At 52.8% G+C, this 209816-nt stretch overlaps 4 protein-coding genes across 6 annotated transcripts; 2 read left to right on the forward strand and 2 right to left on the reverse strand.

Moving 5' to 3' along the window:
- Positions 1-2684: 2684 nt before the first annotated feature.
- ROCK1 (Rho associated coiled-coil containing protein kinase 1) lies at positions 2685-125829 on the forward strand. Its single transcript, XM_068165492.1, has 33 exons — positions 2685-3647; positions 45316-45397; positions 52365-52465; positions 53794-53931; positions 58735-58910; positions 61806-61890; positions 64555-64699; positions 64940-65078; positions 66762-66853; positions 67052-67211; positions 71324-71390; positions 76047-76135; positions 77676-77724; positions 78876-79011; positions 79355-79446; positions 79746-79992; positions 80787-80893; positions 81984-82134; positions 83907-84067; positions 85063-85247; positions 86764-86833; positions 87560-87654; positions 89396-89561; positions 92820-92913; positions 94967-95055; positions 95365-95553; positions 96373-96538; positions 112938-113008; positions 118072-118160; positions 120280-120358; positions 120470-120731; positions 121770-121977; positions 124785-125829. The coding sequence occupies exons 1-33, from the start codon at positions 3555-3557 to the stop codon at positions 124786-124788; spliced, it is 4077 nt and encodes a 1358-aa protein (XP_068021593.1). The 5' UTR covers positions 2685-3554; the 3' UTR covers positions 124789-125829.
- An 84-nt stretch (positions 125830-125913) lies between these two features.
- LOC137454994 (serine-aspartate repeat-containing protein F-like) lies at positions 125914-137505 on the reverse strand. The gene is made up of 2 exons (XM_068165481.1): positions 137089-137505; positions 125914-127965 (listed from the first exon to the last, which is right to left on the reverse strand). Exons 1-2 carry the CDS (start codon positions 137503-137505, stop codon positions 125914-125916), a joined length of 2469 nt encoding a protein of 822 aa, XP_068021582.1.
- Positions 137324-162167, forward strand: USP14 (ubiquitin specific peptidase 14). Its single transcript, XM_068165490.1, has 16 exons — positions 137324-137519; positions 140984-141129; positions 142557-142589; positions 144317-144421; positions 147737-147840; positions 149438-149496; positions 151182-151312; positions 151546-151626; positions 152275-152354; positions 155233-155347; positions 156529-156594; positions 157141-157233; positions 158328-158456; positions 160241-160301; positions 161590-161697; positions 161787-162167. The coding sequence occupies exons 1-16, from the start codon at positions 137504-137506 to the stop codon at positions 161936-161938; spliced, it is 1479 nt and encodes a 492-aa protein (XP_068021591.1). The 5' UTR covers positions 137324-137503; the 3' UTR covers positions 161939-162167.
- Positions 162168-164681: 2514 nt separating this feature from the next.
- Positions 164682-186853, reverse strand: THOC1 (THO complex subunit 1). Of its 3 annotated transcripts, XM_068165445.1 has the most exons (22): positions 186750-186853; positions 185928-186001; positions 185761-185821; positions 185048-185114; positions 183919-184037; positions 182582-182630; positions 182010-182105; positions 181654-181736; positions 181119-181192; positions 179740-179848; positions 176962-177093; positions 175078-175178; positions 173902-173968; positions 173683-173733; positions 173037-173107; positions 172239-172262; positions 171744-171839; positions 170585-170650; positions 170074-170157; positions 169145-169292; positions 167737-167815; positions 164682-165141 (listed from the first exon to the last, which is right to left on the reverse strand). In XM_068165445.1, the coding sequence occupies exons 1-22, from the start codon at positions 186795-186797 to the stop codon at positions 164846-164848; spliced, it is 1995 nt and encodes a 664-aa protein (XP_068021546.1). In that variant the 5' UTR covers positions 186798-186853; the 3' UTR covers positions 164682-164845. The 3 variants fall into 3 exon arrangements, with proteins under 3 accessions (XP_068021546.1, XP_068021547.1, XP_068021548.1); XM_068165446.1 differs by lacking the exon at positions 172239-172262; XM_068165447.1 differs by lacking the exon at positions 170585-170650.
- Positions 186854-209816: the final 22963 nt, after the last annotated feature.

The raw sequence follows: 209816 nt of genomic DNA on the forward strand, positions 1-209816 counted from the left end.
CCAAGCACTGGATCAGAAACGATCACATTGTGCTCTGGAGCTACAACGTGAGCACTGCCACCCCAGACACTTAGCCCATACCTGCTTTTAAAGTGACAACTGATTTTCCCTTTTGCTTTTTGCAGCCACAGCCTGCCTTTTAGGTTTTGAAAGCAGTGCTCAGAGTTTCCTAGACAGCTGGGCGAGCACCTCCCACACAAATTCTCTTCTGTTTGAGACAGATAGAGGAACACTTTTACTCCACTGTAGCTGTGAGAAAAGCCCACTCTGGCAGATGTGTTTGAAGCACTGAGCTTGCATGCAGCTGGGCACAAACCTCACCATAAGACTGGAAGAGGTATTTGGGTGTACTGATCCAGAAACAAGAGCCTTTGCTAGCAAACAGGTGAGGCTGGGCCTGTGAGATCTCCAAGCTGCCCAGCCAGGGGGTTGTGCTTCTCTCCACTGACTGGGCCAAAGCAGAGCCACTGTAAAATGAATGAATGCAAAGATGCAATGGGGAAGTGAGGGTAAGACCTGTGCACACTTGTTGAAGGGAGGCCTGGGCAGGAGAGAAGAAGTCTGACATTTCCAGGAGTCCCTGTACAGTGCACAAAACAGACAAGCAGCTCCTGGAGCCCAGCTCAGGGTGACCTTGCCCACTGAGCTGCAGATTCAGGCTGCTCTTCCTTACTCTATTACAGACCTCATGAATTTTGCATTCTTCACAGCTAGGTGCTTCAAATCACCCTGGTGAAGCCTGGCATCATCCCTGGATATGTTGTAATGCCTAAGCCAGGTGCCCAAGAGCACTGTGAATTAAGGCTCTGTATTTCTAACGATGATTTTAATCTTCTTTAATATGAGGGATGTAAGAAGCACTTTCTTTGTTAATTCAGGAACTACTTGCTGCATCACTTATGAAATGGCCCCAAGCATACACCTGGTAGCCAGCAGAGCACAGGGGTCGTTCTCTTTGGGCAACGGAGTATGTCCATTTCCAAGAGTCCAAACTTTCCAAATCAAAGTGCTGTGGGAAGAGGCAGCACAGCACAGGGGGAAGCAAGCAGGAGTGTAGCATTGCTGTAGCATGTATTTTTGCTTTAACTCTGCATGTTTCTCACCAGAGAACACAAAGCTGCAGGCAGCTGCAGACGAGAGAAAGCAAACTGCAGAACGCCCTCTCTTTTTTTGCCCTCTGAATAACGCAAGGCTGCAAGCAGTCAACACCCAAGAGCAAGTAGCTCAATGCCTTAGCACTTTGCTGTAGATCATTTGTTTCTTAACCAGGGCTTGGAGAACACCTCTTAGTGGTTCAGGTTTGCTACTGGCAATGCTCAGTGACCAGAGATTAATGGCTTGACATTCTCCACATAGCTGTGACCAATCTTCATCAAAATGCAGTGGAAGGCAAAGAACTGAAGCAGCACAGCAGCCTCTGTCAAGTATCAAGCTGCTGTTCTCAAGCTGCCCCAGGGGAGGCTCAGGCTGGATCTCAGGAAATATTTCTGCACTGGAAGGTTCTCAAACATTGGAAGAGGCTGCCCAGGGCAGTGCTGGAGTCACCACCCCTGGGGGTGTTCCAGCAGCTGTGGAGCTATGCGCGGGGACATGGTTTGGTGCTGAGCCTGCAGTGCTGGGTGAGGGTTGGACTGGCTGAGCTTGGAGCTGCCTTTCAGCTGCATGTGTTCTGTGATTGTGTATTATTTGAAATAATGACTTTACCGAGGTTTCCTTATTTGAAGGAAAGGCCCCTGCTCGAGTTTGAGAGTAAGGTTTAGACAGGCAACGTGAAGCCACTCTGCACGGCCTGCGTGTTTAACGCTGTTCTTTCTGACTCAGGTGTACACGGCTCTTGCCAGGACAGAAACTGGAATGCTCTAAACTTCTGCTGCTGCGGAACGTGCCTCTCCTTCCGCGGGCACACAGCTGCACGGCTGGTAGCGATCTCTGGAAGCCCACTTCCCCAGCCCTCAGCATGGCTCCAGCAGGGCCACCTAGGGCCGGTTACTCAGGGCCGTGTCCAGCCGGCTTCTGCAGGCATCCCTGGGCAGCCGGAGCGGGGTGACCCTGCCGGGACCTGCTCCTCGCTGCGGCGGGCACAGGCACCCCGTGCAGCGCCCGCCCGCATGATGGCAACGCGCGCCCGCGGCGCTGGCCGGGACCCGCGCGCGCAGCTTCCCGCAGAGGCGCGGGGAGGTCGGAGGCAGAGGCAAGGCCGCCTTCCCCAGCGGGACGCCGGCACGTTGGCTCGGCGCACACCTCCGCCGGCGGGGCGCGGGGCCCGGCTGCGGGGGGGGGGGGCTGCGGGCGCCTCCCGGAAGGGCTCGGCGCCCCGGCGGGCTGTCAGAGCCGCCCCGCCCGCCCCGCCGGACGCGCCCCCTCCCCCCGCTCCTTCCTCCCCGCGCCCGGCGGGCGCTGCGCCGCGCGCGCCCCCACCGCGCGCGCCCCCACCGCGCGCGCCCCCACCGCGCGCGCCCCCACCGCGCGCGCCCCCACCGCGCGCGCCCCCACCGCGCGCGCCGGTGCCGCCCCGCGCATGCGCGCCGCGCCTGCCGCCCCCCCGTTCAAACAGGAAGGCGGACATGTTGGCGTCTCGCGCAGGTTCCCCCGCCGCCGGCCGGCCTGACGCGCTGCCCTCCCCGTGAGCCGCCGCTGCCCTCCCGCCCCGCGCGCTGCAGCCGTGGGGCGATCCCGAAGCTGCCCGCGCTGCCGCCCGCACGTGAGGCGGAGGAGCGAGGCGCGGAGCGGAGCCGGCGTTGGCAGCTGGAGGGGAAGGAGAGGGGAAGCGAGATGCTGCCGCCGTCTCTCCGCCGCTGAGGTGACTCGTCCCTGCCCGCGGGAGGCCTCTGCGTGCCGCCGGCAGCCCGCGGCGGGCAGGGCGCAGCCCAGGAGAGCGACAGCCTCTGCCCCGGCCCGCCCCGGGCTCCCTCCCTCTCTGCCCATGGAAGGAGCCGGCTGCGGGCGCTGAGACACGCCGCCGAGAGGATTTTCCTACGTGGGTGTTGGTTGTTTTCTCCCATTTTTGCCTTCCTGGTGTGCCTGCAGGCTTTTGCCGTTTCTTTTCTTTCGTCTTTTTTTTTCCCCCCTCTTCCCCGTTGTGTGTTTTTCGCCTGGTTTTGCGGGGAGAAGGGCTGCGCTTCGGAGCCTGGCACCGTCCCGCCGGCGCTGCTGCAGGGCGAGGAGCAGGAACCGCTACGCCGGCTGCCAGGGCGGCTTCCCGGCTGGGAGGATGAGGCTGCCGAGGCGCTGGGGTCCGAGCAGAGCAGCGAGGGAGAGGAGAGCTGCTGCCGCCGCGGCCTTGTGAGCACCCCGGCGGAGGCCTGCCTGCAGGAGCGGGGGAGCAGCGGCCTCGTCCTGCCCCCCGGCCGCGGACTCTGCCTCGGCTCTCGGCCTGGGGGAACTCGCCCCGGAGGCTCTGTGATTGAAGGGATTTGGCAGGAAGCGCTCCCCGGCCTGGCACCGGCTGTGCGGTTTCTCGTCTGTGCTCACTTGTTCCTGTTTTTTTTTACTTTTTCGTTATTTTTTAACCTTACTTTGCTCGGGAATAAGGGAAACTTTTAATCTGCGGAAACATGTCGACGGGAGAAAGTTTTGAGTCTCGGTTTGAGAAAATCGACGTGACTTTGAAGGACCCCAAATCCGAAGTGAACGTGGACTGCTTGCTGGTGAGTAGGGAGCGCCGGTGGGCGCCCGGCCGCGGCCGCCCGATTTCCTTACCCTGTGGGACCGAATCTCGCCCTCCCGGCTGAGTCACCGCCCGCTGCGCTCCGCGCCCGGGCTGTGTTTGCTCAGCGCCGAGCGGAGGGTGCCTGGATGGCTTTGCGCAGGGAGAGCGGCTGCGGTGCCAGGGATGCACCCGCCCAGCCCTGCCCCAGCCTGGCAGCCGCCGGCTCCGGGCTCTTCCTGCAGCGGCTGGCACAAGGGGCGGCGGAGGCTGTGTCCGGGGCTGACTCCCGAGTGCCCGTGGGCAGAGGCTGTCAGTAGCTGTGATGCGTGGATTCCAACAACTGTTTTTAAGAGCGAGGTCAGCGTGAGCTGTGGTTAGGCGCTGCGCCGCTGATTGCAGCCTGTGCAGCGCAGACGTTTGCAAATGCTAACGAATGACGTGTGAAACCCAGCCCTGCCATTAACGTGCCCTTAATGGGCAAATCGCCACGGCAGGGGGTTAAATGCGTTCTAAATTACTTGGTGTGCAAGGCTTGAGATAGAGGGCTGCTTGCTTATGGTTTCCTGCCTTGATCATATCTGGTGGTTCTATGGATCTCTCCAGCGCGGCCGGTGTTAGAATTGCATCATCGGAAAGCAAACCAGAACACGTCCTGGCATAAAAACAACATGCTTCGATAACTGCTTGACAAAAGTGGATGATATTTAAGTTGTGATGATACAAAGCACCTCCAGAAAGCGTACAGCAAATGCGGCCAGTTTGTTCGGGATGCAGCTGGGTGCTTAGCTGTGCCTAGGGATGCTCTAAAGCAGCACATTGCAGTCTGAGCAGTGCTGAAGTAGAGAATTTCTTTTCCTTGTAGCAAGTGATAGAAGTTCTTCAGTGGTTTTCTTTTTCGTTTAATGGTTGCCTGTTGTAAGAGAGAACAAATAGATCTGTGCCTAGGGTGGACTCGGGTATTTGGGTTTGGGGCGAGAGGGAGGCACGGGGGTGGAGATAGATCTTAATAATGGTTCTGCTGCTGCGTGGCTCTTAGCAGGAAGCTCGCTTGACCATAAGGTGGGGGAGAGGTCAACAGGCTTCAAGGAAAGGACCTGGAGAAGTCGATGGTGTTTTGTACTGTGCTTGTTACTGATTTGTGGATTCTGAAGTTTTGACAGGTCCAACCTGCAGAGCCCTGTGGAGACTGCTGCCACAAGGGAACATAACGCTGTCCCTTTCAGTTGCTCTTTTTGGTCTGGTTTCCAATCTGCCACCTTGGAGCTGCAGCTCAGGAGAGGTCTGATGGTTAGGATACATTGTGTGTGGCTTCTGAGCTCCGGCTGCTGTCCAGTCCCTATTCTGCACTCAGCTCTTTTGACAGGTGTCAGGAGCACCGCTCCAGAGGCTTTTGTTAACTGTGACTCAGTTTTCCAGTGCTTGAGTGCTGGCTGTGCCACGAGGACCTTCCTGCTGTGACAGTGAGAAGCTTGAAGGTATCAAACGTGCAGCAGTACCAAACGTGACACTGCCTTTAACTGTATGCCTTCACCTTTCAGCCAGGTGAAGGATTTTGCCCATTTCAGTTATCTTCATGGTGATTTGGAGCTAAGCTGCAGTCAGTAGGGGAATGACCTTGGGATGCTTCCTACCATGCTTGGGTAAGGCATGGCTGCCTTATCCGTGGCTGCTCATGGCTTGGATGGGTGGACACTTTGCCAGGTGAAAAAGTGGCTGGAAGGCCAGGCCCAAAGAGGTAACGCCAGTTGGCAGCTGGTCACCGGTGGTGTTGCCCAGGGCTGAGTGCTGTGGCCAGCTCTGTTGAACATAGTTATCAGTGATCTGGGTGAGGGGATGGAGAGCACTAAGCTCGGTGGCAGTGTTGATCTTCTGGAGGGTAGGAAGGCTCTGCAGAGGGACCTGGCCAGGCTGGATCACTGGGCTGAGAAGCAGCAAAGCCAGTGCCAGGTCCTGCACTTGAGTGACAACGACCCCATGAATGCTCCAGGCTTGGGATGCTGGCTGGAAAGCTGCCTGGTGGAACAGGGCATGGGGGATGTTGCTCCACAGCTGGTTGAAGATAAGCCAGGGTGTGCCCAGGGAGCCAAGAAGGCCACCAGCATCCTGGCCTGGATCTGTAAGTGTGATCAGCACTAGGGCAGTGATTGTTGCCCTCTACTTGGTACTGGTGAGGCCACCCCTTGAGTACTGGGTTCCATTTTGAGCCCTCATTACATGAAAGACTGAAGAACATCCAGAAGGTGCTGCAGCATGTCCAGAAAAGGGCAACAAAGCTGGTGAAGGCTCTAGAGAACAAGTCCTGTAAGGAGTGGCTGAGGGAACTGGGGTTCTTTAGCCTGGGGGAGGCTCCCTACAGCTCCATGAGAGGAAGCTGAAGCCAGGTGGGGGTTGGTTTCTTCTCCCTAGGAAGCAGTGCTAGGATGAGAGGAAATGGCCTCAGGCTGCATCAGGGGAGGTTTGGGTTGGATATCAGAAGAAACTTCTTCTCTGAAAGGGTTCTCAAAGCCTGGCACAGGCTGCCCAGGGAGGTGGTTGAGTGCCCATCCCTGGAGGTGTTTCAGAGAGGCAGAGCTGTGGTGCTTGGGCTGTGGTTTAGCACCAGATTGGGCTGAGGTAGAGAATTTTCCAACCAAACCAATTCTGTGATAGTTTGAGAACGTGGGTTTGCATCTCAGATCCTAGGAATGTCCTTAACAATTTATCACTTTTGGAAATCAGACTTTTGGAGTGTGCCTTTAAAGGCAGCTTCATTGGAACCATGTTGTGATGTTATCCCAGCTAGCCCTAATTACAGATTCTGGTCTTTAACACCAACCCAGTGCAGCTTCTGAAGAAATCAGTCTCTAGGTGAGCTTGGGATGTGTCTTGGCACTGTTTTGCCCTCTCTGCTGGCTGGACTCCTGCTTTGCTTCATTTCTCTCCTCCTGAGTTGGTTCCTGGGCTCTTTTCTATAGATTTTAACAGTTCCAGCACTTTTGAAACAGTTTAGATGTTTTACAGCCATTTCTTCCTGTGGTTATTGACCCTGCCAACCTCATTCTTTATATATCCAAGCCATTGCCATCTACATGGGAGAGCTCTTAAGGAAGAGCTCCTTAGGTGCAGGTTTAGTTGATGTGCCCTTCAAATAGCTTCCAAGGTAGAGATCCCTTCCCCTCCCTACAGCCCCCTGTTAGAGGGGGAGACTTGTCAGGCTCTGGGCCTGAAATAATGAAAACAAGATGATGTTTTTATGATCAGAGTACATTAAAAACTCCTTAAATCCAACCCCTTTTCCCCTCCCTTTGATTGAAGTTACGAATTGATGTTCATTGCTTTCACATTTCCTGAGCAGAGGTGGCTGGGGAGAGGCCTTGAGCACAGCCCTGTGAGGAGAGGCTGAGGGAGCTGGGGTTGCTTAGCCTGGAGAAGAGGAGGCTCAGGGGAGACCTCATTGCTCTCTACAAATACTTGAAGGGAGGTTGTAGCCAGGAAGGGGGTGGTCTCTTCTCCCAGGCACCCAGCACCAGAACAAGAGGACACAGTCTCAAGCTGTGCCAGGGGAGGTTTAGGCTGGAAGTGAGGAGAAAGTTCTTCACTGAGAGTTGTTGGCCATTGGGATGTGCTGCTCAGGGAGGTGGTGGAGTCCCCATCCCTGGAGGTGTTCAAGAGGGGATTGGATGTGGCACTTGGTGCCATGGTTTAGTCATGAGGTCTGTGGTGACAGGTTGGACTGGATGTTCTTTGAGGTCTCTTCCAACCTTAGTGATACTGTAGCTGTGTACCTGAGTGGTATGAGATGAGTAAGTGATGCACAAGGTCTCTGCAGCCAGCAGGTGGGATTCCATGCAGGTCAGCTTAACAGGCTGGAGATCCTTTAGACTTTTGGCTGTGTGAAATGGCTCAGCAATGCCCTTGGCTTCTCTTAAAGTGGCTTTTATTGTCTTCAGTTTGGCTTGGCTCTGCTTCTATCTTCACTCCTCTTCATCAGTTTCTAGCCCCTGCAGACCGAGAGGCAGGCATGGAAAAACCTCTCAACCAATCCTGGGATAAATTTGGGGTTTGTAGCAGTCCTAAGCTAGGCTCTGCATGCCAAAAAGCTTCCAAAGTTCTGTGTGAAGGGGTGAGAGCAGTGAGAATAGATGGCAGGGGGTGATGCAAAGGCAGGTGTCACTGCTTCAGGAAGCTGAGCCAAGAGCAGGCAGCAAAGGCGCTCTGGGGCCTGCAGAGCTTCAGTTCCCATGCTGCAGGGAGGAGGCCATCAGGCTGCCGTGTTGGGGAGAGATGGTGCTTTGTAGTGTCCTCTCCTTTGCAACTGTAATGAAAAGAGTAAGAACAATATGTTGCAACTGTCTGTAACTAAGTTTGTCTCTCTGGGGCTTCGCTGCACTTGATGTAGTCCTGAAATTGTAGCTGAGTGTCTTTTCTGCCGAGCCCGGAGGAGGCTGAAGCCCAGGCTGTGTGTGCAGCGTGTGCCACAGCGCCCTGCGGGGCTGCTCTCCAGGCGGGGCAGAAAGGTCTGTGGAGGCTGATGGCTCTGTTAGGTGGTCACACTGGTGAGTACCTCAGGTGCACTAGATGGAGCCCCTGGCAGTGTGAGTAGCCAGCTCTCAGCTTAAGCTTGGTGTTTCATTAATCACAGAATCACAGGAGGGTTTAGTTTGGAAGGCACATGTGGAGATCATGCAGTCCAGGGCCCTGCAGTCAGCAGGGACATCTTCAACTACAGCAGGTTGCTCACAGCCCCAGACAGCCTGGCCTGGAGTAGTTGCAGGGATGGGACATCTGCCACTGCTCTGGACACCCTGGGACAGGGTCTAACTACCCTCAGTGTGAAAAAATGTCTTCATCCAGTCTGAATCTTCCTCTCTGGTTTCAAACACTCCCCTTTGTCCTGTCAAAACAGGCTTTGCTCAAAGATTGTCCCTGCCTTTCTGATCAGCCCTTTAAGCACTGAAGGACTACCAGAAGGCCTCCTTGGAGCCTTCTCCAGGCTGAACAACCTGAACTCTCTCAGCCTGTCCTCATAGCAGAGGGGTTCCAGCCTTTGTGGCCTCCTGTCTCTGCTCCAGCAGTTCCATGCCCTTGGCTGGCAGGTCTGGAGCTGGACACAGGTCTCTGTGTGGGCTCTCAGCAGAGCAGAAGTGCAGAATCCCCTCCTTTGACCTGCTGGCCATGCTTCTTTTGATGCAGCCCAGGGCACAGTTGGCTTTCCTGGCTGCAAATGCCTGTTGTTGGCTCACACCCAGCTTTCCACCCACCAGTACCCCAGGTCTTTCTCTGCAGGACTGCTCTCAGTCCCATCATCTCCCAGCCTGCCCAACAATGGGCATTTCCTTGGCCCATGTGCAGGACCCTGCACTTGGCCTTGTTGAAACTCATGAGGATCACGCAAGCCTACTTCTTGAACTTGTCCAGGTCCCTCCAGGTGGATCCTGCCCCTCTGGTTTGTCAGCTGCAGCACTCCTCTTGGTGTCGGCTGAGACATGCTGAGGGTCACTCAGGCCTGTTGTCTGCCATTGATGACAACATTCACCAGCAGTGCAAAGTCCTGTTCCATGAGCTTGCTTCTACAACAAGTCTGGAATAAAAGCAGATTTCTTACTCCCCTGGTGGCTTCTTTATTGTATTTTGTTTGGCTCAATCCCTGGGGCTTTGGGCTTCCAGGTTCTTGAGAGTGAGGAGGGAGGGCTGCAGCAGGGGGCTGGGTGGAGAACACCTTGGCCTGCAGCTGCCTCTGCTTTTGACTCAAAACAACTGGCAGATTTTCATGGAAATGCTTTTTGCTGCTCTTTGCTCTGCTGACTGCCACAGAGGTTTCCCATGTGAGTAACTCAGGTCTCCCAGAGCTTGGTCAATCACTTGGGTGGCTGGTTATTTTTATAAAAGAACTTTGAACTTTGGTTTTCATCTTCCAAGATTTGGAATGTTTCACTTCTTCAGCTGTCCAGCTTCAGGCTAACTGACAACAGTAAACACTGCCCAGGACAAGCTTGGTTTGTCTGCTCTCCAGAGGCTTCTGGGCTTGCTGTATCAAAACAACACAAGGACAGAGCTCAAGTCAGAGAACAGTCCAGGCTGGAAGGGACCTCCAAAGGCCATCTAGTCTGACCTGACTGCACTCAGCAGGGACAGCCTCCCCTGGATCAGCTCGCCCAGAGCCCTGTCCAGCCTCACCTGGAATCTCTAGGGATGAGGCCTCAACCACCTCCCTGGGCAACCTGTTTCAGTGTTCCACCACCCTCCTGGTGCAGAACTTGTTCCTCACATCCAATCTCAATCTGCTCTGCTCTAGTTTGAAGCCATAGCCTCTGGTGCTGTCTCTGCAGGCCTTTGTAAACAGTCCCTCTGCAGCCTTCTTGTGTCCCCTTCAGGTACTGGCAGGCTGCTTGAACTCCCTAGAGCCTTTTCTTCTCCAGGCTGAACAACCTCGGCTCCGTCAGCCTGGCCTCATAGCAGAGCTGCTCCAGCTTCCTGAGTATTTTCATGGCCTCCTCTGGACCCTCTCCATCAGCTCCAGGGCCTTCCTATACTGAGGTCTCCAGCTCTGTACACAGTAGAATAGAATAAACCAGGTTGGAAGAGACCTTCAAGATCATCACATCCAACCTATCATCCAACACCACCTAATCAACTAACCCATGGCACCAAGCACCCCATCAAGTCTCCTCCTGAACACCTCCAGTGATGGTGACTCCACCACCTCCCCAGGCAGCACATTCCAATGGGCAATCACTCTCTCTGTGTAAAACTTCCTCCTGACCTCCAGCCTGAACCTCCCCTGGCACAGCCTGAGACTGTGTCCTCTTGTTCTGGTGCTGGCTGCCTGGGAGAAGAGACCAACCTCTGCCTGGCTACAACCTCCCTTCAGGTAGTTGGAGAGAGCAAGAAGGTCTCCCCTGAGCCTCCTCTTCTCCAGGCTAAGCAACCCCAGCTCCCTCAGCCTCTCCTCACAAGGCTGTGCTCCAGACCCCTCCCCAGCTTTGCTGCCCTTCTCTGGACACCTTCCAGCAAGTCAACCTCCTTCCTAACCTGAGGAGCCCAGAACTGGACACAGGACTCGAGGTGTGGCCTAACCAGTGCAGTGTACAGGGGCAGAATGACCTCCCTGCTCCTGCTGGCCACACTGTTCTTAATGCAGGCCAGGATGCCATTGGCCCTCTTGGCTGCCTGGGCACACTGCTGGCTCATGTTGAGCCTACCATCAACCAGCACCCCCAGGTCCCTCTCTGCCTGGCTGCTCTCAGCCACTCTGCCCCCAGCCTGTAGCACTGCCTGGGGTTGCTGTGGCCAATGTGCAGAACCTGGCACTTGGATGTGTTTAGTCTCCTGCCCTTGGCCTCTGCCCATCTGTCCAGCCTGTCCAGGTCCCTCTGCAGAGCCTCTCTTCCCTCCAGCAGATCAACTCCTGCCCCCAGCTTGCTGTCATCTGCAAATTTACTGCTGATGGACTCAATGCCCTCATCCAGATCATCAGTGAAGATGTTAAAGAGCACAGGGCCCAGCACTGCTCCCTGGGGCACACCACTGGTGCCTGGCTGCCCGCTGGCTGTGGCACCATTCACCACCACTCTCTGGGCTCAGCCTCCAGCCAGTTCCTAACCCAGCTCAGAGAGCTGCTGTCCCAGCCAGGGGCTGAGAGCTTGGCCAGGAGTTTGCTGTGGGGGACGGTGTCAAAGGCCTTGCTGCAGTCCAGGCAGACCACATCCACAGCCTGCCCCACATCCACCAGGCAGTCACCTGGGCATGGAAGGAGATCAGGTGAGGTCTCCCCAGAGCAGTCACCTGTTTTCCCCAGGCCTTCTGTGATTTCACATTCAGCTACACGAAATGTTTGTTTGCCTTCCATAGGAAAAGGTGAGAGGATCACTTCCTCATTTGGGATCTGGAGTTCCAAACCTGACAGCAGTCTCCTGAGGACTCTGCAGTTGGGACTTTGGGAAAGTTTTACTCTGTTTTTAAAAGTGAAGAATATAACTCCCAGAGAAGAGCTTGTCAGCTGTCAGAACCCACCTTCCCTGACACCACTGTAACTGTGCTCTTCAGATCCAGCACATGCTGCACAGTTTTGCTGTCTGAGAAGCTTTCCTTTTGCTGCTGAAGCTCCTGCATACAAAAAGCAGAGCTTGGAGGTTTGTAGAGCATCAGTTTCGGAGTGCTGTGAGTTGTCTGGGAGTAGCTGTAAGTAAAGAGAGATGTCATGGTTGAATTCCTACTACTGTTCAGATTCAAGTCTTGTGCTTGAGTGGGGGCTGTCACCAGTATCAGTGCATACTGGGTGTTGAATGGGTTGAGAGTGGGCTGGCAGAGGCCTTGGGGATCTTCTGAGAGAATAGCTGAATCTCTCCCCTGACCCAGAGAGTCTTTTTCCTCAGGCCTGTAGTGAGAGGCAGGGGTCAGTTGTTTCAGCCCTGAAGAGGGTAGGTTCACTGGATATGAACAGAAAGCTTTTTCACTATGAGGATGGTAAGGCACTGGAAATGATTGTCCAGAGAGGTGTCCCATCCCTGGAAACATTCAGCATCAGGCTGGAGGGGACTTGGAGCAGTCTGATCTAGTGCAAGATATCCTTGCCCACGGCCATAGGAGTTGGCACTAGATGGCCTTTAAAGATCCTTTCCAACCCACATCCTCCTGTGGCTCTGTAGTTAGATCTGACACAAGGCTTCTGGGCTGACCCAGAAATATGATTCTGTATCTTCAGGTTACTGTGTGCAGGCTTGCTGTGCAGGTTCATGTTGCCTGTGCTCACCAGGAGTCCCCAAGTGTAGGCAGCTGTGCAGTCAGTGACCAAGCCTGCCTTGCTGTGCTGCTCCCAGGTGAACTGCAGCTGGAAGGTGCTGTGGAAAAGCAGCAGCTCAATGGATCTCCTTTTTGGGTTGCACCTCTTGGAAGCTGCTGGAGGCCTCTGGGGAGGTAGCAGTGGAGGTGGTGGGGCTGTCACAGTGTTGGTGTCTGGCTCAGTGTGTGCTGGTGTCAGCCAGCAGTGACAGGTAACTGACCCAGCGCTGCTGTGGGGAGCACAACGAGGAGCTAGAGCCTGTAGGGGCAAAAGAACTCAGTTCCTATAAAAAGCATTCACCCAGAGTGATAATAGGAAGTGGATGTTAAGGCATATTTTAGCAAGAGGAATAACCTCCCCCCAACTGTGTAAGAGATCAGAAATGCTCTTATGGAGTACAAATATTTGTACACAATGCTCTCTTCCCTGGCAACTGCCCGGGGCTTGGAGATTTTTCTCTTTTGGGGAGTGGCAGGAAGGAAGAGGGAAACACCTGGGATTTGTTTGTTGGGCAGATGGAAATTCAACCTGTTGCTCTGCAAACCCTTGCTGAGGACCAGGAGAGCACTCACTGAGAACTTGGTAGCAGATGATCCTGGTAGCCTCAGCGCTGCTGCTAGCAGAGTGCCCTGGGAGATACTTCAGCACTACATAAAATAAAGCTCTTCCTTTCTCTTGCTGAAGGACACTGAGATATTTCTTGATACAGGATGTTTGTCTTGATTTTGAGAAGTCTCTAAACATGTGATTAAAAACTTCTGGGTTTTTTGGTGGATGTTGTTTGATGCTGGTTGTTGAAACTCCTTTGTCATCAAGAAGCTGAACTTCCAAATGGAGATCCTGAGCAGCTGAACATCCTCCTTTGAGAGCCAGAGTAGAGAACAGCCAAACACTGTTCCAGCACTGCCTTTCTCCAGTCATTCAAGCAGCAATGGAGCCAGAGCCAGAGAATGACAGGACAGCACTCCTAGGACTGTAAGCACTGCAGACAGCACCCAGTTGTGGCTCACTGCAAGCAGTGCAGACATTGCCATCTCTTGGCTTCTGCACAGTCTGCTAAAATAAACTCCTGAACTAGCAGTGGTTGACCAAGAGCTGAAGCTTGATCTCTGTGAAGAATAAAAGTGGCTTGGAGCTCCTCTTGGCTGCAGAGTTTTGCTCTGCTGAGATGATTGGATTTCTAGTCAGGTCCAGAGCAGGGCAGCCAGGCTGGAGAAGGGCCTGGAGCATCTGGGCTAGAGGAGGGCTGAGGGAGCTGGGGGTGTTGAGGCTGGAGAAGAGGAGGCTGAGGGAGACCTCCTTGCTCTCTGCAGCTCCCTGAAGGGAGGTTGGAGTGAGGAGGGGACAGCCTCTGCTCCTTGGTGGCAAGGGACAGAGCAGAGGCAATGGCTCCAAGCTGCCCCAGGGGAGGCTCAGGCTGAAGCTCAGGCAAGATTTCTGCCCTGGAAGGGCTCTCAGCCATTGGCAGAGGCTGCCCAGGGCAGTGCTGGAGTCCCCATCCCTGGGGATGTTCCAGCAGCTGTGGCCCTGGTGCTTAGGGACATGGTTTGGTGCTGAGCCTGCAGTGCTGGGTGGAGGTTGGATTGGCTGAGCTTGGAGATCCCTTCCAAGCAGGTACATTCTGTGATTGTTCTTGGGCTTTTCAGTGGTGATGGATATGCAGGCAGCATTGGTAGGGTTTAGCATGCTGTGGTGCATCTTCAGTTACAGCAGCTTAGAGATGGTCAAGGCAAGCAGCAGCTGCTTGGGATGCTTACCTACCCCTGTTCCTAGAGGAGAAGCTGCCCAGGATCAGTACCAGCTCCTCACTGGAGCACCGGTCAGAGTCTAGTCTGATATTCAAAATCTTGTGAAGGATTTGCTTTAGCAGAAAGCTCCCTGTCAGTATTTGTGCAGCAGACTGCCATGGGCTCAGGGCAGGAGAGCTCTTGGTGAACAGCTCCTGGTGGAAACCCATCTGCTGATTTCCTCACTCCAGCTTCTCTCATTTCTAATATCCATTCATTTTGCTTTTACAGAGTTGAGAGATGTGGAAGTTTTCTTGTTTGGTTGGTTGGTGTTGTCTTCAGTTGCATGGTCTGAGATGAGGCAAAGCCCTGATGTTGGGAAACCTCTGTAGAAAACATTACACAGGCTAAGGGCTGATTCTGGGCTGTAGGTTGGAGCTAGCTTGTATGTCTCGGCTACAGAGCTTGAAAGTGATCTGAACCACAAGTGGAATTTTTCCTGTGGGCCTCCATGAGTCAGAATATTCACTTACCTAAGAAATGCTTGAATTCTGCTAGTTGTGCAAATACTGACTCATTCTGGCTTCCTCTCTTCGCTGCAGAGCTGCACAGGATTCTGCCTGGCCTTCAGCTCCATGAAGTGCCAAGGTATGGCTGTGCTCTGGGGCGAGCTGCTGCTCCACATGAAGTCTGTTGGTGTTAGGTATGCACATAGCCAGCACATCAGCAGGGGAAGGCTGTTCTCCTGCCCAGCCACTGGCTGCCAGGAACATCCTGTTTCTGTGGGGTGAAGAGGCAGGAGAGACTGCTTGTGGTAGCAGCTGTCAGCACATCAGGCCCCATCTTCCTCGAGAGTGTGGGTGACAGGATCCAGCACGTTCATTCTGGAGCACCTTCGACTGCCAGTGTAGTGTTAAAGGAGGAGCAGATGAAACCTCTCCAGCCAGGAGGTGACAGAGTGTGAGTGGATGGGGAAGATCCTTCAGAGAGGAGGGAGGCTGAAGGTAGGGCAGTGAGGTCATGCTGGTTATGCTTGCCCCAGGCTGGGCTCTGCAGAGCCAAGTCAGTCACAACACAAAGCTGTAGCTGCAAACAGGGGAGTGCTGCTGTCTTGGTGCTGTGCACTGCTGTTGGGGTTAGAGGTGGGGTCATGGAATTTCCTCAGGAGCCCATCTTTGGTTTGAAATGGTTTTGTACCAACACTTTAACAATCTCTTCTGAGAAAGTAGCTTCAATTGTAGGTACACAGAGTCCTGTCAGCATTAAGCTGGGAGAATTTGCTCTCCTCTTGCAAAGAGGATTCTTTTGCCACTTCAATCTGCCTAGCAGTTCATTCATTGTTCCACTACATCTTCTGTGAGCTGCTGTCCACCTCCTTAAACTCTAGTTGCTACTTAGCTCAGTTGGCAATTAAACAATTGCCAGCATTTGGTTTATGGTGGCCTTGGGACTGTTCAAGCTTGCTATTACATGCTGTATATTCTCTGTTGGAGGAATGCAAGGCCAAGAACAGTGCCAGCCAAGTAAGTGCCAGACTTACTAGGACTTGGAAGTTTCTGCTCTGCTAGCATTGGCAGCAGTCACTGTGGCTTCTGAAGAGGCTTCTTGTGGCCAGCACCAGCAGAGCAGAGATGGTGATGGAAAGAATAAAATGCCAGGGAGAGCTGTGGAGAGCAAGCTGAACTCCTGGTGTGATCTGTGTGTTTTGTTGGGTTTAGGTTGGGACTTGTGGGGTTTGTTTGTATTTAGAATTTAGAATAACCCAGGTTGGAAGAGACCTTCAAGATCATCGTGTCCAACCCATCAACCAATCCAACACCACCTGAACAACTAACCCATGGCACCAAGCACCCCATCAAGTCTCCTCCTGAACACCTCCAGTGATGGTGACTCTACCACCTCCCTGGACAGCACATCCCAATGGGCAATCACTCTCTCTGTGTAGAACTTCTTCCTAACATCCAACCTAAACCTCCCCTGGCGCAGCCTGAGACTGTGTCCTCTTGTTCTGGTGCTGGCTGCCTGGGAGAAGAGACCAACCTCTGCCTGGCTACAACCTCCCTTCAGGGAGTTGTAGAGAGTGATAAGGTCACCCCTGAGTCTCCTCCAGGCTAAGCAACCCCAGCTCCCTCAGCCTCTCCTCACAGGGCTGTACTCCAGACCCCTCCCCAGCTTTGTTGCCCTTCTCTGGACTCGTTCCAGCATCTCAACCTCCTTCCTAAACTGAGGGGCCCAGAACTGGACACAGGACTCAAGGGGTGGCCTAACCAGTGCAGTGTACAGGGGCAGAATGACCTCCCTGCTCCTGCTGGCCACACTCTTCCTGATGCAGGCCAGGATGCCATTGGCTCTCCTGGCTGCCTGGGCACACTGCAGGCTCATGTTGAGCCTACCATCAACCAGCACCCCCAGGTCTACAGTCGGGGTTGGAGATGTCATGAAGAAGCTGGGTGCTCTCTGCAGAGAACAGATGAGTCTGCTTCCTGGAATTGCTTTTGGCCTTTCATACCCCCAGACCATTTTGTGTATGCAGTTTCTGGACACTGCATGACCTTCAGGTGTTTGGAGGGGCTTCTGGCTTGGAAAGCCAGACACTTGGAGTAATCTTCCCAACTGGTCACACTGTGGCTCTGCAGCAGGCTCTGAGAACTCCTGTTAGGAAGGCTGCACTCAGGACGATCCTGGGTTGTTTATCTAAGGAGCAGAGCTGCAACAGAAGGTCTTGCATCGAGTAACTTGCACACAGAGCTGCTCATGGGTTCCACCTGGCAGGTTGGATTGAGTTAGGAATGAAGTAAAAGTCTCTCTCACTTTTAATTCATGCTGAGTGTTAGGTCAGAGGAGTCTGGAATGGTCTCCTCTTGTTTCTTTTCTGTGCTGAAATGAGTTAGGGCTCTCATCACAGATTTTTATCCTCCTTGGTGTGCTGTGGACATACCAGCAGTATGGTCTTGAGATGTCACCAATGACATCCTTCAGAGGGAAAATGAGACTGTTGTGCTGTGCTGCTGAGGCTGCCTCAGCTCTGGGCCTGCAGCAGTGAAGATTCCTCTGCACAGCGCCACTGACTTTGGCCAGCATCAGCTTCCCCTTCGGGCTTCCAGTAAAGGGAGACAGAGCAGCTTCATCTTTCTAGGAATGAGTTTCTGTTCTAGGTGCTGGGAAAGAAGGGTCTGAGAGCCACACCTTCTAGGGGAAACAAAAAGGAATGGTTTTCTGTCCCTTCTTAGTTGCAGTTTGACCTACTGATAGCTGTGGTCAGGGGTAAACACAAGGGTTGATTACAGCCATGCACCTGCCTGCTGGGAGGTCTCTTTCCAAGTGGCTGATGCCCCGGGAGCAGAAGTGTGTTTGGTTCCAGCTGAAGATTTCCATTCAAATCAGGCTGGCTTGTGAGAGGCTGAGTATCACAGTATCACAGTATCACTTAGGTTGGAAAGAACCTCGAGGATCATCGACTCCAACCTATCAACACAGACCCCATGACTAGACCATGGCACCAAGTGCCACGTCCAATCTCCCCTTGAACGCCTCCAGGGTCGATGACTCAACCACCTCCCTGGGCAACCCGTTCCAATGACAAATGACAAATGAACTTCCTCCTCACCTCGAGTCTAAACCTCCCCTGGCGCAGCTTGAGACTGTGTCCTCTTGTTCTGGTGCTGGTTGCCTGGCTGTACCTTCCTGGCTATAACCACCCTTCAGGTAGTTGTAGAGGGCAATGAGGTAATGAGTAGTAGCACCAAAGCAGCACATCTTTCATTGTCTGTCTTCTCGATGTGTTTCAGCCTCACAAAGCTCACCTGTTGGTGGAGTCCAACAGGCAGGAAAGAGCAGTATGCAGGCAAGGTGTGGTGCAGAAACAAACTGCTGCAAGAGCAAGCTTCCTACTGCAGGAGGAGCTGCGGGCAAGGCTTCACTTGCAACTGAAATACTGCCTCATGAAGTGCTGGGTGAGCAGCAGGGGGGAAAGAACAAAAGAAATGGCTGAGGTTTGGAAGGAGTTGCAGGAGTAATCTGTTCTCACCCGATGTGTTTATGTTCTCAGGAGCTGGAATCCACAGGACCCTTTCCATACCAACTGAAAGAGTCTTCTTGTTCTAACAAGTGACATGCACCTTTGAGCTACAGCTCATACCTGAGATTAGACAACATCCTGGAGCTCTGTTTGCCTTGGAATTGCATCATGATGCAAACCAAAGGTTTCCAGGGCTGAAGTAGTGCAGCTCCATGCTAGAGCTATGGCAATGGGCTGGGTTATGGGCTAAGCCTCCTTGCTTCATCTAGGGGGAAATGGAAACAGTGTTAACCAGAAGAGCTCATGCTGAAGTGGGGCAGGACACCCATGGCCTCAGCTCTGCCAAACACAAGAGTCACTTACATTTTTGATGCAGAAGTGTGATATTTGTTAGCAAGATCTCATTGTTCACTCTTCAGATCTGTTCATTTCTGCCTCATTTCTGCTGCAGAGGAAAGGAAGTAATGAAGGTGGTAGGGGAAGGAGTGGCAGCTGATTGGGAAGATGACAACAGAAATGTTTTTGTCACTAATGCCAATCCTGGCTCTTCATAGACTCTCAAGTCAATTCTTACCTTGGGCAGTGGCCATTTGCCTGCCACAAATTACTTCATTCTTAGTAGCTCTAAAAAGTAATGGTCACAGAATGACAGAATGGTTTGGGTTGGAAGAGACCTCCAAAGCTCAGCCAGTCCAACCCCTCTGCACTCAGCAGGGACATCCTCCACTAGATCAGGTTGCCCAGAGCCCTGTCCAGCCTCACGTTGAATATCTCCAGGGATGGGGCCTCAACCACCTCCCTGGGCAGCCTGTTGCAGTGTTCCACCACCCTCCTGGTGCAGAACTTGCTCCTCACAGTCAGTCTAAATGCTCTTCTTTAGTTTGAAACTCTTGTCCACTTGTGGAAAGTTCAGTCAATCCATTTCCATCCTTTCCCTTGTTTGAGCGCAAATCAAATCTCACCTGAAAAGACAGAGAAATGGAGGTCAGTATTGTGGAGCCATGCTGCCCTCTTCTCCTGCTTAGTAAATGCAATGGCAACAAAGTGCTGTAGCAGCCTGTTGATGTTGTGCAGAACACAACATGGATTGCACTTGTGGGGTGATGGTAAGGTACAGGAACCAAAGAACACTGCTTTGTGTGGATGGAAATTAAACCATGTCTGTCCTCAAGCTTGAAATGCAAAGAGGTTTGGGAAAGGGGCAGAGAAATTAGGTAGAATCTAATTAAAGATGATTTGGGGTTGGGAATTGTTTATTTGGCCTGTGGTGACTTAAGTCAGGGCTTCCTGATTTCTTCAGGCTTTTTGTGAGGCTGTTTTGAGTTTCTGTTTCCTGCATCTAAAATAAGGAAGTGCTTCCCCCACCTCCCCCATCTGTGGTTTCGATGGTGTGGAGGCAAGCTGCTGGTGTCCTCTTGTTCAGAGGCAGGGAAATGTCACTGACACCACCATGCTGGGTTTGATAAACACACACCAGGCTGCCAGCACGAATCTGGCAGATACCAGTGGCAAAAAACCCCAACCCCTCCCCAGGAAGACTCGTCAAACTCTGAGGCTCAGCTCTGGGGAGACCCCACCTGGAGTCCTGCCTCCAGTTCTGGAGCCCCTATGACAAGAGGGATGTGGAGGTGCTGGAAGGTGTCCAGAGAAGGGCCAGGAGGATGAGCAGAGGGCTGGAGCACCTCTCCTGTGAGGACAGACTGAAGGAGTTGGGGCTGTTCAGTCTGCAGAAGAGAAGGCTCCCAGGTGACCTCATTGTGGCCTTCCAGGATCTGAAGGGGGCTCCAGGAAGGCTGGGGAGGGACTGCTCAGGATCTCAGGCAGTGCTAGGACTAGGGGGAATGGAATGAAGCTGGAGGTGGGGAGACTGAGGCTGGAGGGGAGGAGGAAGTTCTTCCCCAGGAGAGTGGTGAAGCCCTGGAATGGGTTGTGCAGGGAGGTGGTTGAGGCCCTGTCCCTGGAGGTGTTTAAGGGCAGGCTGGATGAGGCTGTGGCCAGGCTGATCTAGTGTGGGGTGTCCCTGCCCATGGCAGGGGGGTTGGAACTAGATGATCCTTGTGGTCCCTTCCAACCCTGACTGATACTATGAGCACCTGAACCTAAAAATCACCTGGCTTCTCTATCAGTCAGTTTTTACACTGCCTTAACTCCTGTGGGTGCATGGGAACCTTGGTGTTCATACTGCTGATTGCTCTGAGGCTCTGCATGGACTCTGGTGGGGATTTGTGTATCTTCTGCAGGGGGGACTGGAGACAAGCTAAGAGCTTCATGAAATGGGATGCTTTTCATGAAAAAAGTGCAGTGCTGCCTGGCTGGGCTCTGGGGGTGTGGAGCTGTGAGCACGAAGATTTGTGCATTTCAAACTGCAGCTAAACTTATAAACTGCATTACCAAATCCTCAGCTGGTCATGGGCAGTAGGAGAGCAGGAGGCTGGTCCTGCTTGCTGTAGTTTCTAGCAGTTAAGTTGTAATCACTGGAGGAAATGTGGAGGGAGCACTAAGATGTTCCTTGGAGCTGAGCGGTCTGAGGGTTCCAATGAGGCTCATTAGGTCTCTGAAATAATTCAACTTCTGCTCTTGGTGAGCAGGTGCTGTGCTGCTCTGTGCTGCCCAATGCTCACACAATGTGCCTTGCCTTGTGTTTCTGAAGCTGTGCTGCCCAAGGGCCATCCAGAGGGACCTGGACAGGCTGGAGAGGTGGGCACAAGCCAACCTCAGGAGGTTCAACAAGACCAAGGGCAGGGTCCTGCAGCTGGGTGGAGGCAATCCCAGGCACAAATGCAGGCTGGGCAGGGACTGGCTGGAAAGCAGCCCTGAGGAGAGAGCCTTGGGGGTGCTGGGGGAGGAGAAGCTCACCAGGAGCTCTCAGTGTGCACTTGCAGCCCAGAAAGCCAACCAGATCCTGGGCTGCAGCAGGAGAAGCTGGAGGTGGGGAGATTCAGGCTGGAGGGGAGGAGGAAGTTCTTCCCCATGAGAGTGGTGAAGCCCTGGAATGGGTTGTCCAGGGAGGTAGTTGAGGCCCTGTCCCTGGAGGTGTTTGAGCCCAGGCTGGATGAGGCTGTGGCCAGGCTGATCTAGTGTGGGGTGTCCCTGCCCATGGCAGGGGGGTTGGAACTGGATGATCCTTGTGGTCCCTTCCAACCCTGAATGATACTATGATACTTGGGATAATCATTAAGTAAATGGATTGGCCAGAAGGGAAGATGTATGTAGTGGCTTCATGGCACTTACATATACCCACAAATGAACTTGAGTATGGTGAAAAAAGGTGAAGCCCTGGCATGCTTTTTCCTTTTAAACTCCCCCTGCACATTCAGTGGAAGTGCTCCAGGCTTCCAAGTCATGCAGTTTTTATTTCCACTGCTGTGAAATTGCAATCTCCTGCTCTAGGTTTTGATAGAAGGAACTGAAAATATTTCTGTGTGCTGTGACCAAAATGGTACAGGAAATAGATCTGCATGAAGGTTGCTCCTTTGTAGTTGAACTAGGGTTAGGTTTGGTGAGGCATCAAATGTAAACCCCTAAAGTCTTTTGGTGGCCAGTGGTTTTTACTCAGCTTGACAGCCTGTCACAGGTGGGGTCTCCCAGAAATGAATGCTGGGCCTCCTTCATAGTATCATAGTATCAGTCAGGGTTGGAAGGGACCACAAGGATCAGCTACTTCCAACCCCCCTGCCATGGGCAGGGACACCCCACACTACATCAGGCTGCCCAGAGCCTCATCCAGCCTGGCCTTAAACACCTCCAGGGACAGGGCCCCAACCACCTCCCTGGACAACCCGTTCCAGGGCTTCACCACTCGCATGGGGAAGAACTTCCTCCTCCCCTCCAGCCTCAATCTCCCCACCTCCAGCTTCATTCCATTCCCCCTAGTCCTAGCACTGCCTGAGATCCTGAGCAGTCCCTCCCCAGCCTTCTTGGAGCCCCCTTCAGATCCTGGAAGGCCACAATGAGGTCACCTGGGAGCCTTCTCTTCTCCAGACTGAGCAGCTCCTTATCCCCTTCATAAATGGACCATGAGATTCAAAGCAGCCTCACCAAGTCTGCTGATGACACCAAAGTGGGTGGTGAGAGGGCTGCTTCATCTCAGAGGCCTGGACAGGTTCTAAAAGGGGATGTGAGAGCAGTGTGAAATTGAGCACAGAGAAGTACACAGTCTTGCACCTGGGATGACAGAACTGAAGAGCCCAGTGTGGGCTTGGGTCTGTGTGGCCAGCAGCAGCCTTGCTGACCAGGGGTCCTGCTGTGCAGCAAGCAGAAGGCAGTCAGCTTTACTAGCAGAGAGAGAGGCATGAGCAGCCCCCTCAGTGCTGGTCAGGCTGCACCTGGAGTACTCTGTCTGCAGTTCACAAAAGATAAAGACTGGAGAGGGTCTAAAGGGGGCTGCCAAAGATGGTTGAAGGACTGGAGAACCTCCCTTGCAAGGGAAGACTGAAGGAGCCCCCCTGGAGAATGTCTTGAGGGCCACCTTCTCAGTATTTGAGTAGCTGAATGGTAGCTACAAAGAGGATGGAGCCATGTGGAGAAGACAAGGGGCAATGAGCAGAAGTTGCCCTGGGAGAGGTTTTGTGTTGCCAGAAGCAGACTTTTGACAGCATGAACAATCAATCCCTGCACAGCCTGGCCAGGGACATGGCAGAGTCCCTGTTGCTGGGGGTTCACTGAGGTTCCCTTTCCCATGCAAGGCTGAGGCCCCTTCAGTCTGGGCTGTTCCATGGTCCTGTGATTCTCAAGCTTTTGAGGCAATACCTGTGCAGTGAAAGCTGTTTGACCTGCCCCTGCTCTGTTTCTAGCTTGGGCTTCAAATCATGGTGAAGTTCCTGCCTCAGTGCAAAGATCTGTTTGCAGCAGGGTTAGTTAGTAACACTGCAGGCACAGAGTGGAGGTACAAAGTGCTCTCAGCTAGAGCTGTCAAGGGCCCATTTCCTGAGGTGACATGATACAGGATGTGCCATCTGCTGAGCAGCAGTGTTTGGCTTCTGACCTCAGGCCTGCCCAGAGCAGAGCAAGGAAATAGACTTAAGAGAAAAATCTTTAAATGCAGTGGTGTGAAAGAGTGCAGGAAACTCAACCACAGAGTCATGGAATTGATTGTTGTGTTTGGACCAGCCCCTTTAAGATCATGAACTCCAATCTTTCCCTACTTCTACCAAGGCTGGGGCTAAACCCTGGCCCTCAGCACCACATCTCTGCCTCTCTGAAACACCTCCAGGGCTGGGGATTCAGCCACCTCCCTGGGCAGCCTCTGCCAGGCTTGGAGAACCCTTTCAGAAAAGTTACTTCCAACCTAAACCTCCCCTGGGGGGTTGGAACTTAGATGATCTTGAAGGTCCCTTCCAACCCGAACCACCTGCTGCTTCTGTGACTCTTGTCTTCCTGACTGAGCCCTAAGCATTTCAACAGGCCATGACCAGTTCCCAGACTATGTATTTTTTCCCTCAGGACGTTATTCTGTAACACAAGCTAGAAGTGCCAGAGGTTAACTTCAGAGTGTCACTTCTCTAATCAGACAGGGTGACCTGGAGCAGCAGTCCTCAGGTCTGTCTCCATCAGGAGAGAGGCCCCAGGGTTCCTGCTGCAGCATCTGGTCTCTGTTTTGTGCAGCAGTGTCTGATGCAGCTCCTGCCCTTGTGCTGCAGGCAGGAGCTCTGTGCTTAGGGACAGGCCTTGGAGGGCTCACCTGCCTGTCCTGCTGATTTCCTTGTGGGGGAGAGCAGCTTCTGTGGTTAGTAAGAGAAGCTGGATGAGATGAAGTCAAAACACATCAGAAAAGCTTGGTGGCAAGAGTAAATCTCAGCAGTGCTGTTGGTCTTTGCTGGGCTGCAGCCATGGAAGGCTGCTGGTGTCCTCCAGGCCCTTCTGCAGAAAGCAGCTGCTCCAGCATCCCCTGTGTCAAACTCTTGTCCCTGTGGTGTGGCCAGGAAATGGGCTTGCATCAGGATATCCTCTGGTCACCCTTTTACCATTGGTTCCATGTCTGTGTTTCAGCTGGTCCAGAGTGCAGTGTGTTGGTGGGTGACAGAACTGAAGATGCCAGCCCCAGCCTTTGTTGATGGGTCTGGGAGATCTCACACTCTGTGGCTAGGGGCAGCAGCAGTGTGTTCTGAGGAGGGGCAGGGCCTGTAAGCTGGGACAGCTTGGTGGTGCCATTGCCAGGTGCAAGATCTCACTTATGGCTCTGCCCTGCTGATTGCTGGCTTTGACAGTGTGGTAATTAAGACTAAAACAATGTTTCTGACATGCTCATGGCACTGGGCAGTGTTTGAAACCAGGCTGAGTGAGGCTGAAGGATCTTCAGAAGATCTGCAGTTGTTAAGATCAACTCTTCTGTCGAGACAGCATGTGAGAGTTCACAGCTCCTCTGCTCAGCTTTTTTCTGCACTTGCTTTTGTCTTCTGCACAGCCATGAGCTCTCATCTTGGTTTTCAGGAGGGCTCTGTGTATAGATGAGATGACAGAAAACAGCCAGTTGGAAGAGAGCTCCAAGCTCAGCCAGTCCAACCTTCCACCCAGCACTGCAGGCTCAGCACCAAACCATGTCCCTAAGCACCAGGTCCATGCTGCTGGAACACCCCCAGGGATGGGGACTCCAGCACTGCCCTGGGCAGCCTCTGCCAATGGCTGAGATCCCTTCCAGAGCAGAAACATTTCCTGAGCTCCAGCCTGAGCTTCCCCAGGTGCAGCTCTTTTCCTGTCCCTTGCCACCAAGGAGCAGAGGCTGTCCCCTCCTCACTCCCAACCTCCCTTCAGGGAGCTGCAGAGAGCAAGGAGCTCTCCCTCAGCTTCCTCTGCTCCAGCCTTAACACCCCCAGCTCCCTCAGCCCTCCTCTAGCCCAGGGGCTCCAGGCCCTTCTCCAGCCTGGCTGCCCTGCTCTGGACAGGCTCCAGCCCCTCAATGTCCTTCCTGCAGGGAGGGCCCAGAGCTGAGCACAGCACTCGAGGTGTGGTCTCCCCAGTGCTGAGCACAGGGGATGGTCACCTCCTGTCCCTGCTGCCCACCCTGCTTCTGACCCAAGCCAGGCTGCCACTGGCTTCCTTGGCCCCCTGGGCACTGCTGGTTCGTGTTCATGTTCAGTTGACTTTGACTTGACTTTGATCTTCTGCTACATTTGTATTGCCTTACAGCAGGATGTGCAAATCAGAGCTCTGGTCAGTGACCCTGTGACAGTCACCCTCCTGCCTGCATTCTGATTTACAAAACCTGGCTTTTAAATGAATCTGTGGAGCTGGGCTGCTGCTTTCCAGAGGAGAACTGCAGTGAAAGATCCTTCAATGAGCTGACCTTCTGCAGGAGTTGAGATTTGTCATGTCAGTTTGGGAGATAGAAGGAGAAAAGCATGAAGACCAGACTGGTTCACATGTATGTCCCTTAAATCCAGAGTGGAAGGGGCAAGCAAGCAAGCTCTAAAGATTGGAGTGTGATAAGGCCTTAAAGTTGATCCACAGGCATTAAAAAGTGATCAAAGCAGTGCATTCTTCCCTGCAAGTCATCCACTGTGGTGTCTTGACTGATGCAGCTGGGGGGGGTGGGGGTTCAGTGTGTTTAAGTGCTGCTGTTAGAGGAGATGCTGCACTGCTCACCTGCTCTGAAGAACTGCTCTGGAGCATAGAGCTTTGCACCATGAACTCCCTGTGACTTTTCCAAGTGCAAAAGAGGGGCTGTGCGCATTGAGCATTCTTCTTTCTGCCTGGCCTAGAAGTGTCAAAATGCAAGTGATGGGTCAGGCTTCTTGGATTGCTTTAAAGGGCTGGCTGCTTGGGGTGTGTCAGTGCAGGGCTGCAGAATGTGTGCACACTCTTCCTGAGCCTGCAGCTTCCCTAGTGCCAGCCTGTTGGGTTTGCCCTTCTCCCACTCAAGTTGCTTGTCCCTAGTTGAGAGTTGTGGTCACTTCAACAGAGTCACTTCAGTGCCAGCGCCTTGTTTGAGTACCACAAGGTGGAACTTCTCTTCATTTCTCTTTCATTCTCTTCATTTCTCTTTCATTCTCTTCATTTCTCTTTCATTCTCTTCATTTCTCTTTCATTCTCTTCATTTCCCTTTCATTCTCTTCATTTCCCTTTCATTCTCTTCATTTCCCTTCCATTCTCTTCATTTCCCTTCCATTCTCTTCATTTCCCTTCCATTCTCTTCATTTCCCTTCCATTCTCTTCATTTCCCTTCCATTCTCTTCATTTCCCTTCCATTCTCTTCATTTCCCTTCCATTCTCTTCATTTCTCTTCCATTCTCTTCATTTCTCTTCCATTCTCTTCATTTCTCTTCCATTCTCTTCATTTCTCTTCCATTCTCTTCATTTCTCTTCCATTCTCTTCATTTCTCTTCCATTCTCTTCATTTCTCTTCCATTCTCTTCATTCTCAGTCGGGAGAAGAGAAGGCTCCCAGGTGACCTCATTGTGGCCTTCCAGGATCTGAAGGGGGCTACAGGAAGGCTGGGGAGGGACTGCTCAGGATCTCAGGCAGTGCTAGGACTAGGGGGAATGGAATGAAGCTGGAGGTGGGGAGATTCAGGCTGGTGGGGAGGAGGAAGTTCTTCCCCAGGAGAGTGGTGAAGCCCTGGAATGGGTTGTGCAGGGAGGTGGTTGGGGCCCTGTCCCTGGAGGTGTTTAAGGCCAGGCTGGATGAGGCTCTGGCCAGGCTGCTCTAGTGTGGGGTGTCCCTGCCCATGGCAGGGGTGTTGGAACTAGATGATCCTTGTGGTCCTTTCCAACCCTGACTGATATTATGATGCTATTTTCTCTGAAGCCTCTGAGGCTGGGCATGTTGAGCTCTCAGATGACCATGGCTGGTCACACAGTGGCTGCTCACATAAGTGTTTATGTTGCTGTTCAGAAAGTAGCTCTCTGGTGCAGCAGGAGTGGCTGGAAGGTGCAGGATGTCTGACAAAAGTGTTTGCCTCTGAATTCATGAGGTTACAGCATCACAGAATGCTTTGTTTTGGAAGGGCCCTTTAAAGCTCATCCAGTCCAATGCTCCGCAGTCAGCAGGAATATCTGCAGCTAGGGAAGGCTGCTCAGAGCCCTAAACAACTTGCCATGGTTCCAGGGATGGAGCATCTCCCACCTCTCTGGGCACCCTGGGCATGTGTTTAATTGTGCACAGTATCTCCCTTCTCTCCACTCTGACTCTCCCTCTCTTAGTTTAAACCTGTCACTGATTGTCCTGTCCCCAGCCTTCTTACCAGCCCCTTGAAGTACTGGAAGGTTGCTCCAAGGTCCCCCTGGAGCCTTCTCTTCTGCAGGATGAACAACCCTAACTCTCAGCCTGGCCTCACAGCTGAGGTGCTCCAGCCCTCTGATCATTTGTGTGGCCTCCTCTGGCCTCACTCCAGCAGTTCCATGTCCATTTTGTGCTGAGTGCCCAGAGCTGCATATCAGGTGAGGTCTGAAGAGAACAGTGTAGAGCAGTAGAATAACCCCCCTTGACCTGTTGATCGTTCCTTTGATTCATCCCAGGATGCAGTTGGCCTTCTGGGCTGTGAGCACACACTGGCTCCTGTCCAGCTTTTCATCTTCCAGTACCTCCAAGTCTTCCTCTATAGGACTTCTTTCAAGCCCTTCATCCCCCACCCTGGACTGATACCAAGGCTTGCCCTGATCCAGGTGCAGACTCTTGCACTTGGCCTTGTTGAACCTCATGAAGTTCACACAGACCCTCTTCTCCAGCTCCTCCAGGACCCTCTGGATGTGTTCTGTCCCTCAGGTGTCAGTCACAGCACTCAGCCTGATGTGATGTGCAGACTTGCTGAGGGTGCACTCACTCCCATTGCCTGTGTAACTGATCAAGATACTAAACAGCACTGGTCCCAGTACAGACCCCTGAGGGACAGCACTTGTCACTGATCTCCAGGGATGTCACTGTTCCCTCAAGTTATGTTCTGGGATGTCACCACTTGAGTATTAGGGCAGCAGTCATGCCCCTGTGCTCAGCACTGCTGAGGCTGCACCTCTGGTACTGGGTTCAGCAAAGGAAGAAAGAGAAAGTGTGAGCCCTTGCAGATGGATTCCTAGGGAGCAGGACATTATGGGTATGAAATACACAGCTTCCTGTGTCACCCAGTGGGCTGAACACTTGGGGCACCGAAGGTGTACCCCGTGTGGCAGCAGCAGCAGAAGGCACCCAGCCCAAACTGCCACAGTTACTCCCTAGCAGATAGGCATTGAAGGGCTGGAGCAGGCCCAGAGAAGGGCAGCAAAGCTGGGGAAGGGTCTGGAGAACAGAGCTGGGGAGGAGCAGCTGAGGGACCTGGGGATGTTTAGTCTGGTGGAGGCTGAGAGGAGACCTTATTGCTCTCTACCTCTACCCTGAAAGGAGGCTGGAGCCAGGTGGGGGTTGGGCTCTTCTCCCTAGTCTCAGGTGATAGAAGGAGAGGAAATGGCCTGGAGTTGTGCCAGGGGAGGCTTAGGTTGGAGAGGAGGAAAAATTTCTTTACTGCAGGAGTGGTCAGAGCCTGGCAGAGGCTGCCCAGGGAGGTGGTGGAGTCCCCATAGCTGGAGGTGTTCCAGAGAGCTGTGGCCATGGTGGGGTTGGGTTGCTGGTTGGCCTGGATGATCTCTTCCAACTAAACCAATTCTCTGATTTAGAAATTGGGAGCCTGCTTTGTGAGATGTTTTACAAAGCCAGAGCTGATGTGAATGGGAAGTAGGAGACTGTCCTTGGTCTGCCTGGAGGTGGCTTTTGAACTGCTGTCTGCAGATACAGCCCCCTGACGAGTCACTGCTCCCTTAGCTCATGTAGCCTTCCAAGACTGTTGTGCTTTCCTTGTAGCTCTTTTTATGGCTTTTTAAATTGGATGCTGAAAAAATCATAAAACAAATGCTGGAGAAAAAAGTGCTGTGGGAGTTGGCTGCCAGTCAAGCAAAGCATGGCCTGGGCTTTGCCTCTGCGTTGTGACTCGCACACACGTTTGCACCGGCTTTGCTTTCTGCTTAACGAGAGACTAAGTGGCAGCTCCTCGAGATGGGCTGCAGGACAGAGCTGAGAATGTAATGACAGTGTGCTCTGATTTGTTTGGTGGCAGGCTTTGGTGGCATGACAAGAACATTGCTGCCCCCATCTCCAGGACATAAGTTAATCAGCCCGAGCTCAGTCTTGCTCCCTTGTAAGGACAGGCAGGAGAGACTTTGACAAGATTCCATGGCAGTGGCAATGGTCCAGATGGCCTTGGCTCTCTTTCCTCCTGGGCTAAGATTTGTTTTCTCCCTCTTCTAGACCCTAAAGAGAGTCATGCCTTTGGTGGACATGTATCAGTCTTCCACATTCCCTTTGGAACAGTAGCAGTGCTCTTCCATAGCAGTGTGCCTGAGAAAGCGGCTTGAAGAAAGTAGCATTCAGCCATTGAGAATCAACTTTAGAATAAACCAAACCAGGTTGGAAGAGACCTTCAAGATCATCGTGTCCAACCCATCAACCAATCCAACACCACCTAAACAACTAACCCATGGCACCAAGCACCCCATCAAGTCTCCTCCTGAACACCTCCAGTGATGGTGACTCCACCACCTCCCTGGGCAGCACATCCCAATGGGCAATCACTCTCTCTGTGTAGAACTTCTTCCTAACCTCCAGCCTGAACCTCCCCTGGTGCAGCCTGAGACTGTGTCCTCTTGTTCTGGTGCTGGCTGCCTGGGAGAAGAGACCATCATCAGCCTGTCTACAACCTCCCTTCAGGTAGTTGTAGAGAGCAAGAAGGTCTTCCCTGAGTCTCCTCTTCTCTAGGCTAAGCAACCCCAGCTCCCTCAGTCTTTCCTCGTAGGGCTTGTGTTCCAAACCCCTCATTTTAGCATTTTAGTCTTGTTTATCACTACAAGAACAGGGTATGAGCCTGCTGAGAGTACTCAGTGTTCTGAGCTGAGGCACCACTCTTCCACCAAGGGCTGCTGTCTGCCTGGTGAGGAGCAGCTCCTTTGGGAACGTTGGCACATTGTGAGTTCAATGGCTTGAAACAAACATAGAACAACAGCGTTGCATGTCTCTAAATCAGCTTACAAACCTTATCAATCACAGCATCTCTGGGCCCTTTTGAAATGCAGTGATGGATCCTGCTCATGAGTTTATTGTCTTGACTCTGCTCCTGCAGTCTGGAAACAGTGAGCTTGAAGATCCCAGGGAAACTGACCTGGGCTGTTGCCGTGCTGCACAGGGTAGAATCCTTACTGATTACCCTGTGAGAGACTTGCCTTTGTTCAAAGCCACCCTGCACTCCCATGAGCAGCATTGCTGCTGGTCTGTCACTCAGGAGTTGGGTAGGGAACCGCATCTGCAGTAGGTGCTTTGAGGTTTTGTAGCTTCACCTCTATTTTACAGGCAGTCCAAAGCGTTCAGGGTTTCAGTAGTGGCTGTAGTGTGCTGTCACAAGGGGGTAGAAAGAGTAGCAGAGGTTGGGTTTCAGTACTGTGGAAGTATTTCTTGGCCTGAGATTAGGCACTGTTAGTGGTAGAAAATGCACTGTAAGAACCAGTGTTAACAACAAGATGTGTTAGTAATGGCACTGTCTGTAGGAGTCAGCTTTCCAAGCCCAGGCTGCATGAGGCCTGGAGCACTCTGGGCTGGGAAGAGGTCTCCCTGCCTATGGCAGGGGCTTGTAGCTGGATGAGCCTTAAGGCCCCTTCCAACCCAACCCATCCCAGGTTTCTGTGGGGTGGTGTTTTTTCTTCAGGAGGGTTTTGCAGATGAGAGCATGGCTCTTTAGCACCCCTTTGAGTCTCATTGATTGATTTGTTTACCATCTAAAAGTACTGAAAGGCAGTGGCTCAGAGCACCTTGTAGGTCAGTTTGCAGGTGTAACCCAGTGGATCTGCAGTCTGGATGGGGCAGCAGCAGTGCTGTGGTCTGCATCAGCTGTGCACATCCCTGGGAAGTATGAAAATCTGGCAGTTCTGTTCCTGTGAGTGCAGAACTCTGCAGAGCAACAGTAACAAGTTCTGAAGTACTTGGCAGTGGAAGTAACTTGTCTGTGGCTGAAATCATTCCCATGGGATTCTTGTGCTTTTTGTTTTGAAGAGGAAAAGACAAACACTTCAGAATCCTTCTCGTGGTTGTATTCACCATGGAAAACAAGAATAAATAGGGAGAGAGGCTGGGGTTCTGTGCACACAAATTTCTGGAGCAAAGAGTATTCCAGGCACCAGTGGTGTGCCCCAGGGCTCAGTGCTGGGCCCTGTGCTCTTTAACATCTTCATTGATGATCTGGATGAGGGCATTGAGTCCATCAGCAGCAAATTTGCAGATGACAGCAAGCTGGGGGCAGGAGTTGATCTGCTGGAGGGCAGAGAGGCTCTGCAGAGGGACCTGGACAGGCTGGGCAGATGGGCAGAGGCCAAGGGCAGGAGATTGAACACATCCAAGTGCCAGGTTCTGCAGATTGGCCACAGCAACCCCAAGCAGTGCTACAGGCTGGGGTCAGAGTGGCTGAGAGCAGCCAGGCAGAGAGGGACCTGGGAGTACAGCAGCTGAACATGAGCCTGCAGTGTGCCCAGCCAGCCAGGAGGGCCAATGGCATCCTGGCCTGCATCAGGAACAGTGTGGCCAGCAGGATCAGGGAGGTCATTCTGCCCCTGTACACTGCACTGGTTAGGCCACACCTTGAGTCCTGTGTCCAGTTCTGGGCCCCTCAGGTGTCCAGAGAAGGACAAGAAAGCTGGGGAGGGGTCTAGAGCACAGCCCTGTGAGGAGAGGCTGAGGGAGCTGGGGTTGCTTAGCCTGGAGAAGAGGAGGCTCAGGGGAGACCTTCTTGCTCTCTACAACTACCTGAAGGGAGGTTGTAGACAGGCAGAGGTTGGTCTCTTCTCCCAGGCAGCTAGTACCAGAACAAGAGGACACAGTCTCAGGGTGTGCCAGGGGAGGTTTAGATTGGATGTTAGGAAGAAGTTCTACACAGAGAGAGTGATTGCCCATTGGGATGTGCTGCCCAGGGAGGTGGTGGGGTCACCATCACTGGAGGTGTTCAGGAGGAGACTTGATGGGGTGCTTGGTGCCATGGGTTAGTTGTTTAGGTGGTGTTGGATTGGTTGATAGGCTGGACATGATGATCTTGAAGGTCTCTTCCAACCTGGTCTGGTCTATTCTATTCTATTCTATTCTATTCTATTCTATTCTATTCTCATACTGCCCTACTGCAGGGGGAGTTTTTTATCGAATCAGCAGGTGAAGAATGCCCCTGGGCTTGGCTGACCCTTGTGCTATGCAGCAATCCAGGGCTCTGTGCCCATTGCCAAGCTCAGCTGGCATACAGGTCTGAGGGAGTCCTTACTGCAGAATGGAGCTCCAGCTGTGGCAGGAGGTTGCACAAGCAGAGACTCCTCAGAGCTGATGCTCTGCTTCAGTTGTGCTCACCTTCTGGCTTTGTTTTTGCAGCCAGCTGCTTGTGAGGCCTCTGGCTTTGCAAATAGCTGGTTGGGCTGCTGCAAAGTTCTTGTAGTACAGCTCTTTCATAACCCTCATTTTTGGACATCTGTGGTGGCTATTCAGCTCTCATGGAGGTGAGAGAAAGTGTTCTGACTTGTTCTAGAGCATTAGGGGAGAATTTCCCTTCTGGGGTGGGTTAGGGGAGATCCTGTGCAGCAGTTCCAGACTGCTGGAAAAAGGACACTTTCACTCCTCCTTGGAAAGTTACCTAACTCATTGTCAGCTTTATGTTTAAAGTATCAGCTGCTGCTTTGGCTTTCAGTGGCTCTGGCCTCTGTCTCCAGTCACTGTGCTCTCTTTTGTTGGCTGGGTCCTGGTACTAGGAAGAGAAGTTTCTTCTTCTTTGGTACAGCATTTTGGGAGGCTTTCCTGGAGCACAGTTACTGAAGCAGCAGCATCTTGTCAAGGGTCAGGATGGAACTTCCCTTCTTACTGTCTTACAGCTGATAATTTCTATCTGCAGTTAACCCACAGGTTGGTTTGCAGCACACACAACCAGGCCAGGTGGCAGCAGGCACTCTGTGGCTGCCAAGGTGCTGTTCTTCATAGCAGAGCTTGGTACCTTTGCACTAGTGCTTGTCTTGCAGCCTTTGCTGGTAGTGTTTGGCTGGGTTGGGTTTTATTGCAGCAGTGCTGACAGTTTCCAGGCAGAGGTGTGAGGGGGGCACTTGGAGGTAATTGCAGATATTAATAGGAGAGTTTACTTCTCCCATGTGTTAAGCTAAGAGATCTAAAGTTGCTCTGCATGTTCAACAGCTTCTAACAGGCTGTTTGCCACGATGTGTTGTGTTCTTATGGCTGTGCTGGTGTCATGTCCAACTGACTAAAGCTCACTTCCTGAAGTCTGGCTTCATGGATACCTGCCTGGAAAAGATCTGGGAGGCAGATAGCAATTTCTCAAGCCACAGCTGTGGAGGGCTTTTTGTTTCCTTTGCCTAATGTTGCTCTTGCTTCCTGGAGTTGTGCAGCAGCTCCCTTTTCATTGAAGGCTTTACCTGATTCGTTTCAGGCTGCTGCCCAGACTTCAGAGGGGCAAACGGTTCCCCTTTTTCCTTTGACACCTTTGGTCTGTCTTCTCTTCTGTTTTACTGGAGGGAAGTTACAGGCCAGTCTTTGCATCTGTAGATTTTTCTCCACCTTAGGTCTGCTTCCTGCTGAGTGTTCCTCACCCATGCTGCCTGCTGTTGGGCTAAATTGGCAGTTCTGAGTGTCTGTGTTTAAGGTGAAGGTATTAGGAGCTCTACAGCAGAAGCAGTGGAATCATAGACTCAGTAAGGTTGGAAAAGACCTCAAAGATCATCAAGTCCAACCTATCACCCAGCACCTCATGACTAACTAAACCATGGCTCCAAGTGCCACATCCAAGCCTTTTTTGAACACCTCCAGGGATGGGGACTCCACCACATCCCTGGGCAGCACATCCCAGTGGCCAATCTCTCCTGCTGGGAAGAGCTTTCTCCTCACCTCCAGCCTAAACCTCCCCTGGCACAGCTTGAGACTGTAGATCTACATGTGCTGCCCATGGCAGAATCTGTACTTCCAGGATAACTCAGGAAGCTCTGGGGACCTCCAGGGGCTTCAGCTGATGTCATTTACAAGGGAGATTTGGCTTTTCTAACAAACCAACCAGAAAGCCAACAATCCCAACAACCAACCCAAACACCAAGGTGAGGGAACAGGGCTTGGTTCATAGTTTTGGTGTCTGGGCTAACTCTGAGCAGTGGGAAGGATGTGAGGTCACTTTTGTCCCCCCCAGGATATCTCTGTGGATAGGGTTACCCTGCTGCTCATCTCCAGCTGCAGTTGTTAGAGTAGCTGGGGACCCTAGACCCATGAGGCACTTCCACTGCCAAGTGCTGCTTCCATGGTGACAAACAGCAGCAACAGGACTCCCTCTGCTTTTAGCACTCACACATAGATGTGCTTTAAGTGTAATTGTGTTCAGCATATTTACTGCAGCTCTTTTGGAGAGGGCAGCTCCAGGGAGCTGTACTTAATGCTCTACTTAATCTTGGTGTGAGCCAGCTGTGGCTGGATCCATCATTTAAACCTGATGTATGCCATCTATTTTCTTTCAGGAGTCCCTGGAGCCTTCCAGAGGCTGGTTTGGTACCTTAAGGAAGGTTTCCCATTGATGGCAGAATGTGCCACACGAGGTGATGGAGCTTTGTGTGCCCACAGAGCAGATCAACCCATGCAAGTGGGTAGTGAGCACAAGCTGCAAGTATCAGGAGAGCTTCCTTACTGTGCAGTGAAAGGCTGGAGTCTGAGCTAACAGCAATCAGCTTCTGTGCTGCTGCACATCTCCCTGAACTGTTTCCAAGCAAGCATCCATTGTACCTGTTCCTCTCTAAACTTTACTGAAATGGATTCTGGAAGACTCTGCTCTCTCATCTGGTAGTTGTTCTCAAAGGTGTAATATGAAATGGCATTAAGGGCAAATCCTGCCTGGCCAACCTGGTGGCCTTCTCTGAACCAGTGACAACATCAACAGCTGAGGGGAGAGCAGCTGATGTGGTTTGGCTGGAGCCGAGCAAAGCCTTCGACACTGTCCCACACCACATCCTGGTCTCCAGGCTGGTGACACATGGGTGTGATGGGTGACCACTGGATGGATAAGGAACTGGCTTGATGGCTGCACCCACAGAGTGGCTGTCCATGGCTCCATGTCCCAGGGGAGGCCAGGGACAAGCAGAGTCCCTCAGGGATCACTCCTGGCACCAGGCTTGTTCAACATCTCTGTGGGTGCCATGGACAGTGGCACTGAGTGCACCCTCAGCAGGTTTGCTGCTGACACCAAGCTGTGTGGTCCAGCAGACAGCTGGAGGGAAGGGATCCATCCAGAGGGAGCTGGACAGGCTGCAGAGCTGGGCACAAGCCAACCTCAGGAGGTTCAACAAGACCAAGGGCAGGGTCCTGCAGCTGGGTGGAGGCAATCCCAGGCACAAATGCAGGCTGGGCAGGGAGTGGCTGGAAAGCAGCCCTGAGGAGAGAGCCTTGGGGGTGCTGGGGGAGGAGAAGCTCACCAGGAGCTCTCAGTGTGCACTTGCAGCCCAGAAAGCCAAGCAGAGCCTGGGCTGCAGCAGGAGAAGTGTGGCCAGCAGGGCAAGGGAGGTGATTCTCCCCCTCTGCTCAGCTCTGGGGAGACCCCACCTGGAGTCCTGCCTCCAGTTCTGGAGCCCCTATGACAAGAGGGATCTGGAGGGGCTAGAAGGTGTCCAGGGAAGGGCCATGAGGATGAGCAGAGGGCTGGAGCACCTCTCCTGTGAGGACAGACTGAAGGAGTTGGGGCTGTTCAGTCTGCAGAAGAGAAGGCTCCCAGGTGACCTCATTGTGGCCTTCCAGGATCTGAAGGGGGCTCCAAGAAGGCTGGGGAGGGACTGCTCAGGATCTCAGGCAGTGCTAGGACTAGGGGGAATGGAATGAAGCTGGAGGTGGGGAGATTCAGGCTGGAGGGGAGGAGGAAGTTCTTCCCCATGAGAGGGGTGAAGCCCTGGGATGGGTTGTGCAGGGAGGTGGTTGGGGCCCTGTCCCTGGAGGTGTTTAAGGCCAGGCTGGATGAGGCTCTGGGCAGGCTGATCTAGTGTGGGGTGTCCCTGCCCATGGCAGGGGGGTTGGAACTGGATGATCCTTGTGGTCCCTTCCAACCCTGACTGATACTATGAATTCAAAGTGAACACTACTGGGATGGAATATCAGCTGGAATTGCAATCAAAATCATTAACCAGCAGTGTCACAAATTGAAGCCAAGACTGTTAACTACAAGGGAATCCCTTACTGTAGTGGCACTGGTGTTGGAACAGTGTTGGAAGCTTGAGTTTGGAGGAGAAGCCCCACTGGAAGGCACTGCCTGGAATGCACAGTGTGAACTTGCCATCATTTTAGGCATGAAGCAGTGCCTTGAACTGTGCCATTCAGAACAGGCTCCTGGGGCCAGGGCTCCTGCAGCCAGAGAGGGGCTCTGGTGGGAAGGAACTGTGGCTTGCCCTGAGTGTAGCAGTCTCTGAACTCAGTGTGCTAGCTGCTGCCAGTGCTCTTGCATGCTTGCTGTGCATGGGTGGGTTTCAGAGCCCTGCGCTGTGTTATTTTAGCTTCCTCCAGGAGATGGTCCAGGTGGCAAGATTCAGTGGGAGCCTGGGAAGGAGCATGACTGCTTGGGTGTCTGTACCTGTCTGCAGGCTGGCTCCTGAGGCTTGCTCAGTGCTCACGTGGCAGTGAACAGCACTGGGAGGTCTGTGGGCTCTGGGGTTGGTGACAATGAGCACTTTGTGTGTCAGTATGTATTGAGAGATCCATAGTGATTCCTGATGCACCAGGTGCATGCCTGGGAGTTTGGAAGTGCAGCTGCTGACCCTGTGGTGGTGGAACAGCATCCAGTGCACGTGCTGGGATGTGGAAGTCCACAGGGGGTGAGGTGGGTGAGGTTTGCACATGGGATTCATAGAATCCTAGAATGGTCTGGCTTGGAAGGGACCTTCAAGGTCATTTAGTTTCAACCCCCTGCCATGGGCAGGGACACCTCCCACCAGCACAGCTTGCTCAAGGCCTCATCCAGCCTGGCCTTGAACACCTCCAGGGAGGAGGCAGCCACAGCCTCCCTGGGCAGCCTGTGCCAGAGTCTCACCACCCTCAGTGCCAAGAATTTCTTCATCTCCAGTCTCATTCTCTCTTCTTCCAGCTTGAAGCCATTGCCCCTCCTTCTGTTACTCCCAGCCCTCATCAAAAGTGCTTCCCCAGCTCTCCTGGAGCCCCTGGAAGGCTGCTCTGAGGTCTCCCCAGGCCAGGTGGGAGGTGTCCCTGCCCATGGTGGGGGGTGTTGAAACTAGGTGATCTCTAAGGTCCCTTCCAACCCAAACCATTCTGTGAATGGTGAAACCTGTCTGAAATGAAACATTTGGGATACAACAATGCTGTTGCTGCTCACAGAGCATGCACTCTGGGTCTCACTTGGTACCACTTCTGAACCCCAGCTTTGTGTGTTCTGCTGAAGTGCAGTTGCTCGGTGGAGTGTATTGGGACAGATCCCACCAGCACATTTTGCTGTCACCTTGCAGCATTCATATTAATGATTCCATCTGAAGGAAACCATAGGTGTGGTGAGTTTTGAGGTGGAGTGTGGTCACAGAGTGAGGCAGTCGTGGTGCCACCAACAGTCTGATCCTTTAAAACTTTGGAAACAGACCAGATTGGGGAGGGGGAAAGCCAATTAGTGTGGGACTGCTGAAGTGCAAGGGAAGAAAAGCAATGCCCTTGAGAGGGAGCTGATGAAAAGGGGCCAGCAGAGCAGCCTGGGAAGTGCAGTGTCAGCAGGGTGTGCAGTTAACCTGTAAGCCAGTGACTGCATTCTGTGGGACTGCATTCTGTGTGCTTAGGAAAAGTGAGGGGACAGTTGGTGCAGCAGCCTGTTCCTCTGCTTTATGCATGTGTCTTCAGAAAGAAGCTCAGAGGAGGTTCCAGACTGGGGTCCTTCTGTGCCCATGCTGGAGAAGTCCTCTCAAGCTGAAGTGGAGCAGAGAAGTTGTTTGGACAGAGTGACACCAAGAGTGCCACTGCTGGGATGCTGGCACTGCCTGATGGTGCCAGGGGTGTTTGTGGCTCAGAACTGCAGCAGAGCAGCACTGCCATTTGCTGGACTTGTTGGTATCCTCTTTTCTAGACGCCTTTACCTTCAGGCTCAGGGGAGACCTCATTGCCCTCTACAACTACCTGAAGGGAGGTTGTAGCCAGGAAGGGGTTGGTCTCTTTTCCCAGGCACTCAGCACCAGAACAAGAGGACACAGTCTCAAGCTGTGCCAGGGGAGGTTTAGACTCGAGGTGAGGAGAAAGTTCTTCACCGAGTGAGTCATTAGAATGTGCTGCCCAGGGAGGTGGTGGAGTCCCCATCCCTGGAGGTGTTCAAGAGGGGATTGGATGTGGCACTTGGTGCCATGGTTTAGTCATGAGGTCTGTGGTGCCAGGTTGGACTTGATGATCCTCGAGGTCTCTTCCAACCTTAGTTATACTGTGATCTCCTGGGGCACTTTGTGTCCAGGCTGACCTTTGATTCTGCTCTTCTGAGAGCTGGCAGCATGGTAACGAAACAAGCCCAGAGGTTTGTGGAAATGTTGGCTCCTCATAGAGGAGCTCAGCACATTGTGATGACTCCCTGGTGTGGCTGCTTTGATGTCAGGACAGAAGGAGGTATTTTACATAGGGGCTGAAGCTGTTTTGTGAAGTGAAGGTGGTGTAGAAAAGGCTCTGTCAGCCCAGGAAGGTGGTTGAGTAAAGGACTCTGTTGTTTGTTAACCACCTTTGAAACCCTGTGGCCATGCAAGTGGCAGTCGTTTGTTTGCCTTCAGTGATCTAATTGAGCTGTTAAGGTAAAAGGAAACTACCTGGAAGCTAAACAGGAGAATGGCTCTGTAGGGACAGGATGAGGCAGCAGAGCACTAGCTGGCCATGCTGCTGGAGCTGCAGTTGGTGTCTCTGAGAAGCACAGGGTGTGATGTGTTTAAAGAAGAGAGCCACAGGCAATGCATTGAACCCATCCCAGCAGGGGAAAGATCCATCCTAGAAATGAAGCCTTCTAATGAAGTCTGTTAAGCTTTCTGACATCCTATTAGCCTTTGTTGTTTAAGAGGGTAGGGCTGCTCTGGGTGTTGAAGGGAAGGTCCTGGAATGGTCTGGGTTGGAAGGGACCTCCAAAGGTAATCCAGTCCAACCCCCTCTGTAAGATGCTCCTTTCTACCTGCATTAGGGAAGAGTCAGCTGGCAGAGTGGAAGATTGAGCAAGCAAGCTGAGAGATGAGTTCTCTCTGCAGCCACCAACAGACCTGATCCTGCCTCCTTTCCCTTGCCCTTCACCATTCCTGCTTAAACTCTTCAGTATGTTCCATCCCTGTGCCCTGCACTGCTCTCAGCCAGCACTGCCTTCTCACTGCTGAGCTTGTGTGCTCCTCCTCCCTGTTTGGTCACCACTGCTACTGATTAAAATAGCCCTGGTCCTGTGTTTCCCTCTTGACTGTGATAGCTTCTCATGGCTGAACTTCTTCTGCTTCAGCTGATAGCACTGAGAAACAGGCAACCAAGCTGGGGAAGGGTCTGGAGAAGAGGGCTGGGGAGGAGCAGCTGAGGGAGCTGGGGGTGTTGAGTGTGGAGAAGAGGAGGCTGAGGGAGACCTCATTGCTCTCTGCAGCTCCCTGAGAGGAGGCTGCAGGGAGGTGGGGGCTGGGTTCTGCTCCCTAGTCTCAGGTGACAGAAGGAGAGGAACTGGCCTGGAGTTGTGCCAGGGGAGGCTTAGGTTGGAGATGGGGGAAAAATTCTTTCCTGCCAGAGTGGTCAGGGCTTGGCAGAGGCTGCCCAGGGAGGTGGTGGAGTCCCCATGGCTGGAGGTGTTGCAGAGTGCTGTGTCCATGGCCCTTGGGGCCAGGGTTTGATGGCCATGGTGGGGCTGGGTTGGGTGGTGTTGGCTCCATGGTTGGACTGGATGGTCTTGGAGGACCATCTATGCTCTATGATCAGTGTTCCATGTTCTACAGTACCTATACCAAATTCTTTACTTCTCTTATTCACAACTCTCTGAAATTACCTTAAGCTTAGCATTTGCAGTCCACCATTACTGCTGCTGATTTTACTTCAGAAACAGACTGCAGTTGATAAATGACTGATTGAGAGCTGAGGAGTTAAAGGTCTGTTACAGGGGCACCACCCAGCCAGTACCTCTTTTTCTAATGAGAGTTTGGAACAGGAGAGCTTCTTCTCTGGCTGCTGTAGCAAAGGGGAGCTGCTCACTGAAGAGCCTTTGACATAAGGAGCTCTTGGCCTGCAGCTTCCTTAGAGGATGTTTGCATGATTTGCAGGTGTGGTTTGAAGGGAATGCAAGATCAGGACCTTGAATCTGTATTGCAGAGAGGTTTGAAAGTGCTTTACTCAGGAGTTAATGTCTGAAATCTGAAAGGCAGTGTCTTCATGGTGGGCTCTGAAACAGCATTGAAGATTGGCCTCTTAGAGGTGACATTTGTCTGCTATTCTTCATCTCTGCTTCAGAGCTTTTAAAATCCAGCCCAGTACCCAACCTGCCTGGCAGACTCACAGACACTTTCTGTGCCACCTGCCTTTCAGTTTCCTGCATAGGGTTATGCTGTAACAAACAAACTTCAACAGGCTGGACAGATGGGCAGAGGCCAAGGGCAGGAGATTGGACACATCTAAGTGCCAGGTTCTGCACACTGGCCACAACAACCTCAGGCAGGGCTACAGACTGGGGTCAGAGGGGCTGAGAGCAGCCAGGCAGAGAGGGACCTGGGGGTACTGGTCCATGGTAGGCTGAACATGAGCCTGCAGTGTGCCCAGGCAGCCAAGAGGGCCAAGGGCATCCTGGCCTGCATCAGGAAGAGTGTGGCCAGCAGGAGCAGGGAGGTCATTCTGCCCCTGCACACTGCACTGGTTAGGCCACACCTTGAGTCCTGTGTCCAGTTCTGGGCTCCTCAGGTTAGGAAGGAGGTTGAGGTGCTGGAAGGTGTCCAGAGAAGGGCAACAAAGATGGGGAGGGGTTTGGAACACAGCCCTGTGAGGAGAGGCTGAGGGAGCTGGGGTTGCTTAGCCTGGAGAAGAGGAGGCTCAGGGTGACCTTCTTGCTCTCTCCAACTCCCTGAAGGGAGGTTGTAGCCAGGCGGGGGTTGGTCTCTTCTCCCAGGCAGCCTGTACCAGACCAAGAGGACACAGTCTCAGGCTGTGCCAGGGGAGGTTTAGGCTGGAGGTTAGGAAGAAGTTCTACACAGAGAGAGTGATTGCCCATTGGGATGGGCTGCCTGGGGAGGTGGTGGAGTCACCATCCCTGGAGGTGTTCAGGAGGAGACTTGATAGGGTGCTTGGTGCCATGGGTTAGTTGTTTAGGTGGTGTTGGATTGGTTGATGGGTTGGACACGATGATCTTGAAGGTCTCTTCCAACCTGGTTTATTCTATGTAATTCTATTCTATGTAATTCTATGAAAACAAAAGTGTGATGCAAAAGTCAGAGTTCAAACCTGACAAATGTCCTGAATTGTCCTGCATTGTTGTACTGAGCCTTTGAAACCTCCCCTCTGAGAGAGAAACCAAAAGGACTGAATGTTGGCTTTGGAAGCAAAAGACTTTGTGTGTGTTTGGTTTTGTTCTGTGACAGGAGAGGAAGCAGCCTGAGCTTCTCCTTGGGAAGTTCAGGTTGGACATTAGCAACAATTTCTTCCCTGAAAGGGTTGCCAGGCCCTGGAGCAGGCTGCCCAGGCAAGTGGTTGAATCCCTGGAGGGATTTACAAGACGTGCTGCTGAGGGACATGGTTTAGCAGCAGGCTTGGCAATGTTGGGCTGATGGTTGGACTTGATGATCTTAAAGGTCTTTTCCAGCCTGAATGATTCTGTGGGAGCCTGAAGTGAAGCAGCTAACTGCCCTGCCCCAGAGGAAACCAGCAGGTTGAGAAGTTTATTGTGCTTCTGCAAGGTGTGTGGAAGTTTGCTGTGCTAGCTGTGACCCTGGGCAAACAGATTGGTTCAAATGATGCTAAGGGCAGAGCAGAGCCCAGACTCTGGGAACTCACCACCACCACTCATCTGCTTTTGAGAATCACAGAATCACAGCATGCTTTGGGCTGCAAGGGGCCTCCAGAGCTCATCCAGTCCAACCCCTGCAGCCAGCAGGGACAGCCTCCACTGGATCAGGTTGGCCAGAGCCCTGTCCAGCCTCACCTTGAGTATCTCCAGGGATGGGGCCCCAGCCACCTCCCTGGGCAACCTGTGAGGTTGCTCAACACTGCTTTTCAAATCTAAGAAATGCTGAAGACAAAGAAACACCACAGTTGTTCTGTAGCTCTGCTACCTTCTCATTTGTCATCAGGGAATGCTGACTTTTTTAATATCCCCCCCAGTCCCTGGGCAACCTGCTGCAGTGTTTCACCACCCTCCTGGTGCAGAACTTGTTCCTCACATCCAATCTCAATCTGCTCTGCTCTCATTTCAAACCATCGCCCCTGCTCCTGTCCCTGCAGGCCTTTGGGAACAGTCCCTCTGCAATCTTCTTTTTGCAGCCCCTTCAGGTCCTGGCAGGCTGCTCTAAGGTCTCCCTGGAGCCTTCTCCTCTCCAGGCTGAACACCCCCAGCTCCCTCAGCCTGTCCCTACAGCAGAGCTGCTCCAACCCCCTGACCATTTTCTTGGCCTCCTGTGACCCTGCTCCATCAGCTCCAGGTCCTTCCTGTGTTGAGGGCTCCAGCCCTGCACACAGCCCTGCAGGTGAGGTCTCCCCAGAGCAGAGCAGAGGGGTAGGATCCTCTCTCTCCATCTCTGCCCACACTGCTTTGGATGCAGCCCAGGCTGCCCTTGGCCTTCTGTGCTGCAGTCTCACCCTGCCTGCTCCTGGCCAGCTTCTCCCCCCCCAGCACCCCCAAGTCCTTCTCCTCAGGGCTGTCTCTATCCCCTCCTCCCCCAGCCTGTGCTGCTAGTGAGGATTGTTCCAGCCCAGGAGCAGGACCTGCACTTGCTCTTGTTGAGCCTCATGAGGTTCACCTGGGTACCAGCTCTGCAGCCTGCCCAGGTCCCTCTGGATGCCCTCCTGTCCCTCTAGCCCATGGACAGCACCACTCAGCTTGGTGCCATTGCACACTGCTGATGGTGCCTGGGTCTCACTGTCTACAGCAGTGATAAAAGTATCTAACTAATCCCTGGACAGGACCTAGCAGCCTCCTAGGCATTCTCTGCCTGCTGCTTCTCAGAGCATGAGGCTCAGTGCAGAGCTAGCAGTGCACTCAGTGTTGCTGTGCAAGCAGTTATGGTTTCTGTGCTGCAGTTACCCAAGAGCTGAAGCTCTGCAGAGGCTCTCCTGGGGACTTGCTGTGTGCCTTTGGCAAAGGTGGCTTTTAGGGAGGCTGTGAAGGACTTCTCAGGAAGTTGCTCTTCCCTCTCACATCTTCCAAAGTGCTGACCTCCTGCTCCCCTGGTTGTACTCCTGGCCCACTAAGGCTTTTCTCTGCCATGTGCTTTCCTTTTTCATCACCAGCATCAGTCCTGTGACACACCAGGATGCAAAGCCTGGCTTCAGGGGTGTGAGAATGCTGTGGTGCTTTTCAGTGTAGCATGTTGTAGTTCAAACTAAGCCACTCTGGGGAGAGGGAAGGTGGAAAGGGATGTTCTTCTGAAAGGAACCCACTTAATAACAGGCAGCTTTGGAAGCAGTTCTGGTTACCCCTCTTTGCATCTTGTAGTTTGCTTCTGCTGTCTCTTCTCAGAGCTGAAGTAAATAATTTCTACCTGGAGCCTGTAGACCCTTCTGATGAGGATAGCATTGGAGTTTGTCCTAGCTTCATGCCTGTAGAATCATAGAACCTCCTGGGTTGGAAGGGACCTCTAAAGGTCATCTCATCCAACCCCCTGCAGTGAGCAGCTTCATCCTCCACTTGGCTGAGAGGAAGAAGTATGTTTGAATTTGAAGTGAGGGATCAAAGACACTCCAAGTGTGTTCTCTAGTGCATGTTCCTGGAAAATAAGCTTTCAACAGGCTTGTGCTGGAGCTTCTCCTCAGGCCTGGTTCCTTGAAGGTATCTAGCAGGCAGAGACTGAGAGATCAGCTTTCAATCCTCAATTGCATAGCCTTATAAAAGCTGAAAGCAGTCACATTAGGGCAAATCACAGAACACTTCCAGCTGGAAGAGTCCTCCAAGCTCATCCAGTCCAGCCCTTGAACCAGCCCTGCAGGCTCAACACCAAACCATGTCCCTAAGCCCCAGGGCCACAGCTGCTGGAAGACCCCCAGGGATGGGGACTCCAGCACTGCCCTGGGCAGCCTCTTCCAATGACTGAGATCCCTCTCTGTGAGGAAATATTTCCCAGAAGTATTCCTAGCCAGCTTTGAACTGAGCAGGTGGAAGCTGTGGCTGGTGTGGGGTCTCAGCAGGTTGGTGGCAGAGAGCATAGCCTGGAGGTACAGACTGGCCAAGGCAAGAGCAGTGTGTCCTGACAGGCTCTGCTGGCAGCCATCTGATGCCTGCTGGAGAAGGAAGGCTCCCTGAATGCTGTTTGATTCTTTGTGACATCATTTCCTAGACCACTGCTCATTAGATCCCAGATCTTTCCAGCCCCAGTTCCTGGTGGAGTTTTGCTGGGAGAAGATGCAGCTGCAGTTGTGAAACTTAGACCTAAGCTCAGGAAGTTTATGGCACCTAAGATGTCCATCCAAGGATCTTCCTCTTGGCTGCTGTTTTCTTGTGTTTGGGCTTTGGTGGGTTTGGTTTTGTCCCCAGGGGTGTATTTTTACAGCAGCTGGGCTCGTGGCTGTCCACTCTCAGGTTTAAGTTAGAGTACAGAAAGGCAAAGGAGGTTCCCTCTGCATTCAGCAAATCAGGTGTGGGGCTTGGCTCTTGGAACCCAATGACCATCAGAGGCCTAGCTGTGGCCACTTCCTGTTCAAGTGCCAACTGTCTGCTGCCTTGGGACCTTCTAACTTCACACTGAACTGCTGCTGGTTCTTTCCACAGTTGAGGAAAACAATGCTCATACAAATGAGGAACTAATTCAGGTCGTTAATAGTTCCTGGAGGTAGATTTGCTTTGGAGGGGATGGCACCTCAGCTTTGAAGAGTCCAGTGGAAGTGGAGGGGTGGCAGCTGTTCCATGGGGCTGCTGGCTAAATCCTGAATTCCACTTGTGTGGAAAATTCAGGGGGACAGCTGGGTTTGTCTCTTCAGGCAGCAGCATGTGGCATTAGCTTCCCAAACAATTAATCTTGCTTGTTGTTTTGTTTGTGTTTTTCAGGATGGATTGGATGCTCTGGTGTATGACCTGGATTTTCCTGCCTTAAGAAAAAACAAAAACATTGATAACTTCTTAAACAGGTGTAAGTATTGAAGGTTTCAGTTCCTAAAGGCCAGAGGAGTGTCAACAGCAGCAAAGAGAGCAAGCACAAGCAGCTCCAGCTCTTCAAAAGGCAGCTGGGGATTGAGAGTGCATTAAGTTCCTCAGTGCTGTTCCTCAGGGCTCAGTGCTGGGACCACTTCTGCTTAATCTCTTTACTGATGATCTGGATAAGGACACAGAGTGGTTCAGCAGTGAGTTCACAGATGGCACCAAGTGAGGTGGAAGTGTTGATCTGCACCAGGGCAGGGAGGCTCTGCAGAGGGACTTGGATAGGTTGGATCCATGGCCAAGGTTCCCAGGAGGAGCTTCAACCAGGCCAAGTGCCAGGTCCTGCACTTGGGGCACAACAACCCCAAGCAAGGCTCCAGGTCTGGGGAAGTGTGGCTGGAAAGCTGCTGGCAGGAAGGGACCTGGGGGTGCTGAAGGACAAGCAGCTGAACAGGAGCCAGCAGTGTGCCCAGGTGGCCAAGAGAGCCAAAGGCCTCCTGGCTGGGATCAGCAATGCTGTGTCCAGCAGCAGCAGGGAGGGGATTGTCCCCTGGCACTCAGCTCTGGGCAGGCCACACCTGCAGTGTTGTGTCCAGGTCTGGGCACCTCAACCCAAGAGAGATGTGGAGGTGCTGGAGCCAGGGCAGAGCAGGGCAAGGAAGCTGGGAAGGGCCTGGGGAAGAAATCTGCTGGAGAGCAACTGAAGGAGCTGGGGAGGGTTAGTGTGAAAGAGAGGAGGCTGAGGGGAGACCTCCTGGCTCTCTGCAGCTCCCTGAGAGGAGGCTGTGCAGAGGTTGGTGCTGGTCTCTTCTCACAGGCAATTAGCCCCAGAAGAAGAGGGAAGGGCCTCAAGCTGCACCAGGGCAGGGTCAGACTGGACACAGGAAACATTTTTCCCCTCAAGAGTGGTCAGGCACTGGAGCTGCTGCCCAGGGAAGTGGTGGAGTCCCAACCCTGGAGGTGTTTCAAGGTGGTTTGGATGTGGTGCTTGGGGGATATGGTTTAGGGGTTCACTTTGTAGAGCAGGGTCAGTGGTTGGACTTGAGCTCAAGGTTCTTTTCCAACCTGAATGACTCTGTGGTTCAAACTTGTGGGTGCAGATTGTTCTGAGAGTGAGCATTCCCTCATGTCCTGCTGAGCCCTGGCAGCTACCACCACAGATCTGCGCCGCAGCCGTGGAATGTCCAAGCTCACTGCACTGTTGAGGGCCTTGTGTTCGGTGGCACAAAGCCTGTTAAGAAGGCAGCCCTCTGGATTCCCATCATTTGCATCTGTTTTGTACACTTTTCTTTTAGTATAAAAGGTCTCTTTTCATGATCCCATGGAATTCTTGCCCTGCATAGCTGCTGTGTTTACTTGTGCCTGAAGCTGATGTGTCTGCAGAATTCTTCCCTGGATTTACTCTCTGCTTTTCCACTGCCACATTTCCTGCATCTTCTACTCTCTAGTAACTTTGTAAATGAATAAAGTTGTTGTTGTTCTAATGGAAATCATCACAGAATGTTAGGGGCTGACCTCAAAAGCTCACCCCCCCTGCCAGAGCAGGAGCACCTAGGGCAGATCAGACAGGAACACAGCAGCTGCTTGCTCAAAGGTCCAAGTTCAAAACTTCTCACAGCTCAAACCATATTTTCTGTGGAGCTCTGTGAAGTGCAGGGTTGCTGTTCTGCTGTGTGCAGAGGTGTGGTGAAAGGCCTGGAGAAAAGAGAGCTTGTGTCAGGCAAAGGCCATATTGCTTGCACTAGAGTCACACATTGCATGGGGTTGGAAGGGACCCTCAAAGGTCATCTTGTCCAAACCTTCTGCAGGCAGCAGGGACACCTCCACCTAGAGCAGGCTGCTCAGGGCCTCTTCAAGTCTGGCCTTTTATGTCTCCAGGGGTGGGGCCTCAACCACATCCCTGGGCAACCTGTGCCAGTGTCTCACCACTCTCAGTGGAAAGAATTTCTTCCTCATCTCCAGCCTCAATCTCCTCTCTTCCAGCTCAGAGCCATTGTCCCTTGTTCTGTCACTCCCAGCCCTTGGCAAAGGCCTTTTCCGTGCCCTCCTATAGCCCCCTCAGGTACTGGAAGGCTGCTCTAAGGTCTCCCTGGAGCCTTCTCCTCTCCAGGCTCAACAGTCCCAGTGCTCTCAGGAGAGGTTTTCTAGCCCTCTGATCATCTTCATGGCCTCCTCTGGACCCTTTACAACATGTTGTTCCCTGTCCTTCTTGTGCTGGGGGTCCTGTAGCTGCACACAGCACACACAGCTCTGCTCCCCAGAGCAGAAGGGCAGGATCCCCTCTCTCCAGCTCTGGCCACACTGCTGCCATTGGCCTTCTGGCTGCAAGTGGACACTGTCTGCTCATGTCCAGCTTCTCATCCACCAGCACCCCCATTTTGAATGTGGTTTTGATGAATGAAGAATCATTAGTAAGCCCCAAAGTGCCTCTCTTCAGCAATGGGGGCAGAACTGCCTCATTATTAGGGAACTTGAAAATCAATCTCTGGATTGCAAATCAAAGTGGGAGTTTGCTGCTTGGTGCTGTAGAGTGCCTGCCCTGTGAGCCAGGCTTTACCCCCTTGTACTTCTCTCTGCTTTAAGTTCTATATTTGTGGAGCCTCTAAAGTCTTCTTCAGCCACTGAAGGTTGTGAGGTTCACTTCTGCAAGCACGGGACCTTGTTCATTGTCCACCAAAGGATAAAGACATCCCTGTTCACGAGAGAGCCCTGCTGCAAGGGAGTGGAGTTTAGTTTAAGGCAGAATCTAAGCTCCAGGAGCTGCTGCAGAATGCTATCTTTTGCCAAGGGAGCTACCCCAGTGCCAGGCAGTGGGAGCTGGCTGGTTCTGCCTCTCTTGGTGGGGAGTAAGGAGCTCCCTGTCTGTGTGTGGTGAACCTGCTGGAGCTTGTCCAGCGCCTTCCAGCAGGGTGGCTACTGCAGTGTGCCGTCTGAAGGTCATCCACTGTCACTGTGACTCAAGCCTTGCATTGCAGCTTGCAGCTGTCCCAAGGCTGGTTCCATGACTGAAACCTCTTCTCTGAGGTGGCTCCTCAGGTGTATGTTCCTTAATCCTGTTCTGGCCAGAGGCAAGGCTTGGCACTGGAGCCTCTCCACACAGTCACAGTGTGTCTGCTTTCTTCAGCACCAATATTAAGACTTTTCATCAGGTGCTGGGCTCCTGTTGTGAGATGGGTAGGGAGCAATCACAGCATCATGAAATTGTTCTGGTTGGGAAAACCCTCTGAGATCATTGAGTCCAACCCTTGACACCACCATGGACATCAAACCCTGGCCCCAAGTGCCATGACCACACCTTTCTGGAAAACCTCCAGGGATGGGGACTCCACCACCGCCCTGGACAGCCTCTGCCAATCCCTGACCATTCTTACAGCAAAGAAACTTTTCCTCATCTCCAACCTAACCCTCCCCTGGCACAATTCCAGTCTATTTCCTCTCTTTCTGTCACCTGAAACTGGGGAGCAGAGCCCAACCCCCACCTCACTGCAGCCTCCTCTCAGGGAGCTGTGGAGAGCAATGAGGTCTCCCTCAGCCTTCTCTGCTCCAAACTCAATCACCAATAACTAGAAAGTAGCTGCCAGAAGAATTGATGCATTTTAGGTTCATAGTATCATAGAATCAGTCAGGGTTGGAAGGGACCACAAGGATCATCTAGTTCCAACCCCCCTGCCATGGGCAGGGACACCCCACACTAGATCAGCCTGCCCAGAGCCTCATCCAGCCTGGGCTTAAACACCCCCAGGGACAGGGCCCCAACCACCTCCCTGGACAACCCATTCCAGGGCTTCACCACTCTCATGGGGAAGAACTTCCTCCTCCCCTCCAGCCTGAATCTCCCCACCTCCAGCTTCATTCCATTCCCCCTAGTCCTATCACTGCCTGAGATCCTGAGCAGTCCCTCCCCAGCCTTCTTGGAGCCCCCTTCAGATCCTGGAAGGCCACAATGAGGTCACCTGGGAGCCTTCTCTTCTCCAGACTGAACAGCCCCAACTCCTTCAGTCTGTCCTCACAGGAGAGGTGCTCCAGCCCTCTGCTCATCCTCCTGGCCCTTGTGCAGCCTTAGACATCCTCTGTTGCTGGTGGGTTTGCAGCAGCAGGAAGCTGCTGAGGCATTATGGAGCTTTAGTCACCAGGATTCTCATTTCCAGGGTTGTAGGAGCTTCAGCCACCAGGATTCTCATTGCCAGGGTTGTAGGAGCTTCAGCCACCAGGATTCTCATTGCCAGGGTTGTAGGAGCTTCAACCACCAGGATTCTCATTTCCAGGGTTGTAGGAGGGCTTCTTGCCCTCAGCTGTGGTGTGCTGCATTGTAAAGGGATGGCAGAGCCACAGAGTGCTTCTTGAAACAAACACCTGCCTTACTCTGTTGGTTGTCCCAGTGCTGCTGGTGGTGTGGGTCATGGCCAAAGTCATTTTCTGTCACCTGCCTCACCACTTGGTTCTTTTATTTTGCTTTTTCTTTTAGTATGATCTTGAAAAAATTACATTTCATGGAGTCCCAGAGTGCTTTGGGCTGGAAGTGATCTCCAGAGGTCATCCAGTCCAACCCCTCCTGGACTCAGCAGGGACATCCTCCACTGGATCAGGTTGCCCAGAGCCCTGTCCAGCCTCACCCTGAATATCTCCAGGGATGGGGCCTCAACCACCTCCTTGGGCAAGCTGTTGCAGTGTTCCACCACCCTCCTGGTGCAGAACTTGTTCCTCACATTCAGTCTAAATCTGCTCTGCTCTAGTTTGCAGCTGTTGCCCCTGGTCCTGTCCCTGCAGGCCTCTGCAGTCTCTCTGCAGCCTTCTTGTAGCCCTTTCAGGTACCGGCAGGTCACTATTAGGTTCCCTCCCCAGAGCCTTCTGTTCTCCAGGCTGAACACCCCCAACTCCATTTCTCTTCTCTCTCTGTTCTTGGCTCTTTCTAAACTTTTAGGCTCAGAATATTCTTTTTTGACAACAAAATGCTGTTGCAGAGTTGATTTTATGAGGAGCATATCAGTTTGAGAGGTGCCCTGGTTTTGGAACCGCTGCAGCATGAAGCTTTTCCGTGTAATCTCATGGCAGTGTTGACCCACATGGATGAAAATAGACTGCTTTAGTCCTTGACCAAATTTGGAATTAGCCTGTCTGCCCCCAGGGGGTTTGTCCATGGCTGCAGCTTAGAGAGTGACAGGTTGATATAAATGATTGCCACCATTCCCACTCCATGTTTGAAATGCAGAAAATGACTTCCTTTCCCCAGTGCCAGGAATAATCAAGTGCAGAGAAGGAAGGCTTCTTTTTTGAGGCCATTTCCTCTCAGTCTCTGGGATGGGCACTTTATGATACTTTCTCAGATGTGTACTCTGCCCTGGTGAGACCTGCAGTGCTGTGTCCAGTTCTGGCTCCCCAGTTTAAGAGGGACAGAGAGGCACTGGAGAGTGTCCAAGGGAGGCTACAAGGATGCTGAAGGGACTGGAGCAGTCTGTGATGAGGAGAGGCTGAGAGCCCTGGGGCTGTTCAGTCTGGACAAGAGAAGGCTGAGAGGGATCTGATCAATGCCTATCAATAGCTGAGGGCTGGGGGTCAGGATGAAGGTGCCAGGCTGTTTCAGTGGTGTCCTGTGGTAGAACAAGGAGCAAGAGGTATGAGCTGCAAGCAAAGAAGTTCCACCTCAGCATGAGGAGAAACTTCAGTACAGTAAGAGTGCTGGACCCCTGGAGCAGGCTGCCCAGAGGTTGTGGAGTCTCCTTCTCTGGAGCCTTTCTAGACCCATCTGGATGTGTTCCTGGGTGACCTGGTGTAGGTGACCCTGCTCTGGCAGGCAGGTTGGACTCAATGGTCCCCAGAGGTCCCTTCAACCCCCTACCCTTCTGTGAATCTGTGATTTGTGTAACATATTTATCCAGACACAACCTTCTCTAACTGCTCACTTTGCAAGCATGCTCCTGCTGGGCAGGACATTTTTGCATGGCTTTGTCTTGCAGGTGATTGCTTGTGCATAAATGCCCAGCTCAGGTCCCTGGTAACTTGCTTGTGCAGCAGTCAGTGCATTGTGTGCATGGCAGGTGTGGGTTAGCATGGTGAGGAGGGAGGGGTGATGCACTCTGCAGAGGGGTTGCCAGGAGAAAGGCAGGTGCCAGAGGAAGCCCTCTTTGGAAAGAGCTTGCCAGCTAACAACTGTGCCAGGCTGCAGCGTGGGTGCTGCACTTTGGCCATGGCAACCCCAGGCAGAGCTACAGGCTGGGGTCAGAGTGGCTGAGAGCTGCCAAACAGAGAGGGACCTGGGGGTGCTGATTGACAGCTGCCTGAACATGAGCCTGCAGTGTGCCCAGGTGGCCAAGAAGGCCAAGGGCATCCTGGCCTGCATCAGGAAGAGTGTGGCCAGCAGGAGCAGGGAGGTCATTGTGCCCCTGTACTCTGCATTGGTTAGGCCACACCTTGAGTCCTGTGTCCAGTTCTGGGCTCCTCAGTTTAAGAAGAACATTGAGAGACTTGAAGGTGTCCAGAGAAGGGCAACAAGGCTGGGGAGAGGCCTTGAGCACAGCCCTGTGAGGAGAGGCTGAGGGAGCTGGGGTTGCTTAGCCTGGAGAAGAGGAGGCTCAGGGGAGACCTCATTACTCTCTACAACTACCTGAAGGGAGGTTGTAGCCAGGTGGGGGTTGGTCTCTCCTCTCAAGCAAGCAGCACCAGAACAAGAGGACACAGTCTCAAGCTGTGCCAGGGGAGGTTTAGGCTGGAGGTGAGGAGAAAGTTCTTCACTGAGAGTTGTTAGCCATTGGGATGTGCTGCCCAGGGAGGTGGTGGAGTCCCCATCCCTGGAGGTGTTCAAGAGGGGATTGGATGTGGCACTTGGTGCCATGGTCTAGCCATGAGGTCTGTGGTGCCAGCTTGGACTCCATGATCCTCGAGGTCTCTTCCAACCTTGGTGATACTGTGCAAGGGATTCATGAAGTCGATTGCCTATGAAACGTGAGCTCTGTTTTGTGCAGATAAGGACACAGTGAATAAGATGAGAGACCTGCGGATGAAGGCTGAAGATTACGAGGTGGTGAAGGTGATTGGCAGAGGAGCATTTGGGGAGGTGCAGCTGGTAAGTTCCCTTCCCCTTTGGCCATTGCAATATGTGGGGTGGCATTTGCTCCCCTGAGCAGTATTCAGGCTATGGGCTCTTACTAACACCTTTGGCTCTGTCACATTTGATTCCTTCCTGTCTCCTGGGGATGTTTTGGAGAATGTCACATTCCAGTACCCTTGACGTGGACAAGCCCTTGCCTGGCACTGCAGTCCTGCTCCTGCATTACAGTCAGCTGGAATGTGCACTCCTCATCAGCCAGCACAGGAGCCTTGGCTGCTCTGTGTGGGGATAGTTGAACAGATGTCTAGGGCTGGAAAGATTTCTGCCAGTTCAGGGCCTGCACCAGATTTCTGTGGGCTGCCTCCCCCAGATGAGTGCTGTGTAGTGTTTGTGATGGGTTAGCAGCCAGGCTGCTTTTATCCTGCTTTATTAGATGGAGAGCTGGGGGAAGAAACTGGAAATACAGCAGCAGGTTTACATCTGTGCTTGCTGATGACCCCTGGTAAATGCTCATGGTTTTCACAGCATTTGCCAGGTGCCAGAATTGGTCCTTTGAAAGACACAGAGGTGAACGTTCCAGAGTGACTGCAGTGGACAATGGATAGTCCTAGCAAGTGTTTTAGGAGCAATGCCTCTGTGGTCAGATGCTGGAATGTGATTGTTCTGTAGGCTTAGAGTATCTAATGCTTGATTGCAAATGTGAAGAGTCACAGAATTATCTTGTTTGGAAAAGCCCTGCAAGATCATCAGTCCAACATCAACCCAGCCCCACCATGGCCATCAAACCCTGGCCCCAAGGGCCATGGCCACAGCTCTCTGGAACACCTCCAGGGATGGGGACTCCACCACCTCCCTGGGCAGCCTCTGCCAAGCCCTGACCACTCTCGCAGTAAAGAAATTCTTCCCCATCTTCAACCTAAGCCTCCCCTGGCACAATTCCAGGCTCTTTCCTCTCTTTCTGTCACCTGAGACTAGGGAGCAGAGCCCAACCCCCAGCTCACTGCAGCCTCCTGTCAGGGAGCTGCAGAGAGCAATGAGGTCTCCCTCAGCCTCCTCTTCTCCACACTCAACACCCCCAGCTCCCTCAGCTGCTCCTCCCCAGCCCTCTTCTCCAGACCCTTCCCCAGATTGGTTACCCTTCTCTGGAGCTGCTCCAGCCTCTCAATGTCCTTCTGGGAGTGCGTGCCCCAGAACTGACCCCAGGGCTCAAGGTGTGGCCTCCCCAGTGCTGAGTTTGATTCGGGTTGCTCACTAGTGAGGCAGGCAGAGCAAACCATGGTGGTGTTCTTCATGTGCTCAGGTGGCAAAGTGCTGTGTTCTGGATCTTGTGTTTGTCTCCACAGGTGAGGCACAAGTCCTCCAGGAGAGTGTATGCTATGAAGCTCCTGAGCAAGTTTGAGATGATCAAAAGATCAGATTCTGCATTCTTCTGGGAGGAAAGGGATATCATGGCCTTTGCTAACAGTCCCTGGGTTGTTCAGGTATGGTGCTGCTCTTTCACAAATCCTGGAAGTACATCATGGGGTGGCTCTGTGACAGCCCTGCGGGGCTGGGGATTCCCTGCTTTCACCTGCAGCTTCTCAGAGCCCCTTTTGGTCTGTGGGGGTCTGGGGGGGAAATCCCTGGCTGCCCCGAGGCAGGCTGCACACAGCAAGGGGCAGGCAGCAGGCTTGCTCCAGACCCTGCTGGGCTGTAACATTTCCAGATAAGTTGCTCTGTTTGTTCTTAAAGCTCTTTGCCAGGGAGCTCCTGGTGAGCCTGTGCTGTGGTTCTCCATCCAGCACAACATGGAGATAAGCTTCAAGCACAGCTCCCTGTGAGTTCCACTGCACAGCATGCCCACTTGGGTTATTTTGCTCTCCCTCTGTCACTGACCGTTGCTGGGATGTGCTGCTGCCTTTAAGCCCTGAGGAGTGTGCCTGAAGCCGTCCTCATGCGCTGTGTGCTCTTGGGTCATGTCAGTGGTTCTTACCCTAGGCCATGGGCATGCTTCTGGTAGGTTACAACTGAGCACAGTCATTCGAGATGGAGACGAGGCAGAGAGGTGACTGCACCCCCCTGTGCCTCCCCCTCCCCCCTGCGACTGCCCCCCCGGGAATTCCCCCCCTGTGACTGCCCCCCCTGTGACTGCTCCCCCCTGTGACTGCCCCTCCTGTGACTGCCCCCCCCGTGACTGCCCCTCCTGTGACTGCCCCCCCTGTGACTGCCCCTCCTGTGACTGCCCCCTGTGACTGCCCCCCCTGTGACTGCCCCCCCTGTGACTGCTCCCCCCTGTGACTGCCCCTCCTGTGACTGCCCCCCCTGTGACTGCTCCCCCCTGTGACTGCCCCCCCTGTGACTGCCCCCTGTGACTGCCCCTCCTGTGACTGCTCCCCCCTGTGACTGCCCCTCCTGTGACTGCCCCCTGTGACTGCCCCTCCTGTGACTGCCCCCCCTGTGACTGCCCCCCCCGTGACTGCCCCTCCTGTGACTGCCCCCCCTGTGACTGTCTCGAGGTGACTGCTTCACTGTCACTGCATCCTGTCACTGCCTCACTGGCACTTCCTCACCGACTGCATCTCTGTGACTGCATCACTTTCACTGCCTCACATTCACTGCCTCACTGACTGCATTTGTGACTGCATCCTGTCACTGCCTCACTGACTGCATCTGTGACTGCATCCTGTCACTGCCTCACTGACTGCATCTCTGTGACTGCATCCTGTCACTGCCTCACTGACTGCATCTGTGACTGCATCCTGTCACTGCCTCACTGACTGCATTTGTGACTGCATCCTGTCACTGCCTCACTGACTGCATCTGTGACTGCATCCTGTCACTGCCTCACTGACTGCATCTCTGTGACTGCATCCTGTCACTGCCTCACTGACTGCATCTGTGACTGCATCCTGTCACTGCCTCACTGACTGCATCTGTGACTGCATCCTGTCACTGCCTCACTGACTGCATCTCTGTGACTGCATCCTGTCACTGCCTCACTGATTGCATCTCTGTGACTGCATCCTGTCACTGCCTCACTGACTGCATCTGTGACTGCATCCTGTCACTGCCTCACTGACTGCATCTCTGTGACTGCATCCTGTCACTGCCTCACTGACTGCATCTCTGTGACTGCATCCTGTCACTGCCTCACTGACTGCATCTGTGACTGCATCCTGTCACTGCCTCACTGACTGCATCTGTGACTGCATCCTGTCACTGCCTCACTGACTGCATCTCTGTGACTGCATCCTGTCACTGCCTCACTGACTGCATCTCTGTGACTGCATCCTGTCACTGCCTCACTGACTGCATCTCTGTGACTGCATCCTGTCACTGCCTCACTGTGACTGCCTCACTGACTGCATCTCTGTGACTGCATCACTTTCACTGCCTCACATTCACTGCCTCACTGGCTGCATCTCTTGTGACTGCATCCTGTCACTGCCTCACTGACTGCATCTCTTGTGACTGCATCCTGTCACTGCCTCACTGACTGCATCTCTTGTGACTGCATCCTGTCACTGCCTCACTGACTGCATCTCTGTGACTGCATCCTGTCACTGCCTCACTGACTGCATCTCTGTGACTGCATCCTGTCACTGCCTCACTGACTGCATCTCTGTGACTGCATCCTGTCACTGCCTCACTGACTGCATCTGTGACTGCATCCTGTCACTGCCTCACTGACTGCATCTCTGTGACTGCATCCTGTCACTGCCTCACTGACTGCATCTCTGTGACTGCATCCTGTCACTGCCTCACTGACTGCATCTCTGTGACTGCATCCTGTCACTGCCTCACTGACTGCATCTGTGACTGCATCCTGTCACTGCCTCACTGACTGCATCTGTGACTGCATCCTGTCACTGCCTCACTGACTGCATCTCTGTGACTGCATCCTGTCACTGCCTCACTGACTGCATCTGTGACTGCATCACTGTCACTGCCTCACTGACTGCATCTGTGACTGCATCCTGTCACTGCCTCACTGACTGCATCTCTGTGACTGCATCCTGTCACTGCCTCACTGACTGCATCTGTGACTGCATCCTGTCACTGCCTCACTGACTGCATCTGTGACTGCATCCTGTCACTGCCTCACTGACTGCATCTCTGTGACTGCATCCTGTCACTGCCTCACTGACTGCATCTCTGTGACTGCATCCTGTCACTGCCTCACTGACTGCATCTGTGACTGCATCCTGTCGCTGCCTCACTGACTGCATCTGTGACTGCATCCTGTCACTGCCTCACTGACTGCATCTGTGACTGCATCCTGTCACTGCCTCACTGACTGCATCTCTGTGACTGCATCCTGTCACTGCCTCACTGACTGCATCTGTGACTGCATCCTGTCACTGCCTCACTGACTGCATCTCTGTGACTGCATCCTGTCACTGCCTCACTGACTGCATCTGTGACTGCATCCTGTCACTGCCTCACTGACTGCATCTGTGACTGCATCCTGTCACTGCCTCACTGACTGCATCTGTGACTGCATCCTGTCACTGCCTCACTGACTGCATCTCTGTGACTGCATCCTGTCGCTGCCTCACTGACTGCATCTCTGTGACTGCATCCTGTCACTGCCTCACTGACTGCATCTGTGACTGCATCCTGTCACTGCCTCACTGACTGCATCTCTGTGACTGCATCCTGTCACTGCCTCACTGACTGCATCTGTGACTGCATCCTGTCACTGCCTCACTGACTGCATCTGTGACTGCATCACTTTCACTGCCTCACTGACTGCATCTCTGTGACTGCATCCTGTCACTGCCTCACTGACTGCATCCTGTCACTGCCTCACTGACTGCATCTGTGACTGCATCCTGTCACTGCCTCACTGACTGCATCTCTGTGACTGCATCCTGTCACTGCCTCACTGTGACTGCCTCACTGATTGCATCTCTGTGGCTGCATCTCTGTGACTGCATCCTGTTGCTGCCTCACATTCACTGCCTCGCTGTGACTGCATCCTGTTGCTGCCTCACTATCACTGTCTCACTCTCACTGCCTCACTGTGACTGCCTTGCTGTAATGCATCACTGCATGGCACTCACTGTCCAGCAGTGCTTAGATAATTTGCAGTAAGTTTCAAATCAGGAAAGTTCAATCTCCTTGCAGTGCTTGTGTTGAGCAGAGCTTGGACAGCTGCTGGGGCAATGCTGTTAGTCACCTGGGTACAATTTAGACCCTTTCAGTGTTTAGGCATAGAATTCCATATTTAGACTTTCTGCAGGAGAAATACCTTGACAATAGGCCAATCAATATTTAGTGCCAACACAACCAGGACCAAGCAGGTGTTTGTGTCACAGCAGGTTTACAAACCTGTCCCCTAGGATCCCAGTGGTAAGGAAGAGTTTTGTCCTTTATTGCACCAAGGGAAGACCTGGCTGACACTGACTCTGGAGAGGAATCCTCTGTAAGGCAGTCTGCTGGGTGATGCAGAGTTGCTGTAGCAGTTGTTACAGTTCTGTTCCTCTCTAAATCACTTTGCACAGAAATTCCTTGGATTTCCAACAAGCACAAGATCAAAGACAGCCAGAACATTCGTGGATTCAGAGAATGGTTTGGGTTGGAAGGGGCCTTGAATGTTACCTAATTCCATCCCCCTGCCATGGGCAGGGACACCTTCCATTAGCCCTGGCTGCTCAAGACCTCATTCAACTGGGGCTTGAACACCTCCAGGGAGGAGACAGCCACAGCCTCCCTGGGCAGCCTGTGCCAGAGTCTCCCCACCCTCACTGCAAAGAATTTCTTCCTCATCTCCAGTCTCAATCTCCCCTCTCCCAGCTCAAAGCCACTGTCCCTCATCCTGGCACTCCCAGCCCTTGGGCAGAAGTCCCTCCCATGCTCTCCTCTAGCCCCCTTCAGGTACTAGAAGGCTGCTCTGAGGTCTCCCTGGAGCCTTTTCTTCAGGCTGAACAGTCCCAACCCTCTCAGCCTGGCCCCACAGGGGAGGTTCTGCAGCCCTCTGATCTTTGTGGCCACCTCTGGACCCTCTCTTTGTGCTGGAGCACCAGAGCTGGAGGCAGTGCTGCAGGTGGGGGCTGAGCAGAGCAGAGCAGAGGGGCAGAATCCCCTCCCTGTGCTGCTGCTCTCCCTGCTCTGGCTGCAGCTCAGCACTCAGCTGGCTCTGGGCTGCCAGGGACCAGTGCTGGCTCCTGGGGAGTTTGTCACCACCTGACACTCCCAAGGCCTTCTCCTGCAGGCTGCTCTCCAGCCACTCCTCCCCCAGGCTGGCTTTGTTGTTTGACTTCTGTTTTGTGAGTGCTGTTGTGTGTGATTGCTGTCCACAGCTGTTTTATGCCTTCCAAGACGACCGTTACCTCTACATGGTGATGGAGTACATGCCGGGGGGGGACCTGGTGAACCTGATGAGCAACTACGACGTCCCGGAGAAGTGGGCAAGGTTTTACACTGCTGAGGTTGTGCTTGCATTGGATGCAATTCACTCCATGGGGTTTATACACAGGTGAGGAAAAAAAGTGTTGCTGCATGGTGGTGTTTTGTTCCTGGTTCTGCCAGAGGGACTTCAGGAGTTGTTCAGGCAGCTTAAACATTTGTGCTGGTACTGCATTATTATTTCACAGTGATTCCACCTTGCAGCTTCTGTCAGGCAAGTCTGAGGTGATACAGACAAGGCAAGGGTTTCTGCAGGCTGATGGTCCTCAGCTTGGGGAGTAGTGACACTGCCCTGCTTATCAAGAAAGAACTCCAAGCTCCCAAATGGTGCTTCTCTTCTGATTAGAAAGAGCTGGGTTGGGACTTTGCTAGCAGCAGTATCCACTGTTAGGAATGATCAGTTCTCTGCTCTGTGTCTGAATAGAATAGAATAGAATAGAATAGAATAGAATAGAATAGAATAGAATAGAATAGAATAGAATAGAATAGAATAGAATAGAATAGAATAGAATAGAATAGAATAGAATAGAATAGAATAGAATAGAATAGAATAGAATAGAATAGAATAGACCAGACCAGCCACAGTGAGCCATGCAACCAGGGTCTGTGAACAGTGGGAGGGGAATCTCCCAGCCACATGGAAGGGACAAGATGGGAAATTGAAGTGCAGAGCAAATGGGGCAGGGCTGAGTTTCTCTTGCTCTAAGGTGCAGTGGAGTCACTTCTCAGGTGGAGAATATTTCATCTTGGTATTTGAAGTGTTGTATGCTGATAGCTTTGAATTGCTCCAATAGAGCAGAAGAATTAATTACTTTCAGCAGAGCAATAATGTTTTCCAGATGAAAATAGAAGGGTTTGAGTAAGAGACAGAACATAAACTCTGAGCTATTTGCCCAGAAGAGCAGGGTTAGCTCCTGAGCTTCCTCTGAAACCAAGATCAAACCAAACTGCTAATCCCTGGCCTGGGCAGGGTCTGGAGCATCAGGAGTTGTGGAGCTGTGCCATATCCAGCAGATGAATGATCTGGCTGCACAGCTGTGTTGCAGACTGCAGAAAGCAGGCAGCAGAAGCTGCCAGCACCCCACTGAGGCTTCTTTTACTGACAGTGTAGATTCTGACAGCAGCAGTTGTTTGGGAATTTGTTTTCCACTGCAGTTATCCTGCTCAAGCCTGAGGACTGAAAGGAGACTGATGAAAATGTGGCTCACTGCTTAGTGGGGCAGGGACACAGTGACAGGGGGCATGGAAATGGCCAAGGCTGCTGCTCTTACCTTAGCCCTTGCTGACCAGGGCTGCTTCCCAGTCACTCAGCTCCTGTGCCTGGTGGCAGAGCATTGCTGTGGCAGAGCAGAGGAAGGTCAAGCTGAGTCCCAGTGCAAACTGAACACAAACATGCCCAAGGGACCAGGTGGATGTACCAGGGGTCATGTGGGGCTGGCCAGTGTCTTTACTGTCACCTTGGAAAGGCTGCTGCAAGGGGGAAATTCCTGATAAGTGGAAAGAAACAAGTTGCACACTCACCTTGCCCTGAGAGGGGAAGGGGGGAAGGGAGCAGGGGAGCTGCAGGCTGGTCAGCCTGAGGGTCATCTTTGGGAATCTTATGGAGTAAATCCTGAGGGAACCATTTCCAAGCATGTGAATGGGAAGGTGGTTTGGCACACTCTGCAGGGATTTGCCAAGGGTACCTCATGCTTTAGCCACCCAGTAGCCTTCTGTGATGAGAGGATGGGCTTCATGGTGAGGGGAGAGCCATCTGTGTGCTTTGCCTTGACTTTGGCAAGGTTTTAGCAGTAGCCAGGTGAGAGGTAAAGGACTGTGCTCAGGCAGCAGTCAGCTACCCACAGATCCTCAGATGGCTGGCACTGAGCCCAGTGCTGTGTTTTCATTCACACCATGAGCAGTGTTCAGCTGAGACAGAAGGCATCAGCCACCAGCTGCCCAGCAGCACCTCGTGGGTAAGGTGCAGCCAGACTTGAAGGTGCACACTGAAAAGAGGAAAGGCAGCAAGGGACACAAGTGGCAGCAGGGGAATTTCTAGCTGCTCATTAGGAAATGGTTTTTGTTCTTTATGAGAGTGGTCAAACAGTGGAAGAAAGTTGTAGAGTGGCTGTGGAATCTTCACCCTTGAGAAAAGTCCCAGCTGGAGTGGATTTGACCCTGAGGAACCTAACAGAGCTTTGAAGTTGAATCTAACTTTGTTATCTGCACTTTGCTCAGGCACTTGAAGCACTGCTCTGACAAAAGTCCTTCCCAAGCCAGAGTGTTCTCTATGTGTACAGATACATCTGCACTGCACCTTGGTTCACAGTTACTCTCCTTTGACACCTCCCAACAAGATTCAGCTGCTCAAGGCCTCATCCAAACTGGCCTTGAACATCCCCAGGGAGGAGGCAGCCACAGCCTTCCTGGGCAGCCTGTGCCAGAGTCTCACCATCCTTGTACTGAAGAACTTCCTCCTCAGCTCCAGTCTAACCCTGCTCTGCCTCAGCCTCAAATCCTTCCTCCTTGTCCTGCCTCCAGACACCCTCAGGAGAAGTCCTGCTGCAGCCTTCCTGCAGGATTCCTTCAGGTCCTGGCAGGCAGCTCTAAGGTCCCCCTGGAGTCTCTCTTCTCCAGGCTGCACACCCCCAGCTCCCTCAGCCTGTGCTCACAGCAGAGCTGCTCCAGCCCTGGGATTATCCTTGTGGCCTCCTTTGGACTGGCTCCAACAGTTCAGCATCAGTGTTGAGGTTTGTTAAACTGGGTGACTTCAGAGCATGTTCCCAGATCCATTCTGATTGCTGGCAGTGGCTGTAGCTCAGCAGTCCATGCTGGACATGATATTCAGAGCAGGCAGGAGGAACATTGTCCTTTCATGTTGGTGTTTTCCCTTGCTGTGCTGCTTCTAAAGAACACTTAATGCCTTTTTTCCCCCATAAATGAAGCTGAGTTCCTGACTGGTAAACAAATCCTTTTCTCCTTTCAGAGATGTGAAGCCTGATAATATGCTGCTGGATAAAGCTGGTCATTTAAAACTAGCAGATTTTGGTACTTGTATGAAGATGAACAAGGTAAACATGGTTTTCATTTCACCCTTCTGTTTGTGGAAAAGAAAATATGCTGCAAACCTTTCAGCTAGATGAGGAGAGTTGAACATTCCACTCTGTCCCCATTCCTGTTCTTCATGCATCCTACTCAAGGCCAGGAGTGGCTCTTAAGTAAGGACTGGCTCAGCTTTGATGCTGCTTCCTAGAGAAACTTCCTGGAGTCAAGCTTTTGCTCATCTCTGGATGCTTTGGGTTGTTGAAGTGCTTGGTGTCACAGGTTGAGTTTTAATCTGCTGCTATTCAAACCATCCTGGCTCGCCCCAGCCTCAAGGCAAGGGTGCTGGCTGGAGCAGGGTGTGATGGGCTTGAAGTCTGGATTGTGACATGGGAGGCTTCCTGTTCCAGTTGCTGCTTTTGGGTTCCAGGTTTTGGGTGTTGGCTCTCCTGCTGGGATGGCAGCAGGAGGGGGAGGGCTGAAGCAGTAGCTCCCTGGCTTGGGATTTCAGCTCACTGCTTTCTGCTTGCTGCTGTGCATTTTCTGCAGTAGGCTAAGGTCATTGTGCATTGTGTTAGCTCATTGGTGGCAAACCTTTATCTAACTCAGCTCTTTATCTTAACCTGGAGGGTTTGTGTGTTACTGTCCCTCACTTGTGTGCTGCAGGGAAAAGGCTGTGGCAAAGCATCACACCTGGGTGTCAGAAGGGAATGTGAAGGAGTGAGATTGTTTTAATTGTCTGTCAGTAAGGAAAGAACCAAAACTGCTGAACAAGTCCCTGACCCTCAGTGGTACTTGGTCAGTCAAATGCTGATGTGGAAGAGGGGCAAGTCTGGAGGAAGCCTGTCAGAGTGGCAGGGATTCTTGAGTTTTAAACAGGGATTCTGAGGTCACTCTGAAAGTTCAATTTACAGCAGGGCTTCACATCCTGTGCAGTGCTGCTGCTCCCTGCAGAAACCTCAGCTTGCTTTGTGTCAGCCTGCACTTACACGTGAGGAAGGGACCTGCACCTACACATGGGGAAGGGACCTGCACCTACACATGGGGAAGGGACCTGCACCTACACATGGAGGAGGGACTTGCACCTACACATGGGGAAGGGACCTGCACCTACACATGGGGAAGGGACCTGCACCTACACATGGAGGAGGGACTTGCACCTACACATGGGGAAGGGACCTGCACTTACACATGGGGAAGGGACCTGCACCTACACATGGGGAAGGGACTTGCACCTACACATGGGGAAGGGACCTGCACCTACACATGGGGAAGGGACCTGCACCTACACATGGAGGAGGGACTTGCACCTACACATGGGGAAGGGACCTGCACTTACACATGGGGAAGGGACCTGCACTTACACATGGGGAAGGGACTTGCACCTACACATGGGGAAGGGACCTGCACCTACACATGGAGGAGGGACCTGCACCTACACATGGGGAAGGGACCTGCACTGTGTGGTGCTTAATGGAGTCTGTGCAATGTGGGCCTTGTGTTCTCAGGGTGTGCCAGGAGCTCTGAGTGTATCACTGCTTAGCTGCTTTGCCACAAATGAAAGGCACCAGTGAAACCCAAGTGCAGGCTGTGCAGGGAGTTGCCTCAAGTTGCAAAAATCCGCTTCATGAGAACAACTGAAACAAAATTTGGCTTTGTTTTGACTTAATACAGACTTAGCTGTGACTGATTGAGTTAATTAATGCAGATTTATCTGTGACTGACTGAGTTTATTAACTCAGATTTATTTGTCACTGAGTTCACTAATTCAGATTGACCTGTGACTGAGTTCTTACCAATGAGGAGCTTTCAAAAGCAGCAAACCATTGTCCTGCTGTTTGAGCTGTAAGAAGAAAAAGAAAAGTGATTGCAAAGCTTTGCTGTCTGTGGCAGGGCAGCAGCCCACCTGTGCCAGGGCAGCAGCCCACCTGTGCCAGCCACACGTCGCTCTGCGCTGTGCTGAGCAAAGCTTGCTGAGGAGTCTCCAGCCCAGCCTTGGCTTCCTCTGCTCTTCTGAGAGAGAAAGCTTTTTCTGAGGGGGGAGCCCCTGCCCAGCATGGGAGCTTCATTTAGGTGCACTCTGGGCTAGCTGCATGTGCAACATCAGGGTTGTGTTCCCTTAGCTCTCTAGCTTCATGCTCTCCTGGAGGGTTGTTTCAGAGGTGCCTGAAAGGCACAGGCAGGAGCCATGTGGCTGCAGCTTCAGCTGGCTCCAGTGTGACTGACCTGTGTTCTGCCAGCCCTTTCTTAGAGCTGTGAGAGCATCAAATGCTTTTTTCACCCCTTAACTGTCTTGAAGTCTGTCTGCTTAGAGGGTCAAAGCCCTGTCTACTTTTAGTCTTCCTGGGATTAAGTATATTGGGTTGGAGGTGAAAAACTGGCACTTAGCTGACCCTGATATTGACCCATTGATGCCAGCAGAGGCTTTCTGGGCTCATTGTCCATCCTGTCACTTGTTGTGGCACAGGCAGGGTGGCTAGGCAGGGTTCAGAGGGCTTAGGTGCAATTCTGATGAACTGAGGCTTTTAAAGTAACTTCTCCTGCCAGGCCTGGTGCTTTCTTCTGGCTTCAGTAGCTTAGGACTGGGAAATGTTGAGCTAGCCCTTCGGGAGAGGGAGGTTGTCATTGACCTGTGGGTGCTGGTTAGGCTGTGGCTCTTACTGTGGGGGCTGGCTGCTCCCCTCTCCCTGCAGGAGGGCATGGTACGATGTGACACAGCGGTGGGCACACCAGACTACATCTCTCCGGAGGTGCTGAAGTCCCAGGGCGGCGATGGTTACTATGGGCGAGAGTGTGACTGGTGGTCCGTTGGAGTCTTCCTGTATGAGATGCTTGTAGGTGAGTAGCAGCAGGGCTGACCACCCTGCTCACCTACACTGCCTCTGAAAATCTCTCTTCTGTGTAACTGTGCCATTTGTTACTCTCCTGGCTGTGGTTTGCTGATGTATACAGCATGTGGTTTTGCACCACTCTGGCACCGTGCTGAAATGTTTGTCCTTGTGCACTGAGTTGCTCCTGTAGCTCAAATATTCTCAATCAAGCCTACAACACTCTTGGATCCACTTTCTGATTTTTCAGGTGATACACCTTTCTATGCAGATTCTTTGGTGGGCACCTACAGTAAGATCATGAACCATAAGAACTCCCTGACCTTCCCTGACGACAATGACATTTCCAAAGAGGCAAAAAACCTCATTTGTGCCTTTTTGACTGATAGGTAAGAGTGAAACTTCACGTGAAGGCAAGCCTTCCTTAAGAGAATTTCTTGTGTTGAACTCCTGTGTGTGTATATGTGTGGGTTTGGTGTGGGTTTCCTAACCACTCAACAGAAGAAAGTATCTGGGAGAGGAGTTGCCACTGGTGGTTGCTGCTCCTTATGGCAGTAGTGTCTGTAGTGGGGGAAGGGAAAGGGTCCTGCTCTGGACATGTCTGCCCTGAAAATGTAGGCTGAGTACACAGTGTGCCTCCTCAGCAGCAGCTGCTCTTCCCTTGGTCTGTGTTGCATGGTGGTGAGGAGTATGCAAACCAGATTCCTTCTGGATAAAGCTAAAGCAAGAGATGCATTTTAGGAGTGCCCTGAGCTCATATTGGGCAGAGAGGATCAGGGTGGAGCCAGCCCAGAGGAAGCCCACCTGGAGAGTGGCTGTTAGGCCTCTTACACTTTGTCTGGACTCCTGTTGTACTTATTGAGAGCTGCTGCTGCAGAGGAGGGGCTGCAGCACTGCCTGGGTCAGGACTCCTGTTGTACCTGTGCTGCCTATTGAGAGCTGCTGCTGCAAAGGAGGAGCTGCAGCACTGCCAGGGTCAGGACTCCTGTTGTACCTGTGCTGCCTATTGAGAGCTGCTGCTGCAGAGGAGGGGCTGCAGCATGGCCTGGGTCAGGACTCCTGTTGTACCTGTGCTGCCTATTGAGAGCTGCTGCTGCAGAGGAGGGGCTGCAGCATGGCCTGGGTCAGGACTCCTGTTGTACCTGTGCTGCCTATTGAGAGCTGCTGCTGCAAAGGAGGAGCTGCAGCACTGCCTGGGTCAGGACTCCTGTTGTACCTGTGCTGCCTATTGAGAGCTGCTGCTGCAGAGGAGGAGCTGCAGCACTGCCAGGGTCAGGACTCCTGTTGTACCTGTGCTGCTTATTGAGAGCTGCTGCTGCAGAGGAGGGGCTGCAGCACTGCCAGGGTCAGGACTCCTGTTGTACCTGTGCTGCCTATTGAGAGCTGCTGCTGCAAAGGAGGGGCTGCAGCACTGCCTGGGTCAGGACTCCTGTTGTACCTGTGCTGCCTATTGAGAGCTGCTGCTGCAAAGGAGGGGCTGCAGCACTGCCAGGGTCAGGACTCCTGTTGTACCTTGCTGCCTATTGAGAGCTGCTGCTGCAAAGGAGGAGCTGCAGCACTGCCTGGGTCAGGACTCCTGTTGTACCTGTGCTGCTTATTGAGAGCTGCTGCTGCAAAGGAGGGGCTGCATAGGAGTCAGACAGCAGCATGGAGAAAATGGACCCTAGCTGCTGCTCAGCAGCTGCCTGCCCAGTCTGTGATGCTGGAAACAGTAGCAGAAGGGCTTCATTTGGACCAGACTTACAACTAGTGCTGATAGAATAGTTTTAGTTGGGAAAGATCTTTAAAATCAAGTCCAACCATTAACCCAGCACTGCCAAGTCCACCACTAAACCATGTCCCCCAGCACCACATCTGCACAGCTTTTAAATGCCTCTAGGGATGGAGACTCCGCCACTTGTACCTGCTGTGCTTCCATAGATACCTTCATATGTCAGCTTTGGGATGTGTCTGTTTCTTACTTTAGTGTGAGAGGTAATTTTTTGTCTGTGTTGTTGGATGATGCCTTGGACTGAGCCTTTCTTTGGGAGCTGTGTTTGTGCTCTGTGCTTAACCCAAATGCTCTTCCACAGGGAAGTGAGGCTGGGCCGCAACGGTGTGGAAGAGATCAAGCGGCATCTGTTCTTCAAAAACGACCAGTGGGCTTGGGAGACCCTCAGAGACAGTGAGTGTGGGGCTTGGCTTGGCACAGGCACCTGCCCTGCTTGCTGGCTCTTTGGAATGGAATGTAAATGGTCATTTGCTCTCCACTAAGGAAAGAGATTTCCTTAGACACCAGAGAGAAGCTCTCCCCTGCCGAGCTCTTGGTTGTGTCACTGAACAGCGCGGTGATCATCACCATCCAATTCTGCTCTCTTTCCAGCTGTAGCACCAGTTGTGCCTGACTTGAGCAGTGACATTGACACTAGTAACTTTGATGATCTGGAAGAAGACAAAGGAGAGGAAGAAACCTTTCCCATACCCAAAGCATTCGTGGGCAACCAGCTTCCTTTTGTTGGCTTTACCTACTACAGCAACCGTCGGTGAGTGTGCAGTGAGCAGGCCAGGGCTGTGCTGCTGCAGCACTCTGCCTGCCCTACCAACCAGGGACAAGCACTGCCAGATTTGCACTAATAATTCCAAATCCTAACAGGTGGTACTCTTTCTCCCTTGGATAATGATAGATAGTACCTTCAAGCATCACCCTGGGTTTGTATATGTCTTGTTCTGCATGAAGTAGATGATGTAGTGGTGCTGCAGAAGCTAAGCAAGAAAAACCAACTGTGGTTGCTGCTGGACAGCAAAGCACTGAGTTGTGTCTAGCATTGTGGAGCAGGGATGCAGTCACAGACTGCATCAGGTTGGAAGAAACCCTCAAAGGTCATCTTGTCTAACACCCCTACAGTCAGTAAGGACACCTTCAGCTCATCCAGGGCCACATCAAGTCTGATCTTGAAATGTCTCCAGGGATGGGGCCTCAACCACATCCCTGGGCAACCTGTTCCTGTGTCTCACCACCCTCATTGTGCAGAACTTCCTCCTGATGTCAACCTAAATCTGCCCTGCTCCAGCTTCAAACCAGTGCCCTTATCCTATCCCCACAGGCCCTTCTGAACAGTGCCTCCCCAGCCTTGTTCTAGGTCCCCTTCAGATATAGAATGCAGCTCTGAGCTGTCCCCAGAGTCTTCTCTTCTCCAGGCTGAACAGCCCCAACTCTCTCAGCCTGTCCCCATAGGGGAGGTTCTCCATCCCTCTGACCATCTTGGTGGCCTCCTCTGGACCTGCTCCATCAGGTTCCAGTCTCTCCTGTGTTGGGGGTCCCATGGCTGGACACAGCACTGCAGGTGAGGTCTCCCCAGAGCAGAGCAGAGGGGCAGGATCCCCTCTCTTAACCTGCTCTGCTGGCCACACTGCTTTTGATGAAGCCCAAGATGTGATTCAGGAGGAGTGTGAAAGTCCCTTTGGCTTCTTGTGGTTGAATGTTCCTGAGCTGCATCTGGAGATTCCAGACTTGCCATCAGTGTTTGAGCATGGGATCAGTTAAACCCTGGCTTACTGGAAAGACATTTTCTACTTGTCTGTTATCTGCCTGATTATTTGGTGCCCCTTTTCTCTTCTTTTTAGTTTCCTTCCAAAGTAGTCAACCACTGCAGAGTGAGATTGTGATGCTTTACAGCTTCCTCTGTGCCTTAGAAGGCTTTAATTTGCATCACTTAGAAGTATATAATTGAAAATTATATTAATTCATACTTTGGAAAGCTGGGAAGGGACTTTTCACCAGGGCTTGCAGTGACAGGGTGAGGGCAATGAGTAGGGTAGGTTTAGACTGGGGATTACAAAGAAATTCTCTACAGTGAGCATGCTGAGACACTGGCACAGGTTGCCCAGAGAGGTTGTGGCTGCCCCTTGTGTTTAAGACCAGGCTGGATGAGGCCTTGAGCAAGCTGGGCTGGTGGGAGGTGTCCCTGCCCATGGCAGGGAGGTGGAACTGGATGATCTTTGGGGTCCCTTCCCACCCAACCCATTCTGTGAATCTCTGTATCTGCTGTAGCCTCTAAGCACAGCCACATCTATACTCCAAACTCTTGATGACTCTTCCCCACTTTGGAAGCTGCTGTTCATTGTAGCTGCTGTCAGTCAGGCTTGACATGATCTAAAGCTTCCAGTGCCTCATGGCAGATGGAGGTTGTTCATTGTAATAGGAAAGCCTTAAAGGAAATAAACCTGGGTTTTGTCCTTGGCTAGAGGAGCAGCCACTTCCCCAAGCTTGTGGTGAAAGGCTTTCCATCCCTGCCAAGAGCTGGGTCTCTTGTTGCTTTCTGCACAGTAAAGCACAGAGGGACTTACAAACTTTGTGCACAGCTGTGAGAGTTCAGCAGCTCACCAGTTCTGCCTGCTCCTCTGCTGTTAGTCTAGAAAGCTGTGGCTAGGTTCCTGCAAGGCAGCAGGAAGCCTTTTGAACTGTCTTAGCCAGAAGCTCAAACTGCATACAGAGGCTTCTCTACCCCCTTCACTCTTGAGGGGACAGCCTTGGTTGTTCAGAGCACTAAGTGTATTTTGTTGTCATTGCAGAATTCTTGCTACTAAGTATCATCATCACTTTGTAGGCTTGCTAGAACTTGGGGCTAGAATTTAAACACCCTGGAGGTGTTTAAGCCCAGGCTGGATGAGGCTCTGGCCAGCCTGGTCTAGTGTGGGGTGTCCCTGCCCATGGCAGGGGGGGTGGAACTAGATGATCCTTGTGGTCCCTTCCAACCCTGACTGATACTCTGAGACTATGATGATACTATGTCCTAAAATTGAGTTTTGTCCACAATCCTCTCTCGGTGTGACACTCTTGGAAAGGCCTGAAGCCACCATTCAGAGTAGTCATCCTCATTTTCATCCCTTTTTTTGCACTAGAGGAGCTCAAACGTTAGAAAAAGGACACAATGATAAAAGCAGCAGGTGAAAGGAGGAGCTTCTGCTGCTCCACACCACTGTGAGGACCCACTTGAAGTATTGTGTGGGGCCCTCAGCACAAGATGGGCATTGACCTGTGGGAGCAGCTCCAGAAGCAGAGCTGCAGAAATGGTTAAGTGGCTTTCTTCCATGAAGGAAGGATGTGGACAGTCCTGTGAGCAGGGCCTGTTGTGCCAGGACAAGGGGTGATGGATTTAAACCAGAGGGAGATTTAGACTGGAGAGGAGGAAGAAGTGTTTGCCGCTGAGATTGGTGAGACCCTGGCCCAGAGAGGTGAGAGATGTCCCATCCCTGGAACCACTCCAGGTTAGGTTCTCTGAGACTGTGAAAGCCTGTTTTAGTTGAAGATGTCCCTGGTGACTGCAGGGGGGTTGGACTAGATGACCTTTAAAGGTCCCTTTCAACCCAAAGCTTTCTATGGTTTTCTGACTGTGATTTGTCTGGGAGCAGTCCTGATGCTTAATCTGACCTTGTCTTTGCAAGTCTCTTCTTTTCCTCTCCATGATCTTTTGGAGAGGCTTCTGTGCATTTGAAACAAACCAGTAGATGAGAATCATAGAATGCCTCAGGTTGGAAGGGACCTCAGAGATTATCTACTACAACCTTCCTGCCATGGGCTGGGACACCTCTTAAGTAGTTTGGTGGCCCAAGGCCTCATCCAGTCTGGCCTTTTGAGCTTCTCAGCAACCAGCACCCCCAAGTCTCTTTCTTCATGGCTACTCTCAACCCACTCTGCACCCAGCCTGGATTTGTGCCTGAGGCTGGCCCAACCCAGGTGCAGGGCCCTGTCCTGTGACTTGTTGACCCTCATGCAGTTGGTACTGGCACACTTCTCAAGCCTGTCAAGATCCTTCTGGAGGCCACCCCTGCCCTCCAGTGAGTCCAGCAGCACACAGCTTGGTGTCATCAGCAAACCTGCTGAGGCTGCCTCAGTCCCACTGGCAGTGCTGCTGAGAGATGGACCCAGGACAGATCCCTGAGGGACTTGTCACTGGTCACCAGCTGGCCATCGAGTGGGCCATCCATCAGGCCCATGTCTCTCCATCTTACAGACCAGATGTGTCCATCTTCCTCAGTGCCTGTGCTGGAGAGCTTGCCCTTGCATCAGTCAGAGACGTTCCCATGCCCGGGTCGGTGCTCAGCCGATCAAACGCCCCAGGGATTCTGGCCTTGATTCCCCTGCCTTGTGGGAGGCAGGACACAGGCAGGGCTGGGGTGCTTTTAGAAAACATTGACCCAGAGTGAGAAGGCTGCCTCCAGGGCAAGCCTGCTGTGTGTGGAGCTCTTGGTAACCTGGGTGGAAGTTACACAACCTCTGCAAGACTTGGCTTGGTTGCTGCTACTTGTGGCATAAGTGCCCAAGTAAATATTTATGGGCTGGAGGCCAGGGAGAGTGTTGTAACCATGGGAAACAAAGATGATTTGTTTTAAATGGTTATTAAAACAAACTGATTGAACTAGGAGTTGGCAGAAGTCCTTTTTACTGCTTTGTCTTCTACTGCAGTTTTCTGCTTTGCTCTTTGCAGTAAGTGCTGTGAGGCTGCCAATTAAATGCACTTGAAGCTGTAAGTGTAATCAATAAATCATATCAGTATTTGGTTGTCCAAAAAACCATGGAGGTTGTGCTTGATGGTGATTGTCTTCTGTTTTTTCATGACCTTTCTTCTAAGCAGCCCTTCCCCTGTTGTTGCAGGTATTTAGGTGTCTCTGCAGAGAACTCCAACGACAACAGGACAGGCTGCGGCGTGGAGAAGAGTGTGGTATGGCTCACTGCTCCTCACTGCTCCTCACTGCTCCTCACTGCTCCTCACTGCTCCTCACTGCTCCTCACTGCTCTGTGGGAGGATGGGAGTACATTGCTTGAGTTCTGCACCTGAAAAAGTATTTCAGTCCTTGGAATATGGGCAATCAAGATGGAAAGTGTTGATGATGGTTACTGGACAAGCAGAGTGGCAGCTCTCTGCATAGCGCTGGCTGTCCTGGGCTGGGGTAGAGCAGCAGGGAGTGTGTGCTCTGTGCAGCTGCATTCACAGCTGGCATCTTCAGAAACACCACAGTGTTTGGGCAGTGTCTTTGGAGGGCCATAGTGACCCCAGTGTGTGCTGGCTGCATGGCAGCCCTGGAATCAGCACCTGAGTGTGATGGGAGCCTTGGGTTTGCAGCACCTTGGGCCTGTTCTGCTGTGAACTGAGTGGGAGGTGACAGATCACATACCCAGCCTGGGTGCTCTGCCCCTTCCCAGCTGCCCCCACAACTGCTGGGAATGTGATTTACTGCCTTAGCTGGTTTGGGGTTAGAGTAGAAGAGGAGCAGATGCCTAGGCACATTCCCTTCCCTCTTCAACTTGCAATGATAAGGCTTTGGTGCTCTATGGTGTTACCCAGAGAGCAGCTGCCAAGGGCAGGGGGATTGGTTATTGCTTTATTGGGCTAACTGAAGTCATTGAAGATGGAAGTGCTTTGATTTCTTTCTCTATGTTGATGTGTGCCATAAACTTTCTTTTCCTCATGGGCATGTGGCTGTTGAGACAGTGAAAAATAAAAGCAGAGCCAGCCTTGCAAATATTTGCAAACCCCTGAAGCTGTGTGCTGGCCTTTGCTTGGCTTTGAAGAGAGGGACTGGATGGCCTTGGCACAACTGGGGGGACACAGGCACCTGCATGGAGTTAACCCTCAAGGCTCCTGGCCCTGTTGCCAGCTGTATTTGAGTGTCTTGTGATTTTGCCAGTGTTGGGAGGTGAAGCTCTGGAAGGATTTGAGTGGTTTAAGTGATTCTGTCTTTACTGTGAGATGTTTTTCCTCCACTGTTCTTTCTCAGCTGTTTCTCTTTCATTCCATGCTGCACTGACCACGGTAATGTTGACACATGGTTAGCAAATTAATTAGCTCTGGAAGTAGAACGTAAGATGCTGCTTGCTCTGTCTGTGTGTTGTCCTGGGGCTGAGTATCCTCTGGGAGGGACCCAGGGCCAGACATTTCCAGGAAATTCATTGTGTTTGCAAGTGGGCAAAACCTCACAGAGCCAGCCCAGGAAGGTGGGCACCAGTGGAATGCAGAACCCTTTGCCCTGACTTCAAACCTCTGTGAGGGTTTGATTCTTCACCTTGGTTTAGCACTACCAGAACCACCTGGAAACACTTCAGATAGGAAGGAAGAAGTGAGTGCAGATTCTGTTGACTGGGTCCTTGGTTCCCTTCATTGCTCAGGGTGCAAAACCAGACACTGTGCTGTGGTGATGAAAACAGACCAGCATGGCAGCTCCTGAGAGACTTTCCTTGGCTTCTCTACTGTAGGAACACTTTTCCATAGACTCCCTCTCCTACCTCCTACTCAGAATGATAGCTGAGAGCAACTTCAAAGATGATAAATGCTTCTGTACTGACTCCATTGTATCTCAGGATTTTCTGAAGGAGTTACTTAGTCTGCTGCCAGCAGATTCTCTGTCAACTTGTTGTCTCCTACTAATAAAATCAGAGTGCAGCACTGTAGGAGCATCCAGAGACAGAAAGAGGAGGCAACAGAGGACCAAACTAGCAGGAGTCAGTGTGGAAATGTACCTCATTATCAGAGGGCTTTTTGATCCTGTTCCTCATCCATTTCATGGCACAGACTCTCAGAATGGGGGCAGTTGGAAGGGACACCTGGAGATCACCCTCTCCAACTCCCTGCTAATGCAGATTTACCTACAGCAGGTCACACAGGGACATGTCCAGGCAGATTTTGGAAGTCAGCAGGGAAGGAGACTCCATGACCTCTCTGGGCAGCCTGCTCTGGCACCCTCACAATAAAGACTTTTCTCCTTAAGTTCAAGTGAAACCTCCTGTGGTCTAGTCTGTGCCCATTGCCCCTTGTCCTATCACTGGGCACCACTCAATGATCCCAACACCATCCTCATGACCTTCATCCCTTAGCTGTTGCTGAGCATTGATCAGATCCCCTCTCAGGCTAAACAGCCCCAGGCCTCTCAGCCTCTCCTCATCAGAGAGATGCTCCAGGCACCTCAGCATCTTTGTGGCCCTCTCCAGTAGTTCCTTTGGCCTGCTGGCCACACACTTCTTCATGCACCTCATTGGCCTTCTTGGGCATGAGGGCACTCTGCTGGCCAAGATCTCAGGTAGTGATAGGACTAGGGGGAATGGAATGAAGCTGGAGGTGGGGAGATTCAGGCTAGATGTGAGGAGGAGGTTCTTCACCATGAGAGTGGTGAAACCCTGGAATGTGTTGTCCAGGGAGGTGGTCGAGGCCCTGTCCCTGGGGTGTTTAAGAGCAGGCTGGATGAGGCTCTGGCCAGCCTGATCTAGTGTGGGGTGTCCCTGCCCATGGCAGGGGGGTTGGAACTAGATGATCCTTGTGGTCCCTTCCAACCCTGAATGAAACTATGAAACTATGAAACTATGAACTTGTCCACCAGCACTTCCAGATCTTTCTCCCCAGAGCTGCTTCCCAGCAGGTTTCCCCTCACCTGTACTGCTGCAGGGGGTTGTTCCTCCCCAGGGGCAAGAGTCTACACTTGCCCTTGTTGAACTTCTTGAGGTCCAACTCTGCTTAATTCCAGCCTGTCCAGGTCACTCTGGATGGCAGCACAGCCTGAGGGGTGTTAGCCACTCCTCCCAGTTCTGTGTCATCAGCAAACTGGATGAGCATCCATCCTGTCCCTCCATCCAGGCTGCTGATGAATATATTGAACAAGGCTGGACCCAGTACTGCCCCTCTGCAGCCTGCCGAGTGGGGCTCTAAAATGAGTGACCAGGAAATGCAGGAGCAGTGATCTTGAATCCCCTTCCTCCTTTCTTTTGGTGCAGTAGCTCTGGTCCCCTTTTACTGAAGAGAGAGCTGGCCTCTAACTGTTCCTGCCTCTTGGTTCAGAGTAAGGAGATGAATGTGTTGGGTACTGATCCTCCTTTTGTCCTCAGAGTTTAGATCTAGAGGTCATGTCTGTGGTTTTTGGCACTGTCACATCCCTGTGCTGTTATGGTCTATGTCATAGCTGTTGTGTAGTGCTGAGGAGTTATTCCTCCTGGTGCCTTCTTGTGCTCTCGAGGCTCTGTGGTAGGTAGTGGTGAATGTGTAGAGTGGAGAGGTGACCATGCTGGGTCCTGCACTTGGGTCACACCAACCCCATGGTGTGCTGCAGGCTTGGGGCAGAGTGGCTGGAAACTGTCCATCAGAGAAACTCCTGGGGGTAACATTTAGCTGCTGGTTATAAACCAACCAACCAAGCAGTCAGCCAACCCCCCCAGCTTACACTGACCCAACCCCCCCAGTTTATACTGACCCATCCCCCCCAGTTTACACTGACCCATCCCCCCAGTTTATACTGACCCATCCCCCCCAGTTTACACTGACCCATCCCCCCAGTTTATACTGACCCATCCCCCCCAGCTTACACTGACCCAACCCCCCGAGTTTATACTGACCCATCCCCCCCAGCTTACACTGACCCAACCCCCCCAGTTTATACTGACCCATCCCCCCCAGTTTACACTGCCCCATCCCCCCCAGCTCACACTGCCCCAACCCCCCCCCCAGGTTATACTGCCCCAACCCCCCCAGTTTCAAGGTTTCTGAGCATTAGTTTTTCTGTACCAGCTGTGAAGGTTTCAGAGGATCCTGATCACTGCCCTGCTCCTTGTGGTGTTTCTGGTTCTGCTCCCTGACCTTTGTGAGAGCCTGAAGCTGCTTCACCAAACACATGTGCTGGTTCCTGCTGGAAAAGGCAGTTTGAGACTAGTTGAAATGCTTTGCACTCATAGCTTCTGCCTGATTCTGAAGATACTTAACCCAAGGAGGATTTGACTTAGCCCTGTGGATTTTTCACAGTCACAGATTGCTTTGGGTTGGAAGGGACCCTCAAAGGTCATCTTGTCCAACCCCCCTGCAGTCACAGGGACACCTCCAGCTAGAGCAGGCTGCCCAGGGCTACATCAAGTCTGATCTTGGATATCTCCAGGGACAGGAGACACATCCCTGGATCCAGTGTCTCACCATCCTCATTGTGGAGAACTTCCTCCTGATGTCCAACCTAACTCTGCCCTGCTCCAGTTTCAAGCCATCATCCCTCACCCTATCCCCACAGGTCTTCTGAACAGTCCCTCCCCAGCCTGCCTGGAGGTCCCCTTCAGACACTGACATGCAGCTCTAAGGTCTGCCCTCTGTCAGAGCTGTTCAGACCCCTCTGATGTGCTGTGTGTGCAGGTGACAGAGCTGTGCAATACTGAAGTTGCTTCTTGCAATAAAAGTCTTTGGATGGTTTGGGTTGGGATCCCATAGTGCTGAGGGAGAACCCCAGTGTGAATGTAGCAAACTCTAGTGTGACTGAGCTGTGGTGGCACAGAGGCAGCACTGAGTGCTCTGGCACACTTGTTGAGGTTTTCAAATCTAATGCATGTCCTTTCATGTACAAAACTCTATTTGTAGCTGGAAAATATGCAGAAGATGATCTATGAGTTGGAAGAACAACTACATAATGAAATGCAGCTGAAAGACGAGATGGAGCAGAAGTGCAGGTGAGACCTTGAACTGTTGTTGTTCGCATCAGTTAGACACATCCCACCCTTCACACTACCTGAGCAGCGCCAACAGTGCTTCTGCAGGGCTCCAGGAGGGGTCCAGGCAGAGGCTCAAGTCATTTAAAAACAATACTTACATTGTCCTCTTGATAGAGTGTGAGGAACACACTGTGTTTGCACTGGCACTCAGGTGACCCCTTCTGAGCACTTGAGTGGGGGAGTTCAGCCAATCGCTCTGGATTCACATCTGTTACTGAACACAGCTACATAATGAACCTGCTGACTCTAACACAGCTGGTGTGCTGGGGACAGCAGCACTGGTGATGGGTGATAGGAAGTCTTGTGAATGAGGACCACAGTGTATTGCTGCATGAGCTGCTTGTGTGGGAAGTGGTAGCCAAAGTGTTCTGGGGGGAGTTCAGAGAGGGTGACATTGCTGCTGACTTAAACCCAGCTTCACTGCTCACACCTGCTTGCTTCCCACAAGCAGGACATACACTGCTTGAAAGCTGCTCTGTGACTGCCTCTCTGCAGCCCTGCTGCCCTTGGCTGAGCACAGCAGTGTTCTCTGACACTGACACTGCTTACTGCTGTCGGCAGGCAGGGTGTGCTGCAGGGACTGCTGCTTGCTGTGCCTGGCAGGTAGCACTGTGTGGCCTGTCTGTGACCTGGAGAGCTAGCTACAGACATGCAGTGGTGTCACAGGGACTGCCTGAGGTGTCACTGTGCACAGCCTCACTCTGCAGTGCTCTGTTCTAATGCATTGCATCAACAGAGGCACTTTCAAGTAGTACTCAGCTATCTCTGTCCACAGTGAGGAGCAGTCTGGTGTGGAATTAAGGAACCATTGTAGGTATTTGGAAGGTCCACAGCTGGAGGAAGTTTTAGCAATTCTCACAGTCAGAGATTGCATCAGCTTGGAAGGGACCCTCAAAGCTCACCTTGTCCAACCCCCTGCAGTCATCAGGGACACCTCCAACCAGGTCAGGCTGTCCAGGGCCCCATCAAGTCTGATGATGAAATGTCTCCAGGGATGGGGCCCCAACAGCATCCCTGGACAACCTGTTCCAGTATTTCACCACTCTCATTGTGCAGAACCTCCTCCTGATGTCCAACCTAAATCTGCTCTGCTCCACTTTCAAACCATTGCCCCTTGTGGTATCACTTCAAGCCCTCTGAACAGTCCTTCCCCCGCCTTCCTGTAGGTGCCCTTCAGGTCTCCCTGGAGCCTTCTCTTCTCCAGGCAGAACAGCCCCAGCTCTCTCAGCCTGTGTCTGGCTATTCTCATGTTCAGGGTAACCTGTTGTGTACACACAGTTACAGGCTAAGGGAGAAATGGTCACCTAATTCTTGCATAGAATCATTTTAGAGGTTGCTTACACTGATTAGGATTCTCTTCAGTTTCAGATGTTTGTTACCCACAGCATTAGGCAAAATAAAGATACTCACTTCAGTGACTGTCATATTTCACCAGAAACCCACTGGGGGTAAGGTGCCCTTCTCAAACATGACTGAAATGATTTTGGTTTGGTTTTAGATCTTCAAACATCAAGCTAGACAAGATAATGAAAGAACTGGATGAAGAGGTAATATTTTTGCTCACTGAAGCCTTCTTATTTGGGTAGAGAATGTGGGTAGGGCTTTCCTGATTGGAGAGATTTCTTCTCTGACTAAAAAAATCCTTCCAAGCTCAAATCTGAGAGCAAGCCATCCCAGTTCCATGTGCAGCACTGGGAGATGCATTTTTATCTGCACACATTTAAAACCTTTTCCTTTCTACAGCTCAGTTGACTTCTGCACTTAGCCTTGCTCCTGCTGCTTCTCTGGAGTTTATCAGAATGCTTCCTCCAAAATTCAGTGTGCAGGGGGTGTGCTGTTGAGCCCTGTCTTAGCTCAGAGTGAGACAGATTTGCTCTTTTGCCTCTTCCCAAAGGGCTAAAGGAAAACCACTCACACAAAGGGCTGGGTGGGATTGGGGAGTTTAAATGGAAATGTTATTCACAACTGTACACAACAGCAACACTGCAAAGCATGTGAGATACACCAAAATCCATGGTCTGGGCTTAACACAGAAGCTCAGTGAGCCAAAGCTTCACACAAAGCTCCCTTTAAACCAGGCCAACCAACCCATGCCTCCATGCCCTCCCTACCATTCCTCTCTCCCCTCCACACCACACCATTGTGACACAGCTAAGATTCAGCCGGGCAGCTCCAGGCCCCAGCTAGGCTGCTCCAGGCCTAGTTGGCAGCATGGCCAAGGCTGACTCCAGGCCTCCTCTGCAAGAGGCAACAGGGAAAAGGGAAGAAGAGCAACTGCAGCCAGTTTTGTAGGAATGCAGGACTTACAGGAGTATTTCCTGGTCTACCCCCTGGACACTCTGAACCTCCTGGAGGTCTGCAGCGTTGTGGTTTCTTAGAGGCAGCCCAGCCTCAAGCTACCACAAGCCCTCACAATAATATGAATACTTCTAATCACATGAGTGATAACTTTTCTAGTAATTTCATAAGTTGGTCAGGTAGAAAGTAAGAAAGCCAGAAAACCTTTTCAGGGAACCAGAAACTCATTAATTGGAAAGCATCAGTTTCCTTGATGAATTGGTTGCAGAGATACTGGCTCAGGATGCTGGCCCAGCTCATTTCAGCTCCTTACCCTGAAAGGTTGGACCGGGTGAGGCCCCTTCCAACCTGGTGTTCTGTGCAATGAGTGAATCATTCCTTAAAATGCTTTGAATTGTAGGGAAATCAGAGAAAGAACTTGGAGTCAACAGTGTCTCAGATTGAGAAGGAGAAGATGGTGCTGCAGCATAAGCTAAATGAGTACCAAAGGAAGATAGAGCAAGAGAGCGAGAAGAGACGGAACGTGGAAAACGAAGGTACCCTGCTGGCCAGGCACTGCCCCTGGCTGGGTGCATGAGGTGTGCTGGGCAATCACTTACTGCTGCAGTACCTGAGGTGCTGTACTTACAGGGATCTTACCAAATAAGGGACACAAATGTTGAGTTTAGTTTTATAGGAACACAAGATTTTAGCCTTGATTTCAAACTCTGTTCTCTGCAGTGTGTGGTGGTGTTCACCAAGCTTGGACCTTGGCCTAAAATGTATAGGAGAAGCCAAAAGTCACCAAGAGACCTCTTACTTTGAGTGTGTTTGGGTAAAGACAAAACCAAACCAAGGGTTCTTTAGATCTAACCTGTTACTGATGTCATTTCTCTCTAGTGTCTACACTAAAAGATCAGATGGAAGACCTGAAAAAAATCAGTCAGCATTCACAGATCACAAATGAGAAGATAGCACAGCTACAAAAACAAGTATGGTTCTCTTCTTTGTCTTCAGCATTTCTTAGACATGAAAAGCAGTGTTGAGCAGCCTCATAGGCTGCCCTGGGGGGTGGTTGGGTCCCATCCCTGGAGATGTTGAAAGTGAGGCTGGACAGGGCTCTGGGCAGCCTGATCCAGTGGGGGATGTCCCTGCTGAGTGCAGAGGGGTTGGACTGGATGAGCTTTGGAGGCCTCTTCCAACCCAGAGCATTCTGTGATTCCTTGATTCAGACAGATCAAAGCTGGTCCCAGTGATTTTTACCCCTGGGAATCTGTTTTGTTTTAAACAGCTTGAAGAAGCAAACGATTTGCTGAGGACAGAATCAGATACTGCAGCAAGGCTGAGAAAGGGTAACACAGAAATGAGCAAGTCATTGAGCCAGATAGAATCACTCAACAGAGAACTGCAGGAAAGGTGCAGAGTTCTGGAAAGCACAAAGCTGCAGGTGGAGAAAGATTATTACCAACTGCAAGCAGCTTTGGAGTCAGAACGAAGGGACAGAAGCCATGGATCTGAAATGATTGGAGAGCTGCAGGGTAAGTCTTCTACAGTTTACCTTTACCAAAAGAGCTGTGGTGACCCTGCTTGATTAAATACAGCACAGAGCACAGAGGGAGGAAGGCCAGACTACAAACCAAGGGTGCCTTCATAGGACAGGTTCTTCAGATTGGCTCTTGCTTGCTGATAGTGTCTGAGCACCTCCTGGGAGGGAGAGTATCAGAGTCAGAGTGGGGAATGCTGCAGTGGGGCTGCCCTGGCTGAATCCAGTGCTACAGAAACCTGAAAAGCTGATGGGTGGTAGAGGAGACAGAGCACTGTGTCTGGGGAGACAGAACAGTGATTCAGAACGTTCTGTGATTCTGCTTGGGGTTTGGTATAAACTTCTGAAGCCACACAGCTGCTGTGGGGGACAGGGAATAGTTCTGTCCATGGCAGAGCACCAGTCATAGGTGAGTCCATATGGTATTGGTGCCTGAGGATCCATTTCAGACTGGCTTTGCCTGGAGCATGCCTTAGCCCCATGCTGGTGTAGTTACCAGCAGAAGAGAAGCTTGTTGCATAGCCCAGCAGAGCTGAGATGAGTGGAAGAAACTTTGGGTTTTAGCTATGGGAAGTGGTGGGAGGGAGGCACCAAGTTCTTCATGTGGCTGCTGTTTGTGACCTGTTGATCATGGCTTGCACAAAGGCTGGCTGGAGAGATCAGTCTCCTTTGCATGTCTGAACAACACCCAGCTGTCAATATGGCAGGGGCCCAGAAGTCAGTCATGGTTGAAAAGCTGATTGATCCCAGTTGAGTAACTGACACTGAGTGGCATTTGACTTCTGGCAGTGAGGATCACCACTTTGCAAGAAGAAGTGAAAAACATTAAAAACAACCTGGAGAGGGTGGAAGCAGAAAGAAAACAAGCACAGGATTTGCTGAATCACTCAGAAAAGGTATGGTGCAGTGATGCTGAGGCTGATGCTCTTTGTCAGTGTTTATTGATCCTGCTCTGAGTCAGTCTTGTGTTAAATGATTAACTGAGCAGTGCTCAGCTAAATCTCATCAGGGTGCTAAGTCTCACAAGGCCTCAGGTACTTCTTACCTGTAGCTTTGGGCATAAAATTCGTGTTTGTCCTTTACTGTCACTGATTCAAGGATCCAAACCTGCCAGTAGCAAATCCTGTTTGTTCTGCCTGCCTCACTATCACACCAGAGACTTTCCTCCTGAAAATCTGTGAATGGAACTTTTTCAAACCCTGACATTTCTGTTTCTGCTTCTATTAGATGTTAATTTGGCTGGCTTGGTGTGAGAGCTTTTGCTCAGCTTTGGAGCTGAACCATTTCAAATTGTTTCCTTCCTTCTTTCCTTCCTTCCTAAAGAATGGTAGCAGCTTGCTTCCCCAACAGCTCTGATCCCTGCCCTAAAATGGAGGAACAAGGAAGGCAGAGTAAAAGAAAGGCTGCACCCTTTCTGTTCCAGCCAGACTCCATAGTGAGCTGTGTCTTTGGAGGTCAGGTAACAGCTGTGCTGTTGTGGTCTGTCCCAACAGACCAGGAAGGCTTTGTTGTGAGGGGAAGTGTGAGCAGTTCCCATTCTCATTTAGTGTGGTGTGAAGCACCCATCCAAAGGCAAGGCCTTGTCTCCCCAAGCTCTCCTCCTGGCCTTGTTTAGTGAGGTAACCTGGCTGGGGAGCCCAGCAGCAAAGCAGAATGGCACCCAGTGACAAGAGTGCAGGTTCCACCATGCTCTAGTGTTGTCAGTAGAGCAGTTGCATGCTTCCAGTTTAGGTGAGTACTAATTACTTAATGTGAGAAGCTTCCCTGATCCTTTGAGAAGTTTCCATAAACCTTAAATTTTAATAAGCTACTGAAATAAAGAGACTGAAGTTTCCTGCAGGGCACTGAGTGCAGTTTCTGGCTGCTGCCATTCTTTATCAAGCATGGAAAGCAACACTGATAATTCCTCCAAAACAAAGAGTTAAGAGTCAAGAAGAATGTTACACCCATTAGAAATCTGGTTACTTTTTTCCCCCTTATCTGTAGGAAAAGAATAATTTAGAGATAGATCTGAACTACAAACTCAAATCGTTGCAAGACCGCTTGGAGCAGGAAGTGAACGAGCACAAAGTGACCAAAGCTCGGTTAACAGACAAACACCAGTCCCTGGAGGAGGCCAGATCAGTGGCAATGTGTGGTGAGTGTCCTGCAAGCTGCAGGGAAATACAGAATGAAAGGGTGTTGTGACTGGGGATTATTCAAACACACCACCTTCCAACTGAGAGCTCATACCTGTGGCTCATCTTTGTGTAAAGAAAAAGCACTTTGAGGTCTGCCAACAGGACAGCTGCAGGTTGTCAGTTCCTTCTCCTGCTGTGGTGCTGATGCCATACAAACTTCTTTGCCAATGTCTTCAGTTTCTTACTGCAGTTGCAAGTCACAGCCTCCCTTGGTTCCTCAAATGCTGTTGAGTCTTGGAGTCGTGGCTAATGCTAACCAGAGTTAAAAGAATGCAGCATCAAGAGAGCGTTCATTCATGGGGGCATTCATCCTATGTAACTGCATTGAAAGGAGTGGTGCCCTGGTGCTGTGTGAGGCTAAAGAGTCTTTTATGGGTATGAGTCCATGAGTGAAAGCTGTCTTGATATCTTAATTGAATGTGTCAAGTTTTCTGGGCCTGCACTCTTCAATGTCTTCATGAATGATCTGGGTGAGGGCATTGAGGCACCCTCAGTAAATCTGCAGGTGGCACCAAGCTGGGTGGCTGTGTCCCTCTGCTAGAGGGCAGGGAGCCTTACAGCAGGGTCTGTTCAGGTGAGAGCCATGGCCAAGGCTCATTAGATGAAGTTCAACAAGGCCAAGGGCCAGGTCCTGCACCTGGGTCACCACAACCCCATGGGGAGCTCCAGACTTGGGGATGTGTGGGTGAAAAGCTGTAGCTTGGAGAGGGACCTGGGGGTGTTGGTTGGCAGTCACTGACCAGGAGTCAGCAGTGCCCAGGGGGCCAAGGAAGCCAATGGCAGCCTGGCTTGGGTCAGAAGCAGGGTGGGCAGCAGGGACAGGAGGTGACCATCCCCTGTGCTCAGCACTGGGGAGGCCACACCTCGAGTGCTGTGCTCAGCTCTGGGCCCTCCCTCCAGGAAGGACATTGAGGGGCTGGAGCCTGTCCAGAGCAGGGCAGCCAGGCTGGAGAAGGGCCTGGAGCCCCTGGGCTAGAGGAGGGCTGAGGGAGCTGGGGGTGTTGAGGCTGGAGAAGAGGAGGCTGAGGGAGAGCTCCTTGCTCTCTGCAGCTCCCTGAAGGGAGGTTGGAGTGAGGAGGGGACAGCCTCTGCTCCTTGGTGCCAAGGGACAGGAGCAGAGGCAATGGTTCCAAGCTGCCCCAGGGGAGGCTCAGGCTGGAGCTCAGGAAATGTTTCTGCCCTGGAAGGGATCTCAGCCATTGGCAGAGGCTGCCCAGGGCAGTGCTGGAGTCCCCATCCCTGGGGGTGTTCCAGCAGCTGTGGGGTTTGGTGCTGACCCTGCAGTGCTGGGTGGAAGGTTGGACTGGCTGAGCTTGGAGCTCTCTTCCAGGTGAATGTGTTCTGTGATTCTTTGTGAGGTTATCAGCTCCTAAAGATGTAGTTGGTAGCTTCTCCAAAAGCTAGAGCAAGTGGCAGCATCTCTCTGCTTTCACTCCGCTGTCTACTCATGGCAAGGAGGCTTAGCCATTACTTCACAATGATTGCTTCAAGAAGCTGCACATTCTGTCTCCTTCACTGCCTGTCAGTTGTCATGCTAACCTCCCAGTGCTTGGGATGCACATTGCAGTTCTCTTTGTAGAGATCAGCGATCAGGGCAGCTCTCAGCTGAAGAACTGAAGCAGCTGCCCCAGGGGGCCTGATGAGGATGGTTACAGCTGGGTTCGTGAAAGCCTTCTCGCTGCATAGTCATTTTTGTTGGGTTTAATTTTCTGTGCATAATATTGTTTAGAAATGGAAAAAAAAGTCAAGGAAGAAAGGGCAGCAAGAGAAAAGGCAGAGAATCAAGTAGTCCAAGCTGAAAAGCAGTGTTCCATGCTGGACTTTGACCTCAAGCAATCCCAGCAGAAACTGGAGCACCTTCTGGAGCAAAAGGAGAGGCTGGAAGATGAAGTAAGTAAAATGCTCATTGCTAACAGTTTCCAGATAGAAAAGGAATCAACAGCTCCCTGGGAAGTAGGAAATGCAATCCAACCACCCTGGGCTTAGCTCCTTTCTGAGGCTGAGGGAGTTCTTGCTCTTGGATGTCTCAGCTGAGTGTAAGGCAGTTTCTGATTTCCTTTACTGAAAGCAGAAACCTGCTATGAATGTGGCTCTGGGGCCTGACTGCTTTGGGTGCTTTGCACTTCTGACTCCAGAAAAGCTTTTGGTCAAGGAAATGCAATTAGCACATTGAATATGAAACCCAGGGCCTCACAGCAAGGGTGTGAGCCTCACTCTGGGGTTATGGCACCCTGGGGAGGCAGTCTGGGGTGGGGGTTGTGGCAGCCTAGGGAGTCAGTCTGGGGTGGGGGTTATGGCAGCCTAGGGAGTCAGTCTGGGGGTGGGGGTTATGGCACCCTGGGGAGGCAGTCTGGGGAGGGGGTTGTGGCAGCCTAGGGAGTCAGTCTGGGGGTGGGGGTTGTGGCACCCTGGGGAGTCAGTCTGGGGTGGGGGTTGTGGCACCCAAGGGAGTCAGTCTGGGGGTGGGGGTTGTGGCACCCTAGGGAGTCAGTCTGGGGTGGGGGTTGTGGCACCCTAGGGAGTCAGTCTGGGGAGGGGGTTATGGCAGCCTTCTTGTGTAAGTCTGGCTGGTAGGCTGCAGTTTCTCTCCGGGTGAGAAGTTTTCAGGGCCTTGCAGCAGGCAGTTTGGGTTTCTCCCACTGCTGCCCTCTGGATGGGACAAAAGCCATTTGGTGTTTCCAGAACAGCTACGTGCAGGGAGTGATCCTCGGCAGCGTCCCTGCAGTGCTGTCTGTGAGGGAAGCAGCTTTCTGCACCGGGGTGTTTGGAGCTGTAGCAGCTCAGCTGTGGTGTTTGTCACAGAATGATCCATAGATGGAGCACTTGCAGCCAGCTGCAGCTGGTGGGTCAGCAGACCCCTCTGAACCCAAGCATTTCTGCTGCAGGTGAGGAACCTGACCCTGCAGCTGGAGCAGGAGACCAGCAAGCGCATCCTGGCGCAGAGCGAACTGAAGGCACAGGCTTTTGAGGCAGACAACCTGAAGGGCTCTGAGAAGCAGCTGAAACAGGAAATCAACACACTGCTGGAAGCAAAGAGATTGCTGGAGTTTGAGTTGGCTCAGCTTGCTAAGTAAGTCCAAATCTGGAGCAGAGTGGAAAGCGTGGCTGGGTTATCCATGAAGTGCTGTGTCTGTTCCTGTGAGTGGGGCAGGGCCCTGGTGCCAGGCAGACTTGCCTAAACTGAAGGAATACTTTTAGCTACAGGTTATGATTTCTGTAGGTAGTCTGCAGTGCTGGGATAGTTCTGTTATGAGCTACAATGCAGAGCACTTCTTGGCTCCTCGTTCTATGTCAAGGCATCCCTACCAATACACCACTTTTAATTGAGTTACTTCTTTATGGAAGGATTTTTGTGACGCTGCTTCTTCAGCTGTGTGCTGCTTTTGGTTTTACCACACAGGAGCCAATAGCTTTGGGGTTTTTTGCCTGCTTTAACCACCTGGTTCTTTTGCTTAGCATTTTGCAAGCTGACTGAAGACATTTTCATAGTATCATAGTATCAGTCAGGGTTGGAAGGGACCACAAGGATCATCTAGTTCCAACCCCCCTGCCATGGGCAGGGACACCCCACACTAGATCAGGCTGCCCACAGCCTCATCCAGCCTGGGCTTAAACACCTCCAGGGACAGGGCCTCAACCACCTCCCTGGACAACCCATTCCAGGGCTTCACCACTCTCCTGGGGAAGAACTTCCTCCTCACCTCCAGCCTCAATCTCCCCACCTCCAGCTTCATTCCATTCCCCCTAGTCCTAGCACTGCATGAGATCCTGAGCAGTCCCTCCCCAGCCTTCCTGTAGCCCCCTTCAGATCCTGGAAGGCCACAGTGAGGTCACCTGGGAGCCCTCTCTTCTGCAGACTGAACAGCCCCAACTCCTTCAGTCTGTCCTCACAGGAGAGGTGCTCCAGCCCTCTGCTCATCCTCCTGGCCCTGCTCTGGACACCTTCCAGCACCTCCAGATCCCTCTTGTCATAGGGGCTCCAGAACTGGAGGCAGGACTCCAGGTGGGGTCTCCCCAGAGCTGAGCAGAGGGGGAGAATCACCTCCCTCGCCCTGCTGGCCACACTTCTCCTGCTGCAGCCCAGGATCTGATTGGCTTTGTGGGCTGCAAGTGCACACTGAGAGCTCCTGGTGAGCTTCTCCTCCCCCAGCACCCCCAAGGCTCTCTCCTCAGGGCTGCTTTCCAGCCACTCCCTGTCCAGCCTGCATTTGTGCCTGGGGTTGCCTCCACCCAGCTGCAGGACCCTGCCCTTGGTCTTGTTGAACCTCAATATTTCTCCATCTAGTCTTTCAAACTAACTCCTCTGGTCTTCTAAACTCTGTACTGAAATGATCATCAGGGTAGGAAATGAATGCAGTTATGCTCCTAAAGTAATCATCAGGGTAGAATGAAGAATGTAGTTAAGAATGTTAGGCTGTAGCAAACCGTTTTTGCGAGATGATGTGGTGCAAATGTAAGATCCTGCTCTGGTTAGAAACAGTCTGCCTTTGTGAGTTGTTAGGAGCTGGATTTTTACATCAGGAATAGTCTGCCTTTGTAGTGAGGAGCTCCATTTTTACCTGTTTGCCTTTTTCCTTTGTTCCAAGGCAATACAGAGGAAATGAAGGTCAGATGCGTGAGCTCCAGGACCAGCTGGAAGCGGAGCAGTATTTCTCGGTAAGCCTTGCAGAGAGCACTGAACACTGGAGAGCTGCAGGGTCTAAAGTGTGAATAACAGCATGGCATGAATCAGCAGCTCACAAAACCCTGCTTGGGATACAGGCAATGAGCAAGACAATTGGAGAATATTAGATACTCTGCTGTGTTATTTTGAAGTTGTTTGTGCAGTCTGCATCAAATAGCTCTTACCTGAAGCAGTTCCTGTCTTGAGGTTGGAAAAGCATTGTAGAATCATAGGATGGTTTGGGCTGGAAGGGACCAGGGTCATCTCATGCACAGAAGACTTACACTCCTAGAGAACAGATCCAGCACTCCAAGGGGCATACAGGAGGTGGAGACATAGGGCAGCTTTAGGCTGGTTTGACTAGCAGTGTGAGCCTGCGATGCTCCAAGAGGATGCAGCTTTGTCCTGTGGTCTCCAACAGACCTGCTCAGCTGTGTCTAGTGCCTGCCCTCCCTTCTGTTAGCAGCTGTCTTCTTACAGCCTTGGAAGATGGTAAAAAACTGGTGGGAAAAGATGGAAAAACTGAAAGCTAGCTTGGTCACATCAGTTCCCTGCGCAAGGGAAGCTGGGAAGGAGCATCCTGGCCAGGCAGGAAGGAGGAAATTCCAGTGAAGGCAGTGCTGGTGTGTGTTTGGGAGCTGACAGATTCAAGCCAACCAGTGCCAAAGCAATGAGGATTTTCTCTGTGCAATTTGAGTAACTGCCTTTTTCTCTTGCAGACACTTTACAAGACTCAGGTGAAGGAACTGAAAGAGGAAATTGATGAAAAGAATAAAGAAATGCAAAGGAAAATGCAGGAACTGCAAAATGAAAAGTATGGCCATGGTGTTTCTCAACTAGCCATAAGGTTTTCCCTATAATGTGGTCTCATTCATGAAGATTTTGAATCAGATTCACGATCTTTAATGCCTTCAGAAAGAGAAAGGGCTCAGGAGTGTCCCATTATGCCTTGTGAGGTGGCAAAGAGCTAGGATGTTAGCTGCACTGCCTCAGGAAGGCAGCTGGGGGTGTTCACAGTTGCTTTGGACTCTGTTTGCAATGTCTGGAAGAACAATGCTGAGTTCTGAGCAGTTAGGAAGAGGGAAAGTGTTGGAAAGCCATCCCACTTGGTGGTAATTATCTTTCTTGTGTGACAAGGGTTTGGGGTTTGGGTTGGATTATATTATCCTGATAATTCTTTAGTATATTTCTGCAGCCAATAAAATAGATGAGATCCCTTGGAATTCCAAGTGCAGCACACTTCTGACTACAGCAAATCCACCTAAATCCAACCACCATGCATTGGGCTGTGGCATTTTCCAAGTTTGCAGATAAGGAAATAAGCCTTTGAAGCTTGCCTTTAAATTGTACTTAATATATGTTTGTTCTGAAGAAGGAGACTCTGTCCTCTGGGCTCTGGGTCTCTTGTAGCTAAGCTCCAGCACGGGAACACAGAGCTAAAGGGAAAAGGCTATGTGCAGTTGGTGGCACATTTTGGTGAGCTATGAAAGGGAGAAAGTTGTGTAATGACTGTGAGGCAGGAGGAAAATCCCTGGCTGTGCAGAGCTGTCCAGGAGCAGCATCCAGCTGAAAGAGAAAGCAAGGGTGGGAGGAAGGCAGGAGAAACTTCCTTTCTTATTTTGCTGTTTTGTTTCTTTTTTCTCTTTTCTAACTTATTTTGATAGATCCTTCTATTCTATTCCCTCTCTGCTCTCCCCAATCTCATGTTCATCATAAATGCTTGCCACCCGGATACAACTGTGGGACTTGTGACAAACCGAGTCTGCTCCGGCAGTGTGCTTTCCCGGTACAGGACGGTATCTACCACAGCTGTGTCACACCGGGGGCCTCCCTGCCAGTACCCATTCCATTGCATACATCTCTGTTCTGCAGTGCAGGAAGGGCATCTGCCATGAGCCCACACTGCAGAGCTGCATTGCCACTGCCATCTCAGCATGCTCTGGGGCTGTGCCGCGTTGCTGGCTGCATCTGCCTTGTGCGGGGCGGACTGGCCGCTGTGCTTTGTGTGGCGAATCTACAGGAGCTTTGCCTATGCTCCGAGCAAGAGCAGGACTGGGTTATGTGCTGAGCTGGTTGGAAGCTGAATGTAGATCAGTGAGATACTGCACCTAAGTTAATGCCCCTTGCTTCACACAACTGGCAGGCCTTGCTGTAAAGGTTGCACAGGCACTTCAGGCCTTCCTTGTTCAGTCTGGATCTTCATGAGCAGCCTGGAGAGGTAGCCAATACTGATAGGGTGAAGTATCTCTTGATGGATCACACTGTGCTTGCAGTTTGAGTTCATTTTTCATTCCATGAAGGCAGGAGAATTTGACACCTGGTTGCCTGAGGCTTGGTGTTTCCTGGATGACTGCAAGTTGTGATTGAGTTATAGGAAGCTTGCTGCTGCCGCTCGTGTGGACCATCAAGAGATGCGGTGTACAGAGCCTGCCTTTGCAATCCCCAGTTTTCTGAAGAAGCTACCATGATGCCAATTAGCACAAAGTGGGGCTCTTGGCCTTCCTGAAGGCTTGGAATGTTTTGCACAGGAGAGCATCGTTGTGTCCTTTCCACAGGGAAACGCTGACGACCCAGCTGGATTTAGCGGAAACCAAAGCCGAGTCCGAGCGGCTGGCACGAGCCCTCCTTGAGGAGCAGTACTTTGAACTGAGCCAGGAGAGCAAAAAAGCAGCATCAAGACACAGACAAGAAATGACTGATAAGGACAGCATCATCAGAAGGGTAAATTATTCTGCTGGAGCCAATACCTGTCTGTAACTAACAGCTGGGAACAGGCATTTGTAAAGTCTTCTTGTGATCGTAACTGATAACTGCTGAAGTTTGGGACTCAGCTGGAACCTTAAATGTTTAGATTTCACTGTGTGAACTGCCAAGGCAATGTGGACTTGATGAATCTGAGGTGAATGCAGAAAGAAAATCAAGTAACTGTCTGTAATTCCATTGTCAAGCCTTTTACAGTGGCTACTGCTCGTTGCCCAGTGTATCATAGTATCATAGTATCAGTCAGGGTTGGAAGGGACCACAAGGATCAGCTAGTTCCAACCCCCCTGCCATGGGCAGGGACACCCCACACTAGATCAGGCTCCCCACAGCCTCATCCAGCCTGGGCTTAAACACCTCCAGGGACAGGGCCCCAACCACCTCCCTGGACAACCCATTCCAGGGCTTCATCACTCTCATGGTGAAGAACCTCCTCCTCCCCTCCAGCCTGAATCTCCCCACCTCCAGCTTCATTCCATTCCCCCTAGTCCTATCACTCCCTGAGATCCTGAGCAGTCCCTCCCCAGCCTTCTTGTAGGCCCCCTTCAGATCCTGGAAGGCCACAATGAGGTCACCTGGGAGCCTTCTCTTCTCCAGACTGAACAGCCCCAACTCCTTCAGTCTGTCCTCATAGGAGAGGTGCTCCAGCCCTCTGCTCATCCTCCTGGCCCTTCTCTGGACATGCTCCAGCCCCTCCAGATCCCTCTTGTCATAGGGGCTCCAGAACTGGAGGCAGTACTCCAGGTGGGGTCTCCCCAGAGCTGAGCAGAGGGGGAGAATCACCTCCCTTGCCCTGCTGGCCACACTTCTCCTGCTGCAGCCCAGGATCTGTTTGGCTTCCTGGGCTGCAAGTGAACACTGAGAGCTCCTGGTGAGCTTCTCCTCCCCCAGCACCCCCAAGGCTCTCTCCTCAGGGCTGCTTTCCAGCCAGTCCCTGCCCAGCCTGCATTTGTGCCTGGGATTGCCTTGACCCAGCTGCAGGACCCTGCCCTTGGTCTTGTTGAACTTCCTGAGGTTGGCTTGTGCCCAGCTCTGCAGCCTGTCCAGGTCCCTCTGGATGGATCCCTTCCCTCCAGCTGTCTGCTGCACCACACAGCTTGGTGTCAGCAGCAAACCTGCTGAGGGTGCACTCAGTGCCACTGTCCATGTCACCCACAGGGATGTTGAACAAGCCTGGTCCCAGGCCTGATCCCTGAGGGACTCTGCTTGTCCCTGGCCTCCCCTGGGACATGGAGCCATGGACAGCCACTCTTTGGGTGCAGCCATCAAGCCAGTTCCTTATCCATCCAGTGGTCACCCATCACACCCATGTGTCACCAGCCTGGAGACCAGGATGTGGTGTGGGACAGTGTGGAAGGCTTTGCTAACTCAGTGGAGCTGTCTGCTGGGGACTCTGACTGAAAATCCCTTAGTGTTTAACAAAAATAATTAGAAGTCTTGAGTTTCTTCCCATGGCTAAACTGCTTAAGAAAAAAACCAAAGCAAATCCAAACCCCAAAGTGCAATTTTTGAAGCTGTTTTATAGTGCAGCTCTTGAGCAGTACTATCAGGTGGATAGTATCTTAACCTTTATATATCTTTCTATATATGAATATCTATCTCTATGATATCTATCTTTATATCTCTACCTATATCTATCTGTGTCTCTGTTTCTATATCTGTCTTTACATCTGTCTATCTGTACCTCTATCTCTATCTTATCTAAGATATATCTATGTAAGATGGATATATATATTAAAGAGATATACCTTACTACATATATATTAGATATCTTATTACATCTGCCTTCTGTATCTTCACCTCCCATCTTATCTGAGCCAGCCACCTGTAGCACAGTTACATGGTGGTTATTGATTGTAGCATTCAGCACCAACTCTGCAGCTTTTCCTCCAGCTTCAGTGGCTCTCTGTGTGCAGCTGAGCATGGATCAGTTGCTCGCAGCTTCCTGGCTGGGACATCTCTGCAGAGCCAGCAGGATTAGTGTTTGCCAAGCTTGGTATCACCAGAGTGCCACCCACTCCTCAGAAGTGTTCAGAAGACTCTCTTCCTGTGACACTGGAGGAATAACTTCTTGCCAGTGTGTTTGTTGGTTTCAGCTCTCTGGCTAACTGCACAATCATTTCTGCAGGCTTCAGACAGAGCCTTTCATTCAGAGCTGCAGCAGGGGTGACCTCATTGCCCTCTATAACTACCTGAAAGGTGGTTGTAGCCGGGAAGGGGTTGGTCTCTTCTCCCAGGCAAGCAGCACCAGAACAAGGGGACACAGTCTCAAGCTGTGCCAGGGGAGGTTTAGACTCGAGGTGAGGAGGAAGTTCTTCACCGAGCGAGTCATTCGTCATTGGGATGTGCTGCCCAGGGAGGTGGTGGAGTCACCGTCCCTGGAGGTGTTCAAGAGGAGGTTGGACGTGGCACTTGGTGCCATGGTCTAGTCATGAGGTCTGTGTTGATAGGTTGGACTCGATGATCCTCGAGGTCCTTTCCAACCTAAGTGATACTGTGATACTGTGATACTGTGATGTAGCTAAGTGGCTGGCAGCATGAGCTGATGGAGGCAGCTGGCACCTTCAGGGTGTCATGGGTTTGCTTTCCTTTGCTCTGGCTTCTGCAAACCTAGGTCCATAGTTAGCTTTGTGTGCTTTGACTGAGACCAAATTGAGCTTTACTCTTTTTTTAACTGATTTATGCCTGCTTTGCATTGTCTGTGACAATTGTTTAGCAGCAGGTGCCCTGTGTCTACTCTGGCCTTGAATGCTGGACTTGCATCATCTATCAGCTACCTTTCTGCCTGGAGTCAGGAGGGAATCAGGCCTCTAGGAACTACTTCATCCAAAGGGAGAAGTCTCTAGGCACTACTTCTTCCAATTAACCTTGAATTAATTGAAGTGGAAAGCAAATTAATTTGAAATGGCCACATTCAATAACTGTCAGTCTAATGTGGCTTAAGTGGAGTGTTGTCCCTGACAGAGGTCATTTGAGACAACAAGCAAAAGGAATTCTTTCTGGGGTGGGTGCTTCCTGAGTGCTTAGAAGAAAGGAAGGTACCATTAAAAATAACTGGTTGAAAGGTGAGGAGATGCTGCTGTTAATAAGCTGTGGAAGGCTGCCCCAGGAAATGGCTGGTAGGGATTTCAGAGCACTTCAAATAAAAGTATTACAATACTTGATTTCTTTTTCGTTTACAGCAAGTCCTATATTTAAAATGTCTCTGTTTGCACCTAGCTGGAAGAAACTAACAGCACATTGACCAAAGATGTTGATTTAATAACAAAGGAAAACTCAGAGATCAGTGAAAAGATGAAGAAGCAGGAGGAGGGTAAGTGGGGTGTGGAGCTGGAATCCCGCTGGTGTGGGTGGGCTGAGTTTGAGGCAAGAGAGAAGATGTTTCTGGTTATCTTCCCTACTGTTCTGGCATTGATGACAAATAATGGAAGCCCTTGATTTCAACTTGAGAAGGCATCTTCCATGGGAAGTCCTGGGAACTGCTGACCTGGCAGCCTCATATTTGTTCCTGGGAACATTGTGGAACAGATCTTCCTAGAGGCTCTGCTGAGGCACACAGAGGACAGGGAGGTGATTCAGGACAGCCAGCATGGCCACACCAAGAGCCAAGTCCTCCCTCTGGGGATGGGGACACCACCACCTCCCTGGGCAGCCTGTGCCAATCCCTGACCATTCTTGCAACAAAGACATTTTTCCTCACCTCCAACCTAAGCCTTCCCTGACACAATTCCAGGCCATTGCCTCTCCTTCCATCACTGAGACAAGGGAGCAGAGCCCAACCCCCACCTCACTGCAGCCTTCTCTCAGGGAGCTGTAGAGAGCAATGAGGTCTCCCTCAGCCTCCTCTTCTCCACACTCAACACTCCCAGCTCCCTCAGCTGCTCCTCCCCAGCCCTCTTCTCCAGACCCTTCCCCAGCTTGGTTGCCCTTCTCTGGACCTGCTCCAGCCTCTCAAGGTCCTTCTGGGAGTGAGAGGCCCAAAACTGTACCCAGTACTCAGAAGTCTGGCCTCACCAGTGCTGAGCTCACAGGGACAATCCCTGCCCTCCCCCTGTTGGCCACATCATTGCTGCTCCAGGCCAGGCTGCTGGTGGCCTTCTTGGCCAGCTGGGCACCCCCTGGCTCATGTTCAGCTGCTGTCAACAACCAGCACCCCCAGGTCCTTTTCTGCTGGGCAGCTATAAGACTGCTGCTGAGACCTCACCTGGAGTATTTTGTGCAGCACAAGAACGACATGAACCTGTTTGAGCAGGTCTAGGGAAGGGGCTGGAAAATGATCCAAGGGCTTGGAGCAGCTGTCCTGTGAGGCCTGGCTGAGAGAGCTGGGGCTGTTCAGCCTGGAGAAGAGAAGGCTCCAGGGAGACCTTTTGTTGGCCTTTCATTACTAAAAGAGGCTGATAAGAAAGCTGGTGACAGACTTTTATCAGGGCCTGTTGTGACAGGAGATGGGATGAGGGGAGATTTAGGTGAGATGCAATTTTTTCAACTGGGTGAGACACTGGCCCAGGCTGCCCAGAGAGGTGGGAGGTGCCCCAGCCCTGGATGTGTTAAAGCTCACACTGGACAGGGCTCTGAGCAACCTACTGCAGTTGCAGATGTCCCTGCTGACTGCAGTAGGGTTGGACTAGATGACCTCTGAATGTCCCTTCCCACCCAAGCCAGTCTGTGTTTCTGTTTCAGTGCAGGCAGGAAGGCTTGGCTCAGTATTCTCCCTGAGTTCTGCTTTTGTGTGGCAGCAGGGGTTGGGTGAGCAGGCAGTTTGCAGTGGGTTTGGCTTTATAGAAGTTATTGCTTTTAAGTGCTTGAAAATTTAACTGTTTGTAGTGTTGATAGAGAAACCCTTCTGTGTGCAATGCATGAGACCTGGGGAGAAAATCAGGCTGCAGGTGTGCTGGAGGAGTAACTGCTGTGTGAGAGGGGGGAGTAGGAACCTAGCAGTTATTCTTGGGTTGCAAGAAAGCTTTGTCCCCATGTCCTCTTTGTGCCTGCTGTGAGAATCTGTACTGAATGTGAGTCTGGTCCTGTCAGCCTTACTCTGTGGGAGCTTTGGTACTACAGAACCACTTTGAGCAGTGCAAGCAGAAAGGAAGTGGAGCAGCAAATGTACTCATCCCCAGGAAACAACACTACATTTGTTAGCTTCAGTGTTTCATCTTGGTGCTGTTCTGCTGCAGCCTTCTGCTGGCTTGCTGTGATTATGGCAGCATTGAACTGGTGACCACTATCACAGCAAACTGTGTCCTGCTCATGAAGTGGCACAGAAGGAAAAGGGAGGGGAAAAAAATGTTGTGCAGCTGTAGAAGTGATGAAGCTTAGAACTGTTTCCCTGGTCCTGAAGTCTTTCAATCTGAATTTTATTTCAACAGAATACAAAATGAAAAAGGAGGAGGAAATCAATAACATCAGGATGCATTATGAGAAGAGCATTAACACTGAAAGGACTCTGAAGACCCAGGTAGAGCATTTGATGTCGTGTAGTAGCAGTGGTTCCTTGGCAGATCCATGTGCAGTTTGGTTTGTGTGCAGGTCACTCACAGTTCCTTGGGGACTGAGTCTCTGTTGACCGTTCCGTGTCAGGTGCATTGCTGATGCTGAAAGCTGGCAGCAGAACTGGCTGCTTTCCAGTATCACTTCTGTTGCAGGGGCCATTTCTGCTGGTGAAGAGGCTTTTAAATCAAGCCCTCTAACCAGAGGAGCTGAGAAGTTGTGTGTGGAGCATGCCTGCAGAGAGAACTTCTCCCCTGATTCTCCCTTCTCTTAACAGGCTGTCAACAAACTGGCTGAGATAATGAATCGGAAGGACTTCAAAATAGACAGGAAGAAAGCTAACATGCAAGACCTGAGGAAGAAGGAGAAAGAAAACAGAAAGCTCCAGCTGGAGCTTAATCAAGAAAAAGAGAAATTCAATCAGATGGTAGTGAAGTACCAGAAGGAGCTGAATGAAATGCAAGCGGTAACAGAGTCTTAATTCCTTGCCAGGCTCTGGAATGCTCCCCTCAGGACAAATGTGTGACTCCTAGGCTGTGGGAAACACAACCAGCTGGGTTTCAGATCTAGGCCACAGAAATGTAGTGAGGCAGAGAACCTGACAAGTGCTTGTTCTCATCCATGGGCATTAGGGGACCAGAACATCTCCCTCATCAGGAGAGACTGAGAGATATGGGGGGGGGTTAGTCTGGAAAAGAGCAGACTGAAGGGGGTTTCATCAATGCTGATCAATACTTAAAGGGTGGTGCCAGGAGGATGGGGCCAGGGTTTGTCAGTGGTGCCCAGTGAGAAAACAGTAAATAATGGGCACAAACTGCAACATAAGAAGTTCCATCTAAGCACGAGGAAGAACTTCTTTGAGGGTGCTGGAGCCCTCAGCAGGCTGCCCAGAGAGGTGCTGGAGTCTCCATCTCTGGAGACATTCAAAACCCACCTGTCCATGTTCCTGTGTGGCCTTCTCTAGGTGACCCTTGCCTTGGCAGGGGGGTTGGCCTCGATGATCTCCAGAGGTCCCTTCCAACCCCTGCCATGCTGTGATTCTGTGCTTCCCTCTTTCTAAGTGGTTACCCATGGAAGTTACAGATGTGTTGTGGGGACTAAACCCTGGGTCCTGTGTAGCACACTGCAGTGTGGCTGCTGGCTGGGCTGCTCCTCAAACCAGCTGATTGTGCTAATGCTATCAGAAGTGCAGAGAGAGACAAATACAGGTTGAGCCTTGTTTTCAGAACACTTTGCTGCCATAGTGTCGGTGCCACAGTAACTGTGCCTGTGTCTGTAACTACAGCAACTGGCAGAGGAGTCAACATACAGGAACGAGCTCCAGATGCAGCTGGATAGCAAAGAGAGCGACATAGAGCAGCTGCGAAGGAAGATCTTGGACCTGCAGCAAGGGATGGACTCGAGCAGCGTGGCCAGCCTGCAGGCCGACGAGCCCGACGGCAGCCTGCCAGGTGCGGACCGCCGCTGGGGCAGGCACAGCGCCGGGGGAGGGCTTCCTGCCCCCAGAGCCTGTTCTCTGTCTCCCTCTGCATCACCCAGCCGCTCAGGGCTGGCCTCGGGGCTCTGCATTTTGAGTTCCCTGGGTTGTTTTCTTTGTTTCTGGAGCTCTGTTGGTTTTTCTTTCGGGTTGGTCGGGGTTGATTGGGGGTTGGTTGAGGGTTTTGGGGTTGGGTTTTGGGGTTGGGTTTTGGTTGGTTTAGGATTTGTTGTGTTTGGGGGTTTTGGGGGGGGGTGTGTGTGTTTGGATTCTGTTTGGTTTTGTTGTTGTTTGGGGGTTTCTTGCCATGGTTTAGTAGTCAGGAGGTGGTGGGTGGCAGGTTGGACTTGATGATCTTTGAGGTCTTTCCCAACCTTATTGATTGTATGATGCTTGTGTTTCATTTTTGGTTTGTTTGTTGGTTGGGGTCTTTGGTGTTTGGGTTGGGTTTGGGGTTTTTGTTGTGGTTTGGGGGGGTTGTGGGTTTTTTGGTTGTTGCTTGAGTTTTTTGTCTGGTTTATGTTTGATTTTTTGTAGTTGTTTGAGGGGTTTTGTGTTTGGGGTTTGTGTGCTTGGAGTTTGTTGTTTGGGTTTGGAGCGTTTGGTTCTTCTTTGGGGTTTGTTGTGGTTTGAGGCTTTTCTGATTGGGTTTTTTGTTTGGAGTTTTTGTGTTTCTTTGTTGCTGTTTGGGGCTTTGCTCTTTGGGTTTTTGTATGAGAGGTTTTTGTGTTTGGTTTTTTGCTTGCTTGGTTATTTTTGTGTTTAGTTCCTCTTTGGGGTTTTTGTGTTGCTTGGGGGTTTGGGGTTTGGGTTGTTTGTGTCTGGGTTTGGGTTGGGTTTTTTGGTTGGGACTTCTTTCTGTTTGGTTTTTATGTGGTTTGGGGTTTTTTTGAGGTTGTTTTCTGATTGGGTTTTGGTTGTTTAGGGTTTCCTGTGTTTGGGTTTTGTTTGGTTTGGGGTTCTGGATTGGGGTCTTTTGTGGTTTTTGGTTTTATTGCTTGGGGATTATTTTGTGGGGTTTTTTGGATAGCTGTAGTGGGTTGAGGCAGATCCCATCCCCACCACGGGCAGAAATAACAACTCAGACAAAGGGATTGCAAAAGTGATGGAGAGCTTAAATGGAAAGCAGTGAGTGTGTACAGAGAGCCAGAAGCACAGTGACAAAACCTGGACTTCAGCAAGGCCTTTGACACTGTCCCCCACAGCAAACTCCTGGCCAAGGTGTCAGCCCCTGGCTTGGATGGGAGCACACTGCACTGGGTTAGGAACTGGCTGGAGGCTGAGCCCAGAGAGTGGTGGTGAATGGTGCCACAGCCAGCTGGCAGCCAGGCACCAGTGGTGTGCCCCAGGGATCAGTGCTGGGCCCTGTGCTCTTTAACATCTTCACTGATGATCTGGATGAGGGCATTGAGTCCATCAATAGTAAATTTGAGATGACAGCAAGATGGGGGCAGGAGTTGATCTGCTGGAGGGTAGAGAGGCTCTGCAGAGGGACCTGGCCAGGCTGGGCAGATGGGCAGAGGCCAAGGGCAGGAGATTGAACACATCCAAGTGCCAGGTGCTGCACATTGGCCACAGCAACCCCAGGCAGTGCTACAGGCTGGGGGCAGAGTGGCTGAGAGCAGCCAGGCAGAGAGGGACCTGGGGGTGCTGGTCGATGGTAGGCTGAACATGAGCCTGCAGTGTGCCCAGGCGGCCAAGAGGGCCAAGGGCATCCTGGCCTGCATCAGGAAGAGTGTGGCCAGCAGGAGCAGGGAGGTCATTCTGCCCCTGTACACTGCACTGGTTAGGCCACACCTTGAGTCCTGTGTCCAGTTCTGGGCTCCTCAGTTTAGAAAGGAGGTTGAGCTGCTGGAATGAGTCCAGAGAAGGTTAACGAAGTTGGTGAGGGGTCTGGAGCACAGCCCTGTGAGGAGAGGCTGAGGGAGCTGGGGTTGCTTAGCCTGGAGAAGAGGAGGCTCAGGGGAGACCTTCTTGCTCTCTCCAACTCCCTTAAGGGAGGTTGTAGCCAGGCAGAGGTTGGTCTCTTCTCCCAGGCAGCCAGCACCAGAACAAGAGGACACAGTCTCAGGCTGTGCCAGGGGAGGTTTAGGCTGGAGGTTAGGAGGAAGTTTTACACAGAGAGAGTGATTGCCCATTGGGATGTGCTGCCCAGGGAGGTGGTGGAGTCACCATCACTGGAGGTGTTCAAGAGGAGACTTGATGGGGTGCTTGGTGCCATGGGTTAGTTGATTAGGTGGTGTTGGATGATAGGTTGGACATGATGATCATGAAGGTCTCTTCCAACCTGGTCTGGTCTATTCTATTCTATTCTATTCTATTCTATTCTATTCTATTCTATTCTATTCTATTCTATTCTATATCCCAAAGCAGACCCAGAAACATCCCATCCCCACCTGAGGGTACACCCAAGACCCCCAGGGCTCCTTCTTCCCCCTCCTCCTCCCCCCCACTTCACTGCTAGGCTAGTCTCAGCTGGCCAGATCTGAGCCTGCCCATCCCCCCGGCCCTGGACCTAGCCAGGCCCAAGGCCAGAGACATCTCCCCTAGTGACCGCATGACGGAGGGGGAAGAAAGAGGAAGTGGCAGACCCCGCGCTGGACCTTATAGTGGTGCAGGAATTATGGTAGGAAATACCTAGTTTCCTGTGTCCACCCCCTGGGCTGGACCTCTGGACACAGGAAGCACCCCACGTAGCAGAGGGCACCCAGCCCAAACTGCTGCAATAGTTTTGTGTTGGGTTTGGGTTTGGGTTTGGGTTGGGTTTTTTGGTTGGGCCTTCTTTCTGTTTTTGTTTGGGGATTTTGTGCTTTGGGTTTTTTTGGAGGTTATTTTCTGTTTGGGTTTTGGTTGTTTAGGTTTCTTTGTGTTTGGGTTTTGTTTGGTTTGGGCTTCTGGATTGGGTTTTTTGTGGGTTTTGCTTTTATTGCTTGGGGATTTTCGGTGGGGCTTTTGGATAGTTTTGTGTTGGGTTTGGTTTGGTCTTTTTGGTTGGGATTTCTTTCTGTTTGCTTTGTAGTTTGGGTGTTTTGAGGTTGTTTTCAGTTTGGGTTTTGCTTGTTTAGGTTTCTCTGTGTTTGTTTTTTGTTTGGGGTTCTGGATTGGGAGTTTTTTGTGGGTTTTGGCTTTATTGCTTGGGGATTTTTTGTGGGGCTTTTGGATAGTTTTGTGTTGAGTTTGGGTTTGGGTTGGGTTTTTTTGGTTGGGACTTCTTTCTGTTTTTTATTTGTGTTTTTTGTGCTTTGGGGTTTTTTGAGGTTGTTTTCTGTTTGGGTTTTGGTTGTTTAGGTTTCTTGGTGTTTGTTTTCTGTTTGGGGTTCTGGATTGGGGTTTTTGTGGGTTTTGCTTTTATTGCTTGGGGATTTTTTGTGGGGCTTTTGGATAGTTTTGTGTTGGGTTTGGGTTTGGTTTGGTCTTATTGTTGGGACTTCTTTCTGTTTGTTTTGTGCTTTGGGTGTTTTGAGGTTGTTTTCTGTTTGGGATTTGGTTGTTTAGGTTTCTTTGTGTTTGCTTTTTGCTTGGGGTTCTGGATTGGGTGTTTTGTGGGTTTTGCGTTTATTGCTTGGGGATTTTTGGTGGGGGTTTTGGATAGCTTTGTGTTGGGTTTGGTTTGGGTTTTTATGGTTGGGATTTCTTTCTGTTTGTTTTTTGTTTGGGGATTTTGTTCTTTGGGTTTCTTGAGGTTGTTTGCTGTTTGGGTTTTGGTTGTTTAGGTTTCTTTGTGTTTGTTTTTTGTTAGGTTTGGGCTTCTGGATTGAGGCTTTTGTGGGTTTTGCTTTTATTGCTTGGGGATTTTTTGTGGGGCTTTTGGATAGTTTTGTGTTGGGTTTGGGTTTGGTTTGGGTTTTTTTGTTTGGGATTTCTTTTTGTTTGTTTTTTTATTAGGGATTTTGTGCTTTGGGGTTTTTTGAGGTTGTTTTCTGTTTGGGTTTTGGTTGATTAGGTTTTTTGTGTTTGTTTTTTGTTAGGTTTGGGCTTCTGGATTGAGGCTTTTGTGGGTTTTGCTTTTATTGCTTAGGTATTTTTGGTGGGGTTTTTTGGATAGTTTTGTGTTGGGTTTGGTTTGGTCTTGTTGGTTGGGATTTCTTTCTGTTTGTTTTGTGCTTTGGGTGTTTTGAGGTTGTTTTCTGTTTGGGTTTTGGTTGTTTAGGTTTCTTTGTGTTTGTTTTTTGTTTGGGGTTCTGGATTGGGGGTTTTTGTGGGTTTTGGTTTTATTGCTTGGGGATTTTTGGTGGGGCTTTTGGATAGTTTTGTGTTGGGTTTGGGTTTGGTTTGGGTTTTTTTGTTTGGGATTTCTTTTTGTTTGTTTTTTGTTTGGGGATTTTGTGCTTTGGGGTTTTTTGAGGTAGTTTTCTGTTTGGATTTTGGTTGTTTAGATTTTTTTGTGTTTGTTTTTTGTTTGGGCTTCTGGATTTGGGTTTTTTGTGGGTTTTGCTTTTATTGCTTGGGGATTTTTTGTGGGGCTTTTGGATAGTTTTGTGTTGGGTTTGGGTTTGGTTTGGTCTTATTGGTTGGGACTTCTTTCTGTTTGTTTTGTGCTTTGGGTGTTTTGAGGTTGTTTTCTGTTTGGGTTTTGGTTGTTTAGGTTTTTTGTGTTTGTTTTTGGTTTGGGGTTCTGGATTGGGTTTTTTGTGGCTTTTGGTTTTATTGCTTGGGGATTTTTGGTGGGGGTTTTGGGTAGTTTTGTATTGGGTTTGGGTTTGGTTTGGTCTTGTTGGTTGGGATTTCTTTCTGTTTGTTTTGTGGTTTGGGTGTTTTGAGGTTGTTTTCTGTTTGGGATTTGGTTGTTTAGGTTTCTTTGTGTTTGCTTTTTGCTTGGGGTTCTGGATTGGGTGTTTTGTGGGGTTTGCGTTTATTGCTTGGGGATTTTTTGTGGGGCTTTTGGATAGTTTTGTGTTGAGTTTGGGTTTGGGTTGGGTTTTTCTGGTTGGGACTTCTTTCTGTTTTTTATTTGTGTTTTTTGTGCTTTGGGGTTTTTTGAGGTTGTTTTCTGTTTGGGTTTTGGTTGTTTAGGTTTCTTTGTGTTTGTTTTTTGTTTGGGCTTCTGGATTTGGGTTTTTTGTGGGTTTTGCTTTTATTGCTTGGGGATTTTCGGTGGGGCTTTTGGATAGTTTTGTGTTGGGCTTGGTTTGGTCTTTTTGGTTGGGATTTCTTTCTGTTTGCTTTGTAGTTTGGGTGTTTTGAGGTTGTTTTCAGTTTGGGTTTTGCTTGTTTAGGTTTCTCTGTGTTTGTTTTTTGTTTGGGGTTCTGGATTGGGAGTTTTTTGTGGGTTTTGGCTTTATTGCTTGGGGATTTTTTGTGGGGCTTTTGGATAGTTTTGTGTTGAGTTTGGGTTTGGGTTGGGTTTTTTTGGTTGGGACTTCTTTCTGTTTTTTATTTGTGTTTTTTGTGCTTTGGGGTTTTTTGAGGTTGTTTTCTGTTTGGGTTTTGGTTGTTTAGGTTTCTTGGTGTTTGTTTTCTGTTTGGGGTTCTGGATTGGGGTTTTTGTGGGTTTTGCTTTTATTGCTTGGGGATTTTTTGTGGGGCTTTTGGATAGTTTTGTGTTGGGTTTGGGTTTGGTTTGGTCTTATTGGTTGGGACTTCTTTCTGTTTGTTTTGTGCTTTGGGTGTTTTGAGGTTGTTTTCTGTTTGGGTTTTGGTTGTTTAGGTTTCTTTGTGTATGTTTTTGGTTTGGGGTTCTGGATTGGGAGTTTTTTGTGGGTTTTGGCTTTATTGCTTGGGGATTTTTGGTGGGGCTTTTGGATAGTTTTGTGTTGAGTTTGGGTTGGGATTTTTTGGTTGGGACTTCTTTCTGTTTTTTCTTTGTGTTTTTTGTGCTTTGGGGTTTTTTGAGGTTGTTTTCTGTTTGGATTTTGGTTGTTTAGGTTTCTTTGTTTTTGGTTTGGGGCTCTGGATTGGGGTTTTTTGTGGCTTTTGGTTTTATTGCTTGGGGATTTTTGGTGGGGCTTTTGGATAGTTCTGTGTTGGGTTTGGTTTGGTCTTGTTGATTGGGACTTCTTTCTGTTTGTGGTTTGGGTGTTTTGAGGTTGTTTTCTGTTTGGGTTTTGGTTGTTTAGGTTTCTTTGTGTTTGTTTTTTGTTAGGTTTGGGCTTCTGGATTGAGGCTTTTGTGGGTTTTGCTTTTATTGCTTGGGGATTTTTGGTGGGGCTTTTGGATAGTTTTGTGTTGGGTTTGGGTTTGGTTTGGGTTTTTTTGTTTGGGATTTCTTTTTGTTTGTTTTTTTATTAGGGATTTTGTGCTTTGGGGTTTTTTGAGGTTGTTTTCTGTTTGGGTTTTGGTTGATTAGGTTTTTTGTGTTTGTTTTTTGTTAGGTTTGGGCTTCTGGATTGAGGCTTTTGTGGGTTTTGCTTTTATTGCTTAGGTATTTTTGGTGGGGTTTTTTGGATAGTTTTGTGTTGGGTTTGGTTTGGTTTGGTCTTGTTGGTTGGGATTTCTTTCTGTTTGTTTTGTGGTTTGGGTGTTTTGAGGTTGTTTTCTGTTTGGGTTTTGCTTGTTTAGGTTTCTTTGTGTTTTTTGTTTGGGGTTCTGGATTGGGGTTTTTGTGGCTTTTGGTTTAATTGCTTGGGGATTTTTGGTGGGGTTTTTGGGATAGTTTTGTGTTGGGTTTGGGTTTGGGTTGGGGTTTTTTGTTTGGGATTTCTTTTTGTTTGTTTTTTATTAGGGATTTTGTGTTTTGGGGTTTTTTTGAGGTTGTTTTCTGTTTGGGATTTGGTTGTTTAGGTTTTTTGTGTTTGTTTTTTTGTTTAGGGCTCTGGATTGGTTTTTTTTGTGGGTTTTGGTTTTATTGCTTGGGGATTTTTTGTGGGGCTTTTGGATAGTTTTATGTTGGGTTTGGTTTGGTTTGGTCTTGTTGGTTGGGATTTCTTTGTTTTGTGCTTTGGGTTTTTTTGAGGTTGTTCTCTGTTTGGGTTTTGGTTGTTTAGGTTTCTTTGTGTTTGTTTTTTGTTAGGTTTGGGCTTCTGGATTGGGGTTTTTGTGGCTTTTGGCTTTATTGCTTGAGGATTTTTGGTGGGGTTTTTGGATAGTTTTGTGTTGGGTTTGGGTTTGGTTTGGTCTTGTTGGTTGGGACTTCTTTCTGTTTGCTTTGTGGTTTGGTTAGAATAAACAAATATTAGAATAAACAAATATTAGAATAAACCAAACCAGGTTGGAAGAGACCTTCAAGATCATCGTGTCCAACCCATCAACCAATCCAACCCACCCAAACAGCTAACCCATGGCACCAAGCAGCCCATCAAGTCTCCTCCTGAACACCTTCAATGACGGCGACTCCACCACCTCCCCGGGCAACCCATTCCATAGCGCAATCACTCTTTCTGTGGTTGTTTTGAGGTTGTTTTCTGTTTGGGTTTTGGTTGTTTAGGTTTCTTTGTGTTTGGGTTTTGTTTGGGCTTCTGGATTGGGTTTTTTTGTGGGTTTTGCTTTTATTGCTTGGGGATTTTTGGTGGGGCTTTTGGATAGTTTTGTGTTGGGTTTGGGTTTGGTTTGGTTTTTATGGTTGGGATTTCTTTCTGTTTGTTTTTTGTTTGGGGATTTTGTGCTTTGGGTTTTAGTTGAGGTTGTTTTCTGTTTGGGTTTTGGTTGTTTAGGTTTCTTTGGTTTTGGTTTGGGGTTCTGGATTGGGGTTTTTTGTGGGTTTTGGGTTTATTGCTTGGGTATTTTTTGTGGGGTTTTTTGGATAGTTTTGTGTTGGGTTTGGGTTTGGTTTGGTCTTGTTGGTTGGGACTTCTTTCTGTTTGCTTTGTGGTTTGGGTTTTTTTGAGGTTGTTTTCTGTTTGGGTTTTGGTTGTTTAGGTTTCATTGTGTTTGCTTTTTGTTTGGGGTTCTGGATTGGGAGTTTTTGTGGGTTTTGGTTTTATTGCTTGGGGATTTTTGGTGGGGCTTTTGGATAGTTTTGTGTTGGGTTTGGGTTTGGTTTGGGTTTTTTGGTGTTTTGGGTTTTTCTGGTTTGTTTTTTGTGTGTGATTGGCTTCCATTTGTTTGTATTGTGGTTGTTTGGGGGGGTTGTGTTTGGGGCTTGGAGCTTTTTGAGGTTTTTTTTGTCCTTTTTATTTTTCTTGAGTTTTTTTTGTGTTTGGGTTTTGTTTGGGTTTTTGTTGTTTGGTGGTTTGGGTTTTTCTGGTTTGTTTTTGTGTGTGTGTTTGGTTGTCATTTGTTTGTATTGTGGTTGGTTGGGGGGGTGGGGTTTGGGGTTTGGGCTTTTGTTTGGGTTTTAAAATTCATTTCTCAGCTTTATACAAATTTAAGTCTTTCCATATTTAAGCCTTGGTTTCCTCTCACATCACTCCTGCTGTATGGCTTGGCATTATTATCTACTTTCATAGAAAGACTCTTTCCATGTGCTGCTGCTTGAGTACAGTGAACACAAAGTGCAGTGCCAGTGAGTAGCACACAAAGCCAGCACCTGCAGAGCACCACGGCTGTGACTTACATCTTGAGTGCAAGATTGCCCTGCTCTAGTCTGGTCTCACTCACAGGCACCTAGCACCTTGGCACAAGTGTGAAAAATAATGGTAGGGAGCTCCAGAATGCATTTCTGAGCAGGTGCAAGCAGGATCCAACAACAGCATGTAGTTAGCCATTGCCATGGGGTGGCAGTGCCAGCACTACATGTTGAGCCCTGCACTTAGACTGCTTGGTGATTTCCCCTGCTCCAGTGCCAGCAGTACTTCTGCAGCATCCTGGTTTGTATCCAGATACAGGAAAAAATGTCTAGTGGTGATAAACTCTGCTGAATGTCCATGCTGGACATAGGGGCTTGGGTGTAGTTAAGTAATGTTTATAAATCCTGGTGGAAGGTCTCACTAAATGCTTGCCTTGAATTCTTGTCTCACAGTTTTACAGTGAGATTTAATGGTAGAAAAATGTCTTGAAGCACAGGAAAATAGAATATTCTTTTGGGTACCTGAAGCCTTCAGATCCAAGCAATCAGGATTTTAGCTTCTCTGTTCCTGTTGCTGTCCTGCTGCTCAGATTGCCACATTCTAGACTTTTGCCAGGGGTCATAGAGGAAGTGAAACTTCAGGTAGGTTCCCAGACTTAATGTTTGGTTTTATGTAGTTAGGGTTGGAAGGGACCTCAAGGATCATCCAGTCCCAACCCCCTGCCATGGGCAGGGACACCTCACACCACAGCAGGTTGCTCACAGCCACATCCAGCCTGGCTGCAAACACCTCCAGGGATGAGGCTTCCACCACCTCCCTGGGCAACCTGTGCCAGGCTCTCACCACCCTCATGGGCAACAACTTCTTCCTCACATCCAATCTCAATCTCCTCACTTCTTGTTTTGTTCCATCCCCCCCAGTCCTATCACTAGCCAACATCCTAAAAAGCTCCTTTCTGTGTCTGTCCTTGTGTCCTGTCTTCCCTTAGGAGATTCTTAGATTTTAATTTTCTGGTTAGCCTTCCAATGAATTCAGGTTTGGAGCAGTTTTTCACGCAGGCAGTGATGCAGTCTTCTCTTCACAGCTTCCATTCTGCATTCTGAAGCTGGATCTGTAAAACCCTCAGGCATTTCCAACCCTCTTGGAAAGTTTTGCTTCTTTGAAAAACATCTTCTGAGCCAAAATTCCATCAAGACTCAGTACTGGGAATTCTTAGAGCTGTTAGAGTGGGGCAGGAACATATTGTTTCCTTAGCTGTCACCTGCTAGTAGCTCCCACTGCCCCCTCTGTGGCACTCTGAATTGGCAGCACTCCGAATTTCTTCTCTTCGATGCGCTGAGAATTAGTACTGCAATTAGCTGGGGTAAAAGAAAATCAGAGGGGTCTCACTGAAGGGTTGCTTTCTTCCCTCAAAGGACTCTTTGGGATCCAGCCTTATGTTTGATAGTGTCTCCTAAAACACTGCAGTTCATCATTTTTTCCTGGATGTTTCTGAACTGCTGTAAATTGACTGTTTGAATTTTTCTGCAAGAAACCAGTCTGGAACTATCCTGCAGAACTTCCTCACCTTCCTTTTCAGCCATTTTCAGCATCCTGGCTGAGGCAGCCAGTGCCTCCACCTGGACATCCTCCTTCTCTTCTCTGTTTTCTTCTTAAGGGCAGTGGTATCTCAGTGTGACCCTGGTGCCTCTTAGCCCTTGGAAAGTCTGTAGGTGTAAGCTCTTTCTGTGGCTGCCTTGTTATGGGGCAGGCTGGAGAGCTGGGCAGAGAGGAACCCCATGAAATTCAGCCAGGCAAGTGTAGGATCCTGAATCTAGGGAGGAATAACCCCATGGGTCAGTGCAAGCTGGGGGCTAGACCTGCTGGAAAGCAGCTCTGTGGATAAAGGCTTGGGGATAACAGCATGGCCATGAGCCAGCAGCCTGCCTTTGTGGCATCCTGAGGGGCATCAAGAGGAGTGTGACAAGCGGGCCTCACCACTCTGCCCTGGTGAGGCCACATCTGAAGTACTGGGCTCCCCAGTTCAAGAAGGGCAAGGAACTGCTTGAGAGAGTACAGCAAAGGGCTGTGAAGGTGATCAGGGGACTGGAACATCTCTCTTATGAAGAAGGGCTGAGGGACTTGGGGCTTTTTAGCCTGGAGAAGAGAAGACTGAGAGAGGGATCTTAGGCATGCTTACAAATATCTAAGGGGTGGGTGTCAGGAAGATGGGGCCAGGCTTTCTTCAGTGGTGCCCAGTGACAGGACAAGAGGTGATTGCTACAGACTTGAGCATAGGAAGTTCCATGTAAGCATGAGGAGGAACTTCTTTACTTGGAAGGTGGCAGAGCCCTGGAACAGGCTGCCCAGAGTCACTCACAACCCAACTGGATGCCATCCTGTGCAACCTTCTCTAGGTGATCCTGCTTTGACAGGGGCCTTGGACTAGATCTGCAGAGGTCCCTTCCAACCCCTTTCATTCTGTGATTCTCTGATTTTCAGTCTCTGAAAGAGAGCTGCCTCAGGGCTTGCAGCTCTGTGACCTGCCCCTTCAGCCTGGGGCAGGAGCTTCTGCACGTGCAGCTGTGACTCTTCCATTGGACTTTAGAACATCATAATTAGTGGTCTTCATCTGGTCTTCATCTTCTGTACTTAAGACCCCTCTAACTAGGGGGGTTGGAACTGGATGATCTTTAAGGTCCCTCCCAACACAGTTCCATGATTCCCATCACTTCTGTAGCCCACACGTGGACATTCCTTCAGAGCACCTTGATTAGCATCAAGAGGTGGCTCTGATGAGCAGTCAGTAGGAGCCCCTGGGTGATGCATCTGCTCCTAAGGCAAAGACAGTCCTAACAAATGTTCAGGCAAATGAGCAGTGGAATTACTCAAGGGGTAGTTACAGCATGGCTGCTGTAGGCTTCCTGCACGTGAGAAACACCACCAGGGAATGAAGGGAAACAGAGTAATGGGATCCAGCACAAAGGAACAATCCCAGGCTCAGCTGTGATGGTGGGCAGGCTCTGAGGAAAACCTTGGTGCAAAACAGGGTGGCAGTGATGGTGGCAGGATTCCACAGGCACCCCTGCTTCTCAGGCATTTCCTCTGTCCTGCATGGCAGGGAGGTTCAGGCTGTGGCTAGCATCTTGTCTGATCAGAAAGGAAGAGCACTCAGCATGTACAGGAACAGCATTTTGTAAAGTGTTGGGACCAGAAGATAGAGTCAAGAGAGTACCAAAATGAACACCCTCATCCTCCAGAAAATGAAGGGAGAATGTCCTGTGTTGGAGTGAGATACAGAGAAGTGTGGAGATTGTTTCACCTTAGAGCTGCATCTCACTGGGAAGTTTCATAGTTTCATAGTTTCATTCAGGGTTGGAAGGGACCACAAGGATCATCTAGTTCCGACCCCCCTGCCATGGGCAGGGACACCTCACACTAGATCAGGCTGCCCAGAGTGTTTCTGTCTGTTGTTGAGCTCAATGCCCTCAAGTTCTGGTAGCTCCCAGGGCAACTTCTGCTCTGCCAAGGTAGGGACTGGCTCCTTTGGCCAATCCAGGCTTTTGCTTCAGCAGGTGGGAAAGGTGATGATGTGGTCAAGGGTTTGGAACTCTGCCTCCTGATTACTGTTCAGGTAACAGCTCATGGCTCAGTTGATGTCTCCAGTGTTAACAGAGTCCTTGCTAAAGCAGCTGTTATTGTTAAAGCAGTTGTTATTGATTCCCTTGCTATGCCTCCTCCTGGCTGCACCTGGGAAGGCTTAAAAATGACTATAAAGAGAATTCTTCTGTGTGGAGACAAGACATAACCAGGAACTTCAGGGGGGGTTCCCAGTTGCTATAGGACATCTAACCTAGAGTCATAGAATCACAGAATGGTTTGGGTTGGAACAGACCTTAAAGCTCATTTGGTTCCAAACCCCTCCCATGTGCAGGGACACCTCCCACCAGCACAGCTTGCTCAAGGCCTCATCCAGCCTGGCCTTCAACACCTCCAGGGAGGGGGCAGCCACAGCCTCCCTGGGCAGCCTGTGCCAGTGTCTCACCACCCTCACTGCAAAGAATTTCTTCCTAATCTCCAGTCTAAATCTGTCCTCTTCCAGCCCAAAGCCTGTTCAGAATGAACTCTTTCCATCTGCTTGGCAAGGCTACTGAAGCAGTGGAGCTGTCCTGCAGCTTTACTGCAGCAATGTTTCACAGCATGTGTTCCAGCTCATGCTTTGCACAGGGACAGGATGGAATAATGCATCTGGACCATGTAAGCCAACAGGTGGAGGGTTTGAGTATGGGGCACAGAAATGACTTTCTGAAGTACCTGAAAGCAGCCATCAACTGGATAAACCTCAAAGCAAGATCTACTCAGCAATGCTGGGTGAGATCTGCATGACCTTATGGTCTGAAGAAGGAAAGAATTGAATGGGAAGGATGGACTGGAAAGCTGGAGTCTGAAGAGTAGGAGTTCTTGAGCATTGCAAAGGAATGCTCTGCTGCTCCTGAAGGCTCCTGTGTTACTGAGCTCTAAAGCCAGAAGCAGCCTCAGACCAGTGCAGTCATGGTTGGCTTGTGTGGCCTTTCGGAGGACTTACTGTTAGGACTCAGATTAATCATCCTGAAGGAGAAGGAATCCTGGCAATAGGAATGCTAACCACAGAGACACTCAGAATTCAAATCCACTTCTTCATATAGATTTGGAGAGAATTGCCAGGTCTGTAGGCTTCATGGAGTTGTTCCTGCATGTTCTGTTCAAGTCCAGCCAGCTATCAGACAGTTTTGAAGCTTATTGTGGATTTTCTGTTGGAAATATGAAATACAGTTTCTGGGATTCTTTCCCCAGTGCAGGGCAGTTGTCAGGCAATGGATCTGAGCCTAGTTTTAAAACCAGGAATGGAAGATTCTCTCTCACAGCCCAGATAGCAAATATTTTCCTAATTACTTAATCAGAGCACTCAGATTTTATGCTTCTGGCTGCAGGCTTTGTGAAATGGCCAGAGGAGCGTTTGCAGTTGTGCAAGCTGACTCTGGCCAGGGCATCCCTGGAGACAAACCTTTGTGGCAGGGCTGGAATGAAACTCCTCCCCTGCCCTTTCAAGAGTACATTTGGTCCCAAGCAAGCCTTAGCTTCCTTCACAAGGAGCACATGCAGAAACTCTTCTCAGCTGCAGGATGTGATGCAGAGCTCAGAGAGCATCTCATGCAAACACCTTGGCTGCTGGAAGCAGCTGGGGAGGAGACAAGAGAGTGTCAGCCCCTCTACTGGTAGTGGCTCATCCATCTCCTAGTGCTTTTGAAATGCCTTTCAGAAGGTGCTGAAATGGAGGTGAGCTCAGCAGATCTCCTTCTCCCACTCTCCCTAATAGCAGCATGGTCCCTGGTGCATCTCCAGAAACGTGCTGGATCTTTGCAGGTGTCCAGGTACCACAATTCCCTCTGGAGTCACAGTCGTGCCCTTCAGCAGCAGAGAGCTGCTTGGCTTGGCAGTGGAGGGCTTCAGCTTCAGGACAGTTCTAAAACTAAAAAGAAGGGACTTCTGCCAAGGGCTGGGAGTGCCAGGATGAGGGACAAAGGCTTTGATCTGGGAGAGGGCAGACTGAGACTGGAGAGGAGGAAGAAATTCTTTGCAGTGAGGGTGGTGAGACACTGGCACAGGCTGCCCAGGGAGGCTGTGGCTGCCCCCTCCCTGGAGGTGTTGAAGGCCAGGCTGGATGAGGCCTTGAGCAAGCTGTGCTGGTGGGAGGTGTCCCTGCCCATGGCAGGGGGTTGGAACTGGATGATCTTTGAGGTCCTTTCCAACCCAAACCATTCTGTGACTATGAATATCAAGAACTGGGGAGGGGTCTGCACAATTCTGATGCAGACATGAGAGGCAGGGAAATCCAAATGTCCTTTATCTTTTCAGGAGGGTTTCTCACTGGAGTAAGTTCAGCTAACAGGTCTGTCCTCCAGTTAGAACAGCAGTACCTCAGGGCTGCCCCAGTATTCTGAAGCTGCTGTGTGTGGACAGCTCTTTGGAAGTGATCCTTTATTTTTGTGCCTGGCCTTCACACCTTGGCCAAGGCTGGGCTGCCAGCCTGGCTGTCATTCCACATCACAAAGTCTATGGACAACATCTCACCTCTGGGTGGTTGTGTTTTCAGAGCCTGCTGGGCTCCCACCCAGTGATCCCTGGAGGACAGGAGGGTCTGGTAGCCCCTTCTGCCATCACTATTTGGGGAGAATGTTTCAGCAAATTGTAACTTAATGTTTTTGAAGTTTTGGGTGCAGCCAGTTAAGTTTCTTGTAAAGGATGCTGGCTGTTGGCTGCATTTCTGCACCCACACAAACCTACAAATCACCTTTATGCCATCAGCTTTTGGGTTTCTTTAATGGCAACATTCTCAATTGTGAAACAGGGGCAAGGGTAGAGTCTGGCTCCTGGGAAAGAACAACCCCAGGGAGCAGGATAGGCTGGGGACTGACCTGTTGGAGAGCAGTGAAAGGGAAAAGAGCTTGGGGGTCCTGGTGGATGGGAGGTTGACCATGAGCCAGCAGTGTGGTCTGGTGACCAAGAAGTTCAAAGACATCCTGGGCTGGATTAGAAGGGCTGTGGTCAGCAGGTCAGAGAGGTTCTCCTCCCCCTCTACTCTGCCCTGGTGAGGCCACATCTGGAATCTTGTGTCCAGTTCTGGGCCACTCAGGTCAGGAAGGACCTCAGGGAACTGCTGAGAGAGTCCAGCACAGAGCCACAGAGCTGCTGCAGGCAGTGGAAGATCTTCCTCCTGAGGAGAGCCTGAGGGAGCTGAGGGCTCTGGAGCTTGGAGAGGAGGAGCCTGAGGGTGACCTCCTTGCTGCTGCTTAAGCTGTGCAGGGTGATGCCCAGAGGCTGGAGCCAGGCTCTGCTGGGGGATGCCCAATGCCAGCACAAGGGGCAGTGGTGGAAGCTGAGGCAGAGGAAGTGCCATGGAAACAGGAGGAAGGATTTTTTCCCTGTGAGGATGACAGAGCCCTGGAGCAGGCTGCCCAGGGGGGTTGTGCAGTCTCCCTCTCTGGAGATATTCAACCCCCACCTGGCTGTGTTCCTGTGTGACCTGCCCTGGGTGATGCTGCTCTGGCAGGGGGTTGGACTGGATGACCTCTGGAGGTCCCTTTCAGCCCCTCACATTCTGTGATAAATCTCTAATCAAGGAGTAAGATTCTGATTGCTTTGGGACACTTTACCCCCTGCCATTACAGATGAATGGATTCCCAATAGCTGCTCACACCCAGCTTCATAATGTAAACACTATCCAACCCCAGGAGCAGTTAGTTGGAGGGGTTTAAAAAATCCCATGATTGATATTAGGCAGGATGCTAATTTTCTTGTGACTCTTTGTATTGCTGTTGACTGATTTCAGTAGATTTGTGGTAGGAAATTAGGTTATTAGGTTACTGTGTGGGAAGCTGTCCATTGAAAATGTGAATAAAGCCCTTGTCTCTTATTCCTTGTATCTAGCTGATTCTTCCTGCATTCCTTACTTATCTCCTATGCTTATCTTCTGTGAGTAATGGGTCACACCTGAAGCTTTGCTTGCTCTTGTGCACTCCCCAGCTTCTGTTCCCCTTGGAAAATGTGGATCTGGTTTATTTTCCTGGCTGCATCTTCCTGCTGAATATTTCCATAGAGCCCCCTGAATGTGGAGTGATGTTGATCTGTTTCTCTTAATCATCCTACATGAAAGCTGTAATAGATTTTCAAAGCAGTCCTTCCTGCCTGCCTCTTTGCAGACTGCTTACATCCAGTGTTAGATGCTGGCAGCAAGGCAAAGAGCTTCACTTTACTTTGCAGTGACTATGATCCAGCGTTAGCTTGCCACGAAGCATGCAGGAGGTGCTTACAGCTTCCCTTGCTTTAGCTGTGCTTTTTAGCCTGCTTTGCTGAACAGGCAATTGCCTATTGCTGCATGCAGCACATCCTCCCTTCTAGTCTGCTTTTGTGCTCCCCTCCTTTCTCATTACAAGTGAGTAAAGTCATGTCATATGCTTTTTATTTACCCAGAATCCAGGCTGGAAGGCTGGCTGTCAGTTCCCAACAAAGGCAACATAAAGCGGCACGGCTGGAAGAAGCAGGTACAGCCTCACTGTTACTGTGCTCTGTCTGCACCCTCAGCTGCCATGCTCTCTCATGAGCAGCAGGAGGCAGGGGCTGGGAAGGTAGCATTTTCCTTGTCCCGTGTGGCATATCCCACCCCGGAATACACAAACTCTGTTCACAGGTTCAGGTGCCCGTTGGTGGCGTTACCACTGCAGCAGGGCATTGTTAGTGGTTACAGTATCACAGTATCACTAAGGTTAAAGCAAGGTAGGCAGTTCAGACACGGTGGAAAGGCCAAGCCCACAGACAGCTTTTCCCCGGCTCCAAACGGCCGCCAGAGCCCAGGAGGCTGAGGAGCCGGAGCCGGTGCCCTGAGGGCAGGGAACTCTCTGGGGACTTGAAGTCCGGGAAACAGCTTCCAGGAGCTGCAGAATGATCCAGGAAGTGCTGGCACTAAACCAAGGGAAATGGCTTCCTGGGGGCGCTGCAGGCTGGCAGCACAGGGGTGCTCCCGGCCGAGACCAGCACTGCCTGAACAGGCAGCAGCAGCTCACGGCTGCACTGCGGCCGCTTGGCTGGCACGGCGGAGACAGGGCGCAGGGAGCAGCCACCTCGGAGCAGCAATCATCTCAGAGCAGCAATCATTTCGGAGCAGCAATCATCCTGCAGCAGCAATCTTGGAGCAGCAGCAATCTCAGAGCAGCAATCATCTTGGAGCAGCACTCCTGGAGCAGCAATCATCTCGGAGCAGCAATCTCGGAGCAGCAATCTCAGAGCAGCAATCATCTTGGAGCAGCACTCTCAGAGCAGCAATCATCTTGGAGCAGCAATCATCTCGGAGCAGCAATCATCTTGGAGCACCAATCATCTTGGAACAGCACTCCTGGAGCAGCAATCATCTTGGCGCAGCAATCTCGGAGCAGCAATCATCTTGGGGCAGAAATCATCTCAGAGCAGCACACCCGGAGCAGCAATCATCTCAGAGCAGCACTCTCTGAGCAGCAATCTCGGAGCTGCACTCCCAGAGCAGAAATCATCTCAGAGCAGCACTCCTGGAGCAGCAATCTCAGAGCAGTACTCCTGGAGCATCACTCCCAGAGCAGCAATCATGGAGCAGCAATCTCAGAGCAGAAATCATCTCAGAGCTGCATTCCTGGAGCAGCACTCCCGGAGCAGCAATCAACCCAGAGCAGCACTCTCGGAGCAGCAACCGTCCCGGAGCAGCACTCTTGAAGCAGCAACCGTCCCGGAGCAGCACTCCCGGAGCAGCACTCTTGGAGCAGCAACCGTCCCGGAGCAGCACTCTTGGAGCAGGAATCATCCCAGAGCAGCAACCGTCCCGGAGCAGCACTCCCAGAGCAGCACTCTTGGAGCAGCAACTGTCCCGGAGCAGCACTCCCGGAGCAGCACTCTTGGAGCAGCAATCATCCCGGAGCAGCAACCGTCCCGGAGCAGCAATCATCCCGGAGCAGCACTCTTGGAGCAGGAATCATCCCAGAGCAGCAACCGTCCCGGAGCAGCACTCCCAGAGCAGCACTCTTGGAGCAGCAACCGTCCCGGAGCAGCACTCCCGGAGCAGCACTCTTGGAGCAGCAATCATCCCAGAGCAGCAACCGTCCCGGAGCAGCACTCCCAGAGCAGCACTCTTGGAGCAGCAACTGTCCCGGAGCAGCACTCCCGGAGCAGCACTCTTGGAGCAGCAATCATCCCGGAGCAGCAACCGTCCCGGAGCAGCAATCATCCCGGAGCAGCACTCTTGGAGCAGGAATCATCCCGGAGCATCAACCATCCCGGAGCAGCACTCTTGGAGCAGCAATCATCTCAGAGCAGCAACCATCCCGGAGCAGCAACCATCCTGGAGCAGCAACCATCCCGGAGCAGCACTCTTGGAGCAGCAATCATCTCAGAGCAGCAACCATCCCGGAGCAGCACTCTTGGAGCAGCACTCTTGGAGCAGCAATCATCTCAGAGCAGCACTCTTGGAGCAGCAACCATCCCGGAGCAGCAATCATCCTGGAGCAGCACTCCCGGAGCAGCACTCTTGGAGCAGCAATCATCTCAGAGCAGCACTCTTGGAGCAGCAACCATCCCGGAGCAGCAATCATCCTGGAGCAGCACTCTCGGAGCAGCAATCTCGGAGCAGCAATCTCGGAGCAGCACTCTCGGAGCATCCTTTTGCCCTGTTCTGTGTTTGCCCATTCTAAACCCCTAAAGGGGAGGGGGAAAGCAAAGCGGGGTTTGGGGGCTCTCCCCCACACTCCACCCTGTTGGCAGTGGATAGAATTTGTGTAGGATATTGGAGTGCTGGGCAAGCACCCTTTGCAGTTGAGTGAGCTGGGTGTTACTTGTGGGTTTTCACTGTGCCCATATAAAATACAACAAGTACTACTTAACACTACAGAAACAGTGCTGCACATCATTGAATGAGCAATGATTGCTCAACACAGAGTAAAATACAAAGATCATTAGCAGAGCAATTGCTGCTTTAAGCCCTTGGCTTGGAGGTCATTCTCAGGGCCCATGTGATGGTTCCATCTGCCACCCCATTGATGTGCCTCCATTTCTCTGGAGCTGGTTCTCCCTGTTCCCAGTGCTGGTTCTCCCCTTTCTAGGTGCTGGCCGATTCATTGGAATCAAGTTCTTGGTCCAGGCTCCATCCTGTAGGGAGACCAAGCTGGCCTTGGTGTGTAGCATCCAGGCACATCACTTTATAGTGGGGAACAATCCACTGCACACTGCTGCAGCGAGTCCTGCCATTGGCACCCAGGGCTTCCCAGGCATATAAGCCCCTATGCCTAGCTAGTGTCGTGGGCACAACCCCTACAGACTAAGACATCAACTCCCCTGGAAGGCTTTTTAGGCACATGGTGAATTGGTTTTGGAGCCCCCATTTAAGAAGCAAACAAAACTACTGGAGTAATGTGTGTGCAGTAGAAAAGAGGACACCACCAGAATTCCAGCTCAGTACAGCTTACAGCAGGTGGGTGAGGAAATGATTTTCCATGGGCATCTTGGAACCATCAAACATCCCACTCCTCCTTTGAGCAAGCTGCTTTGTAATCCTGTCACTGAAAAAGATGCTCTTTGTACCACTTGAGAGCAGAGGGTAGGGGATACCACACCTCAGTGCTCTGGAGGCCATGGAAGAGTACCTGCCACACACCATTCCAAAGAGATTTCTGTCTCCCTTGCTTTTAAAATGCTCAGGCTCTTGATAAGCACTCAGAAACTGGACCTGTCCTCTGGAATTCCTGCTCTAAGGAAAACAGTGCTGCTTTGTCTCTGCAGAGGTTATGGTATTTGAAACTTCAGATGATGATGAAATGTCTGGAAGCACTTTTCTGATGTTGCCACCTTTGGACATCCTGCAGTACACCAAAGGCCAGCAGTGTGCATGGCCCCTGGAATTGTGTGCATTCTGCCAGCACTGTGTGGGAAATGCTGCATTTCCTTCCTTCTTCCTTACCTTCTGTTCAGACACCAGTATGGGAATGATGAAGCTGATTCATGGCAGTTTGAATGGCACTTTCTGACTTGGCTGAAAGGTCCTTCCCAGCTGCCCCTGTGTACATTCTCAGTGGTTCCTACACAGTGTGAAGGTCATGGATTCACTTCCTGTCAAAGCAGCACTGAAGTGTTTGGATTTGGCCTTTAGCTGCTGAATCCCTTCTCTGAAGTGCTCCATTTTACAGCTGGCTAACAGTCACAGTGGTTTGAGTTCCAGCCCTGCCTGTGTTCACAGCAGTATCAGACCTTGATGTCTGGCAATCAATCCCAGTCCCTGTTCTGCCTTGTGGAGAGCAAGTGTGCAGCTCTGCTGCCTTATTCCCAGCAGTAGCCTTATTCCCAGACCTGCAGAGGAGAAAGTTTGACCTTGTGCCGTATTGGAGCTGCTGTCTGCAGATGCCACAAGTGTTTCTGGTTTGGTTTCTGGTCTCTTTGCCTTTCACTGTGTCTCTGTTAGCAGAACTGCAGGAAATCTACAGAGCAGGGCCAGGAACGTTCCTGGTGCCATATCTGAGTCAAATGCCAACAGCACTTGGGTATTTTTAAGGTGCCTCACCAGACACACCTATTTTAAAGCCTCTTTCACAAAACTTGTTCTTGCACTTTGAGGGAATCTGAGCCACAGATGGATGTCTGTCATAAAAGGAGCCATGCTGATAAGATGTCTTAACTAGCTGGGGCTCAAACCAGTGAGACAGGACTGAGGAGCCATGTTGACTTAGATCTGCATTCTGATGGCTGAACTCTGCCACAAGCTGCTTGTAGCCAGTCTGCCCAGGTGCTCCTGCTCCACGTTCTCATGTGCTTTCAGTTTGGGGATCAGTATGCAACCTGAAATCCAGGCATGCCCTGATCAATTGAAACTAAAGGGAGAGCAGAACCCCATTAGCATTGCAACTGGGTTGATGCCTGAGATGCTGTAACTTGAGCTGCTGCATGTCTGACCCCAGTTCCAGCAGTGCTGATGGGTTTGCCCCACGCCCTCTGAGCCACTTAACATGACCTAGGGCTGAGTGTGGAGAGTTAACTTGGATTCGACCTCAAGCTGACACTAAAATGGGTTAGCCAGATTCCTCCTGGAGCTTCTTCTCACCCCAGATGTTTCTGCTGCTTCATTTTGGCTTTATTTCACCAGTCCATGCAGCAGAGTGCAGGGCATGGTTAGCTGAAGCAGTGAGCACCTCCTTTAGCCTCTGGTAGCTCGGTGTGAAGCACCAGGGACTCTTGCAGGTGTCTTGAACTAGGGTTGTTGCTGGCAGCTTTATCACCGAGCCATAGAGTCTGCACTCCAGCTGCTGCTCAGTGATTACAACAGTTTGCACAGTAACAAATCTTCAGTTTGTGTGCAGGTAGGATCCCAGAGTTGTCCCAGGCCTGTCAGGGTGCTGCAGAGGGAATGCAAAGTCACTGCAGCTGCAGCCTTGCCCAGCTGCCAGCAGGGCAGCTGCCAGCACCGCGATTTGCCTCTCTCCTGGTGTTGCTGTAACAAACTTCATTTGCTCAGGCTTTGTGTGTGCAGGTAGTAGGAGAGCAGGAGAAATGCTGCTTTGAAAATGCCATTCTGACCTGGGTTTACCCTTTCTTTTCCCAGTATGTTGTGGTGAGCAGTAAGAAGATTCTGTTCTACAATGATGAGAAGGACAAGGACCAGTCCAATCCATCTATGGTACTAGATATAGAGTAAGTAAAGCCCCTGAATTGTGGATGCAGATTAGCAAAGGAGCACTCTGTGTGGAACAAATGATCCCAGGTCTGCAAGCTTGCAGGCAAAATTCCACAACCGATGTGTAATTGCCCATGCTCCCTGGGACATGCCTTCCAGGGTGCTGTTGACAGGAGACACCACCTTTTCTTTGTCCTGCTGTTGCTGGCAGCTAGAGGAAAAGTGGAGTACACAGTAGTGTGGCACTGCTGGTAGTCACTGCTCTGAACTTGCAGGCTCAGAGGCAGTGGAACCTCCACAGCTTGCCTCTCTTCCTATGACTCAGTGAAGTGACTGTTTCCTTGAGTTGCTCCAGCAGCTGCTTTCTAAAGCAGGCCATGCTAGCTGGGGGATAGTTAGGGAACTGCCTGTCTGATTTCAGGGCTCATCCTCTGCTTCATACCTTTTGCTTGCTGTCTGAAGGAGCATCAGTGCTGGAATCACAGACAAGCTTGGGTTGGAAGGGACCTTAAAGACCAGCTAGTTCCAAACCCCTGCCATCAGCTCCTCCTGCTAGCCCATGCTGCTCAGAGCCCCATCCAGCCTGGCTTTCAACACTCCCAGGGAGAAGGCATTCACAGCCTGTCTGGGCATCCTGTTCCAGTGCCTCACCACCCTCTGAGGAAAGGACTTCTTCCTTATACATAATCTAAATCTCCCCTCTTCCAGTTTGAAGCCATTCCCCCTCATCCTTCCACTACCCTGTTAAGAGTCCTTCCTCATCTTTCCTGTAGAGCCTTCCAGGATCTGCAGGGGGCTCCAAGAAAGCTGGGGAGGGACTTTTGAGGGTGTCAGGGAGTGATAGGACTGGGGGGGATGGAGCAAAACTGGAAGTGGGGAGATTGAGATTGGATGTGAGGAAGAAGTTGTTCCCCATGAGGGTGGTGAGAGCCTGGCACAGGTTGCCCAGGGAGGTGGTGGAAGCCTCCTGCCTGGAGGTGTTTGCAGCCAGGCTGGATGTGGCTGTGAGCAACCTGCTGCAGTGTGAGGTGTCTCTGCCCATGGCAGGGGGTTGGAACTGGCTGATCCTGGAGGTCCCTTCCAGCCCTGACAGTTCTTTAGGTACTGGAAGGTTGCTGTAAGCTCTCCTGGAGTGTTGATCAAGCCCAAAGCATTTCTGACTTTTCCAGGTGGTTTCTGTTTGGAGTAACAAAACAAATGGTGATCCCTTTGCATTGGTTACACATGAGGAAAATTGTGTCAGGTATTACTGAAGCCCACAGACAACTGAGTGTGGTGTTTGAACAGCTGACCAACATTATGGGGCCTTAGAGAGCAGTAACTGAAAAAGGGGTTGGAAATTCATCAGCAGGTCTGTCAGTGAGGGACAGAGTGGTCTGGAAGGAATCTCCAAGCTGGGAAATGCTTAGGCTGCCATCTGCTCATAACCAGGAGGAGAGTTATTTTTCCTCTGAGTCACTTCTTACTGTCCTGTCACAAACAGCTGTTCCAGCAGCTCTTGAAAACAAGATGTTGAGATAGTTGCCCTTCCAGTCTTGATCCAGTATAGGATGATGCTCGTTCCAATTTTAACAGCATTTTCAAGAGCTGGTGCCCCAGCCTGGTGCCCAGTTCTGACCCTGGTTGTGCATCAGCTGATGATTTAGTGCAAAAATCAGTGAGGAATACTCTGCTTCAGGAGGCTCCCTTCAGGGCTGCCCAAAAGCTTTTCCAGCAATAATCTGTTAGACTTCTCAGTGTTCTGAGGAGGGATTTGAAAGTCAGAGCATCATAGAGTTGTTAGGGTTGGAAGGGACCTCAGGGATCATCCAGTTCCAACCCCCCTGCTATGGACAGAGCCCCCTGACACTAGATCAGGTGTCCCTGATCAGGTGTCCCTGATCTAGTCTTCCCAGGTCAATTGAACCCATCCTAAGACAATTCTTTCCATGCTGTGGAGTGCTTTGGTCCCCCCAGGCAGACAGGATCTCTGTGGTGTATGAATTACTTCCTAGAATCACCCTGCAGCCTTGATTTGTGCCATACTGTTCCATACTGCTTGCATGAACAGGGTTTGTAGGAAGTGGAGAGCACTGTGCTGTGTTTTCCAAGCACACAGCCTCCTGGCAGCTCTGATTCCTGTTTCTGCTCCTCTAGTAAGCTGTTCCACGTCCGCCCCGTGACTCAAGGAGATGTGTACAGAGCTGAGACAGAGGAGATCCCCAAAATATTCCAGGTAAATGAAATGTGTTCTCATTGCTCTTTAACTGTGGAACAGACTGTGTCAGCTCCCTGTCAGCTGCAGAGCCATAGTGCTCAGCAGTAAGACAGCAGTGCTCCTTTGCAGATCCTCTACGCTAACGAGGGGGAGTGCAGGAAGGACCTGGAGGTGGAAGCAGTGCAGCCAGCAGAGAAGACCAATTTCATCAATCACAAAGGCCATGAGTTCATTCCAACACTGTACCACTTCCCAGCCAACTGTGAGGCCTGTGCCAAACCTCTCTGGCACGTCTTCAAGCCCCCTGCTGCCCTGGAGTGCCGGAGGTGCCACGTCAAGTGCCACAGAGACCACCTGGATAAGAAGGAGGAGCTGATTGCGCCCTGCAAAGGTACCCTGGGTGCTCTGCTGTGGTCTCTGCTGCAGGTGGCCAGAGCTGCTGAGCTATAGCAGGCAAACAGAAGCACTTCTGTGTCAAAAGTTTCTGTCTCCAGTTGCCCCCTTGTAGGTGATGAAAGGTGGCACTGAAATGCTGCACTCTTAGTGCTGCTTGTGAGCAGGCAGCTGTGGCAAGCTCTGCCAGGAGCCCTTTGCTGCTGGAGCTGGTGTGGCTCTGCCAAGGGCCCACAGGCCCAAGTCCTGGTCAGCTCCTTGTTTCCCAGATCATTCTCTCTAATACAGGGCTCACATTAGGAACAACACAGGGCCCACATCACCAGGCTCTGCTGAGTCCTTGAAGAGTGGTTCTTCAGCCACTTCAGGGACTAGAAGGAAGGTTTCCTCCCTGTGCTCCTCTCAGAGTGGACAGGTGGGGTATGTCCTCTGGAGCTCAGCTGTAAGGCACCCACACAACTTCCCAGCTAATAAGACTGCAATTAGTTTGTTTTCTCATGCCTTGAATCATAGAATCACAGAATGCTCTGGGTTGGAAGGGACCTCCAAAGCTCATCCATTCCAACCCCCTGCACTCAGCAGGGACATCCGCCACTGGATCAGGTTGCCCAGAGCCCTGTCCAGCCTCACCTTGAATATGTCCAGGGATGGGCTCCAGCCACCGCCCTGGGCAACCCATTCCATGCTAATGTTAGACTCAAGAATCTTAATGCAGAGTGACAAACACTGAAATAAACTGTACTGGTGATTGCTGCTCCTTGTCCTGCAAAGCACACACACAGCTGCAGTGCAGGGATGCAGCTGCCCTTGCAGTGCCTTGCAGGGGCAGTGCTTTGCAGGGGCAGTGCCTTGCAGGGGCAGTGCTTTGCAGGTATGCAGCTGCCCTTGCAGGGGCAGTGCCTTGCAGGGGCAGTGCTTTGCAGAGGCAGTGCCTTGCAGGGGCAGTGCCTTGCAGGGGCAGTGCTGGCCTGTCACAGCTCTTGTTCTGGGAACGGGTCCCAGCTCCCGCTGAATCCTCTTCCTCCTTCCCTTGCAGTGAGCTACGATGTGACTTCAGCAAGAGATATGCTGTTACTGGCCTCCTGTCAAGATGAACAGAAGAAGTGGGTGACTCATTTAGTAAAGAAGATCCCCAAGACCCCACCTTCTACTTTTGTTCGTGCCTCTCCTCGGACTCTCTCCACAAGGTCCTCAGCAAATCAGTCATTCCGAAAAGCTGTTAAAAATGCTTCTGGGAAAGCTAGGTGAGAGGAGCCACAGCAGCTGCAGCTGTTCTTAACCTGAAAGCCCTCTGCTCATAAACCCTGCACAGCACTTCCACAGTGGTGGCTGCTGAGCTGCTGGTCTAAAGCTCTGAAGGAAGGCACAGACAATTCTCCTGTTTCTGTGGTACACCTGCTGGGGGATTGGATCTGGAAGGGTCCTACAGAGAGGAGGGTGCCTGGCTGGCAGTGCCCCTGAGGCTGCATTGTTTGCTGTTCACAGGCCAGGCTTAGCAGATGGATTAGCAGTGGCACTGGGCTGCAGGGGTGATCCATGTAGCCATTCATGGACTGACTCAGAGAGTCTGGGTGAGACAGAAGTCTTCTGCAGATGGGGGAGATGCCAGGAACTGAGGGGTTCTCATTCTTCATGCCAGTTCCTCTGGTGTGAGGCAGCTGCAGCACTCATTCCATACTCTTTGCTTACTCATTCCCCATCTCCTCCTTTCCCAGCAGCTGTTTTTGTAAGCTGTTTGTGACCCTACACATGAACCAGGACAAGATTTCAAATACACATTTTGATGCTAGGTAACTGCAAGCAGCTCATTTTCACCCTGCATTGGCTTCCTCATGCTGTGTGCATGTTTCCTTCCCCAAAAGTGACCAGTGGGGTAGGCAGGAAATAGTCTCAAGAGGGAAAGAGTCTTCCTTGTTGGCAGGGCTACCAAAATAAACATCCTACAAACAGTCCACTGAGAGCAACCTTCTGCATGTAGAGAGACACTGGTGCATGATGAACAGCCTCCATCAGGGGAGAGTAGGGGAAACCTGGAAAGTCATCCCCACCATTAACACTGCAGCAGAAGAGATCCCAGTGCAGAGGTAGCAGTGAATGGGGTGAAAGCCCTCAGGGTAATCTTCTCCAAGGACATTAGTCCTTGAGCACAAAGCTGTAGGTAGAAAAGCTCAGTGATGCTGTGGGCAGTGTTGTGTCAGAGGTAGTGATCAATGCACCAGTGTGGGGAGAAGGGCATCAAAAGAACCTGGCAGCAGCAGCTGAGAGCATGCAGCCCTTCTGGAGCATCTGGGAGAGCAGGCAGGCTCACAGGCACTGAGCACAGCCTCAGCTTGCTGCTGGCAGGACTGTACCTGAGCCATGATCTGAGATTGCATTGCTCAGGGCAGGAGGAGGAGGCTGCTCCCCTGGGGTCAGGAAAGCCATGAAGCGTGGGGGGACAGCAGGTCCTTTCCCCTGAACTCCCTGCACCTGCAGCTCTCATCCTGACCTCTTTCCCTAGCAGTGATGGTTTTTATGGGATGGAGGTGTTTAGCTCCCAGTAAGGATCTGCAGCTGGTTCTCTTGGCATGCAGCAGAGCAGAGCTTATCTCAGTGCTGGAGTCCTGCCAGGTGAGCAGGCAGGAGCTGTTTTGTTGGATGGATACAGACTTTAATACAGGCTTCAGGGCATCTTAGTGCCTCTCATGTGGGTCTGATCCACCTTTCTTTGCAGCTGGTAGGCAGCCTTCCACTGACTGCATGGAGAGGAGTATCAGAGCCATTGGAAGGAGCTTCATGTGCAGGTTCATCTGAAGTTCTGTTCCTCACTGGAACAGCCAGGCACTAGTAGTGGTTTCCTGATGAACTTCATGATGCCTGCACCCACAGTCCTGCTTCTGGAGCTTGAACTACACCACACAGCTTACAGTGTGCTGATCCTGCCCCTTGTTTCAGCACCTTGAGCTGTTTGTTTGAAAATACTTGGACTTGAGCACCAGATGAAGTTAATGCATGATTAAACCAAACAAAAACCCAAACAAGCCCCAGACAACCAGAAGTCCTGTGTGTCAGATGAGCTCTGCCAACTGCCAGTGCATGCTCTTGACCTCTGCTTGTGCTGCCAGGTGAAGAAGGTCACCTTGTGTTTGCCATGAATGCCCCCAGGACTGTTTGCTTTCAATGGTTTGCTGGTAAAACTGCAGCTGTATGACCATCTGTCTGCTCTCTGAGGTTCAGTAAGGCAAAGTGCAAAGTCCTGCACCTAGGTTCATAAATCCCAGTCCAGGCTGGGCATGATGAGATTGAGAGCAGCCCTGCAGAAAAGGACTTGGGGGTGCTGGTGGGTGAGAAGCTGGATGTGAGCCAGCAATGGGCACTTCCAGCCCAGGAGGCCATTGGCAGTCTGGGCTGCATCAGAAAGCAGCACCAAAGAGAAAGAGGTGATTCTGCCCCTCTTCTGCGCTCTGGTGAGACCTCACCTGCAGTTTTGTGTCCAGCTATGAGGCTCTCAACACAAGAGACATGGACCTGATGAAGAGGGTCCAGAGGGGGCCACCAAGATGATCTGAGGGCTGGAGAACCTCCCTTATGAGACAGGCTGAGAGAGTTGGGGCTGCTCAGCCTGGAGATGGCTCCAGGGAGACTTTAGAGCAGCCTTCCAGTACCTGAAGAGGACCTACAGTAAGGGGAGGGACTTGTGGTAATAAATGCAATGATTTGAAAGTGGAGCAGGGTAGGTTTAGGTTGAACATCAGGAGAAAGTTCTTCACCATGAAAAGTGGTGAACAGGCTGCCCAGGGATGTGGCTGAGGCCCTGTCCCTGGAGACATTCAAGATCAGACTTGGTGTGTCCCTGGGCAGCCTGATCGAGTTGGAGATGTCCTGCTGTCTGCAGGGGGGTTGGACAAGATGCCCTTGGAGGGCCCCTTCCACCCCAAGGCAGTCTGGGACTCCTCATACTGTAACACCTCCCCCTCAAAGGTGCTGTGCGCAGCACTGCCTCCTGCAAGCCTGCAGCTGTGTCCTGCAGCTCATTTCTCCTTCAGTAATTGTCTCTCTCCCTTTGTTGCAGCTAACCACATGTACAGTGCAGTGGGATCTGGTGCAGTCCCAGGAGGGCTGCTCCTGCCCAGAGGGAGCAGTGCAGACATTGTCCCTCCCAACCCAGCCACCAGAGCTGCAGGGCTCCGATCGCTGTTCCTGGCTCCTCCTCGCTTTGGCACAGACGCACGCCCAGGGTGTTTAATTGCAGGTTTGCCTACAGGTAGAGTAGATGAATTATTACTATGTAATGCAAGTTAAAGCAAATAAAGCTTAGCTAGGTGTATAAAAAGGTGCTGCCTTTTTGGATTAAAACAAAAAAAAACAACAAAAAAAAGCCAGCCAGCCACGGTGACATCAGCCAGCTTCCTCCCTGGCGGTGCAAGGCCAGGACTGCCGCCCCCGCCAGGGCACACTCATGGCAAGATGAGCATACGGAGTGGAGGAGAGGAGGAAGGTTTCTCAAGGAGAAGGACTGCCTTTTGCTTTCAAGACTCAAAGTTGTACTCTTGAAGACTGCAGAACTAGCTTAACAATGGAGCCTTATCACTTGAACTTCAGTGCCTTCACTGCAGAGTTCCTAACAGCCTTAATGCTCACCGCCCGCCGCGGCGCGGATCCGAGCCTTACAGGGTTTGCATCGTGCTTGACAGAACGCTGATTCAGCAGTTTCTGAAGGGGGGGAATGGAGAACTTGCCTTTAACCTGTGCAGTTTTTGCCAAGCCATACCGAGTTACTTCACTCCTAGAGGCGTTAGAAACTAACCGTACAAAGGAGCCGCCGAGCCGGGCAGCACGCCGCGGGGTGCATCGTTCCCGTCACTGTATCAGGGCTTGCCTTGCCATTTGAAGTCCCTTAAGTTAACGACCATTTAAGTAATATATGCACTGTTTGAACTGTAAATTATTCCTACAACACTTGTGCTGGGAGTTACATTGTCCTCTTAGTGCCTTAATTTGCGATCACTGTGTCATTGCCACGGCCAGAAAGGCAGAAACCTAAACCTAAGCAAAGGAGACCTCTGCACAGCTACTGCCAGCCGGTGGGGCTCACCCAGTGTTAATTGAAGTACTGTAGATGCTCAATGGATCTTCTAAATTGAGCACAAGCCTGGAATGGGAATTCCTCTTACACAGGAAGACCGATCCAGGAGCAGGAGTCAAGAGCTGTGTGGGCAGTGCGGGAAGAGAAGCAAGCAGGGAAGGCAGCAGCTGCAGGCGCCCGAGGAGCCGATGGGCACTGAGGAGCCGGCGGGCGCGCTGCTGGGCGTGCTGTCGGGCTCGCTGTCGGGCGTGCTGCCAGGCTCGTTGTCAGGCGTGCTCTCAGGCGCGTTCTCGGGCTCGCTGTCGGGCACGCTGTCAGGCGCGCTGTCGGACACACTGTCGTCGGGTGCACTGTCAGGCTCGCTGTCGGGCACACTGTCGGGCTCACTGCTGGGCACGCTGTTGCCGGGCTCGCTGTCGGGCTCGCTGTCGCCAGGCTTGCTGTCATCGGGCTCGCTGCTGGGCTCGCTGTCATCGGGCTCGCTGTCAGGCACGCTGTCGGGCTCACTGTCATCGGGCATGCTGTCAGGCTCGCTGTCGCCAGGCCTGCTGTTGGGCTCACTGTCATCGGGCTCGCTGTCATCAGGCTCGCTGTCATCGGGCTCACTGTTGGGCACACTGTCGGGCTCGCTGTCATCGGGCTTGCTGTCGGGCGCGCTGTCGGGCGCGCTGTCGGGCTCACTGTCATCGGGCTCACTGTCATTGGGCACGCTGTCGGGCTCGCTGTCATCGGGCTCGCTGTCATCAGGCGCGCCGTTGGGCATGCCATCGGGCATGCCGTCAGGCTCGCTGTCGGGCTTGCTGTTGGGCTCACTGTCATTGGGCTTGCTGTCATCGGGCTCACTGTTGGGCGCACTGTCGGGCTCGCTGTCATCGGGCGCGCTGTCGGGCATGCCGTCGGGCTCGCTGTTGGGCTCGCTGTCGCCAGGCTCGCTGTCATCGGGCTCGCTGTCGGGCTCACTGTCATCGGGCTCGCTGTCATTGGGCTCGCTGTCATCGGGCTCACTGTTGGGCGTACTGTCAGGCTCGTTGTCATCGGGCTCGCTGTCGGGCGCGCTGTCGGGCTCACTGTCATCTGGCTCGCTGTCATCGGGCTTGCTGTCGGGCGCGCTGTCGGGCGCGCTGTCGGGCTCACTGTCATCAGGCTCACTGTCATCGGGCTCGCTGTCATCAGGCACGCCGTTGGGCATGCCATCGGGCATGCCGTCGGGCTCGCCGTCGGGCTTGCTGTTGGGCTCACTGTCATCGGGCTTGCTGTCATCGGGCTCACTGTTGGGCGCACTGTCGGGCTCGCTGTCATTGGGCACGCTGTCATCGGACGCGCTGTCATCGGGCGTGCTGTCGGGCTCGCTGTCATCGGGCTTGCTGCCAGGCTCACTGTCGGGCACACTGTTGGGCTCGCTGTCATCGGGCGCGCTGTTGGGCTCGCTGTCATCGGGCTCGCTGCTGGGCTCACTGTCGGGCACACTGTCGGGCTCGCTGTCATCGGGCTCGCTGCCAGGCTCACTGTCGGGCGCACTGTCGGGCTCGCTGTCATCGGGCGCGCTGTCGGGCTCGCTGTCATCGGGCGCGCTGCTGGGCTCACTGTCGGGCACACTGTTGGGCTCACTGTCATCGGGCTCGCTGCCAGGCTCACTGTCGGGCGCACTGTCGGGCTCGCTGTCATCGGGCGCGCTGTCGGGCTCGCTGTCATCGGGCTTGCTGCCGGGCTCACTGTCGGGCGCCCTGTCATCCTTGCTGCCGGGCTCGCTGTCATCGGGTGCACTGTCAGGCTCGCTGTCATCGGGCTCGCTGCCGGGCTCACTGTTGGGCGCCCTGTCAGCCGCGCTGTTGGGCTCGCTGCCGGGCTCGCTGTCATCGGGCTCGCTGTTGGGCGCACTTTTGGGCTCGCTGTCATCGGGCTCGCTGTTGGGCGCACTTTTGGGCTCGCTGTCATCGGGCTCGCTGCCAGGCTCACTGTCGGGCGCACTGTCGTGCTCGCTGTCATCGGGCTTGCTGCCGGGCTCACTGTTGGGCGCCCTGTTAGCCGCGCTGTCGGGCTTGCTGCCGGGCTCGCTGTCGGGCGCCCTGTCAGCCGCGCTGTTGGGCTCGCTGCCGGGCTCTCTGTCATCGGGCTCACTGCCGGGCTCACTGTCGGGCGCCCTGTCAGCCGCGCTGCCGGGCTGGTGCTTTGCAGCAGGAATGCACTCGTGGGAGGGGCAGTGTGTGTTTATTTTGTTTCTTAACCAAATACCTCCTCAGTAATTTATAAAGGCTTTGCAGTTGTGTATTGAATAAAGAAGCACTGGAAAACGTTCGTCCTTAGGATGATTTGCATGTTTCAAGTGGTCTGAAAGCCGCACTGATGGATATGTGATAATAAACATATCTGTTATCAATAGGGTGGGGACTCTGTGCTCATTTAATGAGAAATAAAAGTAATTTATGGAAAGACCCTTTGGAAAATGACTGCCATGGTGTTTTCTCCTGACTGCAGCTTGGGCATCTGTCTCAGCTCTCAGACACTCCACGGCTTTCCCGTGCAAGGTGCGCCGAGAACACCGCAGCCAGGGGCCTCTCGAGCACTCTCTGTCTATTTGAGATGAACAACCCAATGCCTTAGTAAATATTTTTTTCCTTGCCACAGTAATTTATATTTCTCATTCATCCATGACTCTGAGTTTGCCTTGTGACTGCTTCACCCTCCAAGATGTGGAGTTTCAGAAGTGGCCTCCTGAGCTGGGCGATGGGGTCGGGGAGCAGTGTGATGCCCCAGAAATCCATGAGGAATTAGTTGGGGACCTGCTGAGCCACTTGGACACTCACAAGTCCATGGGACCGGATGGGATCCATCCTAGGGTGCTGAGAGAGCTGGCAGATGAGCTGCCAAGTGCTCTCCATCATTTTCCTCCAGTCCTGGCTCACTGGAGAGGTCCCAGGTGACTGAAACTGGCCAATGTGGTCCCCATCCACAGGAAGGGTCGGATGGAGGAACCTGGAAACTCCAGGCCTGGCAGCCTGACCTCAGTGCCAGGGAAAGTGATGGAGCAGATTATCCTGGGGGCAATAACTGCACCTGAAGGATGGCCAAGGGCTCAGGTCCAGCCAGCATGGATTTAGGAGGGGCAGATCCTGCCTCTCCAACCTGATCTCCTTCCATGCCCAGGTGACTGCCTGGTGGATGTGGGGCAGGCTGTGGATGTGGTCTGCCTGGACTGCAGCAAGGCCTTTGACACCATCCCCCCCAGCAAACTGCTGGCCAAGCTGTCAGCCCCTGGCTTGGACAGCAGCTCTCTGAGCTGGGTTAGGAACTGGCTGGAGGCTGAGCCCAGAGAGTGGTGGTGAATGGTGCCACAGCCAGCTGGCAGCCAGGCACCAGTGGTGTGCCCCAAGGATCAGTGCTGGGCCCTGTGCTCTTTAACATCTTCATTGATGATCTGGATGAGGGCACTGAGTCCATCAGCAGTAAATTTGCAGATGACACCAAGCTGGGGGCAGGAGTTGATCTGCTGGAGGGTGGAGAGGCTCTGCAGAGGGACCTGGACAGGCTGGACAGATGGGCAGAGGCCAAGGGCAGGAGACTGAACACATCCAAGTGCCAGGTGCTGCACATTGGCCACAGCAACCCCAGGCAGTGCTACAGGCTGGGGGCAGAGTGGCTGAGAGCAGCCAGGCAGAGAGGGACCTGGGGGTGCTGGTTGATGGTAGGCTGAACATGAGCCTGTAGGGAGGCTGTAGCCAGGCAGAGGTTGGTCTCTTCTCCCAGGCAGCCAGCACCAGAACAAGAGGACACAGTCTCAGGCTGTTCCAGGGAAGGTTTAGGCTGGAGGTTAGGAGGAAGTTCTGTACAGAGAGAGTGATTGCCCATTGGAATATGCTGCCTGGGGAGGTGGTGGAGTCACCATCACTGGAGGTGTTCAGGAGGAGACTTGATAGGTTGATTGGTGCCGTGGGTTAGTTGATTAGGTGGTGTTGGATGATAGGTTGGACACGATGATCTTGAAGGTCTCTTCCAACCTGGTCTATTCTATTCTATTCTATTCTATTCTATTCTATTCTATTCTATTCTATTCTATTCTATTCTACTCTACTCTATTCTACTCTACTCTACTCTATTCTACTCTATTCTATTCTATTCTATTCTATTCTATTCTATTCTATTCTATTCTATTCTATTCTATTCTATTCTTATCATCCACCAAGGCCTGTGCATGAAGCTGGCTCTCCACAGCCCTGTGTCAGGTTACACCCATCCCTGGAGTGGGGCTGAAAAGGGCCCAGCCCCCGGTGGACAAAGAAAATCTGATGCAGGTGGGCAGAGATAGATTTGGTTTTCCCCCTCCCAGGGGGAGGCGTCCCCCGGGTCAAAGTCTATTCCACTCCCCCTTCCTGTCAGGCAAGGCCTATGTAAGGGGGGGCCATTGGATCTTTCTCTTTCCTCTGCTCTGCCTGCTGGACAGACCTCTGCTGCCCTCCTGCTTCCTGCGTTTCCATGTGGTTGCCTCCATGCTGCCTCCACATGGCTAAGGACTGCAGCGTCCCCGTTACACCAAGGGAATCCACTGCCAGCTCTCTGCTTTTGTGTGTTTCTCTATTTACCCTCTTCCTTAGCCCCTTGTAACCTTCCCTGTTACTCAAATGCTACAGATGTTTTGTTAAACTTACCTTTTTACTTCCAAACCCATTCCAGACTAATTCTTTCATGATTTTTACCTCTCTTTTCTCCTGCCCAATTTGCTTTTACCCTGCCGGGATAAAAGGGAGAGGGGAAGCAGTCTAAACCTGTTCCATTTGGGCTTTTGGACTCTGGGATAAGCTTAAACTACAGTGAGCCCTCATGCACCAAGGGCTGTGATCAGTGCTGTAGTAGGGACAGGTGACATGCAAGTGAGTGATGGTTATGTCCTTTGCAAGGCACAGAGCTGGGAGGTGTTGATAGCCAGGAGGTGATGTGATAATTGCAGAAGGTTCCTCTGTTGGGCTTGCTCTGTGGGAAATGTCAACCCTGGCAGGGCTGTGGCCGGAGCAGGCTGAGGGCTGCCTTCCAGAGCTCCATCATGTTGGCTGTCAGCCTGCCAAGCTACACCAGGGGTGACCATGACCTGCTTTAAGCTATCATATACCAAGAGGGGCAGTCATACAGTAAGGGGAGCTAACTTCTCTTCTGTGGTGGTTTAGGCTGGGTGCTGGCCCGGATGCCACTGCACAGAACACACCTGGGAGGTCCCTACGGGTGGGCCCAGCCCAGGGGGTGGTCACAGGCAGGTATTCCATTTCCCATAATGCCCTGCTCCCCTATAAAATGTCCATGCAGGGTCTTCACTTCCTCTTTCGTCCCCAGCTGCAGCCTAGGTAAAATGGCCTGAGCCACCTCCCTTGGGCCTGCCCAGGCCCAAGGCTGGGTTGGGGGGGGGGAAAGAGCCCTGGGGGGGTTTGGGTGTACCAGCCCGGCCCCCGCCGTCTCTGTCGCCACGATGCAGAGTCCAAGTCACCTCCACCCCCTCGGGTTTCGGAAGCCACTGCTTGCCCGCTCGCCGCGGGAGGCCGTCCCCTGCAGCGGCCGCGGGCTGACCCCGCTCTGCTTGCTGCTGCCCCCCTCCTCCACTCCGCTCCCTGCCACTCGTCGCTCCGCAGAGAACAAGGAGGAGCAGGCAGGTCTCGCCTTCTTAGGCTAGTTGAGCATTTTTAAGCCACCCTGGGCAGAAAGTCACAGAAAGAGCCACCCCTCGCTGTTCCCAAGCAACAGGAGGGACTTCTGTGCTATCAGCACGCACCAGGAGTCCTTCTGCAGTCCACAGGAGAGTTCACACGGTCGCCCCGGTAACAAAACTTGAGCCCCCAACTTGCAAACCCAAACCGACACCCAGAACTCAATTTAAACTCTCCATCTTTTGCAATCGATCTGCAGAGTGGGCACAGCAGCCAGCCCCACGTTGGGCGCCAAAATGTAATGGGTTGGGGCAAGCCCCCTCCCCACCACAGGGCAGAAACAACGACTCAGACAAAGGGATTGCAAAAGTGATGGGAAGTTTAAATAGCAAAACAATTCAAAAACAAACACCAATGAAAGCTTTACAGAGAACCACAAGCACCCTGACAAAGAGAGAGATCCCAGAACATGCCCAAGAACATCCCATCCCCACCTGGGGGTACACCCAAACCCCCCCAGGGCTCTTTCCCCCCCCCCCAACCCAGCCTTGGGCCTGGGCAGGCCCAAGGGAGGTGGCTCACACCATTTTACCTAGGCTGCAGCTGGGGACGAAAGAGAAAGTGGAGACCCCGCGTGGGCATTTTATAGGGGAGCAGGGCATTATGGGAAATGGAATACCTGCCTGTGACCACCCCCTGGGCTGGGCCCACCCGTAGGGACCTCCCAGGTGTGTTCTGTGCAGTGGCATCCGGGCCAGCACCCAGCCTGAACCACCACATGTTCCTTAAATACATACAGGGACTTTAGAGCAGTAGAAAATGGTCACTCTGCAGACCCAGTTTGGGGTTGCTTTTCTGGCCAGCTCTGGCTCCCAAACCCTTACTTGCATGATTGCTTTATGGAGTCCCCTCTGGTAGTTCCATGTCCTATGAGTCTGAAAAGCAGCACAAACCCTGCAATGCCTAATGGGCAGAGGGAAGGGTTGTGGGAAAAGGGCTTTGCTGTACAGACTGAGATGTGATCATTCCCACAGCTTGTTCAGCACTGCTGGATCCTGCAGTGCTTGAATGCTGCTTTTGCTGGGGAGGGAAGCAGCAGGCATAACCAAGGGAAGCAGCAGGCATAACCAAGTGTAGAACTACTCTGCCATGTCTGGGGTAAGTAAAATGCTGCAGTAATGAAGTCTGTCCATGGAAATCACAGCTTGTGTGCTCTGCTGCACTGCTGGTGGCACTTGTTTACTGTAAGCAAGGAGCCCATCTACAGCAACAGCCTGGGGATGAGTCTCCCAGATACTCCTGGGAGAGAGACCAAAGCAGTCATCTCCCTTTGTGTTAGTGGTGAAAAAGAGGAGTTTCCACAGGACAGCTCCTGATTTCTAGCTAAGAAATTACTCTGCTGGTGACCCCTCCTTCTGTTACAGCCTTTTGGGCTATAATGGAACTGGCATGACTAGCCTGGATTAAATGGGTGACTGCTGGTTATTTCAGGGTGTTCAGCTTCCCACACACCAACAAAGCACACCATGCAAGTGCCCTGGGATGTGTAGCCACTCAGGTGGGGCTGGCAGATGATGAGCAGCTCTGTGATGCCCTGATCAGTGACAGGTGTTGTTACATCAGTGCTACGTGAGAGAAAAATGGAACCTGAAGTTTGGTAATGTTAAATCAAGCCAGAGAGCTCCAGAAGAGGAGGCTTGGCCTAGGACTGACTGAAACAGTGCACTTGTGGCTGAATCCCCATCCCTGGAAGTGTTTCAGAGAGGCAGAGCTGTGGTGCTGAGGGCCAGGGTTTAGCCCCAGCCTTGGCAGAGTCAGAGAATGGTTGGACTGGATGAGCTTAAATGGCTTTTCCAATCAGAATTATTCTGTACTTCATCCTAAAGCTTTCCACTGTTAGGGAAGCACTGCCTGTGATCTCAGTTGTACCTCAGGGAAAGAATAATTGCTATCAAGCTTCTAGCAAGCATCAGTTTAGGCATCCAGGAACAGATCCCTGTGCTGCTGTGCTCAGCCCTGATTCCTCTTGCAGGGACATTCTGCCCATGCTTCTCTAATGTGGTTGTGCAGGCTGAGAGCTGGCATGAACCAGCCTGGCTTCACTCAGCTTGGTGAAGCTGTGGGGCTAACCCTGTGTGGGGAAGGGAGGAGTCTGGGTCCTTAGGTGATTGCTGTTCATTTGCCTCCACAGCTCTTCCCTTTCTGTGTCAGGCTGAAAGTTCCTGAACAGCAGAACACCTAAATCTGCTCTTTTTCATTTCAAGCCTCCCTATTTCTGCTGAAGGAAACAGGAAAATGAAACCCTTAAATGCCTAACCAGCAAAACAGCTTGGGTATGGATGAGGCCTCCCACGAGCAGGACTCAGCAGCAGCCAGGGGCTGTAGTCAGAAGCAGGGAGAGGAGGGGCAGCAGCTGCTGAGCTTCCTCCTGAGCTGGTGAACTCTAGTGGGAATTTTTATGTACAGAGATGCAAAAATGCAAAGAGAGTTCTGCTCTGTTTCCTTCCCCCAGGTGCACACTCAGTGACTCAGCATGCAAAGCCTAGCAGCCCGTGACGTGGAAATGGGCAGCACTGGCTGTGCTCAGCATCTGCACTGCTGCCTTCTCCTCTGCCCTGGCAGCACATTGTCTGGAGCAGCTCTCAGCAGAAGTCACTGACACTGAGCTGCTCGGTCTGCAGTTGCTGTGAGAGCTCAAACACAGCAGGGGCTCTCAGCCAGCAGTGCCTGGTGGGCCATACCCTGGGCTCTAGCTGTGACCACGCAGGCAGATCCCAGCCTTGGTGACCTCATCTGGGCCTTGCTCAGCCCTGCACAGCACCTGGCTGGTGGTGCAGGCTGGATTCTGCTCATGAGGTAAGGGTTGCAGTGCTGCAAGGTGAAGTGCTCATCTTCATCACAAAAAAGAACTTCTCATGAAACATGTAGAGCTCTGCAACATACCAGAACACTGCAGAATCTAACCTAAAGCACTCAGAACGAAGCCTGAGGTTAACATGCATGGCAACTACCTGTAGGCCAGGAGCTCGTGTGATCCTACCTGTGCTGCTAACACATGCTCATTAGAATGTTTGAAGCCTGAAGGTACCTGGAAAGGCTCCCAAGAGCATTGTGCTCCCCACACGTGCATGAATGCCCCTGTCAGTGTTGATCAGAGGCACACGAACCCCTGCTGCAGGAAACAAGGCAGGAAAGGCAGGATCTGAGTTCCTGAGGCTGATGGTTTCAGCTGAAGCCTGTCTCCTTTGTTCCACTGCAGGCATCACAAGGGGGCCTGCCAAGGGGCTTGCCTGGCTCCCCCATGCCTGCTGCTCTATTACCTGACCTGCTTGTACCCTCTGAGGGTTCAGCTGCTGCTTGTGCTCCTCAGAAGCTGAGCTGGAACAGCTTTCAGAGAGTAAGAGGCTCCTGTAAACAGATCTGGACTTGCCCTGCCCCATCTCCCAGCACTGAGCAATCCTGCCAGGCCTGCTGGCCTGCACGTGGTGCAGTGGCAACCACACAGCCCCAGCTTTGCATCCAAAGCCAGCCCAGGCTGGGAAGCAGCCATGCTCAGGTGGCCTGGAAAGCCACCCCAGAGACCCTGCTGGGGCAGGCAGCTCTGCTGTCCCCATGCTCCCACAGCACAGCCCAGGGCCCTCTCAGAGCTTGTCTGCACTGAGGAAAAAGATGCATTTGGTGATGTTCCACAAGCCCTGCTCAGGTGTCCTGGAGGTCCTCTGGCTCTCATGGCCATGCAGCAGGTGGCATGCTGTGGGCACACAGCAAAGCCATCTCTTGATCCCCAACTCAAGGAGTAAGGCACAAAGTGTGACTGCAGGAGGAGGCCTCCATGATCTCAGAAAGGAGCTAGGGGGTTCTTCACCTTGCAGCAGGCAGGTCCAAACCTTTCTTCCTGCACAGCACCCTCTGGTGCCTCGTCCAGAGGAAACGCATGGCCTGCAGCCGTGCAGCCCTGACCTTCTAAGGGTCACTCTGGAGAGCAGAAAGCACTCACGGTGTGCACTGCACACTGCAGTCTGCCTGGGGGTCACAAACACATGGCCCCTCTCCAGGCCAGACTGGAGATGCCCTGCACCTAGACTCACAGGCAGAGAGCTGGACTGCTCTCTGAAAGAGCTGTCTGCAGGATCTGCCCCAGACAGCACTGGAGCTTTTCTAGAAAGCTGCCCTAGGCAAGGCAAAGGCAGAGGAGAGCCTCACCCTTGCTGGAGAACTTCAGCAGTCCAGAGCTGGCCTTAGCCACTGGAAACTCCAACAAAGTTCAAGAGCCAGCTGAGTTTCAGCACACCACCCACTGGAGCTTCTCTGGGAAACATAATCCTTCTTCCCTGAAACTTCCATTCCACACTGCACAACAAAAATCAACGTTCTTCCTTCTTTGTGAGAGCCCCAAAAGCCTGAAACCTCCAACATTCCATCCTGAGGCTGTTGTGTCCATGCCCCAGGCTGCTTTTATGGCTGGTTTGGGTATCCTTCTTTGACTGTTGGGAACTGAAGATGCTTCTGGCCAGCAGTGCTTATCAGGTAGAAACCTCTCTTGGTGTGGGTATCACTTCTACAGCAGAAGCAAGGCAACCACCAACACCCCAGCCACGGCAGAAGCTCTCACTGCTGCTGGAGGAGCTGGGGAAGGCAGCATAGGCTTTCTAGAGGTAGTAGCTAAGAGGAGTGTGAGGAAGGGATGTTTCCTTCTGGCATTCCCTTCTTTTTCATATGTTTAAGCACTGCTTTAGTTTCTTTCATCACTCTAATACCAAGAGTTTTTGTGGAAGAGACTCAAGGTTCCATTTCTGTCTTAGTACCAAAATTTTATTGGCCTGAAGGGTCCTGGCCATTGCCACCAGAATCACAGAATCATTCCAGCTGGAAACGACCCTCAGGATCACCAAGTCCAACCATTAACCCTGCTCTGCAAGGGTCACCCCTAAACCATAGCCCCAAGCACCACATCCAAACCACCTTGAAACACCTCCAGGGCTGTGACTCCACCACCTCCCTGGGCAGCAGCTCCAGTGCCTGACCACTCTTGAGGGGAAAAATGTTTCCTGTGTCCAGCCTGACCCTGCCCTGGTGCAGCTTGAGGCCCTTCCCTCTTCTTCTGGGGCTAATTGCCTGTGAGAAGAGACCAGCACCAACCTCTGCACAGCCTCCTCTCAGGGAGCTGCAGAGAGCCAGGAGGTCTCCCCTCAGCCTCCTCTCTTCCACACTAACCCTCCCCAGCTCCTTCAGTTGCTCTCCAGCAGATTTATTCTCCAGGCCCTTCCCCAGCACCTCGATGTCCCTCTTGTATTGAGGTGCCCCAAAGTGGACACAGTACTTGAGGCATGGCCTCACCAGAGCTGAGCTATGATCTTCCAAAGCTAAGCAACTGTCTGCCAGCTGTGGTTTTGGCTGGAGAGAGCCAGGAGGTCTCCCCTCAGCCTCCTCTCTTTCACACTACCCCTCCCCAGCTCCTCCAGTCGTTCTTCACTCATCTCCAGTGCTCCTGTTCCCCATTCCCGAGCCTGAAGCCGTGGCCGGTCTGTCGGTGTGCCCTCTCGCCGCTTCCCTGCGCCCCTCGCGCATTTCCCCTTAGCTTTTCCCTGCCTTGGTGCAGCCTGGGTGCGCACCAGAAGCCTCTGACCCGCCTCGCCCCTGCAGCGCCCCCAGCCCGGCCGGACCGAGCTCTCCGCAGCCTCCCGCCCGGACACCTCGGGCGGCTCCGCGTCCGGTCCGCGCGCACGGGCACCGCGCGCGCCCGCCCGTTGCTCTTCGGCCGGCCGCCCGTTCCCGGGCCGGAGGCAGCGCCGGTTCCCCGGCAAGCTCCCGCCGCCAGCCCCGGGGCCGCCGCGCGCAGCCGGCCGCCCGGCCCCGGCCCCGGCGCCGCCCTTCCGCCGGTGCGCGCGCAGGCGCTGCCGCTTCCGGCGAGGCCCCGGTTGCAGCGTCATCCTGGGGGGCCGGTTTGAATGAGACCCCGAGGCACGGAGGGTCGCGCCGCAGCCGCCGCCATCGCCCGCCCGCTCCCCGCCCGCCGCCGCCGCCCGCCGCCGCCGCCCCGGTGCCCCGCCGGACACGGCGCCGCCCGCGCCCCGCGCCATGCCGCTCTTCTCGGGTGAGCCTGCCCCGCCGCCCGCCCGCAGCCCGCAGCCCTGCTGCCGCAGCCGCCGCGGCGCGCCTGGCCCGCCCGCCCCTGGCCGGCTCCCTTCCCCTTCCCCTTCCCGCCGCCGGGCGGCTGGTGCCGGGGCCAGCGGGCGGCTCTGCCGCCGGCCCTGGGCACGTGTGCGCCGCGCCCGGCCCGGGAGCGCAGCCGGGACGGCCCGGGAGGTGCTGCCCGGCAGCGGCCTGGCCGCCCGGGGAGGAAGCGTCGTGGCGGCCGCCGGTGGCGGAGGGCCCTCGGCAGGGCTCGGTGCCGCCTCGGCAGGGCTCGGTGCCGCCGCGCCCGCACCGCGTGCGGCCGTGCCCCGGGGCGGCCCTGCCCGGGCTGGCCCTGCCCGGGCTGCCCCCGTGCCGCGCTGAGCGCAGCGCTGCAGCCCTGCCTCCCGGTCCCTGCAGCTGCAGCAGCCTCGGCTCCTGCGCATCCATTGCTTCCCAGCTGCGTTTGCTTCAGCTGCGTCCCGGCCCTGCTCGCCAGGGAGCGTTCCGGGGCAGGCTGCAGGGGCAGAGCCTCCAGCGACATTCCTCGCACCAGCCGCTGCCGGTTCGTGGTTCACAGCTCTGCCCTCTCAGGGCTTTTCAGCACCCGAGGAGCAGGGTGTAGAGGCCTCGGTGCAGTTGTGTCCCTGCTCCTACACTGTTGTAGTCGAGGCTGGCATCCTGATGCCAGGGCTTTCCTCCAGCACATCTGTGTGAGCTGCCCCTTCTGGTCAGTGGGGATCCTTCCGTTTGCTTAGTCGCCTTTGCTTTCAGATTAACAATTTTGGAAGCTTCTGGTGAAATCCCTCTGGTGAGCACAGCCATGCTCCTCAGATCCTCCCATTGAGTGCAGAGTTGTTAAAGTCGTTGCAGAATGACAACTGCAAACTCTGTGTGGGTTCAGCTGTGGCTGAATGACTCTTCCCAAGTACTCAACTCAAAGCCTGTGCAGCTCAGAGGGTGTGTTGGCTTCGGGGGAAAGATAGCCAAAACAAACATATCCTGGGCTGCAGCCAGAGCAGGGAGAGCAGCAGCACAGGGAGGGGATTCTGCCCCTCTGCTCTGCTCTGCTCAGCCCCCACCTGCAGCACTGCCTCCAGCTCTGGGGCCCCCAGCACAAGAAGGACCTGGAGCTGCTGGAGAGGCTCCAGAGGAGGCCACCAAGAGGATCAGAGGGCTGCAGAACCTCCCCTGTGGGGACAGGCTGGGAGCGTTGGGGTTGTTTCGCCTGGAGAAGAGAAGGCTCTGGGGAGACCTCAGAGCAGCCTTCCAGTACCTGAAGGGCTCCAGGAGAGCTGGGGAGGGACTTGTGACAAGGGCTGGAAGTGACAGGACAAGGGACAATGGCTTTGAGCTGGGAGAGGAGATTGAGACTGGGGATGAGGAAGAAATTCTTTGCAGGGAGGCTGGTGAGACACTGGCACAGGCTGCCCAGGGAGGTTGGGGATGCTCCCTGGAGGTGTTCGAGGCCAGGCTGGATGAGGCCCTGAGCAAGCTGTGCTGGTGGGAGGTGTCTCTGCCCATGGCAGGGGGGGTTGGCACTGGGTGAGCTTTAAGGTCCAACCCAAACCACTGAATCTATGGAATGGGCAAAGTTGTGCTTGGGAGCTCTGGAAGATGCAGAGCAGCAATCTGGGTTTCTAAATGCCGCAGGTTGGGCAGGTCAGGAGGTACTTTGTGCCAGGCCTGCTGAAAAGCCACTCAGGGAAGCTGCTTTGTGGGCTAATTTAGTCTGAGTTTTGGTTCTTCTTCCTTCTTAGCCAGCACCACACACAGCTGAAATCCAACTGTTCATGGGAGGGGATTTTCAGTCACGACCTCTGAGAGTTTTGTGGAACACTACCCAGAGCTGCCATCACCCACAGCTGAAGCACAGGGGGAAGGACACAGCTTGCTTAAAAGGGTATTTCAGCCCACTGCTGTGCACACAGGATCTGAGTGCTGTGTGTTGCAGGCTTTTAGACCAACTGCAGCTTGCTAGAGCAGCCTTGTGTGCTTCTGAGTGATGGGAAAGGAGCAGAGGTGTGCAGCTGCTCTTTAGAATCACACAGCTTACTCCAGGCCCTTGTCTGCTGTGCTCAGTCCCTTCTCTGCCAAGGGGAAGGGCCCTGCATGCCACTGCCTAACGTTCCTGCTGGAGATCCCATTTCCAGTGTCAGAAGTCAGAGTCTGTGTGACCAAATTTCACTTCAGTCTTGCAGCTTCACTCAGGGCTTCTGGAGCTGTGGCCTGTGCTGGGCTCGTTCTGTTTGCTGGCAGGCAGGCTGTCAAAGCAGCCTGTGGCCGTGGCACTCTGGGGCAGGGCTTAATGGCCATGGTGGGGTTTGGTTGATGATCTCAGAGAGCTTTTCCAGCCCAAACAATTCAATGATTCTAAACTCAAGGAGGGTGGCAGTGATGTGAATGGCTCTGTGAGTTAACCCTCTGCTGAAAGGAGACAGGAGGTGTGCCCTCTGTGCCCATGTCCTGGCACACCCTCATCTCCTTCTGTAGCTCCCCTTGAGCCATCCTGGTAGCCAAAACCACAGCTGGCAGACAGTTGCTTAGCTTTGGAAGATCATAGCTCAGCTCTGGTGAGGCCATGCCTCAAGTACTGTGTCCACTTTGGGGCACCTCAATACAAGAGGGACATCGAGGTGCTGGGGAAGGGCCTGGAGAATAAATCTGCTGGAGAGCAACTGAAGGAGCTGGGGAGGGTTAGTGTGAAAGAGAGGAGGCTGAGGGGAGACCTCCTGGCTCTCTGCAGCTCCCTGAGAGGAGGCTGTGCAGAGGTTGGTGCTGGTCTCTTCTCACAGGCAATTAGCCACAGAACAAGAGGGAAGGGCCTCAAGCTGCACCAGGGCAGGGTCAGACTGGACACAGGAAACATTTTCCCCATCAAGAGTGGTCAGGCACTGGAGCTGCTGCCCAGGGAGGTGGTGGAGTCACAGCTCTGGAGCTGTTTAAAGGTCATGTGGATGTGGTGCTTGAGATTTAGGGGGCAGACTTTGTAGAGCAGGGTCAGTGGTTGGACCTGGTGATCCCAGGGGTCTTTTCCAACCTGTGATTGATTCTGTGATAGTTTTGTTTGCTGGTGGAGGAGGATGGAAATGCTGTGGAGACTGAGCTGGAGTTGCACACCTGAGCTTCCCTCAGAAATGTGTGTCCTGAGCAGTGCCAGGAGAGCTGCTTGTGAGCTGCTCCTGTGAAGGCTTGCTAAGGAGCTCCAGGTGCTGCCACACACATCACTGCTTGCAGAGTTCCTCAGTCTGTGTGTTGCTTACCATTGTCTAGTAGGGTATGGCTTGTCTTGCTGGAAATAGCATCTTCTGCTGGCTGAGGCACCCTGCAGTCCTTTACACAGGTTCTGAACTGTAGAGTCTGGCATTTGAAGTCCTGGGTTAGTCTTGGTCATGACATTGTTGTCCATGAGGAATTAACCTGGTGTCAAAACTCTGCCTGCAGTTAACGTGAAATGGGGAAAAGAGAAGTTTGATGGCGTGGAGCTGAACACCGACGAGCCTCCCATGGTCTTCAAAGCCCAGCTGTTTGCACTGACTGGAGTCCAGCCTGCCAGGCAGAAGGTGATGGTGAAAGGAGGAACTCTGAAGGTAGAGACCAGTTCTTATGTTGACTTTTTTCTAGCTTGATTACCTTATAACATGATGAGGAATGACCATCACTGCAGCAGTTCCTCCTGAAGCCCTCCCCTTGGGTGGGTGAGACTGACTGCCCCTCCTGTAGCCCTCCCCTTGGATGGGTGAGACTGACTGCCCCTCCTGTAGCCCTCCCCTTGGATGGGTGAGACTGACTGCCCCTCCTGTAGCCCTCCCCTTGGATGGGTGAGACTGACTGCCCCTCCTGTAGCCCTCCCCTTGGATGGGTGAGACTGACTGCCCCTCCTGAAGCCCTCCCCTTGGCTGGGTGAGACTGACTGCCCCTCCTGAAGCCCTCCCCTTGGATGGGTGAGACTGACTGCCCCTCCTGAAGCCCTCCCCTTGTCCCCTTGGGTGGGTGAGACTGACTGCCCCTCCTGAAGCCCTCCCCTTGGATGGGTGAGACTGACTGCCCCTCCTGAAGCCCTCCCCTTGGATGGGTGAGACTGACTGCCCCTCCTGTAGCCCTCCCCTTGGATGGGTGAGACTGACTGCCCCTCCTGTAGCCCTCCCCTTGGGTGGGTGAGACTGACTGCCCCTCCTGAAGCCCTCCCCTTGGATGGGTGAGACTGACTGCCCCTCCTGTAGCCCTCCCCTTGGATGGGTGAGACTGACTGCCCCTCCTGTAGCCCTCCCCTTGGATGGGTGAGACTGACTGCCCCTCCTGAAGCCCTCCCCTTGTCCCCTTGGCTGGGTGAGACTGACTGCCCCTCCTGTAGCCCTCCCCTTGGATGGGTGAGACTGACTGCCCCTCCTGAAGCCCTCCCCTTGGATGGGTGAGACTGACTGCCCCTCCTGAAGCCCTCCCCTTGTCCCCTTGGCTGGGTGAGACTGACTGCCCCTCCTGTAGCCCTCCCCTTGGATGGGTGAGACTGACTGCCCCTCCTGAAGCCCTCCCCTTGGATGGGTGAGACTGGACTGCTCAGGCAGTTCTGTGTGATTCAGTGCCTGCTGCTAGGGTGCTGGCACAGATGGCAGGGAGGTTACTCTGCTGTGTTCAAACACTTCTTCACTCTTGTACCAAGCACTGCTCTCCTTGGCAAGGTTTTTCTGTTCCATCTCAGTGTTCAGAATCTGATTTTTTGCTGAAGAAAGCTGTCTCTGGCACATCTCTGCTGGAGATTCCTCAGTGTGCTGTGACATAGGCACCTTCCCTGCAGAAGGTTGGTTGTGTCTGAGCAGTGCTGAGCAGCAGATAAAGAGCCTCATTGAGAAGATGACTTGGCTGCTCTCTATTTTAGCCAGACAAGCTGATGATATGTGAAGAGTTGGTGGTGTGGTTTCCTGGGTGAAAGAGAGTTGTCTGTTTGGAAATAGTGATGCATGTCAGGGGCTTTTGCTGCAAGCTAACTCACTTGTCTTCTCTTCCATTCCAAATGCAGGATGATGACTGGGGGAACCTGAAAATCAAGAATGTAAGTTCTGAGGAGGAACAAAATTCTGCCAGTTTGATTTTTAATCTGACTCTTACAGAGAGGTTTCAAGTTCCTGCTGCTGCTGTTTGAAAGGGTAGTTTCAGAGCTGTCATACCTAAGCATTCTTGTTATAGATTACAGCCTCTCCCCACACATTCCCACCAAGTGTTTGACATGGACTTGTGAAAATCCTCATGTGGCATCCACAGGGAGATGACAGCATCTTCCTGGAGTCCCTGGGGGCATCTCTTTGCTAGAAGGGTTCTGGGTCAGAGCAGTGGCCCTTCTCTGTCTGACAGTGACCATCCTCTTGAGCAGTGCTGGTCAGAGGGAGCTTGGGAACCCAGGCAGTGTCTGTGGCCCTGGGTGGTTGTGTCCCCAGCACGGAGAACTGATGCCCTGCAAGTGCTGAAGGAAGACAGACTCACAGCTCTGCCTCTTTGATCAGCCTGCTGAACTTCTCCTGTGCTGAAGGGTGGCTGTTTAAAAGCAAAGCTGCTAGCACTGGTTGTGGTAGCTTGGCAGGGAGGCAAACCAGCCCTGCATCTGTTGGTGTTTGTTGCACCTCAGGGTGCAACAGCACATCCCCAGAGTGATCTTTGGGGCATTTCAAACTCCTTAGGTACCTGCTACCACCTCTTTGACACAAGTTTTGCTCTGGTTCTTCACTGAGCAGATGGAATTATGTAGCTTTACTCTTACCCTTGTGCTAAGTGTGCAGGCCTCTGTCACTCACCTGCAGCTGTTGTGGCAAAACCCCAGTGCAAAGTACTCTTTGCTGTGCACTGTTAGGCTAATTGCCTGCAGCAATTGCAGTTGTGTTCAGAGACCAGCTCTGGGGCTTTATTCAGAGTGTCAGAGGAGTTTTTCCATTCTCTTGTCCATCTTTTTGCTTACCACTATTTTTCAAGGCCTCAGGTAGTCATTTCCTCCCCCTTTGGTGGATACTCCTGTGTCCATGTGCTCCTGCAGCTGCTGAATGCTGGAGAGCTCCTTTCTCCTGGTGCCAGTCCAGCAAGCATGCTGCCTCCATTGCTCTCACCCCTTTCAACATCAGTCCTTGTGCCTAAACCTTTTCACTTTTCAGTTCATGTCCTCAGACCCAGGGGTGGCACTTCCCTTGCCTGCTTGTTTTTCAGCTGGAAACCCCAATTCCCAGCTCAGAGCTGCAGTCCTCCTTGTCACCCACATCTCTCTGAGGGCTTGCCCCAGGTTCCAGGCTGAAGATGAGGAATGTGTTTGTTGTTGTTTAGAGAGTTCTGTGCTTGAGGACTGGAGGTGCTGCTGATAGAGCAGCTCAAACCTTTCCACACCAGGATGGATCTGCTCAGTCCCCCTTGGCTCTGAGGGCTTCTCAAAGGCCTGTGGGAAAGAGCAGGGCTGCCACGGGAGTGAGGGAGATGCTGGATCCCTGGTGGGCTGTCAGAAGGGAACTTTTCTGAGCACTTCCTGCTGGGGTATTCCATGAATGTTAAAATTGGTCCCAGCTGGAACTGGAAGTGTTGCCAGGCTCCTGCTGGTCAGGAAGTGCTTCCTAGGTAATGAGGAAGTTCAAGTGTGCCCTGGAGGAACAGCAGCAAGCACCAGAGCTGCAAACCAGCAGGAAGGTTCTGTTTGCTTTGGGGGGGGAATAGCTGCAGTGTGCCAAGAGCTTAACAATTTTCTTGTCCTCTGGAGTGTGAGTAGCTGCTGCTGGATGCTGATGGCTGTTTCTGCTGTGTTCCAAGGGGATGACCTTGCTAATGATGGGCTCTGCAGATGCGCTGCCCGAAGAGCCGCTCGCTCGCCCCATCTTTGTCGAGGACATGACAGAGGAGCAGCTGGCTTCAGCTGTAAGCATCTTTCACACCTTTTTGCTTGAACACCTTGCAATAACCAGAAGGTTTTTAATGCTTGTCATTGCTTAGAAGGGGACTGTGAGCCTGTCATGTCTGTTCTGCATCTCCAGCTCCCCAAAGAGCTGCACCTTCACACTCCCATCGCTGCCGCCGCTTGGGTCAGGGTCTGGAGTCTGGTGGGGAGGTCACACAGCCACTGCTGCTCTGCCTCTCAGCAGGCAGCCAAGGAAAGTGTCCAAAAGCAGAGTGGCTGATGTTCTGAAAGACAAAGTTGTGTTGCCATTGCTGTCATAGTCCTGACCTTTGTTTGAAAGAGGGCTCTTGGATGTGCAAAACCATTTCCTGCCTCCAAATCTGTGAATGGAAACAGAACTGTGTTCAGGCTGGGGATCTGTGAGGTTCCACTTGTCCTTGTCAGTAGCAGGAGCAAACTATTTCCTGAGGAAAGTAAGTTTGGCAGTAGAGGGGTAGGTGATAGTTTTCCTTTATGGAGTACAGTCCTGAAGAGCAGGAATCATGCTGGCTTTTGCAAATGAAGTCACTTCTGTCTAGGTGGTTTCCCAGTTTGCAAGGCTTCACCTTCTCATGGGTGGTTTGAGCTGGGAGATCCCCATCACCCTCAGAACAGCTGCCTGGTTGTGCCTGCAGAATGAGGACACTGCTGGGCCTGCCAGCATGGACACAGAGCTGTGCTCTAGTGCTGGCTTTGTGCTTACTGACTCCTGCACCAGCAGCTGAGGAGAGCCTCCCTGGTTTGCACAGACTTTGAGGTAACTGAGAGACAGACAAAGGGATAGAGCCATGGAGTTGTTTGGGTTGGAAAAGACCTCCAAGATTATCCAGTCCAACTGTCAGCCAAAGACCACCATGGATCTTAGGAAGAAATTCTTCACTAGGAGGATGGCAAAGCTCTGGAGTGGATTGTCCAGAGAGGCTGTGGATGCCCCCTCCCTGGAGATGTTCAAGGCCAGGTTGGATGGGGCCATGGGTAGCCTGGGCTGGTTGAGAGGAGTGCCCTGCCCATGGCAGGGGGTTGGATTGGATGATCTCTAAGGTCTCTTCCAGCCTAGGCCATTCTATGATTAAACCCTCTCCCTAATGCCATGGCCACAGGCTTCTTGAACACCTCCAGGGATGAGGACTCCACCACCTCCCTGGGCAGCCTCTGCCAAGCCCTTGCAGCAAAGAAATTTTTCCTCCTCTCCAACCTAACCCTCCCCTGGCACAATTTCAGGCCATTTCCTCTCCTCTCTCCTGATCCTAAAGACACAAGACCAGCCCCCACCTTGGGGTTATTGTGACCCAGTGCAGGACCCAGCACTTGGCTTTGTTAAACCTCATAAGTTAACCTCAGCTATGGAGCCAGCCTGGTCAGGTCCCTCTGCAGAGCTTTCCTGCCCTCCAGCAGATCCACACTGCCACCCAGTTTAGTGCCACTTGCAGATTGGCTGAGGGAGCCTCCATCCCCTCACCCAGATCACTGATAACTATGTTCAGCAGAGCTGGCCACAGCACTCAGCCCTGGGGATCACCACTGCTGACCAGCTGCCAACTGGAGGCAGCTCCATTCCCCACCACTCTTCCAGCCAGCTTTTCACCCAGCACCTCGTGTGCCTGTTGGACAGGCAGATGATTCAGTGTCAGGTAACATCTGGAAGAGGTTGCTGACATTGTGTTTCCCTGCTTGGTACACAGCAAAGCTCAGCTGTCTGTACTGCCTGTATTCAATCACAATGGATTGCACAGCCCCTGTTCAAAGAAGGGTCTGGAGGTGCTGGAAGGTGTCCAGAGAGGGGCCAGGAGGATGAGCAGAAGGCTGGAGCTGCTCTGCTGTGAGGACAGACTGAAGGAGTTGGGGTTGTGCAGTCTGGAGAGGAGAAGGCTCCCAGGAGACCTCATTGTGGCCTTCCAGGATCTGCAGGGGGCTCCAAGAAAGCTGGGGAGGGACTTTTGAGGGTGTCAGGGAGTGATAGGACTGGAGGGGCTGGATCCAAGCTAGAGGAGGGGAGATTCAGATTAGACCTTATGAAGTAGTTCTTCCCCCTGAGGGTGGTGAGAGCCTGGCACAGGTTGCCCAGGGAGGTGGTGGAAGCCTCCTGCCTGGAGGTGTTTGCAGCCAGGCTGGATGTGGCTGTGAGCAACCTGCTGTGGTGTGAGGTGTCCCTGCCCATGGCAGGGGGTTGGAACTGGCTGAAACTTGAGGTCCCTTCCAACCCAACCCATTCTGTGATTCTAAAGGAATTCTCCTCCTGGAATATCAAAATGCTATCTGTGTGCAGTGCTGCTTCTGTTTCACTGAGCATCATCCCTGACAGCTGCTCAGATACTTACAGAGGAAAGCCTCAAAGCTGTTCTGCTGTGGTTTGCAGCCCTCTGAAACGAGGCCATTTCATTGCTGGTTGGCTTCACCTTTCTCAGAACTTCAGAAATTCATCATAGAATCCTGCAATGGCTCAGCTTGGAAGGGCCCTCAGAGATCCAATCCTCCTGCCATGAGCAGCCAGCTCTCAGCTAGCCCAGGTTGCCCAAGGCCTCATCCAGCCTGACCTTAAACATCCCCAGGGCGGAGGCAGCCACAGCCTCCCTGGGCAGCCTGTGCCAGAGTCTCACAATCCTCCTACTGAAGAACTTCTTCCTCAGCTCCACTCTAACCCTGCTCTGCCTCAGTTTCAAACCCTTCCCCCTTGTCCTGTCTCCAGACACCCCCAGGAGAAGTCCTTCTGCAGCCTTCCTGCAGGATCCCTTCAGGTCCTGGCAGGCAGCTCTGAGGTCCCCCTGGAGCCTTCTCCAGGCTGCACAGCCCCAGCTCCCTCAGCCTGTGCTCACAGCAGAGCTGCTCCAGCCCTTGGATCGTCTTTGCAGCCCTCCTCTGGACTCTCTCCAGCAGCTCTGAGTCCTTCTCATGCTGGGGACAGCAGAGCTGGCCACAGTAATGATCTGTTGGAGGCTTCCAGAGCAATGCTTTTGTCTCTAGCTGTGAACATCAGCTTCAGAGTCCCTGAAACCATCAGTGTTTGTGCAGAGGTAGTCATGTGGAGATCAAACTTTGAGGTCAAAGATTAGAACTGAACTTTCTGGATGACTGCCTGATTGAAGAAGTTCATTAGCCCAAACCTGCAGGGAAGAGAAGCCCAAAGCATTCCTGAGTGTCCCTGAGGTGGGCACCGAGTGCTGGACGTCCTCAGGAGAGGGGAAGCTTGCTGGGGTGTTGTGCCTGGCACTGCTCTGGCCATTCCTTCTCTTGGATGCTGGGGGTGATGTTGCAGCACACCTCTCCCCCAGCCCTTCAGCACCTTGTCTCTTGTGTAGCTGGAGCTGCCCTGTGGCCTGACCAACCTTGGCAACACCTGCTACATGAACGCCACCGTGCAGTGCATCCGCTCCGTGCCCGAGGTGAAGGAGGCCCTCAAGAGGTAGGAGCAGTGCAGCAGAGGCACAGCTGAAGTGCTGCAGCTGGGGAGTAGAGCCCTGGGGGGGCAGTGGTCTTGGGGCTGGGCTGGGCAGAGAGCCTGTGGTGCTTCACATCTGCTCAAGGCTAACCTGGTGTGGATTGAAGCTTGTCCTGTGTCTGCCCTGGGGATGTGCACGGCCTGGTGGAGTTTGCCTTTGTGCTGATGGCAGAAGAGCTTCCCTGAGTTGCTGGGGGCTCTGAGGTTGGGAGTCTCGTGGGGTTTTGTTATACTGGGCTGAAATGTGCAAGTGGTCAATTCTTTGTGTGAGGCATTTATGAGAAACTTGGAAATTGTGGAGTTGGGGAAGGAGGAGCACAGGGCAGAGTGAGCCTGAGTTTGGGAAAGCCATGAGCATAAAACCTGTGAGGAGCAGGCAGAGCTTTGCCACCTTCCAGTGTGTCTAATCCCATTCAGATGCACTGCTGTCCTGAGGGCCTGGCCCAGCTGCACCTCCAGCTTGCTGGAAAAGAGCTGCTTCAGGACTTACAGTCTGGAACCTTAATTATTTAGCACTGAGACCTACTTGTGAAGTACAGAAACTCTGAAAGCTTCTCCTTGTTCAGTTTGTCAGTTGAGGGAGGTCTGCTTATTCCCATCTAAAGGACTCTGAGCATTTGAGAGCTGTACCAAGGCCCCTGTGGGACTACAGCCTGCAGCACAAGATGAGGGCTTGCTGTCTGGGGCGAGCTGGACTCGGAGGCAGCCACTCTTTTCCCTGGAGGCTTGGCCTCTACTTGGTCTTCTCTGCTTGGTGACAGCATGGAAGTGTGTGTGGCAGTGGGAGAGAGGTGCAAGGACTCTCATGGGAAAGCTTAAGGCCATGGCTCTGTCTGGTACCATGACAGGGGGAAGCTGCCTGCCTCCCCTCTAGCAGTGGGCAGAGCTGGTGCAGTTCAGCTTGAGCTGCAGGCATGCAGGAGCCCCTGCTCGTGCCTGAGGGCTCCTGTGCTCTGAGGGGGCATCTCTGCTGCTGGCAGCTGGTACCCTCAGAAAGCATTGGGTGGGAAGCTGGAGTCACAGGAGTGGACTCCTGTCCTTTTTCAGTGCAGGAAAGATCTCCCCAGGAGCAATAGCTCACCTCTCACTGCTTTGCTTCTGCTGCAGAGGGAGGAAGCAACCTGCCCTCCATCTTTGTGCCTTTTCTCTCCCATCTGTTCTTGAAGGTGGCTTTTTCCATGTACCTGAAGAAGCTGTGGCAAATGTTTCAGGAGTGGGGTAGCTTCTCTCCAGAGTTTTTCTCAGTTTCTATAAACACAGACTGAGACTTGGAGGCAGATGGCTTAGGGAAGCAGCAGTGGTGCATCCAGACTTCTCAGTCTGCATTTGTTGGTTGTCTGAAGGATGCCAGTTTGCCTTTGCTTCCATGCACTGCTTGCAGAAGAGCTGAGCCTTCCAGGTGAGTGAGAGTAAATCTTACCTTTAGTTACTTCTGGTTTGGGGATTGATTTCTTCTGGTGCCTTTAAATCAATCCAGCTGCTGCCTGCTTTATGAGTGAGAGACTGACAGCTCTGCTTGACTGTGCTGATTTGCATACAGATTGTTTTTCTCTTCTTTTAGATATGGTGGTGCCTTAAGAGCTTCAGGAGAAATGGCCTCTGCTCAATACATTACTGCAGGTTGGTGTTTGGAGCAGGACCCAGGGTGTTAGGCTGGTGTGTGACTTCCTGCTGACTGCAGATGAGGATTGCAGTTAGAGCTCTGTGTTTTCCTTCAGCACATCAGCCCAGCACTTGCAGAGCTGCTAGCACTGGGGGGTTCATTTTGCTCTGTCCTTACTATCCTCAGAGGTTATTGTGACTGTGGCTGCAGGGCACAGACCCCTGTGTGTCCCCCAGCTGTGTGCTAGGAAAGGTTTATTCAAGGCTTGGGCTGGAGTCCTGTCTGCCTCCTCACGGGCCTGGAGCTGCCTGAAGCAGGTTCCATGCATCTGTAGATGTGATCAGTTTGTGCAGCAGCACTGTGGTGTGCAGGTCTCTGTGGCACCTAGTGCTAGGACATGAACTTCCCTGGTGTTGTCATTACTGTTAAGGTGCTGTCAGACAGCTCTGAGCTGCAGGACAAGGCAGGGCCCTTCCAAAGGGAAGTTTCCCTCTGCTGTGCTGATCTGGGTGCTCACCTCCAAGATCTACCTGGGGTTGTAGTTAGAGCCCTGACACTTGAGCAGGGGAACTGCTTGTCCACTCCTTGTTTGTTTTTTTGCTCTCTTTCATTGCTCACTGAGATGCTGGGCCAGGACTGGGATTCCTAGCAGTCCCTGTAAGGAGAACAAAACAATGTAAGGAAGGAAGGGTTTGTGGGTGTGCCTGCTGATGAAGTCTTGGGGTGTAGGTCCAGTGGTCACTCTGTACAGCCATGCCTGCTCCTCCCCTTGTCACCACATCCACTTGGTGTCCCCTGTTTCCTTTTTAAGGTGACAGCTCTGCTTTTCAGTGTCCTGAAGAGCTGAAGGAATTCCTACTTAGTTCCTGGGTGCTGAACTCCTGCATGACCCTTAGGCATCTTTTGTAATTGCTGTGTCTATTGGATGTCCCTCAGTGGTGAAGCTTCTTGGAGGGGAAGCAGTTGGTTCCTTCCATCCTTGCCTATGGTCATGTACTCAAGAGTATCACTCATTAGTCTCTCCCCTTGCTAAGTAGTGACCATGCAGACTGTTGCCCACCCTGCAGGATGGCTGTGAGGATTAAAAAGTGTCTCTGAAGTGATCTGTGGGTTCAAAGTGCTGTAACCTGGGCAGAGAAGACACAGACAGTGGTGTGGGGCAAATCCCTGTGTGCTGTCCTGTGATCAGCAGCGCTCCTGGAGCTGCCCAGAGCTGCTGGCTGGCTGCACAGGTGCACACAGCCTTGTTTCCTGGCTCTTCAGTGGAGCAGGAGTATTTGCTGGCCATTTTAGCTGGGAAAAATGAAAGCTTGTTCCCAGTAGTTGGTGAAACTTGAGCTCCTCTAGAGCACAGATTGTGAGCGCCTTCTGATTTCTCTAGGTGCTATGTTCTTCCTCAGAGGTGTCTCAAATGCAGCCTTAGCTGCTCAAAAATGTTTTGTCTCCCTCCTCTGTTAGCAGCCAGGAGAGTACCAAACTCTCAGAGCTGTCAGCTTTGCTCTTGCAAAGTCATGTTCCCAAAGCAGACCTTGGTGCAGCTGCTGCAGCACTGTGCAAGGCCAGCTCTGCTGTGGAAGGGTCAAATTGGGCACTGCTAAACCATCAGGCTTTAAACACTGCTGCTGTTTGACTGTGCTTTGTAAACCTCCTGCCATGTGTGCATTGTGTTTCCACTTCTCAAAGCCTTCACTTTTTCTTCAAGCTCTTAGAGACTTGTTTGATTCCATGGATAAAACCTCCTCCAGTATCCCACCTATCATTCTCCTGCAGTTTTTGCACATGGCCTTTCCACAGTTTGCAGAGAAGGGTGACCAAGGCCAGTACCTCCAACAGGTAAGGACTGCTGAGCAGCTTCTTGTTGGCACTCAAGTGTTTGCTTTTGTGCTGTGCAGAGCAGCTGAATGTAGCCCCAAGTCCTAGCTCTGGTGGGAAAAACTCTTAGTTAAGGGATCACAGAATGGTTTGGGTTGGAAGGGACCTGCAGAGGTCACCTAGTTCAAGCCCCACCTTTGGTTGCTGAGTGTCAGCTTGCTAAGTCACAAGTGAATGTTCCCTTCCCTTCCTAGGATGCCAATGAGTGCTGGGTGCAGATGATGAGGGTGCTACAGCAGAAGCTGGAAGGCATTGAAGGTGACACAGTTATGGAGGTAATTGTAGTCTTCCTCTCAGCAGAGCTAGGATTGTAACACTGGACACAAGCCTCTTGTTAAGGTTTGTCTGCTCTGTCAGTCCTTTGAAGTGTGTCTGCAGCCCAGGGAGGGGAATTGCACCCTGCTGCCTGGGGCATGTCAGCTCTGCTGGGGAAACACTTCCCTGTGGGCTTGGTGAGCCACATGCTGGGCTGGGCTGGTGGTGACTGTGAATTTAGCACCTAGGAGCTGCTTTTGTGGAGGAAGTGTGCTCCAGCATTCCTGGCTGCAGAGTACTCCTTCAGACAGACTTAATCCACCTGAGAGGGAGTGGAAACTTTCCCCAGGACTTCACCAGACTGACTTCTCTGGGAGAGTCTTGGCAGTGTCAAAAGTCTGATAGACTGCTCTAAACTGTGAGAGATTTAAGGTGGGCAGGGAAATGTGACTTCCAGATTGAAACCCTGCTTGCCAGCATGGTTTGCTGTGGTGCTGACAGCACTCTGAATGCTCTGTACTGCGTGAGGTTGGCTCTCAGAAAGTGTCCCTGGAGGGAGGAGAAGAAATGGGCTTTAAACATGTACATCACTGGGGCTGTCTTGTCTGTGCAGAAGAGCATCTTCACATGCTGTGTGAAGCCATGGCATAAGAGAATTTGTTTTACAGACAGACTCTGGAGCCACAGCAGCATCTCCCAAGAAGAAGAGTTTGATTGACCAGTTCTTCAGCATCGAATTCGAAACAGCGTATCCTGGAGGCAAGGCAGAGGGGCTGGGAGCTGAGTGCAGGCAGGAGAGTGCAGGCAGCAGCGGGAGCGGAGTGCAGGCAGCAGCGGGAGCGGAGTGCAGGCAGCAGCGGCAGCAGAGTGCAGGCAGCAGCGGCAGCAGAGTGCAGGCAGCACCGGCAGGGGAGTGCGGGCAGCAGAGTGCAGGCAGCAGCAGAGTGCAGGCAGCGGCGGGAGCGGAGTGCAGGCAGCGGTGGCAGCGGAGTGCAGGCAGCAGCGGCGGCAGCAGAGTGCAGGCAGCACCGGGAGCAGGCAGCAGCAGAGTGCAGGCAGCACGGGGAGCGGAGTGCAGGCAGCAGCGGCAGCAGAGTGCAGGCAGCACCGGGAGCAGGCAGCAGCAGAGTGCAGGCAGCACGGGGAGCGGAGTGCAGGCAGCAGCGGCAGCAGAATGCAGGCAGCACCGGGAGCAGGCAGCAGCAGAGTGCAGGCAGCACGGGGAGCAGGCAGCACGGCAAGCAGAATGCAGGCAGCAGCGGCAGCGGAGTGCGGGCAGCAGTGGCAGTGGAGTGCAGGCAGCAGCAGAGTGCAGGCAGCACCGGGAGCAGGCAGCACGGCAAGCAGAATGCAGGCAGCAGTGGCAGCAGGCAGCAGTGGCAGCAGGCAGCACGGCAAGCAGAGTGCAGGCAGCAGAGTGCAGGCAGCAGCAGAGTGCAGGCAGCATGGGAAGCAGGCCAGGACTGGGTATAGGGGGAGGGAGGAAGAATGGCGATGGAAATGTACAGGCAATAACCCACGGAGTTTACAGAGCAGATCTGCTCCCCGGAGCAGGCTGCCAGGTGTCTGCTTCAAGAGTCCTGACAGGTTTTAGTCAAGTAAAAGTTCTCCTAAACAGCCTTTGTTTGGCTTATCAGGGAGTGCGGCCTACAAAACATCCACACACCACAGCCTGATGAAACTAATGCAGCTGAAACAGGGCAGAACAGCTAGAGGAGTGTGTAGAGAATCAGGAAGAAATGGGCCTCATTCCAGGGAAGAGGAGAGGGAAGGAGGCTCTCCATGGCAAGGGAGATGGGAAGTCTGGCCAGCAGCAGGGTTGGAAACGCTCATTGTAAACACCAGTGGTGCAGGAGGGCTTCCTGCCTTGCTGCTGGCAGCCAGCTAGTGTGAGCTGTGGCCTGGGGCTTGGCTGGATGGGGAGAGAAGAAAGAACAAAGCAGCCTCAAAACTTAACTCAGGATTACAAACTGCATTTATGGTTTTTAGAGTGATGTCTGCCTCAGCTACCAGCTGGGGGAGCAGCTGGCTCAGGAGGAAGGGCTGCTGGGGGCAGCAGCTGGCTCAGGAGGAAGGGCTGCTGGGGGCAGCAGCTGGCTCAGGAGGAAGGGCTGCTGGGGGAGCAGCTGGCTCAGGAGGAAGGGCTGCTGGGGGAGCAGCTGGCTCAGGAGGAAGGGCTGGTGGGGGCAGCAGCTGGCTCAGGAGGAAGGGCTGCTGGGGGAGCAGCTGGCTCGGGAGGAAGGGCTGCTGGGGGCAGCAGCTGGCTCAGGAGGAAGGGCTGCTGGGGGCAGCAGCTGGCTCAGGAGGAAGGGCTGGTGGGGCAGCAGCTGGCTCAGGAGGAAGGGCTGCTGGGGGCAGCAGCTGGCTCGGGAGGAAGGGCTGCTGGGGGCAGCAGCTGGCTCAGGAGGAAGGGCTGCTGGGGGCAGCAGCTGGCTCAGGAGGAAGGGCTGCTGGAGGGAGGAGCTGGCTCAGGAGGAAGGGCTGCTGGGGGAGCAGCTGGCTCAGGAGGAAGGGCTGCTGGGGGAGCAGCTGGCTCAGGAGGAAGGGCTGGTGGGGGCAGCAGCTGGCTCAGGAGGAAGGGCTGCTGGGGGCAGCAGCTGGCTCGGGATGAAGGGCTGCTGGGGGAGCAGCTGGCTCAGGAGGAAGGGCTGGTGGGGGCAGCAGCTGGCTCGGGATGAAGGGCTGCTGGGGGAGCAGCTGGCTCGGGAGGAAGGGCTGCTGGGGGCAGCAGCTGGCTCCAAAGGAAGGGCTGCTGGGGGAGCAGCTGGCTCAGGAGGAAGGGCTGGTGGGGGCAGCAGCTGGCTCAGGAGGAAGGGCTGCTGGGGGCAGCAGCTGGCTCAGGAGGAAGGGCTGCTGGAGGGAGGAGCTGGCTCAGGAGGAAGGGCTGCTGGGGGCAGCAGCTGGCTCAGGAGGAAGGGCTGCTGGGGGCAGCAGCTGGCTCAGGAGGAAGGGCTGCTGGGGGCAGCAGCTGGCTCAGGAGGAAAGGCTGCTGGGGGAGCACCTGGCTCAGGAGGAAGGGCTGCTGGGGGAGCACCTGGCTCAGGAGGAAGGGCTGCTGGGAGAGCAGCTGGCTCAGGAGGAAGGGCTGCTGGGGGAGCAGCTGGCTCAGGAGGAAGGGCTGCTGGGGGCAGCAGCTGGCTCAGGAGGAAGGGCTGCTGGGGCAGCAGCTGGCTCAGGAGGAAGGGCTGCTGGGGGCAGCAGCTGGCTCAGGAGGAAGGGCTGCTGGGGGAGCAGCTGGCTCAGGAGGAAGGGCTGCTGGGGGAGCAGCTGGCTCAGGAGGAAGGGCTGCTGGGGGCAGCAGCTGGCTCAGGAGGAAGGGCTGCTGGGGGCAGCAGCTGGCTCAGGAGGAAGGGCTGCTTGGGGAGCAGCTGGCTCAGGAGGAAGGGCTGCTGGGGGCAGCAGCTGGCTCAGGAGGAAGGGCTGCTGGGGGAGCAGCTGGCTCAGGAGGAAGGGCTGCTGGGGGCAGCAGCTGGCTCGGGAGGAAGGGCTGTTCCATTCCTTTTTTCTGCTGTGAGGAGTGGAAGTGCTGCTGCTGCACAAGCACAGGGGTGTGTGAAGCTGCTGTGCTCTCACTGGAGCAGTGGCTGAGCTCTTGCTGCCTGATGGTGTTCCTTAACTTTGTGAAGCATGAAATGTACAGAAGCTGAAGAGGAGGAAGTGACTAAAGGAAAGGAGAATCTGCTCCAGCTTAGCTGCTTTATCAATCAAGAAGTGAAATACCTCTTTACAGGACTCAAGCTGGTAAGCCATTGCAGCTTCCTTCTAATGCCTTCTGTTCTGTGCCTGGGAGCTGACACCTGCAGAGCTGCAAGGTCTTTGTTTTGGTGTTCAGTGGGAAGAGAGCAGTGAAAGTGAGCTGCTTGTCAATGTAAACCAGGCTCCAGCAGGGCACTGCCTTGTCCCTGGCAGGGTTTTCACATGCAGGTAACCAACTGCAGTCCAATTTGCTACTGTTTTTTCCAGCTGGCTTCCAGTGCAGGCTGAGCAGGGCTGTGCTTTTAGCCTGCTGTGGATGCTTCCCATCCATTTTAAACAGGTCCATTTTAAAACAGGATGATAGGAAGATTAAGCTTTAAGTTAGGTTTGCAGGGGATGTCACTTTCCATGCCACAACATCATCTTTGAAACTGTTTATTGCAGTTGAACTACTCAAAGGATTCTGAGCTTTTTCTGCACACTTCTAAGGTTTGGAGGGGTTGTGGAGAATCTGAAGGAGGCAGGAGAGGGAATACTACAAGGCTTTGTAGTAGCTGCTCTTTGCAGGTGTTTGTGGAAGAGCAGGGCTGGAAGCAGGGGCCTGGGTTGTACAGGACTGGACCAAGCTGCTCTCAGAAAATCTTTGTGCCTGCATTTTGGTTTCTGACAGTTCAGAAGGCACAGTGAGGTCCAGCAGTTAATGCTCACCAGTTAAACAGTGCTCAAAAATAAACATCACTTCCAGGTGAAAAAAGCTCCTCCAGAATTGTTTCACTGGGAGCCTGGAGCAGGAGAGGCACAACACCAGCAGCCAGGCCGGTCTGTCCCTGAGAGCAGAGGGGCAGCCCCTGCTGCTTGTGTGCAGCTCTGGCTGCTTGCAGTTGCTCTGGCTGGGAGGTGAGGAATGAGCACATGCCCCACACCAGCAACCTCAGACTGTCTCCAGCTGTGCTCCAGGCATGGCATGAGCACATCAGGGACAGTTTGTAACCAAAGCCAGTGGCAAAGTCTACTCCTGTGAACTAAAATCTGCAGAGAGAGTTTGTGCTTTGAGCCCAGAGCTGAGCACATGAATGGGCATGGCCTCTGCCAGGGAGCTGCCCACTGCCAGAGTGGCTGAGAGCAGCAGGAGGCTTTGGCACAGGCAGCCTGGGGTGCTGGCCTGTGCTGTGAGCTGGGTGTGGGGTGGCTCTGCGTGTTGCTGCCTGTGGTTCTTGGCTTTGCAGCGTCTGCAGGAGGAAATCACCAAACTCTCTCCAACGCTTCAGAGAAATGCCCTCTACATCAAATCTGTGAGTGCTGCTGCTTGGCCTCTTTGTCATGGGGCAGGGGGGCTGGAAAGCTGCCCAGCAGAAAAGGACCTGGGGGTGGTTGTTGATGGCAGCTGAAGAGGAGCCAGGGGGTGCCCAGGTGGGCAAGAAGGCCACCAGCAGCCTGGCCTGGAGCAGCAATGGTGTGGGCAGCAGGAGCAGGGCAGGGATTGTCCTCCTGTGCTGGGCACTGGGGAGGCCACAGCTTGAGTGCTGGGTTCAGTTTTGGGCCTCTCACTCCCAGAAGGACATTGAGAGGCCGGAGCAGGTCCAGAGAAGGGCAACCAAGCTGGGGAAGGGTCTGGAGAAGAGGGCTGGGGAGGAGCAGCTGAGGGAGCTGGGGGTGTTGAGTGTGGAGCAGAGGAGGCTGAGGGAGACCTCATTGCTCTCTGCAGCTCCCTGAGAGGAGGCTGCAGCCAGGTGGGGGTTGGGCTCTGCTCCCCAGTCTCAGGTGCAAGAAGGCTGAGGGTGAGCAGTGCTGTGAGGAGTAAAGGATCTGTGAGCCTCTGGGTGATTCTTTCCCTGCAGTCGAAAATCAGCCGCCTGCCAGCCTACCTGACGATCCAGATGGTCAGGTTCTTCTACAAGGAGAAAGAGTCTGTGAACGCCAAAGTCCTCAAGGTGAGCTTTCTGCAGAGGGAAGCTGGATTCCTGCTCATAACCACTGAGGTTTCATGGTCAGCAGACAGCTAATACTGGGAGGCTTTTGAATTACACTTAAAATACTGGCAGTGCAGTTCCTGTGCCCGAGCAGGAAGCAGCTCTGTGCCCAGCTGTGATGTGTGCCAGCTGTGCTGCCAGCCTAGCCTGGGTCAGGGGCAGGGGTGAACTTGCTGCAGTGTATTCAGGCTGGCTTTTGGTCTCTCTTCTCTGATGGTTCAGAGGAGGATTTAATTAAGGAGAGGCCTTGCTTTTGGTCCCTGGCTGGTGTTCTCCGCTTGCTGGGAAGTGGTTCTGCAAGCAAACACTTCCTGTGCTGGGGGTTCTATTGCTGCCCTTCTGACTGACAAGTGCAAGGCCCAGCTGCAAACAGCTTCTGCTGGCCTTGCCTGATAGACCTCCTGGGCTGCCCAGGGAGCACCGTGGTGGCTGTTGCCTGTTCCTCCCAAGAGCAGCAGAGGCTGCAGGCAGGTTCACTGCCCTGGGAGCTGCTTGGGTACCACAGATGGCATCTTCACAGGAGTGCAGCCCTCCTGCATTCATAATGGAATGAAGCTGGAGGTGGGGAGATTGAGGCTGGAGGGGAGGAGGAAGTTCTTCCCCATGAGAGTGGTGAAGCCCTGGAATGGGTTGTGCAGGGAGGTGGTTGGGGCCCTGTCCCTGGAGGTGTTTAAGCCCAGGCTGGATGAGGCTCTGGCCAGGCTGATCTAGTGTGGGGTGTCCCTGCCCATGGCAGGGGGGTTGGAACTAGATGATCCTTGTGGTCCCTTCCAGCCCTGACTGATACTAGGATACTATTTTTCCCTTAGCCCTGCATGTGCATTTTCACAGCACAAAACCAGGGCAGCTGGTGGTGGCTGCAGTGAGTTGTGGGTATGGTTTGTTCCCTCTGGCTCAGGCATCCTTCTGTGGGACTACTGCAGCCCTTTGGCTACAGCCTCAGCAGCATTTCAGTGCAGCCAGTTGCCATGAATGTTTGTTGGGACTGAGTCTTCCCATAGCAGAACCCTGAGCCCTGTCCTGTGCTCATCTCCTGTGTGCTCCTTCCTCCCTAGGATGTGAAGTTCCCTCTCATGCTGGATGTCTATGAGCTGTGTACCCCAGACCTCCAGGAAAAAATGGTCTCCTACCGATCCAAGTTCAAAGACCTAGAAGACAAAAAAGTAACCCAGCAGCCAAAGAATGTGAGTCTGCATGGCCCTGGGGGGCAGCAGCCAAAGAATGTGAGTCTGCATGGCCCTGGGGGGCAGCAGCCAAAGAATGTGAGTCTGCATGGCCCTGGGGGGCAGCAGCCAAAGAATGTGAGTCTGCATGGCCCTGGGGGGCAGCAGCCAAAGAATGGGAGTCTGCATGGCCCTGGGGGGCAGCAGCCAAAGAATGGGAGTCTGCATGGCCCTGGGGGGCAGCAGCCAAAGAATGGGAGTCTGCATGGCCCTGGGGGGCAGCAGCCACACTCTGGGGCTGGCCTGCAGGGACACCTGCAGAGAACTCCACTGCCTGCAGTGGTGGTTGCTGAGTTAGCATCAGGCTGCTTGGTGCTGAGCTTTAAACACTTCCTCTGTGTTCTGATGACAATGCAGCACCTGCTCTGCTGCAGAAGTGTTCAGTGCTGGAAGCAAACACAATCCCTGCTTACAGTTTGGTTTCACACTGGTTTTAAAGGCAGTGCTGCTGCTTGCAGGTGTTGTGTGTGAGGCTTTTCTGCTAGTTACACAAAACTGCTCTCTCTGAATCCTGCTGCTTGTTGCAGAGGACTTGCTCAGGGTAGCTGTTCCCTGCTCAGCAGCTGGAGAGGGTTGCACAAGGGAAAATGTAGACTGCACCTACCAGTGAGCTACAGACTTGGCAGAAGAGTTCATCTCCGTCCCTGGCTGCCTGCATCAGGAAGAGTGTGGCCAGCAGGAGCAGGGAGGTCATTGTGCCCTGTGCTCAGCACTGGTTAGGCCACACCTTGAGTCCTGTGTCCAGTTCTGGGCTCCTGCAGATGTTGGCTTGCTGGAAGGTGTCCAGAGAAGGGCAACAAAGCTGGGGAGGGGTCTGGAGCACAGCCCTGTGAGGAGAGGCTGAGGGAGCTGGGGGTATTTAGCTTGGAGAAGAGGAGGCTCAGGGGAGACCTTACTGCTCTCTACAACTCCCTGAAGGGAGGTTGTAGCCAGGTGGGGGTTGGTCTCTTCTCCCAGGCAGCCAGCACCAGAACAAGAGGACACAGTCTCAAGCTGTGCCAGGGGAGGTTTGGGCTGATGTTAAGAAGAAATTCTTCCCAGGAAGAGAGATTGGCCATTGGGATGTGCTACCCAGGGAGGTGGTGGAGTCCCCATCCCTGGAGGTGTTTAAAAGAGCCTGGATGAGGCACTTGGTGCCATGGTTGAGTTGATCAGGTGGTGCTGGGTGATAGGTTGGACTGGATGATCTCAGAGGTCTTTTCCAACCTGGTTAATTCTGTATCCTACAGCTAACCTGCCTTTCTTGAATGAGAAAAGCAGGAAATGAGCTAAACCTGCAGTATTTCAGCCAAGATTGGGTTTAAGATTTGTGCACTTCCTGCCCTAACTCCTGGCAGTTTCCTTGAACATTTGCACAGGGCTTGCAGCTCTGCTTACACAGGAGCTAGGGAAGAGGGCTCCTTCACACCAGGATGGAGAGGCACTGGCAGCCTGCCTCTGGGGGTTTCTTGTTGCTGCTTCTGCTTGTAGCAAGTCACTAAGAGGGAATAAAATCATCAGCTGCAGAAGCACTTTCATGCTCCAGCCCTGTGAACCTGGTGGGTGCTGAGGTGGTCTCTCTGCTCCAGAAGCTGGGCTGGGTCGGCTGAGGCTCTCGCTGACAGTACTGGAAGTCATGCCAAGCTGAACATAAAGGGTTAATGCTCAGAGAGGTCTCTGAATGAATGGAGAGCTGGTGTTGGATGTGACTGTGCTGAAGCTGTCTGAAGACCCTTCCCATTAATTCAGCCTTTTCTCTCCCCCAGTCCAGTAAAAGTGATGGTGCACAGAAGGAAGTCAAATACGAGCCCTTCTCTTTCCCTGATGGTGAGTACAGGGAGCTGAAGCCATCTGCAGGTAACTTCTGGTTGCTGATGCTGAAGTGGACCTGCTGGTAGGAAGGGTTGGAGAGCCCTTTGCAAATGACTCTTCAGAAATGGACAGGGGTGGAAGGGAGGAAAGATAAGGCACAGTCAGAATGCTGCTGAGCCACTCAGAGGCATGACTGACACCCACCTGGCACATCAGAAACCCTCTGCCTGCCTTGGGCAGGTGCTTTGTGCCTGTCCTTGTCAACACCAAACTGAATTGGCCTCTGAAACTGAAAGGTTATGATGCCTGAGCTTGGGGGCTTGGAGCTTGGGTGTCCTGAGCATTCACCCTGGTATGAGAACTCATTTGCTGTGCAGAAGTCATTCTGGAGGCCTGACCCAAGCAGTTACAGCTCAGTGCTTCCTGAGGGCTGTGTGATGGGAAGTGGGGGCCATGGCTGAGCACAGGGTGCTCTGAGTGCTGAGCTGCCCTGGGGCTGTCACAGCCTTCTGGGGACATTCACAGTTGGCCTTTGTCTGCCCAAAAGCTGCCTGGCACAACTGCACTGTGAGTGCAGCTCACCCACACAATCGCTTCTGGAGCCAGGAGCTGCAGCCACAGAGCAGCCCTGGGCAGCAGCCTGGCTCCACAGCCCCTGCTCAGCACCACATCAGCCCAGGCCCTCCCCTGGCTCATCCTGAGCCCTGCCAGCAGCCTGGCTCCACAGCCCCTGCTCAGCACCACATCAGCCCAGGCCCTCCCCTGGCTCATCCTGAGCCCTGCCAGCAGCCTGGCTCCACAGCCCCTGCTCAGCACCACATCAGCCCAGGCCCTCCCCTGGCTCATCCTGAGCCCTGCCAGCAGCCTGGCTCCACAGCCCCTGCTCAGCACATCAGCCCAGGCCCTCCCCTGGCTCATCCTGAGCCCTGCCAGCAGCCTGGCTCCACAGCCCCTGCTCAGCACCACATCAGCCCAGGCCCTCCCCTGGCTCATCCTGAGCCCTGCCAGCAGCTGAGTTTGCAGGAGGTTCTGGCCCCACCTGTCCAGAGGGCTCTGCTCACACCTTCTGCTTGCAGTGCTTTGAGCTCACTGCTCTGGGCAGTGTCTGCAGTGACACAGACAGCAGTGGCAGTGTCCCCAGTGTCCCAGGGCCTCTCCTGCCTGGAAGCTGCTGCTTGCAGCTGGGTGCTTTAGAGCTGTGCTGGGAATGGGGTTTCAGAGAGCTCTGCAGCTGGGGGCTGTGTGCTGTTCAAAGCACAGAAACTCCTCAGGTCACTTCTGTTTCCTTTCCCCACTTCCTCAGACATTGGCTCCAATAACTGTGGCTACTACGACCTGCAGGCAGTGCTAACACACCAGGGCAGGTCCAGCTCCTCCGGGCACTACGTCTCCTGGGTGAAGAGGAAACAAGGTAAAACCTCCACTGCCAGGCAGCCCCTGCCCAGCCCCTGCTGCTGGGGTGCAGCTGCAGGACCAATGCTGCTCTTCTTCCCCTTGCAGACGAATGGATCAAGTTTGATGATGACAAAGTCAGCATTGTCACACCTGAAGACATCCTGAGGCTATCTGGGGGCGGGGACTGGCACATAGCCTACGTTCTACTGTATGGGCCGCGCAGGATCGAGGTGGTGGAGGAGCAGGCTGAGCAGTAGGCTCCAGCTGTGGTCATTCTGCCTAGGTGTGAAATAAATGTTGATTACTGATCACTTCTTTAACCCCAGAGCTTTAGCAAGTGGATAAATCATTTCTTCCACCCTTCTCCTGTGAAGAGGGCTGAGGGTTTCCCACCTGTCCCCTGTACCATGCTGTGGCTGTGGCCTGGGCTGCCTGCTGTGGTGGTGACAAGACTCCATTAAAGACCTCTCATGGCTTGCAGAAGAGATTCTCCTTTTGCTTTTTCACATGAGCCTCTGGCCCCTTCCTTCTGCTGTCTCAAGTATTTATTGCACACCTCTTCTCACACCTCTTACTCCTGCCTGCTTTACTCCACAGTTCAGTAGCTTCCACCTTTACCTTCCCTGGCAGTTTTGTTAGGGAGGGAGAAGATCAGCTGCTGCCTTGCTGTGTAACTCGGGGCTGCTGCCCAGGGCCACCACCAGTGGCTGCAAGCCAAGGCCTGTGCAGGCTGGCTGCTGCCCAGGGCTGCAGCTCCTGGCTCCAGCAGCGACTGTGATCACGGTGTCTCCATTACAGCATCTCTGCTGGCACTGTGGCAGGACCTCTCTGTCTCCACTCCTGGCACACCACTGAGGAAGGGCTGGAAGCAAGGGGGTTTTAAGCTGTAGAGCTTAGCTCCTGCCCTGCTGCTGGCCTCTAGCTCAGTAGTGTGGTGGCTGCAAACCAGGGCTGTGCTTGCTCACAGTGGCTTCTGCTCCTACCCTGCAGGACTGCAGCAGCTGGCTGCTGGAGGGAGGCTGCAGCCAGGCAAGCACCAGGCCAGCAGCTGAGCTCAGCCACTTCGTAGAGGAGCTGGTTTGTAATGTGTGCTGGGCCCTTCTGGGGAGCTGGTCCATATTAGCAATGCCCTCAGCTGTGCCTCAGCTGTGCCCATGTGGCTGGTTTGACTGCCTTGCTTGCTCAGAAAGGACCTCTCACCCTCCCTTGGGGACACTGGCTTCAGAGGTGGCCTTCCCAGGTGGTGTTTGTCACTCCCAGCAGGTGCCAGTGGTTATTTCACTGCCTGCAGCACACAGCTGCCCCTTGGAGCTCACCAGAGGATGGATTTTTTTTAAAGGCCAGGTTCCACCCCTGGAGGAGGTCCCAGTGCAGCCCTGGCTCTGGTGCTGTGTGCCCCACAGGCACAGCACAGACTGCTCAGCTTTGAAAGGCTTTGCAGACCCACAGCCTGCCAGTCAAGGCCCTGGGAGCAGGGTTTGCTCTCCTGAAGGTTCTGCTGACAATTGGACACTGGACACTTGGTCTTTCATTACTGGTCACATCTTGGCAGCTGTCTCAAACCCCAGGGGTCACTACTTTGCCTTCCCAGAGTCCTGCCCCCTTCCTGCTGCTCCTGGCATCGAGCTGTGTGCAGTCTCTGACAGCTGCACTCAAGCTGTCTCACCAGCACAGGGCACCCCTTTGAAACCCCAGCAGGACAAGCAGCAGGCTCCCTGGCTCTGCAAGCCTGCTGCCCCCAGTTCCAGGGGTGGCCTTTAGGTCCATCAAACCCTTAGGGCCGTGGGATCCTCACAGTCAGGCTCTGTGTCCCTAGCTGTGTCTCCTTGCACTCCTGAGGGCCAGGGCAGTGCTCAGCTTTGGTGAGGTCACACTTGTCAGATGATGCAGAGAGCAGCTCTGCACTGCTCCATGCACAAGGAGCAAAGGCTGTGCTGCTAAACCAGGCCAAGAGTTCAGGGCCTCTTGCCTTGGACACGAGTAGCAAGCTGCTCAGGAACAGACCTCACTGCACACAGCTCCTTTCAGTCACCCTGGCTGTGGCTGTCCTCCTCCCAGCTCTCCCAGGAGCAAGGTGGGAAGCAGCCCACGATCAGAGCTGGTGCTCAGCCCTGCACCTCAGCTCCCAGGGGGCTCGAGTCCCTTCATCAGTGGGAATGGATTTTTCATGCCTACAGTGAGAGGATATTTTGTTTACAACACCTGATCCATACCTCAGCCCCAACTGACTTCCACTGCTGCCCCAAGCAATCAAATTCCTGACCCAGCTCAATCCAGAGCTCCGAGCAGGCACCAGGCTCTCACCACCAGCTCTGCAGCCAGGCCCCCAGTGCTGTGCCAGCAGCAACCCTCCCCAGCCAGCTGCAGGCATGAGCCAGGAACCAGCACAGTAACTGCAGGGAAGAATTCTGTGATGCACTCAGCAAGTTGGAGAGGTTCTATACCAGCCCCCTAGCAGGCTGGCACTGGCTGCACCACCACCAGCGCCTCACTTCCTGAGGGAGAACAGCTCCAGCTCCACTCCACAGCTGGCACTCATCCACAGCTCACCACAGAGCAGCTGGGCACCAACCTCACCTTGGTTTCCCATGGCTCAGGGAGCTCCTGCATGGCCAAACACCCAGTCAGTAATTACTAATCAAACCAAACACAGCCCCCTGGCTGTGGCCTGCCAAGGGCAGGAGAGCAGCAGGTCCTCTGCAGGAGAGCAGGCTGAGCCCAGGAGCCCTGGGGGACTCTGCACTCACCGTCAGTGCTGGCAGCTGGGTCCCCAGCACAGCCCTGCTGTTGGCCTCCAAGCTGAGTCCCCCTCACACACAGGGGGGTTGGATCACCTGTAGCCCCCCCCACTGCCAAGCAGTGACTGAGGCCACAGAGGCCATGGACTGCTCCAGCAGGAGCCAGCTGAGCTCAGAGAGCACTGCCTTGCACCTCCACCTGAGGCTGCCCCTGGCTGGGTCAGGCTGACTCAGCCTCTCCTCACAAACTCTGAGCTGAACAGTAGGACTAAAAGGTTTTATTGTTTCCTGCACATAAAATACCTATCAAACCCCTGTTGCCTGGCAGCCACAGGGACAATGAACACACCACCACTCCCCAGCACCACCTGCCAGGAGGGGCAACGAGCAGCCCCCCACGCCCCAGCAGCTCCCCTCCCGAGGCTGTCAGCTGCCGCCCTCGCTGTCGTTGCTGAGGCTCTCAGCAAGGCCACTGAGCCCAGCTTTGCTCAGGGCCACCAGCAGGTTCTCAGGGGTTGCATGAGTGCCCTCCTGGTCCTGCCAGGCCACCAGCAGCTGCTTGGCTCTCATCTTCATGTCCTCGCTGTCCGACTCGATCTGCCGTATGTCAGCGTCCTTCATCTCCAGGTAGGGGGCCAGGGCCTTCCACTGCTCCCCCAGCCTGCTGGCAAACGACTCCATCTGCTGCCCAGTCATGGCCTTGTCCCGCTGCACCTCTGGGCCTGGGCGAGAGAAGCCCCCAGGGAATGTCTGCAGCGGCTGCTTCCCTGCCCTGCCCCACCTCAAACCCTTCCATTCACCAGCAGAGCCTCACAGCAGTGCTTGGGAGCCCCTGCCCAGGAGCTGCAGGAGCAGAGCCTCACAGCAGTGCCTGGGAGCCCCTGCCCAGGAGCTGCAGGAGCAGAGCCTCACAGCAGTGCTTGGGAGCCCCTGCCCAGGAGCTGCAGGAGCAGAGCCTCACAGCAGTGCTTGGGAGCCCCTGCCCAGGAGCTGCAGGAGCAGAGCCTCACAGCAGTGCTTGGGAGCCCCTGCCCAGGAGCTGCAGGAGCAGAGCCTCACAGCAGTGCTTGGGAGCCCCTGCCCAGGAGCTGCAGGAGCAGAGCCTCACAGCAGTGCTTGGGAGCCCCTGCCCAGGAGCAGAGCCTCACACCAGTGCTTGGGAGCCCCTGCCCAGGAGCTGCAGGAGCAGAGCCTCACAGCAGTGCTTGGGAGACCCTGCCCAGGAGCAGAGCCTCACACCAGTGCTTGGGAGCCCCTGCCCAGGAGCTGCAGGAGCAGAGCCTCACAGCAGTGCTTGGGAGCCCCTGCCCAGGAGCTGCAGGAGCAGAGCCTCACACCAGTGCTTGGGAGCCCCTGCCCAGGAGCTGCAGGAGCAGAGCCTCACAGGGCCAAGCCCTGGCTGAGCAGAGCCTCACAGAGCCAGGCACTGGCTGAGCAGAGCCTCACAGAGCCTCACAGAGCCAGGCCCTGGCTGAGCAGAGCCTCACAGAGCCAGGCCCTGGCTGCCTATGGCAGGCAACACCTCAGGGTGCAACAGAGAGCTGCAGAATGGTTTAGCTTCCTTTGTGCTGAGTCCCTAGAGCCTGCTGGTCCTGTTGGCAGCAGGACTGTGGCCAGGGCAAGAACTTGAAGGTGCAGTCAGAACCTGAAGGGATTTTCTGTCATCTAAAGGCTCCACAGCAGTGAGCCCTGCAGGGACTGCACACCTAGGGCCCAGGGCTCACCACCTCTGCTTATTTCATACCTTCCAAGGAAAAAACCCAACCCCTGGGTTCCTTCTGCATACCAATGAACCATCTTCTTCCCATCTCCCCCTCACACCCCCTGAGGAGCCAGCTGGCTTGGGCTGGCTGTTTCAGCTCTCTCCAGTGCTCCTCAGCCACACTCCTGTATCTGAGCTGAGCTCTCAGTGCTGAAGGGAAAGCAGCAGCTCACAAGCAATGAAGCAGCAGCAGCTCTTGGCCTCTTCCCTTACGCCTCAGCAGACCACAGCTCTGCTCTTCCAGACAGGGGCTGGATGTGAACTCAGCTCAGCAAACCCAGGAAGGCTGTGTCAGACAGTGCTGAGGTGAACAGAACTTGCCAGTACTGGCAAGGACTCCGTGGAAAAGGGCTGGCTGCTGGATGGAGAAGGGCACAGAAGAGGGACACAGAGGTCCACAGAGGGCTTTCCACTAACAGAAAAATCTTTCTACCCAACTGCCAGTGATTTCTGGAGTGTGGCTTCCACAGCCTGCATGCCACAGAATGGTCATGGTTGGAAGGGACCTCAAGGCTCAGCCAGTTCCAACCCCTGCCATGGGCAGGGACACCTCACACTACAGCAGGTTGCTCACAGCCACCTCCAGCCTGGCTGCAAACACCTCCCTGGGCAACCTGTGCCAGGCTCTCACCACCCTCATGGGGAACAACTTCTTCCTCACAGCCAATCTCAATCTCCCCACTTCTACTTTTGCTCCATTCCCTCCCAGTCCTATCACTCCCTGACACCCTCAAAAGTCCCTCCCCAGCTTTCCTGGAGCCCCCTGCAGATCCTGCAAGGCCACAATTAGGTCTCCTGGGAGCCTTCTCCTCTCCAGCCTGCACAACCCCAACTCTCTCAGGCTGTCTCCAGAGCAGAGCAGCTCCAGCCCTCTGCTCCTCCTCCTGGCCCTTCTCTGGACACCTTCCAGCCCCTCCAGATCCTTCCTGGCACAGAGGCTCCAGAACTGTCCATGCTGGATCCAAGAGCTAACACAGCAGCTGCTGTGAGCTGAAGGCCTGGCTGAGCACTGCAGGTGGCAGGAGCACAGCACATCAGAGCTGAAGCAGAGGGACACAAGTGGCTGCTGGAGCAGTGGGGGCAGAGCTGACCCTGTCAGGCTGCTCTGCTCATGGAAGCCTTTGCCTTGAAGCTGATTCAGATGCAGAGGAAGCAAAGGCCTCAGAGCTGGAACACAGTTCCTCAGTGTCCTGTGGCCACCCACCCCAGCAGGGGCTAGAGGCACGTGCCCATGGCAGCTAAAGGGCAGAAGGCAGAGCAGGGCAAGGCACAGCTGGGCAGGGCTGGCACCTCAGCTGTAAGCATCCACAGAGCAGCACAGCAAGGGGCAGAGGCTCCCAGTGCAGCTGCCAAGCCAACCTCAGCACACTGCAGGCTTCCAGCACTGCAGGCCTGGGCCTGAGGCTGCTCCTGCTGCTCTGTGTCCTGCCCAGGCTGCACTTTGTGCCACACACGTGCATGCACGGCAGCAGCGCTGCAGCAGCCTGGGCAGGAGCTGTGCTCTGCAGCACAGCCCCAGAGGGAGGCTGAGCAGCTGGGAAGACACAAAGCTTACTTTCATTGTTCTCCTTTAGCAAAGCATCGTTGTCTTCCTCATCTTCATCCTCGCCTGTCTTTATTTCTTCAGAGGGAGGCTACAAGAGAACAGAACAGCACTGGAGGAGTTTTGTTCTTGAAGAGAAGCTTCACAGCTCTGTGAGCCTCTGCAACATGGAATGGAAAACCTGACAGGAGAGAGCCAGGAAGCCCCCAGACTGCTGCACTCAACCCAGCAGCAACAAGGAGCAACAGCACAGCAGCAGCACAGAAGCAGCCACTGCCTTCAGAGGGGCTTCTGATTCTCCCAGCACTGCATGGCCAGCTCCAGTACTGCCAGACCCCAGGAGCCAACTCTCTACTGGGGAGACCACCACTGAGAACTGTTTAAAAACTCCTCCTCATTAGCTCTGGTCCTCACTCAGGAGCTCCTCAGAGCCTTCTGTACTTTCCAACTTCCTGAAGGTGGCCAACAGGCAAAGAAAGCTCTCACTGGGAGTTACTGAGCAGCCAAGGTAACAGAAGGCTTCCTTCTTGCCTGGCTTCCACCCCCAGCCTTTCCTAGGTGCTTGTTTCTTGCCATGCCGTTTGGCACAGGGCAGCAGTGCCACCATGCAGTGCTCCATGCACTGAACAGCTTTGTCCTCCCAGTACTGCTTCTAGGATTGCTGTCAGCACCTAGCTGGCTCTGACAGCTGAACAGACAAGGCCCAGATCCTGCAGCCCTGCCTTCATGCCTCAGTGGCTTCACACTACAGACAGGGAAGGTCTCCAAGCCAGAGGCTGGGTTGGTACCCACAGCAATGACTGGGCCCTGTGCTCCCTCCAGGCTTCAGGGAATGCTTCCTTCCCCAGCTGTTAGCTCTCTTGTCCTTGAGTATCAAGTGACCTGCAAGATCCCTCCCTGGCCACAGATTTGTACTGCTCAGCATGCAAAGGGTTAATGCCTTAAATGTACACATTCACAAGGTCTCTTTTGTCTTCCTCTCCATTTCAACACTCAGTGAGCTGACAGAAGAGCTCTGGCAAGGCCTGGTGCAGTTTCTTTAGCTGCACACCCTGCCCCTTTTCCTGCCACCCCAGTAGCTGCTGACACTGATGAACCCTAACACCATTCACACCTTGACTAGAGGTGATTTGGACTACACCACAGAACCCACACAGCTGGGTACAAGAAGTCCCCTGCTAGCAGGGGGCCTGTCACAGCTGGCTGCTGCCAGAAGAGCAGGCAGGGCTCAGCACTGGGTCAGTGTGAGGCAGCTTGGTGTCACTGGGACCTGCCCAGCAGCAGCTCCACTCTCTGTCATTTTCACACCACTGTTTCCCTTGCAGTTTTTTGCCCTTTCCCTCCCCCTACAAACAGTCTGCAGACATAAGCAGAAGCCAAACAGAGCCAGCAGCTCCTGTCACAGGCCAGCAGTACTCACAGGCAGCTCCTTGGCTAGTTTGATCACCATGTTCTCTAGATACTCAGGCAAACTCTTGAACTGTTGGTTTGTTGGCTGGAAGAAGTGGGGACTCCTGCGTGCCAGAAGCCTCAGCGCTCTCCAGCCATAGTTAGAGTTGTTCACAGCCCTAGAAGAAAGCCCAGGCCTGGTTGGTGCCATGGTTTGGGGCTGGTGCTTCAGCCTAGTGCCTTAGTGATAAACAAGAACAGGAACTTGCTGGAAATCTTTGAGCAAAGGCAAATAAAGCAGGGATCGGATAGGAAAGGGCAGCACAGCTGGGGCTGCATCCTGCCACGTTGCCTGACCAGGACACAGTTTGCTGCACAAACTACTCTGGCTCCTTTCTATGCTTCCCTCTCTCTGGGCCTATTGCTTGCATGGCTTCCTGCCCTATCTCCCTCCCGACCTTCTGCTGGCTGAACTGACTTGTGCTGTGTCTCTGAAGGTCCCAGGGAAGGCAGGGGGAAGGCTGCTGCTCGCAGTCCCCCTGGAGTGCCCAGGGGGTACTTCTGATGCTGAGTTGGAAATCTATGCAACTATTATACATAGTTTATGTGTGTCTTATCACCTCTCAGAGTTTCATGTCTAGCTCATCTTGTGCATACAGCTCCACTTTGACTCCTAGAATCTGAGCTGGCCTGCTGATTTATTCCAGAGGTAACTCTTCAGTTCTGGGGGAGTGAATCTCTGACTGCCTGGGGGAGGGAGCAAATCCCTACCCCCACAACAGCTGGGAACAGTCTGGCATCTGGAACAGCACAGAAAATGATCTGAGGCCTGCACTAGTTCATGGAACTCAGCCATGGGTTTTGCACATCACTGCAGCATCAGCAATGCAGAGAGCAGTTTGTCTTCTCCAACAACCCAAGCATGAGCCCCCAGCAGAGCAGAACACCAGCTGGCCTTACTTGTACTTGTTCTCCACCATGTTCTCAGGGTCTGCTTGCTCAATGGCCTCCTCAAAGAACTCCTCCAGCGTGGGCATGTACTCCCTGCAACACCACACCAGCAGCTCAGTACATCACAGCCTCTGGCAGAGCTGGGCTTGGAGCCCTGACACCCATCTCAAGCTTCCCAAAGCAACCCACCCCAATGCCACAGCTGCAGACAAGCCAGCAGCACTTGCCACACTGCTACAAAGGCCTCTACCACACAGCCACTGCAGTGTGCCTGTGGCCAGCACTGCCCCTGGCAGCACTGGAGCCTGCTGCCATACCCACAGCTGGCTCTGGCCTTTAGCTGAGCCATGGAAATTCTGCCAGCACAAACACTACTGAAGAAAACTGTAGGGAGACAAAGATGCCAGGGCCAGCTCCCCTGCAGACACCCAGTGGGATGGCACAGGTCAGATCACCTCCCTGCTGCCAGTGAGCAGAGCATGGGAAGCTGGCTGAGGGCAGTGCTGCAGCCCTGACCTACCTGCTCTCAGACTTGCAAGCTTCCATGTTGTCAGGACACAAGTTCCAGAGCCGGGTCAGCTCCTCACTGCAGAGAGAGCATCCACAGAATGGGCTGGGATGGAAGGGACCTCAGAGCTCAGCCAGTTCCAACCCCCTGCCATGGGCAGGGACACCTCCCACCAGCCCAACTTGCTCAAGGCCTCATCCAGCCTGGCCTTGAACACCTCCAGGGAGGGGGCAGCCACAGCCTCCCTGGGCAGCCTGAGCCAGAGTCTCCCCACCCTCAGTGCAAAGAGTTTCTTCCTCCTCTCCAGTCTCAATCTCCCTTTCTCTACAACTACCTGAAGGGAGGTTGTAGCCAGGTGGGAGTTGGTCTCTTCTCCCAGGCAACCAGCACCAGAACAAGAGGACACAGTCTCAAGCTGTGCCAGGGGAAGTTTAGGCTGGAGGTGAGGAGAAAGTTCTTCACTGAGAGAGTCATTCATCATTGGGATGTGCTGCCCAGGGAGGTGGTGGAGTCCCCATCCCTGGAGGAGTTCCAGAGGGGATTGGATGTGGCACTTGGTGCCATGGTCTAGTCATGAGGTCTGTGGTTCAGGTTGGACTCAATGATCTTTGAGGTCTCTTCCAACCTTGGTGATTCTGTGATTGAGTGATTCTCTGAATGTGCTCTGGTGGCCAAGGGCATCCTGGGGTGGATTAGAAGGGCTGTGGTCAGCAGGTCAAGGGAAGTTCTCCTGCTCCTCTGCCCTGCCCTGCTGAAGCCACATCTGGAATCTTGTGTCCAGTTCTGGGCCACTAAGGTCAGGAAGGACCTCAGGGAACTGCTTGAGAAGAGTCCAGCAGAGAGCCACAGAGCTGCTGAAGGCAGTGGAAGATCTTCCTCCTGAGGAGAGCCTGAGGGAGCTGAGGGCTCTGGAGCTTGGAGAGGAGGAGCCTGAGAGTGACATCAGCCTGTAACTTACAGACTATTTAAAAGGGATCCACTGGAGATCACTAGGAGGAAAGGAAGCCTGCTGCAAGCTTTGCAAGAACTGACAGCTCCCAAGTGAGGCAGCCTGAGAACCACTGACTGAAAAAACCCCAAAAGATGCAGTGGCAGAAAACCCCAAAGCAGCAAGTCCCCAGGGCAGAGCAGCTAGAGCCCAGGAGCTCTGGAATAACAAAGTGCAACATACTTCCCCATCAGGATTTTTTTGTTTGGGCCTTTCCCCAAGAAGTCTTCTGGAGCTGGCCTCTTCCTGGCAGGCCTCATTGGCTTGGAATCTGGGGGTCTAAAGGAAAGGGAAAGAGCTTTTAGTATCAGAGCAGAAATATTTAGAGAGCAAAGTGATGCCAGCTTAGCTCACCTGGTGCTGAGTTAAATCATGATGCAAGCACCCAGCAGAACTGGGGTTCCAGGGGTGGGAGGGAGGAGGGGGAAAGAGAGAAGGTAAAGGGTAAGGAAAAGGATTTGCCACACACCATCATTAGCTCACTCCAAAGTTTGGGTGTGCCAGAGCCCTGGTGCAGCAAAAGCAGCAGAGGACACTTGTGCCAGCAGCACATAACTGGCATCAACCCTGCTGCTGGCCCAGCTGCTCCAGGACTGCAGGTTCTTGCCCCAGGTGCCCCTGATTTGATGGGATCAGAGAAAGGAGATCCCAGACCCCTGAGGTGAGGGTAAGACCTACCCAAGCTGAAACTCTGGATGAGATCTAAAGGAGGAGACAGAACATTTACAAAAGTCATATTTCAGGATTTGATTTCCCCAGCCCTTGCAACAGGGACTTCTCTCAGCACAGCCCCCCTCCCTGTCAGCACACAGATGAGGTCATCTCCCTGGAGCAGAGGGACAAGGGCCCAGCTGCTCCTCACCACCAAGAGGCTGTGCTCTGCTTGCAGGGATGGCAGAGCCATGTCTGACCACCACCTCGAGGCAGCCAGGCAGACAGAGTCAAAGCTGAACTTTGTCACCAGCTGCTAACCAACCACAGAGAACCTCTCCACAGCAAAAGCCACCCCAGCATCATTTCCTTTCAGCTCTGTGATTATCACCACCTGGCAGACCTAGTAAGGTGGAGAACAAAACTCCAGGTCCCACCAAAGCCATTAGGGCAATCCAGAGCAGAGCATGGAAGTGCCAGGCACTGCCTTCTGCAACCCATGGCCTGCAGAAGGCAGGAGGGCAGGCACTGTGCTCCAGCCCCCTCAGTCACCAGAGCCTGGGGATGAAGGGAACAAACCCTGCCAGGAGACAGTGAGGAATGCTCTCTGGAGAGCCTCCTGCCCCACACCCAGCCACCTCTCCACCAACACAGGGAATGCTTTGGGCAGAAATCCAGGAGCCTGGTGCACACACAGAGGGGACACCCAGCGATGCCAGTCTGCACTGGGTGGGAGCTGTGACCATTCCCACAGCCTGTGGGCACATCTTGTGGTGCTGAGCCACCACTTCCTGCAAGCAGCAGCAGGCTTCCCCCCCCAGTTACCTTTCTTTCACAAAGCTGGGGCAGCCTTCATTTTTCCATGAATTCCAGTTTTCCTCAGTGTTTAATATATGCTGGAGGAACAGAACATTGCACATGGCTGAGCTCAGACTCACCTTCAGAGCTGACCTCAGAAGTTTTCAACTGAGCTACTGCAGCTAAAGACAAAGCTTTGTTACTCTGTGCACTGCTGCCACTATCTGGAAGTTCCTCACCACCACCTTAGACTAGTTTTGAAAGGACTACCCAGCTGCCTCTCTCCTGTCTTTGGTACCTGTGGGGAAGGGCTCACTTCTCCTTCCCTAATCAAGAGAATAGATGCAGTCAAGGCAAAGGAGAAAGGGAAAGCAAGCTGACTTCTGTCACCCCACTTGCACCTCTTTCCTGTGTCCTTCCTGCAAAGGCTTGGAAACAAATGCAAGGACCATCCTTCCACCCAGCCATGTGTGCCCTGTGTGCACAAGCACAGCTCAATCCATCTTCCCACTGATGAAAACCTGGGGCAGATGTGACTGCAAACCAACCAGGGGTTGAGAGAGCTTTTTACAGAGCAAGAAAGCTTCTCTCAGCTCCTCTCTCTCAAGCTCCTATAGGCTACTCTGCATTAAGGCTCCATGCACTTTCATCAGCCTGGCACCAAAGTACTCACCTCAACCATTTTTGAGAACCTCTCCCCATCTGGAGGATTTTCTGACAGAAGCTGTGAGTGGAGGGAAAACAAACAAACAAACTTAACTCTTTTGCACTGTATTTGTAGCAGAGTGTGTAGGGAAAAGTGCCAAGGGACATGGTGGTTACTGCTGCCCAGGTCACTGGTACAATATGCCATGGAAAGTAGCTGTCCACCTGATTTTCATACTGCACCTACCTGGTACACTGCTTTAGTGGTGTCCTCAATCCACAGGGACTGCTCATCTGTCAGAACATAGTTGGAACTGGAAATGAAAACCAGGCAGACAACTGAAGTGCTGTTGAATCAGCTCTTTTGGTGTTCATCTGGAGGGTTTCCTGCACCCAGTGCTGGGGACTGTCCCACTACCAGCTGTCTGAGGGCTGTTACTGAGACCAATGCGAGCTGCCTGTGGATGTGGCATCACTTGGAATCTGTACTGTCTGTACTGGCTCTGTGATGGAGAGAGGCTGCTTGCCAAGGCCTGCAGGGACAGGAATCTGAACCTCTGAACCAAGTACTTGGAGCATGTTCTGGCCTCATGGACTGACTGCAGTGTGTAAGATGTGCTTGTGCATTGTGTTTGCCCAGGGGTTAGCTCCATCCAGGGGGATGCCCATGTGTGTGCTTCAGGGTCACACCAAGTGGGCACAGGGAAGCTTTAGTGGCCTCTCCTCCTCCAAGACCTCTGCTTTCCTCTGGTAAAACAGCTTGAGCCACAGCCTGTATTTAACAATCCAAGGCCCTGGTGAGGCCACACCTAGAATATTGTGTCCAGTTCTAGGCTCCCCAGCTCAGCAGGGGCAGGGATCTGTTGAAGAGAGTCCAAGGGAGGCTCCAAGGATGCTGCAGGGACTGCAGCACTGCCTGGGAGGAGAGGCTGAGAGCCCTGGGGGTGTTCAGTCTGGAGAGAAGGCTGAGAGGGATCTGATCAATGTCTGTAAATATCTCAGGGCTGGGGGCCAAGAGGGAGGGGACAGGGACAGGCTCTGCTCAGTTGCACCCTGGGATAGGCCAAGGGGCAATGGATGGAAACTGCAGCACAGGAGGTTCCACCTCAACATGAGGAGGAACTGCTTCACTGTGAAGGACCCAGAGCCCTGGAGCAGGCTGCCCAGAGGGGTTGTGGAGTCTCCTCTGGAGACCTTCAAGACCCATCTGGATGTGTTCCTGTGTGACCTGTGCTGGATTCTATGGTCCTGCTCTGGCAGGGGGTTGGACTCAACAATCTTCAGAGGTCCCTTCGCACCCCTGGCACCCTGTGAGCCTGCAGTTTCACAAGGCCCTTACAATAGGTAGCCATAAACTCATAAAATAGCCTACCTCCAAGCTCTTAGCTCCTCATCCCCAAAGCACAAACCATGTGCACATTACCTTTTAAACTTGACCTGCCCCTTCAGGTACTGGAAGAGGATCAGGTACTGCAGCAGGATGTGGCGGCGGAAGTTGCTGTCGCTCAGCTGCAGGTCCATCAGCTACACAGCAATGAGGAATCACACAGTGAGGAGACTGAACAGGCCTGAGTGCAAACACCCACAAATGCTTTCAGACACTGCATGCAGACTGCTCTGCCCCAGCAGAAGCTCCGTGCTGGGTCACCTGTATTTCAGGACAGGGTCTCACCAGGAGCTGTCACCCAGCACCACTTAGGAAAGAGGACCCAAAATTCCTGATGAAACCCAAGCTTGCCAAAGTGCCCCTGGAGGTTGTGGAGCTAGTTCCATACTGCTGGAGTTAACAACATCCAAGTGAAAAGGAATCTGGGAAAACATTCCAATATCTCAGTAGCTGAGGGGCAGCTTCTCCTGTGAGCTACTGGCTCCAGGGTCCAGATTCAGCTCTGGTCAGCGCTTGCACAGCGAAGCTCTGCTGGGTTTCTACCTCCTGTCTCAGGAAGAGCAAACTCAGGCTGCACTGAGACTTGCTTCTGTCACCTACTACTGCAGCTGGAAGTTAAAGTTACTTACAATTCCAAAGTGAAGATTTAGGATTCAATTCAACACTGTTGTGTTTTTGACTTTAATATGAACAGAACTCAACTCTCTCAAGACCTCTCACCAAGCATTTTAGAGACTACTGTGAGGCAAAAAAAACCACCACAGAACCAAACAGATCTTTAAATACTTACTCTGCTCATCTCCCTTCCTAAATGTGACAACACAAATCACTCCACACTCTTATTTCAGAAACATTGATCAGCAATTAAGAGAGAACAAAGCCCAGAGTAAGAATGGAATAAATCCATCTCAATACAGGGAGCAAAGTAGCAGAGCCCCCAGAGCAACTGTGGGGTCTGTGTGTGTGGAGACACTCGAGACCCAGCTGGAGACAGCACTGATGCCTGCTCTAGCTAAGATCCCTGAGCAGGGTTGAACTAGACACAGGATCTCAACGAGTCTGTGAGTGAGGGCAGTTAGAGGGCAGAAGGGCTCTGCAGAGGGACCTCGACCGACTGGACAGATGGGCAGAGGCCAACAGGATGGCATTCAACAAGTCCAAGTGCCAGGGGCTGCACTTTGGCCACAACAACCCCAGGCAGAGCTACAGGCTGGGGTCAGAGTGGCTGAGAGCTGCCAAACAGAGAGGGACCTGGGGGTGCTGATTGACAGCTGCCTGAACATGAGCCAGCAGTGTGCCCAGGGGGCCAAGAAGGCCAATGGCATCCTGGCCTGCATCAGGAAGAGTGTGGCCAGCAGGAGCAGGGAAGCTATTGTGCCCTGTGCTCAGCACTGCTGAGGCCACACCTTGAGTCCTGTGTCCAGTTCTGTGCTCCTCAGGTTAGGAAGGACATTGAGAGACTTGAAGGTGTCCAGAGAAGGGCAACAAGGCTGATGAGAGGCCTTGAGCACAGCCCTGTGAGGAGAGGCTGAGGGAGCTGGGGTTGCTTAGCCTGGAGGAGGCTCAGGGGTAACCTTATTGCTCTCTCCAACTACCTGAAGGGAGGTTGTAGCCAGGTGGGGGTTGGTCTCTTCTCCCAGGCAACCAGCACCAGAACAAGAGGACACAGTCTCAAGCTGTGCCAGGGGAGGTTTAGACTCGAGGTGAGGAGAAAGTTCTTCACCGAGCGAGTCATTCATCATTGGGATGTGCTGCCCAGGGAGGTGGTGCAGTCCCCATCCCTGGAGGTGTTCCAGAGGGGATTGGATGTGGCACTTGGTGCCATGGTCTAGTCATGAGATCTGTGGTGCCAGGTTGGACTGGATGATCTCTGAGGTCTCTTCCAGCCTTGGTGACACTGTGACAGGAGCAGGCACCTACCTTCTCACTGGTGAGGAACTTTGCAAAGTACACGTGCTCCCCTCCTGTCTTGAGCTCCTCCAGCTTCTTCCGGGACGCCTGAGTGTCGTCCAGCTTGTAGCTCTTGAACACCGCCAGAACCTCTTCTGAGTACTGGAGCCAGAGTGTGAAACACAAACCCTGCAGTCAGGCAGTGCCCAGCAAGCAGGAGAACTGTGCTGGCCTGCACCCATCCCGGGCAGGGGCTGCGAGAGCCCTGCTGCCCCAGGCCACAACAGAAACCTCACCCAGGTGAACAGAGAGGGACTTGGTTTCCCCCTCCCAGAAGGAGGGGTCCCCCGGGTCAGAGGTCTATTCCACTCCCCCTTCCTGTCCAGCAAGCCTATGAACAGGAGGCCACTGCTGCCCTTCTCCCTCTTTGCTCTGCCTGGCCTGCTGGAGAGGAGCACAGCCGCAGCCTCCTGTCCTCCACGTGGCCAGGCCTGGCCTCTCCCTGCGGCATCCAAGTGTCTCTGAAGGGCTGAGATCCACACACAGCCAGGGAGACACAAGGCCAGCCAGGCTTGGTTTAGTATCTTTCCCTATTTAGCCTTATCCTTACCCTTGTAAACCCTCCCTGGCACTGCTATACATCCATTTTGTTAACACATTTACTTCCCCTGCTTCCAACCTGACTCCAGATTACTTTGGGTAATTTTACCTCCTTCTTTTTTTCCCCTACCCCCTTGGGTTTTTTCCTTTCTCTCCTTTTTCCCTCGTCAGGGAAAAGGAGAGGGGAACAGGGGAGGAATTCTCAGTTTGCCACTATCTGAGCTCTTAGGCTCCAGTTAAGGCTCAAACCACTGCAAGAACTCAAACAGCTGGTACCAGCCAGCCAAGCAGACCCCTGCCACCAGCACCTTGGGCTGCTGTTCTGAGCACCACCAGTGCCTAGCAGGTCAGAGCATCTCACTGCTGGCAGTGTTTCAAGTGTGCCAAGGAAAGCCATGGCCTGGGCTGTGAGCAGGGCACAACTGCTTCACCCTTTGCCACTGTGGTACTTTTAGGCTATGCCCTTACCAATTTTTCAGAGCCTGAACAGAAAGCAGTAAAATGTCAGCAAACCACTGGTGGGTGTGGGAAGGAAAGGAATGACAGCTCTGGACAGCCCCACTGGAGAGACAACAGCCTTGAGCTACTCATGGGGACAACTCCTCTTCCTCTTCTCCCCTCCTTGGGCTGGCAGACACTAACTTGCCTCTGCCTGACCTTGGATGCTCTGCTATTGCTGTGACTGGGATTAACTTCTCTACTTCTCTCTCTGGTCCCTTTTGTACAGGGGGCAAGGGACAGGCAGGGAGGGAGAAGCTGGTAGCTTCCCCTGGTCCTTGGCCAGGGGGTCCTGGTGTTTATTAACTGTAATACCTGTAAATACAGTAAATATTGCACATTTGTGCATCTCAATTGCATGTCATTGCAGACTGTAGTCTGCTTGTAAATACAGCTTCCATTTGCTTCCAGCTGAGCTCCCTGGCAAATCTAATGTTGGGGGGGGGGAATCTCCAGCCCACCACAGGCACTTAGGAAGAAAAGCATTCCAGATGGTGCCAGTGCCACATTCAAACTCCAGTTTAGCTGTTCACAACACACACAAAGGCAGGCACATAAGCCAGAGCTCAGTCTCCAGGAAGCTCTTACATTCCATGTAGGGCCTTACAGCTGCAAGGAGGAAAACTCCAAAGTGTCATCGGCAAGCCTGGCCTTGCTCAGCTTCCTTCTGCCTTCTTTTCCTGGTGGGTTGTTTTATGACAGCTGAGAGTGCAGACCTCACCACTGATTTCTACTAGAGTATCTGAGCACATGTGACCTCTCAGGGGTCTTTTCCAACCTGAATGAGTCTGTGATTTTATGTTCTGGGGTTTGCACAGAAGAACAGAGAGGGACCTGGGGGTGCTGATTGACAGCTGCCTAAACATGAGCCAGCAGTGTGCCCAGGGGGCCAAGAAGGCCAAGGGCATCCTGGCCTGCATCAGGAAGAGTGTGGCCAGCAGGAGCAGGGAAGTCCTTGTGCCCTGTGCTCAGCACTGCTGAGGCCACACCTTGAGTCCTGTGTCCAGTTCTGGGCTCCTCAGTTTAAGAAGGACATTGAGAGACTTGAAGGTGTCCAGAGAAGGGCAAGAAAGCTGGGGAGGGGTCTGGAGCACAGCCCTGTGAGGAGAGGCTGAGGGAGCTGGGGTTGCTTAGCCTGGAGAAGAGGAGGCTCAGGGGAGACCTCATTGCCCTCTACAACTACCTGCAGGGAGGTTGTAGCCAGGTGGGGGTTGGTCTCTTCTCCCAGGCACCCAGCACCAGAACAAGAGGACACAGTCTCAAGCTGTGCCAGGGGAGGTTTAGGCTGGAGAGAGTCGTTAGCCATTGGGATGTGCTGCCCAGGGAGGTGGTGCAGTCCCCATCCCTGGAGGTGTTCAAGAAGGGATTGGATGTGGCACTTGGTGCCATGGTCTAGTCATGAGGTCTGTGGTGCCAGGTTGGACTGGATGATCTTTGAGGTCTCTTCCAACCTTGGTGATACTGTGAGACTGTGGTACTGTGAGCTTCTGACACTGCTGTGAGATCTGAAGCCTTTCTGCACAAGTTTTCTGAGGGGACTTACTGCACACCTCAACATGCCAGGGGTGCTTCAGAAAACAGTGCAGTGAATTTCCTCCAGCACAATGATTGTTTTTGCTGGCATTAGTGTTGAAGCTGTTCCACACCCATGCAGTCACTCTCCCTGCAATGGTTATTTTCATAAATGTGGAAAGCAGGAACTCCAATTACCTTGAGAAACGTTTTCCATGACACCTTCTCATAGCACTGCACAGGGTTCCTGAAATAGTCTTGCAGGGACCAGAATTTTCTATACAGGTTGTAATCGATGGGAATGGAGCTGAGGGGGAAAACAAACCAGCAGCCCCATCAGCAACCACCCAACCAACCAGCAACCCCATCAACAACCAACCACCCACCCACCCAGCAACCCCATCAGCAACCAACCAACCAGCAACCCCATCAACAACCAACCCCCCACCCACCCAGCAACCCCATCAGCAACCAACCCAGCAACCAACCAACCAGCAACCCCATCAGCAACCAACCCAGCAACCAACCAACCAGCAACCCCATCAGCAACCAACCCAGCAACCAACCAACCAGCAATCCCATCAGCAACCAACCCTCCCACCCACCCAGCAACCCCATCAGCAACCAACCCCCCACCCACCCAGCAACCCCATCAGCAACCAACCCACCCACCCACCCACCCCATCAGCAACCAACCCTCCCACCCACCCACCCCATCAGCAACCAACCCCCCACCCACCCACCCCATCAGCAACCAACCCCCCACCCACCCAGCAACCCCATCAGCAACCAACCCAGCAACCAACCAACCAGCAATCCCATCAACAACCAACCCACCAACCCCCCCACCCAGCAACCCCATCAACAACCAATCCACCCACCAACCACCCAGCACCCCTATCAACAACCAACCAATCAACTAACCAACCAATCAACTAACCAACCAATCAACTAACCAACCAATCAACTAACCAACCAATCAACTAACCAACCAATCAACTAACCAACCACCCAACCAGCAACCCCACCAACAACCCACCCAACCAGCAACCCACCCAACAACCAACCAACCCAACCAGCAACCCACCCCAGCCTGCAAACCAAACCACCCTCAAGACACTCAACTGGAGTCCACTTGGCACTGTGCAACACCAAACACTACTCATGCTGTAAGTCAACGAGCCAAGAGTGACCCCTTACAGAGCAAGCTGTCCTTCAGTTTGCTCCTAAAAGAGTTTCCCACCCAGTCTGCTGTGACTTTCTCATCATGAAAGCAGAAACAGTAAGGGAAAGAGATCTTAGGAGTTTTTCACTCAAGGAATGAAGAGGAGCACAGCTTTTTCTCCACAAGGCTGAGCCAGGGGCTGCAGCCTCTGAGCCCCTGCTCCAAATGATCTGTAGATGTCTTTCTCTTCCAGGCAACTCAGATTAAGACATTGCCAGGTTGCTTCTGATCTTGGTGAGCAGTAAATAAGTAGAATTCAGAGCACAAAACATGAGGCTGCTTTCCACTCAGCTTGCTTTCTGCTTTCACTTGATCAAGTTTTACTCCAACTGTAAAACTGCTCTAAGCTTACCAACTTGTTGGTGCTTCATCATCTCCCATTTCACCTTCTTCTACATCCATTCCTTCTTCCCTCTCCTCAGTGTGCTATTGGGGAAAAAATCATTCAGAACTTACACAGATGCCACTGCAATTTGCATTCAACTTCCCGAGTGTTCTCTAGTTTAAAGATTCTATTACACTTTACACCAGAAAGCTTCAGCTGGGAATTCAAAGGTCTGTGAAGCAAAACGTGCACTGAATTCCTGTCCTAACCCCTCCTACACTGTGCAGTGGTAGCTGGGGGCACAGCTCTACCCTCTGTGCACTGTGGGGAAAACCTTAGTGCAGGAAGTGGTACTGTTCATCCCTTACAATCCAATCAACTCTTTACCCCTCCAAGCCTGCAGGGTTTCGTATTGCAGGCAGCCTGCCTAGCTCCACAATCAGCAGCTCGGTCTGGGAGAAAGGCAAGTGAATGATGAGCACACAGCTCTGGATAGCAAGCACCAGCACACTGCTGTGCAAACTCTCACACATTTACTGCAGAACAACAGAGGGATTTTCACCTTCTGTCCCAAAGTGCTCTCATGCTCATTGGTGTTGAACACAGTGACGTTTTCCAGGTTGAACTGACTCTGCAAGTTAAGCCCTGTGAAAAACAAGGGTCAGTCTCAGAAGCTGTGAAGCTCAGTCAGTTGGTCAAGAGATGGTGCAGTCAGCTCTCACAAGCAGCATTCAGAACTGGAGTTTGGAATCACAACAAGTCAAAGCCACTTACAACATCAAGGGCAGAGACAAGAACAAACATAGAGCTGCAAAGAGCTTTTCTCCAGCTGGATGGTCTGCAGCCCTCACGAAGTGGAGACATGCAGCAGATTGGTCTTTGTCAGAGCTGAAGTGTGATGAAACACAAAGATCTCACCTGACTTCTCTGAAAGAGGAAACAACCTAGCCAGGAACAGCTGGATTCTTCCACAGAAGACTGTGTTTTGTGACTTAGACAATCTTCTAAGTAGGTCTAAACATTGCAAGGGATGAAGAATATTAGTATCAGTGTTTGCCCCTCTTTCAGTTTCTCATGTACTACAGTTCAAGCCTGGCCAATGACATGCCCTGCACAGCCAAGGAAGGGAAGCAAAGCTTTGTGCACTTACACAGTAACAACTTCCTCAGCTCAGGCCTATCTGTTTTTCACATGCATTCTACCAGTACTCCTAAGACCCTCAACAGCAATGAAAAGTTCCAGTGAGTCCCACTCAGGCACAGCCTGTTATCAGCCCTGACATTGCCAAGGATGCTTTCCTATCATCATCTTCACCAATGAAGAGATTTCCCTACAGGCAGAATGACTTTTACATTAATCATGAGTATCTGGTAAGAGAAGTGATCTCAGGGAACACATCTGAATGTAAATCAAATCACTAAGCTTACTTTCAGGTGCTGAGATAAGGAGTTCCTGAATTCCCCCCCACCCCCTGCAGAACTGCAACTCACCATTGCACATCCGCAGCAAGTAATTCTTCCCTGCAGAGTAGAAGGTGTTCTGGAACAGAACAAAGGGAGCAAGAGATCACAAAACCTTCTTGAGCAGATCAATTCCATCACAATTAGTTAAGGATGAGCCTTTCCTGTTAATTCCAAATCTGACTCTTCCCTTACACCAGGGGCAGGTTTCAGGAGAAGGCAGCACAAACTCAGCAGTCCCAGGGACTCCAAGAAGCACAAACCACAACACCAGAGTCCAGCCACACTGCAACCAACTGTAAGGGCAGCAACCTTTGTCCCATCGGTTTTGGTTTGTTCTTCTGACACTAGCTGCCTTTATTGTTCCCTGCATTACTTATACACATCAACAGAAGAGCAAGACACAAGAGATTTAGAGCACTCACAGTGAGTTGGCAGCAGGGGAAATCAGTTTAGAAGACAGCTGAATTAATGCTGAAGGGCAGTTTGTGAATGTATCTGAGGACACAGATTCTGTTTCCTGAAACAGAACAGCCTGAACAATGCCTGTGGGAGGCAGCTCTCCTTAGGACATCCAGGTAAGGAAAAGAGAAACTGGAATGCTTTCCAGGTGTCACCTATGGAGTTGCTGGCAGGTCAGTACTTTTGCTGAAGTCCCTGAACTCCCTCTCTAACTAACAGCCCCTGCAGCAGAGGAGGCTCAGCCTGCCACAGCAGCTCTCCTGCTGCAGCCCCATGGCACAGCAAACGCACAAATCCCTCACACCAGCTGTGACACGCAGACCACTCCTCAAGAGCAGGAGTCACAGAGTCACAGAACAGTAGGGGTTGGGAGGGACCTCAAAAAGACAATCAACCCCCTGCCAGAGCAGGGTCACCCAGGGCAGGTCACACCAGAACACGTCCAGGTGCGTGTTCACTGTCTCCAGAGAAGGAGACTCCACAACCTCTCTGGGCAGCCTGCTCCAGGGATCAGCACTCTCACAGTGACAAAGTTTTTGATTATTTTCAAGTGGAATATTTGGGGGTAACAAATCCATCATTGCAACAGTCCTGTAATGGAAGGCTCATTCAGAAAGTAACCAAGAAGACTTCTTCCCCTGCCAAGAGAGAGGCCGCTCACACAGACTGCACGGCAGCAGTTAGGTTACTGGTTTCCAGAGGTGACAAACACTGCACCCTGCAGAAAAAGGAGCTGGAAATTAAGCAATCAAAATGATGATTTCATTTCCTGGCCTCTGCTGCCCAGGTGTTTTTAAACCCCTAACTGGAAGGTGCTCAATGCTACTATTTTGACACAGACCCAATGACAGTTAAAGGCACAGAGCCTTTAGCTCCCTTCTCTCAGCCCTGGCAGCAATACTTACTGATTTCCAGGTAGCAACGTTTTTCTCCACAAAGGTGAAAATTTTGTCACACTGATCCAAAGGCAGGCAATCCAGAACATCCCCCAGGAGCACAAAAGGGGTTGATGCAGTGCAGATGCCTGTAAGGAACAGGGAATATTTTATTCAGCAAACGTGAGCTGAAATGCAATGAAGGTGCATGGCAGTTAAGGGAGATGATGCTAAAGAAAAGGAAAACTCTCCTGGGCTGCTGCAAATCCTAACAAAAGCTTGGGCAAAGGTGTCAGCTTTCATTAGAGCCATTTCTAAATGCACACACATGCAAGGGAGTTTTACAAGAGCTTTGCACTACCATAAAACACAGAATAAAGGATCCCTGTTCTAACAGCCTCAAAGTCTGAAACCATGTGGACTGCAGACAAACACTCTCAGACTCTAAATCCACTTAGCAACACCACACACACCCATGAAGCTTGAGAGTCTCTTCCTCAAGCAAAGCACCACTAGAGCAGTGCTCCAAGCCTGCCTAGCCATGCTCTGCGGTGTGACAGTGCCTGCACTCCTCACAGCTCTTAGGAGGCAGTTCATAGAACACAGGCCGCTGAGCTGTTCAGAGTAAAACAAACATTGGGAGTGCAATGTGAACAAAAAGCAAAGGGGAGAGTGTGAGAGCCTCCTCAGCAGGGATGAGCAGACTGACAGCTGTTGAAAAAGTTTGTGTATCTAAACACAAGGCACGTGCTGACAGGCAGCAGTGGAGCCACAGCTGTTCAGGAGCTGTTTCTGGCTCTGCCAGCAGCTGACAGAGACACCTTCAAGTCTTTTAACTTCTTGGACTCAGAGGTCTCAGGTATGAATTATGATGGGAAACTTCCAAGCATTTCACAGTGGTGAACACAGAGAATGAAATGCTAAATTATGTTGCAACAAACCCCATGATCTTCCTTTACTGAAAACCAGCTTCCAACACAGATGCTCTGCATGACTGAACTTCACTGCACTATGCTCCATTGCTGAACCAGACTGAACAGCCCTTACCGTAAGGGCCACACGTTGCCAAAGCTAACCACTGCAGAGGACTTGCAAAACTCAAGGTTTTAATATCCCCATAAATGGTCTCTGCCAATAGATTTGAGAGGAAGTTGCTCACCTTCTGTGACTCCAGTGATAGCAAGAGAAATAATCGCCAGGAGATTTTCACACGGAGCTTTGTTTATCTAAACAAACCACACAGAGTTAATCTTCTCTGTTCTGACCTAAGCAGGTCTAAGCACACTGACATTCTCAGTTCCAAGCAGGCATATTTAAAACAAATACTGACATTCAGCTGCCCAGAACTTCAACCAACCTTATTAAACCGGGCTGCCAGTGAACTATGGGAAGGTTTTCCTGACTGCCCAACATTTCCTGACTCCTTCAGCCAGTACCAGAGTTATCTACTTCTGAAAATTAGTATCCCACACTCACTACATTCTTTGAGTCTTCATTCTTTGATTAATCATCTTTTCCAGCTGGCAGGTAGGTCTATTAGATGCTAGCACCAGACAACCCACTCCACCCCACTCTTACAATGGACATTTATGAACTTGACTTTGAAGATGCAGCAGCTTTTGCTAAGCATTTCAAAGAACTGCTGGCAAAGGCTAAGCCAAAAGCTCCTGCTGCAGTGTGGTACCTGCAAGATGCTGCCACTCTGCCCTAACTACTACTTATCTGTATTCAGTCTTACATAGATAACTGCTGAACAACTCATGTTTCTAATAAACAGGATTTCCTCATACTAAAGCAAGTTGCTGTTAAATTGACTTGTAAATAGAAATTTGAGCTTCAAGGGGAGATAAGCTGCAGCTTTAAAATACTTACTATTTCTTCCTCTAAAATGACTCTAAAAGCTTGATCCAAGGTGCACCTCTTCTCATTTTCACTGCCAATGCAAACATTCCAGGTTCAGTTAATAGCAACTATTAGACACAAGAGTGCCAAACATTATCCAGAGAGGCACCTTTGAGAACCAAACCACTTTCACTTACCTCCCAGGAGTCTGGTTAAATGCATTCAACAACGGCTTGATACTTTTGTGAGTCAGAGCATCCCTGGTGGACGTCTACCAAAATGTACAGAAGGGTTAAAACTGCAGCACAGAAGCCGAAGGATGCCCTCCCTCCTCCATCTGACAGTAGACACAAGTATTAAGGAAGCTATTTGCCACACAACACGTGGCAAATCTTGCCTTCCAGATCAAGAGAACTTTGTAACAAGTGAGGCAAATGGTAAGTGCCTAGCAAACCAGGCATGTGAGCATCACACCCCAAACCTATCTTAATGGCAGGGTGAAAATCCTACTTCTCAGTGAACCCCAGAGGAAGATGCTGCTGTGGCCAACGCTCTCAAGCCCCACACATGAAACGTCACTCGCCTGCCAGGCAGGTCATGGTGGCTTGAGACGTGCCTGCTGCTAGCAAGATCTAGCACTGTAGCACTGTAAAAGCACAGCTCAGCAGCGGCGCAGGCAGCAGCGCAGCAGGGACGGATGCTCTGCCCTGGGGGCTCCGCCACAATGCAATTTAACTTCCTACTATTTTGTATTTTTAACTAAACAGCAGATGCTCCCTTGGCGGGCTGCACCGAGCTGCTGTGGCACCCTGTCCCGACACTCATCCCAGCTGCGCCCAACTCTCGTCGCAGCGAGCTCCGGCCCCGCTCCCCGCACAGCGCCGGCCGGGCCTGCGCGCCCGGGACCAGCAGAGGCGGCGTGGCACGGCACGGCCGCGCCGGCGGGAGCAGCGGAGCCCGCCAGGTGCCCCCGCAAGCGGCAGCGAGAGACAGCAGCCTCCACCCCCGCCCCGGCTCACCGTGAAGCGCAGCCGCGCCTCGGGCAGGCTGAAGAGTGGCGGCGACATAGCTGCAGCCCAACAAGGCTCCGCGGCGCCGGCCGATGACGCCCGGCGCTCCCAGCGGCACCGCGGCTGCCCCTTGGACCGCCCCGCAAACGGACCGCCCCGGAGACCGCCCCGCAAACGGACCGCCCCGCAGACGGACCGCCCCGGGGACCGCCCCGCAGACGGACCGCCCCGCAGACGGACCGCCCCGGGGACCGCCCCGCAAACGGACTGCCCTGGGGACCGCCCTGGGGACCGCCCCGCAGACAGACCGCCGGGGCCGGCCGGATGCTCGCTCCCGCGGGCTGTTCCGGGGCCGGCCGGATGCTCGCTCCCGCCTCCAGGTGCGGTGTGGCGCCTGCTCCGCGGCGGAGGTGGGCAGGGGGAAGGATCTCTGAGCGCGCAGGGTTCGTCAGCACAGGGTTAGGGTCGTGGGATTGCTCCGGTTGCTAAACACTACCACGGTCGCCGGCTGCGGCCGCCAGCCCCGCCGAGTCCGGTACGCCGTGCCCTGGTTGCCATGGCCACGCGGTTCTGGAACACCTCCGGCAACGGTGACTGCACCAGCAGGCAGGAGGAGAGGAGGATCCGGATGGAAGCAGGTCCCTGCTGCAGCTGAATTGCCTCCCGGCCTACCTTGCCGTCCCAGGGTGATTGTTTTGTACACTGAGGGTGCCGAGAGAGGTTGGAGACGCCCTGTCTGGAGCCATCGCGGGCAGGGCTGGATGGAGCTCTGAGCAGCCTACGCTGGGCAGAATGTCCCTGCTCACCTCGGGGCACTTTGGACCAAACTACTCTGGGATTCTATGGTCCTGTGATCATGAAAAGCATCATGGGACTGGAAACACTTCTGGATTTCCTGAACTGAGAAAAACAAGCACGGTGTTATGATGGATTTAAATCTGACAAGTTTTGCTTCTTTACACTTGGGGCTTTTTTGTTTTTACTAGGCCACCCAACCCTGTCTCCTCCTCCTTGTCCTTCAATTCAATCCCCCCCCCCCCCCCAGCAAAAGAATCCCTTTAAGTAAGGGAAGCAGTGCCTCATTTATTTGGCATATTCCCCCTTCAACTCCACTCTGCTGAGACCCCACCTGGAGCACTGCATCCAGTTCTGGAGCCTCTGTTCCAGGAAGGATCTGGAGGTGCAGGAAGGTGTCCAGAGAAGGGCTACGAGGATGAGCAGAGGGCTGGAGCTGCTCTGTTATGAGGACAGACTGAGAGTTGGGGTTGTGCAGTCTGGAGAGGAGAAAGCTCCCAGGAGACCTTCTTGTGGCCTTGCAGTATCTCAAAGGGGCTCCAAGAAAGCTGGGGAGGGACTTCTGAGGGTGTCAGGGAGTGATAAGACTGTGGGGAATGGAGCAAAAGTAGAAATGGGGAGATTGAGATTGGATGTTAGTGTGAGAAATGAGCTGACTGCTAAGTTTTAAATAGAACAGAATAGACCAGGTTGGAAGAGACCTTCAAGATCATGGTGTCCAACCTATCATCCAACACCACCTAATCAACTAACCCATGGCACCAAGCACCCTATCAGGTCTCCTCCTGAACACCTCCAATGATGGTGACTCCACCATCTCCTCTGGCAGCCCATTCCACTGCACTCAGGATGTCCTGTTCCATAACCTTGCCTGGCACTGAGGTCAGGCTGACAGGCCTGGAATTCCCTGGCTCATCCAACCGGCCCTGCTTGTGGATGGGCACCACGTTGGCCAGCTTCCAGTCCTCTGGGACATCTCCAGTGAGCCAGGACTGCTGAAAAATGATGGAGAGTGGCTTGGCCAGCTCATCTGCCAGCTCTCTCAGCACCCTAGGATGGATCCCGTCTGGTCCCATGGACTTGTGGGGATCCACGTGGCAAAGGAAAGGAGATTTCTAACTGCTTCTTCCTGGATCACAGGGAAACTATGCAGCTACCTGGCTCCTGCCAGCTCTGCAGGCCAGCTGTCTGGAAGACATTCTGTCCTGCTATTGAAATTTGAGGCAAAGAAGGTGTTAAGTACCTCTGCCTTTTCCTCATCCCTTATCACAACGTTCCCCTCCGTGTCCACCAAGGAGTGGAGGTTGTCCTTGCCCTTCCTCTTGCTATTAATGTATTTATAGAAGGACTTTTTGTTGTCCTTCACAGCAGAGGCCAGGCTAAGCTTCAAATGTGCTTTTGCCTCCCTCATTTTCTTCCTACAACACCTAGCAACATCCTTAAACATCCCATGGGTTGCCTCCCCTCTCTTCCAAAGATGGTACACCCTCTTTTTTTCCCTTAGTTCTTTTAGGAGCTCATTGCCTATCCAGGCTGTCTGCCCCGGGGCTCATCTCCAGCACATTGGCACAGCCTGTTCTGAGCCTTCAAGAGTTCTTCCTTGAGGTAGGTCCACAACCAGTTTATTACAAAATAAAGGCAACACAGCACTGGGCACAGAGCAGGTTTGCTAGAGGCACCATAACAACACCAGCTGAACCTATACAGACATCAAACACACACATTCATGCCTTTCCCCAGCACCTCCCACCCCTCTCCACCAGTGCTGGGACAAATCCTGCACTTCTGACCTGGCCAGTCTTCAGACATCTTGGTGCCTCACCTTTCTCTCCCAATACACAAGGATTGAACCCCACACAACACAGACTACGACCAACCAATCAGCCCCAAGATCGAACCTCAGGGTCCCCAGCAATTTCCCTTGCCAAAGCCAACGATTACAATTTCTCACATTAAGAAGTTGTTCCCCATGAGGGTAGTGAGAGCCTGGCACAGGTTGCCCAGGGAGGTGGCGGAAGCCTCATCCCTGGAGGTTTTAAAGGCCAGGCTGGATGTGGCTGTGAGCAGCCTGCTGTAGTGTGAGGTGTCCCTGCCCATGGCAGGGGGGTTGTGTGAGAAACCAGCTCACTGATAAACCTTAAATACAAACAGTTTCTTATCAAATAAAGGCAAGACAGCTCTGGGTGCAGAGCAGATCCGCTGGAGGTGCCAGAACAACAGAGCTGAGCTTAGATAGACCTCAAACTTATCTATATCTCCACAAATCCCTTTACATTTCCCAAGCACACTGCCCCTAACCCTAACCCTAACCCTAACCCTAACCCTAACCCTAACCCTAACCCTAACCCTTAGCCATTCCCCGTCCCGCTGGTCGCTGGCTGCGGTCAGGGCTGGGACAGAGGTTTGGACTCTTGACCCGGCCAGTCTCAGCCATGACGCCTCACCCTGCCCTCATCTCTCTCCCAATACACATCCCACACAACACAGACTACAACCAGGCAATCGGCTTAAGGATCGAATCCCGCGGGCCCCAGCAATGCTGGCACCCACCGGCACTCACCAGCACCTGCCAGCACCTGCTGGCACCCACCGGCACTCACCAGCACCTGCCAGCACCCGCTGGCACCCACCGGCATGCACCAGCACCTGCCAGCACCCGCTGGCACCCACCGGCATGCACCAGCACCTGCCAGCACCCGCTGGCACCCACCAGCATGCACCAATACTTATTGGCATGCACCAGCACTCACCAGCACCTGCCAGCACCCGCTGGCACCCACTGGCATGCACCAGCAACTGCTAGCACCCGCTGGCACCCACCAGCATACACCAGCACCTGCCAGCACCCGCTGGCACCCACCGGCATGCACCAGCAACTGCCAGCACCCGCTGGCACCCACTGGCATGCACCAGTACTTATTGGCATGCACCAGCACTCACCAGCACCTGCCAGCACCCGCTGGCACCCACCAGCATGCACCAGCACCCATCAGCACCCACCGGCACATACCGGAACCCACTGGCATGCACCAGCACCTATTAGCAAGCACCAGCACTCACTGGCACCCACTGGCACCCACCAGCAGCCACTGGAACACACCAGCACACACCGGCACACACCCAGGGGGGTTGTGGAGTCTCCCTCTCTGGAGATATTCAACCCCCACCTGGCTGTGTTCCTGTGTGCCCTGCCCTGGGTGACGCTGCTCTGGCAGGGGTTGGACTGGATGAGCTCTGCAGGTCCCTTCCAGCCCCTCACATTCTGTGACTGCAGTCTCACCAGAAGCACAGTGCTCTCCTCTCTTTGTCAGACAGCTGCTGTGAGAAGGGGAGGGATTGTGAGGAATTGTTTTCCATGTTTGGCTTTGGCAAGGGGCATTGCTGGGGACCCTGAGGTTCCATCCCTGGGCTGATTGGTTGGTTGTGGTCTGTATTGTGTGGGGTTCGATCCTTGCGTATGGGGAGAGAAAGGTGAGGCGCCGACATGGCTGAAGCCTGGCCAGGTCAAAAGTGCAGGTTTGGGCCCAGCCCTGATGGAGAAGGGTGGGAATGTGCTGGGGAAAGGGATGAACATGTATGAATGTGTGTGTTTGAGCTCTATATAAGCTCAGCTGGTGTTGTTACGGTGCCTCTAGCAAACCTGCTCTGTGCCCAGTGCTGTGTTGCCTTTATTTGATGACATTGCGTTTAAAATTCAGCAGGGAGCTGGTTCCTCACAGGTTGGTGGTCTCCTGTTGACCTCACCACACTCACTAGTGCATGAACAACCTGTAGAGGCCAGAGGACCATAACCACTCTATCTCCACCCCCCTCCCCAGGTATGGTATCAGACTGGACACACACAGCCTTGCGGTGCTGAGGGAGCTCCCCATGGGAACATTGCGTCTGGGGTTCTGAGTTAAAAATGGCCACTTTGTGCAGGAAGATGAGCTTGCAGATGAGCTGCAAGGGGCTGTGTTTTGAGCAGCAGCAGCTCTCAGGTGAGTCTTGCTTTGCCTCAGGAAAGAGAACTGTTCTCTATTTCCATAATGCTGTATTGGTCCATACTGCAGATTCCTAGCCAGTCAGCAGGCTTTTCTCTTAACTGTCCTTCTTTAGCAATCATTTCTCTTTTGAATCACTTGGAGAGTGAGAGGAATCCAGCTTAGCACTGAGCCCTCCATAGTGTGGATCTTGCTCCTTTCCAGGTCTGGACACTTGGCTTGTCGTCAGTTGTGGTGTCTGAATCTTGGCAAGGGCAGGCAGGCCTCCTGCCACCTCTGGCTCTTCAGGGCGTGTCTTCTGCTGCCACTTCTGAATCCCTAGAGGCAACACATTGGGCTGGGGTATCCTCACTGCACAGCATGCAGTGCTGCAGCATCTGCTCTGGTTTCTGTGCCCAGACTGGGAGCACAAGGCCTTCCCTGCATCCAGCTTTTCTCCACCTTGCTGGCAGGGGAGATAGTGCCCATGCTTTGAGTGGAGCTGGCTCACCCACGCCGACCAGGCTCTGTGCAAGCTCAGCTCTTCGTCTGCATTGCTCCTGGGATCCTCTCCAGAGGCACAGCAGCCTGGGCCAAGGCAGTGTGGGGTTCAAAGGGCAGTTTGGAAAGCAGGTGTGGGAGGCTGTGAAAATTGTTCCATCAGCAAAGCTGCCTCCAAGGGGAGGGTCTGACAGGAAAATTTCTGCCATCGCTTTCTTTTCTTCTGTTGTTTGTTTGTGGTGTGTAAAGGGCTGCCATGGCTTCAGCCTGTGCTTTAGCTGAGAGAGCAGAGCCAAGCCCAGCCCCAGCGTGGTTCCCGGCTCCCGAACGCAGGCTGTGTGCTGCCGGGCCAAGCTCTGGTTCTGCCAAACTCTTGCACAGCTGGGAGAATCTCAGACATGCCACATCGTGTTCAGATCGGCAGAGGCAAATAAATACTAAGGTGAAATCCATTGGGTTACTAAAGCAGCCTGTGCGGGGCTGGCCGGGCGCCTGTGCGGGGCTGGCCGGGCGCCTGTGCGGGGCTGGCCGGGCGCCTGTGCGGGGCTGGCCGGGCGCCTGTGCGGGGCTGGCCGGGCGCCTGTGCGGGGCTGGCCGGGCGCCTGTGCGGGGCTGGCCGGGCGCCTGTGCGGGGCGCGGGGTGCAGTCGGTTCGTGCGCCGGCAGAGGGCAGCATTCGCCCAGCAGGTGGAGGCGGAGGCGCAGGGCAGGCCCCGCTCGGGCGGCACCGGAGCTGCCGCGCTCTGGGGAGCTGGGGGCACCCCTCCAGCCCGGGCTGTCTCACTTCATCTGCGCTTGGAACCGCCGCGTTACACTGCCTGGAAAAGGCAGGACGTGTCAGAGCCCTGCCAGTTCATTTCCGAACATGGGGAACGGGGCTTCATAAATGTGGGAATAGGCTCCACGTGGTTTCTCCTTCTGGATGAGTCAGATACTATGAGGCATGCTGGAGATTATTCCTTCAGCCCTGGAAGAGAGTTGACTTTTTTTTTTAAACAAGGCTTTTTTAAGGATTTCTCCTCTCTTATTTGGATAAATTAAACCGTATTATCAGCTGAGTAAAGGGCCATTCTAAATAAATAATTGGAGGTTATTCAAACCTCACTTTGCACTCTGTGAAACAAAAACAGAGTTTAAAAAAAAGGCTTTTAAACTCTCACAAAGACAGCAGATTACAAGTAACCTCAGGAGATATTGCCAAAGTAAATGGGGCCTTTTGTAGAGTACAAATACTCCTTAAGCCAGTGCTGAGGCTGTACGTGAGCAGAAGGCTGCCAGCGTGCTGGGGAGGAGTACAACACACTTGTGAGTGCAGCAGCAGAGAGGGTTTTCTTTTTCTTGAAGAAGGAACAGATGAAAAGGGCAAACAATGTTGCCCTTGTGATTTAATAGCATTTTATAGCCACATCTTGCTCCACACTGCATTTTCCCCTCTGTTAAGAGCATTGTCTGCTGCTTCCTCTTAGGTCGTAAGCAGAGCAGGGATCAGCACCCAGTTGCTCATGCTGGGAGATGGACAAATGAGTCCAGCGAGATGGCTGCAGTCACTGAGGCAGCTGCTGTGTACCCCTGGCAGATGACTGTTCCCACAGTAACACCAGCAGCATGTCACTGCCGCTTGCCACTTGGTGTTGGCACAGTGCAAAGCCGTTTTCATCACCTGTTGAGCAGGGATGCCAAGCTGGGCTCTGGGCTGGCAGTCCGAAGGTAGCTGCAATACCTTAGAGAAGTGGAGCATCATTTGGGCTGTGTTCTAGAGTGTGCTAGGTGGGAAGCTTTATTACTTTCTTTTAAACTATTGTAAGCAAAATCAGTATTCATAGTTTGATAGAATGGTTTAGGTTGGAAGGGACCTTAAAGATTGTCTACTTGCAATGCCCCTCCCATGGGCAGGGACACCTCCCACCAGCCCAGGTTGCTCAAGACCTCATCCAGCCTGGCCTGGAACACCTCCAGGCAGGAGGCAGCCACAGCCTCCCTGGGCAACCTTGTGCCAGAGTCTCCCCACCCTCACTGCAAAGAATTTCTTCCTTATCTCCAGCCTCAATCTGTCCTCCTCAAGTTTAAATCCATTCACTCTCATCCTATCACTACAAGCCTGTGTAAAATGTCCCTTTCTGGCAACATGGTTAGAGATGGAGAGAGGGGATCCTGCTTTGCTCTGTGAGAGCTCACCTGCAGGGCTGTGTCCAGCTATGGAGCCCTCAACACAAGAAGGTCATGGAACTGTTGGACAGGGTCTAGAAGAGGGCCACAAAGATGATCAGGGGGCTAGAGAACCTCTGCTATGGGCACAGGCTGAGGGAGCTGGGGGGGGTTCAGCCTGGAGAGGAGAGGGCTCTGGGGAGACCTAGTAGCAGCCTGCCAGTAGCTGAAGGAGGCTACAAGAAGGCTGCAGAGGGACTCTTGCCAAAGGCCTGCAAGGACAGGACCAGGGGCAATGGCTTCAAACTAGAGCAGAGCAGATTGAGATGGGATGTGAGGAACAAGTTCTGCACCAAGAGGCTGCTGGAATACTGCAGCAGGTTGCCCAGGGAGGTGGTTGAGGCCCCGTGCCTGGAGATATTCCAGGTGAGGCTGGACAGGGCTCCAGGCAACATGATCCAGTGGAGAATGTCCCTGCTTGAGTGCAGGGGGTTGGAGTGGATGAGCTTTGGAGGTCCCTTCCAACCCAGCCCATTCTGTGATGCTTGCTCGGTTTGGGCGGCTGCTGCTGTGTAATGATTACCATTTGGGCAGATTCAGTTGCTGTAGGTTGCACTTGTGAAGTCCATTCCTTTTTCCTTGTCATCCCCTTTTTGACCTTCCTTGTCAATATCCAAAATCAAGCCAGTGGCAGAAGCTGGCAGCTAATGCTGATGATAAGCTGGTGCAGAGGAGCTTTCCTTTGAGGATACATTTGAAGTGAAAAACAGAGCTGGGCCTGGGGTGGGATGGAAGACAGGAAAGTGAAAACCCCAGAAAGACATTGGTGAAGAGCCTGGGAATTAGTAAAATGCAAGAAGGAGCCAGAGTCAGAGCCATGAAGACTGGGAAGATGAGCTTGGCCTCAAGGGAGGAGGGAAGGGACCCTGGGAGGAAAGAAAAAGAGCCTGTCTTAGCTCCAGCTCAGCTGAATGTTTGAGCTGTTTTGCCCTGAAATGGAGGAAATCCACCATGGTGTAAATGTTTGTTCTTTGGCTACCCCTGGGGAAGGTTTGGTTAACAAGGAACTGATCCTGCAACAGCTTTTGTCCAGTCCAAACTCTCCCTGTTGCATGCATGGGCAAGAGGAAAAGAAGGAGTCAGCATTTCAAGGGGCAGAAGGACAACCTGCCAGAGTTCTGCTGGGGCTGTGCAGCAGGAATTAACCTCAGATCCACCCAAACCAAGGCAAACTATCTGGGCACAGTCTCTAGGTCAGGAGTTGTTGCACAGCACCCCTGGCTCAGGTGCTGCAGCATCGCTGTGTGCTGCTCTCCTGCTGGTTTTCCCCAACAGAGACTGAAGAAAAGAAGGAATGGAAACCCATTATTTTAAAAGCTGTGGTCAAGGATGTTCAGATAGGCAAAGTCTGCAGCTAAGGATTGTGTTAAGGTACAAGAGAAGCCCCCCCAGGGAGGGCCCAAGGGGGAATGAGCAAACTCTGTGTTGTGCCTCCTGGTGCTTTTCACTACCGTGTCCCTTCTGCTTCACCTGGGGGTTTATGCTGCAAACCCAGAAGGTTTCTGTGCCCAAACTGGTGTTTGCAAAGTGCCTTGCACCTCATGGATCTGTGCTTCACCTCAGCTTGCTGCTCACCAAGTGCCATCCCAGCTGACTGTACATGGGGGTCTTGTGGATTGTGGCTGGGCACTGCCAGCTTACAGCAGCTGCTGTCGGTCTCTAAGAGCAGCTGAGGGCAGCGTGGGGATTGCAGCCACCTTCATGTGGCATTGGTAAACTCTGCTGGGGGAGCTCTCTGTTATCCTTTATTTATAACAACTTAAAGCCTGGAAGAATGTCACTTTGGCTGCCTTGCAAAACATGAAAGCTGAGCATCTGTGGCTGCAGTGAAAAGGAAATCAGTCACTCTGCTTGATGTAGAGACTCCAATCACTCTGCACCCCTGCCATCAGTGTGCCTCCCCGGGAAATAAATGCCCTGAGCGCTGTCTCAGTGCAAGTGTTTGTCTGCTGCTGAGGTGGGGAAGAGCCTCTGGAAGTGTAACTTCCAAATGTCTGAGCAGGCTTGGGACCAGCACAGTGTTTACACTTCTGGCAGCTCGCTCCAAGTGCTCACTGCTGGTAGAAGCTGTCGTTTTCCAGGCACTACTGGAAGCAGCTCAGGAGGAGCTGACACTGAAGTTGGTAGCAAAGCTGAAGCTGTTTGCTCTCATCCTCATGAGCCCCTGCACCCACACAGCATTTCCTCAGCTCTGCCCAGGGGAGTTGCTTCTCTAGCTGTAAGAAGACAGTGCAGGCACAGAAGGTCAAGTGTAATTGCCATGGTGTAACCCAGCTCCTTTCCAAGGGCTCCTCATACTCTCTGTGACCATGACAGGTGGCAAGCAGGCTGCTGGCTCTCTTACAGAAGGTCTTCTCTGGTCTCCCTGCAGATGAATGATGACTCCCTGAGTCATGACAAATGACCAAAGAGAAGGCTAACCCCCAGAGTAGCAAAATGGCTTTCATGGAATCATTTTGGTTTGTCTAGACTCTCTTAGAGTCACAGAATCATTTCAGCTGGGTAAGAGCCCTTTAAGGTCATCCAATCCAACCATTACCTGACTGCCAGGGCTGGTGCTAAATCATGACCCTCAGCACCACATCTCAGCCCCTTTGAGACATGCAGGGATGGGGATGTTGTTGATAGCAGAGCTCTCTCTGGCTCTGAGGCTGCTCAGATCATCTCCCTAGTCATCATTAGGGAGAGTGACAAAAGGGAGTTTTTCCTCTGGGGTCCCTCCTAGGCTAAGGGCCTTGAAACACCACTCCTAGGAGAGGTTTGGCAGCAGCAGGCTGCTATGCATTTTGAGGAAAGAAGGCGAGGAGTGCAAGAGCTGATCATTGTACTCACTTGTGTGGTTCATGGCTAGGCCCAGATCCTGGTTGTCTGTGGAGACCAGGGGAAGAACACAGCCTTCCTGAGCACCTCTTCTGATAAAGGCAAGAGAGGTTCAGGTTTTAGGGAGGATAGGTGACGTTGTGGTGGTCCTGGGGCAAGCAGGCTGTCTCTTAGGCACTCAGTTAAGTCCTGTGAATGAGGTGGAGTGGATCTGAATCACAGAAATTACTTCATGCTCTCCCCTTTTTAACTCCTAAGTGGCAAGTGGAGCAGACCAGCACACTGGCAGATTTCCACCTTCCTTCAGGCTGCAGAAACATTGACCTCTGCCAGATAATCTCAGCCCTGCCACTCTGCCAGGTGCTCCTTACCCAGCTACAGAAGCAGCTGATCAGCTGGGACTGGGCCATTGTCTTCAGACAGAGAATTTCTGATGGAAACTGATAGCAAACTGCACATGTTGAGAGAGAACTCCAGCACTGGAGAGCCTGGGTGGCACTGTGAGTGCTCTCCCTGCTTGGGTGACTCCCCAGGCGTGGGTTGTTTCTGTACTCATGGCCTTGGTGTTTGCAGTTTCACTTTCCTCACAACGTTTGGGTGTTGCTTCTTGGGTTTCCTCAGAATGAGACTTGAACTCTGTAACTCTCCCAATATTTCTGCACAGTTTTGGGCCACTGGATTTTTTATTTCACCATCTTGTGATTAAGAGCAGAGAGAGAGAGCATAATTGCATTGTAAGAAGCTCTGAGCCACTGAGCTATGGTCTGGAGTTTGAAAGCAGACTTTGGAGCTTGTGCTCAGGGCTGTGGTAGCAACAGATTCAGACAAGCATTTCAGGAACAAGGTCTCATTAGGTCACTGTTAGTCACACAAACTGCTGAGCTTTTTCTTTGCTCACAAATAGGCTGAGGAGGCTGAAAATGTGAAGCCTGCAACTAAGAGTCTGGAGCAGAGCAGCAAATATTTAAGCACCACCTGGATCATGCAGGTAGCTCCTAGGCAAGTTCCTGTGCTTCGCTGCACCTGGGAGCTGGGCAAGCACTCACTGCCACATGGAAATGTTCTTCCTGGCTCCTGGGGGAACAGCAAGTTGGGGGTGGCAGTGGAAGCAGCTTCACATTCTTGTGGTTAGTGGCTCAGTGTCCATCTGGAGACCAGTGACAAGCGGAGTTCCTCAGGGGTCTGTTCTGGGTCCAGGGCTGTTCACCATCTGTCAGAGACATGGACAATGGCCTGGAGTGCACCCTCAGCAAGGCTGCTGATGACACCAAGCTGTGTGGTGTGCCAGGGATCCATCTAAAGGCACCTTGACAGGCTTGAGGAATGGGCCAGTGACAGCTGCATAAGGGTCAACAAGCCAGAGTGCAAGGGCCTGCAGACGGGTTGAGCCAACCCCAGCCACAGATATAAACCTGGTACAGGGTGGGTTGAGAGCAGCCCTGAAGAGCAGGACTTGGGTTGGATGCTGAGCAGCTCCCCAGGAGCCAGCAGTGCCCTCCTGCAGCCCTGCAGGCAGCTGTGTGCTGGGCTGCAGCCAGAGCAGTGTGGGCAGCAGGGCAGCAGAGGGGATTCTGCCCCTGGGCTCTGCTCTGCTGAGACCTCACCTCCAATCCTGCTTCCAGCTCTGCTGTCCCCAGCATGAAAAGGACTCAGGGACTCAGAGCTGCTGGAGTGAGGCCAGAGGGGGCCACAAAGATGATGCAAGGGCTGGGGCAGCTCTGCTGTGAGCACAGGCTGAGGGAGCTAGGGGTGTTCAGCCTGGAGAAGGGTCCAGGAGGACCTCAGAGCTGCCTGCCAGTAACTGAAGTGATCCTGCAGGATGGCTGCAGAGAGACTTTTTCCAAGGGTGCCCACTGACAGGACAAGAGGAAATGGATTTAAATTGAAGGAGAGTTGTATAGATTGGATCTTGGGAAGAAATTGTTCACTAGGAGGGTGGCAAGGCTCTGGAGTGGACTGTCAGAGAGGCTGTGGATGCCTCATCCCTGGAGATGTTCAAGGCCAGGTTGGATGAGGCCTTGAGCAACCTGGGCTGGTGGAAGGTGTCTCTGCCCATGGCAGGGAGTTGGATTGGATGATCTCTGAGGTCTCTTTCAGCCTGAGCTGTTCTGTGATTCTGAGATTCTGTAATTCTTTACCTGACTAACTGCCAGTTTAGACTGTGGCACATTTTCTGCTTGCTTTGAAGTTGTCTTTCTCTCACTTCAGAGCAGGCAGGAGAAGAAAATGAGAAACTCATTACATGGAGAAATACATGCAAAGGGCTGCCAGGCACTGTGAAAAGTGGAAACTGTGTTTCCCCTTACTTTCTTTAAATTAGGGTTAGTAATCTGAGCCCCTGAGCTTCACAGCAGCAGGGATGCTCAGGTAGCAGGATGGCTTCCAGCCTGAGGAGAAAATGTCCCCATGGCAAAAAAGCAACCCTGCCTGCAGCTCTGTGTCAATCACACCTTTGCCTGCTTAGATGTCTCAAATCAATGACATCTCTTGGGTACACAAGGGGACAATCATATCTTAGCACAGTATTCACCTGAGGGATTCTAAGATCATCCATCATGACAGCATCCTCCTGGAGAAACTGGCTGCTGGTGTCTGGGAGGGGTGGATGCTTCCCTGGGTGAAGAGCTGGCCGGGTGCAGCTGAAGGCAGCTGGTGGATGGTCAGCAGTGGTGTTCCCAGGGCTCAGCACTGGGGCCACTTCTCTTTAATACCTTTATCAATGATCTGGGTGAGGGGGTTGAGGCTCCCTCAGTCAGTTTGCAGATGGCACTAAGCTGGGTGGCAGTGTTGATCTGCTGGAGGGTGCTGGAGGAAGGCTCTGCAGAGGGACCTGGACCTCCTGGATCCATGGGCTGAAGCCAACTGTATAAGGTTCAACAGGTGCTGGGTCCTCATGAATGCTTTGGGCTTGGGGCAGTGGCTGGAAAGCTGCCCAGCAGAATAGGAGCTGGGGGTGCTGGGTGACAGCAGCTGCAGTGGGTGCCCAGCTGGGCAAGAAGGCCACCAGCAGCCTGGCCTGGAGCAGCAATGGTTTGGCCAGCAGGAGCAGGGCAGGGATTGTCCCCCTGGGCTCAGCACTGGTGGGGCCACAGCTTGAGTTCAGTTTTGTGTCACTCACTACAAGAAAAACACTGGACCATGCCCAGAGAGCTGGAGCAGGGCCAGAGAAGGGCAACAAAGCCAGGGAAGGGTCTGGAGAGCAGGGCTGGGGAGCAGCAGCTGAGGGAGCTGGGGGTGTTGGGTGTGGAGAAGAGGAGGCTGAGGGAGACCTCATTGCTCTCTACAGCTCCCTGAGAGGAGGCTGCAGCCAGGTGGAGTTGGTCTCTTCTCTTTGGTAACAAGTGATGGGAGAAGAGGAAATGGCCTCAGTTTGCACCAGGGGAGGTTTAGTTTGGATATCAGATTCAGCCATCTCCCTGGGCAGCATCTGCCAGGCTTTGAGAACCTTTTCAGGGAAGATGGAAACACCCTGGAGGTGTTTCAAAGAGGCAGAGGTGTGGTGCTGAGGGCCAATGGTTGAGCAGCAGCCTTGGGAGAGTTAAATGATTTGACTTGATGCTCTTAAATCCCTTCCCCAGCTGAAATGACTCTGTGATTCTCCTAGACTCTAGATAGCCTAAATTTCCTTTGCTTTTTGGACAGGTGAGAACCATGGAGAGCCCTCCAGCTCCTGTTGCCCAAACAGCTTTCAGCATTTCAGCAGGTGATTGGAAACAGTCAGCATGGCTTTGCCAAGGGCAAATCCTGCCTGACCAACCTGGTGGCCTTCTATGAGCAGGTGACAAAATTAATAGCTGAGGGGAGAGCAACTGATGTCATTTACCTGGACCTGAGCACAGCCTTTGACACTGTCCCACACCACATCCTGGTCTCCAGGCTGGTGACACATGGGTGTGATGGGTGACCACTGGATGGATAAGGAACTGGCTTGATGGCTGCACCCAAAGAGTGGCTGTCAATGGCTCCATGTCCCAGGGGAGGCCAGGGACAAGCAGAGACCCTCAGGGATCACTCCTGGGACCAGGCTTGTTCAACATCCCTGTGGGTGCCATGGACAGTGGCACTGAGTGCACCCTCAGCAGGTTTGCTGCTGACACCAAGCTGTGTGGTGCAGCAGACAGCTGGAGGGAAGGGATCCATCCAGAGGGAGCTGGACAGGCTGCAGAGCTGGGCACAAGCCAACCTCAGGAGGTTCAACAAGACCAAGGGCAGGGTCCTGCAGCTGGGTGGAGGCAACCCCAGGCACAAATGCAGGCTGGGCAGGGACTGGCTGGAAAGCAGCCCTGAGGAGAGAGCCTTGGGGGTGCTGGGGGAGGAGAAGCTCACCAGGAGCTCTCAGTGTGCACTTGCAGCCCAGAAAGCCAACCAGAGCCTGGGCTGCAGCAGGAGAAGTGTGGCCAGCAGGGCAAGGGAGGTGATTCTCCCCCTCTGCTCAGCTCTGGGGAGACCCCACCTGGAGTCCTGCCTCCAGTTCTGGAGCCCCTATGACAAGAGGGATCTGGAGGTGCTGGAAGGTGTCCAGAGCAGGGCCAGGAGGATGAGCAGAGGGCTGGAGCACCTCTCCTGTGAGGACAGGCTGAAGGAGTTGGGGCTGTTCAGTCTGCAGAAGAGAAGGCTCCCAGGTGACCTCATTGTGGCCTTCCAGGATCTGAAGGGGGCCTACAGGAAGGCTGGGGAGGGACTGCTCAGGATCTCAGGCAGTGCTAGGACTAGGGGGAATGGAATGAAGCTGGAGGTGGGGAGATTGAGGCTGGAGGGGAGGAGGAAGTTCTTCCCCATGAGAGTGGTGAAGCCCTGGAATGGGTTGTGCAGGGAGGTGGTTGGGGCCCTGTCCCTGGAGGTGTTTAAGCCCAGGCTGGATGAGGCTCTGGGCAGGCTGATCTAGTGTGGGGTGTCCCTTGCCTATGGCAGGGGGGTTGGAACTAGATGATCCTTGTGGTCCCTTCCAGCCCTGACTGATACTGTGATACTATGAAACTATAAACTATGAAACTATTTCCCCACTAGGCATGGTACAGACTGTTCTCAGAGCACTTCCTGGTTCATTGGAGCATGTGTTGATGCAAGGCTATTCTACACCAGTTAGGAAAGCCCCAAAAGACGAGTGTCACTGAGCAGGACATGAGGAACCAGCACTCTTGGCAAGTTTCTCCCCTCTGCAGCCAAGGAAGTGCAACACAGACCTCGGGGCGGCCATCCTGCCTTCAGCTGGCTCAGGCTGTTAGCCCCAGTGCTGCCCTGCAGTGCCACAGTGCCTCGAGCTTTTGCAGAGTGCCTCTTGCCTGCTCAGGGGCCCCAGGCCTCACTGTTAGGTTGGTTCATACAGAAACAGTGGGCTGGGAGCTGATCTGCTGGGTGTATGCCTGGCTGCCCTTCCTCTGCGCACATCTCTCTGTCACAAGGGTGAGCTGTGAGCTGTGGGCTGTGAGCTGTGAGCTGTGAGCTGTGAGCTGGGAGCTGCTCCCTCCACCAGTCAGGAAACTGAGATGATTCTGAATCTTCCCAGAGGAAGAAAGGAGCTTTCCTTGCCCACCCCACAGCACCTTTGCAGGCTCTGGAGCACATTTTGCACTGCCATTTTTCCTGCACTGCTGCATGGTGACACTCAGAGCCTCTCACAACCACAGCACCGCTACCCCCAGCTGTTTCTCCACAGCATTCAAGAGCTGTAGCCAAGCCCCACACCTACTGCAGTGCTCTCCTCCTTTGAAGGGTTTTTTCTTCCTTCTCTGAATGGCCTGCAAGTGGCATCATTTGGCCTGCTGCATTACAGGCAGGATGAGATGCCAGATGGAAAACCTCTTAGCTGGTGTTTTAATTAACACTGTCTGAGTACCACTTTCAGGCTCCAGAATGCAGCCTGGTGATGCCATTGTGCTTCTGTTACAGGAACCAGACTGAGCCAGGCCAAGGTTGTCTGTGGGGCTGTGTGGCACTTTGTGGTGTGTTTGCTGAGCACTCTCTGATGTCACCTAGCCAGAGATGCTGTGGGGTATCTGAGATGTTCACACAAGGGTATAGCTGAGATGTTCACTCAGCCTGAGTACATACCCTTGGCAGCAGGAGAAGATGGCTCTGGGCACAAAGCACTCATGAGTAAGTGCCTGAATACATCCCTTGCTCTCCAGGTTTGCTTCCTCAGGCAGCAATCTCTTAATCCTCCTTTGAATATGTTCACAAATCAGGGCTGAACCTTGCAAGCTGCCACATGTGCATTGGGAAGCTGCTGAGCCAGTGCTCACCGGCGTCCCTCGGTATGAAAGAGCTCTGGCTGTGGCATCAGCTGTGGTGGGAGAGCTCCCTGCCAGCAGCTCTGGTGCAAGAGCCATGCACCTTTCAGCCAGTGGTCAAACTGTGAGGGCAAGGCTTGGCTGGCTTGCAAGGCTGTCAAACCTAGGCTCCAAGAGGCTTGTTCTTGGCTGTCTGTGTGGAAGGACTCTCATCCCTCACCTCTTAGCCATGGTGTGAGGGGCACAGGGCCCAGGCCAGCTCAGAGGGCTCTGGGACTCAGCTCCAGGTGGGTTTGTGCAGCCTGTTAAATTGTTCACTCTCTTTGTGCTTGGATGAAGAGCAGCACTCCTGGCTGGTTTTGCCATATTCACACAGCATTTGTGCCTTGCTGGTGTGAGTGCAGAGGGATGGAGCAAGAGCCCTTCAAAGGGAGGGAAAAGAGCAAATGAAACCACACCTGAGACTCCTGGGTCACATGCTGCAGAGCTGGGCAGGATGCTGTGCACGTGGCTGTGCTGCATGTGGAGATGAGGGGGAAGGAAAACAGCCAGCAGCATGTCACTTAAAAATGTGCATCTACAGGGCTGAAGCAGCATGAGTGATGCTGTGCAGATGAGTTCCCTCTTGCCAGGGAGCACTGTTGTGGGGACAAAAGCAGAGAACCTAAGGTCTACAGCTGGAATCAGGCTTGGAAATGTCAACGGGGTTTCAGCTGCAGAGGCTGCTCCATTGTAACAGCTCCCATTCAGGGCTTTCTCTGGCAGAGCAGCAGCTGCTGTGCCTCTGTTTGCTCTTGTTTGGGTTTGTTTTTAGACTTTTCTCATATGAGAAGTGCCAGGAGAGGGGTGCAGGCTGAGAAACATTGTGGTGATGTCTGCTAAACAAAGCCAGTGCTCCCAGTGATGCTTCAGTGAGAAGTGACTTGCTTTCTCCAGCACTGGAAAACATCAAGGGAAGGAGTTGATTCCAGCTAGCCAAGAGTTCTGACCTGGACTTCTGACCACCTTCCTGCTCCTAACGTGGATCACACAGGATGCAGAGACCTGGCCCGCTGGGGTTGTTTAGCCCAGAGAGGAGGAGGCTCAGGGGAGACCTTATTGCTGTCTACAACTCCCTGCAGGGAGGTTGTAGCCAGGTGGGGGTTGGTCTCTTCTCCCAGGCACCCAGCACCAGAACAAGAGGACACAGTCTCAAGCTGTGCCAGGGGAGGTTTAGGCTGGTGTTAGGAAGAAATTCTTCCCAGAAGGAGAGATCTGCCATTGGGATGTGCTGCCCAGGGAGGTGGTGGAGTCAGCATCCCTGGAGGTGTTTAAGAAGAGCCTGGATGAGGCACTTGGTGCCATGGTTTAGTAGATTGGATGGTGCTGGGTGAGAGGTTGGACTGGATGATCTCTGAGGTCTTTTCCAGCCTGGTTGATTCTGTGATTCTGTGAAATTAGCTTTTTGCTCTAAGTCTCCAGTTGGTGACTCTTCAGAGGCCCCCAGAGGCTCCAAATTTTGCTCCTTTAAGTTAAGAACTGGGGAAAGCAGTGGTCACAATTAAAAACTCAACCCATACAACCAGTTCAAGCTCCTGGCTGTCTGAAATGGAACTGTCTGTGGTGTTCAACAACCTCCTTTGTGTTTCAGTAATTGCTCACCAGCTGCACATTGCTGCTGCTGTGTTTGGTGGTTGTTAAAGATGCCTGTTGGACTGTTCCTGAGGTGCACCTGCTAAAATGCAGGCCCAAGGCCATTTCTCATACAGAAACAGGAATTCTGAGTCCAGATACTGTGCTGGAGCTGTTTTCCACTGCAGGCACCGCTGTGTGTTCTTGCTTGAACCTTCCTCCCAAAGCTGATGCAGCTGGGAACTGAGAACAGGCTCCTCCAGAATTCGTGGGGGAGGACACATAGGAGAAAGCAGCCAACCACTAAACCAAAGCCCCAGCACAGCTCCCTGGAGGCCTGGAGCCACCAGGATTGTTTGTGCTGGGAAAGTAGTCCATGGCTTCAGGCACCAATGGGCTGGCTGCTCCCCTGGCAAGGGCAGGAGTGTTTGCTACAGCTGGGGAGCGGAGTTCCAGGAAGCACAGCAGTGCCCTGCTCCACTGCTGCTGGAAGAGTTCCCTTCAGGCCAAGCCTAACCAGAAACCACGATGGGAACAGCAAGAGGCTTCACTTCCCTCCTCAATCATTCCACATCGATTTGTCTCCTCCCCAGCTGTCCCTTTCTCTTTTGCTCTCTTCCCTTTCTGTTCTCAACTCTTTTCACTCTTTTTCCTCTCTTACCTCCCGGTCTCTCTGAAGCCCTGCAGGGTCATCTCTGCCCAGCAGAAGGCAGAGCAGCCACAGGGCTGTGCCTGCACTTGGGTTTGCTGCCACAAGCAGAGCACCCAGCTGCCTGCTGTTCTAGTCCCAGCCCAGGCTGTTCTCACAGGCATCCATCCAGGAGCATTATTTGCCTGTGCAGAGGGATGCTGCCTGGCCCAGGCTTGCTTTGCCCAGCTTCCACTTCCAGGCTTTTATTTAGACATTAAAAAAGTGACAAGATTGCATTGTTGCCATTGAGAGCAGGAGCTCATCGACTGCTTTGTGTGGGGGTGGGCAGCAGGGCTGGAGTGAAGGCAAGGTCACCTCTGCAGTGTGCCCAGGCTTCTGACTGAGAGGGATTCCCAAACAAACTTCTTCCAAAGCAGCATTCCAGATGTGCAGCTCCCACCAGCAGGAGCTCTGGCAAGGCTGGCAGGAGCACGACTGCCGGTGTGGGGAGGCTGAGAGCAATCCTCAGAGCCTGGAACCACACTGAGGCCTGAGCCATGGATTTGTGCCCTGGCAGGACAGGCAGATCAGCACAAAGAGATTTGCATCTGTTGAAGGTCAAGGTCCTAAGTCTGACCCAGGGAGCAGCTTGGATCCCCACAAGTCCATGGGACCAGATGGGATTCATCCTAGGGTGCTGAGAGAGCTGGCAGATGAGCTGGCCAAGCCACTCTCCATAATTTTCCAGCAGTCCTGGCTCACTGGCGAGGTCCCAGAGGACTGGAAGCTGGCCAACATGGTGCCCATCCATAAGAAGGGCCGGTTGGATGAGCCAGGGAATTCCAGGCCTGTCAGCCTGACCTCAGTGCCAGGCAAGATCATGGAACAGGTCATCCTGAGTTCAATAACACAACACTTACAGGATGGCCAAGGGATCAGGCCTAGCCAGCATGGATTTAGGAAGGGCAGGTCCTGCCTGACCAACCTGATCTCCTTCTATGATCAGGTGACTGCCTGGTGGATGTGGGGAGGCCTGTGGATGTGGTCTGCCTGGACCTCAGCAAGGCCTTTGACACCATCCCCCATAGCAAACTGCTGGCCAAGCTGTCAGCCCATGGCTTGGACGGGAGCACACTGCAATGGGTTAGGAACTGGCTGGAGGCTGAGCCCAGAGAGTGGTGGTGAATGGTGCCACAGCCAGCTGGCAGCCAGGCACCAGTGGTGTGCCCCAAGGATCAGTGCTGGGCCCTGTGCTCTTTAACATCTTCATTGATGATCTGGATGAGGGCATTGAGTCCATCATCAGTAAATTTGCTGACGACACCAAGCTGGGGGCAGGAGTTGATCTGCTGGAGGGTGGAGAGGCTCTGCAGAGAGACCTCGACAGGCTGGACAGATGGGCAGAGTCCAACAGGATGAGATTTAACACATCCAAGTGCCAGGTTCTGCACATTGGCCACAACAACCCCATGCAGTGCTACAGGCTGGGGTCAGAGTGGCTAGAGAGCAGCCAGGCAGAGAGGGACCTGGGGGTGCTGGTTGATGGTAGGCTTAACATGAGCCTGCAGTGTGCCCAGGCAGCCAAGAGGGCCAATGGCATCCTGGCCTGCATCAAGAACAGTGTGGCCAGCAGGAGCAGGGAGGTCATTCTGCCCCTGTACACTGCACTGGTTAGGCCACACCTCGAGTACTGTGTCCAGTTCTGGGCCCCTCAGTTTAGGAAGGAGGTTGACTTGCTGGAATGAGTCCAGAGAAGAGCAACAAAGTTGGTGAGGGGTTTGGAACACAGCCCTATGAGGAGAGGCTGAGGGAGCTGGGGCTGCTTAGCCTGGAGAAGAGGAGACTTAGGGATGACCTTATCACTCTCTACAACTACCTGAAGGGAGGTTGTAGACAGGCTGATGATGGTCTCTTCTCCCAGGCACCCAGTACCAGAACAAGAGGACACAGTCTCAAGCTGCGCCAGGGGAGGTTCAGGTTGGATGTTAGGAAGAAGTTCTATACAGAGAGAGTGATTGCCCATTGGAATGTGCTGCCCGGGGAGGTGGTGGAGTCGCCGTCATTGAAGGTGTTCAGAAGGAGACTTGATGGGGTGCTTGGTGCCATGGGTTAGCTGTTTGGGTGGGTTGGATTGGTTGATGGGTTGGACACGATGATCTTGAAGGTCTCTTCCAACCTGGTTTGGTTTATTCTAGTTTATTCTATTTTATTCTTAGGTGCTGCTCTGGTGTAAAACTGGAATTAGTGTGCTTAGGCTCAGCCCTACAAACTGGTCTCTCAAATGCTCTATAAAACACAGCACTACCTCATACAAATCCAGCTACTTGTAACCTGTCCTCATGCAGCAAGAAACCATTCTCTCTATCCCCTTTGTTACTCCCTGCCCTGCAGCAGTGCTAACAAGAGAATGGAAACTGCCAGCACTCAGCCAGAGCCCAAGGTGTCCTCAGCTATCTCTCAGGGCCGGGTGGTGGGACCAGAGGCAGGCTCTGTCTGCCAGCAGGGCTCCCTGGCTGGCCAGAGGGAGCAGCCCCTGCTGCATCTCAGGATGAGTGGCTCCACACTGACCACTGCAGCTGCATGGTGCTCCCAGGAGAGATGCTCCTTAAGCTAAGGCATGGCACTGGAGTGAGGACAAATGTGTCTGGGCTGGATGTGACTTCATTCACACTGGTTATGAAAGGAAGGTTCTCTAATAAAGTTTTTGAAGAGCAGCCAAGGTGATGAAAGGGGCAAAGAAACCTGGAATGCTTTTCAGAGTGGAACATGGTGTGGGTTTGGGAGCATTTATTGATTAAGGCTGAGAGCTGGCCTTGTTCAGCCTGGAGAAGGGAAGGCTCAGGGCAGGCCTTACCACCACGGACCAGTACATAAGGGGAGGCTGTGGATGTGCTCTACCTGGACCTCAGCAAGGCCTTTGACACCGTCCCCCACAGCAAACTCCTGGCCAAGCTGTCAGCCCCTGGCTGGGACAGCAGCTCTCTGAGCTGGGTTAGGAACTGGCTGGAGGCTGAGCCCAGAGAGTGGTGGTGAATGGTGCCACAGCCAGCTGGCAGCCAGGCACCAGTGGTGTGCCCCAGGGAGCAGTGCTGGGCCCTGTGCTCTTTAACATCTTCACTGATGATCTGGATGAGGGCATTGAGTCCATCAGCAGTAAATTTGCAGATGACACCAAGCTGGGGGCAGGAGTTGATCTGCTGGAGGGTGGAGAGGCTCTGCAAGGGACCTGGACAGGCTGGACAGATGGGCAGAGGCCAAGGGCAGGAGATTGAACACATCCAAGTGCCAGGTGCTGCACATTGGCCACAACAACCCCAGGCAGTGCTACAGGCTGGGGGCAGAGTGGCTGAGAGCAGCCAGGCAGAGAGGGACCTGGGGGTGCTGGTCGATGGTAGGCTGAACATGAGCCTGCAGTGTGCCCAGGCAGCCAAGAGGGCCAATGGCATCCTGGCCTGCATCAGGCAGAGTGTGGCCAGCAGGAGCTGGGAGGTCATTCTGCCCCTGTGCTCAGCACTGGTTAGGCCACACCTTGAGTCCTGTGTCCAGTTCTGGGCCCCTCAGTTTAGGAAGGAGGTTGAGATGCTGGAAAGTGTCCAGAGAAGGGCAATGAAGTTGGGCAGAGGTCTGGAGCACAGCCCTGTGAGGAGAGGCTGAGGGAGCTGGGGTTGCTTAGCCTGAAGAAGAGGAGACTCAGGGGAGACCTCATTGCTCTCTACAACTACCTGAAGGGAGGTTGTAGCCAGGCAGAGGTTGGTCTCTTCTCCCAGGCAGCCAGCACCAGAACAAGAGGACACAGTCTCAAGCTGTGCCAGGGGAGGTTTAGGCTGGAGGTCAGGAGGAAGTTCTACACAGAGAGAGTGATTGCCCATTGGGATGTGCTGCCCAGGGAGGTGGTGGAGTCACCATCACTGGAGGTGTTCAGGAGGAGACTTGATGGGGTGCTTGGTGCCATGGGTTAGTTGTTTAGGTGGTGTTGGGTCATAGATTGGACTCAATGATCTTGAAGGTCTCTTCCAACCTGGTTTGTTCTATTCTATTTTCTATTCTATTCTAGTCTAGTCTAGTCTAGTCTAGTCTATAAAGGAAGGCTGCCAGGAGGATGGAGACTCCCTGTGTCCAAGGAGCCCCATGGAAAGGACAAGGGGGGGATGGGGACAAGGCACTGCTGGGGACATTCCCATGGGGCTGCAGGAGAGAATGTTTGCCCCTGAGAGCAGTCAGAGACTGGAATCATCTCCCAGGGGCAGCAGGGGAGTCCCCTCCATGGGGCAGTTGGAAGGCTCAGCTTGGCAGGGTGCTGGGCCAGCTCCTTTCAGCTCTGC

The sequence above is a fragment of the Melanerpes formicivorus genome, unplaced genomic scaffold (assembly GCF_026170545.1).
Source record: "Melanerpes formicivorus ecotype bairdi unplaced genomic scaffold, bMelFor1.0.p_v2 SCAF_89, whole genome shotgun sequence".
Lineage (NCBI taxonomy): Eukaryota > Metazoa > Chordata > Aves > Piciformes > Picidae > Melanerpes > Melanerpes formicivorus.

Coding starts and splice junctions, on each gene's coding strand:
- USP14 (XM_068165490.1), top strand. Junction 151,627..152,274: donor AAGGTGACACAGTTATGGAG/GTAATTGTAGTC, acceptor TTTGTTTTACAG/ACAGACTCTGGAGCCACAGC. Junction 155,348..156,528: donor TCTTTACAGGACTCAAGCTG/GTAAGCCATTGC, acceptor TTGGCTTTGCAG/CGTCTGCAGGAGGAAATCAC.
- LOC137454994 (XM_068165481.1), bottom strand. CDS start 137,505: ATGGCGCGGGGCGCGGGCGGCGCCGTGTCCGGCGGGGCACCGGGGCGG. Junction 127,966..137,088: donor GGGAGGCTGCGGAGAGCTCG/GTCCGGCCGGGC, acceptor CCTGCTGCAAAG/CACCAGCCCGGCAGCGCGGC.
- THOC1 (XM_068165445.1), bottom strand. CDS start 186,797: ATGTCGCCGCCACTCTTCAGCCTGCCCGAGGCGCGGCTGCGCTTCACG. Junction 185,115..185,760: donor TCATTTTAGAGGAAGAAATA/GTAAGTATTTTA, acceptor TGGTTTGTTTAG/ATAAACAAAGCTCCGTGTGA. Junction 170,158..170,584: donor GCTTGCAAGTCTGAGAGCAG/GTAGGTCAGGGC, acceptor GTGGTGTTGCAG/GGAGTACATGCCCACGCTGG.
- ROCK1 (XM_068165492.1), top strand. CDS start 3,555: ATGTCGACGGGAGAAAGTTTTGAGTCTCGGTTTGAGAAAATCGACGTG. Junction 52,466..53,793: donor CATTTGGGGAGGTGCAGCTG/GTAAGTTCCCTT, acceptor TTGTCTCCACAG/GTGAGGCACAAGTCCTCCAG. Junction 86,834..87,559: donor AAGCGGAGCAGTATTTCTCG/GTAAGCCTTGCA, acceptor TTTCTCTTGCAG/ACACTTTACAAGACTCAGGT.